At 41.9% G+C, this 253,085-nt stretch overlaps 2 protein-coding genes across 9 annotated transcripts in view; both read right to left on the minus strand.

Annotated features, from left to right (window-relative positions):
* Positions 1 to 47,616: 47,616 nt before the first annotated feature.
* Positions 47,617 to 178,089, minus strand: NFATC1 (nuclear factor of activated T cells 1). Of its 3 annotated transcripts, none has more exons than XM_033154763.1 (10): positions 177,486 to 178,089; positions 155,874 to 156,975; positions 145,589 to 145,748; positions 115,388 to 115,590; positions 109,260 to 109,432; positions 108,483 to 108,623; positions 94,989 to 95,044; positions 93,940 to 94,072; positions 84,087 to 84,767; positions 47,617 to 50,229 (listed from the first exon to the last, which is right to left on the minus strand). In XM_033154763.1, exons 1-10 carry the CDS (start codon positions 177,502 to 177,504, stop codon positions 50,180 to 50,182), a joined length of 2,718 nt encoding a protein of 905 aa, XP_033010654.1. In that variant the 5' UTR covers positions 177,505 to 178,089; the 3' UTR covers positions 47,617 to 50,179. The 3 variants fall into 3 exon arrangements, with proteins under 3 accessions (XP_033010654.1, XP_033010655.1, XP_033010653.1); XM_033154764.1 differs by lacking the exon at positions 177,486 to 178,089 and adding an exon at positions 164,031 to 164,140 and having other exon boundaries at positions 84,388 to 84,767; XM_033154762.1 differs by lacking the exon at positions 177,486 to 178,089 and adding an exon at positions 164,031 to 164,140.
* A 25,036-nt stretch (positions 178,090 to 203,125) lies between these two features.
* ATP9B (ATPase phospholipid transporting 9B (putative)) overlaps positions 203,126 to 253,085 on the minus strand; it is a 124,650-nt gene continuing 74,690 nt past the window's right edge. For 5 of the 6 annotated variants that reach the window (XM_033154765.1, XM_033154771.1, XM_033154769.1 and 2 more), the window contains 19 exons: positions 244,690 to 244,850; positions 239,139 to 239,281; positions 230,807 to 230,919; positions 226,846 to 227,094; positions 220,272 to 220,433; positions 218,578 to 218,670; positions 215,965 to 216,048; positions 214,635 to 214,805; positions 213,598 to 213,696; positions 212,264 to 212,353; positions 210,733 to 210,877; positions 209,745 to 209,809; positions 209,314 to 209,469; positions 209,129 to 209,193; positions 208,441 to 208,549; positions 207,387 to 207,444; positions 206,824 to 207,027; positions 206,281 to 206,313; positions 203,126 to 205,652 (listed from right to left, as the gene is read on the minus strand). In XM_033154765.1, coding sequence (XP_033010656.1) covers positions 205,516 to 205,652; positions 206,281 to 206,313; positions 206,824 to 207,027; positions 207,387 to 207,444; positions 208,441 to 208,549; positions 209,129 to 209,193; positions 209,314 to 209,469; positions 209,745 to 209,809; positions 210,733 to 210,877; positions 212,264 to 212,353; positions 213,598 to 213,696; positions 214,635 to 214,805; positions 215,965 to 216,048; positions 218,578 to 218,670; positions 220,272 to 220,433; positions 226,846 to 227,094; positions 230,807 to 230,919; positions 239,139 to 239,281; positions 244,690 to 244,850 — 2,337 coding nt within the window. In that variant the 3' untranslated portion in view covers positions 203,126 to 205,515. The remainder of the gene's footprint in view (positions 205,653 to 206,280; positions 206,314 to 206,823; positions 207,028 to 207,386; positions 207,445 to 208,440; positions 208,550 to 209,128; positions 209,194 to 209,313; positions 209,470 to 209,744; positions 209,810 to 210,732; positions 210,878 to 212,263; positions 212,354 to 213,597; positions 213,697 to 214,634; positions 214,806 to 215,964; positions 216,049 to 218,577; positions 218,671 to 220,271; positions 220,434 to 226,845; positions 227,095 to 230,806; positions 230,920 to 239,138; positions 239,282 to 244,689; positions 244,851 to 253,085) is intronic. The other variant, XM_033154766.1, reaches the window with a different exon arrangement.

Consider the following 253,085-nt stretch of genomic DNA (forward strand, 5'->3'; position numbering starts at 1 on the left):
TTTTCTTGTGAGAGCACGGCAGCTATTTGGGGCACTGTGATCTCGGGCCATGATCTTGCCCCCTCCCCAAGTGATTTTTTTTGGGGGGGAGGCAGCGATCACATGCAGTGGCCCAAAATGAGCATTTTAGGGCACCATGCCTTCAAAAGAGCTTTTTCGGAGCTGCAATCTCACACATGTCACGTGACTTGCGTGGCAGTGCGGCCCCCCGAAGATGACGTTCAAGTTTTGGGCCGCATCATGTCGGAGGGTTTGGCACATGATCTGAAAAAGGGGTGTTCCAGGAACACGGGGGCAGGATCAGAAAAGGAACACTTAGGTTAGGTTTTAAGCCTGTTCTCGGTCACATGATCTGGCAACCTAAGCTGGGGGAAAAGAATGCTGTAACTATTTTAGGGAGCAATCCTATACACAAAATGCTAGTGTAAAGCAAGTCAGGGGAAGTTAAACTGGTATAAAGTTACACCACATCCAAACTCCATTCAGCAGTGGGACTGCTATTGCCTGAGCTGGCCTAAACCTGGCACAGGGAAAGCCAGCCTTTAAAATAATGTTTGAGTTGCATCACTCTTCTTGCGAGTTTAATTTATGCCGGTTCGCCAGGTCACATGATCAAGCAGGCTTAGGAACCTGCACAAATACTCTGCCTCTGACTCCACCCCTCCAGGTTCCCTCCGCACCCTTTCCCCAACTTAAAATCCACCAAGCTTGACTCAGATGACTGGGTCCAGCTAAGCCAGGTTGGAGAAGATAAACTGATGTCTCTCCCGCTGAGCTGAAGATGAGGTACCGCCTGGCTCGGCCAGAGATTCACTGCACTCATCCTGGCAGATCTTGCTATAGGATTGCTCCCATAAAAGGCTTGTTTTCCCCCTGCCAGGCTCAGGGCAGTTGTCGGGGTTTGGGTGCTGGAGCTGCTCGTGCACAAACTTGGACTGCTCATGCACGAGGTACCAGTAGCGGGGAAAGCGGCCAGCGTTCCGCGTGCTTTTGAGCACGGGCGCCGGCCAAGTCTCACAATCCGAAGGAAGCTGAGTAAGCCGGGTGATGACTCCGAAGGTGCATGAGTTCTTAATTGCCTTCTAAATGAAATATTGCCTCGAGAAATAGAGGATACCCTGACTCTGAATAGATAAATCAACTCAAGGAAATTAAAAAATTTACCTTAAACCTTTTACTCCCCTTTTTACCCCAAAGAAAGACAGACACCGGTTATATCTTTAGTGGCTTTGGCAGAACCCGCGTAGGCTCGTCCCCTAAGCTAAGTTCTCCTAAGCTCAAAGTCCCTGCGCGCCCAATCTTCCGCGAGGCTAACTAAATAATACTAAAACCGAAATATCTTCCGCAAGCCTAGCCCTAGGCTAAACCTAAAAGAAACCTAACTAAAGCTAAACCGAATGATCTTCCGCGATCTAACTCTAACTAAAGGAAAAACCCATCCAACCCATCCAGCCCGCTCCCAATACCCTTAAACTAAACTAAGGCAGAACGTCGTCTAACTGAACCAAAAGAACATAGGAAAAACGTGCCTAAGCGGGGGAGCCTCAGCCTTTTATTTAGGAACAAACGTGACATCATGATCAATGCCTCAACCAATAAAATTACTGTTGCTGCCCTCCAAAAAGGCGGGAAGCAAGTTTAACGCTCATTAATAACTTTGAACATGACCGGGACTACAAAATAAAGGCGGATTAATCTCATTGGTGAACCAAACTATTCATTCTTACTTTCGCTTTCGCTTTTGCGCGTAGTGATACCAAAAGTAGTTCCCGAAAACCTCATTAAACAAATAAATAAATGTGGATCCTATGGCGGATCCGTGCAACGTATCCCGACAGGCAGTATGGGCAGCAGTGGCTCTGCTCCTGAATGGATCTGGATCTGGTGTACTTCACGCTGGCATAACTTACAAGGGGCTTGCGGTACAGCAACTTATTGTATATAGGATTGCACCCTAAGGTTCAGTTGTCCACATTTCCACATCAGTTTCCATTAAAAAAAAATCATTATATAAATTCAAAGCCTTGTAATGTAAATTTATTTTCACATACACACTTGGATGCAATTTTGTTTAATAGACACATTTTATGCAAAGCAATTTTCTGTAAAAATTGTAGCACTTTTAAGCTATTTTCATTAATATATAAGTGCCTTTTTATGCATGCATGTATTTTTGTACATGTTACAAAGCATGGCAAAATTCAGAGAAGTGCATTTCAGTTCTCAGGTGGTTTCGAAAAGTGTGAATTAGGTAAAGGTTATGGTAAAGGGACCCCTGACTGTTAGGTCCAGTTGCGGACGACTCTGGGGTTGCGGTGCTCATCTCGCTGGGGTTGCGGCGCCCAGCTTCTTGGTCATGTGGCCAGCATGACTAAGCCGCTTATGGAGAACCAGAGCAGTGCACGGAAACACTGTTTACCTTCCTGCCAGAGCGGTACCTATTTATCTACTTGCACTTTGATGTGCTTTCAAACTGCTAGGTTGGCAGGAGCAGGGACAGAACAATGGGAGCTCACCCTATCGCCGACCTTCTGATTGGCAAGCCCTAGGCTCAGTGGTTTAACCCACAGCGCCACCCGTGTCCCGTGAATTAGGTAGATTCATGTTTAAATGCGAACTGAATTAATTTTCTCCCCCATTCTTAGCTAAAACTACCATCACCTCTGACCATATTGATGAGGAAGTATGGAAGCTGGACTCCAGCTTCATCTGGGGGCACCATGGAAGAACCTTCCTTCCCACAGCACATCCTCAGCCCAAATGGCACAAAGACACAGAGAACTACTATTAGCCACGGACAGGAAAATGTACGGGCACCATTCTCCTTCTCTCATTTCCTAGCAAAATATTATTTGCTTTTGAAACCAGGTCTCCCCACCCCCACAGCATTCTGTAGAAAGGAGCCAAAACTTAGAGGGAAGGCCACAAATTACTTGGCTATATTATAAAACCACCAAAATATAAAATTTCTCATTATTTCGGCTGGCACCATGAAGTTTTCACACAGTAGTCCCACATCTCGAGGTTTTCCTGGGCATGTTTGGCTGCATTAACTCTGGCTGAGACTTTGAACTATTTAAATGCATCCAGGGGGAAAAAAAGCTCCCTGGCCCCTTTTATGCATATAAACAGTACCTCTATTTATTAAAAAGTGAAATATGGCTTCTCTTTTTACATCAGATGGCTTTTACAATACAATTCTACTTATAGAAAAGTCTACGGGGAAACATTGTCTTCTTATAAATGGGGATTTGTATGATACTTCAGAGACTTTTAAAAAGCCTCTATTGCTGGATTTTCCATCCTCCAAAATAGATTCTTTTGACTAGAGCCCAGTTTCGGGCTCAAACAAGCTTGGTGGACACTGCTGTGAAAATGATGCTTTTGGATTTTATGTAGTTCTGTTCTGAGGTGCTGTTTGTGTCTGCCAGCCATCCATATTCTCCTGTGACCGTAGCTCAGTGGCAGAAAACATGCTCTGCACCAAAAGCCCCCAGGTCCAAGCCATGTAATTTTAACGAAGGTCTGAGAAAGACTCCCGTCTTGAAACTCCGGAGAGGCAATGCTAGTCCAGTGTAGACAATACTGAGCTAGATAGACAAATGTTTTGAGTTTGTATAAGGCAGCTTCCTATGGCGCTGTTCGTTTGCTTGCTGACGCTACCATTTGAATGCATTGCTTTCCATTTCCCTCAATAACTTCTCATCCACTGATATAAGTGGTTTGTATTGCAATATATCAGCAGCTCATTAAAAAAAATGGAGTGGAAATGAATCACATATATTCCATGAGACAGTGTTTATTATACCACATTTAAGATGTATTTTTCTACTGATTCAGTTTTTTAAAAAAGGTCAAGAACAATGCACAACACATTCTTTCTGAGATTTCTATTGTGTAGCAGCTCCTGAGCTGAAGTTCTTAGATGTGGGAAAGGCAGTTAGAAAACAAAACATTTTTTAACCGAATAAAGCAATGTTATTGCAGAGCAGTGATATTGCCTTGCAATAGGCGGTAAACAAGCAAACAGATTGACAAGAGTGTTACAGTTGCTATCATATATATATATCACTTTTAGAACTATTGTGTCTGTTCTATTCCCTACTCTTACAGACTTTAATATTGGCTACACCACCAACAAGCAAGGCTAATTTCAGAGCCACAAACTCGCCTGTATCTCTCCTCATGTAGTTAAGTCTAAACATTGCAGACCTGCAAAGATGCACTTTGACCATATTTATGCTTACTTGTACAACAAATTCATGCAAATTTGGAAGAAGTGAAAGGAAGGTGAGGCATGTAATTTCATGCTTTTATGCAAGGAGTGCTTGAAGACCAAATGGAGATAACGGTTATCATGTTCAATCTACACCAGAACATTTGCACTGGCATTAAATGACCACTAGGGGCCCTACTAGCACTTTAGCATAAACGCCTTTGAGGCATCAATGCAGCCACATATTTTAAAATAAATGAAATCCGCATTAACCTAGTCCATACTCTTCCTTTGCTGAAAATGAGAAGAAATCTCCCTCCCTCTCCACTGCTTGATATATCATTCCACAGGAGATGTTAAGCAGCAGCACAGAAATGACAAACTTTCATGCAAAATATGACAGGATTGTACAATTTAACTTGCTTCACATCTGATTCAGTTCACGTGAGAAGTGGAGCTTTGGAGTAGCACAAATATTCTTCCACTCCTTTTTTAAAATGCATGTGCCCAGGGCACATGACACATGCAGGGAAGATTTGTACTGGGTAACTCTTACAGGAACACAGAGAGCCTTATCAGATTATTGGTTTATAACCTCTCTATTTTTTGGCCGGGGAGAGGTGGACATAGAGCAAAGATGACAATCTAATTTAGCACTGTTCCCCTGTAGAAGTAATAAAAGTCAGATGTCTCATGTATACGCAGGTCCAGGTAAAAGGACATTGTGGCCCTATCCTGAATCATGGACTCTAACCCTTCAACCATGCCACCTTTTGTATCAACAAAGGCAACCCTGTTGGGCAATGACACGTAACCCATGGATGCAGGCCCACAGACACAATGAGTGCCAGAAGTGGGATTAAATAAGGTGTGTCTCTATTGAAGGAATGTAGCATGTCAAGCTGTCTACTGTTGAGGGGTTCTGTTGCTGTTTTAATTGCCCTGCTTAAAATGTTTTAAATGTTTTTGAACCACTTTTAACTTGGGTGTTTGTAAATTTGGGGTTTTCGTCGATTTTAAATTAAGGGCTGTAAGATGTGCCCGGAAAGACAGGAGCTGGGGAGAGCAGGGGTGACCCCAATCACAGTGATTCTAGGCAAGGGGAGACATACCATATACCGGTATGTTATAGTACACACACACACACACACACACACACACAGAGAGAGAGAGAGAGAGAGAGAGAGACAGACAGACAGACAGACAGACAGACAGACAGACAGACTTTGGGATGTATCTAATGCTAGTCTTATTCAGAGTTGACTAGGGTTAAAATCTACCCTCAACTACGAAGCTCACTGGGTAACCTTGGGACAGTCACTGCCTCTCAGCCTACCCCACCTCACAGGGTTGTTGTGCAAGTCAAATGAGGATGGAGGGGGGGAACCATGTCTGCCACCTTGAGCTCCTTGGAGGGAAAGATGACATAAATAAATAAATAAATAAATAAATAAATAAATAAATAAATAACCCCGTTAATTTAAATGGGTCTACTCTGAGTACAACTCAGATGGCTTCAACCCTCTACTTTATGAAACTGTTCATATATACTGTATTTTATTTTTGTTGCTGTATGCATCTATGTTATGTTACACGTGGGGAAGAGTAGGTGAAAATATTGTTTTAAATTCTTTAGAAATAAAAAGTTCATTAAAAGAGAGAGCGAGAGAGCGATACCCTTTTTTGAGTAGGGAAAGAATGCTGTGTAAATCACAGAGTATCCATTTTTGACTTGTGGATCAAGAAAGGAGGCTGGGGAAGGGAGAGTTTATCAGCAGCATAAAGTTTTATATACGTACAGCAATTGAATGTCTCTTTTTGTTAATTTCAAAGAGGCAGGGCAGAGTCTCTCCACTAAAACTGCTGGGGACATGAGAGAGATAGAGCACTGCATCTATTTCTGTCAATAACTAACTCCTATTCCGGTTTGGAGCTTAGCTTTGATAAGGCGACTCTGATTCCTGACAGGCAGGAAGAGAAACAGCAACAATACAACCTGTCAGAAGGCAAACTGCAGGTAGAGAAATGGAAAGTAATGGCCTCCAGAGATCTCTAGCCTTCCTTGCCCAGAAATTAATTTTCCATTTTTGATACAATGAAGATTTGATTTCCCCACAAATGCAAAGGCAGACCAAATAAAAAAACCAAATCAAATCAAACGTTTAATGCAGTTGCGCTCTCTCACTGGAGACCAATTTCCAACTATTTCACAAATTAATAATGAATGATAGAGCATCTTTTCATTGCTCAGTGCTTTGGTATGTGTTGTTTTTTATTAAATGAACTGGATTGCGAGGGGGGAGCAGGAAGAAGAGAGAAGCGAAACCAAGAGAGTTAAGAGATACAGCAAATACACAATTGCAAAGGATAACTCCAAATTCATTTGAAACACGTGAAAAATTCAACCAAAGTGTGACAGAGAGTGCTAACTTATTGCGGCTCATGCTTCACAGCACCTGCATGACGTCATTGTCATCAATATGCAAGCCTGTACTTTTTCTTTGTTTAAGCCAGATTTCCCCTTACCACAGAAAATCTGAGGTAAAAATAAGCTGTTATACATCTGCAGTCACTGCTGGTGTGGAAGCTGTTCGTGGGCGTGTGTGGTGCCTATCGCCACCCCCTCCTAATTCTGTTTGCTCCTCACATAAGCAGATTTGTGGAAGACCTGAAATAATAAAGAAATAAATGTTAGAGGTTGTGTTCAATGCTTGGGGGAGGTGGCAAGGGAGTCCTGGGCCTCTTCTTGTTTTTCCTCCCCTGAGGGCGCTTCCAGGTGTTGTTGGCACCCGTCTGTCTCGAGAGACAATGGAGATCATTAGCAGCACCAAAATGACCTCCCCACACTTCATGTGTTTATGGAGGTCCTGGGCTGCCCAGACGACAGGACCCTACTCTCAGCTTCACTGATGCGGTCCAAAGGAAAGCAGAGTAATACATACAAAATCACATTTTATTGTATTGCGATTTTAATTCCATAGACTGAGAGAGAGGGTGGCTGGTCCAAAGTCACGCAGTGTGTTTCATGGCTGCTTCACAATATCTGAAGTACCTTTGTCCAGTGCAGTAGTAGCAGAATAATTTGTGCTTGTGTGTGCTGGCGCAGGCGGAGAGTCTTGTTGAAATTTGAATCTATGAAATCTATTGCAGTTCCACCTATGCAACTTCCAAGACGTGGCAACTTTCTTCGCTGGTGCTTGGAACTTTGTAGGTGGTCTATTCTACTGATATAAAGGACTCTGCCAAGACCTGCCATTCATTGTGGCATTCCCTACCCGCCGCCGCAGCCATTGTTTGTTCCATCAGTTTTGGAACCCGCTCTAAGTCTCTCTAAGAAGTTACTCTTCAAAGCTTTCCCTCGGAGATCGCTCAAGCCAGGACGTTTTCTTAATTTGTATTTCGAACTGCCGTTTTCTATTTGCCTCTGGTATTTACACTTCTGTGTTTCATTTTTTTTCGCTGCATATCGTGAGCTAGTTAACCACCTTTTCTCACTGTATTATATGGAAGCATGGGCCGTGTTCCCAACCTCAAAAATGCGTATTCACATGAGTACATTCTGCCTGTATTTTATAAAAGGGGTCAATAGAACTCCTATTAAAATCAGTCTAAAGATTATTTATGGTAGCTGGTTCAAATCCAGGCAACCTAGCATCAACTCAGTCTTTAAATCCTTTTTTTAAAAAAGCAACATAAAAGTTTGGAATACTGGAGAGAGCCTGATTTCTTCTTGCTGCTCTTTAGAGAACAGAGTCATAAGCTCTCCTTGTCTTTTTATCCTGCCTTCCTTTGAACAGAAAACAAGGTAGCTTATGAACTCAAATAAATATATGTGGTGGTATCTGACTCAGTCATTCTTAGAGTAGACCCAATGGAAATCGGTGGACTGTTTCCAACGTTCTCCATCTGCTAGCACAAGGGCTGTTGCGCAAGCAGATGGAATGTTGCGCAACGAGGATACCAACCCAACAGATGCACCCGCAGAAACCTGTTGCACAGCAGCCCATGCCATCTTTTGTGCTGCAAAGTTACCAGCAACCTGCATATGCATTCTCCTGTGCAATGTTCCACTACTAGCACAATACATTTCGCCAGCAGAACAGCTATACTGCTAAATGACAACTTCACGCTATCATTGGATACAACTCACCGGACTTACCAAGTTAGCCACCCTGATTAACGAAAGTCCATTTGTTTCTGTGGGTCGAATCTGAATATGGCTTAGTTTGATGTCATCCATGAATGTTAGCACAGCATGGGAGGGGAAAACATCATAGTTAAACTTTTTATAATGGCCAACAAGGCCTACATAGGAAAAAGTTTGAGAACAAAAGGCTAAAACTGTTGGCTGCTGGTAGAAAAAGGTTATAGTGAAAGGGATAAAGGAGGAAGCTAGGTGGCAATCATGGCTGCTGTGTGTAGCTTTTGGAGTGGAAATTACATTGGGTGCTATTACTTGGTGTAGTGGGTATATCATAACCTGGAGCAGGGCTCTCCTGAAGAGAGAGATCACATTCATTCAGAAAAGACCATCTGTATGTTCATGAATGCATATGCCTCACTGGAGGCCCAAGTGCTGGACATGGATTGCCCACCCATCCCTGGATGAAATATTTATTTGCAGATGCAGGACCTAATCCAGAAAGGCAATACAGTCAGGAATGCCTTGTATTGCCAGCTGTGGAAGACCTTTGCTGTACTATCAGGGTGGTATTCTTTGTCTGCACTCATAGGTATTCCAAAGTCCATATTAACCTGTTTGCCATCCTTACCTGCAGAGGCAGAGGCTCGATTTACTGCATACAGTTCCTAGAAGTGTTGATGACTTTTGCCTCGTCTTTTGAACTTTTTAGCAGTGTGATTTGCAAATCCAAGCCCTGTTGTGAAATATCCGTTGCTGCAACTATTTAAGCAACCAGTATCTTTGGAATGGACCCGTAAGAAACTACTGAACTTTGTATAGCTAACGTATGTTAGGAATGCGATCCGATGCTTTGGAAGGCTTGCCTTAGATTATGGGAGCGGGGAATACTTTGACGAATCAGTCCAACAGCACTCAATAATGTCTCTTTGAGGACATCCAGTCCGGCTGCTACAGGACTCGCTTTTGAAGCCATTTAGCATGGAAAGACCCTTCTTACTTTTGTCGTCTTCTCATAGGCACTATATTAAACTTATCACCTCACTAGCCACAGCCTTGCTCCAGCTGCAATGGAGTCCTGGGACTGCGCATTCTGGTTCTGAGACATGGTGTAGCGTCTGTCTAGTGGATTTATTATGGAGGCTAAATCGCCAGCTATACTCAAAGAAGCAGGTGATTGTAAAACCCTGCAAGGTGGTGAAGGGGTCATAGGGAGGGCAGCAAATAACACTGAAGCTGCTTGGAGAGTTCATCTGCCCCACCTTACTCTTCCACCTCACACCCAACTATTTATGATGACATCATTTATTTAGCCTCACAAGCAAGTAGAGATTGTAATATCGTTTTTTTTAAAAAAAATACAATAAAAAACAACAACAGGGCAAGGTTGCAAGGCAACATTACCTCTTGAACTAAAAACCATGTCCTCTAATAAAAGCCAATTGTGTCGAACTTGTAAGATATATACAGGAAAAAGAAACTAGAAAATTATGGATCTGCCCTTTGTATTTCAAAGGTCTGTGTGAAGTTTTCCTTTAGAACTTTCACCTCCTTTCCCTAGTCTCTTTCATGCATTCTTCCCCATTTTGTCATCCCTCTCTCACATCCATGATAGCTAGCTCTTCTTTCAGGCTTTCCGCCCCTTCTTCTTCTTGATCTTTCTTGCCTGTATGCTTCACCAATTCTCCTCTGAATTTTTGTAGGTTCCTGGTGACTCATTCATGGGGTCACGAAAAGTCGGACACGACTGAACAACAACAACAACAACAACAACAACAGTGACTCATCCAGTGGCTTTAAGGGAGCTGGCAGTGTGTCAGCTGACAACCGACCATCACCTTGAAGCGATGATATTCTATTCTTCACCCCCATGTAGGGCTGCAGCAGTTCTAGGCAAGTAAATTAACTGGCCCTTCTAGCAGTGAAAAAGAATTAGAACCCAAGGAATTCCAAGGTCAGACTTCCATTTATTCTGTGCCATCCTATAATACTAACAGCAGATTCGGTCTCTGAGTCTGTTTCCTTATGTAACCAAAATGGCACCATCTAAGCATGAGGAGGAGGTCTGGGGGAACTGAAGTTCGGAGAAGTACAAAAACAATCTTTTAAATTTATTTTTAATTTTTTATTGAAAATATTTCAGTTAAACAAAATAAAGTGAAAAGCAGATAAAAAGAAACAAAAAGTGTATTTAAAAATCCACAAAGCACTATAATTCTTTTCATACTTAGCTAATACAATAGTATATAAATGATTGTTGTTCTAATGCATATACAATTATTCATAACCTAATATATATATTATCCCCCCCAAATATCATATTTCTCTCCCCCAGATATCATATTTGTCCATACACAGGTGAAATATACACACATATAAAAAACACAGAGAAAATGCTTTAAAAAAAGTTTTGAAAAATACACTGAAATTTTCCATACATCACTGTTGCCATCTAGTGTCACATTTGTATATTGCATTTTACAACAGATTAAAAACATTTTATTTGCAGCTGCATAGATGAGTCTGTTGTCTTTGTCCATGGAGTTTTCTTGGCAGGGATTCTGGAGTGGCTTGCCAGTTCCTTCTCCAGGTGGATCACATTTAGTCTAAACTCGCCGCTATGACCTGTCCATCTTGGGTGGCCCTGCATGGCATAGCTCATAGCTTCCCTGAGTTATTCAAGCCCCTTCGCCACGACAAGGCAGTGATCCATGAAGGAGAGGCAGTGAGAGATTCTACTTTCTTGGGCTCCATGATCACTGCAGATGGTGACAGCAGCCACGAAATTAAAAGACGCCTGCTTCTTGGGAGGAAAGCAATGACAAACCTAGACAGCATTTTAAAAAGCAGAGACATCACCTTGCCGACAAAGGTCTGTATTGTTAAAGCTATGGTTTTCCCAGTAGTAATGAATGGAAGTGAGAGCCGGACCATAAAGAAGGCTGATCGCCGAAGAATTGATGCTTTTGAATTATGGTGCTGGAGGAGACTCTTGAGAATCCCATGGACTGCAAAAAGATCAAACTTATCCATCCTTAAAGAAATCAGCCCTGAGTGCTCACTGGAATGACAGATCCTAAAGCTGAGGCTCCAGTACTTTGGCCACCTCATGTGAAGAGAAGACTCCCTAGAAAAGACCCTAATGTTGGGAAAGATGGAGGGCACAAGGAGAAGGGGGCGACAGAGGATGAGATGGTTGGACAGTGTTCTCGAAGCGACTGGTATGAGTTTGGCCAAACTGCGGGAGGCAGTGGAGGATAGGGGTGCCTGGCGTGCTCTGGTCCATGGGGTCACGAAGAGTCGGACACGACTGAATGACTGAACAACAACAACAACAACAACAACAACAACATGAGTCTTTCTCCAAGCTTCCATTCATATGTTACAAGAATTGTCATATCTTCCATCCATTGATTAAAGACGGCCATAGATTTATTGTTTCAGTGACTCAATATTGGTCTTTTAGCCACACCCTAGGCTCAGTGGTTTAGACCACAGCGCCACCTGCGTTAGTGATAAAGTGAGGGTGTGAAGAGTCCATTTACGTTGACTAGCTGTCAAATTCCATGCAGTTGCTAGATAATTTTAAATAATATTATCCTCTGACAATTTTCCCCAAAGTAATATTTCTACAAAACTTTGTTAAGTATAGGACATTGCATAAACATATGTTTCAAAGAAGCATTAGTCTTATTACATCTCCAACAACATGTTGCCATAGATAGTCTCTTTCTATACAAACACCACAGAGTCCATTATACCATATTGTCTTTCATTGAACGTAACCAAAAGACTTTATAAGCTGAACAAAAAAGAGAGAGACATTGCACATTCTTTTGTAATTCATGAAAATCTTTAATTAAAAAATATTCTTTAAAAGAATATTACTTCTTGCCATTTAAAATCCATCAATACCTTAGAAGTAGGGGAAAAAAACTTTTGGAAATAAATCTGAAGGGGGGGAACCCCAAAAAACTGCCCAATGAGAACTGAGCACATTCAGTGGACATGGAATGTTGATTGAATGTTGGGGAAGGGATGAAAAACTGGGGAGTAAGAAAAAAGAAATGGACTATCCTGAAAGAATGGTTGGTTAGGGGGAACTCCACCCTGCAGCATTGTGTTGCAGGCCCCAATTGTCCTGGTATATTTTCCACCAGCATAGTCATTCTCTTACCGCATTTTGTGTCCAACAAATGTTGCACCTATCTGCCTGGACTGCTTTTGAAGCTTTCATTTCCTGCGTTCATTATCCCACGGTGCAATACTTATTAGACCAAGACAAGCACCCGAGCAATCAACAAGAAAAACTATACACCACCCACCCACACAAATTTCTCACAGTTTAGCTGCATATGACTCATGAGATATGTATTAAGCACAGTGGGTGGGGACTCTTAATTTCAATATTTCTCTGCTTGTTTTTATGGGTCCTCGCTAACGATGACTTTGGCCGCAAGCCTCAAATCATTTACTCTGGAGTAGGTCAGTGGAAGTCAACTAGCTTTTACATCCAGGCATGTGCTAAGCGGATTCCAGGTTTGAAAATCTGGCAAAATGTAAGGCAAAAAAGAGAGAGGAAAGCTTGGAACTCTGACATAGAAGGCAGCTGCACTAACTCACCTGATGATCTGGGAATAAGGGCGGAAATCGCTGGGGAGAGTCTGCCCCTAGCCATTCCCATTTATGAAGCAAAGTGAGCGGTTGGGCATGTTTCTTGCACGATCATCTGCGTTGCATCTCCTTGTCGAAAGATCTGCTCGCTTCAACGGGCTCCATTTGTAAAGGTTTTTTTTATAAAAGTACAAATTAAAACGTTTAACATTTTGTAGCTGGAATTTTTTTTGGATGCTTGGTGCTTCGCTCCATTTCTGTTAGTGGGTGGGGATCAGATGGGGGTGAGTTATTTAAAGCTGGATCCAATCAAGAGGGCTGGCATCAAGAACTGGCTTGTTTGGGCATCTGCTGAAGGCCCACACCAGAGGAAGGACTCCACTTAATAGAATCCCCTGGACCTGCTCCATCTCTTCACCACAGGAACCCACTTGCTTGTTCACCTTCCTCTTGATCTGGCCCAGTGGTGGTGAGATGGAGGAATTGCTCGTTCAGTGGCTCTCTGCCTGGCAAGGAAATAGGTGAAAGGTAGGGAAGATCCAACTAAGTCCAATTCTCCACTTCTCCACATGAGTTTGTGATGATTTAAAGGTCCTCCTGAAAATTCACCCATGCTCTAGTGCAAATTTCTCCTAATATACACGTTTCTTATTGCAACGTACACATTTTCACAAAACACTTTCTCCTGCTATAAAGCATTTTGATGTATGTTATGTTTACTAATACATGCTTTTTAATGCATACTAGTAGATGCATTTTTGTACGCGTTGCTTAGGGCTGCCATACGAGTGGATTTTCCCGGACATTACCGGGATTTCAAAGGCGGAATTGGTGTCAGGGAATTTCTGAAAGGCGGTGCTTTGTCCTGGATCTTAGGTGTGACAATCGCGATTTTTTTTGCATTCCTGTAGGGAAAAAAAAGCTGAACAATTTTGGGGTCTTTCCTAAAAAAGGGTCAACAACTTTCGGAGTGTCCTTTTTTTTAACTTTTTAAAAAATATGGCAACCCTAACATTGCTTGGCAGGAGAACTGCATCACTAAATTCAGAGAAGTGTAAATTTTGTAATAGATCCCCCCATCAGTTTTATTAAAGGTTTTCAACATGTAATACAATAAAAACCAATAAAAACCAAACCAAACAGATCTAATCTGAACAAACAATGCAAAGAGAAAAGGGGAAAAAATAAAAGGAAAATGGATATATATACACACACTTCCATCACCATTCTATCTTAATTTTCAATTCACACACAGAGATATGAGTCCTCTTAGCTCTCACCTGAGATCGCTTCCACCTTTCTCAGCCTCTCATCCTGAGAAAAACTACTCTATCCTGTCTCCCACACAGGTCCTCTTCTGTCCATCTGGAGAAGTGTAGATTTTGAAGGATGATTTGCGTCTTGGTTTGTGTATTGTTTTGGAAAGTACAAATCAGGTAGGCTCACCTTTAAATGTGAACTGAATCAAATTTGTCCCCCATTCCAAGTGGTAGCAATGATCAGGAGAGGGGTGACAATAGCTGGCAATGGTGGTGGTGGGAAGAAGGACTCGCTCAGAAATGAGGACCCATGGAAGGGTCCTTGCCCAAGATCCTCTAAAACGTGGAGCCAGCCATGCCAACCAAAATGTTGTTTGGGCAGGCTCCATCATATCACAGAGATATCATTAAGGAAAAGGCTGTACCTCAGTTGGAGAGCACGTGCTCTGCATGCAGAGGGGGCCAAGATTAATCTCTTGCACCACCCAGTGGAAAGGATCAGGGGAGAAGCCAGTGGGAAAGACCTTGTGTTTGAAACCCTGGAGAACTGCTCCCATTCAGAGTAGACAGTACTGGGCTATCTAGACAGACATAGGGTTGCCATATTTTATTTTATTTTAAAACCCAACTCCCTAAATTGTGATTTTAAGCTTTTTGGGCTGTTTCTGCTGCTTCTTCCATTGTGTTGCCATACATCCAGGTTTCCCCAGACATTTTGCTAATTTGGCAAAATTCCCCCCGACGCCATTTTTACACCCCAAAACCAGGACATGTCAGGAATTTTCCTGATGTATGACAAGCCTAGACAGACAAAAAGACCAATCAGATACAAGGCAGCTTCCTCTGCTCCCTGTATAATCTTGTTTTCCATTCAACAACACAATATCAAGTTCATTATATCCTCCTCCTCTTGCTTTGTCTAGTCTTTCAGGTCAATATACATAAAATATATGGATCAAACTCAATTCAAATAGCCACTTTTCAATGGCAAGGGAAATACTGCATTTTTACTGAAACTTAATACACCTGCAGTGCCCTCTCTGCTTTTTCCATCACAAGGGTCTTCTCATGAGAAACCCAGTCTTGATGGGGTCCATAGACATTGCAATGGGAGTTCATCATAAATAATTTCTGGAACAGAATCTTCCATATGCACACTTACTGAGACATTATATCATGCCGGCAGTGCAAGTGGGATTCATGGCAAATGGCAGAGCATAACAACCGATGGAGTTATTTTCTTGGTTTCATGCACTTGACAAAAAGCTTGGAATGGATCGACCATGGTCACCAGGGGGGATGTATTGTGGTTACACCTTCAACTTGCTAAATGCCAATAAACTTTAAGGTGAAGGAGTGCATTATTAGATCATGCACCATTAAGAAAAAGAGAGTGCACTGATTTAGACCTGCTGGCCTCATTACAGTGAAGAACACCAGATTTGTAATCCCTGTGCAGCTGTTGATAACTTGCAACTTTTCTGATTAATACAAAGATTCTGACATGTAAGTACTTGTAATGGAAATTGCCGAAGACCAACATGATCTCAAGGAGCTAGTGTGGTGTATTGCAATTATTCTCTTCAGTGCTTAGTTCTGCAGTTCTTTCCCCCATTTCTCCCCTGTTACAAAGCTGCAGCAGGAAGCTTTCTGGACAGCTTCAGGCAACTCCTTATCTAGGAGTCTTTCAAGGCCAGCAGACGCCTGCATTCTCAAGGACAGTGGCTGCTTGCATTGTGCTTGGCAGATCCTCAAGGCCAGTGTCCACCTACCTTATCTGATGAATCTACCTAGGTAGTCCAAGATCTCAAAGTTCGCATCTGTCACCTAGTCACCATACAGCAGAACCTCAAGGTCACCACCATACAGCAAGGCCAGCCATCTATTGGAGGGGCCTGGTGTCAACTCACATAGCCTTTGGGAAGATGTGTGCTTACTTAGTGTGTAGCCCTTTAGTATAAATAAAGGTAAGGGAACTTTGTTTAGTGAACCTCAGTATAGATCAGGGAAGTTGACCTGTTGCCATTTTTCAGGGTTCACCTTGAACCTGGCCTAGTAACAGTTTCCCTTGAAGGATTGCATAGTAACTTTTTGGACACGCAGCTGTGAGTAGGAAGGCTGTTCAGATTTTGCCTCTGCCACAAACTCACTAGGTAGCCTTGGGCACACAACTATTATTATCTCTGCTACAATATAGAGGTAATAGCTCTGACTTAACTTACAGATTTGTCCTACGGAGATAATGCATTGAATGCTCTAACGCTAAGTATTCTGATTGCTGTGTAAGAAGCCATTTCAAAAATCTAAAAGCTGTTATTTGGCACTCGCTGATGTGTATATAGGCAATATATTTTTTACTCATGATGCGAGTGAATCCATGCCTTATTTATATACCTAATTGTGATCAGTAATGTTTACAGGAATTTTGGCTTGCAGAGTGCTTTACAACCCTTCTTTATTTCTATTCATAATGCATGGAGGTGATCAAATGCAGCTGTTTGCATATGCTATATAAAAAAGGAAGGGGAGAATTTTGAAAAGACTAGTCATCCACAAAGACACTCCACATGGTGGCATGCTGCTATTGAACTTTAATTATGTCTGTGATCACTTCGGAGAATCTAATGCATTGTATAAATGGCTAACCAACACACAATTCTGATGTGCGTGGTTTTTATTCTTTTTAATCGTTGTAGAGAATTAAGGTGAATAGCTTTCACAGCAAGCTTCTGTGCCATAATGGGTAGACGCTGAAGGAAATCCACTTCATAGTCCATTTTGACTGATTCCCCCAACATTAAGTCATTAAGCAGCAAAATATATTGCATCTGCCCCGAGGAGGGATATGCTGGCCTGACCCCCCACTTTCACCCTCCCAAAATGGGGGCTCTCGGCCAGATATGGAATTGTAGTCTCAGTGTAGCACTGCTAGAGCCAGGATTTATAGATAACTAGCAAATCGACATCTTGTTCACTGAGATAAACTAGGCAGTACTGCACTCAAGGAGATTATCCCCAGTTGGGAGGGGGGAAAGGTGGCTTCCAAGTGATTTGTATCCATTTCTTATGTTTCAGCATCATGTCGAAACTGGACTTGGACAACACAGTCCTTCACACATAGGACTGTCTTCCGGAAAGTACAAGTTCTGAGGCTTACAGCATTAAAAAAAAAAAAAAAAACAACAGGTTGCAAACCAAAACCTTGGGAAGCCCTTGATTTCAAGAGGTGAATAAGGGGTTAAAATAAAGAGAATGCAGGGTCCTCTGCTCAAATGTCTCATTTTTGCTAAAATATATCTTTTCCTTATAGGATAAGGGATAAATTATATTGGGGGGAGTTTTGAAATCATGCACCTCTCAAAGACCAATAAAACTCCTTGTGCACCGAATGGAAAAGAACAGCCAAGGTGTACACAAATAGTTGAGTACATCTTCTGCCACCTATTAGTAACTCCAAACAATCAGGGTACATCCAGGAAGCTGCCAGCAGAAACATCAGGACGTTATTAAATATTATTCATTACCTTCCATGGGAAAAAAAGAGAGACTCCTTAATCCTTCGTCTGCAGTCCAAGAAAGCAATGTAGTGTCCCTTGGGGATTTTTGTTCTCTACTTTAGAAGCCTTAGGTTTTGGCTCACAGTTAGGTTCATGGATAGAACTGGCCCGTTGTTGCATTTTGTTTTCCAACAAGGTAATGCCTTGCTGCAGGGATGGGCAGAAGGAAGACTGGGATCTATTGGTTGAGTGATTTGCAAGAGCCTGAAAGGGTTTCTGACTCCTAATGGATTCACAATAGCAAGTCAAATGGAAAGGTTTTTTTTGTGCTGTTGCTTAAATTTGCTGTTGCTGGCCATGTGCCAGTCATTTATCTCTTAACCTCAGTGTTTGTCATCTTAAAAAAAAAATTTTTTTTTTTAGTTTAATGCGTTTGACCAGGTCTTTGTGTAGCTTTACTGATCATTTTGAGAGTTATGTGTTGGAATCCATGATTTACCATACTTCAGATGTATGTTTGTATTCGTATACCCAGTGTGTAGGGTGCAGCAGGTAATTGAAACCCCCCCCCCCATCTTGCACCTTCCTCTTGGCAGACCCTGGGGTCTGGTAAAAAAAACAAAGTAGATCGTACAAACCCAATCTCTTTCCAGCCCTGCATGGAATCAACTTCAAGTATCACCTCAAACGCCTCAGTTCAGCAAAGAAGGTCTGCATGTGTAAAGAGCAGGTTTCTGCAAAAGCAGCTGAAGCATATCCAAAAACTGCATCATTATAACAAGACCCCATTGAGTTAGCATCATACATTTTTTTGTGTGTTTTAAATACTTTGTTCGGAGCTGCCCAGAGTGGCTGGGGCAACCTAGCAGCATATAAATAATAAAATTATTATTATTATTAATTATTATGTTTCACTCAAGCGGGGTTGCTTCTTCCTGAGTAATAATAATAATAATAATAATAATAATAATAATAATAATAATAATAATTTATTTGTACCCCGCCCATCTGGCTGGGTCTCCCCAGTCACTCTGGGTGGCTTCCAACAAATATTAAGATACATTAAAATATCACAGATTAAAAACTTCCCTAAACAACAACTAGTTGTTGTGTTAGAAGTGACTCAGGTTGTGCCTTTAGTACAGAGTCTATTAAACAATAGATAGTCTAAGCGTCATACTAATTTTGCCATAACATAAAATTCAACATGATTTTAATTATAGATGTGAGACAACCATTTTCCAGATACGGTTTTTAATGGAAAACTGTATCAGAACTGGGTTGTGGTTTTTTTTTAAAGTCCCCTTTGACAAGTAACTGTACCAAGATTAATATGAAAAGAAAAATCAGCTAATGAATGAAAGCTGATTTACTGGTACACAGGCCCCCTGATATTTTATAATAGTGGTGGTATACAGCATGGCTTACAGCAGGAAAGAGGAAAATGTGTTTCTCCAGATGTCTCCCATCATCCTTGAGCATTGGTCATCCTGGCTGGGGCTGATATGAGCTGTAGCCCAACAATATATGGAGGGCCATTGATTCCCAATCCCCACCTTACATCATCATAGCCAAAGCTGCACCTTATGCAAGATAGGCAACAACAGTTTGTTCTGTTCTTCATAATTTGCTGATCCATTGATACACTTGGGAGGGGACTTCATCCAGTGGCAAAGTACACACAGAAGGTACAAGATGCAAACCCTTGGTATCTCCTGTTAAGAAGAACCAGGTAGAAGTGCTGGGAATGATCCTCGCCTGAGACCCCGGAGAGCTGCTCTCTGTAGAAGATATTGAGTTAATTGGACCAATGATCTGATTCAGGCCACATTCACACCAAACTCTTAAAGCACTATGATACATGGTTTCTCCCAAAGAATTCTGGGAGCTGTAGTTTGTTAAGGGCGCCGAGAGTTGTTAGGAGACCTCTTCTCCCCTCCCAGAGCTAAAATTTCCAGAGTTGTTTAACAATCAACCCCTCTTCACAAGGAACTCCAGGAATTGTAATAAAGAATAATCAGAGTAGACTTATTTAAAGTAATGGATTCATATCACTTACATCTATGGCTCTTAACGAGTCTACCATAAGTATGACTTAGTTGGATATCACTATCCAACTATCTAAAGAGCCTTAATTATTGTTTTTCAGCCCTTGTTGCAAGGACTATTTTATTGACACCATCACCGGAGCAGAAGAGCTCTGCCGATATCTGATAGTGTATTCCAGGATCTGGTGTGTTTATGAATATTATGATAAAAGGAAAGGAAAGGAATAAAAAGAAGGCTGTATGTTTACAAAGTGATATGGTAGCCTTACAAACTCTTTTCTTTGGCTGCTGGTCGTACCATGTGGAACTAATGACTGCATGCTTATGTAATGTTAGAGCAATATTTAAGATTTACTCTCTGAAATGCTTCTGATTACTCCATGTCATCCTTAATCAATAGTTTCTTATTTAAAATTCCAAATTAGTTGTTCATTTTCTTGGCTCCAGTCCAGAGCCAAAGTTAGTTATGTGTGCAAAAGTCCTGCCGAAACTGATGGGACAAACAGGCGTGCCTGTGGCTTGCTGACATCCCATTGGTTTTCAAAGGATTTAAGCATGACTAACGTACCCTGGATTGGAGATCTAACACCGAGACCATGTGGTTGCTCCACATTTGCTGCTATATCAAATATGCTATGTGGCAATTGCCTCTCAAAAAGGCTTGTCTTGGGGGTGGGGTTTGCTTAAGCTTTTGTAGGCAACATTTTATTGGTACCATGGAAGCTGGAGGTATGAGAGGCCTCTTAAATACACTAAACACTAGGCTCAGCATGGTATTTGGGTGGGATCTTTGTCTCGTACCTTGCAGGTGTTCCTGTTTGCCATTGGAAAGGAAATCAAATAACTGTCTTAAAGAAATACACAAGGATCGTATTAAACACCCCCATTGAATATTTATTGGGGTTTGTGGGGGCAGGGGTGGGACGGTATTCTGCAACAGGTCATCGACACAACAATATTTAATTGTTGGGGGATATATGTATACTGGCCCCCACATCATTTTGCTTTATGAGTTGCTCAGAAATGGTTCCATAGTGTTATTCCATTATTGCCATTTGGAGGGGGAACACTTACACTATATGTGGTTTTAAAAGTTACATGATTTCTGCAAGAGGCTAATAGAGAAGTTTGCCTGCCCCAAAACCTTTGCAGGCTCAAGCAGCACTGAAAGTAGTATAGCCACTCCAATATCACCACGAGCACAAACCATCATGAATGCACAATAAAAAAGGATGTCTGGAGGGGCCCAGAGATTTATCATGCGGAAAAGTCATTCTTATCCCACAAAGGTGGCTACTGGTGGATCAAAAAGAGGAAATGTCTTGCCCCCCCTTCCCCCCCAAAAAGATGACAAAAGAGAATGCAGATTTGCATGGAAAGTGCATGTCCTTTTTTGTTTACATAGTTGCACGTTTACAAGTAATTACCATAGTTTAAATAGAAACACAACATCTCACCATTGTGCGGAAGATTGTGAACGGGTGACTTGGGTTTCTGTTCAGTTTGCAGTCAAGATGCTAACTGTTGATGGGCATTACATATCCAAGTGCGACCGGCGCCTAGATGATTTGCCAGTTTAGATTGTGTCGATTGATTTCTTGCATTTCTTGTACTTTTATTGCATCATTAGTTTTTTGCATTAACGTTCAGTTTACCACTTTAGGAGCCTTTGGGCCCCAAAGTAGTGTATAAGCAAAATAACTTCAAAGAACCTGTTCTTCATTCTTACGATATACATGTGTACATACTGTGTAATATTAGCCCTCCCAATAGACGGTTGACCTATGTTAAGCCACCCTATGGCCACCCTTACCATGTGAGTTTGAATGCCTGATTCAAGTTTTATTTCTGGTCTCCAGGCAATGGGACTTAGTAAGACCTCACTCTTCTTGTTGAATGAATTGCCTGGCTACACAACTCGAGATGCTGCATATAAACTGATAAGGAAGCAAGAGTGATGGTCCCTTCCAACTCTATAATACGCAAGATCTATGATTCAAGATGATGCAGCTCAAGCAATCTGTCCCCATCCTGTTCTTTGCCTGGCTCCTTTTTCCACTCTCTACCTGCACTAAGGTCAAAGCAGACTTAAGTTTGTTGTAAAGGCATGAGTGGAAGATCTGCAACAAGCAGAATGAAGAAGGAACAAAGTGGGAGAAGCCACAGCAACATAATCTCATGCTTTATCAATAGAGGTTGGCCCATTAAGGTGGACAGGGCACTGTTTCACCAACATAAATATGCCCCACCTGCCTGCCATCTTACAACCAATCAGAGGGTGGCTCTGCCTATCAATGGCCTTGGCTACGCCTCCTGCTGGTCTCCCTACCTTCCACTTGACTAATCCCAATGGGCAAAGTCACCAATGAACTTTACGCAAACAGGCTGTCTTAGCGGCTGCTATATGTAGCAAAAAGCATAGACTGGAGAAGTATATCTCACCAGTCATGTGAGCTGATGCAAATTAGGAAAATGTATTAGATCTGGATAATTGTCTTGTGTTGGATTATTGTTTAGTTAAATGAAGCAAGGGATATTTTTTTTTTTTTAAAAAAGCTTTTAATATTTTTCAAACTCAATTTTTGCCCTTTTCAGCCAATGAACCTGCCCACTGGAATACAAGGGAAATGAATAAATTTTTTTTTTGTGGTGGTGGTGGGGGGGTGGCTTTGATTATGTAGTAGAAATAACCTCCAGGCTCCTCATGAAAGAAGTACATTTATTTACAATTTGGCTTGATTTTCAAAGGTGTTGAGCACTTAACTCTCACTATTGTCCATGTAAATAGTGGCTGGTCAAAGTCTTTGAAAATCAGGCCAAAATTGCCTTTAGACATTCATCTCTTCAGGGCAGGCTCTTGATGGTTGTTTGATAAGTGTGCTGTAGCACTGTCTCCCCAGACAGCAATATATGAGTAATAATAATAATAGCTAGCAGATTGGGGCAAAGAGTTAGAGACATTTGATGTGGTTCTGCAAGGGCTTTCATGGTGCATTTTATTTCTTTTCAACAAAAATAAGCTCTTGTTTTACAGGCAATATACTAGCGGAGCATGATAGAAGCAAGATGCCTGAAAACAATTTGGAAACAGGAAGGTGTTTGCCTGCTCATGTGCAACTTGGATACTTTTCCATAATTTTTGATTTCATTTTCTTGAAATAACTTGAATAAAACGCTGCCAACTGGCAGCCTCGGCAAAGTAAGAAGGGCTTGTTTGCTTGCAATTACTTTTGTATCGTGATGCCAAATGACTAAAGTATTTCACTTTGCAGTAAGTACATCCATATGCGAGCATATACACATACCTGCCAACCAGAAGTCGCCACTTTGTCGTTTCGATCTTGTCTCTTTTGTGGCGTCTGTACATGGCAAGTGGCTCAAGCAGAGTGGCAGGCAGGCAGGGCAGGCGCAGCTCCTTGTTGGATTGGGCCCTGCAAACGAAGTGGAGCTGAAAGAAGATAGCTGAGAGGAAGTGCAAGGGATGAGCCCCGACATAAGCCAGTGAGCCAGTGCTTTTACTACAGGGATGAGAAATGGTGGTGGCCCTCCAGACTCCCATCAGCCCAAACCACCATAGCTGGGGAGAGCTGGAGCCCAACATCTGAAGTGGCACAGGTTCTCCAGCCCCCAGTGGCTAACCTGTAAGACACAAGAAGCAGGCAAAGTCTTAGAAAGCACTGTAGGGTGATTGGCTGTATGTGGTCAGCTGATACTGATGATGCCGGTGCAGATTGCGGCTGAGATGGTGCAATTTCCCTGATCTGTACTTAGATAATGGAATATTAGAGACACGAGGAACCTGTGGTCATCCAGATGTTCTTGGACTACAACTCCCATCACGCCCTGACCACTGGCATGCAGGCTGGGGCTGATGGGAGTTGGAGTCCAACAACATTTGGAGGACCACCAGTTCCTCATCTCCAGGCTATTGTTGCATCACGAGCCTAGGTGATGCAGAGAGAAGCGTGGATTTTTGGAAACCTCATCTGGGAGTGTGGTTTCCAGTGCCAACTAATTGGAAACAGATGGTTCTTTGCCATGCAATGGCTGCTTTAGAATTTGTTGTGTGGCAGCTTCATGCGAAGAGGCAATAATCTGCAACTTCCAACTGTGCAGTAAGCCAAACCCTACCACTCTCTGAAATTGAAAGGAAACCAGGAGTGGATGGGAGAGCACTGAGATCGGATTCTTGTGCATGTGGTGCTACAGAGGTGGGCAGTACATAGGTGCAAACCCCAACATAGATGAGGGGAAGCAGCTGGGGAAAGGGGTTGGAAGGGGAAGTCATTGGCAAAAGAAGAGTTATTATCTCTCCTCTGCCTGCTGCTGTTTCTCCCTTGCAAATTGTGTTCTCCCCATAACCACTTTGTAGCATTTTACTGGTGTCTGAGATTCCAGGACCTGAATCTGCTGCTAAACATTTTTTATAACATTTTTAAAAAGTGTGGGACTATTTGGGACTATTTAATGTGTGGTTCATGACAGCACGTTTCCGTGTTGGTGTTGACCTTTAAAGCCCTAAACGGGGCTAAACGGCCTCAGCCCAGTATACCTGAAGGAGCATCTCCACCCCCATCGTTCAGCCCTGACTCTGAGATCCAGTTCCGAGGGCCTTCTGCCGGTTCCCTCACAGTGAGAAGTGAAGTTACAGGGTACCAGCAGAGGGCCTTCTTGGTAGTGGCACCCGCCCTGTGGAACGCCCTCCCAGCAGGTGTCAAAGAAATAAACAACTATCTGACTTTTAGAAGACATCTGAAGGCAGCCCTGTTTAGGGAAGCTTTTAATATTTGATGAATTATTGTATTTTAATATTTTGCTGGAAGCTGCCCAGAATGGCTGGAGAAACCCAGCCAGATGGGCGGGGTATAAATAATAAATTGTTACAGGTGGGTAGCCGTGCTGGTCTGCCATAGTCGAAACAAAATAGAAAATTCTTTCCAGTAGCACCTTAGAGACCAACTGAGTTTGTTCTTGGTATGAGCTTTCGTGTGCATGCACACTTCTTCAGATACACTGAAACAGAAGTCACCAGAAGTATTTAAGGATCTGGTGAAAACAGAAGTATTTAAGGATCTGGTGACTTCTGTTTCAGTGTATCTGAAGAAGTGTGCATGCACACGAAAGCTCATACCAAGAACAAACTCAGTTGGTCTCTAAGGTGCTACTGGAAAGAATTTTCTAATAAATTGTTGTTGTTGTTGTTGTTGTTGTTGTTGTTGTTGTTGTTGTTATGGGATTTTAAAAAGTAACCACAACGAATGCTTCTAAAATATTATTATTATTATTTAGAATGCTTCTAAAATATTACCCCCCCGGCAATTTTCTTTACTATATCTAAGAGTGGATATTTAAACCTTGATGAGAGCCTCCTCCTCCTTCACCCAAATGGTAAATGATGAATAAATCTCCACCTGGTGAATTTTTGCCCACTATGCGGTTGCTACTGAGACAGTAATTTTGCCAGGAAAAAGTGAACACGAAGAAGAAAGGGAAACAGGGAAAAGCAACCGATTGAGAGAGATCTCGTGTGGATCCTGACAGCAGTAGACTTTAAGCTTTAAAAATTCAGCAGCGCCTTAGTGCGCTGCCAAAATTCAGCACCCCCCCTCCCGCCTCTCACCTTCTGTAGTTTGTCATTGTTGCAGTGTTCCCAGTGGTGCCCCCTTGGCTCAGTGCCTAGTGAAGGTGAACTGGCTGCGCTCCCCTAAATCTGCCTCTTGTCCTGAATGAGGAACATAGGGAACCATTTGCTGCACATTGGCAACTTAAGCTAGCAACACCTTAGCAGTGAGTAAGTGATTTACATATGAAAGAATAATTTAGTTACATAGCACTATCAGATTCATAGTTAAAAATGTGAGCAATCACTGGTCTTAAGGATGTTGTTGTTGTTCAGTCATTCAGTCGTGTCTGACTTATCGTGACCCCATGGACCAGAGCACGCCAGGCACCCCTATCCTCCACTGCCTCCCACAGTTTGGCCAAACTCATGCTAGTGGCTTCGAGAACACTGTCCAACCATCTCATCCTCTGTCGTCCCCTTCTCCTTGTGCCCTCCATCTTTCCCAACACCAGGGTCTTTTCCAGGGAGTCTTCTCTTCTCATGAGGTGGCCAAAGTATTGGAGCCTCAACTTCAGGATCTGCCCTTCCAGTGAGCACTCAGGGCTGATTTCTTTGAGAATGGATAGGTTTGATCTTTTTGCAGTCCATGGGACTCTCAAGAGTCTCCTCCAGCACCATAATTCAAAAGCATCAATTCTTCGGCGATCAGTCTTCTTTATGGTCCAGCTCTCACTTCCGTACATTACTACTGGGAAAACCATAGCTTTAACAATATGGACCTTTGTTGGCAAGGTGATGTCTCTGCTTTTTAAGATGCTGTCTAGGTTTGTCATTGCTTTCCTCCCAAGAAGCAGGCGTCTTTTAATTTTGTGACTGCTGTCACCATCTGCAGTGATCATGGAGCCCAAGAAAGTAAAATCTCTCACTTAAGGATATTAAAATCTAAAGCAGACAGTGGGGAAAAACAGGGTGTGTGTGTGAGGAGCTGAATACGTGTAGATTACATAAAAGGAGCTGTAGGTACTTGGTCCTTTATACAAAAAAAATCTACTTAATTCCCATCATCTGTTACTCATCAATAAAATGAGATAATATGACTGAGTTTTGCAAAGTACCATTTGAGCTCCATGATGAATAGTGTCATTATATTATATTATTCTAAAACTGATTATGCTGAGATGAGACATCATCACATGACCTCAGGTGGCTGCTGTCAACAGATGGCAAAGTGAAATCCTTTGGGCTCAATTATTTACTTATTCAGAAGATTTGCAATTATGAACAGTGACAAAAAAATACATACCAGGTCTTTCTGATTTTATTTTAAAGCCTATTTTCTAGGTACCATATGACAGAAATCATGAAATAATAGCATACGCTTGAAACTTTAACTCATCACGGTGGAAAGGTCTGTCTAGAACGTTCATTTTTGGGTTAATTTTTACTTGAGTAGACAATGTAAATCTGAGGATGATTTTGGAAATAGAAGTTTCATCGCTGTATTCTGCTTCATGTAAATTGGCCTGTGTGTGTGATTCAACTTGGAAAAGTTTGGCAAATCCAATTAATTTCAATAAAACTGCTGGGGTTCCTAAATTTATCAGTTTAATGTAAAGGGTGGGGGGAAAGTACAAGGGCTTGAATTTGGAAATATCTCCACTTTTCACTTGAAGAAAGGAGCAGCAGGGAAAGGAGCAACAACAACAACAACAATGTCACAGAAGTTAAAAAGCAGTCCATCAAGTCCATTTTCATTGGCAGCTTGCTTTTCCTCCTTCACTGTAATATTTTGTTCACTGGAGTTCTCTCTCTCTCTCTCTCTCTCTCTCTCTCTCTCTCTCTCTCTCTCTCTCTCTCTCTCTGCATACCTCTAAAAAAGAAATTCTAACAGAGTTGCTGTTTGTTAAGTTTAGGGCTGTGCCCCAACTCCTCCCGATACTAATTGCATAATTTGATTTGCCAATTGCGAGGAGAGACTCTGGTGGCATACTTGTTTGTTTTATCTCCCTCTTTTGGAAAGGTCACTATCCCGTCTACGCAAGTCGCTAGCAGGAGAACTGTAAATTAATTCAATCTAGTGGTCAAAAGAAAACACGCAGCTTCTACTCCTTGGCTTCCCCTGCCCTGCTGCAGATATTTCCACAAGTTCCTCCAAGTTACAGAGTCTTCCCTGAGGGAAGCACCTCTCCTTCCATGACTGAATCGCCAAAAGCCTGGAGAGAGCAGGAGTGAGTTAGGTCCCCTTCTGGAGTTGCCTGCCAGTGACAAGCTGAGCAGAGTAAATAAAAAAGCTAATTTCCTCTTTCTTTCTTTTTTGAAAACTATGTAGCTTATTGCTGAAAACACACACCTATGTATAATCTTTCAAAAATATTACTGAAATATGAGTGTTTTGCAGGAGTTGCTACAGAAACACGTAGTGCTATGTAGAATCCAAAATAGGATGTCTAGACAAACTCCTACTGTCTGACCTTTTATGTATTTCCTAATCCAACCAATCTTGCCAACCAAATTGGTGACTAAGCAGCAATTCACTTTATACACTGTCATAAAGACCTGACAGGGCCCAGGTCACCATTATAAATTTCAGTCCGGCTACTTCAGCAACTCTCAGCTTCCTTTACCAACACAACTCCCGAGTGGTTTCTAGCCTGTGATGTGTGCACTGGATCATCGTGAAGTAATTTTTTGGGGCCGTAAAATCCGAAAGCCACAACTCGGCTGGGAAACAGAGAGCACTTTCATCCAGCAGGACCCCAGAGTTTATGTTAAACCGTAAAAGAAAGACTGGAGAAAGTCTCTGGTGAAAACAAAAATTTAAAAAGCAGTGACGTTAAGGTCAAGGGCAGCTGACTGGTTGGGCAAAGGAGATCAGCGTTTGCATCTTTGTAATTTTAAACGTTGAAATGGGAGTAAATCGCTCTAGCCCATTTGAATCACAACCCCTCCCCCTCCTTCCTCCATAGTCAAGTCATCCTTCACCCTCCCAAGCAGCCATGTGTAAAACAAGCCAAGATCATTTGAAATGGCACTTAACCAAAAAGTTAAAAGGGAATGTCCAGTCCCAGATTCCTTCCACATTGAACATCCAATATCGAGCTCCCTCAGAAATCCTGCAAGGTATCTGCAGCCTGCAGGAGTCTGCAACCCCCCCCCCCATTGTTGTTAATATTAATTTCATTTATGAATCGCTTCCTTGATTCAAATGTCGAAACGATTTATAATACATCGGCGTTTCTGCAAGTTCTGTTGTAAGTCCCATGGTATCAACCAGGATGGGCATAGCAAGAATTGCTGGAGGAGGAAGAGGAGTGGGGGGAGCTTGAGCAATGACGTGGGAGCAGGACCCACCATGTTGTTGCCAGATGAGACAGAAGGGGAGGGAGAACCACCCGAGTGAGTCTCCACTCCACCCAGCAAGTTCAATAAAGTCAGCTGATCTGGGTGGTCAGCATTGCTTCATGACCAGACCACATGCAGTGGAAACTGCAGATGACCTCAGTGTGAAGACTCTTCCACATATATTGCTTCAACACATACAAATTCTGCCACCTATGGTTTCCCCAGCCGCCTTCTCTTTGAAAAGATTGCTGACTACTGAGGCAATTAACACAGCATAATCTGTTTGCTTAGCTAACGATAAGGGAGATGGAAGTTGTAGCCGAACAGTATCTGGCGAGGACATAACTGTACCCACACAACTTACTAATAGTGTGATGCAAGCAGGGCCTGCAACAAAATGTTGGCACGTAGAATGCTCTTCTTTGGGATACTCCATTCCATTACCTGTCTCAGCTGGTTTTCCACCCTCCTCTCCCACAGAGGAGATATTATTTTGCTATGTATTGCACTTGAAAATTCCACTGCAGCTGAAAAAGATAATCACTCCGTGATGTCTCAGAGGCACAATAAATTATTTGTGTGTGAGAGAGGTGTTTGGGGAGGTTTTTATATTATGAAGAAAAAGAAAGTTACTGTTTTCCCCCACTACTCCCAGGGGTGCCCACCCCCAAACACATAGACATCTGCATAATTTCAAAGAGAAGCTTTTCCAAAACACACACACACGGCTTCCAAGAGGAATAAAAAAAGGCCTCACCTTGTAAAACAATTCATAAGGCGTGTAATTTTTCTACAGGCATTTTTGTTGTTGTTGTTGTTGTTGTTGTGTTTTTCTATCTTTACATAGAACTTGTAGCTTTAGGTGTTTTAGGTGGTTGGTTATCATCACATTTCTGCACTGTGGGGGTTTGTGCCTTGCACAAGACCCCCAAAGGAAGACTGAAATTTACCAAGGACAAACTGTATGCCCACCTTTCATTCTAAGTGTGATATGCACCCCACTGCTCCAGTGAGATTCTTCAGGGATCCAATGCAGAGTGAGGTGACCCACTCAGGCAGCTGCTTTGGGGTATCATGAAAGGGCAGGGAGTGGTTGTTATTTATCATTGCTATATTTTTACTGTTGGGGAAAGGGAGAGCTGCTTGCAGGGTTTTCTGCTGCAGGTGCCAGCATGACTTGGCTAGCCTCGGACACCTTGACTTGGGTTGGGTAGGCAGGGGCACTATTTGTTGCCAGCCCAGCAGTTGCATAGTGCTAACCAAGACTTGAGCCAGTGTGGTGTAGTGGTTAAGAGTGGTAGACTAGTAATCTGGTGAACCGGGTTCGTGTCTCCGCTCCTCCACATGCAGCTGCTAGGTGACCTTGGGCTAGTCACACTTCTTTGAAGTCTCTCAGCCCCACTCACCTCACAGAGTGGGGGAGGAAGGGAAAGGAGAATGTTAGCCGCTTTGAGACTCCTTCGGGTAGTGAAAAGCAGGATATCAAATCCAAACTCTTCTTCTTCTTTGGAAGGAGGTCATTTAGCTTTTTGTAGCATCTGTATTTCTTTACAGATATAAGGTTGAACATACCGTAGGTGTAAGCACAGCTTGAAAGACTCCGACCAACAACCCAAATCCATTCCTCCCACATAAATACCTTACAACCTATGCTTACAGCAGGGGTCAGCAACCCCAGGCACTGGGGCCAATGGCATTTCTTCAGGCACCTCTCTCAAGCTCCCTGGACCATCACCAGTCCTGCCATCCACCCTCCTCGAGAGCATTTGCCTAAATGAAATAAGCTGTTGAAGTGTGATGGTGCCTCTTAATTGCATCTGATGGGTTAACCCTCCAAGGAGGCGAGCAGCAAGGGATCTAAATCACTAAACAGGTAACAAAATCAGCAGCCTCTCAGATCACACCCACACACCATACATTTAAAGCCGTCTTACAACCCTTTAAAAGCTGTCGCTCCCTTCCAAGAAGCTGTAGTTTGTTAAGGGTGCCATTAGGAGACCCTTAACTACAGTTCCCAGGATTCTTTAGGGGATGCTGTGACTCTTAAAGTGATAGGAGAGTTTTTTAAACGTATGGCTTCGATGTGATCTCACTCACTTCAACAGGACTTACATCCCAGCAGCAAGAGTTCAAATGAGGTTTTATACACCCCCAAATGACTGCTGGAGTCCCACCTCTTAAGTTGAAGATGCTCAAGGATCTGTTTCTGTTGTCGTCCCTCATGCCAGGGTGAAATTAGGATCTTGTGCTGAGATATCACGCGACACACAATGGCTTTTGACATACTTTGTGGTTTATTTATTGCAACATTCACAAAGCGCGACCGAAAGGGAACTGAATTATGTGAAATGATCTGGAATCCGACCAGCTCCACACTCATTGCACTTATTCCAAACATGAGTTTGGTCGATGAAGAGTATTTCATACACTGACATGGAACCTATTTCACAGTATTTGAAACAAAACACCTTTTTTTGTTTGTTTCATTGGGAGGTGGAGGAGATTACTTCTGAATCCCATCTTAAAATGGCTCACTGTTAAAACCTGTAAGAAGAATCAATTCTGTTTGTGTGAGATGGAATTGGTCAGCGTTTAGCTTTCTGCAGGATATGTGAAAGCTTGAAATGTGCCATTGTAGTGATGTCCCGACCCCCTTATGATGTGAACCCTACTGATGTACACATAACGTAAATGCACCCATTAGTGAGAATGCCTAGGTATCAGATATGATATGGCAAAGAAAGGCACAGTGGATTATCTCTCCCCTCCCCCATTTAGCAGCAAGCTATTAATTGATAAAGTGCAATTAATAGGAAATTCCCTCTTTAGATGTGCTTCCCCTCCCCGCTCCCACTTCCATTCAGACCGTTCTGCTTAGGGAATGAATGTGTGTGGGTGAGAGGGGAAGATGCAATAAGATGGCAGAGATTAGGCTTACTGAGCGGCTGCCGAGCCAGTCTGGAAAAGCTGTCAAATCGCCCCATTTAGCTCAAGGGGGGAAGCAGTCTTTAGCTGGTGGGTGATTCAATGATCTGAAGAGCCAGCTCATGGATGCTGCTTTCCTGGAGCAGCTGTGGTTTGCATTCCCACTCCTTTGGTTAATTCTGGAAGTGCATGTGCAATTGCAGTAAGTTCTTGAAATTACTTCAGCAGATACTTCTGTAGCCTGGAACAGGGGAAGCACTCGAGAGGAAAAAGAGAAAGGGAGGAAAACTCCTGGCACAGAAGGGAGGAAACTCCTTTGCTGAATGGTTTCTCCATATCCAGAGTGGGAAGAGAAGGAAAAGCCTGAAACTTGCTGTTGCTGCTGCTTTGGATGAGTCATAGTGGAGGGTTTTCTGGTCACTGATGTATTAGGACACATTTGCCTTTAGAAACAGAGGTGTGTGTTATGTGGGCAATGGAGAAAAGAGTATTTAACATATGTTGTGCTGTCAGGTGGGAGCAATGTGTTGAAGCTGTAGGTGTGAAAATGATCCATGGGTCAGTGAAAAAGCTAATTGTATGTTGTTGTTGTTGTTGTTGTTTTGAAAGGGAAGCAGAAGATAGTTATTCAAAAGTTTTGTCCTCATGGGATAAAATCCTGAAATTTTTGTTTTGTTTTGTAGCGTTTCGAAGCCCTGCACACTCTTGGCCAGAGGCCAGAAACGAAACGTTTTCACAAACATTAGGAAATGATGCCACTTTCAGCTCTCTTGAAAACTATTGTCTGTCTCCAGACTTGGACTGTATTTGCTGTGTTGGTACTTACCACAACCTGCCAATAAAAACCAAAACAAAACAGGATGTGTCTGCAGTGTTGCCTTTGTCACGCATGGCTCTTTAATCATTTGAATTTGAGCTCACGCTTTAACTAAAGTATTTGCGTGAGGTGCAGCAGTTCAGCATTACTGTGGTTCCTGGTATCATTTGTGGGCCATCTCCACACACATTCTCCAAGCTGCTGGTCACATGTCCATCTGGGTCTCCTCTGCCTGCAGCCTGTGCTTCCCCCCATTTCTTGCTGCAATGGCAATATAATCACAGAGTTCTTGCTCATCCAGATATGGAGCAGTGCATCTGTTGTGAGAGGTTATGCTGTTTTAGTTTTATTGTTTTCAGAAACTGATCCAGAAAGTTGACACACAAGCAGACTTTGCCTGCAGGACAGCCCGGTTCATCCAGCATAGTTAAAAGCATTCAGAAACCAGGAAACAGCAATGTTGCATTGCTAAGACTGTAGTCCTGTACACATTTACACGAGAGTTAACAACTTGGATAGTATTCTGCATAGAATTGCATTCTAAGTGTACTTAAATCAAGGGTGCAGAACCTGTGGGTCTCAAGGTGTCACTGGACTCCAGCTCCCATAATCCCTGAGTATTTACCATGTTGGATGGGGCTGATGGGAGATGAAGTCCACAGGCTCCTCACCTTTGACTTCTAGAGATATTATTGTAATTAAACAAAGGACAAATTAAACAATGTTAGGACCAGGGTGCAAGCCTGAACTATATTGCCACTTGTGAGCCAAACCTGAGCATCCTCATTCTGAAACCCAACTCCCCTTCTTAGCCTCTTAGCGGCAGCTCCTCATGGGCAAACTGAAAACAACAGCCTGTTTTGCAAGTGACAGCAAATTAGTGCGACAGCACTTTGCATGCCATGGGAGGGCATGTAGAAGTAATAGCGAAATTCATTTCCATTTCTGAACCTATTCGATGACTCTGTGCACCGCAGCTAACTGCACAAAAGGCATGATGGGAATGCTTCCCATTTTAGAGTCTCAGGATGCAGAGAATTTAATCTTCTGTGACTGCTGGTCTCCAAGCACTCCTGCCAACTGAAGGCGTTGCTGGCATAAGAAGCACATTTGCCAGGTCTCCAACTAGCAAAAAATACCCATGGCTTGTAGTATTAATCTTTTCCTTTGGGTTTTGTTTAAGTAAGGTTGCCAGGTCTCAGGGTTTTATTAGCCTCCTTCTTGGGGACTCCGGAGAAAGGGGTTAAAGCTCAGGCTGAAGATGTGGAAGCCAATGTGCAAGCTCTTTTCCAGAAGGCTGATCCCCAGGTATCCCCTCCCCTATATAGATCACGTCACTCTTTCCCAGCATATCTCTCTCTCTCTCTCTCTCTCTCTCTCTCTCTCTCTCTCTCTCTCTCTCTCTCTCTGAGTGAAAAAGAGGCAGCCAACAGCAAAGGCACAAAACATGTATTATGAAAATATTTGGGAGTGAAAGCAATGACCCTACACTGGAGAAGTATTCAGATAATATATTAAGTTTACCTTACACTATGGACTCAGCTACATTAGTAAAAAAAACAACAATGATTTGAATGTGTTATAAACACGCAACACCAGATGGTGCCAGATAGCACAAAACCTTTCTACAGCGTTTTTACATAGGGTTTCTTTTGTTATAATGATTTAATTTCTGACTTCTTTATAGTCCCCCCCCCATGTGTAGATCCACCCTCAGTCAGTCAAGTCATGGGCACATCTTGCCCATTATGGTTTACCCGGACTAATGTGCAAAGTATATACTCTACCACAGTACTGAGCTATGGCTCCTCCTCTAAAAAGATAAAGCTGAGATCTCTCTTTTTTCAACAGAAAAATCACCATGAGCCTTGAGGCTCCGCTCCCTTCTCTGACAAGGCCCACCTTTAAGCTCCAAGACTAGTGTGGACATGGAAAATGGCACCAATATCCCGAGAGTGGGAAGGTGCTGCTTGGCATTCCTGGCATCCTGGGGCTAAGAGGATATTCTCAGCTTGGACCAACACTTAGAGCAGGTCTGCTGCCACCCTAGAGTTGTGAAGAAAAGCTATATGCAGCAGAGTTATAGGCAGCAGATATGAGTGACCACTTCACACCTTCCTATTCCTGCAAGAAGGGAGGGTTATCCATGAGGTATAGCTCAGGTCTGACATCATGGCTGGCCTCAGTGAGCATCCTGTAAGGACAATTTAGGATTACCTTCTCCACAGGGCTAGCCTGAGACCTATTGCAAAATGGTGGGCCTCCCATTTCTTGTATAGAAGCTGACCGGACTGAAAGTTTAATCTTAGGCTGCGTAGACAACAGGGGTGCCAACTTGAATAAAATATTTTTTTGGGGGGGGGCAGGTAAGCCCCACCCACATAACTGATCACATGATGTGGTACACACGCACATTTGAATGGCAATGCCCATCAACTTGGAGGGGGGCAAATATTGGAGATCCCTTGGCCCCTAGGAGTTGGCAGACAACATACATTTAAGCAAACACCCTCCGCCCTCAGGATTCTGGCATTAGTTAAGAATGTTGGGAATTGTAACTCTGTGAGGGGCAATCTATAGCTACCAGGGATCTTTCTGGTCTGGATGTGCTTTAAATGTATTGTGAGTATGCAGCCTTGCTTGAACACTGCCTGCGTACTTCACTGCAACCGAAGGGATCAAGTTTGTTTAGCGGGTGCAGGGCACACTATCAGGCCTGTTTTCCAGCACCACTTGTCCCTGCTCTCTCCCACCACCCCAGTCTTTGCTGCCTGAGGTGGCCATCACAGACAGTCTAACGGCAGGGCTTTTCTTCCACCTTCACACTGGTCTTAGCTGATGGAATAGGCCATGTGCCTTCAATCAAACTGTGGCTTTGTTAATCCCATCTATTGGTTTCTTTCTTGCTCAGGCGGCAACGCAATTAGAATACAATGTTCATCTGCTAACCCTTAATGATGCTGCCCCACATTGACAAAACTCAAGGGAACTCAAGGAGGGCGTTTAGAGTCATGGTGCTGGTACAGAATGCGACTGAGAGAAGAAGAGGGAAGTGGTTGTCCTGGGGGGGGGGGGAGGAAATTACTGAAAAGCATCGGTGAACTGCATTCTGTGGGTGGGAGGGTTTCTAAAATAGCTCTCCAAAAGGCAGAAAAGGAAGCAAAGATGAAGTAGAGGGAAAAAGTGAAATGTGAAACTGGTACAGATGCAAATGAAATGTAATAAATGCATGCCTAGACATAGCTGTGCTTATGGTGTACGTTCCCTTTGACCTTCTCAGCCGGGGACCCAAAACTGCAGCAATCAACTTTTTCATGTCACCACCCTGAAAATTGGGTCTTTGGTCACAGCACAGCATTTCTGAAGCACAGATCAAATCGCTCATGGATCAAACTACACTGCAGAATGACTAATTGTGGGATGACTAATCCCCATTTCCCCTCCAAAACTCTATTTCATAGTGGCCCAGAAAACACAACCATCAAGATGTTGTTATCTCATCACGGGCTTTTGCATTGGAACGCTCACCCCTTTGCAAGGCACCAAACAGAATAATTTCTAGGCCTCAGAATAAAGAAGCTGCAATCCTGCACACTCTTATCAGGGAGAAAGCCCCCTCAAACTCAGAGGGGCTTGCTTTTAAACAGACATATGCAATATTGTGTTGCCAGTCAGTCTAACATTCCCATTTTTAAAAAGAATGCATTTCTTTATAAAACAGTTCTGAGCTGACACTGTGTAAAAAGAGGAGAAAAAAACAACAGCCCTCCTCAGAAGACTTGTAGTCTACAACAGATTCAATGAACGGAGACTGAGTGGAAGAAATGGAAGGCAAGGCCATTATATGCAGGGCAGGATATTTTCTTCTTATAGTTGTAATAAAGGTGCAATGCCACCATCACGGACTGTTTGTGATAGGGTTGGTTGAATAAATCAGTTTGCTGTTTCTCCCTGCTTCTCATTTTTTCATTTCTCCCAAGGTCTGCATCACTATCAACTTGCCACAATCGATGTCTTTCAACTGAATTAAGTGTGTCAAAACCTGTATATAAAGTCAAATAAGCATTACTCAGATTCTGGAATTTTTACTGGGTATGTGAGAGAAAAGCTTTCTGTACAAGAAGTGCTTTTAAAGTGATACTTTACACTATCTTCAGACATAAGGGATGTGAAGACAGTGTTGCTGTAGTGGCTGAAGTATTGAGAGATTCCAAAACGGGCTCCTAATCAGAAGAATCCCTTTAAACTCTCTCAGCTGACCTGATCCTTTGCATTTGAAACTAGTCTAATATTCTTTGCTTCAAAGAAATGTAGGAAACTGCCTTGCACAGGGCCACAGCAGTGGTTGCCCGGTGTTGTCTACTCTGAATACCCATGGCTCCTTTGGGTTTCAGGATTAGGGCCCCCACTCACTGTGCTGGTTATCAAAATCTTCCAGTGAAGGCAGTTAACGCAGTGTCAAGTTTCTGACACTAGATTAGCTGCCTTCATTGGCAGATTCTCCATTCCACGCTAGATTATCTGCTACAGACAGTTCTGAGAATCAGTTTAAGATGCTGCAAGTGCAGTTACCTTCGAACAAGATGCAGAGCTGGCCCTAGCATTAGGCAGAGTGAGGCAGCCACCTCAGGAAGCTGAAATGGAGCGTCACAAAGGGGGATAATCTATTGTGGTTGGATTTTTAGTGGCACAGAAACGGGAAAACAATTGTGGGCTTTTCTGCCTCAGGCACCAAAATAGTTACCCCCGGGGTTTTATGCCCAAAGGGGAAGGCACCGTTTTCTGCTTTGCCTCAGGCAGCAAAATGTCTTGTTAAAATGCTTGTGTGAATGGTCTTGAAGTTCACAAAGTGGTGGCGATGCTGACATTGTCGCCTGTTGCAACTTCTAAGGAGAGCATTCGTGCTTTGGGTGAAAGAAGATTATTCAGACTGACAGCAAATGAAAAACTTACCATACTCTTGGTTTCATTAGTCTTCATTATATGACCACGACAGCTTTAATTGCTGCCCTGCATACATAAGTAATAAAAATGTAAAATGTTTAAATGAACTGTGCCTCCCAGAAGCCATTATAAAAGATTAATGACAAGCACTCTTTGCTAATTTAAACGTCTCTAAAAACCACATCCGAGTAGCCCTTGTGGTTATGATGATACTGGAACAATATTTGCGAGACCTCTTGTCTTGAACTATTATGCACTGAGCTTTGATGACTTTGATTATTCCGTCCTTAGTGAGTCTGACTTCAATACATATTTGACTCCCATTTACTCAGGCCTGACAACCCATCTCATTCCTGAGGTCCAAAGTGGCTTCAGGTATTGATAACAGTCTGTCTTGAAGAACTGCTGATGATGCTCCGAGGCCTGGAAGTGCAGGCATTATTAGCAGCACTCCAAACTTACCTGTTGCAAATTTCACTTCTTGGGCAAAGAGCAAGAGAAGAAAACAGTACTGAGCTTTTCTAACAAGCTTGGGAAATGGTTGAAGCCCTGCAGCCCTGCATCTAGCCCTGCATCCCTGATCTTCCAGGGGGAAATCCGCAAGCAGGACCTGAGCACAAGCGCCCTCTCCCCTCCTGCACGTTCCAGCAACTGGTATTCAGAAGCATAATGCCTCTGACCGTGGAAACAGAGCATAGCCATCATGGCTAGCAGCCATTGGTAGACTTGTCGTCCACGAAATGGTCCGATCCTCCTTTAAACCCATTCAAACTGCTCCTGTGGGAGCAAGTTCCATACTTTAACTATGCACTGCACGAAGAAGTTCCTTGTACTCCTTTACCTCTTCCAAATCCTACTGACCTCATAAAAGTAATGCAGTACCAGCTGGTTGGCCTCCATTGCTCTTCTGGCTTTCCAACACCAAGGGTCTCTGGTGCTTACTGAGAGGGAGAGGGTAACATGCCTGGAGCGAGGTGTGGTGCAGCATGTGGCAGCAGGTATGTCAGATTGGCTCTTCTGCTATACCTGACTCCATGCCTCATTTCCCACACTTCTCCCTTTTAGGAAGTGGCAGCAACTCATTGTGTTGGGAAGCCCCACCTGCACTGCCTCAATGGCTGCTACTGAAATAATAGTTGACCAAGCTTAGCAGAAGAGCCAAAAACTGTCCTGGCCTCAGTAGATACAGGAGATTATAGCCAATGCTCAGAGTAGACCCACTGAAGTTTATGGGCATGTCTAACTTGGGTTCATTAATTTCAACAGGTCTGCTCTGAGTGTGACTAGGACTGGTTACAACCCCCCCCCCCAGTAGATGTGGTGATCCCTTTTCACGAATCAACTTCTGTTTGTGGGTAAGCAAGCTCTCAGGAAATACAGCATGCAAGCAAAACAGAGACACAGTTAATTGTCATCTAGATAAACAGAGACCAAAGTTACTCCCCAACACAGATATTTTTAGTCACTTTTGGTAGCTACCCAATGAAAAGATCGTCTTACCTATTTTGTATCAGTTATTCCATGAGTCCAACACAGCAACAGTTCTCCATACCAAAAAACAGATCATGTTATATATAAAAAACCCCACACCAGATATAGTTAAGAATGGCTCATGTTTCTGGAAGAAAAGTGAACAGGATCAAGGGAGGGCTAACCTCAAAACCTTGGATTTAGCAATTTGGCAGAATATCCTGTAAGCAAGCAAGGAATGCGTGCCATGACTCCATTTTCTTCATTTCTCCATGTAACAAAGTGAATGAGAACCGCTAAAAACATAGAAGAAACAATAATTGATATATAATAAAACAATAATACATATATAAAAAATTACTAAAACCATGCAAATAATTGTAATAAAACGGCTTTAATTTATAGCCTGATATCATTTGACAACTTGCTAAGCTATAGGACAAACAGTGAACTAGTTCAGACATAAAGACCAGCCTTGGTTTAGTGTAACAAAAATGAGTCACAGCAAACATTGGACCTGTGTGCCTCCACATATCCTACTCTAGCAGAGCTGAGAGGAGATCAGAAGCTTACATTCCCATTTTTTAGTAAACTGGATAATCTTAACTGTGGTTCCTTGAAACAACCAGATTCATAACTCATGCTTAGGAGCTGGTTTCTTTCAAACAAGTCCCCGTTATGATCAACCAGCTTGTCGAGTTCAGACCCAACAACAAGATAAAATAGTCACCAAACTCTTTCTTATGGCAGCACTGGAGGACAAGGGGGCGGGTAACACACAAGCCTAAGGCCTCTTGTGGCTCATTCCTGTGAGGTCTGAACTCTTCCAGTATGTATTACCACCAATGGATCTCATACCTCCATCCCCACTTCACTAGCAGCTTCTATCAGGGACGGAAATTATTCATTCATAAAGGCAAATAGAGACTATAACAATCTGGAGACAGGAAGTGCCATGGGATATATGCTCCTTGCATACTTTCCAACAGATTTCACAGATGGCAACAAGGACAACTGTGTACAGTACTACAAACAGATAAATTCTTGGAACTGCATGCCTCATTATGCATTGCTGCAGGCTTGTCTCTGCTTACTGTACACTGTATTAATTTATTCAGCAATAAACTGTCCTGAACTGACTATAGAAGCAGGGTAAAATCGCCCAAACAATGTTATTTAAATCCTAAGTACATTTTTAATATAATGAATGCTTGCAACCCAATCATCATGGACATTTACACAGAAGAACGCATGCTCAGAATTGCAGCCTTTGGTGAAACGGGAGGTGCCATCTCATTTCATCCTATGACAAATGATCATGATGACTATAATATTCTGCACACTAACTCTACAGTAGGGATGGGTAAATTTAGCAGTTTCTGTTTCTCTCTGTTTCTCATTATTCCAATCTTAAATTCAGTTCCCTATGTTTCGACATCAATTTGCGATTTTTAAAAAGTGCTCCTGAAAATTCACCAGCTTTTTACAGTGCATATTTCTCCCAATAAACACCTTTTTGTATGCAATTTTGCCTATTGTACATATTTTTTTGCAAAGCAATTTCCCCTAATATTAATGCATTTTTTTGCACCTATTACTTAGCTGGAAAACTGAATTGCAATATTCAAAGAAGTGCAAATTTTGAAGGGTTGCTTTTTTACTTCACATATTGTTTTGAAAGTGTGAACCAGGTGAATAAGAACTGACTTGAATTTCTGTCCCATTCCCACTCTGCAGTGTGGCATTGACCTCAGTGAGCTTGCCTCCAGCCAAAAAGGAAGGAACTCAGGGCCTCCAAGATCTGAATCTGTATTAGTGATTCCGAGAGCAAGAGAATGTTATTACCTTGGGTTATCGAATCCCTCCAAAGGGTCACTTCATAATACTAAATTCCTACAGGGAAGGTAGTTTTCAGCACAATCCTATACCTTGAGAGCCAGTGTGGTGTAGTGGTTAAGAGCAGTAGACTCGTAATCTGGGGAACCGGGTTTGTGTCTCCGCTCCTCCACATGCAGCTGCTGGGTGACCTTGGGCTAGTCACACTTCTTTGAAGTCTCTCAGCCCCACTCACTTCACAGAGTGTTTGTTGTTGGGGAGGAAGGGAAAGGAGATGGTGAGCTGCTTCGAGACTCCTTCGGGTAAGTGATAAAGTGGGATATCAAATCCAAACTCCTCCTCTTCCTCCTCCTCCTCCTCCTCCTCCTCCTCCTCCTCCTCCTCCTCCTCTTCTTCTGTCAGTTAAGAAGAAAATCCCATTGAGTTCAGAAAAGTAAGTATAGAAAATTTTGGGATTGGGATTGTAATGTATGAAAGTTGTACCCTGGGATTCTTTCCATTGCAAGTGAAAAAATAGCAATCAAGCATCTGTTTATAGGTGTTATACAGAGGTCCAGGGAGGTCAGCCAGAAATCTGGTGTTGTCCAGGAATCTCCAGCTTCCACCTGGACACACAAAACTACTGGAAGCCAAGTTTGAGTCAATTTTGTGGCTTTCATTTTGATCCAAATAGTTCAGCCACATTATTGAGATAGAAATCAGGGTTACATGGCAAAGAGTGACCCCCTCTGTGTTCTCTGTCACCTTACAGAAGTGATGAACATTTCATTTTGCAGGGTTATGCTGCAATCTGATTCCTGTGTGTAATTGCGTCAATCGAAAATGGATGGAATGTTTATTATTTCTAAATCTCATGGTGCTGGGTGTGGGGAAGGGAAAGGGAAATGTTGGGGTTTTAGGTCAATTACCAGGCCTATAGGTAGCCACGCTGACAGATGAGCCCTTTGTTCGTTTGTACTCTTTAAGTACTACACCCAACACTGGATATTTTTTGTTCATGTAAAACATCAAATGAAGATATATCTTTATATGCAACCATCCCTGACCAGAAGCCCGTGTCCTAGGAATATTCTACTCCCCCTAGCATTATTGATTTGGCTGGATCATGAAATAAAGCAGAATAAATTCTAGGCATTGCAGAGATTACTGCAATGGGAGGTCCAGGATAGCTCACACTTGCTTGTCACAGTGATGGAATTTGGGCCAATTGATGGTGGAAGTGCTTCCTTCACTCACATTGGCTCATAGAAACTCCACTTCTGAAGTGGAAAGTTTGGTTCCCATGGGCAAAAGCTCTACAATGGTACCTCGGGTTAAGAACTTAATTTGTTCTGGAGGTTTGTTCTTAACCTGAAACTGTTCTTAACCTGAGGTACCAGTGTGGTGTAGTGGTTAAGAGCGGTAGACTCGTAATCTGGGGAACCAGGTTTGCGTCTCCGCTCCTCCACATGCAGCTGCTGGGTGACCCTGGCCTAGTCACACTTCTTTGAAGTCTCTCAGCCCCACTCACCTCACAGAGTGTTTGTTGGGGGGGAGGAAGGGAAAGGAGAATGTTAGCCGCTTTGAGACTCCTTTGGGTAGTGAAAAGCGGGATATCAAATCCAAACTCTTCTTCTTCTTCTTCTACCACTTTAGCTAATGGGGCCTCCCGCCATGGCCCCGCTGCCGCCCCGCTGCCGCGCAATTTCTGTTCTCATCCTGAAGCAAAGTTCTTAACCTGAGGTACTATTTCTGGGTTAGCGGAGTCTGTAACCTGAAGCATCTGTAACCCGAGGTACCACTGTAGTCCCAAATCAGAGAGCACTGCACTCACAGAAACCTTTAGAAAACTGAAGTTATTTCTACAAATTCAAGTCGAAATCCTAGAGTAATGATCAGACAGGTGGTGTCATTTTTAAATAAAGCAGAGGCTAAATGGTTATACATGGACTCAGTGCTTTTTTCTGGTGGGACACAGGGGTCCACATACCCCTAAACATTTTGTGAATCCTTATACTTTTGTCCATTTACTGTATTTATTTTTAAAAAATCTTTTTATTCATTTTCCATAAATCAAAAAAGATTACAACATACTTTCATTAACAAAATTGGTATACATCATCACATCTTATAACACAAATTATCATTTTTTAGTATCCTATCTTTCCTCATTTATTTACATGACTTCCTCCAATCCCTCATATTGAATTCCATTATAATACCTCTTTAGCAGTTTTCCAAATTCATTACTTAACTTTATTAATCCTCTAAATTAACCTCTTTTTTATCATCTTCTATCTTTATAACCATAATTTCCTATTTTTACCATTTTCATTATAAACCTCAGCCTCATCTTACTTCCAAAATCTTTCCAATTTTCAAATATTACAATATTTCTTTAAGTATACTTTGAATTTACTCCAGTCTTCCTCCACAGTCTCCTACTTCTGTTCTCAGACTCGTCCAGTCATCTTGGCCAGTTCCATATAGTCCAACATCTTCATTTGCCATTCTTCTATCGTCGGAATGTCCTGTGTTTTCCAATTCTTGGCAAGCAATAGTCTCGCAGCTGTCATAGCATACAAAAAGAATCTTCTATCTTTTTTGGGCAATTCTTCACCTAGTATTCCTAGTAAAAAGGCTTCCGTTTTTTTAATAAATGTATTTTTAAATACTTTTTTTCAATTCATTATAAATCTTTTCCCAGAAGTCTTTTACCTTTGGACACATCCACCACATGTGGTAAAACGTTCCTTCTTTCTCTTTACATTTGCAACATTTATTATCATATGAATGATACATTTTAGCTATTTTCACAGGTGTTAAGTACCATCTATACATCATTTTCATAATATTTTCTTTCAACACATAACATGCGGTAAACTTAACACCCTCCTTCCAACACTAAGTCATCAGCAAAGGCTTTTAATTTATATTGTTTAGATCCCACTGTTATGCCTTTCACCCCATCATCATTCCTTAACTTATTCAGCAGAACCTCCAGGACTGAAATAAACAATAGGGGGGGAAAGTGGACATCCTTGCCTGGTTCCTTTTTCAATTTTAATTTCTTCTGAAACTATATTGTTAATTATCAACTTAGCTCTTTGCACAGAATAAATTCCTTTGATGCCATTTATAAAACTATTCCCCATCTCCATATTCTCAAAATTCTTCTTCATAAAATTCCAAGAAACGTTGTCAAAGGCTTTCTCTGCGTCTATAAACATTAATATAGCTTTGCAATTTATTTTTGTTTGTAATCTTTCCAGTATATCCACCACATTTCTTATGTTATCTTTCATATGTCTCTTTGGCAGAAACCCTGCCTGATCTCTATGTATATATTAATTCATTCAACACCTTCTTTAATCTAGACGCTAATATAGTTGCAAAAATTTTATAATCCACATTCAGTAAGGAGATGGGTCTATAATTCTTTACATTAGATCTATCTTGATCTGGTTTTGGGAGCAATGTTATATAGGCTTCTTTCCAGGTTTTGGGTGCTTTGTCCCCCTTAATTATCTTATTGCAAACTTCCATCAAGGGTTGTATAAGCCATTCTTTCAAAACCTTGTAGTATTTTGCTGATAAGCCATCTGGTCCCGGGGCTTTGCCAATTTGCATTTGGCCAATTGCCATCTCTACTTCTACTTCTTCTTACGCCATTTACTGTATTTATTTTCCCCGATGTGAACTATAAAACGGTGATTTTCTTGAGTCAAAATGAGAGTACCCCTAAACATTTTTTAAAAGAAAAAAAGCACTGCATGGACTTATGCTTTGGCTTTGGAAAAGATGACAATAGTTTTCCCCTTGCCAAAAAAGGAGTACCAAGTGCCCTACAAAACAGCAAACTTTGTAAAGGACTTTTGCAGATTCTAAACAATAAATGGCATCCATATACAGGTACCTATGCAGTAGTCATAACCTTAGGTATCAGTATCCCAGGTTAGGCCTCAAGTTGCATGTGGAGCATTAATTCTTCTGCAGTGCCAGCCTATTGTAGTTAAACAGTTTAGGTTTCTAACAGTTGGGTGGGAATGGACCCTGTGAATCAGCTATGCTAACCCTTCACTCTGAGGGTGGCTGTTCTACACTTAGTTGATATTCTTTTTGAATGGGGATTCTGCAGGCTATTTGCAGATGGTGTGGTTTGGCATCTGGTCTTAAATCAATATCCACAGGAGCTCCTGCTGGCACACCAGTCTCTCCAAACACTATTGCTTGTCCCTGCTTTCAGTAGTCCTCTTCCAACAGCTACTCTACGACTAAGGAAATTATCGTGGTTATGACCTCATATCACATATGCTGTGAAGAGAAACTGGTTTACTTTGTAGCTTGTATAGTGTTCTAGACAATGTTCTGTACCCCTTGGCCATGTAAAATGGTATCTGCCTCATGCAGAATTCTGAAATTCTGGGCTCTACTTTAGGTCCCTTCTGAAATAATTTGACGGCTGTTCCTATCTCTGTTATGGAGTTAACCATTGACTGGCAAATAGTTGAGTTTTTTTCCTCTGCTAAGAAAAAATGGCTGCCCAGAGCTGTTGTCACTTCTTGCACAATCTGCCTACAATACAGGATAGTAAAACACCCTTTTTTTGAACACTTACTGCTGGACAAATTCGTCTAATGTTGTGGTTTTTTTCTACAGCTTGTGCATGCTGTCTGAAAGGGTGTGTCTTTTTGCCGTTTTCTTCCAGGCTTCATATGCAGACGAGGACAGAGAAGCATGGCTCTCTAATAGGAATCCACCATGTAATTTAGCAGCATGCCTCTTGCCTTCGCACTCTCAAGGAGTCACTGCTTTAAATGTGCAAATGTACATGCAGTGTGAGTTACTGGCAATTTGCTTGGGGGGGGGGAATAATTTGCTATGAACTTACCATCACCCAAGTACAAATCCTGTATTAATCTAGCATGTTGTCCTATATAAGAATGACACACTTGTAATTAAAGGGAAAAATCTCAGATTTATACGCGTGAGCAGTGAATGGGAAAGGTTTGGGCACTGGCTTGCATGCATTTTTTGTTTACAAATCTGTGCTAATTAAAGCTTTCTGAATGCACATGTGCATGAGCACACAGAACCAGACCACAATAAATATCTTACAAAATGCAAGAGAAAGAAGAGAGACCAAAACAACTTGTTAAATAATTGCAAATCTGACCCTCCAGATGTTTCTGAACTACATGACCATGCTTGATTAGCATGAATGGAATTGTAGTTCAGCAGCATCTGTAAGGCCAAAACTTCCCCACATCTGCAATTCAGCATTCCCATGTAGTTCCGATTTTGTTTAGACATTCACTTTGTTTTTAAGATACGTGCCTTTTCTCTTAAAAATAAAATAAAATCAGTTAAAACAGATACACAGGCAGGTATTAGGTGCTACACATGTGAACTTTATATACTAACATTTCTATTAGTTTTGGTGTTTATTTTGCATAATCCTGAGTCACAGCTAGCATATATAACAAAAACTGAACTGTAATTATATGGCAACTTATATGCCTGTGGTGCTGTGTGGTTCTCCAAGGCTCTTGGCAGAGCTCTTTTCCAATCCTTTAACCAAGATCTTTCAAATGGAGTTTGAAACGGGACCACTGTACATAGGAAATATCTATTTATCTTTGAGCTCCTTCCCTTTCCAAAATGTTTCATGGAGATGCTGGGGATTGAACCTGGGATGGGCTGCATTCAAACAACGTATCAAACAAAGTTATCCTGTTCATACAAGGACTTTCATTTTCACAATAGAACTTCCTCTCCATCCTCTGCCTCCCCAAATGTTCTGGAGGTTTGAAAGAACTCCCAGAACAGATAGTGGGCACAGGGGGGAAGAGAGAGGGGGGTGCTCTGTTGTGCAAGCGGAAGTCCTTGCCTGAACAAGATGACTTCATTGGATACAACCCAATGTGTGAGCACAGATTAGCATCACCCCTGATGTCATGCATGTAGGTTTGCCCTGGTTCCTAATGTAATGCAACGTAGAAGACATTGCGCATACAACTGTACACACAACTTTCTCATTAAAATATGAAGCATTCCTGCCTTAAACTGGGACTTAATTACCCTGGTAAAAACTGCCCCCATAAATATCAATCCCAAGAAACCATAGATGGGATGGAATATCAGGCATTTGTGTTGGAGGGTGGAAGGCTACCTGGAAGCCAGAGTCAGGCAGGCTGAGGGCCAGACCTCTAGTGCTCTTCTGGTGTCACCTGACCTCCAGAGACAGGATGCCGATGGGCTGTAGTATTACTGTAACTGACTTTATGTCCTGCAACTGATCACCAGCCACTGCCTTATCCACAGAGTTCTTTCTGGCTCATACCCTGATAATCAATGGTTGTATGGTAGGAATTATCTGGAATGAGTAGCACCAGCTGGCACACTGCTATACTAGTACAAGTTCATGTTGTCAGGAAGCAAATCCACCATGGCTCTGGAACTGATGATCTCTGAGGGATGAGAGTCCTGCATACATTTTGAACTTGAAACAACATGCTGTATTCTGCCAGAGAAAGAATTACTGAGCCCTGGTCTATCTATGCATGCCACAGAATGACATGGTATGAGTGGTGTGTAATAGCTCAGAATGCAGGGCTAGGAATGCCAGTTTGGGATGCTTCTCTCCATGACGATACACACACGAAAACTAGCGTATCCTGGAGAGATATCAGCCTGCTCTGCGCTCTGCTAGTTTTGTTCTTGGAATACTCTCTCCCTCCTTTCTTCACCTATGGGAGCATCAAAAAAATGTGCTTCTTTGTTTGCATTGCTATAACCCATTCTACATTTTCAAGATGTTCCCAGCTTGTTCCCACCCTGTTCTGTTGCATGTGCTCATCTACCCTGAACCAACAGCATTTCTGCCAACAAATAAGCAAAAAGCAAACCACAAAATGAATGTAAAATTCTTATCAGATACGGGTTTTTCATACCAGGTTTTATTATTATTATTATTCATGGATACATATACAAGAGATGCATAGTTTTTCAGAGCTAGGGTTGAATGTAACAAACTTCCAAGAGAGCTCAAAAGAAATGAAACAAATAAACAATGACAAAAAGAGGGTGTGACATACCGGGAACAATACATATGATTATCTTGCTAAAGTTATTGCAGAAATGCAAACATTGTGGTGCTTGTGTGGTCAGCACCTCGCCCAAGATATTTCTGTATCAGAGTCAAAAATCCTTTGGCCCGCCTGAAGGTTCCTCCACTTGCACTCTTCTGACATTTCAGGAAAATTGAGAGAAATGGTCGTCTGAGAATTACACCGGAACTCCATGTCTTTCTTGGCAACTACATGTTTTAAATGTAGAATACATGAAGGAACAGCAATTGTTGGCAAGGGATGTTGAAAAATATGGTTTAATCTATGGAGTGTTGCTCCAGCACAAGTTTCTGTTGCAAAAAATGGAAATTATACAGAAGCACTTCTTGATGAATGGTACAATTATGATATTGGAAGACTGAAAGTTGCCTGAAACGGAAGTGCCTGCAATATACAGAATATAGCTGCTAACATATGACATTTTAAAGTGTATCGTTTTATGAAAAATCCCCCTCCCGCAGGAGTCAAAAACAGTTGAACCAATCTAGCTTTCTGTGGAAAGTTGTGCTTTGTTTGATGTATTTTCTAGCTACAAGTTTAGCTGAAAACTGTCAAAATTTATATGTATATATAATATGGCAGTCTAGGAGAAATGCATGCAACTGCTACAAAGCTGAGTACAGTACAGGATAAATATCTCTTGCTAAGCAGTTGGGAAGTCACCCAATTAGAAGGACCAGTAACGTTATAATATTTACATACAGCCATATTATATTCTTATGTTTTCACAGTAATGTGCAAATGTTACAAATATGGCTTTTCATTTAAAAAAAAGTAAGTAAGACATAATTGTACAGAGTAATATTTCTAAATGTTTAGGACTGTTTCACCTTTTTGTGAAACCTGTTGATTTTGCTTTAACTGTACACTGTAATCAGTCACCACCTTAGTAACTGTGGAGTAGTTCACTCGTATTTCCTAAGGCACAATATTAATGTTAAATGCTTTAAAAATGGAGCCATGCTTTCTTTTTGTCTATGTGACATAATATGCCATTACTAGCTATATGGTAACAACATTATTGGTTGTACGAAATACCATGTCAAAGACTACATTACATGTTTAAGTTTCATATGTACTCTATAAACTTGAAGCTGCTCTGAAAACATACTATACAGCATTGCATATTAAAATGTTTGGTTTTTTGGTAATATTTGTTGTACACAAAGCAGAGAGTTATAAGGCTTCAGTGGGATAATTATCTTATAACTGAACAAATATTTTACATTCTTTGAAAATGGTATTTACATTTGCTTTTAACTCATCTTTTGTCATTTGGTAATTAATACATATTTCATATGCATCCTTCGGGACTGTCTAAAGTGCTTGCTTATCAGCTTGAGGAAAGAAAATGCATAATTGTCTTAAACATAACAAACCCACAACATAGTAATGGCAAGAGTATTTGCATGGGATCAGGACTGCATTCTCAGAAGCAGAAATTATTGCCGAATTCAAAGCCTCCACAAGGCATATACTGTATATATACACAGTATGTATGTATATATATGCATAAATGCTAGTTTGTATGTATAAGCATATGCATAAAAGTTGAGGAAAAGATAGATATCCACGTTTTTGTCCATCAACCTTAATATTTTGTGCTGTTCTATTTTCTTGTGCTATGTATAGAAATGGATTTAAGTCAAAGTATTAACATGCAGTCCTATGATACATGAGCAAAGATCTGCAATAGGCTGAAAAGTATAGAACTGAGATGACAATCTGGGTTTGTTTTTTTAAAAAATGCATCAGGAATAAGGCAACAAGATGTAAAACACAGTTCAAAAGTGAAGAAATCCAGGAATTCAGACACGTATTTTACTTTCCATGGCTTGTAACTAACTAAATCATACTCAGGGTAGACCCACTAAAATCTTGCCTATCATCTGAATAAATTTACTCTGAGTATGAATTAGCTGATACAACGCAACAGGGGTTTTTATACACATACCAACAGACAGTTCCAACACATCCCAAGTTCCAGTATATGTTTGATGGTTACTGTGCCTTGAAATACTTTGGATGGCAGCATATCGAAAGCTGCCAATACAATGTCCTGATGTCAGAATCTAACAAAATAAGGCACTTCCAGTAGAGCCCAAAGGAAAAGAAAGCCAGTTTTCAGTCAGTCACCAGTTGTGTCACATTTCCTATTTCAACTTGAGAAATGCACCATTTCAGAGTTTGTGTCCTCCATTTCCCTTGAGATGATTTTCTTGACAGAAGGTGTTTCCTTGGTTGAAGCCAGCCAATTAGTTTTATAGATACACAGAGAAGAGGTAATTGTTCCAAATATTCCAGAAAGGGAAAGAGCAGAGTGGTACCGGGGAGGACCTTCCATTTATCTGAAGCCGATGTCTCAGTGGAGCTTAAAGCAGGATATCTAGACAGCCAGCTATGAATGGACGTTGGTGCTGGAGAGGTCGTTCCTTATTATTTCATTTACTGCAAGGAAAAAGAAAACAGAAGGAGAGAAGGATTATTGCTCTATACACACTTCTGCCAAAAGTGACACACTTAAAGGCACTTGAATTAGTGTTGCCTGTTTCTCTTTGGTCACGGATGCTAAGCATAAAATGCCTGTAAGCAGCCAATCAAACCAGGACGGGACCACAAGAGCAAAAGGACCCCATAATCCTAAAGGAAATTCATGTGAGCCTCCCAGGCTCCCATTAGAAAGGAGCACCTGGGACCTTGTCGTATTGCATCACTCATCCCTGCAATTTAGTTACACACACACACACACACACACACACACACACCAGTTGGGTTGGCTTTGAAGGGGAAAGGGACAAAGAAGAGGAAGTCTATAGAAGAACTGATCCATGGCACATAAGCTGACCTGAGCTTGCAAGCATAACACACAAAACAGCAGGGGGCTGACCTGAATGCTTGAAAATGGCTATGACTCAGTTGGATAGGGGTTCCGTATGCTGAAGTTTCCACAGTGGGAAAGAGAGTTGATGAAAGAAATAAGGGACCTAAATTGGTGTTTTTGCTTGCTCGCAGCCAACAGTGGTGAAACAGATAAATCGACATGTCTTCCTCAATAGTGGAAAGCACACAAATGTGGGTGCTTTTTGGTTTGTTTGTTTTTAAAAAAACACCCAACAACAACGCACAACCCCTTATTCGCCACCAGAAAACCTCTGAGGACAAGGCAGCAAGCCATAGCAGGCATTTAAAGAAAGAAGTTGACAGGGTCTATAATCTAAGCATTAACCTGCGGGATGAACAGAGTAGTGCAATGTTTTCGTTACTCGTGATTATTATTTTTTCATTCCCTTCACCCCCTGCTCGACTTTTGAGCTGTGCAGTTTCTCACACTCCGGCTATGTCCATTTATCGCTTGTGATTTTTGGCAGATGGGCAGGAAATGACTGAACCTGGCAGAGCATATCAACAGTGAGCTGCACAACATCCCTTCTATTTCCACCCCTCCTCCCTGTGGTCCCTGCCACTGCTTGATTTACATTAAGATAGACAAAATGTCATCAGGAAGGCTGTCACCACTCTGGAGCTTTCCTAACATCACAGGGAAGGGGAAACACATGCCCACGTCATGGAATTAGCCTGGAAAAGCCCACATTTCCCTTTGCTTGTGGGCTGTTGATCCTTTCTGCTTGGATAATTCCATTTGTTTGTGCAAGAAAAGACCATGCTGATCAAAAACAAAACTTCCTGTAGCTGTGCACAGATGATTTTTTTTTAAATAAAATGTTTTAAAAATATGAGTTTGAGTTTTTTTTAAAAAAAGTATTTCATCGCTATGGCACATTTTTAGAGAGAGAAAGCAACTTAAATTGGGTTCCAGAGTGGCTAAAGAGAAACTGGACTATGACAACTTCGTACATCTAAATACCAGTTTTCCTTAGGAAAATCTGTGTAAGGTATCGGGGCCCTTGAGCACCAGAGGTCAGCTACCTTATTATTTGTGGCACCAAGGCAGCTCACGGGCTGAAAGGCTTACTGAACTGATCTTTTCTGTGCAGCAGCACCACAAATGTAATGGCCAGAGAAGGTATTGCAGCTTGTCAACAAGGCTGGGTCAGGTGACCTGATCAACCAATGGGGGGCCTGATTGGCTCTGTATGACTTTTGCTCTAGCTTTGCTTTCTCAGTGTGATCAGCTTGCTGCTTGCCTTGTCTGCTTGCCTGATCCAAAGCTGTCAACCTTCCCCCTTTTAAAAGGGAAATTCCCTTATTCCAAATAGGATTCCTCGCAAGAAAAGGGAAAAGTTGACAGCTATGGTCTGATCAGCTTGCAACACTACCTGCCTTGCCTAATCCAATTGCTTATTCATATCAAGAAGAATACTTTGGTGGATAACCATGGAAAGTAAGTGTTGTGGTATGTCATACTGCATTAATGGAAAGTGACCTGTGAGTGGTTCCTGACATCAAATCTTCTGAGAAGATGCTACAATCGGGGGGACACATGGCCAGCCAATCATCAGCAAATATTTGAGACTGTGCACTTTGGCCATTCTGACAGAACATTTGATTTTGGACTTGCTTTGAAATTCTATTGACACAGCACTTTTAAGCACCATTGTGGGTAGGAAACAGTTCCTCTGAGTCACTGCTCCTCAAGTAACCTCAGAAGTTCCAGGCGATGTGGAAGAGTATGTAGCTTAAATCTACCACACACTGATGTTTTGAGGACCATAGCTTTGTGGAAGAACATCTACTTTGCATGCAGAAGGTCTCAGGTTCAACCCCCATCGTCTCCAGTTAGAGTTGGGAATAACTGTTGCCTGAAATCCTGGAGAGCTGCTGCCAATCCGTGTAGACAACATTGAGCAATATGGACCAAGGAAGCTTTGTAGAAGGCAGCTTGCTGTTTCCAGAAACTGGAGCAATGGCAGACTTCTTCCATATGGAACAGGAATTGCCATGCCCATGAGAAGAAGCCCTTAATTGTATGTCCGTACTTGAGGTTTCCTTCTCAGAAGTCTGACTTCTGGATCTCAAGAGGCCCTCCTGATTGGCTGTCATTGAGAATATGTCATTAATATACTACTGTCACTTTAAATACCCACCAACATCTGTTTGAAAACAAAAAGAAGAAGAGTAGGTGTGCTTCTGGGTTGGATTCCCTTTATTAGCTTAATGTGTAATCCTTTATTTTATGAACTATCGTATTTCGGGAATGAAAATGTGGTTCAGTCACTAAGTGATGTCATTCACATATATATATATCTAGAAGCAAACAGGATAACTAATGGTTTGTTTTATTCTTTATTTTCATTTTTTCAAGAAAGCTTGAACATTGTGTCCCAATGTCAACAGATGCAGGGATCCGTTCATAATTTAAAAATATTTAACAAACACCTCTTTCCACTTGCACAGAACCCTTACAGAACCCTTACATTAGTGGCTTTTATATAAACCAATCTGGTAATTACATCTCTTTAAGACTGGGCTTCTCATCTTAACACTCGTTTTGCACGTGGGGTAACTTAGGGACACAGGCAGATAGCTGGCATGCTAAAAATCATACAAGTCAGTTTGTGGTCAAACTGAAATTCAAGACATAAACTTCAGTCTAAGATTATACTGTTCTTGGAGATGAGCAGAATCCTTCCTATGCTAACCATTTGTGCAGCATTCAAAAAACATGTGAGGTTTTTTGTGAGCTTGCCAATTACACCTACAGTTTCCCAACAAGCTCTCCGCTTAAAAAATTGTCAGAGCGAAAGTTTCCATGCCATCCTCAGTTTCCCACTAGCACCACGCACCCCCTCTTTAAAAAAGAATCCAAAATAGATTTAAGAAAGGCAGGTTTGTCATGTGACCACGCTACCTGTCAAGGGACCTGAAAAGTAAAAAAAAAATCTGTCGTTAAACCCATCAGATGTTGCAGCAACAGGATGTGGCAAGACTGTGGTTTAATAAGGAGGGTTTTCTTCTTCTGAATTTAACTTTAAAATGACCTTGCCATGGAAAAGTTTGCTTCAGAGTAAACAAAGTAGCTTAACTGATAACAATAGTTTTATTTATTTATTTTAGAGGCAACTATATTTCATCACATTAACATACAAAGTTTAAACGCTTTGCCTACAAGGCAAACTCTTCTGAAGTTCCTCTACCCTCCCCCTAATATTGAATTGGGTGCTCTTAGAATCACAAAGTAACCTTTGCTATAAAATAATGATCTATAGATGTAATCCTGGTCCTATCAAAGCTACTATGAAAACATCTATTAATTTTAAATTAAGCCAAACCACAGACTATTTTAGCCAGAGATCAAAGCTTTCTTAAGGCTTATGACAATGAAAACAAATGGGAGATAATTGGCAAAAGAGAAAAGAATGAATTATTATTATTATTATTATTATTATTATTATTATTATTATTATGCCCTTCCTCCCAAAGGAGCCGTGGGTGGCAAACACAAAGAGTTAAAACAATACAATTAAAAATAAAATTAAAATGTCTTTCCCCCCAGTACAAAATGTGTCATATCATATTAATGAGATGATACAAGAGTAGACCACAGACTACAGCACAAATGCTTTGGTGCATAGAAGAATGCAAGTTCAGATCTGCTATGACTTTACCACGATATACACCATTTGTAAATGCAAATTAAAGAACAGAGACTGTTAAACAGCAGAGGAACCAAGAATTTAAAGCATGGGCTCCAGAATGCTGAATCTGCAGTTTAATGACCCAAGATTATTTTTATTGAAAAGTGTCCCCTGAGTTTTTGAGCCTGCTTTTAAAAAAATAAAAAAATAAAGCAAAGTTTAAATTAGCAAGACACTGCACCATATTCCACCTAAGAATATCACTGTGCAGCAGAGTGAATTCAGAAAGTATATTTATGAAAGTATATTTATGTGTGGGTGTTCCCAGTTTGACTACATAAGGATTGGCCCTTAACCCCCAAATACTGCTAACAGAGGAATGAAGGACAATGTAGAGGTGCATTTACACAGGTCCTTTGCAGTGTTTTTTTCTGGGGGTACACATACCCCTAAACATTTTCTGAATCTAAATTTGACCTCATTGAGGGGCAGCATTTCAATATGAGGAGAATGAGAGTACCCCTACACATTTTTTAAAGAAAAAAAGCACAGGGCTTTTGAAGCTGGACTCTTCTTCACCATTTAGATCATGGATAGCCAATGTAGCGCCCTACAGATTTTGGTGGATTCCACCTCTCATCAGCCCCAGACTGCATGGCCAATAGTCAGGGAAGACGGGAACTGGCGTACAACATCAGAAAGGCACCATGTTGGCTTCCTCCAATCAGATAATTGGTGGCCAGGAATTCCCCATCATTCCATGAATGTAGAGATGACAGTACAGAAATGGAGCATGCTTAGTTGCTACCATTTTTGCATTTTGCTCATAATTTTGTGGGACCCAGTGCTCCAGAAACACATAAAACACAGTGCTGGCTTTTACTTGTGCCTGACTTTTTAAAAACTTGGTTCCATTTCAGGTGGAGCTAACTTACAGTAAAATGCTTAATTTCTGTGAATCCTGGGATGGAAGATAAACTTGTCATCCCTGAATGTATTTCATGAAAAACTCATTATTTGGCTTCATCTCTTAACAATGGTCCTTAATGTATGGAATTATGTCAATACAACATCTGACTATACGTGCAGGGCACTGCTTGATCCTTCTCAGAGCTGAATGCCCTTGGTTTCCATTGAATTCGGAATAAATTGTAAGTTCCTTCCCAGAGAATAAAATGCCTGCTGCTTTTTACAATACTGAATACAAGGCCGACTCTCAAACAAATAATAAAAACGACAGCAATGGAGCAGATGGAACATTTATGCCAATAACACGAAAGAATTCTGCCCAGTGGGCTTGGGTCACTTACAATGTCTGTCTATAGTTTTCTCCTTCCCTTTCTTTTCCTGAGGAATTATGCCTAGTCTTATCAAGGAAAAAACTGACAAATAAATGACACGAGCTGTAACGTTATAATATGAGGTACTTTGACTGTACTCTAACAGAGGCATAATGATGCAAAACAAGGCATATAAGAGAGTCATAATGGTAGCCAACCAGTAGATTCTTTGGGGGGAAACCCCAACAAAAAGCAACCCAACTTTATTTTAAGTAGTCCTATTCAGGTCCTCTTATTATAAGCTGGTATTATTTCCTGTGCTACAGCTCAATGTGGGAGCACATCATTAATGATGTGTGAGAAGTCATCCCGCTCCTCTGGGCTGATTCACGCTTGCGTTTACATCAACTGGTATCCTGTAACTTGAAGACTTGCTGCCAAAGGTGTGAGCTGCCTCTGTTGAAAAGGACTTGTGGTTGGGGCGATGCATGATGCAAGCCCTGCCTGAGGTGTTCGATTTATTTTAAACATGCAAATCACCTCAGTGTTGCAGCCAGTGAGTAAGGGATATGTGACTCTGAACTCCTCCCAAGGGACCTTTGTGCTGTGTGAGAGAGAGTCTGCAAAAGGCAGCACCCCTTTTAACTTGTTAGCTTTCTCACAGCCTGTGGAACAATGTGGGGATGGATGAAAGTTCTTCTGAGAACGAGCTTAGAAGTCATCATCATCATTATTTATTAAATTTCCACACCGTCCTTCATCCGAGGATCACAGGGCAGTTTAAAACATAACAACACCAAAATGCATAACACAGTAACAAACAAAAACAATAACACTACCCCCCCCCTGCCCAGTTTAATTTGCCATAGATTGTGTCATTAGCCAAAGGCCTAGGAGACGAGGAATGTTTTTGCCTGGTGCCTAAAGATATGTATAGAAAGTGCCAGGCGAGCCTCCCCGGGTAGAGCATTCCACAAGCTGGGAGCCACCACAGAACAGGCTCGTTCTCGTACTGCTAACCTTTCATGGAGGAGCCAAACAAAGAAGGGCCTCAGAGGATGGTCACAGGATATGGGTTGGTTCAGGATCCTCATCAATAAAATTGGAATTACTGTATACTCTAGTGATGTTGCGGGGGTCAAAATAAGCCTTTAGGCAGATTATGTTTGTGTATACTATATAGACTTTCGCCCAGCAGCCAACTAGTAAAACCTTTGAGTTTCTAGGCTAGATCGCATTAACTTTGTATCATACCATTATCATACAAGGATATTTGTCTCAGATTTGAAATGATCTGTTGGCCTAAGCTGCATCCTTTTGCACCGATACTCATTCCTGGTCAAATGCACCTCACTTTTCTCTGCCCATTCTCTCCCAGCTCCCTCCCCCATTTATATTTTCTCTTTAAGACTCTCCTCTTTGCCTTCTCCTTTTGACCACTGTATTATTATTTTTAGAGCCGTCTTCCTCACAACATCCATGTGCTACACTCCTATTCCTTCCTTTGGCATGTAGCTTTCTCAGATTCCCTAAACTCCTCCTGCTTCTTTCACCCCTCTTTTTAGACCCCACCTCTGCTTGCCTTGAGCTCCTTATAAATTGAGCATCTCAGCCAATGGCAAACATACCCCTCTGTGGCATTAAGGGTAACTCAAACCAGAAGAGATGTTGGAGATCTGTTATTGGGTTTGATATCTCCTTAATGCTTTACTCTCCCTCCATTCCAATCAGGAATGCTATGCTGTGAGGAGGGTAGCTGAGCCCCCTTCCCCTGTGCCATGTACCCCACCCCAAAAAACCCACTTTCCCTTCACCATCTCCTGTGTGCTCTCTTTAAAAAAATTATCCATGCCAGTTTCTTCTAATGGGGTGAATAGTAGTTTCAGGGGTGGGGTAGGGCCAGGGAAAATATGGCAGGGCCCTGGTGCTGATGTAACTCCTCTGTGCCCTGGTGGCTACAACAAAATCCCTAAATGGATTGCAACATGGATTTATATTGCCAGGATTTCCGCTCACTACTGATTAAAACACAGCAATCTTCTTTCAAGTAAGAAAGGTGTAAATAGGAATATTACATAACCACAAAGGAAGAAGAGTGTTGTTAGGAACTCTGTCATGGAAGGAAAGGCAATTCAGAAACTAGCAATATTTCCCTGAGGCAACAAACAACAGATCCAGCCACAGAATAATAGAAATGCAAAACAATTAGCCAACAACAACGAAAAGGCTTATAGAGCAGTGGAAAATGTAACCATACATTCCATGAAGGAACCGGATCTTGTGTTACCTCAGGTATTCTGGATGTGTCTAAATCATAAATTATTTTTATCTCTTTCATCATAATAAGCCGCTGCCACAGGGCATACTATTTTTGGAGCAAGAGAATAGGCCGGTGAAACACACGAGTGACAACAAGTAGCAGGTTTTAACAAAACATGATCCTCCCATATGTGAATAGGGTTTTGGCAGTGATGTTTGACAGCCATTAGAAGGGAATCATTTTCCTACCTGAGATAGATAGCCTTTCCTTTTCCTTTTGTTTGGTAGCTTGAAAAATCCAAATTGTAAATGCAAAGCGGGCTTGGTAGGTAAATGTACTTTGCTGACGGTGTTCCAGATGAAGCACAAAACCTTTCTTTTTTTCAGTCAGCTTTGAGGGTGCAAATTATTATAGTCACCTGCTGCGTTGCCAATCATAGAACCATAGACTCAGAGTTGGAAGTGACCAGGAGGATCATTTAGTCCAACTCGCTGCAGGAATCTTTACACCAAACGTGTGGCTCAAACCCACAGCCCTGAGATTAAGAGTCTCGTGCTTTATCAACTTAGCTATGGGATGTGTGTGTGTGTGTATGTGTGTGTTTGTATATATATCCTGACTATTAGCAGCATTGGCCTGCATGCTTGGGTAGAGCTGTGAAGCCATCTCCCTCACACCGTCATTGCTGCAGCAGAGCAGTGAGGTCAGGTCTGCATGAGCCCATTGGAGGAGTTAATCCAGTGCTCCTGCAGGCATGCCCCATGCAGACCTGACCTTGCAGCCACCATGCCCTGTCCAGACTAGGTAAGTTGCAGCAATGTTGGTGTTGAGCGGGTGGCTATGCCCTACCACACAGACTACTTACTACCAGTTACAGTCATACCTTGGTTGTCAAATGCCTTGGTCCATGTACGTTTTGGCTCCTGAACACCAAAAACCCGGAAGTAAGTGTTCCAGTTTTCAAATGTTCTTTGGAAGCAGAACGTCTGATGTGACTTCCACGGCTTCCAATTGAGTGCAGGAAGCTCCTGCAGCCAATCGGAAGCCGCATCTTGGGTTTTTAATGGTTCCGGGAGTCGAACGGACTCCCAGAATGTATTAAGTTCGACAACCAAGGTACCACTGTATTACTATAACTATGTGTTCCAAGCTTGTGAAATTTCTTGTTTTATTTTGTGGGAAGCCATCTTGAACACTGTCGATGAGGTACAGTATAAATATTTTGAATGAATGAAAGAATACTGTACATCAATAATTAAGGTTGCAAAAATTATACCATGGATATGCTTGGGAAGGTAAACCAGGGAAAATTTCAACAGCACTTGACATCTGTGTAGAAGCCACTTGACTAGAACTCTTGCCTGGGTTCCCATCCCATATCAGCGTCATTCCTGGATTCGTCCACTCACCCCAGGCAAATCTCATTAAGTTCAATATTTTCTGCCAAGCACAAAATGAAAAGCTACAATAATTTGGATTTGTTTTGCTGCAAATGGGGTGAGATTGGTTGCTGTTGGATGTCAAGTTTCTCCTGACCACTGTGTCATCTATAAATTGCTATGTTGATCTGGTCTATAAATATTTGACAAAAGAATGATAACACACAAACACACACACACTAAAAGTGATGCTGAAGATGTCACAGTCCTTTCTTAGAGACAGGTATCTTAGTGGGAGTTTAAAGGTACAGAAATAGCTGCCCAGCATAATGCAAGTTGCAACTGTCCCCTCACCCTTCAACTCACACATACATATACATATACACTCAAAAAGAAGGTGGACTATGGGAGGGAAAGCCACATTTTAACCAAAATTATGTATTTACATTCCTAATAGCACAAGTGAAGCAAATGCTAGGCATGCATTCAAGTTTTACACAGAATTTCCATACCACAAAAAAACAAAACTACCCACTGTAGCCATATGTCAAATAAAACAGCCAATGCTCAAAACCTGAACTGTTAAAGGGCTAGAAGAGAGGTGAAGTGGACCCCATGAATTACTGCTTATATTTTCTAGTACTGTCTTAATAAATAGTAGTAGTAGTAGTAGTAGTAGTAATAATAATAATAATAATAATAATAATAATATAGATTTCATTAGGATATTGCCAACATTTGATAGACGAAGTCATTGATGGCCAACGGACAGTTTGCAGACCCAACATGCCCTAGTAGTTCCATAGTAGTAGAAAAGGAAAAAAAGAATGCTCCGATTAGCTTTCAGTACATGTACTTCATAACTCTAAAGCCCTTCCTGCATGGGTGAGGAACTTTCATCCCTCCAGAAAAGGCTGGCCATATCATGAGGCACATAGAGCCGTGTGACTCAGGCAGCAAATGGCGGGAAGACTATGATCTACAGCCCACAACCAGCCAGCCACTGGGGTCCTTCCTGGGGTCCTTCCTCAGAATGAGGCACTGCAGGTGTGGTTGCTTAGAGTGTGGTTGTGCCATCATCTTGCAGTGCTCTAAGATGCCACATTAAAATACAGTTTAAAATCCTCTTAAAACATAAACTGCGTTTCAAAGCTATATTTTCAAGCACCGCAAAGCAGTGCGCTAGTGCTCTTTGTGAAAATAGGCCACACTAGTATAGACATGGAGTAAGTCATCTCTGTTTTCTTGGTTCCTTTTAAAAAATATTATCTTTAGTCCTGTTTTTCATAATAAAAGCAAATGACAATAAACCCAATAAAAACACCTCAAACAGTTTTCTTGGTCCTAATTGAATGATGAAGGCTACCCCAGCATACCTACTGGTCCTAATATAGGCCTGTCATGAGAGCAGAACTTAAAACAGGTTTTTTTTTAGGAATGCAGGATTTTAAATAATTGACATTTTATGGTAAAAAACAAAACCAGATGGAATTAAGTGTGGCTCAAATTATGGTCAAGGACACGTCATCTCGCTGCAAACATCTGGCAACAATTATAGTTCACACCAAATCTTGTCACATGACACTTAAAGACATATCACTTGTCAGCAGACATTTTGTACCCACCCACACAAACATACAGTATCTAATGATTTTACTAGGAAGGAATGACATTTTCTCCTGTGACTGCAGCACGCAGTGTAATCTTATGGAAGTTCAATGGCAACTTCCACCATTAAAAGCCAGCTCTACCTCTCTTTTAAATCGGAACCAGTGAAGGAAATCAAGGTCCTGTGTGAGTGCCTAGAGGTGTTTGGAGGATGGATGGCGGCTAATGGATTGAGGTTTTATCCTGACAAGACAGAAGTACTGTTTTTGGGGGGACAGAGAGCAGGCTGGTGTGGAGGACTCCCTGGTCCTGAATGGGGTAACTGTGCCCCTAAAGGACCAGGTGTGCAGCCTGGGAGTCATTTTGGACTCACAGCTGTTCATGGAGGCACAGGTCAATTCTGTATCCAGGGCAGCTGTCTTCCAGCTCCATCTGGTACGCAGGCTGAGACCCTACCTGCCCGCAGACTGTCTCGCCAGAGTGGTGCATGCTCTCCCACTTGGACTACTGCAATGCGCTCTACATGGGGCTACCTTCGAAGGTGATCCTGAAACTACAACTAATCCAGAATGTGGCAGCTAGACTGGTGACTGGGAGTGGCTGCCAAGACCATATAACAAGACTGGTGACTGGGAGTGGCTGCCAAGACCATATAACACAGGTCCTGAAAGACCTACATTGGCTCCCAGTACGTTTCCGGGCACAATTCAAAGTGTTGGTGCAGACCTTTAAAGCCCTAAACGGCCTCGGCCCAGTATACCTGAAGGAGCGTCTCCATCCCCACCATTCTGCCCGGATACTGAGGTCCAGCGCCGAGGGCCTTCTGGCGGTTCCCTCACTGCGAGAAGCAAAGCTACAGGGAACCAGGCAGGGGGCCTTCTCAGTAGTGGCACCCGCCCTGTGGAATGCCCTCCCATCAGATGTCAATGAGATAAACAACTACCTGACATTTAGAAGACATCTGAAAGCAGTCCTGTTTAGGCAAGTTTTTAATGTGTGACATTTTAATGTATTTTTAATCTTTGTTGGAAGCCACCCAGAGTGGCAGGGGAAGCCCAGTCAGATAGGCGGGGTATAAATAAATAAATAAATAAAAAAATTAAAAAAATTATTATTATTATTATTAAGCAAACCCCACTGAACACACTAGGACTTACTTCTGAGTAAGCATGAATAGGAATGCACTATTAAGTGTGCAAGGATTTCTAAATGTTGTATAAATGCTTTGGGAGGGGGCAGTTTTCAGGAGAGAAATAATGGGTGGATGGCTGCACAAGCTTTATTCCACCTGCCAGTTTCTCCTTGCAACTTGTCTTCACTCTTTTCAAGAGAGTTCTAGACATGCATTTGCTATCCCAGGAGAAGTGGCATCCTCAGAATATGTCGCTTTTGCCTCAAACCTTCCCTATCCTATTCCCCAAATCCCTAATTTCTTCAAATATACACTCTTGCTTGTAAAGTTGTTTCCACTGAAACCACTTGAGAGTTTCATCCACGAGAACAGGAAGCTTATTCCACTGCATCAATGACTTAGTGCCCTGATCAAAGGAAGTAATAGTCCGCCTTGGTCAGACCATATCTGGCACCACAATTTAGGGAGGATACTGACAAGATGGAACATGGAAGGTAACCAAGATGATTAAGGGTCTGGAAACCAAGCCTTATGAGCAGTGTTTGAAACTCCCAATGTTCTAGTCACATTTTGTGACAGGGAATTTCATTAGTGTGAGCAGTAGATTTCAGACTAAAATTGCAGAGTCGAAGGAAAGGAGGAGCTTTTTCTGCCTCCCCACTTCCAGCTACTCTCTGAAGACTGGAGAAGAGACCCTCTTAAGAATATTAGGGGGGTGGGCAGGGGAAGGACTAGACCATGTGAAAAACGAACATAATATTTTAGCTGCAGTTCATTCATTTTCAGCTCTGTATTCTTGTTATAAAAAAGTGTGCCTCGACATTCCACCCATAACTTAGGTTTGAGGTGCCATTTAACTCCTAGCTTCCATATTGCTGTTTCTAACACTGCTTAGGAAGAACAGTTGAGAGTACTGGGTATGTTTATCTGGTAAAGAGGAGACTGAGAGGAGATATCACAGCCATCTTCAAATATTGAATGGGCTGTCACATGGAGAGTGGAGCAAGCTTGTCTTCTCCTGCTCCAGAGTCTAGGACCCAAACAAATGACTTCAAGAAATGAGATTACAACATCAGGAATAACTGTCCAACAGTAAGAGCTGTTCAACAGTGAAGCAGACTCCTATGAGAGGTGGTGGACTCTCCTTCCTTGGAGGTCTTTAATTAGAGGTTGGGTAGCCATCTGTCATGTATGAATCTAGTATAATATATGCAACACATTGGTGGCACACAATAATCTCCAAGTCAATTATACATTCTTAATCATATATTAGTCATCAAAATTCTGAGAAAAATTTATGAAGTCTTATACAAAAGCCACAAGGACTTATAACCTGACAAATCTGAAAACAGACTGTTGATATCTAATTACAATGTGTTTCCCCCCCCAAAAAAGTTTGATACTATCTAAATATCTAATTCTAGTATGTCTTCCAGATGTTAAACTCAGTCTTTAGATTTCCTTTAAATAAATTCCTGAAGATATCAACAAAGGTAAGTTCACTGTGGTTTCCAAAAGCATGAGGTGTTGATGATATTACAAACAGACGTTAATAAAGATGAAGATACAGGGTGCTGGCGTTTTCCACCTGTTTCGCCCAGGCAATCCTGTACTTTAGGAGGCTGTTATTCGCCCCCAATGGGGCCCTTTGATTGGGGCTTGCAGATAGCACACTCCCGTGAAAGATTACGGGCTTCTTCAGTGGTTCTCAAAACTTGGATACATATACAAATTCATGAAGAAAACTTTTTCTTGGCTTAAGCTGAAGAACTGGGTCTGTCTTGTATGATCTAGTTGAGATTCCTAGGTGACCCTCAGGGGCCCTTCAAACTTTACAATTTATGGTTTTATTAAAAAAAATAAGTGTATGGTGGCACCTACAGTTTGCATAGGAGTACAGTATAGGATGCTTCAATGTGAATATGGCATGAGTAATTCTTTCTTCTTGCCTGCTTCTGAATAATCAATATGCCAGCAGGCACTCTCATCCTGATATAAACTGTTTTGATAGCAGAATTTAAACACAAACATTTCTTAGAATTGCGCAATGTTTAAATAATTCAAACATGTTGTGGTTGAAATAAAACCAGATGGCTTTATCTGGGTATAAACTCCCCATAATGTCTCATAATGAATAGTTCACAAAATATCAGCCTTTAAAATGCATTAAACTTTGATTTATTTTTTGTTAATGGCTATTACTATGGTCTTCTTATGGCCTCTACACTTACTCAAACAACCCTTTTAACTTGGTACTTAAGGCTGTAGGTTTCAGATTATTCCAGTCCTTACAGTTACTGATGCTCATACTTGTAATTACATAAAATCAATTAGAGAGCGTACATGTCTGGTCCGTTGATTTGATTTGATAGCAACTAATGCTCCAGCAATGTGTAATTATAAGAAACCTAATGACCTCTCTCTACCGAATGAAACTATCATTACATCTAATATTCTTTGATGAATTACTCATTATGTACAATGTTGAGAAATATTCTGTAATGACTAATATTTTTTTAATCAGTACCAAAATTTAGTCTTATTTGTGTTCACAACCAGCTGATGCCTAGAATTCTCCTGCCTCATTGATGACCCAGGTACTGTTAAATACAAATGTCCCAATTAAACATTTGCTTGTAATCGGGAGAGACAGATCCATGCATTTTTTTTAAGTAACAAAGAGCAGAAACAGTGACGTGGGTGTGTATTCTGATATCTCACACAACTAGCCATGATAACTACTATCTCCCACCAAGAAATAAACTAACCAGTTAGCTGAATGATATGAATTGGTCAGGGACTCACAATTTTCCACCCCATAGAAAGCCACATACATCACATAATGATGGTGACAGAAGTTCATTGCTATTTGGCTGAGGAAAGATTAATGTGTGGTGGGAAATGGAGGAATATGTGCATGAAGTGTACAGAAAAGCTGAGCTCTGCTGTACAACCCCTCGCTATAGGCCAAGGGAAGGCACCCCCACCTTCTGAATTTTGCGAATACATACCTGTTTTCTTGGGAGAAACCATCTTCTTCTCAAACTGTGGAGAGTTTATAGATTAGCTTCCCAGCCTGAGAGCCACATGTTAATACCCAAGTCCAGGCTCTCATAGTGATCTGTTGAAGAAGACTAGGCAGAATGCCTTGAAAGTGAGAGCTGTAGAGCATCCATTTTTTTACTAGAACTGCTTAAACACTTTGCATGTACTACTTGCTTCTCCTCTCAGAAGAGATGCTACTCCCAGGACCAGCAGTTCGGTGAATCTAGGGCAGGGATAGTCAATGTGGCACCCTCCAGATGTTCTGAGACTATGACTTCCATCAGGCCCAGACTTCACGGTCAATGGTCTGGGGTGATGGGAGTTGTAGTCCAACAACATCTACAGGGTATCACATTAACTACCCCTGATCTAGGGGTAGTGGTTAATATGGTCCAACTGAAGGGGCAAATAAGGCTCCACAACCAATAGGCCCCAATCAGATTATTCCTTTCTCTTCTTCCTTGGCAGGTGAGCGAACCCAATTGTCAGAATTTTCACTGTGGGAAACAAGGAAGATTATTCTTTTTTTTTTTTAATTAAGCCCACTAGAATGACTCAGAACATTCTGCATTGTACTTTCAAAGCAATCAATAGCAATCTGCCTGTACGATCATTTTCTGTTTTCTCTTAAATTTCCTGAGAAAACACCTCACCATATCGGTATTTGGAAAGTTACGATGTGTCATCCTGGCTTGGGTTGTGATTTTGCAGTACATAAGAAAAAAGATTCTCTGAAATTTAGCTGTGCTCTTTGTTCAACTGCTAGGCAGTTTAAATAATAAAAGAACTGTAATAATCCTGAGCATTCAGCAGCACATTTTGCACACAAAACCTGTAGCAGACAAAACAGGCCGCCTGAATTAAAGCCACAATGCTGATTTCCTTTGGTATCGGAAAGCAAAACCACTTGCAACCTGCATATGCAGGAGTCAAGGGGTTGCCTCCAATTAAGTTTTACTCAGAACAGAGACAGTGAAATTAATGGGCCGAGGTTAGCCATGTTCATTATTTTCAATGGGTCTTCTCTGTGGAAGAGTAGCATTTGCTACATAGCATATGATCTACTTTATTGTTGCACACTGGAGGCCTTATTCTGCAAAGAATAGTTTTTTGTCTGAGTGTGTGGAGTATGTGTCTATTTTCTTAGGTTTCTGGTTCTTCAGCATACATCAGCTACACATTTTCAAGGCTTCTCCATAACCGTGAAGGCTCCAGTCGTGTTGTGGCTCTTTGCAGCTCCATATACGCATGGGGGAGGGGGAAGGAGGTGCACAGCTCAAAACAGCTAAACAGGCAGCATCACTGAACAGCTAAACAGGCAGCCCTGTTTTAAATTTTAAAATGATGACTTCCCAGTAGCACAATTCGTAGCAGCCTCCAGAAACCTCTCTAGCATGTCTCCCCTGCACATGATCCTGGGTTTGTAGGACTGTAGTCTTGAAGAAAGCAATTAAAGGCACGAGTACTTGAAAATGATAGGGGTCCTAGACTAGTTGTCCCTTTTATATTTCATGGCTAATCTGGCCCTGCCTAAAAACAGTTAACATGATTTGTTTAGAAGCTCTGATGAAACATTGTGCATCCTGAGTTTTTTTCTTTGGACAGGTAGAAGTAGGAGCCTCTCTCACTTCACCACACCTTTTCTAAAGCAGCATTGCACAAATGATTATCTTGGGTAGCTTCCGTCTACACACATTTCTGAAATACTTTCATTCCAACCTGTTTTGGAAGGAAGTTTTAAGAAGAATGGAAACCTGGCATTTAACTCAGCTGGGAAGAAGTGGTTTCTCCCACTTCAGTGAGAAAGGGAAAAGGCTTATAAAAAGAACACAGAATGTTACAGCTAAGCATGGAGATGGAAGATAAGAAAAGTTGAGAGAGAAAGAATCTCAGGCAATTACCTGTTTTTGAGTGCAGGCTGAGTCACTTTCACTTGCCCTTATTTTATCCAAACATGTAAATATTTTTAACAGCCAGATGGAAATTTTAAATCATTCTTTAAAAAATGTGGACTGCCCTGATTTTTTTCTTAAACCTAATGGGCGGGAATTTTGCCGGCCAAAATCTAGACAAATCGTAGTTCTGGATTGCGGAAGAGAAGATACCAACCTTCTCCCACAAGACTTTAACCTCCCGTTTGCCACAGAACTTAATCTATGCAGGGACCTCTCCTTCTGCCAAAAGGAAATAACTTTCCTGCACAGGGCGTCTGGGAATACCAGAAAACAATCTTAAATCCATAAAGTAATTGTAGTGTAGTTTTACTGAGTTGTTCAGTTCGGTTCGGGAGTTTATTACAATGTCAACAAATGTTTAATTTGTTTTAAAGTTTAGGTTATTTAAATCTGAGTGATATATGGTAGTTTACAGCTTGCTGGCAACTGCTACTGTGGGGGGGGGGGAAATGAAAGTGCATATAAAGGCAGTTCTACGTTTTGACATTATAAAGCAGGGAGCAGAGCCAAAAGCAGCAACTAGCACAGCTTTCCCTGTGCTGGCCAGCTTTAGGGGCTGCTCGCTTTTTGACATCAGTCGCTGTGGGATGCATTTCTCTGCTCTTAACCAATCTCATCTGGAGAGCATAATTAAAAAAATAAACGTCTTAATATGTAATTTCTCTCCCCCAAACATTTACAGATGTTAACCAAGGAGTCAGTCCATACAGTGTCCATTAATTTTGGGAGACTGGGGGCAAGCTTAGGCAAGCAATGTGGGGTTAGTTCGTGTGTGTGTGTGTGTGTGTGTGTGTGTGAGAGAGAGAGAGAGAGAGAGAGAGAGAGAGAGAATTGTGCTCTTCATTGCTGGTGGCTGACTCCCTCTTTATCAGCTCTGAGATGGATTCTAGGACCTTATTTTGAAATAAGCAACTATTTAATATATGAGAGGGGAGGGGAATCTGAAATTGATATACTATATGTATGTATAATGTCTGTGGTTTTTTGTTTTTTTAAAGAAAACATTGGCTACTTTAAAAAACGTACAGCTAATTGCTATATTTTCCTGAATGTTTTATGTGCTTCAGCCCTCCTAAACATTGCTGGAGAAAACAGATAAGGCAGCATCCTATTCTCCTGACTTCAAACCAAGAAATAACAGAATGCCGTTTTTAGTTTCACTGAGTTTGCTCTCTATTTTCTGTTGGCCTCCTTGGCCAAATACTTTTTTCCTCCCCCTTCCCCCCCCCCTTCCAGGTGCTGCTAAAAGCATTTATAGAAACGCAGTGAACAAACCTTGGAGGCGATGTACTTTTATGCGTACATTGGGCATGAGAAAACGATAGCATTAAACGGAGTGGCTTTATAGAAGGCCCTGTCCCTGGGGAAATTTAAGAAAAGGGGGGGGGGGGGCTTTCCTCAGCTGGCTGAAAACTGTGTACGCAGACGTCTCTGCTTGTGCTGGCTGCACACGTGTCAGTCCCACTTCTGCAATGTTAACTGAAGTGGAACTTTTTTCTCAGCGCCAAGTACTTCATGATTTACACAGCCGTATCAAATATCTCTGGAGTACCCTGCAAGAAGGTGATGGCTAAAACCTCAGTTCTGACATTTGCAGCCCAGACACAGTTGTCTGATTGAGGGCCTCTCTCTCTCTCTCTCTCTCTCTGGCTTTCGTTGGAGCCAGAGCCTTGAGTAAACCAGAGGAATTTCTCGATTTTTCTGAGGGCCGTGAGTGCTAAGTGTTTTCCGGTACCCGCTTCCTGCCATATCTAAAACAACAGCAGCTGCAAGAGCCTGATAGAGAAGCATCCCAGGGCACAAATTTTCATGAATCGGGTGGGAAAGAAGAAAAGGGGGGGGGGAGGGTGAAAGAAGACATTTATTCTGGAAGCTGATAACAGAGGCATACATACGGCATCAGATTTGTGCTTGCCGAAGATAGCCCTCTAGGCTGAGGGCAGTGAAGTTAGAAGCAAACCCAGCCCTCTGTTGTGACCATGGGAATAACAAGTTTCCACGCTGGTTAGGATAACAGAGGGAGCCACTGTGCACTGGTCCTATTGTACTGAGTATCAAACTTTGATTAGCTAATGTCTCCAAAGGACAGATAAGGAAGGAGAAGTGACTCAGACGCTAAGGCTTTCATGTCCTTTCTTTACCATGACTGTGGGTGTTTGAGGAAAAAAAAAGGTGGGGGGAGGAGGTTGCATATTTCCAATAAGGAAACAATAAGGAAAAAGGCACAGCTGCCTAGGAGAAACATATTACAGAACTCAGAAAGATTTCGAATAAATAGCACGTAGTTTCATGGAATAATTGGAAGATTTTTAAACAATATTATTGTTGACATTTTCTAGGCCACTGATTTCCAGATTGTAGGGAAGAGCCCACCAGAGGTTGCTGGCAAAGACCTCGAGGCTGAGTTGTCAGGCTGATGGGGAGATCGCTCTGCTGCTGACAGTGATTCATAGCGACTCAAATTGCAATGTGTTTGTACCAAATACATGGCATGGCTGCATTTGGAATACTACATACAGTACAGTGGTCTCCACCTTTTAAAAAGGATGTTGAAGAGCTGGAAAGATTCAGAACAGACAACGCGCAACTAATTTATAGAATTAGCTGCCAGAAGAGGTGGCAATTGCCAGGAGCCTAATGGCTTTAAAAGAAGACCAGAGCCAACTTCAGAGAGGATACGCCTATCAATGTCGGCTAGTGTTCTCCAGGTTCAGGTAATATCCACACCATACATTTAAAGCACTGTTACGGCACCTTAACATTCAGGGCTTCCACAAAAGAATCATGGGAACTTTAGCTTGTTCAGAGTGCTTAGAGTGCTTGGAAGCCCCTCTGGGCTTCAAGTCCCATGATGCTCCACCAGGGATCTTAGTTCCTTAGGGAGGGGATCAAAACTGAGAGAAGAGGATCTACTGCGGCTGTCTTGTATAAGGGCTCCTCAAACCTGCATTGGAAGTCTGATAGGAACAGTAACTGACTGGTTCTCTGTTTTCTTTTTGGGGAGCTGACTCTACCCTCTGACAAATGTGGGCCTAAATAAAATGAACTCTCACGAACAGGATCCATACCAAGCAACCTACCCAAAGACCCAGTGGGGAAAATGGCATGGGACAGAACTGGACTCCGAGAAGCAAAAAGCACACTGATTAGAACATTGAAAAAAGCTTCTATGGGCAAGTCATGTATATTTGCAGTGCTGCATCACAGTCTATCACTGATGTATCATTGCTCGTTTTCTGATACTCACTGACAAGTTTTAAAAGAAGGCTCCAGGTAACAGCAAAGGAAGCTGGCAGTCATGCTTCACTTGTTGGAGCAGGAAACAGGATGGTAAGTTTCCGCTTACATTTCTGCCCAAAGGTTTGGCCTCAACTAGATTTATGTATATTGCAAAAAGGGGAAAAAAGAAAAGAACTGCACAGTGTTGGATGCAATCCTGAGTCTAAGTTGCATTTCTGTAGCTCTAATATACTGAAGCAGGAAATGGAATGAAAACCCACTCTAGCAAAACCCTGTTTTGCATTTCCACTTAAAAGTTCATCACATTCATTCAGTTTCTGGGTTTGAGCCATATTTTGCAGGAATGGCACACAAAGGAGGACATTTCCCAATCCTTAATTATTTCTCACATAGTAGAACTATAGATCTCAGAATGACAAAAGGTTAGAATATTTTTTTATGTTTCTTGATCTTATAAGCTCATTTATCTCACATATACCACTAGAGTGAATGGTTATGAGTTATGCCAGGCAGCTTTCTTTTTAAATATATATACACAAAATGTTTTAAATGCAGCACTGTAGTAATTTTGGTCTGGAGGTACTTCGTAGTCTGAAAACTCCTTGCTGCAGGTGTTTTCCCCAATTAAAGTTAAATATAGCTTTAAAAACCTTTCGGGTGGTTATGTTCTCTGCTTTCAGTTTCTTTTGTATTAGCCTGGGTTCCACGCACCACAACCCCATTATGAAAAAATGAGCATTAGAGGCATACACCAGATAGCAATCTACAAAATGCAGCAAAATATTCATTGCTATAATATGTTGACACATATTCATTAATTAGGTTTTTCTTTAAGCATCTTCTCCAACAGTCCCTTCCAGCAATCCATTAAGCAAGCCACAAGTCTCACGTGAGCCACTTCTTGGATCTAGCCCAGGAATTTGGAAGCAGTTTATTAGTACTTCTTAAATCATTTCCATTAACTAGTCTTAAAACTCATGTTGGCATTTAATACGGGCTTTCCTATAAAGAACAGGACAACGAGGTCCTCCTCCAAGGGTCTTCTGGCAGTTCCCTTACAGTGAGAAGTGAAGTTACAGGGAGCCAATCAGAGAGCATTATCAGCAGTGGCGCCTTCCATGTGGAACGCCCTTCCATCAGATGTCAAGGAGATAAAGAATAGCACAACTTTTAGAAGACAGCTGAAGGCAGCCCTGTATCGGGAAGTTATTAATGTTTGACACTGTGTTTTTTTATGTGCTTTAAGCTGCACAGAGTGGCTGGAGAAACCCAGCCAGATGGGCAGGGTAGAGATATTATCATTATCATTACCATCTAATTATAATAAAATGTTCTGGGCCAATTGAGGCTTAGACATATATACCCATCATGACTAACTAGCGTCCCCTACACACTACTACGGGAGCAATCCTAAGTATAGTATGTGTAGTTTATATCGGCTTAAAATAAGCTGGTGTAAAGTATGCCAGATCCAAACTCGGTTCGGGAGCAGGGCTACTGCCAGGCTAAGCCTGGTGTAGGGAAAAACAAGCCTTTCAAATAGAGTTTTATATATACCATTCTAAGTTCCGACAGATTGCCAGCTTACATGACCATGATTGCAGCCTCAGGAAGGAATAGTCAAGGAGAAAGGAGGGTGAAAAAATATCAGTCAAGGCCCAGGGTCAGCAGAGCCTGGATTTACAGTGTAGTTAGGCAAATGTCCTGTACTTCTTGTAATGTGAGGAAAATGTCCTGCATCTGGTTGGCCATTGTGAGAACAGGATGCAGGACTACACAGGCCATTGACCTGATGCAGCAGGAGGTTCTTGCTTTCTCAGGAGCTGAAGCACCCTTGTTTTATTCTCAGAACAACCCTGTGATATAGTGGGTGAATACATGAACCAGAGTCTCCCTGGCCCCGGTTTTTAGGTCTAACCACTATATTACACTATATCTCAATCTTTGCAAATGCTATTTTTCTTTCTCTTCATTTGTAAGAAAAATAGTCAAGATCAACATAAATTCAAATATTACAACTGTAAAGAAACTTGTGAACATTTGGGAAAACTGGAGAAGCAGAAACATAGCGCACTCCGAGTCACTGACTGCGGCTCCTTATATCCATTTCTCATAATAAGCCGGCAATCTGTTCTGTGGTTGAGCTTGTAACCAGTCTTACGTATAAATGAAAGTGGTAACAGCTCCACACGTCACTATATCCCTACAGACTTATCCACTTTGTGAAAGATGACTATCTGGTCTTTTTGACTTTGCATTGAGATCCAGTTGCAATACCTACTGGTATTATTATTCTTATAACCCTGAGCCATCTGATGCTATTCCCAAACCTCACTTCTATTATGAAAACACTTGTAAGCTTTCCTGAATTACATATAATGCTTGGAAAATCCTTCGCAGTCTGTTCCCTGTGATCTCTGCATTTCTGGAGAGCGCAGACCTGAACCTCAATTGATGTAAACTGGCGGTGGAGGTGGGGAGCTGTTATACAAGCAATAACAGCTCTTCTGGCTTTGGGGATGAGGTGAGGATGCAGCCTAAACATACCTGTTTTCAGACAAACTTTGCAGCTGCCACACAAAGCCCTACTTTCTAGCAGTCACTGCACCAATCTGGAGTTGGAGAGGTTTGGGGAAACTCCAAAAGGCAGGGCTTTCAGGACATACTGCCAATGACCTCTTAAGCATATAAAAAGAGTTTTGCTGGGTCAGACCAAAGGCCTATCTAGTACAATGTTCTCACAGTGGCCAGCTAAATGCCCATGGGAAGCCCACAAGCGGGACAGGAGAGCAATAGTACTCTCCCATCTATCATCCTCAGCAAGTGGTATTCAAAGACACGCTGCCTCTAGCGCTGGAGGTATAACACAGGCACCATGACTAGTAGTATCCTCCATGAATTTGCCTAACCAACTTTTAGAGCCATGCCAGTTGGTGGCCATCACTACATCTTGGCCGTGGTGGACCTTGGAGTCTCAAATTTTTTTGGGACAAAGTAATAATAAAAAATAAACAAGAATAAAAATGTGCACCCCACCACTGAGACCATTCTATTGTAACTATCCAAACTCCCAAAATTTCAACACTTCTTGCGATAGTTTGACCCCTTTCCATTTTAACAAACACCCTCCATATCTCCTCAAAATCGTTTCTCCTGCATATTCCCTGTTTTACCTGAATGGCACATTAATTTATCATTAATATCCCACACCTCTTTATACCATTCTTCCATTTTATATTCTACTTGCCCCTTCCACTTCCTAGCTATAACAATTCATGCAGCTGTCAATAAATTTGTGAGCAAGTCCTTCAGAGCCCGTGAACCTTCCACCCCAGCATAAATTGATAATAATTGATAATAATGCTACCTCTGGACTTTTCGTCAGCTTTAACCCAGTGATTTCTGTTGTGTCCTTAAACACATTTTAGTGGTGCCCCTCTATCTTTTGCACTCCATTCTGAATCATAGTTGCAGCCAGGCATGCCAACTCTAGGGGGCCGGAGGCAACTTGGCACATTCAATATTTGCTTTAATGGGGCTGGCCCCTCTCAATCTTCAGGCGACCCCACGCATGCCGCAGGTTCAGTGGCCAGTTCCTCCAGAACGCTCGGCCTCCTGCGTCGTGCAACACATGCCAACCCCCAGCCCCCATCTTGGGGGCGACCCAGCACCTCTGGTTGCAGTGTCCCAGCAATAACTCTGAGGCTCCGTGTCCAGTGCAACTGAACCAGCCATGCTCCCCTAAATCCACCTCTGATCTTGTGGCAGCAAATAACATGGCTCAACTGTGCAAGTACTTCCTTTTTTCTATCCAGAATCTCCCAGTATTCAGCTTCATCTGATGACTTAGGGCAGGCATTTTGGGGGCCTAATTCGGCTCCCCGACTGGTTTTATCCAGCCCCTGTGGCAGTTTATTTATTGGGGTCAAGCTCAACAAGTTTGGTCAGCTCTCATGCATGTTCACTTCATCAAATCTGGCCCTCTTTGAAGAAAGATTGGGCACCCCTGACTTAGAGCTTTAGTGTTATGAAAGAGGAGGGGGAATGTCTCTCTAGCCACATCCTGTATACCTGCATACATCTCTGTTGTGCCTCCCCTTACTCACATTCTCCTATCTCCCCTACCCAATGACCCTGCCCCCCAAATATTGCATCCTTTGCTGGTAGGGGAGTTGCACGAGCCCCTTGACCACTTTGGTTGTCCTTTCCTGAATCTTTTCTAGTTCTACAACATCCTTTTTTGAGGGATGGTAACTGGAACTGTACATAGTATTCACAGAGCTGTGCAGGCTGAATCTCCTTCCCATCCCAGACCTCTCCTGAGGATCTTGCAGCACTGAGCAAATCTGCTGAGTGTTTCAGGAAAGCACTATCATGGGAGGGATCATAGCTCAGTGGTAGAGCACATGATTTGCAAGCTGACGGTTCCAAATTCAACCCCTGAAATCTCAAGTTTTAAAAAGATCAAATAAAACGGTCTCTTCCTGGGACCCTAGAAAACTGCTTAAAATCAGAGGATGCAATATGGGATGGACTAGGGGTGGTTGGATCTGCCAATTTCACTTCCTTTCCCACCTCATTTTCCCAATCTTAAGTTCAGTTCTTCACATTTCCACGAGCGTTTGAGGTTTTGCCCTTTTTCGTTTATTAAGATCCCCATGAAAAATTTCATTTGAATTTCTCCTAATATATATGCAAACACTTTTGCAAGCTATTTTCCCATGTATATATTAACATACTGCTGGGTAGAGGAACTGAATTACAACATTCAGAGAAGTTCAAATTTCAAATGATGGCTGCATTTTGGTCCTCCTAATGTTTTGAAAAGTGCAAATCAGGGAGGCTTGTTTTTAAACGAAAACTGAAAAAAAATTCTTCCCTGTCCCTAGTATAAGCTCCAGCAGATAATGTTTATTTTGATGTGCCGGAAAATCCTAAAAATGCCATGCAAATAAAGAGGACTGTTGCACTGTAATGAGCACAAATAGTCTCCAGGACACATTTCGTTGTTAACAATGCTTTTTATATCATTATTAATAATCAACCTTCATAGAGTATATTGAACACACTAAATTGATTCATACACATTATCATTTGAAATGTGATACATGCTCCCTTCATGTCAAGTGAACACATTTCAAATTAATAAGAGTGTTGGCTACAATAGTTTTTCAAGATTACGAAGATTGATAGTCTGAAACAGTTCTTAATACATAGTCCAGACACTGTAAAGTGAGAACGATGTCAAGCATGCAGTGTAGTCTAAGATTAGGTTATGGAACAGCACAAAGATAAAACTCATATTACCGTAATTAGCAATGGTAGAGAAATTAAACGTAGCATTGTGTTTTCCATTAAAAAAGAAAAGGGGGGAAACAGATGATTAGATGGGAAAATGGCTCAGTTACTGTGCTGAATGTTACTGTGCTGAATATTCTGAAACTATATTTCGGAGCTATTACCCTGGAGTACTGCTTTAGAAATGTTTCTTTGCCTGGTCTCACATTTCTTAGAAATGCTACCCAATAAATATTTGCAGAATATTCAGAAAGATCACTGAATGCATTTTATAGGTACATACTAGCATTACCACACAGCATGTGTCAAGTAATTGAGAAGAAATGTTCTCAGCAGTATTTATACTAGGAATATAAAAAGGTGCTAGTCCCTCCCACACCAAATTAACATTGATTGACAAAAATATGTTAAGACGGTAAATCAGCAATGCTGTACAGCAGTTGTGGGCAGAACTCTGGCTAGTTGGGTGCATTTCTTCTAGGATCCCAAGGTCTACCATCAACCAGAGCCAAAAATGCATATAATGGGGTAAAGTGTGCAAAAGAAATGCATATATAGTAAAAAAAATAACAAACAAACATCCTGTATTTTAGGGGAAATCACTTTGCAAAAATGTGTACATTAGGCAAAACAGATTACAAAAATGGTGAATTTTCAGGAGGCCCCTTCAAAAATAATAATTGCGAACTGAAATGTGGAGAGGTGAATTTAGGAACTTAATTTTTGGATTCACCCATCTCTACCTGTCACAAATGGTGTCAGATCACACCATCCCCTAGCACACTACTCTTGGTATATTTGAGCTGTTTTTGGCTTCAGCAAATCCTGCACGTTCCTATATAAATATGGCTCCTGCACATCACAGACCATGCTATCTGTGCATTGTAAGTTACTTTTCAGCAAAGCATTCCATTTCTGCTACCTCTATTTCCAGTTTTTTGCTTTGCCCTTCCAGATTCATTGTCCTTCTCAACTTCAATCTGGCTATTTGTCAGCTTTTATCTGCCTTCTCAGTTGTCTCCTCCTGCCTGGGTTCCTCTGACCACCTGGGTGTCTCCCACATCCCCTGCAGCTGTACACAGCTCCACAGACCACCTTCCTGGACTCAGCCACTGCCAGAACATATTTTACAGATTTGCCTATTACCTAGCGATTGTTTGCATTGGGCCCTAATCCAAAACAGATTACACACACTCCAACATTTCTCTGTTGAAAATAGGGACTTCCTATTCCATAGTAATACTAATAATTTTATTATTTATACCCCACCCGTCTCACTGGGTTTCCCCAACCACTCTGGGCAGCTTCCAACATGTATTAAAACATAATACAGTAAAACATGAAACATGAAAGAACTTCCCTACACAGAGCTACCTTCAGGTGTCATCTAAAGGCTGAACAGTTACTTATCTCCTTGGCTCAGGTGGTCGCATAACTCCATACTCTCCGATGAAAATAGTGGTGTTCTACCATACCCTCCCAGTTTGCTGATGAAAATTGGGACATCCTAGGGGATGCGGGTGGCACTGTGGGTTAAACCAAAGAGCCTAGGGCTTGCTGATCAGAAGGTTGGCGGTTCAAATCCCGCAACGGGGTGAGCTCCAACCTAGCAGTTCAAAAGCACATCAAAGTGCAAGTAGATAAATAAGTACCGCTCTGGTGGGAATGTCAACGGCGTTTCCGTGTGCTGCCCTGGTTCACCAGAAGCGGCTTAGTCATGCTGGCCACATGAACCAGAAGCTGTACGCCGCCTCCCTCAGCCAATAAAGCAAGATGAGCACCGCAACCCCAGAGTCGTCCGCGACTGGACCTAATGGTCAGGGGTCCCTTTACCTTTACCTTTAAGGCAAAGCAAGACATTCCAGGATCAAATCAGAAACCAGGATGGCTTCTGTAAATCTGGGACTGTCCCTGGAAAATAGGGACACTTGGAGGGTCTGAGATTACCAGCCCTGAACCAGAAGAAACTAACTCTCTAGCCCACAGGTTTCAGAATGGCTAAAGACATCAACGTGTCAGCTACTTCATAGCACTGTAAAAGTGTTCTTGAACCTAAGAACCTATCTTTCCTTTCACTCAGGGCAGTGCCCAGCCAGGATGTCCTGATCTGTTCTTCATAAAACAGTATGCCACTATGACTACTTTCCCTCACTACATTTGCAAAACTTATGCAACAGTCAGGAATGGCCAAAATCCTGATGAAAGAGACAACTGGCCCCACCTTGGCTTTAGGCCTAATTTTGAAAGAAAGAAAAATTCTCCAGAAGCATTTTTTGCAAAGACAGGCCAGGTCATTAGAGTAACAAGAGTTTAAGCAGCTCCCACAGTGGCTGTGGATTGATCTGCCAACACTACACAGCTCTCGGGTGACGCTCCCCAGAAATATTTCAAGCTAATATCATATTCCAGTGATGAATGCGAGCATCTGAACAATACTTTCTCGGGACAGAAGGCTCTGCTTCTGCACAATGTAAATTTTCTTTGGCACCAGCCCAGGCTTATGAGCAAACAAATGTTACTAAAACTTATGCATAGCAGGGCCTTATCCACCGAGCAAAATTGCAGTTGTTGTTGGTTTTTAAAAAAGTCCTTCCTATTTGGAATGTTGTCGTGAAAGGAAACGAGTGGCTTGAAATGTGGAAGTGACTCTCGTTGGTCTTTCCATTTGTTTGAACAAGACAAATTTGGGCTAAAAAACAGAGCTGGCACTTAATGTCATGAGGCTGAGCACATTCACTTAATTAAAATGTTTAGTGCAAAAGGGTTCTACAGGGCTGCAAGTTGCAGCACACTTATTCCTATCTTTCTCTACTAACATGTGTGGTGTGCTTACCCCGTAAGAACACCTGCCCCAGCATCCTCCTGAAGTTACACATTGCAAGAGACAATAATGGCAGACACGCAACACTTAGGACCAGTTTGTCCATTGACAAAAGTCTTCGCATTGTGGAACTTTGCAGGCCGTAGTTTGAAAACCATTGCCTTAGAGTTGATGTCAAAGAGAGCCTTTTCTAACTTAGCATGCTCACCTTTTATTTCTAAGCCTTCTTCTCGGGTGCTTCCTGTATCCACCGACAATATCATTATCCAGTCTACTGAGCAGGTACAAATCCTTGGCATTACCTTAGATGCTCCTTTGCTCCCTATATTGAATGCTATCAATTTATGTAACTTCTTTCTGTATAACATTGTGAAAAACTCCTCCTCTCCTCTCTCTCTCTCTCTCTCTCTCTCTCTCTCTCTCCAGTTAAAACTCTGGTTCATCTCTCTGGATGGGATGGAGATGGAGATGGGCAAATTATATTCTGACCAGATAAACCAATGAATATACAAAACATGTTATATAACATACGACCATAAAATTTAATGAAAATTGGAATACCATTGATACAGCACCATACCCCCCCCCCAAGGGAGACCCAGGAGAACTGAGAGATTGGAAGTAACTTCACCACCTTCAAGGTGTAGGGGAGAGGGGGAGAGAGACATAGAGAACCTTCACAAAGCTGGTAGCTGAAGCAAAAAAAGGAAATCTTAATATTGTGACCTGACCCATTGCGGTTTCATTTAATGGTCCACCACTCAAATGTAGACATTTGGGTACATTAAAGGTTTGACCCTGATGAATTATTTGAGTTCTATATTTTCCTCTCCTACCCATCACGTCTAACCTTCATCTCCAATGTTAGCGACCCAGCATGTTTCAACACAGTAGTATGTACGCTTTCAATCATCATTATAAATGAGGAGGGGTCCTCAACCCAGGCACTCAGCCAGATTTACTAAAACTTTCCACGAGGAAAGCCTTTTGTTTTCCCCTCCAGAGCTGCTAGACTAGGCCAAGAGAGAGGAAGAGAGGGAGGGGAAGAGAGGAGAGGGAGGGCATTATGGGGAGCTTGAAATCTACTCTGGTGTGTTGACAGTATTACTGGGCTTTGCAGCGTACCTGCATGTTGTTCTAATGACATCTGGACTACTGGAAATCAGTGAGCACACTCAGAAGTTTTTAAAAGGCATAATTGTGGCAGCAGCAGACTAAACTTAATGCCTCGAGAGCCAATCACTTTAATCACAAAGCTGAGGTGCATGAAAAAGGATACATTTCAACGCAAGAATAATTCTGTCTGGTATAGTTCCTGTTCAAATAAACTATATGACCAAATCATGTGCATTTCAAATTTATATATAAATTTGAAATACATATAACACCCCCGCCCTTCCCGAACATATGGTGTAGAGGCAACCGAATTTAATATATGCTGCATAGGAGAAATATGGACACGTCAGACATCTAACAGTTCGACAGAGTAAGCAATTCATGGGAAGGACATTAGCAATAGCTCATATTACCTCCATAAGTTACAGCTTTTACTGCAAAAGTTATTTTTAAGAGACACCTTTAAAATGGCTGGTTAGGCTGCAGCTTTCAATAACACTTTGCCTGTGGTTTTACCTTTTTTTACATACTTACGCGAGAGTTTAATACTCCCAATTTATCTTTTATTTTTTTAAGAAGGCCATTGAAATGTAAGCATTCATGGGCGAAGTGCTATAAAACTCACAGCTGTACAGAGACAATTACAAGGGGCAGAAGCTGAATGGCACTGGGGCAGGGGAGCTGATGAGGTGCTTTTGATGCCTTCTGTCAGCCATATATCAAAAATCCAGGCACCTCTTTGTTTATCATCTCCCTCTCTCTTTCTCTGCACCCACCCACCCAGACAGACATACAACCTAATGGGTGGGGTATCTGTGGCTCTCCGTTTGATGTTGGATGACAACTCCCATTATACCTGCCCATTGTCCCTTTCTGTTGGGGCTGTTGGGAGCTGGAGTTGAACCACACAGGAGGCCCATAGGTTCCCCATCCCTCTTACAGATAAGACCAGGCACCCCCAAACTCGGCACTCCAGATGTTTTGGGACTACAACTCCCATCATCCCTAGCTAACAGGACCAGTGGTCAGGGATGATGGAAATTGTAGTCCCAAAACATCTGGAGGGCCGAGTTTGGGGGTGCTTGGATAAGACCATGGGTAGGCAAACTAAGGCCCGGGGGCTGGATCCAGCCTAATCACTGGACATTTCGGGAATGTGTGCTTTTATTTAAAATGCATCTCTGGGTTATTTGTGGGGCATAGGAATTCATTCATTCCCCCCTCCCCCCCAAAAAATATAGTCCGGCCCCCCACAAGGTCTGAAGGATAGTGGACAGGCCCCCTGTTGAAAAAGTTTGCTGACCCCTGGATAAGACCATCCAATCAAACCTTCAATTATAAAGAAGGGGGGGATACGCAGTACAATGAGAAAAACAGCAACAAGCATTTTAGTTCCCAGATTCCATTTCCCAAATTTCTTTCAGGTAACTCTGACTTCAGAGACAAATATGACACTCAGTTTGTACTTAGGTGCTGTGGGCGGGAAAGTTAATGCCTTTTGTCCTTGATGGGAATCAGACCAATGGGCTATTGTAACAGGGCCTTCTCAGCAGTGGCCATGCAATTATGGAATTTATTTCCTATTAACATCAGGCAGACCCCACCTCTTTGAACCAGGCCTTGGAGACACATTTCTTCACTATAACTTTTAATGCAGGGTCATAAATAGTGGTTGCTTATTGGATGGTGGCCAAGCTTTATTATTGTCTCTTTGCTGGTTTTCACTTTATTATTGTTGTCGGTTGCATATTTAAAATGAGCTTTATGAGTTGGATTTATATTGTAAACATGTTGTAAGCTGCTTTGTGGAGGACATCACAGAAAGCCAATCATAAATCCCTTAGATAATTAAATAATGTTCCTCGGGTAAAGGAATATTGTGGGGAGATGATCATCAGTGCTTAAACCAATGATTTTCAGCACACATTCTTAGAAGCAACTTCCACTGGCTTCATAGATCTTACTTAAAGTATGTGCATTTTAGGTAACTTTTTTTAACGGTTTTGTTTGATGAGATTGTTTCCCATTAAGAATCAGAGATATCATTCAAATGATCATACCTTGGCTTAGTTATGTCAAGATGTGTATGAATCTTTCACATAAACATGCAACCTCTTTAGTTCTTACTCTGCTGTGAGAAATGTTTAAACCAGGAAGTCTTGACTAAACCAGTGATGCCCATTTTGGTATGAATTGGTTACCAGCTCCCAAACAAGCCAAGATATTACACCAACCTCAAACCATATTTTTAATACGCTGGCTTGATTTAAAGTATAAGCATGGTTTCTAGGGGTTGTGTCCAGTGAAGTAATTGCATGAGGAGAAAAATCTCTGCTCACATGACATAACTTCCCCTCCTTCCCCTCCATCTGTGTGCTGAAGCAGATTCGGGGTATGTGTAGGGGGCACACAGTGGGCAGGAGAAGGAGAAGTTCTGTTGCGCAAGACTGTTGGATTCAACTCCTGGTTCGGACATGATGCAAATCTATGGCTTATTCAAGGTTTCCTGATTTAATTGCAGCTCACACGGAATAATCTGAGTCATTTATTATTATTTTTAATTCATAGGCTGTCTTTTAGGCAAACCTATGAGTTGTTCATCCAAAGTTTAGATGGAAATAAGCCAACATTAGTTAAAAGTTAATATGTTTTTTTAAAAAAAGTTTAGAACATAAATGCCTCTGGTTTGAAAAGCTATTGTAACTTGGTTGCTGGTTTTTTCCTTCAAAACATTATTTGTTATCAGTGTATTCAATGAAACACTGACTAATAATATCTCTTAGTATAGAAAAGTTGGACCATCGGTTACTTTCCAGGAGTTTCTTCCTGTTGGTGCTGACTGTCACTCACAAAGATAACATTTCTTGATAACCCCCGTTAATTTCTTTGATGTTTTTAATGGTAGGAAATAACTTCACAATTGAATGGCATTTGCTGTAGGAAATGACCTTCCTTTGATACTGAAAATGACCAATTTGACTTTGCAAATTAGGAACAGTTAGAGAGTTTGCACATACTTTGCAAGGCACAAATTTTATTGAAAGGTGACATTCTGCTAGTGGCCCAAGAGCTGCCAGCTTCAAGTGCAAGTGTGGTTGAAAGTCAACCACAGGGAATACTCTGCCTGAAGGAGAAATGTTCTACAAACTTTGAGCCATTTTAGAAATATCTTACAGAAGACAAGTGGTGTGGATTCTATATGGATGTGCATAATTTTCACATATCTAAAAGTGTCTCACTTTGGTGCAATTTTATAATTTGATTAAATGCCATCTAAAAAAAGAGAGAGAGCCAATCTTCTGGCGGAAGATTCCAGAAAGAGTGCCATTTTGCTGCTTTTAATATCACCATTTGAAAATAAAATTAGCAAAGGAGAATGTTGTTTTTGAAGGAAGGAATGCATTAAAAAGTGTAAGGTAATCCTCAGAAACCTTGATATAAAAACATGCAAACCCAAGAGTTTACTTAGGATTTTCCCTTTTGATTAAATTAATTGCATGCAATTAATACTTATCAATGTAAAATTCGCATTGCCTGCATGAGTGCCATATTAATTCCATGGTGGAGAAGTTTGTATTAGTCATAGAGTATTTTTGATTTAGTCAGTTACTTTTGGATTCCCCCCTCCCCCCGATCTGTAATGTATCTGAACAGGTTGCTACATAACCAGATAACATAATATTGCTCAAGCTTAAAAACTCAGGGCTTTTAATCAGAATTCAGGAGGAGAATTAACAAAATACTTCATTAAAAAAATAAAATAAAATGTCATTGCTTTGCCCCACAAGACAATCATATCCATAGTTTAACGGTAAGTGGAACAATTACTTAAAAAAAAAAAAAACGGGATCTGTTCAAAGGTCTTTCTATACCATGGTGCATTTATATAACCTTTTGTGTCACTGAAGTGGGCCTCATTAATTAAATAAGGCGCAAGTTCATATGAACTACCAGGGCTATAAACACCACATCGGCATTCAGTGAGTTAATAAAATTCCAGATTTTGCCCTTTATCGCTATATAGGAATAAATCTCTTGGAGTTTGACAAACTCATTGTAGCATTTTAACACTTCACTGGTGCATGCAGTGTGTGTATTAGCCAGCTACACATTTACAACAGAAAGTAAGGAAACTGGAGAAGTCACTGGCGAAGCCGCCTTAATGTCAGATGTCGAAGAGTGAAAGTCACAATTTGATTTATAATTTGGACTTTCTTAGCTGAAACAGAGCAGTTTCATCACTTAATTCCAGATAGCAGGCCTGCGCATTTCAACCTGCAGGATATGACAGGCAGTGGATCAATTCCAAATCAGCTCTCAGTGCCATTCTGCAAGCCACTGGCATCGATATAAGCCAAGACCATATGGTTAAGATTATTGCAATGTAGCTGTTGGACATGCGGATACTTTGGTAATGACTAACAGCATTTAAACATTTAGATTATGCGCTTTCATTATTGCTGGTGACATTAAAGAAATCTTTCCCATCCAGTTGTCACTCGAGCAAAATTCGGCCACACTCCGCAAAGCTGTTAACGGGCAGCTTCCCCCATCAGAATGCTCCAGGAGGTTAAAAGAACTCAATGGCACATCAAAATGGCTGAACATAAACCTCTACATCTGCAGGAGACTTACCATCATCCAGGTATAACTGGTCCAATTCCTCACGTTCTCGCTTGATCGTTACAGGAATAGGGGCCAAATTATGATTACTGTCCTCATGCAACTCGGGCAACGGCAGTGGCTGATTTGCTGGAGATTCATTTCTTTGAACATTCGGCAGTTGCTGCTGACCCATTACGGATGAGCGAGTTGGACTGCAGGACTGCAAATAGGTTGGCTCTTGGGTTACAGATGGAACTGGAGAGGAGGGACTGTTGGGATAGAGTGTTTGTTGGTAACCAAGGGAACAGCTACTGCTCAGATGTTGACTCACCTGCGGCTGCAGCATGATGTGAGATGACTGATCTGGAGAGCTTGGATGCACAACTATAGACCTTGGCACTTCCTGTATGGCGGGGACACCTCCAACCGTCTGCTGAAGTCCTAGGTGGCTGTGGCCTGGGTTGGTGATGCACTTGTAAGCAGGAGAGGAAAGATCATGCAGCTTAGGACTTGAGCTGGGAGACGATGACATCACAGCATTTCTCTGCTGACAGGAAGTGAAGCCAGTCACAAGGCACGAGCCAGGATCAGGAGGCATCATGATCTGCTGGCTGTAGTATGGCTTGGAGAGAGGGCTTAATCCTTGGTTCCTTGGTCCACAGGTTTGAGCAGGCTCATAGTCGTCAGTGGGTTCTGTTTTTATAACTGGAACTGTTGAAAGAAAAAGAAAGTGCTTTAAATAAACACGGAGTTGCACATTGGTATGATCAAGTTGGCTTGTGGCTAGGATACCCTTTGCAAAAACAAACAACGTCTTGAATAAGACTCTGTGTGTCCTTTGCCTGGTTCTCCCACCCCATAAAAAATATGAATGAGTCATCCGCACAAGAAAGTCACAGCTGGTTCTAATATTGAAAAAGACTATTTTCTTTGGACTCTCCTCCAGCTCTAATGTGCTATAAAAATCTATTTGCAAATAGCCGTGCTGCAGTAGAAGCTCTGGACCCAAGGGCTCTATGGATTTGTAGTAATCAAAGGAAATTTTTTAACTTGGATGTACTACCACATGTCTACTGCTACTGATGGCCCATTTGATAGATGTCTGCACAATGGGTAAATTCAAGCATGGGGATTCAGAAAAGGGGCTTCCAGAGTTCACCAAAACAAAACTTCAGGAAGAACGGCATGCTTATGAAAAATGATGCATTTAATCATAAAGCTTTTTTCTTGAACAAGCTAGAATCTGACTTTTCTTTTTTAAAGCAAATACAGTGGAACAGGGTCTACATATCATTTTTATAGCCCACTGAAGAGCACACCAATATATATATGGTATGCAAGGAGCATCCAGATCACGGCTTACTTGATTCAGAAATATAGAAACAATCCTTTAAAGCCCTTGTCTACATTCTACTATGCAAAAACAGGCTACCTTCTACTTGCTCCGTGGGGCAACAGGTCCTCCCACCACCACACCTTGTGGATGTACTTGCTAATCAAGTAGAAGTCACAGTTTCTAAAAAAAATGCTGGGGAGAGAAGGCTGAAGGGCTTATTAAAACGATGCATACAAAAATGTTCATTTTAGGAAAACTTTGCACCAAAATGCAGGTAATTTTGTGATGACTTTTTTTTTTTAAATGCAGAAATGTGGTGATCAGGAAACTGAGCAAAACCAAAATTATCAGATTCACCAACCTTTAGACATAGCATCAGCCAAAATTACATTAGAACCTAATTTCTGCAGCAATGCTAGCTATAAATAAGTGATGTCTCCATATGATGACATCACAGCAGTTGGATAAAGACAATGAGCCCCTGTGTGGACACAAATGTGGTACGGGTCATTTAAGTTATATAAACTGAAATGAAGGCTCTGAATGAGTAAGATAGTAGCACATTGGTTGTGGGGTTTTTTATGAATTTGCAAAGGTCAGTTTGCTGTGATATATTAGAATCCAGAGTTTCTAACATTTATCTATTTTGGTTTGTGGCTATTACAATAAGTAAGAAATATGGCACATACTACAAAATACAAGGCATTCAGCTGCCATTCTTCTAATTAATTGGGTGACAGCTGTTAAACAACAACCAAAGGTTCTGTGTTGTATTAAAGCCTAGTTAGATTATTGTAATCAGAACTGTTTTAGGCAACATAATCAGTTGTGCATGCTGCAGTAAACCAGTTTGTTGAGACGTAAGATGTCACAGCAGATTGTCTGGTCTTCCTATAAAGAGCCACACAAATGCATAACGAGACTTTATTCGCTCTGACGTATGTACTTCCATGGCTCATATCTACACAACGTGTTATCCTGTTGGATTATTCTACTAAAAACTCAATATTAAATATAATTATATTTCCAAGTAATTCAAATTACTCAGTGATGTTGCAATTCTCTTCTATTTCCAAATAATTCCATTATTCAGTGCTTTACAATTGCCGTTAAAATGTTTGGCTGTTCAACAAACACCAAAAGAGACAGGACACTGTCAAACCATGGGCATTCAAGTTCTTCCAGAGGAAAACCCCGGGGCCTCCGATTTGCTTATGTGGAACTAATGATGCTAGAACATGTATTTCCTATCATAATACATTAAGCATGCAATTCTGAAAGAGGTAAACTGAGTCCAAATTTGTCTTTACTTCTAAAGAAGATTCTTGGACACAAGCAACACATTACAGCCCCCACCCCCACAGCAACAAAAACACAATGTGTTACTTTGACCACGTCTTCATGGTTTACCAAATGCAAGTTTTATTGGTTTGAGAACACTGGGATGGGATGGAGCCAAGGCTGAATGAAGCACAGAGAAGCGACTGCCCGTTACACTTTGGGGAACCAAAGTTTCCATTGGGTGAGTGTTATAAAGAAAAGAGAGGAAGTGGAAGGGATGAATCTGATTAAGATCCAGAAAACAAGGATATTCCAGTTAGCAAGATTTTGCTGGGAGGGGGTTCATATGCCTTTAACAGCTGCATGATAAATTGGACTTTAGCAGGTGAAGCTATTCCCATCACTGCATCTCTATGCCAGAAAATTGTTTGTCTGCTGAATCCATGCTTGCCATACAGCTGTTGAGACTAACTAGTTCTGATTATATGCTTAGGGCGAACTGCATGCTGTCCTGTGATCCAGCATGCAATTTACTGCCTGATCCAAAGGAAGCAAAAGATTACCACAAATGCATGTGTGGATGTGTGCGTATGCTGAAAAACAGAAAAAAATACAATGAAATGCAAAATGAATGTGAATGCCAGAAGAGGCTACAAATGCTAAACCAATAAATACTGTTATTAAAGAAGATTCCTGTACATCCACAAGGTATCTGTGAAGTGATATGATAACTGCAATCTCTGGAATGCTGTCAAGCAAATCCCACAAATCCTCCATTGTTAGAGAAAGTGGCATAAATCCATTAGGGAGATTTGGTTCATGTAGTTAAAATCTTGAGTCAAAAGGAAATGTCAGACTACCCTCCAGTTTCAACTATGCAGTTTTACTCATGAAGCCACACTGTAGAACATTCAGGGTTCTTTAGCAGGTTGTCGAGATCGGTGCTAAAACCACTGGATAACACATGTACTCTCCATCTGCAGCAAAATCCCAGTTACAAATGTAGGGAGGTATCCAACGAAGTTATACTTAAGAGTAAAAAAAGTTAAAAGGACCCCTGACCATTAGGTCCAGTTGCGGACGACTCTGGGGTTGCGGTGCTCATCTCGCTTTATTGGCCGAGGGAGCCAGCGTACAGCTTCCGGGTCATGTGGCCAGCATGACAAAGCTGCTTCTGGCGAACCAGAGCAGCGCACGGAAACGCCGTTTACCTTCCCGCCAGAGTAGTACCTATTTATCTACTTGCACTTGGAGGTGCTTTCGAGCTGCTAGGTTGGCAGGAGATACTTAAGAGTAGATGCACTGAAATCAATGAACTTAAATTAGTCACCACTAAAGCAAGTCCAGTTATTTCAGTGGGCCTACTTGTAGGATTCAGCTGGACACAACCCCAACTACTTTACTATTGTTTTTAACTGTCTTTAATCAGTGTTACAAACCAATAATCCACAAACATTTCCACCACTGCAGATTAACTACATAATTGAAAATATATGATAAAACTGACAGGATTGCAAACAATATATCCCGACTTAAGAGCTACCCTGTTCTCACCACTGCAGTTTGTAGACTAACTTGTCAACAAGATTCTGTTGCTTTTAGAAAAAAACTAATGGCATGATCTGATTTAATCAACAACAACTGTATAGTGACTAGTTCTATGTCAGAATTTTTAAATGTTTGATTCTTAATGTGAAAGTTGCAATGGAGGGCAGGGGTCAACCTTTTCAGGCATTCATAGCAATTGTTTCCCAGATTTGCTGTTGCTTTGGCACGTGCACACACACACACAGTTGAAAGTGTTCGATTTCAGCCAATCCGGGAATCATGGTATGACTGGGACAACTACATGGTATCACATAATAAATAAGTTGGGCTTTGTGATACTGCCAATGCAGTTGGAGTTTGGTATTTGGGCTGTTTTGGATAGGACTACACTTTCCCCTAAGGACTGTGTTTGCTGATTTTGGCTTCCTGGTCCAGCTCTGCTCCTGGGTGTCCAGGTGGCATCTACAGCAAGGAGTGCTTTTAATCCATTTGAGCTTGTATGCCAGCTACAAACTGGGGAAAGAAAATATTGCTGCTTATAGCTACCAAGTTATAATATGCTTTATATGTGGCTGCCTCTGAAACACTTTTGGAAGTTGTAGCTAGTCCAGAATGTGTCGGATAGATTATTAACCCAGACCTGCCTCTTTGATCATATTACATCTGTGTTCAAAGTCTCGCATGGACTTCCATCTGCTTTCTAGACAAAATATGAATTGTTGGTGCTTAGCTTTAAAACCCTGCATGGTCGAGGTGCAGAGTATTTGAAAGATGGCCTTCTCTCAGATGAACCTGTCCACGCTGCAGTCGTCACTTGAGGTCCTGCTTTGTGACCCTTGTTTTCCAGTGTAAGGTAGGAGGGGGGCGGGCTATGAATAGAGCTTTCTCAGTCATGGTTCCCAAATTCCGGAACTCTCTTCTCAGGTTGGGTACTTTGTTCCACTACATAATATGCCAGGGAAATTGAAATTTCTCCCTCACAGCTGAAGAGTTTTCTGAGTTCCCTCATTTTTAATATCAGAGTTCTGTCCGTCTATCCTTTGGCATAGAAACTGATCTGTCTCGTCAACATAAATGGTTGGCAGATTACATTGTTGGCAGATGATGGCATATATCACGTTAGAGGCTGTGCAGGTGAAAAAGCCCGTAATTGTGTGGTTCATGTTGTTTAGTCCCGTGATAAGAGTGGAGAGCTGACATTGCTGTTTGTAGCAAGGGTTTGTTCTGTGCCTTATATGATTCAGGATGCACATTAGGTTAAGGTTTTACATTTAAAAGGCAGAGCAATAGAAATGCTTACAAGAGGATCCATGAACAGGTTAAGTGTTTCTTAACTTTCCAATTGCATGTACATTATTATTTTCATAACATCTTTCTCCCATTTTAAATTTATGCAACGTACATTGCTCAAACTGCATATGATTTCCCTACATCTCTACTTATACAGTGGAATCTAGAATATATGCCAGGATTTGCATAGAGTTAAGAGTCTAGCTACAAGCTGAAATGTTTCTATTGTCCGTAAATGTGAATTGTTTAACTACGTTCCAAAAATTGCATTTAGAAGACATCTGAAAGCAGCCCTGTATAGAGAAGCTTTTTAATGTGTGATGTTTTATTACGTTTTTGCATATGTTGGAAGCTCCCAGAGTTGCTGGGGCAACCCAGTCAGATGGGTGGGGTATAAATAATACAATTATTGTTGTTGTTGTTGATATTGATGAAATAACATATGGATATATTTTAGTCATCTTTGATATCAATAAATATTTATGACGTTTGTAAGACTCGGGCCCTTTTCTGCCTTTGCCATCCGACAGCTCTGCTAACCCAGCAAGGTTAAAGAGTTTGCTCAACTGAGCATGAAAGTTTAAAGCAAAAACATCTCAGGAGAGCAGCAATAAAAACACAGATCTGTGTCACAATAAAGGAAGCTGTAATATATTGCATCTTGGTTTTACTACTTTCACCTAGTAAAAATAGCTTAATATTTCAGTTTAGAAAGTGAGCTAACAGTGGGCGGAGGATGCAGAAAAGAAAAGAAAAAAGCAGTGTGGCTCTTAAATACCACTAGAAAACTATCACTGTAAATAGTCAATGAATAATTATAGACACTGAACAGGCAACAGAGCCCAACGCTAGCAGAAGTGGTCAGTAACCACTGTTTTCAGACAAAATCTCAGAATCGTCACCACTTTCATTCTGCAGTATATCAGTAATTAGAAAAGTGAATCTAAAAACGAAAACGTCAGGCTCAGCATCATAAACAGGATGCTGTATCAATGATGCACATGCACACATGCTAAATGCATTTGATACTTAAACCATAAACTTCACAAAGGATGGTGAACTAGGTAGTAAACTACTGGAAATATCTATAATACAGTTTTCTGAGATGCATATAATCCACTAAGGTTCAAATAATTTATCTTTTAAGACTGCTTATTACATTATTATATTTAAAAATATAGATTGTTTTGTACTGCAAAACACTTGAGGTGCTTTCGAATTGCACCCAGTAGGAATTGGGCCAGTGCAGACCCAGACCATGTCGTGATATGGACAGCTGTGTGGTTGCATGCATACGCCAGCTATTCTGAATTGTGTAGTGGTTAAGAGGGTGAAGGTTTCTGGATGAAATCTCAACTCAGCCATGAACTCACATGGTTGCCTTTGACGAGTCACTATCTGCTAGTTCCACCCTGATCCCGCCCCTATAGCTACCGTAAAGCGCAGCAATGGGGAGTAGGGAGCCCTTAGTAAATGATACGAAGCAGCACTCTTCCATTTAAAATGGCTTTTTACCGCCATGTAAACAGAGTGGCCTGATACCTACATTATTATCAGCATTGTGGACAGCTGGGATCACATTTAGAAAAGTTAGGATGCCACAACCTGAGAATTGGCCCAGCCATGGCTGTTATTTTGAATAGCATTTTATGATTCTCTTCATGAGTCTGTGATGGTTGATACTGTTTGCATATGAGGAAAAAATGGTTGCAAGATCCAACTTTAAGTAGGCCCATCACAACTTGGCAGCTTCCTACTCAGTTGAAAGATAGAGACCTGACCACTTTGTCCAGCTTCTCAGACATTTTTGGTGATTTTTCAGGTCTAATAATGCCAACTTTATTTATTCAATAAAGTATTTTCATAAACTTTCTGAGTTTTTAGTTCATTGTCCTTGCTTCCTGTCACAAAAGTTTTAAGCCATAAAACCACCGCTGAGAGGGCATTGATAGGAAATTAGAGAGTGCTGTGACACTGAGATTAGAATATCAAATGGATTGAGCCAGGCCCTCAGTATTTAATAAAAATGGACACTGCCAGAAGGGATTACAAGCAACTGAAAAAGAAAGAAGCATTGTTATCTGGAAAAATATATTTGGCAGTCTTTTAACTGACACTCATACCATTGGCATGGGTTTAAAAGCAGAGTGAATGGTTTCACTTGGCCTTAAATTTAAGTTTTAAAACAGATGTTGGTTACTGAAAGTACTATAAAAAATTAGGAACCAATTCAGTTTCACATTGGTGGATTTTAAGAGAGTATGATCTAAAATTACTCATTGCTATTAGTAGTAAAGCTTCTGTCAATGTGATGGGTGGCAAACGCCAAGCATCATGGGGGGTAGCGCCGTTTGCTTTGCTTTTCCAGTACATAGTGCTAGACCTTCCCTCAGTTCAGTTCAGCTCAGAAGGACTGGGCTCCATTGGGTAAACAGCAGAGTGTGGCGAGGTAGTAGGAATGCCCACCCCACACCTCCCCTAGGGACTGATGCTTAAAGAGTGATGGGAAGATACATGCTTCCACCATGTTTAGACCACACAGCCCTTCATCAAAGACCTTGCTGCCATGGTGAAGCAAGCAAGAAGACTCAGAGAATGAGGCCTGTGGTACCCTTAATCTGAACTCGGCATCATAGATCTTTGTGCTATGGAGCACAAAGGAATGGCCTGCATGATATGGGCAGATGGTGAAGGGTAAAAAAACTATCCTCCTTTCTCTCTCCTCCCCATTGTGTAAGGATCAGGCCTTGGGTACCCTTGACAAGACAGAGTTTGGGCAGGTGGGAAACAGCCCTTTGTTGTAAAATGGCTCTCACAGGCTTTGTTTATCCCACTCAGAAAAAATGCTTGCCAGATAAGTTGCTTTTCCTATTTTGCAATTGGAAAAACAAGGTTGAGAAATAGGAACTTGCGTAATATCATCCATGATCTGAAGGCTGAAGTGGGACATGAACTCTTATCTTGCAGATCCATGGTCCATTGTATATATTGGAAGTCACATTACCTCAGCAGGATTAAAACGAATCACTAGAAATCTGCTGCCTAAATCAACCACAGTTAATACACTTTTCATTTTCACCATAATGATCCTCAACCTTCACAGACAAATACGCATATCAAATAATATTTGGGTCCTGTTCAACCATCACAAAGGCGCCCCACAGTTAGCAGGGCACTGCTGTATATGATTATGGTTGCTATTTTCACATTCTCTTTTCCTTGAGTATATTTTGGCTCCAGCCCTCAAGCCACTTCCTCTGGAGCAGCCCCAATGACTTCTGTGGGAATGTCTTTCTCTCAGGAATTGTATGTGTGTATGTGTATGTAGGTTTAAGGATTATAGCCTTTTGATTCTGAAATATGGATTTACCATATTTACAATAGGATACCTCTTACACCACGGAAAGGTACAGGACACTGTCCTTTCGATGTTATGTTAAAAACAAGGACTCCCTTTGAAGTACAATGAGGTGAAATTAAAACGGCAGGTAATTCTGTCTGAAGAATTTTGAGTTTTGCTACAGATGTTTCAGCACAAAATGTCTTCTCCCCTCATGAAATCCATAGTATTTATTTGCTCAGTAAGCAAAGTAATTTCCCTGCGAAAACATGGCACACACGCACACAAAATGGGTAGTCTGTCTCCTCTTTAAAACAGCCTGCTTTATTTTCACCAATGAAGTCTAAAAGAAAAGGTTTAAAATAATGTATTGTTTTTAAAAGATGCTTGAATCAGTTGATGAAACAATGGCTTATAAATAAGGTCCATGAAGTTACTCGCATATTTTTGTTACATTCGGGGGTGCAATAACAAACATAGGTGTTTTTGTTCTTTGCCAAGGCTGACCTCTCTATTTCCACTTAGGCCTGATGAGCAGGGGAAATGACTGTGGAGGTATAATGTCAATATAATTTATTTCCTTCTTAGCTCCAGGTTCTATGAGTAGCATCTATTCCAGTGTTTCCCAAATTAGGGTCTCCAGCAGTTTTTGCACTACAATTCCCATCATCCTTGACCACAGGTCCTGCTAGCTAGGGTTGATGGGAGTTGTAGTCCCAAAACAGCTGGAGACCAAAGTTTGGGAAACACTGATCTCTACATTTGATGTTACTCAAGTAGTTCACAGTGGTAGTGGATTTTGAGAAGCAGGACAGACATCTCAATGAGCTAGAGGAACTTTTGTTGTGCTCCTGGTATTATTTTGCACCAAAATTAAGTCCTACAGAGAGGTCTACTGAAGCAACAAAATGATTTTTTTTTGGCACAAGACATTACCCTGCCTGCCCCAGATTATTCCATACATAGACATATCATTAGTTTAATATTTAAAAGAGTGCTGCACAGTTATTATAATCATATTGTCTTGCATTTTTTAAAACAATACAATACTTATTCTCTGCAGCTTGAAGCTAGAAATATGTTGTTACCATTAGCAGGAAGGTAGGTGAAAAGCTGGTACTGGCTTCTCTTTCTCTTTCCATTGCAGACATAGAAATTAACTTGGACGGGACTTGTAATTCTCTGATTGCGGAACGGTGGAATCTCAATCACCAATGAAGTCTAAAAGAAAATGTTTAAAATAAAGTTTTGTTTTGAAACAATGGCTTTTACAGAAGGTCCATGAAGCTACTCACATTCATGCAAATCTTTAGGGATATGCCTCCAGAGCTTTGCAAGAGCATTTCCTACACATTTGAATTTCCTTGCAATGCCCTGTGCCATGGATAATCCGAGACCCTCAATGAGAGGGTTTTTGGCTTATTTTTGCAGTCATGCATTTCAATACAAAATGCACCTGATGTGAACGTGTGTGTATTTATTTTTTGCTGTATATACTTAAGAACATAAGAAGTGCCTGCTGGATCAGGCTGATGGCCTTTCTAGTCTAGCACCCTGTTGTCAGAGTGGCCAACCTTATGCAACACCACTGTCTCCTGCGGTTTTCAGCACATGGTATTCAGAAGAATACAGCCTCCAACTGTGGAAGTAGAACATAGCCATCTTAGCTGGTTGCCTTTGGCAGCCTGATCCTCCATGAAATTGTCTCATTCTCTTTCAAAGCCACCCACGTTGGTGGCTCTAACCACTTTTGGTGGGAGTGAATTCTACAACTATCTGTCGTTATTAAGTACTATATTTCGCCTGTCCTTAATCTACCCACATTCGGCTTTGCTGGATTACCAGAAAAACTTTTCTCTATCAATTTTCTCCATGCTATCCATAATTATATACACACTGATCATGTCGACTCCTACACATCACGAAATTAAGATAAGTGCAGATTTCAAACAGATTGCTGCGTTCTGGTTTGAATATTGTTTCGGAAAGTGTAAATTTGTTAGATTTGGCCTTAAATACATATTGACTCAAATTTCTCCTCTAACCATAACAATCACTCAGAGTGTCTCTCCCACATCCATACACAAACATACAGTTTATGCTAGCTGAGTGATGAGCATGCAGAGGAGATACTTACTGGCTTACACAACTCTTTGTCAGTTTTGGCTTCCATTTCCCACACATGATGACCATCTAAGAAACAGGAACAAGAGAAGACATTGTCTAATTCTACACCGTTATCTCTTCACAGGTGTCAGAAATGAAAGGGGGATCTCCCTTTTTGAGATAGCCTTCCTTTAATGTCACACAGAGAGGATATGAAGTTGAAACAGGCTCTTTGCTTCTTTCGCAGTTTTTGATTCTCCAGTGCAATCAGCCTTCCAAGATGATCCTAGCAAACATTTCGCAGGATGTACAGGAAAGACAAATTGCAGCAATAAAAGTGCTAGCACATTTGCAAAGCTAAGCAGGATCTGGTATGGTTACAAATTGAGTGGGGGACCACGTGTTGAGATTCCTGCATTGCAGGGGATTGGACTAGATGACCCTTTGGGTCTCTTCCAGCTCTACGATTCTGATTGTCCATGGTGGCTGGAGCCAATGGGAGTTGAAATCCAACAACATCTGGAGTGCCTTCGGTTTCCCCATCCCAAGGCTACAGTGTTGGACTTAGGAGAGTTGGCTTCAAATTCTTATCCAGCCATAAAGCTTTCTAGGTAACTTTGGGCCAGTCATGATGATCCCTCTCTCTCTAGTTAACCTATGTCTCAGAACTGTTGTGGGCATTAGAAAGAAAAGGAGAAATTGGACATGGGAAGTCTATTAAGGGCAAAGGCCACAGACTAGATCCCACTCATTGTTTTATTAGAGCTACATGAAAATAGAATGGGATGAAAATGCTGTACCTAGAACAGTCTGAGCTGGTTAAGAGTTTGTAGTCCTTTCAGCTTTGTAAATGAATTACCAGAGCTTCAGGCTTTTTCTATGTTCAATCTATTCTGAAAGATTAATTACTTGAATGGGGATTCTGTTTTACAGTTCCTGCCAACTCATCAAATCTTTCAATTATTTTTTACAGTGCCATTGCTGTATATTCCTTTTTCTTTTTCTTTCCTTTTAGGATGATTACAAATGTGTGTCTGTTCATGAAAGTTTTTTAGGTGTTACGTTAAAGGAAGGCGTTGTATCGAGTCCTTTGACTATCTGAGAAATAGCAAGAGTTAGTGTTGCTCCAGTACAAAATTCTCTTGAGAATGTCCAGACTTTAGCTGCTGCAGAAAAGTTGAGGGGAACAGATGACTCAATAAGAGGTAGTGACATTTCATTTAACAAAAACATAAGGAGGAGAAACTGTTATGAAGCAGAGACCAAAAAGCAAAGAATTAAAAAAAGCAAAGAATTAAAGAGGAAAAAAAGCAGGCAATTCCTCATGTTACGTCTGGTGAACCAAGAGGGAAATCTCTACACCCACGGACTGGGATCAACTCCAGGAGAGAAACCTTAGACCACTACGTCAACTTCTTACAGTAAACATGTTTTGTAGGTTTATCTGGATCAGCTAATTTTGTTTTGTTTTTTTAAGGGGGAAAAAGTTGGGAATGGATGGAATAATTTTTAGGGGTCTCAAAATGCTAAAAGACTTGCTTATACTGGAGAAAAAGGTCTTATGTCAGTACAACATTTGCCAAGTATCCTACCCAAGTATGCTAGATGCCGTCTCCAGTCAGAATGTGCCGGAGGAGTGAGGAGTGATACACCACAAAAGTTTCCATTGTAAGGCTGCCACATCTGCATCAGCCTGGCTGACTCACAGCCGAAGGCAACTCCCTGCCTGGCTGAAGTCCAACAAAAGTACACCAGAGCAATTTATACCTTTCCAAAATGCAAATAATTCAAATTACAGACATAACATAAAGCTGAAACAGACACATTTCAGGCATTCCCTTTAAAGTTTAACTCACTCCAGTGATTCTCTCCAAATGGGCTGTGTTGTTGTTGTTGTTGTTGTTGTTGTTGATAGTGTGTGTAAAAGAAAAAGAGATGGAAACCTAGCAAACCACTCATATATGCTCTCATCTATCCCAAGAAATCTTTTTTTTGGAACACATAATGTTTCTTCAGTGAGGTGTTGTTACTTTCTGTACTGGAGCAATTAATCTAATATCTGACCCTTTAAAAACCTGGCATTAAATTTGTTTTGATTTCTTTCTTTCTTTCTTTCTTTCTTTCTTTCTTTCTTTCTTTCTTTCTTTTACAGTTTAACTTTTTGCCCAAAGGCTTAAACAGCATTTTCAAGACTGAATTTTAAAAGAAGCACATAGACAACTGAAATAATTCGTAGCTTGCCTCTGAATGCAAAATTAGTGAATTGTTTGCAAACAGAAGAATTTTAAGATTATATCCATCATGGGATTGTTGCTGACACTGTGAAGCCTATCATTAGTCCCCCCCTCTCTTTTTTCTTTAAGGGAAACAGACTCACTAAACAGCAGTCGAGCTTTCCTGTTTATACAGCTGAAAGGGGAGTGGGAGGGAAATCCCAGAAGCAGCAAAGGCCAGTGATATAATTTGAGGCTTCCACCTTCACGTTAATGGGCTTTCAATAAAAAAACAATGCAGATGAGGTGTGCGTTCACACATTCACTTCTTTGTCAAAGTCCCCACATTTTAGTGTGTGTGCTTTCTTTTCAGCACACATGTGAACGGGTTAACAGGACTTGTGTTTCTAAAACGTGGCTGGTTTTGTGTTGGCGCAATACCAAAAATAACCACAATTAACTCTTTCGAATGTGCACTTGTGCATGTTCTAAAGAACAGCACGCCGTTATGAAGAAACACGATTATTATTTTTTTGCGCATGAAGAGACTAGGTGGCCAAATCCAAACAATGAGAACTGTTTACACCACCGCCAAACCCTTGCCATGTTTCCTTGCAGCATAACAGATAGGGAAGTTTCCACAGGAGGAGTGAGGTAAATTAGTTCTCTTGCATGAAGGCAAGAGCTTCAGTCAGAAACTCTGGCAATTGGAGACTGATAACAGGGGTGGCCAATTCTGCTCACCTACCACATTACTATATAGGCTGGTTTTGAATTCCTAAAAATATAAGCAGGGTTCTGAAACGGAACGGCTGAGCGCTGAATGGGCCTTTGTAACTCACTCTGTATCAACTGCTCTCTACGGAGTTAAAAAGGAAACTCTGCAGAAGTCAAAAAGTAAAAATATTCCAAAACCATTAGGGAATTCCCTGCAGCATGAGTCACAGAAACGGCTTCCCCACCACACCCATCTAGAAGATTTCCACATAAAAAAGGCATTGTGGGCTTGTTCTAACACAGCAGCAGCAAGAGCAAAAGTATATTTTGTGTATCTCACCACTTCAGTTATTTCCATTGAGATATTGTTGCTAATTGTACTTAGCATTTTTCTCCTTATTTATTAGAGTCTGTGGGAAAAGAGGTTTCAGAGGAAACAGGCTAAATCCTTAATGAATGAGTGACATGGATTATGCTTCATTTAAGATGAAATAATATATTTAATATGAATGCAATGGGTTGTGCTTCAGTTTAACGTGAATATAATTAGTGTGCATAGTCTTACCAAAACCCTTATCCCATTCTTAGTACAATCACATTAACTATGGTTTGTTGGAAACATGAAACATCAAGCATGGATTATTAAACTATCTTGTTTCAACAAACCATAGTTAAGGTTAAAGATTAAGGTTTCAATGTAATGTGATTACCTGAAATTAGAAGCCAAGGCAGCAACAATGAAAGAGGAGAGGAGACTGCATCCACCTGAAGCCTACTCATTCCCATCAAGACAAACCATCAACTAGTTGCTATATGAACACAGTTGCTATATGAACACAGGTCCTAATTTCAAGACAACACAGCCTGCCTTTATTTTTCAAAGATTTGGATAAAATAATTGCCTTCAATGTGGCTGAGTAGTGATGAATTTATAGTACCATAGCTTCCAAATTATTAATTAATTTATATGTGACCAGAGTATTTCCACGGTAGTGCCGAAAATTGTGGAAACCCCTCCTTTAGCAGATCTGTCAAGCTCCTACCCTTCCAGTGTACAGGTAGGAACTTAAACAAATTTATTTAAGCAAGCTTTTGATGCTTAGTGATTTGTTGCCTCTTCAAGTGCTGCTGTTGTGCATCTTGATTTGATTTAATATTTGTGTGCAGTTTTTCCAACAACAAAGTGGAGCTTAAAGCTTTATTTTCTTTCACCTATTAGGAAAGGCTATGTTTTTTGTGGGGTTTTTTAAAAAGAAGTTTTGTGGATATTTGCTACAGAAAGCAAAGTAAACATACCAAATTAAATAATTCATTTTGCTTAATTATATTTCTCTTGTTAAATTTTGGAGTTTGAATTCTGCTGCTGTTGATCTAATACTTTAACCACATGTTCAAACTTCAAACTGAGGTTATTGGTAAATACCCTAATGATCAAAGGTCTGTATACCAAGTCTTATGAGGAACTGTTGAGGGGTTGGCTAAGATGGCCCTTGGGATTCAAGGTGACTTTAATAGATTGGACAACTGGGTCCAAACTAACAAAATGAATTTCAGTAGGGGCAACAGAGGAAGGCAACCAAGATGATCAAGAGTCTGAAACCCAAGGCTTATAAGGAATGGTTGAGGGAATTCGCTATGTTTATCCCAGAAAAGAGGAGATTGAGAGGAGCTATGATAGCTATCTTCAAATATTGAAAGTGCTGTCACATGGAAGATGGACCAAGCTTGTTTTCTCCTGCTCTGGAGGGTAGGACTTGAACCAATGGATTCCAGTTACAAGAAAGGAGACTCCAATTAAACTTCAGAAAGAACTTTCTGTCGACAACAGCTGTTCAGCAGTGGAACGGATTCCCTCAGAAGGTGGTGAACTCTCCTTTCAAGGAGGTTTTGAAGCAGACGTTCTGTCATGGATGCTTTAGTTGCGATTCCTGTATTGCAGGGGGTTGAACAAGACCCTCAAGGTCCCTTCTAACTCTACAATTCTATAATTCACTGAAAAAGTAAGTGCAAGGTGGTACCTACACTTTACAGAGGAGTATAGGATGTTCCAATATGGATGTGGCATAAGTAATCTCTCTTCTTGCCTGCTTCTAGGAGTCACAGGTGAGAGCTGAGTGCAGGGTAGGGAACAAAGGTGAACAAACTACCCCAGAAGGAGCATGATGTGCCCCCACCAGCAAAACTACCCCTCCCCAGCACTCCATACTTCCCATTGGACTACAGCTCCCGTTATCCCTAACCATTGGCTATGCCAGCTGGTGCTGATGTGAACTGGAGTCCAATACAATTTGCAGGGCACCAGGTTTCCTACCCCTGCCAGAGCAAAATTGGGATGAGGTGGCTCTGAACATCTGCCAGGAGTGTAGGAGTGTGAGTGTAAGAGACTCTGGGTATTTTTTTTAGGGATTTGGGGATTCTCCCAGTTCCACCCCATTATTGTTCCACCATTTGTTTGGGGTTCAACTCTGGTGGTCTTCCAGTAAAACTCTGGGGTTTGAAATGCCAATAATGGATTGTGTGTGTGGGCGCACAAACCCTATTTAGTAATGGCCGCTTACCCGTTTCCACGGTGAGCGGCAGTTGCGGCTCACCACAGCACCTCAAAAGTCCACGGAGCTGCGCCATGTTGTTTTGTGACCATTGGCTCACCTCCCCGGCTGCCACAGAGCATTGTGGGCACCGCCAGACTCCCTGTTCAAATTCAGCCAATCTGCGGTGGCCTGGGAGGCGGGGCTTGTGGAGCAGACCTGAGGAGATCCAGGTTCAGCACAACGAACCTCACAGGGAGGTTGTGAAGCTAACCCGTCATGACTTCTCCCCAATAATTCAAGGAGCTGCAGTTTGTTAAGGGTGCTGAGAGTTGTTAGGAGACCCATACTCCCCTCCTAGAGCGACAATTTCCAGAATTCCCAGTGAAGAAGGATGGATTTTTAAATAATGATAATGATGATAATCTTATTATTTGCATGCCGCCCATCTGATTGGGTTGCCCCAGCCACTCTGGGTGGCTCCCAACAAACCACTCCTGGAAGGTGGGAGAAGGGGATTTGTGGTTCTGTAAACAACTTTCAGCACCCTTAACAAACTACACTCCCCAGTATTCGTTGGGGGAAGTCAAATCTATTTAAAGTGCTTCAAATGTGTGGTGTAAACTATGGCTCCAATCCTAAACATGCTTGGGAGTAAGCTCCACTAAATCCAGTGCAGTTTATTTCTGAGTAACCATGCATAAGGTTATGCTGCAAGGCTGTGATTCTAAGTATGCTTATTTGGAACAAACTGTTTGAAACTGTACACAAGTATCTAAGGGACATATTGACCTTAATAGCCCTCATAGAAATACTGTATGGCAAGACTCAGTAACAGTGATACCGTATTACGTGGATGGCATGCATCCCATACTATCTTTGCCTTTTCCTGTGCTGCAGCGTTAGGAAAATCTGAAATGTATTTCCTACCAGCGACGTCACAACTACTGGTCGCTCGTGAAAGGATTCCTCACTGCAACGATTCCATCATCTGATTAAACTCCCTGCTAAAGATATCTGTTTCTGGTAAGTGGCCAGGGACCCCTTTATAAAACCAGCACCACTCCCGGAAATAGGGACGTGACCTTTCCATTAACTCTTGTGCTCCAAACTGTACAATTCTCAGGTTTCTAGCCCCTCTCGACGGCAGAGGCTTTCGAAGTGCCTTGCAAATGAGCAGCCACAGAAATGGATGCAGCAAGCAAGTGAAATGGGTGTGGTGGACTCTGAGAGATAGGCAGCCGCAGAAAACAACATTATGCAGAAGGCATGTGACCGAGGGATATTCTGCCACTTAAGTTTATTACGTGAACTGCAGCTTGACTACCAATCTGAAACTTGACCCTTTTCTGGCCAGTTGCCCCTCAAACTGCGACTGCTGCTGGCAATGGAAAGACCAATGGAAAGATCTCGGAGAATGTAAGATCTTTTACCAAATGGAGTTCAGCCAAAAGTCTGCTCACTAGTCTCCACGTCTCGTCTCATCGGAACAGACGCCAAACCTTGAGCCTTCAAATGCTGCAGTGCAAAACGAAATGTCTACAGAAGCAGAGCTCACATCCAAAGGCCCTTAAAGTATCTGAGGGACGTGTCTGTTTCAGGACCAATCCATGCCCCACTTCTCATAATCTTTTTCCTGAAGATTCTCCTGCTCCCTTTTAAAATTTAAGCATTATAATTCAGCTAAACTACAGCGCTATGTGAATAGTCTAAACTGCCCAAACTCAGTGACGACTTCTTAGTCCATACATTAAAAGATGCATTAAAACCTTCCATGTTCTAGGAATATAATATAGAAGTGGCAACCTTTCTGCACCTAACTACCCTGCTTTTCTATGAAAACTCATGGGATTAATTACAAATGCTTCCAGAAAATATAAAGCAGGCTATGTTGCTTGCTAAAAGCAAATGTAGAAACACAGTCTTCATGGGAAACTACCAGAAATATGATTCTCAATACAGATCTTCCCCCCGGCAGCATTACTATCCCCCCCAAAAAAAATTAAGAAAAAAACAGCAAAATTAACTTATATCCTATCAAAAACTCATTTGGAAGAGCAAGGAAGAATTGAAATTGGTGCTTCTTCCAAATAAAACATTATTTAACAAAATGTCTGTTTGCGAGAAACTTATGATTCGATCCTGAGGGCAAATTAATATAATTGTGCATGTGATTATAGATGTCACTTGATTAGTGCAATGTGTTCTACCACTGTGATGAAACATCCTTTACCCATCACATTGCATGCAACAAAAGGTGAGCCAGGCAATGCCAGGCTTATCCCGTGTTTGATGTTGTGCACACTGATTGTGTCAGATCATCTTGAAGACACCCTTAACAAACATGGAAGTGCTTAAACTGGGATGTTATAAAGCCAGGAATATCTAGCCTTTTTGGGGTGGGTGGGTCTGTGGGCACACCTGCAAACTGGATTAACTGTCCTGGGCACTACACACCCCACAACCAATTGTACTCTCCAACCAATTATATTGGCTACAATAGAATGCTTCTTGGAAGTCTAAGCAGGAAGGAGATTTATTGGGTGCCAGGAAAGAACTCTGCAGGTGCCTATATGCTCACGGAAACCACACAGGTGAGCCCAATACAGGCCTTGACCATCAAAGGAAGCTTGGTTTTCAAAAGGCATCCCTCAGGCATCCCTGAGATGGCTTTTGAAACAACTATGATTCCGTAAATTGGATTGACAGGGTCACCTACGAGCAAACTACAGTTTATACATTTGACAAAGCATCTTACCAAATTCTTTTAGAACCAAGTGCTGAATTATGAATACTGCCATTTCTTTAAACACATGTCACATACTTCAGGAAGAATGTAGTCAACATTCCTTTGAGCTTGTGCCTCACACACACCTTGGCCAGTATAGTTGTTAACTCTGAAGACGTTGAAGATTTCTCCCGAAAAAAGGAAACTTATTACTGCTTCTCAAACTCTCTTTGTTGAATGCTAACCCAAATTTAAAAAGCAAGATAAATCGAAAGAGGGTCCCAAACCACAACCCTTTCTGTGCAAAGAGGATTTTGCAGCAGCCAAAGGAAGTACTGGACCCAATGCTACAAGGAAATATTGAATTTAAGAAGGCTGAACCTGTAAAATATAGCTGGCATCTTCTTCTTTTTTAATAACTCTGTGACTGAGTGTCTTGGATACACATTTAATATTGACTTTCACTTCTGGAAAATATAGCTGGATGTGCAAGCAATAATTTATTGACAAAAAACCCCTGAAGTAAGAGCTTACTTCAACACTTTATTTTTTAAAAAACAGCCGTATAAAATGCCTGAGGAAATTACAGTAGGCTTCTGAAGACAGCATGCTATGGCTCTTGAAAGGAGAGCAATCCCAACCCCAGCTCTCACCACTGCATAAAAAATAACTCTGCTTTCAAAAGAGGTCTTTGCACAATGTTTCTCCCCCAACTAGCTTTTTAGATAAGTATGTTAAGCAGCTAATATCCTTCCACCTAGCTTTTCCTTTCAGCATTAAGAAACACAGACACAGAGCACTGTAGGTGAGGCTAACGTCTCATACATCTTCTCATACTTCTTTTTTGAAAAGCAGTGAAGAGGGAGTTAAGTTGAGAGCACAGCTCTGTTTCTGGCTTGAAGTTCAAGAACGGACTTGATGATTCTTCAGGGCTTCCCTTTCATATGAGTCATTGTTATGACAGGCCAACCATGCCTCTTCTCCCGCCTTTCCCATGCAAGGACAGTGCTATTTCTCCAGATCCTAGCAACTGAAAGCTAGCCCTTATAGGGAGGCAGAGTCACAACATTCAGTGAATTAATATATTGGAATGCTTTGCATAAGCAAATGCTATTATATTTATAGATCACATTAATTAACATAGACCTTATTATAGCCTTTGAGTTTGTCCTTAAGGATGGATCACAATTTTGGTAACTTGGTGCAGAATGTCAAAATAATATACAGATATATAAAGATATAGATACATTCTATGATATAGTGCTATATGAGTTTGGGGGAGGTAGGCTGTATACCTGAGCCCGCTTCTCATTCCTGAATTCTGCAAGAATTCAGTTCCTGGAATAGTCCTGCTAGATTCCTGGTGAGATAATGGCCCACTAAATATGAGCCATTAGGGTAACAAAGGAAGCAATTCTGTGTCAGGTAGCAAATGGGCCTGTCCTCTCCCCCAACTTGCTGGTAGTTAGAAAGACAAAGGGCCAGATTTGGGAGTGTGAGTTTGAGTTATGTGATCAAGAAGCTGGCTGCAGGCTGGGCAGCTGAGAGACAGAGCCATTGTCTGATTTCTGCTGGAATCCAAGGCTGTGGCTATGGGAGAAGCAAGACCCTCTTGGAGTGTGAATGCTCTGAGGCCCTCCATTGTAGGCTCAAGTTGTGTATGTGTGTAAATAAACCATATATCGTAAAGACACCACAATCTCTGCTGTTCTTCGTTGCGAGGAAACCTGGAACCCCCTGGCACCACACCCTGCTTGTAGATAGGGGTGGCGTGCAACAATATAATATTTGCATTGCCATTAGCTATGTCATCAGCTACACTGGTAAAAGAAGAAATTGCTCACTACGCATAGAGTTGTCAACCATTTACAATGTTAAAAGGCATGCATTAAATTCTAAAACTTCCTTTAGACTGCAATCCTATACACACTTACCAGAGAGTAAGTCCTACTGAAACCCAATCTTGTGTAGACATGCATACAATTGCATTACTAGTAACATTATAGCTAGCCATTACATTGCCTGACAGCAAGTTCTTATGCTCCTGGGCAGAATGGGAAGCCCCAGTTCCCCCATATGTGGACTTCAGATCACATTTTTATTGTAGTGTGTTCTCTTAAAACTGCCTGGATTCTTTTCTCCTGGTCTGCTTCCGATGCTTTTTTTTTGTCAAGAGTTTACTGTTTTGCGCATCCAGCTATATTTTTTCACAATGAAAATCAACATTAAAGTGTATCCAACACACCCAGTCACAGGTTTTCATTTTTTAAAAAAAGAAAGCATGCCAGCTCCATTTTAAAGCTTTAATCTTGAATTCAAAATGTCCCAATAGTTCAGTACTTACTTTGACTGCCACCAACTTCTGATTGCACAGAAAGTTTAGTTTTGTACTGTTTTTCGATTTATCTCACTATTTTATTACGGGAGATCTCTTTCACAGCATTCAGCGGAGAGATACTTTCAAGAGCTGTAATGCAGTTCTTCGTAGGACAAATCTTCCAAAAGATGTCAATGTCTTAAATGTGAACACTAACTATTCTGGCCAAGTTAAATATATGTATTGCAAAAGCTCAAAGACACGTTGAGTACATTCTCCCAGAGGCACGATGGCAAAGAAATTACAGAATCCAGAATTTAATGGCCAGTTCTAAAATAGGTCACATCTAAAGCTCTCCCTTCCTGCCCTTCTCCATGCAATCCACTCGTCTGGATTCCTAGTTTGAAGGCACCCATTTTATGTATTTTATTCACTTCTCCCAGTTTTGATCGCGTGGAAGACAGCAAGGGTGTCTACGAGAGGGCATTTGACTGACCCGGTCAGTTTGCATCTCGGTAACTGTACTGCAGTTGGATGCGACAGTTGCTAGAGACTGCCTTACTCAGCAAAAGCGCATTGTGCTGTCAGGGACAGTCAAAAGATTGCAGAGCGAAACGGCAATCTCTTTGGAACTCGGTGAATGTCGAGGGTTAAACGGCCATGACCATCAAAGCCTCCGTCTGAACGGCTGGGAGAAGTTAAGTGCTCGAGAATTTCAGGAGACAGCTTAAAGTTCAGGGGGTTTCAGCAAGCAGCCGTGGAATGTCTCGTTTGTGCCAGCATCGCGGAAACCTTTTCTAAAACAAGAAGGCATTTAAAAAGGATGTCTCCTCCTCCTTTGCTCTCGCCTTCACTGACCCTGCCTTCAGCGCTCAGTTCCCTATCTATCCTGGCCTCACTTGTGATCTTGGGTTTACTCTGAATTTTATTTACTTAACCCCCAGTCCCACCAGTGGTTTGAAATAAAATGGCAGATCCAGAAAGACGTTCCCTCATCCCCTCACAGCTTAATATAGAGTGGACTCTACAGCACCTCGGAAGAGGAAGAGCAGGTTATAAAAGGACAGACAACAAAAGTGGGCTTCTTCAATGGTAATATGTTTTATTTCGTTCCTGGTCTTCGCACGGCTGTCAGACATGTTTTTATCAGCGTTGGTCTTCCTAGATGAGCACCTACTTAAATTTACAAAACTTCACATGCCCCTTACATTTACTACAACAATGAGAATTTAATTCCCCGGTGCGCCACGAGAAATGTTTTTCAATGCTTGCTTGCTGTCAGTAGTGCGCCTTGCCAACTAATTATTGAAATAATGAAGGGGAGGGGGGGGAATGAAACGAGAAACATAAATGATCAGCAAGCAGCAAGCAAGATATCCCCAAATCCTCGTTTTTAAAAAAAGGGAATTGAAAGAAATCATCTGTGAAAGAAACTATAACACTCCCTCTGACTAGGACATAATAAAATCAGCCACACACCATCAGAAGCTCCTTTACAGATTGTAGAGCTCTGTCCAACAGTTGTTATAAACATTATGGGCAATTACACCATTTGCACTGGCGCCCATCATTGAGAAAGGTTTCACCAGTAGAAGGTTATTACTGTTTTAACAATATAGGCTAAGGGCCAAAGTATCTATAGCACGGGAAATCAGTAAGTGGCACTTGAATTTCTCCTTCATACATCACTAGCTTCTGCAGGTAACCATAGTACAAACCCCACTTCCTACCTGCACTGGTAAGAAGAGTATTACAGGATCTAATCAGAATAGCCAGGGGCTTATTTCTCTATACACCCTGCAATACCATATATGTCATTACGTGAAACAATGATCTGTTTATATAGGACAAGCAGGTCAATCTCTACACAAGAGAATAAATGGATACAAACCTGACGCCAAAAATTGCAACTTTCTCTCCACCCCCCAACAATCCCACCCACCTCCCACAGAAGCACCAAATGTCTATTTAATAACATTTAAGTTTTAATTCATTTCAGTTTTTAAACAAAGTGCACACTCCTGCGTTATTTGCTTATAGGGAAAAACAATACATTTTCAAATGATGCACAGACAAGCATTAAGCTTGAGCTATCTTGCACTGAAGTTCCGGAAGTAGCTTCTACATTGTGTGAAAGCTGAAATTTAATACATGGAGATTAACAGTAAGGGAAATGTTGGGGGAAATGGAATAAACTGCTGTGTGGATGCTGTTGTGGTCTTTAAAGTCCTAGAGGATGCAGTTGTTTTTTTGTTTCCAACAGACTCACACAACTAACACTTTGGAATTCACACAGTGAACAAGGGGCTGGGCAGATGGTGGCGTATTTGTCTCCTCCTTCCTCATCAGTTCCCCTAAAAAAAGCCTCTCCTCATTAATAGGGTGGTCCATAATGGAAGAGAAGGATTTCCAAATCATGAGGCACCTTCCATGAGCCAGTCGAAGGGGACGAGGTGGCCCATCCCTTTCTGCCAGTGCCCCTTTGGATTCAAGTGTTCATTTAGATACAAACACAGAGTGCTTTCCCTGATATGTAAACTATGGAAGCGGAGAAGATGAGTCTGCAAATGCATGCTCTGTGTAGGTACACATCCTGTTGGGGGAGATTGACCAAGGTTTCCTGATGTGTGCGTATTTATTGGTAAACACATGTTTGATTCTTTCACTAGGTTTTTTTATGCATTTAAGAAAGGATAGCATTTTTAGGCTTTCCCATTGAAGTCAGTGGGGCTTACTTCCAAACATGTTTAGGTTCAGGCTATTAGTGTCGCTTATGGAAGCCTCTAAAACAGTAGTGAGAAACCTGTGACCCTAGAGGTGTTGGACTAAGAACTTCTATTATCCCTGAGCACTGGCTGCTTGGCTGCAGCTGATAAGGAGCCAGGCATCAGGCCACGTCCAGAGGGTTGCAGGTTAGGGAAAAATGGATAGGGGCCCATGTAACTTTTACTTGTCGTGACATACAACCAGCAACACACAAACACAGATCTGCACTCATCTGTAGGACCATCGTTTTAAATACCTGGAGCTTTCTCCACAAATATGACTTTGGAGTCTTGAAGAAAGTTGTGTCCGTTCAGTATCATTTTCTTTCCACCCATCACATGATAGCTATCAGCACTTTGCTTCTCTACCAAAGGCAGCTCCTGAGCAGATCTTTGAGCTGATGAGATTGAGAAATAAGCACCGTTATTACAAGTACAAATCAAATACTGTGAACGCACAAACACATACACAGAGGTCTGAAGGATTTCGTCCTGATAATTCAAACCATGATCCTTCTACCAAGCCTACCCAAATCAATATATGCCAATTTCTGCTGGAAATAATTTTAATTTTGGTTTCAGTGATGCAATGGCTGAAATATGCTTTGTCCTGGCTGAATTTTTAGGATGGAACAACACATTTATCTTTTACTTCAGCCCTTCTTTTTTTTTAAAAAAAATATTTTTATTATGCTTTTTATGTATTACAACTAAAAAAGTAGAACATAACACATTTTTATGACATCACATTTTCCCCTTATATATACATATACTCTGCCGAGTATTTTGACCTCCCTCCCGTCCAACCCGGGATGGGTTGGAAGGGTTACTTCAGCCCTTCTTTTATAGAGAAACCCCAAGAGTTGTTCAATATTACAAATACAAAACGCATGTTTTGTGGAATTCAGTGTGACAGACAAAGCAGAATGCATTGATGCTGAGCGGGCACATGAACACAAACACACACACACACACACACAGAGAGAGAGAGAGAGAGAGAGAGAGAGAGAGAGAGAGAGAGAGATTATACTTACAGCACTCAATTGGGTTGGATGCCACTTGTAGAGAAAGGGTTCTCCCATTAGGTTGGGGGATATGTACACGGAAGACTAGTCGAACCCGTGTATTCTTCCTTCCAATGTCAGTTTCTCCTTTCCTCAGCTCTATATCTGAATTTCTAAGTTTCAGTATTCCAGCACAGTCAATGCTGTCCAAATATAAACAAATAAAAATCAAACTTTTAAACCAGCCTTCATAAGCTTCCAGAACAACATTATTATTTTTTTGAGGGGCGGGAGGGGAATTATAGTCTCGCTGAGGAGAAGGTACCACATAGCTCCCATTCACAGAATTAAAATCCCTTGGGAAGTCCTTACCCAATAGCTTAATCCATCCTTGGATCAATCCAGAAATCAGTTATCCAAACTATCAAGAGTGACACCTCTGGAAAGGAGCTAACATGAGTTGCCCATTGGCCCCACTCTTATTTTAGCACTGCTTGCTAATTCGCCACATGGCAGCATGAGGCCTACAGAGTATCCCCTCCCTTTTATGGGACATTTGGATATAACAACAAGGATCACGGGGCTCTTTTCCCACTTCCATTCGCCTCCTGGAAGTAACTCAGTGGAAATCTGGGGCTTTTGGCTAAAGTTCCTGGGACTAACAAAAACCCTATGATTGATGTTAACAGGGTTGGACCCACATCATTAATCTTTCTGGCATTTCTCTGACAAACAGGAATACACTGTCCCTAGCACTGCAGTTAAGAATCCTGAGATGTTTTTGAAACTTCATTCCACGAATATTTATTACTGAATGGTTCTCTTAATGCTGTAACTCCTTGCTCTGACACCAGTGGAGGGCCGTTATGTTGAAAATTATTTAAGGGTAGGGGAATTTTGAGCAATTGGATAAGAAAAGAAAAGAAAAACAGCTTCAGGATTAAGATTTATGGATAAGGTTTAAACCAGGTGCCATTTTGAAAAAGAAATGTTACATTCTCTCCAATACTTCTCCAACGAAAATAGGGATGTCTTATTGTCTCCCTACCAACATTTCTCAGGTGAAAATAGGAAACGCCTATTGATTATAATGATGTTTAAATCCGCAGCTGATACAGTATTTCCCTTTTCATGGAAAGGCTCCCAAACCACTAAACTGATATGTACCAGCAAGCAAGTCCAAAAGCTGTCCATTAGGTAGGAGCCTCAGACTCTGAGCTTTCATTATGAAAGATGAAGCCTCTAGCCCTCCTAGGCAGAAAGTTATGCAGCAAAATGATCTGTTCCCTTCTAAGGCCCCATCTGCACTACAGCTTTAAAGCAGCATCGTACCACTATAAACTGCCATTGTTTCTCCCGAAGAATGGCAAATGCAAAATGAGGAAACTTTGCAAAGAGGCTCGGGCATGACTTCTGCTGTGTTCAGGCACCCCTTAAGAATTCACTATATACTTAACTTAAAGTACAGTGGCATACATGTCTACTTAGAAGTAAGTCTCTTTGTATTTAATGGGGCTTTCACTTAGATAAGTGAGTATGGGATGGCAGCCTAGGCTCTGGTTTAGGGTTGGCACTAGGGGAAAACAGGGTTATTGAGCCTTTAGCAGCTGTATGGCAGGCAGCAATTTAACAGGTTAAGCCTTTTCTGGTATGGAGATACAATTATGGGAAAAGCTTCACCATGACAGTACTCTAACTTTGAGTTATGCCAGGACCCCCCCAGGTTGTGCTATGCCACGCAACCATGACAGCCCTGTTGTGACTGGCACCCACAGCACTCTCTCAGACGCGAGTTTTAAAATGTTGGTGGCCCCTGCATTAGTTAAACTGAGTTAATTGCCTCAGGTGGTGGTCACAGGAGTTGATTACCCCTTCCCCACCTGCCCCAGCCCCCCACTTGCTTGCCCCAGCCACCATCACCCTCCTGCCTCTTGAAGGGCTCCCCAGAGTGCCTGACTGCCCCATCCCTGGCTCCGAGGAAGCACTAGCTCCCAAATGGATATAATTTCAAAATCCATGGAATCTAAGAACAGAAGTCGTAATTCCAAGGCTGTCCTAGGAATTTTCCTAGAAGGAAAATGGCAAGAATGAAAAAAAATGAGAGGAGAAAGGTGGGGAGAGCAGGAATATCAGAATGGGGAACCAACAACACTTGTATCACATGGTACTAATGAACCCCTTGCTAGGTAAATGTACTACAGTACATTTTTGAAGAGTCAGCTAACAGCAATCTTGCTTTGAAGAAAACCTTAAAGAAATGAAATCTTTGGGGTGGGGGAAGTGATGGAAAAATATCCAACATCATTTACTCCGGAGTATCGTCTTCAGCAAAACATACTAAGGGAAATGAATGGGACTTAATGCTGAAACTTGGATCCCTGAGTTAGACGTTTGCTTTACACTGAGTATGTCAGTATTTTTCTTCCTCATTGTAAACATGGTTTGCAGAATCAGGACTTAAATGCAAAGCACAATAATGGGAACACCTTTTCTTCACCCTGACCCCATTGTTAAGCCCATATTAAGTGTGAGGTTCTCAGCTCACAGACATAAGCAAGCCTTATAGATGTCAAAAAAACAACAACCAACCACAAAAAACCTTGAGTTGAATGTTTGATTAAAATTTATTATAACTATGGATATAATCATGTCATGAAAATTTATAGACTCTGGCTCAGAGATCCACTCAACCAGTCTTTATTATAATGGAGGGTATAAAATAAGTTTGTAAAATTAGAGCAACTTCACCTCTTTTTATTATCTTTCAATCTCGGGGGCTTTGGGCTGATTCAGACAGAATATGATTAGATGCCATGAAAAGTAGTCTTCTAGGTGCTCCACGTTGCACGTTTCCACCTCCCCTTTACAACAATTCCTTTCCTGGTTTGGGGGTGTTTGTCTTCCAATCCAAGATAGACAACCATAGTTTGAACTTGGCTTCCAGCCCTGGTTTGGAGGGTTTGGATGAAGCAACAAACTATGGTTTGCCTCAGACAAGGAAAGAAGGAGGGAAGTATCTGGATCCAGAAGATGAAGAAGGAGTGTGTGGGCCCAAAGCTTCCTGAAGGCTTGCCCTCATTATGCAAACCAATGGTTTGGCTTTATATCTCAACCAGCCCTTACTAATGCTGCTGCTGCTGCTACTACTACTACATGACACACACAAAATCAACAGGTAAAACTTGCTCCCTTTTGTTTAGTTTCAGCACCAAGAAAAGGAGCACACAATCTGCATAAACAAACAGCCATTATGTTTGTCATTATGATGCGAGTTATGGGTAAGACACTAATACGCTACATGCTTGCCAAAGACAAGAAAGGAGTAAATTTACTTCAGTAAACTGGGAAGAGGGCTGGCCATATGCTCCATTTGTATAAATTGATTGCATGCCACCGACTTCAGTGGAAGAAAGCCAGTTTCCACATACATTTTCAACTAGAATTTGGCACAACACTCCTGCTATAAAATATCAAAAATGGTCAGAGCTGTCTCTGTCTTGGTTTTTGGTGTGGGGGGTGATTCTATGAGATGAGCTGCTGTGGTGGCAGGCAAGTATGTCCAATTAGACACAGGGCCAGACATCATAATCCCCAATGTTGTTCCTGCGTTGCAAGCAAACCAGAGACGTTACACAGCTCAAGACCATGCAAGGAAGCTGGCACTGGCCCTCTTTTGCTGGATGCAGCACAGTATTGATAAAACACTTACAAAGCCCAAAAATGGCTGGGACGGGACCTAACACACGTACCATTCTAAAGTCCATTAGAACAATCCTATATCCCTGATATATTGTAATAAACTTTTACTGTATGCTTGCAAAAGGCAAACAGCAGGGGAAACACCATTTTTAAAATTATTATTATTATTATTTTGCTAATTCTACGCAGCTATTGAGTGTCCCACATAGGACTGAGGTTTGTCCTGCCATATATATCCATGAAATCCTCTTTTAAAATGTAATATTGTCGGGGGGGGGGGTAGGTTAATAAAGGCAAACCCCAGCAAATTAAACTCTCCAATCATGGAGCTTCACAGTTAAAGCCTCTCTTTCCAGGTCTCAGTGGAATAAATCTAATTTCTGAGAAAGATCTTACAATAAATATATGTGTAGCATTGCCTCATTGATCTAAATGGCTTGGCAGACACCAAAAACATTTGATTAGTCTCGGCATTCAAGTAAACAGCTGTGGTATTTACACATAATTAAACTGACACATGGCTAGATTACGTAGATTGATATAGCGAGACCTAAGCATTTCAGGTTAACTGAGATCTGGGTAATCAAATCATCATTGTAATTATAGGGTCTGAAATCTTGCAGGAGCACAGCGAGGGAGAAGAGAGAGAAAGTTCTTTAACTCCATGTTCATTTAGTTGGATTGCTCAAAAACAAGAGAGATCCCATATTATCTTGTGTGTAACTCTCCAAAGGAAAGGCTTGGCTTTGCACATACAAGTCGGCCTTTTGCTTCAAAATGTCAAAGTACAATCCCATGTATATTAACAAAGAACTATGTCCAATTGTATCCAATATGCCCAGGTAAGCACGTACGGGATTGTAGCCACAGTGAGTGAGGGCTCAATCTTATACACAAGAACCTGGCGTAAATTAAGCTAGTGTAAATTAACCTGGGATGACATGATACCGGATACAAACCCTACTTTGGTCAGCTGCTGCTGCTGCTCTAAGCCTGACAGTTTGGGGGGACAAAACAATAGTTCTTTACAACAAAAGCAGTACAAAGTGTTGTTGTTATCTACTAAGGTCATCATCCCTGACCACTGACCATGCTGGCTACAGCTTGCAGGAGTTGTAGACCCCAATATCTGGAAGGCACTACATTGGCTAACCCTGGTTCAAATGCTTCAGGTTGAAATCATACATGCCATGAAGTTGTGTGCCTGTTTTCTGCAACTTTTTTAAACTATCAAAAACAGCTGCAAAGGCTACAATCTTCAATGAAGGACTGGCAAGAGGCACAATTACTTGCCCTCCTATCATTTTCCCCACTCAAAATCATTTCCTCTGCTAACTACCTTTTTTCCTGCGGAGGCAAAGTGTGCATGAAAACACAAACATTCATGAAAACAACAAGCAACAGTACATTGTGGTAGGTAAAATTGTTAGCAACATGTGTATATTAAGCAACACTACATAAGAATAATTTGGGCAGATGTAACTACAATGCTGACAGATTTAAATAAAGACTTAAAAAAAACCTTCTAATTAATCCAGAAATATGACAAACTGAATTTAAGACTGAAAAAAAAGAGAAAATGAAATTGACAAGTTTGTCCATCCCTATTGGACGCGGGGAACTGGCTATATATATATATATTTCATATTCAGCCATTTTTCTTCCCCCACAAACTGTTGGTATGGCTGGTTACTTACATCTTCCCCTAAGCAATGCATTTCATACCTGTTTTTGCTTTGAGAACCACAGTGCAAAATTCAGAGAAGTGTGAATTTTGATGGATAGCTGCATTTCAGTTTGCAGATTGTTTTAAGAACTGTGAATGAGCTTGTCCAAGTTTCTCTCCTGTGTACAACCATTCTTTGCTCTAGTTTTCAGCCTCCTGTGGCTGCCTTTGGTTTGAAAATTAAAATTAAGAAGTCGAAAGAAACTTACCCAACCTTTTGCCTCATTTAGCTGCAACCTCAGAAAGGACCTGGACTAATTTTTTTTCCTAAATACATACATACACAAACACACTCCTATTTTCTTCTTCGTAGGAAAGATTCAAATAGGTCCTTTATTGCAGAATAGCCTGCAGGAATAAGGTGGTGGTGTGTTAGGAACTTAAAAAGCGGGAGCCAAGGCTGGAAATATTTGAGGCACTGTAACTGATATTCAGATTTTAAATGGCAAAGAAGCACATTGTCGCTTTCTATCTAGAGTTTCAACCAATCAGTTGCCCTAAATAAATATTTGTAAATTTTAACTGAGGCGTTAAAATGCTGCTGAGCAAAGTAAGCACACAAAAGCTAGGGAAATTTTCCAAATGAGAAAGATATTGTACAGGATTCTATACCAGGAGCGGGTAAGTTACATACAGTTGGCACTCAGTTTAAAAAAGGGGGGGGGGGAGAAGACAAAAAGCAGAGAATGGAAATGCAAAGCACCAAAAGTGTTGGGAGGATGTGTGCCCTTACATTGCTCTCATGTTGTTTTCGGGAAGAAGCGGGATTTGCAAGACCTTGGTGTTGGAAAGTATGGTTTCGTGGCTGGTTGTGGAGACGGTCTTCCCAGTGATGCGGTGAACCTGGTAGAAGGCATGGGGTCTCAGCAGGCGGTCGTCTGCAGTCCCGATGAACAGCTGTAGCGTGAGCGGTTCACTTTCTAAGTAACCGTGTAGCTGGCAGAAGAACAGAAAGAACTCTGCATAAGCACCGTACACATAAACTGCAAGGAATCTATTAAAGGGAGTCTAATTTAAGGAGAAAACTTGCGACAGGTGCTAAGTGTTAAGCTCTCCTCCCCCCCCTCCCCCCAGATGTACACACACTCCTTTTTTGTGGTAACATAATATACGGACAATAAAAAGGTACACTCCGAGAATGTATCATTATTGTAGATGACCTAAGGCACTTCAGGCAGACTTTGAGCAGCACAGATTCATACATTTCATGGAACAATTTTCGGCGGAAAACAGGTTAGCAACGGCGAGAGTCTTTGTTGCTCTGGAAAAGCAACTAGGTAGCAGGAGAGTGAAAACCAGGAGGATAATGTTTCAACACTCTCCCCTACCCCCCCCAATAAATATAGGGGGTCGTGTGGGCATCACAATTTAAGGAGCCCGAGCAACTAGGTTCTTTCCAGCCCCTGGTGCTGAGGCCTCCTGTACGATACGTGAGCATATTTGTAGAATGATATTTTATAGTGTGCCGAGGCTGAAGCTTACGATACATATTCCATAAGCGCACAGCTTATGCAGAGTGATGTCAAGAGAAGCAGTTTTAGCTCATCTCCTGCTGCTCTGGCACACCTGATTCATCAGAGAAAGAGAGGGGAGGAGGGGTTCAGACTGTAGTTTGTGTAGTGGTGACATACAAGATGCTGAAATATAACAAATCAAATCAGCGGATTGGAAGAGGCGGGGAAGGGGGGGGGAAACCTCAAGTTAAGTAGTTCAATCTGCGCTAGTGTCTGGCTACCTCTTGGCAAGCTGCACACCAGGCAGAGCTTCTGATGTGCACACCACTAAAACTCTGCCAAAGGGAGCCCTCCTGCCGCACGCAAGGCCCATTATATCTGGCACAATTGGCATTCCTTCCATGTACGTTTGTGAAATGCCTTAGCTAGCAAAAAAAAGGGGGGGTCACAAAATGTGCTGTTAAAGCTAAATGAAAGTTAAGGAGTGATAGTTTTTGTTTCAATCTGAGAAACTCCTTTAAATAAGCCTTCAGTGGGAATACAGCTTGGTACGTGGGCTAGAAGTAATATCTGGGAGTGCCTTGCTGGGAAGCACTGAGACTGCTCTCTAGACTGAGGAAAGGGTCTCAGAAGCCCCGCTGCTGGCACAGAGTCCACCAGACTGTCCTTGCTAGCCAAGACAAAATAGCTGGTGCACAAAGGAGGGGTGTTGATGCTGAAAAGCAAGCCACTACTACAATTCTGTGTCTGAAGCATGCAAGGAAAACTAGCAGCACAGACAAGGGCGCATTGTATTAGCTCTGGAGAGCCAGTGTGGTGTAGTGGTTAAGAGCGGTAGTCTCGTAATCTGGTGAACCAGGTTCGCGTCTCCGCTCCTCCACATGCAGCTGCTGGGTGACCTTGGGCTAGTCACACTTCTTTGAAGCCTCTCAGCCCCACTCGCCTCACAGAGTGTTTGTTGTGGGGGAGGAAGGGAAAGGAGAGTGTTAGCCGCTTTGAGACACTTTCGGGTAGTGATAAAGCGGGATATCAAATCCAAACTCCTCCTCCTCCTCCTCCTCTTCTTCTTCTTCCTCTTCTTCTCCTTCTCCCTTTCTGGACTTTGCATGTACATTCTTTAGAAAGAACTACGTGGACCTTCTGAAACCCGTGTGAGACCCAGCCTTAAAACACTGAAGTGTTTTCAAGAAGTGTTTTGTCACTGGTGGCATATTAAAAGGGGGGGGAGAGATTGCTGCTTGGAGATTGCAGATATTGAGAAAGGATCACCAAATAAAAGCCTCCCGACTTATTTTCTGGCTATTTTCGTGATGAAAGTCATGGGACTCATAGGATTGGGGGGGGGGGTTGATCATTGGCTCCTTTTTATGAAACACTACATTAGGTGCCTTCAGCCCTACCTCAGAAGTAATGCGAGCCAAATGTGTTTAGTACACCTGATGGATATGGAAGGAGACTGAAAAGCTGCTCACTGATTCAGCTCTCCCCTGTGACCAAAACATGGCATGGCAATGTCTGTTTCTGTTAGTTAAAAGGTTCACAGGAAAAAGTTACCACTGATGGCTAAAAGAATAAAATGTGGAAAGGGAAGGGAATAATTATACTAGGGTGTAACGAAGAATTTTTGCTCATCCAGGCAGGGCCGGGATTCATTAGCACAGCAGCACCTATTTTGTCAACAACAGGAGGAACTGTCGGGATGCAGGCCCAGCCCAAGACACTTTGCAGCCTGAAGCAAAGGACAAGATGGCACCCCATCCATTCCACCTGCAGAAGCCAACCAGCCTGTCAACTGACGTTTACTCCAATACTAGCAGCGGTGCTCTCCCCTACTCCTAAGGGCAGCAGAGTAGTTTAGGGGGTGCAGGGCAGGGTGTGTGTGTTCTGTCCTTAACATCTGCCAACGTACTCAACGGCATCTGCCTCCTGATGTGGCCACTTCCTTTTGCTAATGGTAGGACTGGTCCTGTTGGGAGGTCATCAGATATCTCAGATGGTACATACAAAATGCCTCATCGAGGGTGTGTAGCTTGAGCCGGTGTCTTGTTTATAGCTTATTTGCATTACGGCAGCCAAACAAGGAAGCTACAAGTAGACTGTTGTGTCTGTGCCAGATTTTTCTGTCAGCTTCATCCTGCTAATGGATGGGACTTGGTAGCTTCGTTCCTCTTGAAATGATTTGCATATCAACGCTTAAGTAGGCAGTTAACTTATCTGGAAGCAGGCATTAACTTATTATGGGAAAGATTGAAATGAAAGCATTATTGGTTCAATTAACTTCTGCGAACCTCGTAGAACATGGCGTCCAGCCAAGAATTACACTTATAGGATAAAAGGAGTCCTGAGATTTCACCAAAGTCTCGCTGTAGACAGATGTCTTGGTCTATATATGCTAACTCAACTCAAAAGCTAGTAGCAGGACCTAAACCATTACTGCACATTAACACCTTGCTTCTGATTTGCTGCCTGGAGGAGTTGTGATCAGCAGTTCTAGGATGCAAAGTTACATTTTCTGATAAAGATTTATAGCACTGATCCACATGTAGGTTAAAACAAAAATAACTTTATATTCTGAGGCACAACTTGGAGGTCTCACCATCACCTTGCTTCACTTCACTTTGCAGTTTGTGGTGGAATCCAGAGTAATTATTGAGACAACACCATTATGTCACAGTTACATCACCTGCTATTGATAGTTGGCCTACTTACATCACAAAAAGCAGCAGGGCACTGAAAACCCACTTTGCCCCTTGACAGCGATCAATTCCAAACTGATATGTGTCTCCCACCACCACCAAAGACAAGCAGGTGATTTTCACACCTATGGTACCAATAACTTGATCAGAATTTCACATAAGGCAAGTGGGGCTGATCTGTTTGGTTCTGCCACAGCAGTCAGTTTCTAACATATTTTCACCAGCACAATGTAATGACAGTATGAAGGAATGGAGTCTTTTCCAGGGTCCTTAGGACACCATGACTGATAATGCAAGAGGCTTTGGTCCTTCTCTAGTCCTACATGGGACTTTTCCTGCCAATAGCAATTCAGTGTTGCCAATGGCTGCAGGTGTCCGGCACAATGCTGGCTTCCACCACAGAAACAAAGGCATTTTGCACCAGTGATTGAAGTCCTGTGGAATGGTCCAGTAGCTGTTCCTGGATTCCTCCTGCCTTTGCGCTGCAGTGCAGAATACTGAGCAGTTAAACTGTTAAGTTCTCGCCTAAGAAAACTGCAGCAATTTACGGACACATTTTTCTCAGACGTTTGTTGCCACGCTCCCTCTCATTCTGCTTGTTTTGAATTTGAAAACAGATATTGCAATTCCTCAGAGTGATTATTCAAGCCAGATGTTTGCTGACAAATGTATCGTGTACTTAGTCACCCACTTATGTCGGGTCCAGACAAGAGGAAAATAAGCAAGTTGAATAAAACTGCACACACGCACACACATCAACATTTTGCGTCTCTTTGTGATGGACAGTTCTTACTGCAAACACAAACCATATTCCCCCTTCTAACACGCACTGTGCAGGGGACAGCCTGGGTCAAAACTTAGGGTCTAGCCCCCAATACAAAAACTCAGATGCTGCTGTCCCAAAGCTGTTACTGTATTTCCTTTTAATTCCATCAATTGAACTGCATTATTTGCTGTTTACATTATGTCACCCAACCCTCACTATGCCATCCACGGCAATAAAACATGATGCAAGGATTAACATTTTGAAAGGACATATTCAGCGCTTGCCTAATTTTAGATCATGCACCTATTTCCATTAGCTATGCGACAGATGTAGCTGCAACAGCTTTTTAAAAGTAGACAAAATGGAGTCAACTTTTGCTCCGGAAGGGCCATCTACACAAAACAATTTGTGTCTTGCTAAATATTTGAAGTTGTATTTTACAGAGTTGCTGTAGATCAAAGTTTGGACCAAGGAAACGGAGCTGATTCTCTCCGCTCCCTGTCAGCTGGACACAGGCAGGTAAAGAAACAGATATGCATGTTAACCGTAAAAACAGGAAGGGGGAAATTAGCATTCCAAATTATTAGGAAAAAATGTGCGCGCGCACACACATGCACATGTGCATATTTTCCACGCATGCTCTGGAATACTGTTCCTGGCTGGCAGCATGGGAACCATGTGTCACAGACCCTATTTTTATCCTTTTCTTTCTGTAACATGGTCCCAAGGCTAAAGTGCCACTGTCAGCCCCTCTGCAACTGAACACTACTGACACAGAACATTCTCGACAACTTCAGGACAAGAATTAAAGGGTGCATTTTTGTGGATGCAGTTTTAAAAATATATATGTCTAACAATATATGGCTCTGTCAAATCCGTGCTGATAAACATTACTGTAAACAAAAATCAAGCCAAAACAACAACAACGGTATTTGGCTTTTCTTCCCTCACCAGAGCTCTTTTTGCTATAGGTGGAATATCAGTACAATCTATGCTCAACCATAGACGATATTTAGCCCTGCACTGTATGTCTAAGTCCCACAGAATTTCAATGGGACTTACATGCAGGTAAGTGTGCATCAGATTGCAAATGAAGTTTTCCAACTGTAAAGACACCCATAGATGACTTATCTCCATTAGAAAGAGAGATGGAAAAGACCCACCTTCCCTGCACAACAGTATTTCTAATATGGAGGATCTTAAGAAACTTCTCTCACCATACTGTGAAGCCACAGGCCAAACTCTGCAACTCAAGTGAATACTGTATGCCTAATCCAAAAAGTATCTTAAATACCAGTGAAATGAAGAATTAGATACAGGCCTGGTTAGCCATTCATTTTATTATGCAATCCAATAATTTAGAATGAAAAGCAGAGATGATGATATTTCGTAGATAAGGGAAGCCCATCCATAAGTCAAATTGGTAATACCCTGAGCCTCAGTCCTTCAGTGTACACTGTTTGGACAACTGCTGGGCACTCCTACTATTTGTGAGTTCTTCTCTGCAGCTGCCCCAGCAAACGTGTGCCTTTTAATCATTTTACCTTCTAAATGATCCATTTACTTATGCACCTCTGACCTCATTTTTACTCAAAGAGTGACAGTGGATATGGCAATTAGACCATCTTCAAGTGCCCCCTGCCCCCCCCAATTATGATTGCAAGTTAACTCAATTCAGTCACATCCTGCCTGGGAAAGAGGAATGCAAAACCATTTCTCAGTTGAGAGTAAACCTGACTACTCTACATGCTAGGGTGGGGATTTGGAGCAGAACCCCATCCAAATCAAAATAAAAGAAACCTCTGTCCATACATCTTCTTGAGCCTCAAATGAAGTTGGACAGTGAGCTGAAGCCCAGAGGAACAGGTACTACACAACCTCCCTCCCTTGAAATTAACAGGAACCCCACAAGACAATGTGAGCCTGAACAACTCCTATGGGTCACATGCAAGAGACATTTCCATTGGTTTGTGCTCACTGTGTGGAAGAACAATTGTGGAAAAGTCAAAGGAACTTCTGGGAAGTGAAGAACATTTCCAGGATTGCAACCCCATGCCTATCTTTCTTCATTATAAAGGGAAGAACAATTTATTGGTGGCTGGTGTCCATGAGGACCAGCAGAGCAGAAGGTAAGGGAAGCCAGTGGCAGGCAGAGACAAAGGATAAGGAAGCTAACAGGCAGGTCCATCCTCTGCATGGATTGCAAGTAAGATGGCGGGCAGACAGGTGCTGGCTGGGAGCAAAATAAAGTTGGTTAGGAGGTGCCCCACTCACTCTAGGACAGCACAGTGCAATGGAAAGAGAAATATGGTGTACTTTGGACAAAAAGAACAATCCCCCCTAAAAAAACAAATGTTCTCCCTGCTCTCCTAATAGCACAGGCCTGAACAACAAAACTTCAGGCACCAATCCTGAAATAAAAATATTATTGGGGGAGGGTTTTTTATGGCAGGAACTGAGGCGATAGAATCGGGATCATTAGATTCTCTCACCACTGAACTATCCGGAAAGTGAGTGCTTCTGCCAACAACCCCCCAAAGACTCGGGTTAAATTATACTGTTTCACATGGCTTGTTTGTAAATTTAAATAAAAATGTAAGATTGTCTGCATTAAAAATATATGAGCAAGGAGGCTCATATATTGTATTCACTTCCTTATGCAATGCTATAAAGCAAATGTGCATTGTCTCCCAAACAGTCTAGCTTTGTGTTAGTCCGCAACGATAATCTGGATTATTTAATATAGTTTCTTAATATAGTTCTTTCTGTGATGTGAGGAAGGGTAAGGCAGCCTACATCCATGTATGTGTATGTGTGCATGCTCACACACTTACAACATGTCTATCTGTATATATCATATATATCCATGTAGGAAAAGGTTGTCTGTTCCTAGCTGGAAGTTTGTACAAGAATATTATTCATTTTGATGTGACTATGCTGTAAGGAATTATTAAATTTATAGTAACAGAGATGTTTTGCACTTAGTGACTAGCTTACCAGGCATTTGGGCACCTATCCAGAACAGAATGCTATTTACAGCTGCTGTCTTGCACCATACTCTCTGTCTTTAGGTCTATGCTGTAGCAGAAACATATCTGTTGTTCCAAAATGTTCCCCCTTCCCTACAATACAGAATCATGAAGCCACCCCATCACAAACACACACAATTAGATCCATTGAAGTGGCACTCAAGTGTTTCTTAAGTCATCTGTGGAAGCATTTTTCTTGAACAAGACTAAATGAATTTCAGACTGTAGAAACCTCCTTTCTGTAGCATGGCATTTTGGCACTATTTTAGGATATCTATTCTCATTTTTTCTTCTTCAGGTGGTCTCTTAAGAGAAAAGAGATACCGTAGAGTTGGAGTGCGATGCAGTCCACACTCACTCATACCTGAAGAAGCTTGGTGTACCGGGAGAAGTTTGACAGCTTAATCCATTGATTGACAGATTGACCCAGTTTGACTGAAGTGCTTGAGCTGAAGCCCTTCCACCAAACTGGCTACTGGATCATGGCCAAATATTCCGTAGTTAAGTCAAGACGTTCTGGTGGAGGGGGACTCCAAGTTGAACATTACAGAAAACTCTATATGCTGCACTTTCTTTATCACGAGTGCAGAGTACTAGTGAGAAGGAATATGGGGGGGGGAAACAGGCTTCGTGGAGGGATTAATGAACAGTGGTTAAGGAATGGGACTTTAAATGGTTCAGCAGACTGCATTTCCTACCACAAATAATACTTTAGATACTTGTTTGTACCAGAAGATCTGCTTTAGTTTTTAACAAGCAGGAGCCATGTGACACCTTAAAGGCTAACTTTGTTATAGCAACCTTCTCCAACTCGCATCAGCCTCAACCAGCATGTCAGAATGTTGGGCGAAATAGGAGTTGTATTCCAAAACATCTAGAGGATTCCAGGTTGAGGAAATCTGTATTGTGGGCTGAGCCTTAATGGACTAGAGTCCACTTCATCAGGCATATCTGATGATCACTGTAGTCTTCCAAGAAAACTTACAATACATTTGTTAGCCTTAAAAGTGTCACAAGAATCCTTCCTTTTGCTGCAACGTAATGTCACGAGCATCCCTCTGGAAATACTAGTTTTTAATTTGGCTTGGATCCAACCACGCAAGACATTCAAAAGGGCATTATGTTGAGATCTCCCTTTGGCAATGTTACGTCTATGAGAGGGGTCCCCTCTATCACTAAAGGACCCAAGCAAGGCAATCCAGCTGATACACTGGGGAAGTCATATGTAGGGTTGCCATGTGTCCTCTTTTTCCCAGGACACATCCTGTTTTTCATGGGTATGTAAAATGAGAGTCATCATAGCAATCCATGGTTAAAAGCAGAAGTCGACAAATGTGTCCTCTTTTTTGCTCTTCAAAATAAGGCAACCCCATAATCATCAGGCATGGGGGGGGGGGGAAGCTGCACTAGAAGGAAGTGGCCATGTGGGAAGGAAATCAACAGCCCCTTTGAAAGGATGTTCCCCCCCCCCCAAGGAGGTGAAGGCAGCAGGGCTGAGCAGACAGGCTATGGTCTATCTCTGCAGACTCACTACTTCAGGAATGAGGAATCTTTTCCAGCACAGATTCATACTGGCCAACCTTCTGGGGGCCGGATGGTTCAGGGACTGAGGGGAAGAGAAAAGCTTAAAAAACCCTTAAAAAAACCCTATTCAATTAATTACCATTGCATTCTCCCATTGCACCTTATTAGAGTCATTGATTATTGCTTCCCATCCTTTCCTCCCCATTTCAGTATTTATTTCCACTCCATTGCACCTTCTTAAATTCATTCCATTATTACTAGATTACTACACAATGACAAAGCAGAGTCTGCCTCTTAGATGATAGCAAGCCACACCAAATCCTTACTATGCCAAAGTGGTCAACATGGTTTACCTGTGGGTAGTTTTTGGAGGTGGGGGGGGGGGTCTAAAAAGCTCATCCAAATCTCCCTAGACACAAATACTGCCAGCAGACAAAGCTGTGAAGCAGCCTGTGCAGGCGATCAGAACAAACTGTAAGTACACCTGGGAATTCTTTCCTGATCCTAGTTAAGAATTTGAACTTGGAAGTCGTGACTAGTACCAGACACTGGAAACTTTTACTGGGGAGGGGGGGGTGCTTCCAGCTGTTGTTCCAGCCACCACAGCCAATGGTCAGGGTAATCGGAGCTGTAGTCCAATAGCCTCTGAAGGGCTGCTGGTTCCCCATCCCTGACAAAACCTTCTTACATTTGGGAAGTAAAAAATAGAGCACATTTTATAATATGATCACGAATAGTGCTCAAAACAGGAGTAAGCAATCAATATATTTAACAAAGGTATTGGGGAAAGAGATATAAGGAGGCGGGGGGATAACAGACACAGCCAACATGATGTCAACATGTAGTTTCATTTCTCCCCATTTAGATATTGCAAAAACATCTGGACTCCAGTCAGAACTCTCATTTTGAATTGGAAAAGCTTTGCACTAGAGACAAGAGGAGAATTACATGCGTGCTTTTTATGATTCCAGATGAAGAAGGTGACGAGGAAGACTGATGAGTAATTTACGGGAGTTTTGCAGAACTCGGCTGAAGCAGCAGATGCTGGCTTCCTGGGTGTGAACTCAACTACTGCGCTAACATTACCCACACATAGAAATAATGAAAGCATATTTCATCAAAACTGGAACGTTGCCTTTGTGCAAGTATAAATATGTCTCGGAATTTAATGCTCAACAAATGCTTAAATAAAGGCAGCAGCACCAGCTGGTTAAAGAATGGATTCCAGGCCCAGATCCTACAAAATGACAAAAAGTGCCCCAACACCTCCCCCCACCAACACCCCACACTGCAAACTTTGCAGTGTCTGGAAAGAATGTGTATTTTTTATTATACACAAGAAGTTATAAGGACATACGGTACAGTTCATAGCCATTAAAATCAAAGGGAGTTCTGCCATTGGCTTCAATTTGATGTGGATTAAGGCCACCATTCTGAAGCTTCTCTGGGCTGCTTGTGGTTCCACTAATATGTGCCATTACCCTTTCTGCATACAAGGTTTCGTTATACAGATGGCAGTTCATCTTTGGGAACTAGTTGCGGGTGTTACTAATTCATACAATATACCTACGTACATGTAGACAGATTTGAGGAGGATCATCCTGTGTCTGATTCTTTGGCAGGGCAGGGGTGGGGGAGGGAGAAAGGCAAGCAGCAGCTTTAACTATATCTATCTATCTATCTATCTATCTATCTATCTATCTATCTATCTATATCTATCTATCTGCATGGCCATAATGAGATAGCGTTCAGTCAACTTCTGCTATTTTTAACACAGAAATTTAATTGTGTGCATACTCTAGTCAAACATCTTCCTGCCAAGAGGAAGCTTGGTTTATTTAACAGTAGACTGTCGTTTGAAGAGATAGAGTAAGGAGCTCCATTTAAAAGCTCCATTTCTGTAAATATTTGGAGAAGGGTAAGTACGAGGAAATATTGAATCATAACCATAACATTTTGCAATGGATGCCTGAAAATGAATGGGGCGAAAAATCAGACAAATCAAATGGTGATTTGGAAAGAACTAAGGAGTGTTGAAGTTGATGTATTTCAACAACACTTAAAAAATAAAATTGTAATTCTAAGGATTAAAGTTAGAAGTTTGTGCAAACTGCATATTGATGGGGTGAGAGAGAGCTTTCATGCTCATGCCCTGCTTGTGGGCATTTGATTGGCTACAGTGAATAGAATGCTGGACTACCTGGCCCCGGGGCCTGATCCAACAGCACTCTTGTGTTTTTTACCCACCTTCCACAGAAATCAACGGCATAACACCTGGTGTTTTCAATGGCTGGATTGCTATCTCCACACACATACACAGTGCCTTTCTGCGTGGCAAAGAACTAGAAAAAAGTAAGCAGTGCCACTAAATATGTATTCAGTAGAAATGCTGACCTATCATTTAGACACAGTAATACCTCTGCGAATGTCTACCTTGTCTAGCGTCCATTCCGGCAAACGTCCGTGGCAAACCTGGAGGTACCAGAACGGGTTACTTCAGGGTTTGCCACTCAGGCATGCGCAGAAGTGCTAAATTGTGCTTTGCGCATGTGCAGAAGCGCAAACTGCTCCACACACGTGCGCAGACGCGGCGTTTTGCCCTGCGTCCTTTTCGGCTAGCGTCCGGGGCTCCGGAACGGATCCTGGCCGCAAAACAAGGTACAACTGTATCTGGTACTCCAAAACTCCAAGCAAGGAATTTGTAGAAATGTTTCGGGGAGGGTGCATACCATTAACCCCAGGGATTAGAAAGATTAGGTTATGAAATGAATCCCCCAAAGTGTGTAAATTGCTTTTACATCAAGTGGTACAAAGATTTTGTAGAAGAAAATAAATAAGCAAACATAGATGCAATTCACTTTCTCCTGAAATTAATGGCAAAATTCTCACTAGATGCAATAGTCAGGTTGCTAACTATATAGAGTCCAATCCAGCCATTGCAACCAATGGAAGGTGGATATATCTGTAATTATATCATTCTGAGATGAAATGATCTCTCAGATCTGAGTCCGGTACTCTAACCTCTACACCACACTGGCATGCACATCACTGCATACCATGGTGAACACTGTGTCAGGCAAGTGGAGACATGTACTAAATCATATACAATAGATATATAGAAGGGATCTGTCAGGGGAAAAAATAGGTTCCCAGTGCTTAGCTTGTCATGTTTACAGAGACACATCCCACTTTCACCTTTTACAACATTCACTGTGTCAATCACTGGTGTACACTCAGCAAACCCATATATACCATATAAGGTTTGAAATCATAGCCGCATACTCTGAAATGCATGTGTAGTTTATAACTGCAGTTGCAATTTTGCAGAATTGTTCACAAAGCATGCTGAAAATACAGTAATTGGCACTTTGAGTTCTCGTCCATGATTTCTACTCCAGCCAGAGGAGTGTGCAAAACGAACTGAAGACCAGGAGGCAATGAAGTGTTTTTTTGTTTTTTTGTTTTTTTGTTTTGCAAGGCAGCCCTAAAAATGTTTAAATTCCCATTTGACAGCAGGACATTTTGCTCTGAAAAGCCAAACAAGCATTTTCAATTAAAAGCATGCAGCAAAACTGGGATCAGGGACAGTCATACTAGTGATAGTTCTTCTTCTTTTACAAACTGGTAAAGCAACATTCAACAAAGCTATGGTAGAAATTGTGTTTCAAAGTACGGAAAGACACTGGGATTATTTCCACAGTAATCAGAATAGCCACATGCCACCATTGCTACAGCCTCTGTTTAGTGAACTTTGAGACCAACCCTAAACTCGTGAGCAGGGCCAGGCCAAGACATTTTGGCACCGGAGGTGAACCACAAAATGGCAAGGAAGAAGTAGTGAATGAAGATCTACATCAGGAACAAGGGGGGGGGGGATAAAGATCCAAATTGGGAACAAGGGTGGGAGGAGATCAGCAGTACCTCCTATTCATCAAGAGGCTGCTGCGGAGGTGACACTGGAAGGGCTGCCAAGTAGGGGGTCAGATGCAGCCCACAAGGAGTGTGCTGCAGCTGTCACTGTTACCATGGCAGCAGTGGCAGCAGCAGATGAGTCATTCCTTGGAGGCCAGATCTGCTGCCCTTGTGGGTCCTGATGCCCAAGGCAGTCACCTCACCTTGCCTCATGAGTGGGCCAGCTGTACTCCTGAGCTTTGGTGCTTGAGGGAGTTGAGGGCTATGGCTGAGACACCGGTACACTGACCTCCACCAACCTGTGTTGGCAGGGAAGAGTTGTTGTAGACTCTGGCTTTTTGGAAGACCTTGCTGCAGCCATGGAAAGTGGACCAGGTAGAAAGCTACTGCTGGGAATGTTCCTGCTAATGACAACCAGAGTTGTGGAGGTGGAGGAGAGCCAAGCATTGATTCGCTGGATGCTAAGCCTCACCATTCTTCTAGAGCCAATGTAGTGACAATAAAGGGAGGGTGGACCTTTCCAAGCTGGCATGGCCTGGAATGTGGCAACAGATCTGCTACCCTACCCACCCCTCTCCACCCTGCCCTGCCAGTCTAGGATTGCTCTTCCTGTTTATCCTGCAGAACTCCTATAAGTTGAACTTCCCGGAAAATGCAAATATGCAGACTAACTGTACTACTCCTAAACTAATAAACAGAAAAGGAGTGAAAGCAACCAACATCTCTTCCGACTTTGTATCAGTTAATTCAAGTGGACTTCATGAGAAACCAACACCCTCTCCTGCACTTATTCATAGCACTAGTAATTTAATTTTTGCAGTGTCCACAGTTTCCACGCAAAAAAAAAATATGAAGGCATGAGGGAGGGAAAGGTGAAAGGAAGGATAATCATACATAGGATTTGTGTTAGATAAAATGCAGTATATGCTTCATTATTCAGATGGTAGTATCCACATTTCTCCTCAACTCCTCCATGGTCTCCCAATCTCTCCTCTTCACAGCTCTGTGGAATGGATGAGATGGAAGAAAATGCCATGGATTGCAAGAGCAATGCCATTGTTTTTGTATGTGTGGTCAACATCAGGCATTGCTTTTTCAGTCTGCGAACAAATAAGGCAATTCACCCAATTCTACACCTTTCTCTGCCTGCCCTGTTGGTGCTCTGTGGCCACTGCGGCCTCATCCATCATGCCCCATTCCAAGCTTTTATATGGCCAGTCACTTCCACCCCCTGTCCAATGGGGCTCAAGCATTTAAGCCAATTAAGGACATGGACACCTGTGGTTCTAGACAACCTTTGCTTCTAGCCTTTATTTCTTATAAGCTAGAACAGGTATTATTTATGTACAAACATCTGTCGGTAGCCTCTCTTTTTGCTGTATTGAAGCCAATGGAAGCCAAGGAACATTTAGATGAATATAGGAGAAGCCAATGGAAACCAAGGAACATTTAGATGAATATAGGAGTCAAACTACAGATCTATCTTATATCAGCTTGGTATTGTTTAACTGGAGTAAGCCAGGCAAGGACTCCTAGCTAAAAGCCACACCCAGTGACTATAGACAATACAAAGCTCGACGCACCAGTGGTCTGGCTCAGTTATAGGAGATGCCAGTAATTTAACCTTCTCGTTGAGCTATGGCCCCTCTCACAAAAATGAGAGCTGATCTAGTTTAGTGGTTAAGAACATGATCTACAGTCTGGAAATTACCCATTTTTTCCCCCAGCCATGAACTCAATGGCCTGCTCCCATATTGTCTCTCAGTTCTCCATCTCCCTGGAATAGGTGGGTAATGCTACCCTGCCCACCTGACATGGCTGCTAAAAGGGCAGCTAACAGGATGTAAATGTGACAGGCTCCCGTGTACAGGCTGCCAAAAAGCATTTGGCCACTTTGGCATTTGAGTTTATATGGCAGGCATAATGGTTCAAAAGGTTCTTAGCCCGTGAGTATGCAGCTTCTGTGCATTACTCTAAAAAGCCATCTGGCCACACTGTGCTGGCAGAGTCCAGAGCATGCAGCCAGGGCCTTATAAAGATTAGAGGTGTCGTGCACGATGCCAACAGAAGTAATTACGGTATTGTATAAATTGGCCCTGGAACTACATATGTGAATAGAATCAACCCCTTAGAAGAAGAAGAAACACTATGTCAAGAACTACGATGCCGTTCAAAAAAGACACAGGCTCGTCTTTAACAAGGTTGGTTACAAATAACACAGTAAAGTGCGTTGTCACCCCTTTTATCACACCGTTTCCTGAGAATTTGGCACTGAACATGCAGAAGTTTCGGGGAATGTATTGGAACTCGTGCCTTGCCAAAAAGAACCCGAAAGCCCACCCCGCTTTTGACTCTGAATAGGGATCAATTTCAAAGTTTATCTAAGACTGATGCCGCCTACAGTATTCTAACTGGCGTGGAAATAAAAAAAAAAAGCAGAGTCTTGCTGTGGCACTGGAAAATGCACTGATTAAGAGCTTTTAAAACAGAATTACCCACAAGCTTGTAGAGTAGCTTACGCTGCGCTGTATCTTTTTATCACATGGCACTGATCACCATCAGACTACGAATAGTCTGCAAAAAAAAAAAGTCTGAAAACTCTTCCTGCCTTAAACACTTTGCAGGCAGGGCGGGAGTTAAGTGAAAGTATGTGAGAAGTTTGACTTGCATTTATTTGCATGGTGGATGTTGCAATGAATTATCTCTCTACTTATCACCAAGATCTCACTCTCTGCTTCAAGAGAAGATAAATGATGAGCTCGTAGTCTAAGCGAAAAGCAAGGGAACATAGTTTCAGCCTAGTGGCAACCCCATACTGCATTCTCACCTTTTTGGGTGGAGACTATGAGTCACTAAAGTGGAAACATGCACTGTTATTATGCATGGTGTATTAATAGCTATATTGTTATGCCTTCATAACTTTCTAGTCTCGTAACCAATGGAAAAATGTATATTATAAAGAATGACAGCAGGTGAGCTGCTCTTGCTTAAAAACAAATGAAAGAATAGAATTCATTCTTCAATACATAATGGCCCCAATCCATTAAAAATTGGTAGTGATTATGTTTAGTGGGCTTCTTGACTACTTCGTAAAAAAACGACAGGATGGAAATGCCAAGAACAAGAGAAAAATGTTATTCAAAAGTGATCTGGGGCAGGAATCCTGATCATAATTATTTCACATTAAATACCATTGATGTAACTGAGAGCTAGTTTGGAATAGGTTAACATGCGATGGAAGTGAAGTCCACTGATATCAGTTGCAAATCCTATTAATATCAGCGGTACTTCAGCACAACTATCCCCACCCCGAAGAAAACAATTAATATTTGTGTGTATGCTCTGCAAAATAAAATTGCAGATCTCAAAGACTGAGTTTAAAATCATTGGCATTATTATAGAAAAGAAAATAAGGGACCACAATTGGCATCATCGCCAACATGCTGGATTCCCCAACCCGATGTTCTGCTAATCTAACCAATTAATCAATCCTATGCACAGTCACTTGGAAGTAAGGCATATGAAGTAACTTACTTAGAATTACAGCCCAAGTCAATATCATGAGAAGGCCTGACAGAACCCTAGAACTCTTCAAATTGAAAATGGGAACTGGTCGACATCTTATGGCGCTGCTACAACATTTAAAGGCCAGTTAACATGTGAGTGGGCCCAATAATATGGGTTCTCCTTCCCACCCAAGTGTTGCCTCAGCTGTTGGTAAGAAGAAGCGCTGCTCAAGGCACAGATGGAAATTGGTCCATAACCAACCACTGTGATCAGAGGCAGAATTAAGAGGTATCTCACAATGATGAGCAGATGGCTAAGAGGTAACACAAGGGCAACGGCAACAAATTTCTATTTAGTGGCCCCTTAAGGCTCCTGGCTTTCCAGGCTGAGCAGAGACATTATAGGCTGTGCTCGTAAATGCTAATAAATCACCATTCCACACAGAGAGTCCCAAAAAGTGTTCCCTGCTTCTGAAATGCTGCAGCATGAAATTCTTCAAGAGAGAAAAAGGTACTTCTACGTCTCGTTCTCTACCACATTCCCGCCTGATGGTCTGAGAGGGAAATCTGGTCATATGCACATAACAAGTGATCAAAAAAGACAAATGCAGATTTATCCAGGGACTCACAGGGATAAAAGTGCCTCTCAGGCAGTCCAGCTATGCTGGGAAGTTTCCACTGAAACATATGAAATATAGAAGTGATGCTGGCTATGCTTTGTCTCTCATCTATCAGCAACAAAAATCAGCCAGAAGCTTCCTCATGCTGCATATGATGAATTTGGTGGCATTAAAACCTCTCAAGTTTAACCTCCAATCAGAAAGGACACCATGAGAAGATAAGGAAGAAGAAGCTAGAAACAGAACATTTTGCCAATTTTTAAGCCAGTCAGTTGAGAAAACAGAGGGAAACAGCGCAAATTTTTGCATCCACTTAATCCTCCTGTCTTCTGTATGTCAAGTGCTGACCTGTCTCATTCCACTGGTCTCTACAGGCATGATAAATGGATTTTTGGAAGCTCACTATTTCCTAAAGGGGGAAAAACACCTTCTTCAAGTGCTGGACCTTATCAATAAAAAGAGCACCATCAATGTACAAACACAGGAACAACACAGGAAACTGCTTTATATCAAGCCAGATCATTGGTCAATCTGGCTTAGTCATGTCTACAAACTGGCTTGCAGTGGCTCTTCAGGGTTTCAGGCAGGGCTCTCTCCCAGGCCTACCTGGAGATGCTGGGGGCTAAATCTAGAACCTTCTGCAAACCTTCTGTAAACCTTGCAGTACAAAAAATTGGGGGGGGGGGGCTCTTGGAGGGAAAGAACCCCCACAAATCAGCCCAATGAGGACTGAGCATGGAATACTGACTGACTCCTGGAGAAGCAGAGGAGAAAAATGTGGAGAGGGAACAATGGAGTATCATGGAAGAAGGCAGTTCCAGCCAGTGAGCATGACTCCACATGGCAACATTTTGTTGCTGATCTGTATTGGGCACCTAGCATCTTGTTTTTCTTCTTCAACCCACAACAATCTGAACATTTCAACAACTGAAAAAAACTATTAATGGTGTGTCACAGCTGAATCCACACTGTTAAGACTTTTGGAGTGTACTTTTTACTGTTTGTAGGATATAAGTGCATTCATAATAATAATAATAATAATTTTTGTTATTTATATCCTACCCATCTGGCTGGGTTTCCCCAGCCACTCTGGGCAGCTTCCAGCATATACAAAAACATAATAAACCATCAAACATTTAAAATTTCCCAATACAGGGCTGCCTTCAGGTGTCTTCTAAAATTTATATAGTTATTAACCTCCTTGACATCTGATGGGAGGGCATTCCACAGGGCGGGCGCCACTACTGAGAAGGCCCTCTGCCTGGTTTCCCTGTAACTTCACTTCTCACAGTGAGGGAACGGCCAGAAGGCCCTCAGAGCTGGACCTCAGGGCTGGATGATGGGGTGGAGGAGGTTCTTCAGATATACAGGACCAAGGTAGCTTAGGGCTTTAAAGGTCAGCACTATTCTACGCCATTTGCAAAACAAAGGCTGTCTAGCACATCATTCACACACAAATCGAATTTCCCATGTTCTTTGTTGTGACGCTGCTTCCTGTAATATAATGCAACTTAATTTGAACAGATCCATGTGGAGAGCCACAAATGTGAAACACTTCTCGGGGTGGTAGTGGGTCTGCTAACTAAGGCATCACAAGACTCTCATGTTAAGGTTTTAGAACTGTTATGATTAAAATAAAACACAAGAATACACAAACAGCATTCTCAAAGTCCATGGGCTTTTTAACAGACAGCGTCCTTCAGAACAACAGCTGAGCTGGCAACCATCTAGGAATAGAGGAATCACCATTCACTTGGGTGATAAAGTGATATGTAGTACAGAAGTCATCAACTGTGTCCTTCTGTTCATGGATAGTTATTTGACCCAGTGGAAGCTCCCGTGAACAGAAAGCAGGGGAGACAAATTTCGCTGATACTCCTCTTCCTTCCATCAAGACCCTCCAGAACATGAGGGGCAGTAGAACAGGGCTTTTACCTGCAGGGGTTGCAAAAGAAAGGGACATTTGCAGACGTCACCTCCCTCCTCCCATTCACCAAAGCCCTTGCTAGATGAAAGAGCCTTTTATTAACAGAAGGGACACCATTACAGTGGTACCTCAGGTTACAAATACTTCAGGTTACAGACTCCGCTAACCCAGAAGTAGTACCTCGGGTTAAGAACTTTACCTCAGGATGAGAACAGAAATTGCACAGCGGTGGCGCAGCGTGAGGCCCCATTAGCTAAAGTGGTACCTCAGGTTAAGAATGGTTTCAGGTTAAGAACAGACCTCTGGAACGAATTAAGTTCGTAACCAGAGGTAGCACTGTACATACAACGAGGGATGTTGGATAATTCCCTGAGAAATGGAAATTGCCACAACTTGCATGTTTGCACGAGGCCAGGAACAGAAATCACACAAGTGAAAATTAGCACTATTTTACCATGGTTGTTGTTGTTTTTTAGTCAAATACTTTATGTAAATAATTAAGTTATTCTCTGCGTTGTTTTTGACATCTCCCTTCTGTTGAAATCTATTACGTTCATTTCGGCTGTAGCAAATGGCAAGACGAAAGTAGGTTTTTGTGGAAGACAAACTGCAGCAGAACAGAAACAGCTCTGGTTGTAATGAGCACAGGATGCGATGGAAATCATTGCCTATTTATATCCCTAAAGTTTTGCTACATTTCTTTGCAACTTTGATTCACGAGTCAGTTTCCCCCCCCCCCTCGTAAGACCACATCCTATATATTATTTCGTTGAAGAACCCAACGTCAGTTGCATTTCAGGTGGCCAACATGCCGTACATCTCTGTTTAACCCTGCCATCAGCGGTCGAACTTTCTAATGTAGTATACGCATGAGAAGTTCCGCAAGGATGAGGTTCCAGGAACAGCCCTTAATATCTCTAAATACTATGTTGTGGGGGGGGGGGAGCGGGAGCACAGAGAATCCATAGCCTCCTACCTATTCCCATGGCACACTCTGCCCAAACTGCCCCACCCTAATTATGCCATCCAGATTTCACTGATACATATAATTAACTATGTGTAATAACATACGCTTTCAATTTATTTCAGTCATTCCAGCCCTCCCCCACCAGCCCAACCCTAACTAGTAATACCATCCGTTCCTGTATCATTATAAAATGGTTTGAAAGCATGCCCAAACCTCCTACCCCATCCTAACTTTGGCTTTTCATAGAGACAAATTCTCCACCTTTCTGGAGATGCCAACGCTTTTTTACTAGCCCTGCTCCTATGCGTTTCATCGCAGCACTTCAACACAGAAATTAAGCCAGTGAAACCTTTCCCATCAGTTAGTTCATCTGCATTCAAGGAAAAGTTCCACCTGCTAAATTTCTGCAAGAAGACTTGCTTTTAAATGCATAGGTGTAGGGCCACCAAAAATGCTGGCAAGCCTAAACCTATCCTAACTACACACAATCACCCTACTAATTCCACTTTCCCTTCAGAGCAGCCATTCTGGGCCCCTGGAAACTAAAGTTGCCCTGAGGAGAGGAAAATAACACCGACATGTTATAATGCAGTGATATTCTAGAAAAAGTGAGTCACTTTTGTAAAAGAGAATGCAGTAGAGCAGTAGCTATAGATGATGCTTCAAAAACAGCTAGGTGGGAATTAAGGTTAAGATATGCACCACAAAGTTGACCTTTTTATTTATTTTTTAAAAAATCAATTTTATGAGAGTTTTCAGCCTAAAATACAATAAAAACCAATCTAAAGAAGATAAATAAAAAGGGAAGCAAGAAAAAGCAAGAGAAGAAAAAGAAAAAGAAGACAAGGTGAAAAAAAAATAAGCACAAGGTCCTCTGTTATAATTATATACGCTTGTTCCACACACAGAAGAGTGAACCCACCCAGCTCTCACCTGGGAGCTTCCCCCTCTTCTTCCAGCCTCCCACCCTGGGAAATCCTCTCTACCCTGCCTCTCACTCAGGGCCCTTGGTCTTCCATCCATCCGCTTCCTATGTGTATCTTCATTAATCCAATACAGAAAACTTCAAAAAACATAGCATAAATCTATATATAATTAACAGAGAGCAAGCAAAAATGAAAGACCAAAAAGAGGGTCTTCTGATTCTCTGTCTGCCTATTGTATTTCTAACAATTATTTAAAGTACTCAAGGTATCCACTCCCAGATGACTTTTAGCTGTATTAATTTCCAGTCCCCCCCCTCAATCTACCAGGTGTTATATTTTCAATCTTCACATCCCAGTTGTATTTTCAAGGCTGCAGTAGCAGTTGCACACTTCAAATGTGTGTTTGGGGGACACTTTTCTGCCATGTCTAGACGGCAGGGCTGCTCCGGTGGAAGCTTTCAGGCCTTTCAGCTCTTTACTCTGCTCAATTCATATTACACGGTAAACAAAAAGATAGAAGAAATGACAGGTGATGAGTAAAAATATTTCGAGCGGCATGGGGGGGATTAATAATAAAAAGCCCTCTCCACTCACAGACTCTGAATCAGCAAATTCTGCCTAAACTTGAGAGTCTGAGTGACGATGCCTCCAGAGCACACACAACATTTGCCGCAGCAATTAATTTAGCCATTTCCAAAGACGGATTTCGGATTCAACTACATTAGTAAAAAACAACAACCCATCATTTTAAATGTGTTATAAACATGCAACACCAGAAGGCGCTGCAGAGCACAAAACTTTTCTATGTGATTTTATATAGGGTTTTCATTTCTTTTGTTATAATGATTTAATTTATTACTTATTTTTAGCAGGAGTTTTTCCTGTGTGTAGATCCACCCTAGAGAAAATGATGTCTCAGTACGTTGATGTGGTTTATGCCAAACTCCACCTTTATCTGCCGTCCTGTCTGACTGGCTCTGTTCCTGTACCATAATTTCATGACCAGTTGGCTTCAGTAATGTTCAGCCCTCTGAAGTATGTCCTGGTGTAGAAAGTTTGAGGACCCCTATCCTAAATCATTATTCCAAAAACATAAGATAGACCCCCCTTTTTGTTGTTACAGCGTACACACCCCAACAAGCCACCTGGTTCCGTGTAACATGTACCAGCAATGAAATAATCAAAAGCAGCAGCGCACCCTGTTTCAGTGCATCCTATTTTCACTCTGAGATGTACTGTTTTTTGTGATCCAATTACTATCTAAAATATATAGCATTTTACTTATAAGGCATTCGGAGAGACCAACACAACACACCAATCTTTCAAATCTCAGCAGCCTTCCTGATAGTAATCCTTAGCCTTTCCATTTTCTGAAGAATGCATTTTTGGGAAGCGGAGATGGCTACCTTTGGCAGCTCTGGTTATGCAGTAATCCTGTGGAGCTGGCTGCATGTGAGCTAAGAAACTTTCCCCGCCCTAGATAATTCACTAATGATGCACAGCCCTGCTCCCATTTTATTAGATTTATGGCAGCAATAATATGCATAAAACATCTGCCAGGCTATTCTCCTTTTCAATTTTGATTATCTGTCTGCTACTTTGTGGTTAGCTTTAACTATGCAGAGGCAAGATGTGTGAAAGCTATTCAGTTTAGATTTATTCTTTAAAAGTACCGTCTGTCTAAAAGCAGGGCTATAAAATTTAGGCTCCCTGTCTGGACCGTAGTACAGCTCCGCGGCTGCATGCTATTAACTGCAACCTGGCTAACAGGTGCTTGCCAATTTCTGTATATTCTCAGTGTGAGACGGGATTACAATTCCCTCTGGTTGAAAGGGTAACATTTTCTTTCAAGGGCCAGTTACACCCCCCCCCCCCCCAAAAAAAAGAGGCATAAAAAGGAAGCCTGCCATATCGGGATGAATTGAATCACAGCGTACCAGTAAGCCTCTATATTTAAAACTTTTGTTTTATCTATCCTCTTGTCAAACTGCACTTCACACAATACTTCCCTAGTCACTTGGGTTTCACCTCACAATTTCAGCAAAAACCAGTGATTAGCAGCAGGTGAGCAGGACAGTCTCTTTGAAAATCCAGTGGGTCACTTTCAATTATCCCCTGAAGTTACCGGTATTTGTTGGGCTATGAGGGGTTTACGGAAGAGGTCCTGTCTCCCAATTGTACTTTCAGCCAAGCCACTAACTCCAGCTTTTCTGTTGATGTTGAAGGCAGTGTTTCGAAATTAGCCAGGCACATTTTGCACCTGACTATTGGCCACTTGCGACCAAGTGAAGATGCCTGGGTCCCAGGATGGTGCATGCCTGGGGATCGTTGGAACTTGCCTGTTTTCACACACCAGCAACATACTCTGTAGTATACTATCAGTTATATTTTATCTGCACAATCAAAATGAATTTCAGGAACCAAAACGCTTTTTTCTGTCCAGCCTGAGCAAGAGCAGTGGACAACATTATAGTTAATTGTTGCCACTTGTCTTCACTTACCTCACCCCCCCCCCTGCCCTGCTCACAGTTGTGAAGAATATTTACAGTGGTGCCCCGCTAGACGAATGCCTCGCTAGACGAAAAACTCGCTAGACGAAGGCATTCGTCTAGCGGGAGGCTGCCCCGCAAGACGAAAAAGTCTATGGGGCTGCCTCGCAAGACGAATTTTTTTCGTCTTTTTTTCTGTCTAGCGAAAACCATGGTTTACATTGCCGCTTCGCTAGACGAAAAAACCACTAGGCGAAAATATTCGCAGAACGAATTATTTTCGTCTAGCGGGGCACCACTGTATATATATTCTCCAATGCTGTCCCTGGATAAAGTGACTTTTATTCTTTCAGTTCTCAAAATTCTTAAGCTAGCTCATGGTTGTCATCTGAACTAGCTAGATGTTTAACTGAGAATCAATCACAGTCAGTCCATCATTTGAAAAATAAGACTTTAGAGCGGTCTTGCCCCAAAATGGCAACTAGGCATTTCATTTTGGCAACTGTAACCTTGGTTTAAGGACCCATTTGGTGCCTAGCTTATATAGCTGAGTTTCTAACGCTGATGGAAGGAGCATCTAAAACACATATTTCCAAAAAGAAATCCCCCCTTCATCTGCTATTGTTTTAAACTCTTTCACTATGTGCAACAAGACTCCAGTTAGATTAACATTTGCAACCCATTTTTCTAAAAAAAAAAAAGATTTTTAACTCAATGGCTCACAAAAATGATTAAAAACATAATGAAAAGTTACTAGAATTTAAAACTTAAAAAAACCTGTCATTTTAACAAGCAACAGCTTCATTCATCTAACGAATAGCAAATGTCTGACAAGCACTGGATGCAATAGGAGTTGTTTCTGAGTAAAGAGGCATGGAATCGTGTCTCCCCAAAGAAGCATCTTCAGCAGAGAGTCCAAATTCCAAAAGAGCTAATGACACAACTAACTGGGATGGACTGTCACACTTCTTTAGAACTTGCTGGGTTCCTTCTAAAGAGACAAGCTGTTCTCTTATTTGTGTGGCAGAGGAGTGATGGTTCTATCAAATCCCTTTGCACACTGGGAAACGCATGAGGGGTCTAGCAGTTCAAACTGAATAGCCACAACAACTCATGTTCCAGTCATGCTCCCACTACTGCATGTTCACCAGCAATGTGAAAGGGTCCTACACATAGACAAATGCACTTGTGCACAACTCCATGCAAGGGGAGGATTCTGATTGTACACACATTGCTTCACCATTAGGGGCAAGTCTGGTATAAACAGCAACCAGAGGACAGCGAACACAGTGGAACAATGCGTGGTTTGAGTTAACCACATAGTAAACTCACTGTAAGAAGCCCTCCTGCAGCCACAGATTTTATTCCTCTCCTCTACTTCCCCCTCCCACAATTAATAGGTTTTGAACTCAAAAACTGGGTGAAACGCTGGCATTGTCAGTTTTATGGAATGTTCTCTTACACCATATATGCTTTTATCAGTGTTTGTAAATGCTTTGAACCTTCTTCAGTATATAGACTTCCAAAATATGTTATCTCTCCTTTACTCATTGCAAAAACAAACCACACTCTGGAGTTAAAATTAACATACCTTATCTTTATTATTAAGCATCTTGTGGTGATGCTCATGCATCCCAAAGCACTACAGGCACAACCAAGAAACTGAATGGACATAACTGAAAGTGAGCACACCAGGACACGTCTAAACAGCTGCTTCCCCCACTATCAGCAAATTAGTATAAAAAGCAACAACAAAGCCCTTAGAAAGTAGCAAAAGGAAGTATGGGATTGCTTTTCCACAAGCTGTGGCATAGCAGCCACATTCAGACAACCACAATCTAGGCTCCAGAAACTAAAACATGAACCAGTCTTTTGGTCACATAAACAGCCCCGCCACTCCTCCCTTCACACAACTGAACAAACAACTTGGGAAGACTTCCACTAACCATGGTTTCCCATTTTGTCCTAACTGGGAAATTGTGGTTAATGTCTTTGGAACGAACCTGGATATGAACAAAGCCATGGGGCTTTTCTACATTTTTCTGGACAGGCCAACCAACAAGTCATTTGGACAAAGGACTGAGAAACGCTGAGAGCTAGAAGAAGAAGAAGAAGAAGAAGAAGAAGAAGAAGAAGAAGAAGAAGAAGAAGAGTTTGGATTTGATATCCCGCTTTTCACTACCCAAAGGAGTCACAAAGCGGTTAACATTCTCCTTTCCCTTCCTCCCCCACAACAAACACTCTGTGAGGTGAGTGAGGCTGAGAGACTTCAAAGAAGTGTGACTAGCCCAAGGTCACCCAGCAGCTGCATGTGGAGGAGCAGAGACACGAACCCGGTTCCCCAGATTACAAGTCTGCTGCTCTTAACCACTACACCACACTGGCTCTCCAGTGGCAGATGAGTCCAAAACTTTTCAGTTTAATGCTGTATTGTGTTTTTAATATTCGATTGAGAGCTGCCCAGAATGGCTGGGGAAACCCAGCCAGATGGGCGGGGTATAAATAATAAATTATTATTTATGATGATGATGATTCTATATCCACTTGCTGCCGAATGGAGGGGTTTGTCAGCTCTAACCCTCGATTACTTTTTAATTTCTCTTCTGTTTCCTGTGTACAAGGCGTCTAGTTCTGAAATAGCCCATAGTACTTGAGAGTGAAAATATGCTCTATGTGCTCAGTATCAGAGAAATCAAATCAGTTGCCTAGGGCCACACAGGATGTTAGTGGGAGGGCAGGATTTGAAATCCAGATTCTTCAATTCCCAGAACAGAAGATTCTTTTTCTCCCTTTGCAAAGTGCTGAATATAGAAGAGTCATTATGATTAGCAACACAGCTTTATGAGACGGGGCATGAAACCCTTTGCCAAGCATTACCTCACAGTGGCCAATTAACCAGCACCTTTGATTAGCCAGTGTTCTCAAAACATTTTTAGTTCTTTCTAGGTGTGTCAAGCTCATCTCACTCTCCAAGCATTTAGAAATCCTCAGGATAACTCAGGGCTGCCATGGTACCATAGCTAAACAAGTATACAGCAAATGTGTAGGAGTGTGGGAAGTTAGATTAATTGCTCAGGTGAGTTTATGCATATTCATTCTGAGGGTGGCAAAAATAATAAGTCACAAAACAGTTGAGCGCATGAGGCTGAGGTCTCTCCCTGAAAACAGGTGACATCTCCCTTATCACTAATTATCTCACTTGGCTGAATAGTGCTGGGGAGAAAGAGAGATGGCTAAAGAAGGAATTGAACGAGGGAAATGAGGAGTGAAGCTCAGCAAACTAGATTTAACATTCATCCAGCCAATGCCGTATCTATGTTGTAACAGACCACCCAGCTGTGCCAACTGCAATGACAACATACACATGCGAGTGCTGGTTTGCCCTGGCAATTGCAGCGAGATGAGAAAGAAGTAGAGAGCCTAATAATATACAGATCAGAATATGTTGAACCAACACAGAAACTAAATGTGGTAAATGAAATTGTGCATCAGATAGAGACTGCTGCAGGGCATGGCTCCTCTACATTTAATAGTTGTGCTCATGAGGAAGTCAACAGCAGACAGATAGAATACACTTCCAGTTTTCCTTACACACTCTCTTCAAAAGAATACAGAGAAACCACCACAGACCCAGTGTGAGGGCTCATGCCTCAAGTGGCGTTGACCCAGCCTGACTTCCATGGCGGGACATCACAGTCCCTTCTCCTCAAAGCCCAGGCGAAGATGGGCTCACACCATTGCGAACACTGTGCCCAGAGCCTCTTTGCCCTGTCTGCCTCCTCAGCAAGCCCTATGGCCGATACAGCAAGGTCCTTCCAGGGACAGAGTCATCGGAGGACATCCGTGGGAACCAACAATTCTCAGCAAAAGAAGAAGAGGGAAGGAAATGCCAGCTGAATAACCCTGGCACCATGTTGTCTCTGGTCCTGATACCAGACTTGAATGGAGCTTTTATTATGATAATACTTTATATGCTGCTTTGAGTGCCTCTCGGGGCTTTAAAGCGGGATGTAAGTTAAATTAAGAAGTAAGCAAACACTGGTGTGCAAGGCTCTAGCTGTCTGCTCAGGTTCCAGCCATGTTTCGCTGTCTGTCCTCCTGATTTCCAGCTCTTTGGCTTTCTATAGACTGACCCCCTTCCCTCAGGAGAAGAGGTGCAGTTTGGGCTGGCATGAGTCAGGATGCCTGAATGTTGGCATCCCTTCAAATAGATAGATAGATAGATAGATAGATAGATAGATAGATAGATAGATAGACAGATAGCCGGATGGATGGACAGACAGACAGATAGCTGGATGGATGGATGGATGGATAGATGATAGATAGATAGATAGATAGATAGATAGATAGATAGATAGATACTATTATTCCTATGATTCTATGAATAGACAGACAGACAGACAGACAGCTGGATGGATGGATGGATGGATGGATAGATGATAGATAGATGGATGGATAGATGATAGATAGATAGATAGACAGACAGACAGCTGGATGGATGGATGGATAGATGATAGATAGATGAGAGAGAGAGAGAGAGAGAGAGAGAGAGAGAGAGAGAGAGAGAGAGAGAATATCAATGGAGACTGTGGGGAGGGGGAAAGGATGCTAGGAATAAAACAAAAATACTTAGGGAACCCCCTGCTCATGGAGAAGGAGAACAAAGAAAATCAAGCTCCACTTATTCCAGGGACTGAAAACTAGATTCATATTCATTACACCCATGGATCTGAGGTTTGCTTTCCTCTTTTCCTTCCAACTTTTTTTTTTTACTGCTTCCCTTTTCCTTTTCTTCAACCCTGCCTATGCAGAGACACGCAGCAGACTTCGTTTTATTTCCACACACTGTAGAAAGAGATTGCAGGGGAGTGCCAGGACACATTTAGCCCAATTAAATGTTGGCACTGTGTTCCATTTCCCCCCCCCCCATTCACCCGGGTGGAAATTTTAAAGGTCAAACTGGCCACTGTGAATTGATGCCTCCCATCTACATTTCCTTGCACTGGGCTGCTAGCAGGGTACATACAAACAAATGTATCACTACAAATTTTAATCTTAAACATCACTTGTTGTTTTTGCTTTAAATACACAAATAATGAGATAGGAGTGATGAAATTTCCACAGTGAAATGTGCTAAAGAAGCTAAACGGTGGTAGTAAAATCTTTAGCTATCTCTCTGGAATTCAAGACTTAAAATTATTCCCAGCTGAAAACCACCCCAAACTTGCATTCTTTTTTTTCTTCTTCAAAGAATGAGCAGAGAGCACATTTCAAGAAAGATTCTTCCACCGGCACCCCCCAAGCTTTTAAATAAATGCAGGCCACATGATAGGAATTTTAGGCCCCATCAAACCAAGTACTTCATGAGCTTCCACAAACACCCAAGCATTAGCCAACCCTATTTCTTACACAGGTATACACAGGTATATATCTTGTCTGTTCTGCTTTCCATGAAGAAGGTCTCAGGTTCAATCCTAGAATATCCAGGTAGGTTTCAGAAAAGACATCTGTCTGAAACGCTGCAGACCCTCTCCTAATAAGCATCAACAATACTAAGACATCCCAAATGGGAGGCTATTGTGGTATACAAATGGTATCTTGCCATAGACTTCAGTAAGATTTCTTATGTAAGCCAAGGAAATCATGGTGTTGCCCCTGTATTACTGACAGAACCATAATTCAGCTACAGAAGATTTGACAGCACACTGTTCAACCTGTAGCTTTCAGGGGACGAATGGGTGTGAGAGGAGGAAAAGAGTAGACAAAGAGCGCTTGCTTGCCAATTTTGAATTAATCACACTGGAAACAAGCTTATTTCCATCTGAAACAAAATGCAACACACTCTGAAAACATTTATGAAAGAAAAGCCATTCCACCCAACAGACTTTGTAAATACAGCAAAAGAAAACTCCTTCCTGCTTTTCTCTCAAGAAGTCTTGTTACAATCTTCTGCATGCATCAATTTCAATATCGGAGATGTAACAACATCAACAAGCCAGAAACATCCTGCATTACACAGAGACTTTGAGCAATTATCTTTGGACATAGGAGTGTGGAGCCAATACTGCGGAATACATCATTGCATATTCTGAAAATGTGCAGTATTAAGGAGACCGGGAAGTAAACTTGCTCTGGGTATTCGTAGTGCAGTTGTTATCACTCACCTATCACTGTATCTTCTTATGCACATCTCCTGAGTACAAATTCAACAGTGATATATGGCTGTTGCTGAAAATGTTTATTCATGCTGCTGTAATGCACAAGGATGCACACGCCAACCAGCTTCTCCCTGCACCAGTTGGGCACCTTGTTTCAGGCTACCAGAGCTCATGCACAAACATAGTCTGATCGTAGGAGTTAGGCTCATCTAAGGCCCCTGAATGCAATGGTTTTAAACACACCTAACACTGCATAGAATTGCAGTCTGAGTGGCATGTCAAGTGCTACATAACTGTCAGCAAACAGAAGCATTTTGATAGCAACCACATTATTGTGGTTCTGTATGAAGCACACTGTAGGGCACACATTCAGTCTTTGGAGGCCTGTTGTTGTTGAACCAATGAAGGCTTATGCCCACGGCAAAAAAGTATTTAACATGTAATATTTGTTTGTTTGTTTGTTTGTTATACTGCCCTTCATCATAAGATCTCAGGGTGGTACACAGAATAAAACACAGGATAAAAATAAGTAAATAATTGGAACAAAACAGCAAAACCTCCCCTCTTCCTACAGACACATTTAAAAGGCTGTAGAATATTAATCAGCCCAAAGCCTGGCTGAAGAACATTCTCACCTAGTGCCTAAAAATATATAATGAAGGCACCAGGCGGGTCTCCCTGGGGAGAGCATTCCGCAAGCAGGGAGCCACTACAGAGAAGGCCCATTCTCGTGTTGCCACCCTCCAAACCTCATGTGGAGGGGGCACACGAAAAAAAGCCTCAGAGGATGAACACAGAATCCAGGACGGTTTATATGGGGACAGTTTATATGGTTCAACAGAGGCCAAGACTTAACTTATGGAAGTAGCATAAAAGCTTATTTGAATTTGCAAGAGATACGCACAGGGGTCCTTGCCCAAACAAACAAGCCATCTTAGCTAGCATGAGAAAGGCTATTACCTGCACCACTGGGTGTCCCCCCGCAGATGCCTTGACAGCCCCTCGACTCCCTTCGGTCTCGTAATGGGCTCGGTGGTGGGACTTCGGCTGCACTTCAATCCGAAGTTCATAAGGTCCTGAGTGAGACGGCAGCTGCCAATCCAGAGCAGGCAAGGATGGGCTGTAATGGAAAGCAACCGCAATTAAATATTAACATCCAGTCCACTATCATAAACCGCAAGAATCTGGCACTATTACTTTAGAGGCCACGTTTAGCAGTTCATCCTTCACCATCTTACACTTAAAATTTCATCAATGGAGATAATGGTATGACATAAGTAATTTAATAGGTAATGGTTATTTTATGAAGATTTATGGATGGCACAGATTTGATAGGCCAGATGCAATCAGATGCTTAAACAAAAACGGAAAACATTTTAAGTTTGGTTTAAAAAAAAAACACCACTTAATGCATCAGCCCATTAATCAAAATGGACAAATGCAGAGAAGTAAGATGTGTGCATGGGGGGGGGGATCTATTCTGAGTTAGACTCTGGGTGAGGTTGGGTATCAGAACTTCAGTTTCTCCAATTTACATTCAACCTACTTTGTTTTGATCATGTTTCAGCAGCAACCCAAATTATTTAGTTGGCTTCAGCCACAGATTGGCTCAGCAATGTTCCCTCTGCACTAAGGGTGTATCTTTGCTTTCTTCAGCATAGCCAAACCATGTGGCGAATGACTTCAGCCAGCAATGAGTCCATGCCTTCCTGTACTGCCATTGTGGAGAGTTCACCTCTATGACAGGCAGGGCAGATGCCGGAACAGGATCTCTCAGGTGATGCTGCACCTGTCTTTCAGAGATTCCCCCTCCCCCTCTCTCAACAACATCTAGAGGGCCTCATGTCTCCGCATCTACCCAAGGTGAAAAATGAGCACTGAGTTGTCGCATAAGTGCAACCATTTACAGTTTATGCAGGTAATATAGGCCAGTGGTAGCCAATCTTTTTGACAAGTCAAGTCCAAGATATCAGAGTGACCCTCTCCTCTCTATGTATGTTGCCTCACATGGCTGTTGAGTTGGGGACTAGGCGATATCACCTTGCAGGAAGGGCAGGTACATACCTGACAATTTATCAGTTGAAATTATTTCTATCCTGCCTTGCAGCTTGAGTTTCCAAAACAGAAACGGATAAGATCCAGCAATAGCCTAAATATGCATTAAAAAGTAACAATGAAAGTTAAAAGGTCCTAATTGCCATTAAAAGCATGAGTCTAAAAGCCACCAGGTAGGAAAACTGAGAAAATGAACTGGGGAAGAAGCAGTCCACAATCAAGGTGACACAGTAGAGAAGGAAACTCTTGATCTCAAGGTTGTGGGTTTGAGCCCCATGTTGGCCAAAAAAAGATTCCTGTATTGGACTAGATGACCCTCGTGGTCCCTTCCAACTGTGATTTTATGTGTCTCATGCCTACCCCCTCCTCTCAGAAGGTGAGGATACTTTGAGCAGGGCCTCTGAGGAAGATCTGCACAAGGCAGTTTCATGTGAGAGTCAACAGTCCTTCCAGTCCCAAGCCACTTACGAAGTCTTAAGATCAAAGCCAACTTAACTATGTTATAGCCAGGCCCATGGCTCCTCCTGCTGCCATCCAGTTATGCCATAAAGTCCTGCTCTCTGTGCCACAGACCACTGGAACTCAAATCTGAGTGAGTGACTTATCCCCCATTATAGACTCAATGGTTAGTGTGAATGGGACCCAGGGTAAAATCTACTACCAAAATATTATCTACAACTATAAGAGGCAGACACATTTCCATCATTTTAAGTCAAAGCTGCTATGATTACAGTGTTACCATGCCACACTGTCTTGAGAAGCCTGAGGTGACTGGCATAAAGTTTTCACTCAAGCACAATTGGCAACTTCATGAGGCTCATCCTGCTCTGTGTACATCTATGTGTGCTAGCATTTAAATGTTCCTGGATAATTATCTGGAGCTCCTGCTTGACTGCAAGAATAATTTATATAATATAGAGCAGCTGCTGATCACTTCATGTTATGAAACAGATGCTTCCATCTTTAAGCCGGTTCATATATGATGGATTTCGCTCTCTCTTTCCCCCAAATATCTATCCAATTGTGACATTTTCAGGGTGTTTCGTTCTTAAAAGCTCTAATCCATCAATCATCACAAAGTTTGGATCCTCTAACTTTTAAAGGGAGATGGAGAAAAAAGCAAGGTGAAGCTGGGTGAATTAAAAAAAACACACACAAACAAAATTTATTTTCTCTGCTTAAAGATCTTAGAGGAGCACCTGAAACACTGACTGAATGCAGTTGCTGTTTCTGTTATAAGGCAGCCATGTGTAGTTAGGCACGCCATAATTAAAATCCCACTGCAAGGGCCGACCAACAAAAGTAATAATAATAAATTGAGAATTAAATGCAGTTTTCCTGACAGAGGAAGTGGCATGATGCTTTAAACAGTTTCATGGGTTGTGGCTTGGTAATGCAATTTCCTATTCTAGGTTATCTGTATTGTGCACTTAATTTCCTGCAGCACAACTTGCTTAAAAGGAAGAGATATCAAACATATATTTAGATTGTAGAAGTTCTTTCATGGGGGAGGGAACCAGGAGAGCCCAACTGCATCACACGCAGGATAATATCCTGAAGAATACATGGGCAGATGCTCAGTGAAGACAAGAGCTGCACTACACTGTACTATTCCATAAGCATCAGCTGTTTTGTGTAGATCTAAAATTAATGTAACATATGAACGAGACAAATGTGCCAGGGTTGGCTGACTGTTGACTTATACCAGGCATCCCCAAACTCGGCCCTCCAGATGTTTTGGGACTACAGTTCCCATTATCTTTGACCACTGGTCCTGTTAGCTAGGGATGATGGGAGTTGCAGTCCCAAAACATCTGGAGGGCCAAGTTTGTGGGTGACTGACTTATACCCTCAATGTTAAATCTGGGTTTCCCGCCATGTTCATGTGTGAATTGGCCCCTAATCAGCAAAATCCCAAAGTCTTCTTTGGAGCTAGCCTGATCATAAACTGGCAAACTCACTGTCAGGAAACCCCCCTCCCCACGACAGGTAGCATCCCGGGAGAGCTTGCAGTACAGGGAACCACCCCCTTTGTTCACCAGTTCGTCATCCCCCTCCTCAGCAGGAAGCGACCATTCCTCCAGTGGGGAGGGGGAGTTAGAGGCAGGAAGTTGGCGCAGGGGCTGTGAAGAGATCGCAGAGCCTGAGCACCAAGGGGGAAGCGGGGAACAGGGACAGTTTCCCGCGCCCCGAGTTCGCAGACAGGAAAGACGTGGAAGGGGGAGGCGGGAGTTCAGGATCCCGTGCCTCTTTTGCTGGACAAAGAACCGGAAGGGTTCATTCCCGGACTCTGCAGAGGGATGAGATGGACGTTTGAACTTTTGCTCCACTGTAAATATCTGCACAATAAAGCACTTAGTTTTTAGAAGTGCTGTGTTCGACTGTTTTCTCTTGAGCAACCACTGAACGTCCTTACACTCACCCACTGTTATTCTAGTATGAAAATTCAGTACTCTTCCAGGACTAGCTTGGCTGTGAAACTGATTGCAGCCACACAAATGCTTGGAGCAAGGCAGAGTGGGTGGAGCCAGTGGAGCAAATAAAGTTGTCACAATTTTCCTGGTCTCTCTTCTTGCCTTTCACAGCCACCCGCCACGCCCAAATTGAGCGAGTAAAATTAATCCTATCGTGTCATGAAAAGCCTTCACTGCTTAATTTTTATGCATCGAGGAGCAATCAAGGACAGAGGAGTCAGATCAGTTTAACAGAACTGGCAACGATTCACAACAGCAGTTGATCGGTTTAACAAGAGCAACACACAGAATGTCAAACTGCACAGGTGATGCCTAGTGACATCTTATATGTGGTGATCACATGAAATATCATTATCTAGCCAGATCTTTTTCTTTAAAATACCTTTCTCTCCTTTTGCAGAAAAGGATTGAAATAGTTCACAGTGGAAGGAAACTGGAAATTAAGTTTCCAACAAATCCCTGTTTTTCAGCAAAGTTTAAAAAGTTAGGAGAAAGAGTGATCTTACTTAGGATCCGTAACGCTGAATTTTACATATGGTATTTCAATAATCCACAGTGGTGCCGAAGGAGGATTTTAAAAAACCACCCTATTTCTAGGAGTATTCCAAAATCAAATTTATGAAATGTCTTATGATATAAAGTTATAAACAATATCAGGAGCTATGATGAGGAAAGGGCTGAATTTTTGGATTTTCATTTCGTCAATTGGCAGTAAGGTCCACAAGCTAACATTTATTGTGAAAAGGTGCAGGTTACATTACAAATATGTTGTATACAGGCCACACTATCATATTACTTCACTGCAATCATTTTAAAGCAAATCTATTCCACTTTTTCTTATTATGTAAACTGGGGTGGGCACAAACAATATATTAACTTTCCCCCTCCAAAACAGCGAACAGACAAAATATGTGAGCCAAAAGGATCAATAACATAATAGCAGCAAAATAATAAAGTTTTAAAGTTTATTAAAGGTTAAAGGGACATGGGTGGCACTGTGGGTTAAACCACAGAGCCTAGGGCTTTCCGATCAGAAGGTCGGCGGTTCAAATCCCCACGACAGGGTGAGCTCCTGTTGCTCGGTCCCAGCTCCTGCCGACCTAGCAGTTTGAAAGCACGAAGTGCAAGTAGATAAATAGGTACCGCTCCGGCGGGAAGGTAAACACTGTTTCCGTGCGCTGCTCTGGTTCGCCAGAAGCTGCTTAGTCATGCTGGCCACATGACCCGGAAGCTGTACGCCGGCTCCCTCAGCCAATAAAGCAAGATGAGCACCGCAACCCCAGAGTCGTCTGCGACTGGACCTAATGGTCAGGGGTCCCTTTAACCTTTAAATAAACTTTAACTAGGTAGTCTACACATAACAAATGGAAATATGAAAGCTACTAACGATCCCACAGATGCTGTGTCAAGCAGTAAAATGCCCACAGCTGAGGTTATTTCAGGCACATGGGTGTTGTTCACCCTGCCAAAGCCTTATTGGCAGATGGGGCATATATTGTACCCTGTGGAATCAGACAGCTCTGTTGATCAGTCCTATTTAGATGCCACCTTTCAGGGCAAAGCCCTACTCAAGTGGCTATCACAAACAATTAAAGGAGAAAATGCAACACACTGCATATTTAAATATTAAATATTTTAAGAAAGTTTAACATGATGTAAAAAAAAAATCCGACTCAGCACATTTTTAGTTAAAATCTGGTTGAAATAGGCATGCCTTTAAGGTCCATTTACTAACTGCTACTGATGTGGTCACGTGTATCTCCCTTGGGAAGGCGTTCCATAAATACAGAGTCACCACCGAAAAGGCCCTGTCTCTAGTTCCTGTGGGGATTCCCTTGGGCTTAACCTAGCGCAGACTGCAGCAGCAAGATTGCTGGCTGTCAACGCCATATAATACCTCTGTTGAAAGAGCTGCAATATGCTACTAAGCGCACTTCAAGGTCCTGCTTTTAGCATTCAAAGCCCTGCTATAAACTTGGGGCTAGGATACCTAAGGGGCCACCTTGCCCTCTATATCCCTGCCTGGCAACTGCACTCCTCAGATGGGGCAATGCTGAGAGTGCCATATGGCCCCAAAGTGCACTTAACCTGTGGGGTGGAAACCAGGCTTTTAGTGTTGTAGCTCCAGCTCTCTGGGATCAATTACCAGCCGAAATCAGACAGGCTTTTAGTTAGGTACCCACTGAACACATTTTTGTTCAGGGAGGCTTTCCCCAAGGTGCAACCTGTTCACTAATGGTTTCCAGCAACTGGTATGCTGCCTCTGACAGTAGGATGAAGCACATAGCCAACATGGTAAGTAGCCTTTGATAACCTTAGCCACCATGAATTTGTACAATCCTCTTTTAAAGCCAATGCTTTATGTAAACCACTTTGAGATGCTTATTAACATATTTTGTACTTAAAAAAGCAAGAGCTGTAAAGTATCAGAAGACTTTTGCAAAATTCACAGTGGGCTGGTTCTTTTTGGCATGGTACATGCTGGTACATACTGATGCTAGATACCGATACATTTGATTATCTAATCTTGTGGTACAATACCAAGAGGGAAGTATGTATTAATACCTGGCTTATGTTGCACACAACCTGGTTGAATGAAGGCAAACGTCTCCCAAATACGTACACCAGAATTCTCTGCACAGCACTAAGCTTATTGTGAAGGGTGGCTTTGATCTTTAGGAATTCCGTCTCCCTAGCCATGCACTCAGCTGAACCATCAACTAGCTTCGAGTGGCCTGATAAAAATTCTGCTGGTGTGCCAAACACCCCACTGTCCGTCTCCTTCTCTGAGCTAACTGTTTCAAAGGTTCTGTTGTAGTCTCCAAAGACCATTAGCCTTGGGCGTCTTCAACATTCATGCCAAATTGGTCTGCCTTATGGCTAAGGATTTCATGGCCTTGGTGTTATTCAAAGACCTGTGTATATCTGGGCAGGGCAGCCTTCTGACCGAGTTTTCAGTAGTGGACTAGGTTAAAATTATATGTGAGTGGGAAACCCATATTTGATTCCATTGTCATGGACAGATCATTCATTACTTGGATTTACCTACAGCTATCTGCAACCTCTACAGGAACAGAGACTGAGTGTAATAAGACTGCCCGCCATACGAATGAACCTGGGTGGTTTTCTTAGGTCACCAGGAGTTTTTCCTGCAGGTTTAGCCAGCAGTCTTACTGAGGCTCTGGTCTCCACAGGGAATGAGGGACTGACCCAAGCTATCAATACAATCACTCCCAAGTGTTATCAGCACATAGAGCTCTATCAGCACCTTGGTAATCCATAGCGATCCTTTCTTACAAACAAGATTGTGTCAGGATTGTAGCTATACCTAGATGTTGGATCTTTAGCTAGAAACCATACGATATTCAAAACCAGAGTATGCCATTTCTATTACCGTATTTTCCGGCGTATAAGACGACTGGGCGTATAAGACGACCCCCAACTTTTCCAGTTAAAATATAGAGTTTGAGATATACTCGGCCACAGATTCTCCACCCGGCGTATAAGACGACCCCTGACTTTTGAGAAGATTTTCCTGGATTAAAAAGTAGTTTTATACGCCAGAATATACAGTACATCGCTAGACAATTCCCTGTCAAAGACACTTAAACAAAAGCTAAGGAGGATTATTGAAATATTTCAGCTTCCCTTTTTTCTGCCTCACTAGACTGTAATCATTTGCCTCAAGAGCATTTTCCATCATAGATGGAGAAGTTTAGATAAGTTATTCCATTTTGCTGGAAGCAACATGATTCACATGGCTATTAATCTGCTTGTATCAATACTTCCCTTATGAACTGCTGGTTCTGCTGTAAACATTTTCTACATGCTAAATCTTGGCATGGAAGATTAAAGACTACCTGATTACAAACAGAACAGAACCTTAAAATGCACACAAATACATCCACACACAAGGCTCTCAATGTGGGCTTTGTGCAGGAGCAGCACCCAGATGTTTGGGATTAATCCAGAATCAGAATCTGAGTGCTAAGCATGCAGTGAGGATCCATCAGTTATTATGAGTTTAAAGAACTAAATGCCAGTGATCTCCACAGTTCTTGGACAGGCTGGCATGGCAAGTATTCTCCCCAGTGAAATCTAAGGTTGTAATGTTGAAGCCACTTTCCTGCAAAAGGTTGGCCTCTCCCCATCCCACTCCAAATCCCAAAGTGTTTGCAAAAAGGGGTTGAAGAATTAGCATCTCAGGAACGTTTCCTTGAGAATGCTAATACAGTAGGCTCCTGGAGATGCCATTCAGAGTTTGCATGAAACTCAAACACCATTGTGAAACTAACCAGCCATGCACACAGTGGATGGCTCTAAGTAATTCCCTATCTCACAATTTCAAATCCCCAACTATAACATGGAAATAAAAATGAGCTCACGCGGTTATTGTGGATACAAAATGTAAAATTATAATCACACCAATCCTTGCATCCAAATTAAGAACTCCCTTTTAGGATAGAGGGGCCTTGTTGACATAGAGGCAGGTGTGGTCTTTCATATGATCATAGATAAGTGAAAAAACAACTATTACTCTAGGAAATTTCCAATCACCCTTTTGTTTTAGGATTCCCCCCCCCTTTATTACAGAGGTAATACAATAATTTTGGCAAATAAACCATGCAACAGGGTGGATCTTGGAATCCGTATTATTTGCTGGAACCTAACCTAGACTTTGAAACAGAGCAGATATATCAGAGGGTGGGAATCCCAGCTCAATCGTGACGAATTATTGCTGGGGAGGGTGGCTTTTTTGGGGTGTGTGTGTGTGCTTAAAATAACAATTTCAATTGTGTGCTCCCATGATTGTATTGACATCTGCGTTCAGTTGTCCAGGATTATTTCATATATAATACATATAATGAAAAGTATTTATGGGTTAAAGGAAGCTTGGTCAGGGCATTTGATTGGTAAAATAACTTAAACCACAATTTTACAGTAGCTTCCAGCTGTCCTGGAGCACGAGTTAATGAGATCACATGGAAACAGACTGAAAACCAGGAAACATTTTTTTTTTTACACAAAAACAAAACAGTGGAAAAATGCTGGATTTTACTTTCATTAACACACTAGGGAATGCTGTGTTCATTTTAACTGCAGGTGATAAAACGTTTATTTCCTTTTTAGAAAACAAATCTCTGTAAGCTACTGTATGATAAAGATTATGGTGGTCTAATCGCCACTTGATTCCTCCCCCCTGCCCCCATGTTAAACACACACGTGCAGGGTCCTAACCTACCCATTTTTTCTCAGCTAATGCAAACTTTTGGGGAGATAGCATGAGATAATTTCTTATGCAGAAGAGCTCTGAAAATCATTGTAAGCTGGCAGCTCTGGAAATCACTGCTACACCCACACTACACCAATTTAGGAGCTAGCATGCATCTACATCTGCCTGTGAGTCTTCCATGCATGGTGTTTAGAACTTTAATTCCCAAACAGACATTGTAGGCAACTGGTACACATTTCCACACTTCCTCGTGGTGTAGACATGTCCGTCACCCATCACCGCATTACATTGGGGCTAACTTTAGGGGCGGGGGGGGTGTCTGTGGGTAACCCCCCATCCCATGTTGATGGACTCCAGCTCTCAAACGTACAGGATTTTTTTTTAGTACAACTAACCAATTTAACTAGCATTACAGAAAGCAAATAATTACTTCCTGATTTTAATGTGCTATACAGATACATGTACACACACACCCCAGCCATAAAACCAGGAATTATTATTATTATTATTATTATTATTATTATTATTATTATTATTTTAAAACCACTGTCCTACCCATTATCCTGAAGCCCTGTTTAGGGAAGCTTTTAATATCTGATGAATTATTGTATTTTAATATTGTGTTGGAAGCTGCCCAGAGTGGCTGGGGAGGCCCAGCCAGATGGGCGGGGTATAAATAAATTATTATTATTTATTATTTATTATTATTATTATTATTATTATTATTATTATTTGAATAGGAGGAGAAATACTTTTACAAGAGATTCCTTTATTGCAAGGGGTTGGACTAGATGGCCCTTGCACTTCCTTCCAAGCCTACAATTCTATTATTCTAAGTCATGTAAAATAAGGAGGAAATGAACAGGAAAGAAGGAACTCCGATAAGATGGAAGGGTGGCTTCAGAAAGCATCATGGGCCACATAAAATGAGATCGGGGTTGCATGAAGCTCCTGCAAACTGCCAACCTGTGCCCTTAGGAATAGGACATTAAATATATAAACAGGCCACTGGGCATTAAAAACTAGGCCAAGCCAGTCAAAAGCCATACAGTAGCGTATAAAGTTAGGACATGTCATTTTAAACTTTTCCCCACTTTTTAAAGTTATTCTGTAACATCTGTTTTGTTATATTACTCTTATACAAAGTTATACTGCTTTCAAGGTTGGGAAAACAAAAGAGAAACAACAATAACCCAGAAGCAGCAGCCATATAGCAATTCCAATAACCTACAGAGGGTGGCTTGACGCTGCCTTGTTATTGGTCAATGTGAAATTAACCAGGGAACACCACAAAAGAAAACGGAAGCACAATGTTGTAGGCCTGATTCCAACAGGCGCCACCAGAAATCTTGTCTTTGACTCTTTAGATGAAATAGCGAAAGGGGGGGGGGAAGGAGAGGGGAGTTAGCAGGGACAGGGCATTAAGAAAAGTAATATGTATATCTTTATACCCCACAAAAAAATAAATCACACAAACTTGTACCTCATGTAGGATGATGGGGACAATGGCTTAGATTTGGCCCATGGATAGGGATGTTGTGGCACTGAAAGGTACTGATCACAGAAGCTTCCTTTCCTGATGTGCTGAAACCCCGGAAACTCTTCTGGCGACAAGTCGGCAGTTGGCGATATGGTCCCATGATCTTCCCCGCTCGGTTCAGTCTTGAGCGTCATGGACTGGGTGTGATCGATTGCCGTTCTCCTGGACTTGGTAGGAATCCCATCGTTCATGTCTATTGTGCTGTCAGTGGTGAGGGCATTGATGGCTGCGACGATGGCTGAGCTGGTGTACTGGTTAGTGTTTCCTAGCCATGTCTCATCGGTCACGCTGACTCTTGGAGAAGTCTGGGGAGAGGGTGTTGGAGAGGGGTGTGGCGAGTAGGACGTCTGCCTGCCGTTCAGGCTGTATTTTCTTTTGTTGCAGGGAGAAGATGGCCGGGAGTTGCGAGTGCTCAGCCAGTTTTCCTCGGTGATGCTTGTTCTGGGAGAGGCAGATGGGGAGTGTCGGGGCGAGTTAAGCAACGTGCAGGTCACCATGCTCCGTTGATACGCTTCCTCGGCGTCGGTGGTCTTGGGCGACACACACGGCGATTGCCAAGGAGATGTCTGAGGCGAAGTATAGGGATAAGAGTAATTGGATTCATAAGACGATGCTTCTGAATTGCAGCTTCTGGAAGACAGGCTGCTTGCTGGACTCAGGCAAGATGGGTCTCGATAGGCCTCTATGTTCGGCAGGTTCAACGTCGCAGTCGTAGGCGATCTCTTTGTGTTTGGGACAGGCTCCTCGATTTCCGGATCATGGAAGAACTGGTTGTTGTTATGATGCAGCCCCAAGTAAGAGGTTATTTCGATTCTAGGGCTTTCTAGCGCTGGCACGCCATTAGGTCTGACGTTGGGAGACAGATAATATCCCGCGGTGCCACTTTCAGCATGCCCTCCGTATCCCGAAGGATGATTAGTTGATGGGACAATCGAAATGACTGGATTGGATGTCTGAAGGCCATGACATGGAGCTGACAATGAAGGATGTGCCACACTTAGAGGCAAGCTGGAATTTATATTTGAAGATGCATAGTTATAATGTTCTGTAAAAACAAAACAAAAGATAAAAATAAACAAAAAAAGAATGGCATGAGATGTTGCACATGCAAACGAAATTAATTAGCAAACTGAATCCCAAACGTGATCCAGTGGATAGGATGAGAGCTTTACCAGGGTTCAGACACCACTTTAGCTATTTCTTTTCAGTGGGCAGGCTTTTGCTCTTTGTTCTCCTGCTCTGAAGTGGGAATTACACGGATAACCTAGAGCAGGGTTTCCCAGCAGGACCAGCGATCAGAGATGATGGGAACTGTAGTCCAAAAACAGCTAGGGACCCGAGTTTGGGAAACCCTGACCTAGAGGCAGGGGACCAGAGGCTCTTCAGATGTTGTTGGACTCCAACTCCCATCAGCCCCAGCCAGCCTGTCCAATGGTTAGGGGTGATGGGTGTTGTAGTCCCGCAACATCTGGAGGGCCACAGGCTCCCTACCCCTGCTTTCTAGAAATGATTCCACAGAATCGGAGCATTTGATTGCACATTGAGGGCATCTTTGGATGCTACCAAGAAACAAAATGCAAGCTATCTCTGCATCGACGTGTGTGTGTGTGTGTGTGTGTTTCTGGTGCAACCGACATTGCCATGACTCACAAAGCTCCCCAGCAGAAAGAAGCAAGGGTTTGATGCCTATCTTGAACTCCCACATCTAATTCACAGAGGAGTTTCAGCTGCTGCTCTGAACGTTACAATGGATCACACAGAGAGAATGGCAGTCACTCGTTTATCTTTTCTCAGTGCTTCCAATACACATTCAAAGCTGCCCTAAAACTTCACCGCCATTATGTGGAATGCATGGAGCCTTGGCGGCCAATCTTTTTTGGAAAGAGTGGTACAAAATACGAAGCAGTGACACTGTGGTGCCCAAATATGCATCTGACTGTGCTCCGGTGTGGCTTTGCTTCTAATCTACTGAGTCTGAGAACAGAGAACAGCACGGGAGAGGAAGGTCTGACTCTGTGACGTACCTGGGCCCCGTGGGTCCCTGTGCTTCTGTCCAGACATGCCTGCTACCTGTGTGAATTGTGGCACCTGTAGATTGGCCACACATGTTATTTGCATAATATGCATTATGCTTTATACAATGTTCCCTACAATGAATGACTTTCTTTCAGTGTAGCTTCTGTCAGAGAACGGTGCATCTGAAAATGCTGTGTTTCAATGCTTAATAATGTTGCTATGAGGAAAGGAAGATTCCAGCCTTCCTAATAACTTCTCTCAATATTATTTCCAGGCTCAGCATCGGCATGCATAGGTCCCAGCACTCTGTTAAGAGCCCACAAATGCCACTTAACCCTGGTCAACCTTTTAAAAAAAACTTCTTTTTTAACAGCACTGGGCAGTTGAGTCTCAAAGCCACCATTTTAATTTCCTCCAAAGACCCTTACATAGTACTGCACCAGGGCATTGTGGGAAATTTGAATGGTGGCTTTCTGCTGCTCAGCAGCACCGCAGCTGCCTGCTGTTACCAGGTAAGCCTGCCAAAGTTCACCCACAGAGAAGGGGAGCCACCAGAAGGACCTTTACAGAGAGCTCCCCTCAAACTTGCATCCTGTTCCTAATGATCTCTTTGTACTTCAAAGCAAAGTTTGTGAGGGGCAAAAGTCTTTGCGGGAGTTTTTAACACCGACTCCAACAAGCAAAAAGTGAATGAACAAAATGCCTGAAGATAAATAAAAAGACACACAAAACTAAAATGGAGATAAATGTTATATGGAAAACCATTTTTTAAAATCTTATTTCCAACTACAACTCATACAGATTAAAACATATGTGCAGTTTGTCTCAGACTGTTGGTATTCATCACAAATGTTCTGAGATAAAGTGAGAGAGAGAGTACTTATGCACTGTAAACACATGAAACTGTACTAGACACACAGACGTATGTTGCGCAAAAGAAAGGAGAACTTCCTCTTCTACACAAACCAGCACAGCTGATCAGCCAGAGCACAAGCAACACCCCCACCCCCTGGTCTTCTTACTTCGATAACTCAACTAGGAGCAAAATGGCTCCATTCAATCTCCAACATCAGATCAGTACAAGTACTGTAAGTCCTTTTCTCAAAGCCAATGCCGAAAACAAACCAGATTATGCTTGTGTGTGCATGTGCGTGTGTGTGTGTGTGTGTGTGTGCTGTTAACCATGAAGAAGCAGCTGCAGTTTACAAAAGCACATACAAATGGAGGTTGTTTGGAAATATTTAGAGAATTGTTTTTCATCTGAGCTTCCTGTAGCCACCAAATTTCACCAGACTGGCCCTGCTAGCAACTCAGTTGGGAGTGGAACTACATGATACGCTTAACCCGGTTCAAGCTGCGAGTTTCCTTGCAGCTTTTCCACATCCCTGGCTGCTGCTGGTGGTGAAGAAATTAAAACCACAACAAGGGCAAGCATCCCTAAACGTTACAGGATGAAGCAGAGATGACTCGACATGGAGCAGCCCTGTGCCATAGACACACCCTTTGAACATGTGAGATTTTCTATTCTCCTTTCCGAGAGGTGTCTTAATCTGTTGAAGAGCTCCTTGACATCACTTTGAGCAGCAGCGGAGTCCTTTGAGGCGAATGGATTTCCCCTGGCCACTCCTTAGCTGGCTACTTTTTTTGACCTTGCATGTTTGCATTTCTGACATTCTGCTGAAGTCACATTTTCTAACTAGCCCTCTGCAACCATGAGGACTAAAAATGTATGTGCATGTGTGTGTATATATAATTTAACTTGACCCAGTGGTACAAGAATCCCCTTGCACTCATAGGCACTAGCAGCTCTGACCCCACTACAAAAGAAAACTGCATTTACCATTCAGGTTATTCTGTCTTAATGCTTCTGTACAGAAGCTACCTGCAGTTTTAACATGTCTTTTTCGGCTTCTGGTGCTTTTTAAAGAATACTGTACTCCTGATTGATTGAAACAAACAAGTCAAGGCTTCTTCACTTCCTTCACATACAATGTTTGTTTCCTTCCTTCCCAGGAGACAAATGCCCCAAGCACTGAATCTTCCCTACTTACAAACCCGAGATCCGGAAAAGCTGTTAATGATCATGGCTGTATTCCCAACACAACTCAATCCTCTCTAGCATTGCATGTGGAGCAGAGACTCTGGGCTCCTGCTTCTTTCTCCCTCTTTTTTGTTTCTTACTAATATACTCATCTCCCTAGTATTCGGATTTGATAAATGATTCAAAGTGAGACATTGACACAGGACACAAAACACCCAGCTGCTCCGTAAGCAGTTCAGAGAGATATATGTTTGGCTGATTTATATCCTGCCGTGCATCATTAATATATTCAACACCCATACAAATCCTTTTACCAGATGCCTTAGGGAAACCTGGATATTGACCAAAAGATGTTCATTGACTTAGAGGGGTGGAGCAGCACAAATAAAACGGGGGCTGCACTTCTCTCGTCACGCGATTCAATAGCAAATCAGATCAATGGTGTTTGCATTATATTCATACAAAATATACAGGGTCTCAGGGGTTGGGGAACCTCACACCCGGAGGGCCAAACGTGGCCCTCCAAGCCTATCCATCCAGACTCTCCTCACACCACAACCTCTCAGCTATGCACCCTCCTCATTAGTTTTTGCCTGGCTGGAATGTGTGTGAATCTGTATAGAAATTACTGCATAAAGGAAAAATATACATTCGCTGCTCCAGCCCACTTCTGGTCTGCGGCTCCTGGAATATTGCACAGAAAGGAATGCGGCCCTCTACCTCGAAAATGTTCCTCACCCCTTGCACTGTGTGTAAAAGTAATTAGGGCTGCATAAAAGGGCAGCTACTGAACTAAACGCAACCCACTGGAAATGCTGTATGACAGCCATTACAAGGATAAACAGAACCAGGTTCTTAACACTGGATGGTTGTGGTCTAGGGGAAGACATGGCCCTGTCCGTATACTTTTATAATCTGCTAGGTCAGATCAGGTGCAAACCTTGCACTCACCTGCTTGCCCTTCCCTGGCAACATCTCCATCACCTTGGGATCTCATTGTTATCCAAGATATTATTCGTTGGCTTACCTGCCCTTCACCATAAGGTCCCAGGGCAGGCAACATATCTACCCACATAATATAAAACACAACATACAAATTAGTTTGAACAAGGTTTATTTATTATTTAGTGCAGGATCTCCCATAGCATTTAATCTTCCAGAGTGAGGAGGATTCTCGTGTTCAAATAACAACAATGAGATTTATTGGTGCGGCTGTTCAGATCTGCCTGTACTAAGAAGAGCTGAGGACTTATAGGCCATTTTTTTTCTTCTGTGCTCCCTATCTAGATCCTCAGACAATGTATGCATCTGCGCCCGTCCTCATCATACCCACAGGAGACACAGGAAGGACTGGTACTTCCTGTGGAACTTAGTCATATAAATATCTTGCTCTGTGCCTCTGGGCTGATTTACACCGGTGAATATCTCTAGCCAGCAGTGTATGTGGGTATGCAACTGCCTGAGCAAATGTTTAGTATGAACTGGTCTGTGCACGTTCAGAGCTGGGAGCAGGGCCGGATTTGGTTTGATGAGGCCCTAAGCTACTGAAGGTAATGGGGCCCTTTATATGTCTAGTTGTCCTTTGTCAACAACAAATCATCGCTGTTTTTTGTGTTGAATATACGCTATATGGTAACTTATGGACCTAATAAGCATCTACAGCCATTTGCTCATAACAAATAGGAGCCCACACAACACAAAACATTGTTGCTGTATGTAGGTTTTATTTTATTTGTTTTTTATCTTATATTTTGGAAAGGTACATCCAGTGTTTTTTCCTTTAAATTTTTTTGGGGCCCCCAAAAGAGTGGGGCCCTAAGTTATAGCTTGTTCAGCTTATACATAAATCTGGCACTGGCTGGGAGACATCTCAGGGATTGCAGCTAGACTTTTTCCAGGTAGCGTTTTGCCGCCGGTGCTGCTCGAACGCCGTATGGACGGTGGCGGGATCCTCCACATGCGGCTGCGCGCACCCAGGGGCGGTGGGGCGAGCACCCCACAAGGTGCCTTCTTGTCACCCCCCCTCGACATGACACCCAGGGCGCACCGCCCCAGCCCCACGACACCACTGTCCTAAACCACTCATCCTGGTGGATAATGCTATAGGATTGCACTCTTAAGAGTTCTATTTTCCTATACTTTAACATGATTTGGTGATGATAGTACTTTTGGGGCAGTTTTGGCGTTTGGGGGCATGCGATAGTTATCTGAATTGTAAAAGGCAGTTCTCAGACCACCTCACAACTCCTTAGTACTTTTTTAACTGGGGAAATACATGCTTATGCCGTAACTGGGTGAACTGTAAGGCCTCACACTGCCAGTGGAACCCAGATACTTATGTATCCACAGAATTCCACAGAAAAGTGATGGCTAATTTCTCAGGATGGGAGAAAGGGAGGCTGCTGCTTACATTCAAGTTGTTTGCGAGAACTGCATCCTCACCCAGTCATCACCAACAAGCAGCATACGGCAACCAACCCCCCACCCCCACAGAACTTCTCGAGCTGAGCAATCAGGAAAGAGGCTGGCCCCAGAGGTTTCCTGCAACTGCTGGGAACCTTTCATCAAGGACTGTCTTCAAGGGCCCTTCTGTTCCCAGACTGATGCAAGGACCAACTCAAGTTTCCCCCAAGCTGAGATCTTTAAGATCCTCCCATGTCTTCTAGCCAAAGGTTCCTACTGAGCATGCTCAGAGTACACAGTGACTACGCAGAGAAGTATATATACACACCGCATGGCATGGTTTTGACTATAAGAAGGTGGCATAGAAATAACTGACAAGGACTATGATGGTGATTTGTTTAATTGTTATCTCCCCCCCTCCCCCAGTGTGACACTAAGGTTTGATGAACAAGTAGGGCAGCCAAAAAGGTTTCATGTAACCCAGGCCTTTTTTTTCAGCCAGAACTCATTTCCAGCACTTCTCAGGTGGGCGCCATTGCCATTCCAAGAGAACAAGGGAGGAGTTCATGATGAGTTCTGGCACCTCTTTTTCTAGGAAAATAGCACTGGTGTAACCAATATGTAAAATCTGGTCTATAGCCCATCCCAAAGCACAGGCTGCCCTGGCTCTGGGCCTTACATGGCATTTCCCTCCCACTCCCCTTCTTCCTCTTTCTGCAGCCTCTTTGACCATCCAGCCTGTCAAGCCCTTTGACTCTCCAGCACAGAAGGCAGCTCGCTGCAACGTGCCTTGATCACTTTTATCCCACTGACCTCACAGCAGCCACGCAGGCGGCAAATGCTTCTGAATCCCAGTTGTTGGAAACCACAGAAGGGGAGCAGCAAGCTCTTGCGCTCCAAGCCTGCTTGCTGGTTTCTCACCAGCAACTATTTGGGAACAGGACGCTGGCCTAGATGGGCCATTGGCCAGATCCAGCAGGCTCTCCTGGATGCTCCATCCGAGAGAGGGCCTTTCCGCAAAAAGGCGCTTGTTTTGCCTTTACTGTACTCCTTCTAGCCGCACACATCTGCAAAGGCATCAGTGAAACCTGAATTCTACTTTCCCCTTTCCCTTTCTTTATTTTTTTTTAAAAATGTTACACAGGTGAGAAAAGGAGGTCACATTACCCTGAGACAACAGCAGCAGCAGCACCTGTTTCGCCAGCCATTTGGAACAGGCAACCTCCTAAAACCTTAGAGTTGGAAGGGACCCCAAGGGTCATCAAGTCCAACCCCCTGCGATGCAGGAATCTCAACTAATCCAAGTTTGCTCTGCTTAAAAACTCCCAAGGGAACGAGTCAAGAGTGCCCATCACCACCTCCCGTTTCGTGCGGGGAAACTCTGCTCGCTTGATCCGAGCTGGCCCCGTCCGGGCTTAGGGGAAAGAAGGGAGAGAGACTCTCCCATCGCAGCCACGGGAGGCGCCTCCAGATGGCTCCCTCCTTCCCTCCCTCGGCTCCGCCTCTGGTGAAGACCGTTCTTCCTCCGTCCCACAAGAACCGCTATATTTAACGTGCTGCAAATAAACTAACCTCTTCTCTCCCCCCCCCCCTCGCACCTTAAATCCCGGGAGGCCGGACGCCGTTGCCTCGCCACCCACCTTTGCTGCCGGCGTCCTCATCGCTCTGGTTAAATTCGAAGAGGAAATCGAAATCGAACTCGGGCTCTTCCTCCTCCAGGCTGGTCATTGCTTGGGAGGGAGACGCAGCGGCAGCAGCAGCAACGGCAGCAACCTCCTTCTCCGACGGCGCGGCAACTCCTCCCTTCGCAGCCCCGGACACCTGTTGCCGCGCCAGCGAGCGAGGAGCCTCCGCCGCCGCCTCTGGACAGGCCTGGGGGTCGCGCTGACCTCCGTGCCGGGCAAAGCTACCCGGGGAGCTGCCTGCTGGCTCTCTCGCTGGCTGGCTGGCTGCAGGTCCCGGGACGGCGCGGGCGGCCCCTCCTGGGCGGTTGTAACGCGAGCCTGGGGCGCTCGCTCGCTTATCGCCCGGTCGCTGCCTGTCTGCGGGATCCTCCCCCTGCCTTTGTTGATCTACACCCGGAAACATCAACAAGCGACTTGCTCTGCCCGCCTCGCGCTCTCGCTCGCTGGCTGGTTCCTCTTTTTTTAAAAAAGAAACCCTCTCTGCTCGGGTTACAGCCCCGGAGAGGGGGGGGGGGAGGCAGGCAGGAGAGGGACTCTGGCTGCCTCTCGTCTCCTCTGCCGTGGCCACCTGTCCGAGTTAGGCTCCTGGGTGGGGAGGGGGAGGGGGGAGGTCTACCTCCTTCTCCCTTTCAACTTGGCTGCAGTGTTATTTGCTTCCATTTCTCTCTGCACCCTTTCATGTACACGTGCGCCTTGGTGAGCCTTTCCCTTCCACGACCCAAATGGCCTTGGTGATGTGGTCTGAAAGCTGCCTCACATCTAAGCAATCGGGCGTTTTTTCCCGCAGATACATATCCAAAGGCAGATGCATAACTCCTTTGCCGAGGCGTAGAAATTTTATGAAATGAATATTCCCTTCCAAAAAAAGAAGAGTACATTCTTTGAGGATATTTAATAGGTCGGTGACCAGGAAACCCCTCCCAGCGTGTTCCCCTTTGTGTTTAAGAACCTTCCTGCTGAAAACCCATAACTTTTCCAATTTTGTTGTGCTTATAGCCCTTCAGACAGCAATAATGTAGCATTGGGAAAGCACAGAACTAATAAAGCAGAATAAAGCCATCAGTAATATACCTCCTCTTTCCATATGAACTGATCTGGACCCTGTGATCATCATCTGAAGCTCTTCTTTGATGCCTCATCCATGAGCGGTCTGGAGGGCGACAACTTGAGAACGGGCCTTTTCTGTGGTGGCTCCCCGTGTGTGGAATGCTCTCTCCAGGGAGGCTCAACTGGCACCTTAGTTACGTATTTTTCCTCTATGCCCAAACCTTTGGCTAATTAACAATCCATGGCCTTTTAAATGTGATTATTATTATTAATTAATAATAATATTTTCATTCCCCAGCCACTCTGCGTGGCCTAGAGCACATAAAAATTGTAAAACAATTTTAAAATTTCACGATATATTTTAAAATTTCACGATATAGGGTTGCCTTCAGATGTCTTCTAAAAGCCAGATAGTTGTTTATTTCCTTGACATCTGATGGGAGGGCATTCCACAGGGCAGGAGCCACTACCGAGAAGGTCCTCTGCCTGGTTCCCTGCAACCTCACTTCTCGCAGTTTCTGTTTTATTACATGTGTTCTCGTTTGTCTTCTCATCTTGGATTTTTATGTGTTTTAATGTTGTGAACTGCCCTGTGATCTTCGGGTGAAAGGTAGTATAAAAATTAAACAAATAAATACTACTATTGGGTCATTAACATGTTGTACAATATACCCACAATAAAACACCAATCTAGAGGGGCCCTGGAAGGGCAGGTCCTGAAGTTGAGGCTCCAGGTCCTGAAGTTGAGGCTCCACCTCATGAGAAGGGAAGACTCCCTGGAAAAGACCCTGATGTTGGGAAAGATGGAGGGCACAAGGAGAAGGAGACGACAGAGGATGAGATGGTTGGACAGTGTTCTAAAAGCTACTAACATGAGTTTGGCCAAACTGCGAGAGGCAGTGAAGGATAGGCGTGCCTGGCGTGCTCTGGTCCATGGGGTCACGAAGAGTCGGACACGACTGAACAACTGAACAACAACAACAACAAGAGGGGCCCTACATCAGTGGACATTTTGACTGCTTGATCATTCCTGAGCTTCTGGAGAAAGGGCAAGACATAAACTGAAAAATAATAATAATAAAATACCCAGAGGATATTAGCCCACAACAGCCAATCGTGGAGGAGACACTTAAGCCCTTCTTCCTGCCCTCTTTTCTATAGTCCCTGTGTTTATGTTCTTCACATTCATCAAAGGGCAAACATGATGGCAATCGAAAGTGGATCCATGAAGCATTTGGCCCACCTCGGAGACAGCAGGTGAGAAAGTACAAATAACCCGAGCCCAAAAAGCCCACACCTACAACCCAGATCACAACTTGTTCAAAAGAGAGCAAAGGTTCTTGCGGAACAAAACATGCAGCAAAGGTGTGAACCAAACCCACGCACCAAGTTATTCCAAAGAAGAGAGGGTTATCAATTATAGCCCTGAGAAGCCAGCCAACAACCTGAGACATGTTGGTGCCAAAAGTTGCCAACTCTTGAAACTCACGTCTGGTATTTGGTGCCCAGAGCCATGGTAGGTGGCGGGGGTGGCAGCGCTGGAGCTAGGAGCAGCATGCAGCCCTCTTAGGCAAGCCAGGGGGTGGAATAAAAGCTGTTTTAGATAACCAGGTACTACAATTAAAATAACAAAAGAGGGGGGGAAATCCCCCTTGGTTTTATGGCAACGGGGGGGGGGGGGTGAAAGTTAAAAAAAACAAAACCCAGCCCTATCTTTTCTTTTCTTTTGTCCTCATTTGCTGCATGGGGGGGGGAAATTCCAAAAGGCTCCCTCAAGGTTTGGAGGTAAATGTATATTGGGCAGGCCACATCTTACAGGGCAGCCATGTGTTAACATTTTGTTTCTAGCAATGGCAGTCCTGGGGGGGGGGCAGGGGGCAATGAAGCTGTCGGGCATTTACTTCACACCATAACAGCAAACCCACAGGTACTGTGTTAGGAGCGCCATTCCACATCTCATGTGTTTGTGAAGGTGGCAGTGCTTGCCGACTGAATGGACAGGCTGTGCGGCTGCATCCTTTGCATGCGGCTGCACACTGATCCATTCAACCCCACAGTCTCAGCCAGGCCATAGGAGTTGGCTTGGAGTGTTGCTTCCACTGTGGCCAGAAACGGTGGACACACCTGTGCCTCCGAAAGCATGCAAGAATCAGGGGTGTGTGTGTGTGTGTGTGTGTGTGTGTGTGTGTGTGTGTGTCTTTCTCAGGGAAGATGAACATTCTGCAAATTTCCCTAACGCTAGTCATGAGAATGCCTGTGTCCGTTGCAAAGTTAAACAAGGGTGTAACCCTTTCAACAGTGCTGGCCTAAAACGTTTTGCCAATGGAAGCACCAAAAGAGTGCTCCTTCCAGCACCCTACAGCCGACGTTTCAAGAAGCCTCATTCAGACATCTGTTCCTGCCTTCATCATATATCCCTCTGAATTTCACCACCTGAAACAGCCTGCATGGGACAGACAGCCTTGTCTTCCAGCATTACATCTAATCTGGGTTTCTTTAGAAGTTACGTATGTACAACGCACATGTTAGAACTAAATTTGTGAGAGGAGAACAAGGTTGTGTTTTGAAAGACGGTTTACATCTGGGAGCCAACAACTGGTCCATATCTAATGCCCCTAAAAAACACATTTGTGAGTCCAACCTGTGTCTGAAGGCAACTGCAGATGTCTCAAAATGTTCAAAAATGTGAATGTAAGAAGAACCAGCTGGTCAGGCCAATGGTCCATCTAGTCCCGCATCCTGTTCTCATGGTTACCAACCAGATACTTGTGAGAAACCTGCAAGTAGGACAAGAGCACTCTCTCCTCCTGGGTTTCCCAGTGACTGGTATTCAGAAGCATACTGAACTATGGAGGCAGGACACAGGCTCCATCATGACTAGTCGCCGTTGATAGTCTCACCCTCCATGAGATAAAATAAAAAATTCTTTCCAGTAGCACCTTAGAGACCAACTAAGTTTGTTCTTGGTATGAGCTTTCGTGTGCATGCACACTTCTTCAGACGAAAGCTCATACCAAGAACAAACTTAGTTGGTCTCTAAGGTGCTACTCGAAGCTACTAACATGAGTTTGGCCAAACTGCGAGAGGCAGTGAAGGATAGGCGTGCCTGGCGTGCTCTGGTCCATGGGGTCACGAAGAGTCGGACACGACTGAATGACTGAACAACAACAAGGTGCTACTGGAAGGAATTTTGTTTGTTTGTTTGTTTTGACTATGGTAGACCAACACGGCTACCTACCTATAACCTCCATGAGATGCATGTTATAACCCCAAGAGAAAACCTGTGAACTTTAAATCTGCTTCAGGAATTTTGGATGTGGTAATGTCTGCTTTTGGGGAGGATGGTGTATTGTCATTTTCTGAGGATGCCTACCTGCCACTTAGATATGGGTATAGAGAGAATCCAAGAATTCTTGCATATCTATGTGCAGCTTATAATCAGGCACCTGGGCTTTTGTCCTGTGTTCCTCTCATGTGATGAATTTTTGTCATGGTGATCTCTTGCAGAAGCATTCTTGGGAATTAAAATTTAAATGTAAGATACCTGAAATACTTAAGGACTGTTCCTTAACACCAATTGTTGTCGTCGCTGTCGGCACCTGCAAATGCATTTTTCTTGTCTTCCTCAACCACTGTTCTTTGCTCTGAACTATCTTTTGCTAAGTCACCAGACCTGGATGATTAAGTGCTCATGATACATTTTGCTTTCTTTCGGTGTGGACACATTGGCTTCCAGGTCAATCGCAGGACCAGTTTTTATGCACTGAAGTCAGCCAAAGCTGGCCTTTGGAGTAAGTTTGTCATGTTTAACCAGCTGCACAAATGCCATCCATCATCAAGCACCCACAAATGTGAGGAAAAACAACTTTTCTATGAACGGTAAATCTGGGTGGTACATGCTGAACCAAGGAATTCCATCTGGAGCAAGCAGGACAGGATTGTATTTTTGATAACTTATTTTGAACAGCTTTCCCTGGAGAGTAACATTTATGTTAGAAAATTGGGAAGCAGCTGATAAAATAATGATTTGCGCCCATGGGTTTTTCCTTCTCTTCATTCTGAGATGTTTACGGGGCGAGTTCAACATAACAAATTTACTAAAAAAATAAAATAAACTATGGCTGACTCAACTTCCTGTTTAGAAAAAGTGCTGTGAATGGGTCCTTAGTGGGGTTTGTAGTTCCAAGGAAGTAGGGTTGTTCCAGTTGATGATTTCTGAATGTTACTGACTCCCTCCCCCCCCCCAACGCACACACTTTTTTGTGGAAAGACTTGCATCTCTCACGTTCTTTGCTTTTCTTCCCCTCTTATGCCTAACCTCCTACAAAGTAAAAAAGCAATAGCAAACTAACTAGGCTTAATGTCATAAAAACAACACATCCTTTTGGAAGGCATAAGGGATGGGGGGTTCAGCTATAAAGTCTGATACAGTCACCAGGGAACCTGGCAAGTGATAAGGTTTGTATTTCATTCCACTGGCAGACAACAGTCTAATCAACAAAGGTTTCCAGTTTCCCAGAGCACACTGATTAGGATGCACTTGTATCCTCTTGGCTGACAGACACATGATGAAGCCTTGAGGATGAATGGCAGCTGCTTGTCTGAGTGGGCTGGCAATTGTGAGAATAGCTGATCCAGAGTTTGCAAGCAGCCCGCTTTTGATTCCAACCAACAAGACCCTCTGCGAAAGCAAGAGGAATTGTCTGCAGATGCGTTGCGTTCATATGCTACGAAATAACAGCAAGTTGTGTTGCAACCAAGGTCAGCTGGACCTGGGTTTCAAATCTTCACCTGCTGGATCCGGCTATGTAGAGACTGTGTCACACGTACTCTTGTCCTGCCCCCTATATAAAGATCTGAGGGATGAGACCATCACGCCGCTCCTATCTGCCATCCCGGGCCGCTCTTGTGAAGCCAAATTGTTTTCACTTCTAGGTGACCAGAACAGCTCGATAACAGAGAAGGTTGCCAGATTTATCGAGAGAGCAATGAGATTGAGAGCTGCTATCTGAACGACAACAGTGTAGTCATCCGGATTCCCAGCATAGGATTTTATTATTATCATTATCATTAATATTTTACTATTTATGCTAAGTTCCAAGAAGCTATTACCTTGAGTTTTAATAGGTTATAAGGTTTTATTGATAACCATATTTGTTGTATTTTTGTTGGTGTTTGTCTTTTGGATGCTATGGCCAGTCGGCTACGCAAATAAAGTTTGAATTTGAGTTTGGTCTTATTTTAAGCTCACCCACTACATTTTTAGTCTGTACATTGTGTAATGGTGTATTTGGGGTGGGGTTGTTTGTTTGTTTGCCATCCACAAGGCAGTTCAACTCAAGTCTTTGGCTTCCATTACACTAATATAGCTTAGGTCTGAGAGCTTGAGTTCAAGCGATTTGTGGATCAGGCTAAACATACATTTCCCTTCAAGCTGTTTCCCGCACCCCACTTGCTAAGGAACACCAATCTTCTGGGAGGGGAGAGTGTATAGCATTAGCAGTCATCATTATTACCACATATTATTTAGCTGCAGCACCCACTAGTGCCAATTGTTATATAAATCACATGAGAGAGAGAAAGAATTTTAGTAACAACAGACATGCATACAATGTACTAATTAAAATGTATGTTCCAAAACACTGAAGCTTCACATTATAAAATGTGCTGTCATTAATTAAAGCCCGGAATAATGTCCAGAACAATAAAGAAAAGACTAGGGCAGACATGAAGACCATATGCTCCAACCAATATCCCTATTGCTCATCAGACCTATACTCCTTCCAGTCTATAATTTTAGCTCCTAGCACCCACAGACAGTACTCACACTCACTCTGAAATAATTCCAGAATAATCCAGTACAGGGATTTCCAAACTTAAGTCTCCAGCTGCTGCTGGACTACAATGCCCATCATCTCTAGATAGCAGGACCAGTGGCCAGGGTTGATGGGAATTATAGTCTAAAAACAGCTTGAGACCCAGGTTTGGTAAACCCTGATCTAGTAATTTAGTGGGAGTGTCGCACAGTAAGTGTCTTCAGGACTACAGCCCAAAGTAGTTGCTTCACCCACCCCTTTAACAAGAAGCTGTTATTTGCATTGTTTGGCTTGTAATTAAATCTTTAAAAATGAGGTTTTTATAAACAAGGCTTTAATTGTCTGCTTGAAAAATAACAGCTTTTCCCCTTTAGCCAAGATAGTTTTAAAGTCTGCAACATGCAAATGACCTCACCGTCCCAGAAGCCAGCACTACGGAGCTCCCAGATCTTCAAGGCTATATTTCAAAGGAATAGTTTTTAAAAGCAGTTATGGAAATGGTATTCCTCTATAGACTCTGGGAATCCCATTTTCCAGGATGATGGCTGAAAAGTCCATCAAAGAGTGCCAAGGAAAAAAAACACAATTTTTTCCCCATGAGATCCAGTGTGCTTCTCCCTTCCCCCTACTTTCCATAACAAAGTACTATATTGCCTTACACATTTTCTATTATGGTTTACACTGCTCTGGTAAACATCTGCTCCTGGTCCGCCCCCGGCAGTTTGCAGAATCTGATACTGAACTGGTGGCAGTCACTGCTGGCCCCTTTACAATGTTGCTTCAAACATTCTTAGCAAAGATGCTACCCAGGCATCTTGACAAGGAACTAGCTAGACGCTCTGATGTTGGGCAAGGGTGTGTTTGTGAGTGAGTGAGACCTGGCTTTGAATGAAAGAGGTTGTTGTTATTGATTTAAGAGGCACATCTGCACCGCCGATTGGCAAGACAAACTATGTTGTGAAATGTACCAGCTTTCCCTGCCTTTCGATTTCTTCTTGGCTCCCAGCTGTTTGTTCAAAGTTTGCTAGGCTGAATCACCAGGGCATTTTTTTTTTAAAGGACTTTGGCATCAGTTTTTAAACTACCATCCGGAAGAGCAGAATCATCATGGTAATTTTTTAATAGGAATTTGAGGGGGGGGGAGGAGAGGAACGAAAATAAATAAATAAAGGGTAGGAGAATAAGCGCCTTTGTCTCATGGTTTCTCCCCTTTTCTCATTCTGTTTTTAGTCAATTTGATTTCTAGTCTTCGTTTTAAATACTTAAAAGTGAAGGAGCGCAAAAGCAAGTGAGTGCGGAAACAGACTATGAAATATTGGAAGTGGTTTTCGGAAAACTGTTGTGTAATGCAGCTCTTAGAACCCAAAGATGCCTATGAACACTAAATGAATATCAGGAACAAAGCGGTAATAATGGCCGTGTACCCAGGGAACTTGAGAAACTGTCTTATACTGAGTCATTGGTCGCTGCAGCTTGTATCGTCAACCCTGACACTCCAGGATTTCAGACAGCGGCCTTTCCCAGTCCTTCCTGGTGTTGCAAACATACAGGACAACAGGCAGGAGGTTTCCCAGAGGTGGGACCCACCGGCTGCTACAATCCTTTTGAGCACCTTGCCCCCAAAAGGGGATATTACTCACTAGGCAATAGTTATTCAACACGTCTAGGTCCAAGGAAGTATTTTTAAGGAGGGGATTCTCCACAGACTCCTTCAAGGCAAGTGGTACTTCCCCATTCTCCAGTGAAGCACTGATCATTCCCTGCACCCGCCAGATTTTGCAAACCATCATGGAATCTTTTAAAGAAAAATCAAAATCAAAAATAGTTTATAAGAAACAGCTGCCTTGGTGGGTTAAGCAAGTCTTGGGACAATTTTGCCTAAATGCCCTTCACACCACCTGCAAAGCAGGCATAAGTATGAGGCTGCTGCAATTTCATTCTAGACTCATCTCCACTTGCATAGGAGACATACCAGTGTGTCCAAAGTTGAGATGTAAGTTAATGAGAAAGGTGCAAAGCTTTTGCTTCTTTTGTAAGTTGCTGATAATAGTTAGCATCTCTCAAACAGAAGTGTGACATGCATAGGTGACTGAGCAACATATGCTCGCCCTATCTATCATATTTGGTTCAGGCTAGATACGCAGCTGTTTGCAGGATGAATCGAAGAGATCTGCTGAGCACTAAAAGCACTGAGCCAACAATAACCAAGGGAGCATGCAAATATACCTACGCAAGCTAGAGAGTCTCATTGTGAGGAAACAAATGAAACTGTTGCAGCATTAAAATGCAGAGAAGGTTTTGGACACTTCATCAAGAACCAAAGTGATTTTAAAAGACCTCTTAGCTTCATTATTAGATTAGAGTTTTGTTGTGTTAAAAAGAAACAAAGGGCTAGTAGTAGAGAGCAACGTGTTGCTGGAATTGGCGCACAGAGTAAAGCAATCTGGGGAACTCTAGCAAAATTAACTGGAAGCGGCAGCCCAATGTTGTTTGCTAGTAGTGCATCCCAGTCCACTGTAGCATCATTTTACAAAGTTTGTGCAGCAAATATTGCTTGAAATACTTCAGTGGGTCTTGAAATACCTAAGGTCAATGGATCAAACTTATTGCATACCCAAGAACTAGGGGGTCACATAGTTCTGCTTCCAGCAAGGAGCTTTTGCTTTTAACAGCTACATCACAGGCAGGAATTATGTGCTCAACATGTGATGAAAATAGACTCGTTTGTATAATATTTGAATGTTTGTCTTTCTATCTATCTTCTGTTCAGCCATTTTGACTGCAGTATAAGCTACTGTCTTTCTTCTTTCCTGGCAGCCTTTAAACCTCTGTTAGCCAACATGCAAATATATGTGCCAGTTGTCATGTTTTCCTTGATTTAATGGCTTCATATGCGTACAAGCCTGAGGGAGAAGCCTGCACAACTAATGACTGGCCAAGCTGAGCACCAGCAAGACTATCAGACCTAAGGAATACTTTGCAGTAGCACCAGCCGCCCTCCCCGGTTTTGCAGTTCTAAGCATACAGTGACAACTGGGAAGGTTTATTGAGCTCTTGGTGGGTCAACATGATGAGCTGGCTCCAATCACTTTAATGGTTCAAAATTGTACAGGCCTTCCGAAGGAGAATGCAGGCGATCATATACCAAACAGTGATGTACAACAGAGAGTATGCAGCCATCTCAAGCAAACATCTGTAACTTAGATCTTCTGTGAAAATCACGATGAATGTCAGTTAACATGATTGTGTTTTCAGCCTTCCTCAGCCTGGTAGCCTTTAGGTCTTGTTGGACTCCAACTTCCATCAGCCCCAACCATCACTGCCCAATGGTCAGGGTTGATGGGAGCTGGAGTCCAAAACATCTGGAAGGTACCATGTTGTAGAAGGCTGGTGTAAATGAGCCCACAGACTTACCGTAAGTCTTGGCATCATATTTTTTTTTTTGGGGGGGGGGGTGGATACAACACTACACATATCAAAGCAAAGGTTATTTCAAGGCAGAAGCCTTCTTTGAAAAAATAAAGCTTGAAATACTACAAAGATGTTCAGAGCTGTGCTAAGTCCCATACAATAAGCTGAGAAGTTCATTTCACTTGCCTAAACAGATTGAGGGCTTTGCTCCTCTACTCACAGGAGCAGGTCCCATTGAAGTAGAGGCGGCATTATAAAAATAAGTTACAGCTCAAAGGAAGAGCTCATTTTTAAAAAGGAACAGTGATAGCTATTTCTATACAATATAGTACTGTGCAGAATCATTAGCTATCTATGTAACACACAGGAGTCAACTCCCAGGGGCTGGGGGCCCTTTGCCTCCGCATAAAATATTTGAGGGGGCAGGGGCCACCAAAGTTAATGGTCATTGCCTTTCAAATAGTGTTTGTGTGCTGTGTCTTGTGATTGATTATGTGGGGCAGAAGTTACTTGCCCTCCTGGCGAATATTTTATTCAAGTTATTCATAGTTTACTATATCAAGTGATAATTGGTTTTTTTGAATGTTCGTGGTATGAAAGAATTGTCTCGAGCTATTATTTAAAGCAATTTAGAGGTGACATTTGCTTCTTCCTGCCTTTTAAAATAGTTGGCTACTGTACAGTAGTTGACTGCTATTGCAATAGTACACTTTAGGGGGCAATCCTATGAGATGAGCAGCTTCAGGTGCAGTGGATCTCTGGTTCGGACAGCCAGGCTCAGATGATATTCCCTGGCTCAGCAGAAAATATGACTGAATTAACTTGCTCATGCCAGCTCAGTCCAGGCTCAGCCAGCTGAGCTGAAGCCAGTATAAGTCCCCAAAGAGGGGCTGGGGTAGTGGTGGGGTGGGGTGGGATTTAGGAGGGAACCTAAGACTGTTCAGCTCAGTCACATGACCTGGCAACCCGGGAGCAGCTCAGCTGCTGAATGAAGTAGGAGCTGGCGTAACTTTACGCCGGTTGAACTTACACTGTCTTGCTTGACGTCCGTTTCTTGTGCATTGGATTGCTCCCTTAATTCATTCAACAGACTATTTGGAAACTGAAGCACTTTAAACTAATTTCCCCCTAATCCTAATCATGGAATGAGCCTCATTGGACCTTGATCCTAAACGTATTCACTCAGACGTAAATCCCAGTGAGATCAATTGGGATGACTTTTGAGTAAGCATGCTCTGACTTGCAGCTTTTCATTGAGCTGATTTCCTTTGGGAGCATTGGGAATCACTTGCAAGTAAGACTACAACTGTAAGCACCCCTGTTCAAAAGTGCATTCCACATTAATTTGAAGTAAATCCTATGATGTTCACTAAGGTAGCAAATGTTCAGGTCTAGGATGTAGTGCCTTACCCGTAGCTCCTTGACTTTCAACAGAGATGTTATAAAAAGTGGAGTGCAACTGAAGGATGCAATCTTTTGCATAGACCTACTATTGACCACGACCACAAATTCTGAGTGAATATGCATAGGATTGTGTTTCAATCCAATTGCTCTAGTAGTTTAACTGGTTTGTAGGTGGGGTTACTGAAAATCGCTGCCAATTGGCATCAGGTAGGCGCCTTCACTGTTTTCGGTGCTTGGTAAAAATGTTCCTGTTTAGATAACCCTACCCAGACATGTAGAAAGTTTACATGTGTATTGATCTGTTTTATCACTTACTGCTGATTTTAATTATTTGGATGTTTTAAACGGAGGTTTTAAACTGGTTTTGTCATTTTATTCTTTTACTGCTTTGAGCAAGCAATATATAAATTATATGAAATAAATATAATTCCGTTCCGTTCAGTGCAGTGTGCAGTTCAGTGGTCGACCACATGCTTTCTGTGCAGAAGGTCTCATGTTCAATACCTGGCACCTCCAGGTAGGGCTGGCAAAAAGCCTGTCCTGACACCTGAGAGAGTCTCTGCCAGTCCATGTAGGTAGACAGTGCTAAGCTAGATGGACCAAACATTCTTAATTGCTATAAGGCAACTTCCCATGAAACCAGTTGCTTTGGAATCTTAAGGAAGCCCATGGAACTTCTCTAGAACAGCGAGTTGCCTTTGCTTTTCTGCAATCCAGTTTATCCAAAGGCCATTTTATTAAAGTTTCTTGAATCTCCACAACAAGAAAACAGCAAGGGGAGAAAGACGGAGGTAACCGAACCAAGGAAACAAACAGACCATTTTTTAAAGAAGTTGGGGAAGGGGGAGGAGACTAGCGTCATTTCTTAAGGTTTGAAAGTATTCCTAGACTTTAGAAATCGAGAACGGTAAAACGGTTTTAATTAGAGCAGGGTGTGTGCTCTGTCAGACCTCGGCTTCCTCCTACCCCAGCCGGCGCTATTAAATGCTAGCATTTAGTGGTTAGAAGTAATTTGACGGGCTGGATTGGTTCTGCACACTGTTAACTCTGTAAAATATCGGCGCGCACAATGCACAGAGGCAGCCGCATACTCTGAGAACTCCACTGTGTCCTGGGATTCCTTTGGTTTCAGAAGGAGGCTGCTCCACCCTCCGATCCCTTTCCACCGGCTCCCATAAGCATTGCTCTGTTGCACATCCCGCGTAAGCAAGGCGCCTGCCCACACGCATCAGCCGGCAGCTAGTCAGCCAGCCCACCCCAAGGGACTCCGGCGATGCCCCTTAGAATAAAAATTAAAAGTGTGTGTGTGGGGGGGGGGGACCCAGCCTCTCCCTCTCCGCCTTGAGCTCTAGGATCTCGCAGCGCCCAAGGCCAAGTTCAGAGAGGGAGAGGAGACACCTATTGGCAAGAAGTCGCAGCAGGCAAAACGAAAAAGAAGAAGGGGGAAAAAACTGAAGGCTGCTTTGGGGAAACACCAGGGGGACACCGCTTCCCTCCTCCCAAGCGCAGCCGCCAGCCAGGCCCTCCCGCCGCCGATACACACACAGAGAGAGAGACACGCGCACGCGCGCGCACACAGCCCGGCGCCTGCCCGGGTTTCCCTTGGCGCGGCTCTCCCCAGAAGCAGAAGCAGCAGCAAAAATGTCAGAAAAGCCAAAGAAGAATCTGCATCGGGAGAAGAAAAAGCGGGAGAAAGCGGCCCGGGGAGAGAGAGCCATGATCGGTACTTTACCTTCTTCTGCCGATTTCATGCTGCTGTGACGGGACGGACGCGCACCGAAAGTTTCCCTTTCACCACTGGGCTGGATCTCGAGGCGCCAAGAGGATTTGGTTCAGAGGATCACCGCTTGGCATCCGCTCAGCACAAAAAGAGAGAAAGTGAGGCAGAGGGAAGAAGGTAGATCCTCTCTCTCGCGCGCGCGTGTCTTCACGCCCACGTAGCACAGCGCGCGTCTCCAAAGGTATTAAATGGAGACTCCAAGCTGGTGTTTCCCTCTCGCCTCGGAATTTGGAAAGCCAAACGCGCACACGGGAGGGGGAGGGAGTTGCTTTTTTGTATTTAAACAGAATAAAGCTGGATCCTAAGCAGATGTCATTGAAATGAGCGTTGAGTGGGACGTGGGGAGAGAAGGGAAGGGAAGGAGGGGTGGTAAGGGCAGGCGCAAGGGATCGTGCCCCGAAGAGGAGCGAGAGAGAGCGCTTAGGAAGTTACTCACACGCGCTCTCCCTCCCTTCTCCTGGTGTCTTATTCAGGACCGGGGTTTATTTTGATCAGGAAAGTTTGCAGAGTCTCTAAGTCTCTCTCTGACGCACGGCTGCTCGGTGACTGCTGCCTTTTTAAAGCTGGAAAACACCCCCCTCCCTCCTCCCCCCCCTCCCAGCCCCTCTCCCCGCCCAGAGCCCCGTGATGTCACGGGTCCTGCGAGCTCCTCTCAGCTGCCTGGCGAAGGAGTCAGCCAGCCAAGCCAGCAGAGAAGAGCGCTGCAAGCTGGAGAAGAAAAGTCCTAGAGGAGGACCCCACTCTCGCTCCGCTCCACCTCCACCGGATTCTGCTGAGAAGGCAGATCTTCGCCACCGTCGAGGCTGCGACCCAGAGCACCCACCTAACCGATTCTATTTATCCCCGAAGTTGGGTGCGCGGGGGGACCTGGTGTCTGAGAAATGTGAGCCGCAGATCAATAAAGGTGGGAGGAAGAGGGGCTGGAGAGAGGAGCGGAGAGAGAGGGACTACGCATGCTGAAATCATTAGGCTGAGAAAAGGGGGGGGGAATCTCAGGCTTCCCCCGCTGTGGAAATTTGGAAAAGAGCATCAACTGGCAAGCATCAGGAAGGAAAATCCCATTCTGCTAAATTACTAACAGACTCCGAAGAGTTAGTTTCGATAACTGAGATTTATTGAGATGGGTCTTATTCTGTAAATATTTCAGCAGCGCTGTTTTGAAATGGCAAAATCAGCCCGGGAGGAGTGAAGTGGCGCGTTTACAGCTCCTCCCTCTTTAAAGCAAAACACACGCACGCACACAAAAACACACAAATGCACAGTGGCACTTGAAAGTATAGGCTGCGATAACATTTTATGAAGGCCCCAGACGGTATGCTGGGCTTTGGTATCGTTCAAGCCTTCTGTTAATTCAATCCTTTCCCGCCGAGCGTTTTGCATTATATCACTGCTGCTCTTGATTTGCCAAAATTTAAAAACGGACGGGTGGGTATAATTCCTCGCTGGGGTTGACAAAAAGAAGATCTGGGCGGTTAAAATCTCGGGCGCATGAATAAAAATAACAACCGCCACCCAGTAAATCTACTTCACAACACTCCATTTGTCTGGGGGGAAAGGAAGCTACGCCGACTGAGTGAATAAGGAGAAGCCGGTTATTTGTGTTCGGGAACTGCTGAAAACGTGCTACATTTGGCACGGACCTCAGACAGAGCTTAGCCTAACCTCTGGGGCGGTTTCCTCCCCAAACGAGCTCGAGGCTCCTAAGTGCTTCACAACGTCAGTGAAATTCTAGTGTAGCGAGAGAGATCTCCGAAAGAAGGGGCGCCGCACGGCCCTCCCCGCGCGCACGGCTTTTGCGCTCCTGCAGAAGTTCTTGGCAGAGCTGAGTTCGGAAGGAGAGCGAAGGCGAGCACGTGCGCGCCGAGGCAGGCTTGCTCGGCCTGTGGATGTGTCGGGATGGAAGAGGCTCGTCGCGACGCGCTTTTTGAGACTTTCTCTGGGAGTGGGAAGCTGACAAACCCTTCACAGAAATCAGTAGGGTTGATTCCGAGTCAATATGCCACGTTTCTCAGGTTAGGAGCGCTCAGTAAGATTGGTAGAGATTAGACTTTCTCAGGGTCGTGAGTTCGAGACCCACGCTGGGCAAAAGATTCCTATTTTGCAGGGGGTTGGACTAGATGACCTTCGAGATCCCTTCCAACTCTACATTTCTATGATTCTATGACCTCTCTTCCTATCCGGAAGCATTGCAACGGGCCCTTCTCCTCCTGATTTTGCAGCTCCACCCCGAATTATTGAGTGGGCAACAGGTACAACTCCCTTAACACCAAGTAATGTGTGCCCAATATGTGGCTCCATCAGCCGGTCTAATTATCATACCACTGCTACGATTCTGCTACTACATACTGGACAGAATCCGACCGGATACAATAGGGGCATTTCCTAGCTTATGTGCTCCCCTTTTGTTGGGGCGGCTTGGCGCTTTCCGGTCTTGAACTGGGAATGGAGTCCGGAGATGCACGAAGGGTCGCCCCCGCCCTTTGTTGGGTAGGAGGGAATTGGGGGGGGGGGAAATGAACAAGAAAAACCTAGGAGGGATGTTGGTGGAAGGAGTACACGAAGCCTCCTTTTAGTGAGTCCAAACACTGATCCATCCAGTGAAGGGTCTCTCACATTGATTGGCAGTGGTGGCTCTCCAGAATTTCTGGTGGAGGGTTCTCCCTGGAGCGCAGAGGACCTTTGGCCGCAAGGCATGGACTTAGCAACGGAGCGCAATGGCCAACCCTTGAGTTTTAGTTTCCACTCGCTTTCGGAGTTCGCGGAGTTCCCCGCTATTTCTCCAGATATAGAGGAAACAGGAGGGTGTCTGGTGGGCGAAGGGTTCAGTTCGCTCAACCTGCATGTATCTGATTTCGCGTTTATTCCGCCCCTCTTGGCTATTAAAATCGGGGGGGGGGGATTTCCAGAGCTGGGGTTGAAGGGACAAAGGGGGGGGGGAGAGACAGAAAAATGAGATTTGTTGACACTTAGCGCCTGCGGACCCGCAACCACGACGCGCTCTGGTAGGCTACACAGGCACGCACGCTCACACGTCTCCAAATAGACGTGCGGATGTTCCGAGCACAGCGGGATGTGCCGGACTTCAAATATACAGAGGCGAAGCAGGAAACGTTAATCTCCTCTTGACACAGACCACTGCAGCAACACGTGCGCCTACAGAAGAGCAGCACTTGCCCCGGTATTCGCTACCACCGCAGAAGCAAGAGTTGGCACCCTGATCTTTGCACTGCGGACCTGGATATACCCAGTGGAGGACCTACATTTTGGGGGTCCTGAAGCTTGCTGGGGGGCCCTTCGCAAGCAGGAATGAGGTCTGGGTAACCACCGTTGGGTTGTTCCATGACAGATCACCACACCTTTACAACATCTGCGCACTGACTCTCAGACTTTGGGATTGTTGAAATAGGAACAATAACAACAAAATAATAAATAATAAAATAATAATCAGCTTGAGGATTAGGGGCCCTGTAGTTTAAGCTTCATTCTTTTTATAGTAGATCGCCCCTGGCATACCACATTCTTATGGCATCCACAGCCTACCGAGGTGTTTTCCCCACCCCCCAAAATGAATCGTACTTTTAAAAAACCGAGCTGGAAATACAGGTGGGGGCAGAGGAGTTAATGAATTGTTTGAGGCTATGGGGGGGTCCTAAATTTGGTGGAAGTTTGGGGGAGGGAGCTTGTGGAGTTTATTTCTCTGTTTTTCTCCCCACAGCTGACCAGAAAAAGCACCCACACATGGTATCAATGTTCCCAGCCAGCAGGAGAGCATTCGATCGGAACACCAAGCGATGACTTGCACGTGCGAAGGGGCCATCACGGATCTAATACCCCCGAGCGTTGCTTCCATGTTCACGCATCCAGCAGCGCGCGCGCACGCACACTCACACTCACACTCACGCAATCAAGCTGTAGGAAAGTGGCGCACGCGTGCGCACACGCGACGGGGTCGGCATTTATCCCGGTGAAAAGTATGCGCCGAGAGAAAGTTGAGCGCGCGCGCTGTTCATCATCAACACGGTGCCCTACGGAAGCACCGCGTGGGTGCAGGACGCCTCCTGCTGCTATAGTCGTCACTTTGAATGGAAACACGGCTGCATTTTGGGGAGTGGGGAACCATCCCTTGCGGGAGGGGCCATAGTTCAGTAGCACATGCCTGGCTGACACGCAAAGAGCACGGCTTCCATCCCTGCCGTCTCCAGGTAGGGCTGTGAGAGGAGACACACACACACCGCCAATCTGAGAGCCGCTGCGAGTCCAAAAAAAGAGGGACCAAAGCTGTGATTTGATGGAAGGCAGCTCCCTAGGTTTCCTCCATGCCACCACAACACACACGCACGCACGTGCGCAATGAAGCCGTCTTCCCCACAGCAGCCCTCGCGAACGCCGGCCCGCTGCGACGCAAACCCCACTCTGCCAGCCCCCACCCCCACCCCGCGCGGCCGTCCCGTCAGAAGCCACCCAAGTCTTCTCTCCGCCTCCTTCCCCCTTCCTCGAGGCTTCCACACACCACCAGCCCCCGCGCTGGCTCTGAGGCAAGGGCTGGCGCGCGGGCGGGAATTTTGTGTGTGCGCGCGCTCTCGAGCGCGTGAGTGTGGAGGCTCCCCGCTTGAGCTCCGACAGGCTGCTGAGTGAGGATGAAAGCTGCTCCCTGCCTCCTCCTTTCCTGTCTGCTTCCAGTGAGCGCTCGCTCGCTCGCTCTCCCTCCCGCTTCTCCGGCGCTGAAATGACGGAATCCCCAGTCTGTTGCCTCCTGTTTAATGCCGTTGCCTGGACCACCGTGGCTCGGCTCCAAGTCCGAGGGAGTTTTCGAGGGGGGAGGAGGAGGAGGAGGGGCGGCGGGAGCAGCAGCAGCAGCGGCAACTGCAGCCAGCTAACCTTGGCCGCCTGGGCTGCGGCGCGCAGCTGGCCCCACCGCCAGATGTTCCCGCTTGCTCGCTGGGCCCAGGCGGCCCCCAGCGCTGGCTCCCCACGCCGCCGCCGCCGCTGTTCCCGCCACCAAGCTGAGGGAAGCTGTCTCCTCCCGCCTTCTGCTTCTTTCTCCCTCCCCCCGCCATTTCTCTCTCTCTCTCTTTCTCCCGTCTCCTCCCTTCTCCTGAAGTTTGTTTACAAGCGCTACCAGGAGAGGCTGCGAACCTGACTTTATTTTAGGGATTGGTGATGACTAACAAAGTTACAAGGGAGCTTTTAGTACCGAAAAACAAGCCTATTTTTAGTCCGACCTGTTGTTTCAGTGGCTGGACTGTAGCAATTTCACCCCTACGCCGCTTCGAGATGCCAGCTAACTTCTGGCTGAGAGTTGCCCTGAAAGAACAGCACACAAATAGAGAGAGAGGCAGCAGAGGCCTGTTCCAAGTTTTGCACCAGAAGGCATGTAGTAGTCGTTAAGGAATAAATAACCTGCCTGAATCAACTCGAGGAATCCCACACACCATTGTTTTGGATACAATCGGCTTTCATTTAATTTGGCGTTTCCAGGACTCAGGCCCCAGGCTGTTTTCCACCTCCCTTCAGGCCAAAGTGTCAGAAAAGTGTCAGGTGCACTTTCGGTGACCTCTCTGCATTGGGACAGCAGAGCCCTGATGCTGGAGTGGGAATAATGCTCTGCATTCATTGAGGACCCCTCCTTTACCTTCCTATTTATTTGAAACATTTCTTCACCGCCCTTCATCCGGATGGAGTGCAGGGAAGCATGCGATTCTCCGGATTCCAAAAAATAATAATTGCCCTCTATGCTTCATTCAGTATATAGAGCAACACTACATGCGAGATGACCTACTCTGACATTTGGAGCAGTAGTGCTACTCAAAGTGGTGTTCCATAGGCTGCTGCTGGGCTGCAAGCCGTCAGTCGCAGGTCCATTGCGAATCCAACACCGTCCAGGTTGGGTGGGATGCTTCAGGAGCCAAATACGGTACTAGTCCCTGGCACATTGGGGCAGGGGGAATTGCTGGTCCAAATCAGATAGTTTGAGAAGTGCTGCTGATTTGCCCTGTTTCGCCACATTTCTGATGTGTCTGCTGTAATAATAATACAGTACAGTAAAGACAGTACTGTACAAAACTGTACCGTGCAACCTCTTTTTTTGGGGGGGGGTGAGTGGGTGTATGCTTATGTTCCAGGCCATTTAACTAATTCATCTATTTTGGCTTTGGGACTTTTATTAGCATATAAGTGCCAACTCTCCCCCGCCACTCCACCACCATCAGTTTTCCTACCGATTTAATATTTCTGTATGATTCTCCTTGGTTTCTACAAGCCTACTGATTACCTTTAGTTTATGGCCAAGCACAAGAGGCAATCAACCTTCCTGAGGGTGGATAAGAGTGAGAAAAGGGTGTTGGATGGAGGTGCAGCTTTGTCCAACCTTAGCACAGTATCACTAATCTGGCTGAGAATATATTCAAGAAACAGATGTCATCTTCCCCTAAGGGCCTTATATTAAATTTAAGGAGATGGCAAATGGGGGCCTAAACCTCAGGAGCTAAGGATGGTTAGATCAGACAAGTAGTTTGTTAAGAGTGCTGGAACTGTAGCTCTCTGAGGGGTGTACTGATATATGGGATACAAACACAGGCTGTGTACACACCAAACATTTATTTTACCCTCCACCAAATATTTTGAGGAACTGTAATTTACCCCCCAGAGAGCTACAATTGCAGCACTCTTAATAAACTACAGTTCCCAGGATTCTTTGGGTGTAATGTGTGTGCTTCAAATGTGCTTTAGATATATGGTGTGTACTCAGACACACTTGGCAGGACCCAGTGACTTGAAGAGTAGGCTAGGGATGTCCCTCTAGTGGCCCTCCAGATGCTGCTGGACTACAACTCCCATCAGCCCCATCCAGCATGGCCAATGGTCAAGGCTGATGGGAGTTGTAGTCCAACAACAGCTGGCAGGCCAAAGTTTCTCCATCCCTAAGCTAGAGTTTCCCATGCTGGGTAATGCCAGACAGACTAGAAGTTTCTGCATCTGCAGCAGAGCAACAAGGACATTAAAAATTTCAGGACAAAATGCCCCAGGCTAGGCAGCAGTGCCTCTTCTTTCAAGAACTTCCTCTCTGGATAGCTAAAGAATCTCCCACCTGGAATAGCAGTTCCCCATGGTTGCTCTTATCATTTTCTCAACTAGCCCAAGAGCAGGATCTCAAATCAGCTGGATCCTTCCATTTAAAGTTCCAGTTTTGTGAGGCCACAAACCTCCCAGTAATGCCCCCATAGTTCTCATAATTGCAGAGACAACCTTGATAAACAAGGCCCAGCAACCCGCAAGTGCCAGAAGCAGCATAAATAACAATAACCCAACATTTATGTTTAATCTTGAAATATTTATGTTTAATCTTAAAATATATCTTTTAGTCTTCCCCCCACCCCAAAAAAGTTGCTCTCATTATTTTAATGGCCAGGGTTAGTAATCCACAGAAAAATACCTCAGGAAATATTGCCAATCTTTCAGCTAGACTCATTGCTCTGTGAAAGATTTCTCTCTCTTCCAATTTGCTCTTATTTTGAACGATAGCTTAGCATAGATTCCACATGACCTCAGCCTTCTCCCTTCTTGAGAATTAGCTCCTTTGTTTATACCACTGCATATCACTGTGTAGCTCCTTATTCTATCACAGTTACCCCTTCACTATTTTTATCGTTGCTCACTCTTATTCCCTCATCAGTCTATAGGTTTCATTAACTTTCCATTTAAACGTGCTATCGGTTTTCTTTTAATACATAACCCTTCCATTGTGTAATTGTGAATTCCAGCACACTGGCCTATTTCCCAAGTGTATCCAAATCCTTTCACAGTCTGGAGCATTCCTGAAATTTATCAACCATCCCCATCCTATTATAATGTCATTGGCGTGTCTGGGCCAGCAATTCAGTTCATAAGCCTTAAACAGAGCAGGTCCGTCTCAGCATTTAGCCAGGAGGGATCCCCCTCCCAAATTGTCAGCTCCATGTGTGGGGAGGTTAGCCTTCCCCTGCCATCATGAGTCATATCACTGTTTCTTAACAGCTCTGCAGGGCCTGATATCTGGCCTTCAACTACAGCAGAATTACACAACCTTGGGACCCTCCAAGATGAACATTGCCCACCAGCCAAGTTCTGCAGCTTGGCAGCCCTGCCGTTTCTGTAGTCCAATAGTAGTAGTAATAATGATGATGATGGTGATGATGATGATATAATTTAATATTTACACCCCATCCATCCGGCTGGGTTTCCCCAGCCACTCTGGGCGCCCCCCCCAACAGATTAAAAACAGAATAAAACATCAAACATTAAAAACTTCCCTAAACAGGGCTGCCTTCAGATGTCTTCTAAAAGTCGGATAGTTGTTTATTTCCTTGACATCTGGTGAGAGGGCGTTCCACAGGGCGGGCGCCAACACCGAGAAGGCCCCCTGCCTGGTTCCCTGTAAACTCAATTCTCGCAGTGAGGGAACTTCCAGAAGGCCCTTGGAGCTAGACTTCAGTGTCCGGGCAGAATCATGGGGGTGGAGATGCTCCTTCAGGTATACTGGGCCGAGGCCATTTAGGGCTTTAAAGGTCAGCACAAACACTTTGAATTGTGCTCGGAAACATACTGGGAGCCAATTTAAGTCTTTCAGGACTGGTGTTATATGGTCTCGGCGGCCACTCCCAGTCACCAGTCTAGCTGCCACATTCTGGATTAGTTGTAGACAGCAATACCAGGGGGTTTATGGCAGTCTTGGTGGGTCACATACACAGATGGATAGGAACATAAGAAGCAGCTGTGTACCAGGTCAGTCCATTTACCCAACTAGTTTAATATTGTCTGCCCTGAGGTGCAGCAGTTCTCCAGGATTTCAGAGGAGTCCTTCCCAGCCTTGCCTGGAGATGATGCCAGGAACTGAAGCTGGGACCTCATGCAAACAAAGTGCATGCTCTGTGACTCAGCTACATCTCAGTTGTAGGTGGCTTTGGCTTGGAGGGTCACACATCCCCCCAAAATCCCTATGGTTCTAGGTTGCTTTGGTTTGCCACATCATACATAAATCATGCTTCATGCCAGTCCTTAAAGCAAAGACATACCCCCCCTTTTTTTCTTTTGGTTGGCATTTGAAGTCACCACATAGCGACTTTAAAAAAACAAGCACACCATCTTCCCTAACTCAAAGCATGCCTTTAAAAAGTGGCTAGCAGTGTCAAAATCTTAAGAGGCCCAAGTTATCATGTATAGAAGCAGCACAAGAAAAAGGGAAGGCGCAGAAGGGGTAAAAGTGAACCGGGGCAGCTTTATACAACATTTTAGATTTCTGAAAGAGAAATCACGATGTATTTCCATTTAGTGCTTCCACCTTAAATACAGTCTTTCTGCAGCAACTCTTACAGATCTTGATCACTTTGACAAGTGATCATGCTTAGGACTGCAGCCTTATTGCTTGCCTGGATGGATGGATGAATTCCTCAGTATTTCGGCATATACTGGAGAAAAATAACACCACAAGACTATGCATTCTCTCTCTCTCTCTCTCTAAGAGATGACTGAATCCAGTCATCAAACAGTTTAAAAAGTACAGCTGATGCAAGAAGTTCTGAAGCAAGCTGGTGTATCAATTGGAAGCGAAGTAAAGAAATGGGTGAAAAGTGAAAGTGATACCAGGGAGAAGCAAGAAGAAAGCCTTGGAGAGAGAGAGAGAGAGAGAGATGGAGCAAAGAAAGGGATCAGGCAAAGTGAATAAATGTGCCAGAAAAATAGGTAGCTCTGTGAAATTTCATAGATCTCTGACGGCTTTTGAAGAGGAATGCTTGCAGCTGACTGTATGTAGGAGAGGGGTAGCTTCTGATATCTATTCCATCTTATTAGACATGAAATTTGGAAATTTCCAAAGGCTCTGAGCAGTCTGGGAAACTGATCTTGGGGAACGCATTTCAGACTCCGCATGGAACTTAATGTGGACCTCTACTCCCTTTAAAGTGATCTCTGTTGCAGTTAGAGAGAAGCAACATTCAAGGCTGCACGTCTTAAACTCTGGAGAAATTAAACTATATGAGCTCATTCCTATCTCCTAATTGCTGGAGAACTTACAGTCGCTACTCTCACGTGGGGTCCCTATGTGCCCCCCTTCTAGGATCTTGCGTTTAACCATATCTCTAAAAATCACTGAACAAGGTGTTCCAAAGGCTCATTTTTCAGCTCTGCTCTGCTCTTCCTCTTTAAAGTAAAGGTAAAGGGACCCCTGACCATCAGGTCCAGTCGTGTCCGACTCTGGGGTTGCGGCGCTCATCTCGCTCTATAGGCCAAGGGAGCCGGCGTACAACTTCCGGGTCATGTGGCCAGCATGACAAAGCCGCTTCTGGCAAACCAGAGCAGCGCACGGAAACGCCGTTTACCTTCCCGCCAGAGCGGTCCCTATTTATCTACTTGCACTTTGATGTGCTTTCGAACTGCTAGGTGGGCAGGAGCTGGGACCGAGCAACGGGAGCTCACCCCGTGGCAGGGATTCGAACCGCCGACCTTCTGATCAGCAAGCCCTAGACTCTGTGGTTTAACCCACAGCGCCACCTGGGTCCCTGCTCTTCCTCTTTACTAATCCCAAATTACGTTGCAAGGACCTTCTCCTCCTTTTGTTCGCTGCATACAGAATGACTGTAGCTAGTGGTTGGAAAACATCCTCTGACTTCTCGATTGCTAACTGGTATAGCTGCCTTTGTCACATAGGCTTTGATGGGAACATTTACAAAGGCCATGCCCAGCCTGATGCATTTACTACCAAGTGGTTTCCTTTCCTTATGTTTACCAAATCCTCATCTGTAGGTTTAAAAGATCCGACCTGCAGTCTTTTGATAAAGGGCAGTATATAAATCATGTTCTTCTTGTTGTTGTTTGTTGTTGTTGTTAATTCACATGCTGACCTATGGAAGGACCTGATGAGATAGTCTGTCCCTTCCCATGTGAATATTTTGTGTGTGTGTGTGAATATTGCTTTGCCCATATGCCCTGTAAAATGAACCACAAGAGATCTGTGATCATTGATTTGTTATTGTTGATTCTGTAATGCAAGGTTCCGATGGCACAAAATCAATAGTATATATATTGATTCCTCTATCTATCTATCTATCTATCTATCTATCTATATCTATCTATCTATCTATCTATCTGAACAGGGATCAGGTGGTCACTGCTGATGGGGAAAATAATGAAGATGGGTGGATGGCGCTTTACAACAGACAGTGTGTATTAATTCACATCCTTCCACATGTGGAAAGTCAGCCTTGCTTTGTTTCCCTGCTCATTCTGCTGAGTGGGGCCCTGGATTTCTGCCCACAAAGTCTTGCCTTAGTGCCAGACTCTGTGAACTGAGATTCTTAGGGGTGAGTCTCCCAAGAGCAGCATGGGCTGTCAGATTCCTCCTCCGTCTCAATGCTGCTGCTTGTGGAAATTAGCAGGGAGGCGGATTAGGGCAAAGCTAGAATAAGTTGACTTTGCCTGCCATTAGCTCTGACTCTGCCTGCTTTCTGCCCTACTAATCGCAATGGGTGCCAGTCACCACTGCCTATGACCATGGGGAGCCAACTAACTTCCTCTTCCTCTTATAAAACCTTGTGATTGCTAGATAGGCAAGGCTTTTTTTGGGGGGGGGAGTTGGTCTCTGCATGCATACAACACCGTATGTTAATTGCTTAGAGTTGCTTAGACTAAAACAGGTGTTAGCGTTCACTGTGCATTTAATGTGGCTTTAGCGACTGTGGTTGATCCGTGATCAGGGTTGCAACCATAGCATATGAAGGGAGGGAGACTTCATCATTCCCTCACAAGGTGGTCCTGCCAAAAATCCCCCCCCACACACACACGAAAGCTGCTATTAGCTCCAGAAGCTAAATTAACAATGACCAATTATTCTATATGAGTTAGTCTGCAACAATTCAGTACTAACTCAAAAGGCATGGTAGAAGTTCCCAATGCAGCCGACGTGTCTCAAGGAAGAGCATAAGCCAGGGAACGCCAGAATCTGCTCTCTGCTAGCTTTTCAACCTATAATGCATTCCTTTTCTGATCACCCCCCCCCTATCATTAGGAGTATTTGTAACTGTCTACCAGATGTCTGGAAAGGGAATCTCTCCCCTCTACCCCACCACTAGTGAAGCTACCAGGGATGGTTTGCTGTCTGTCCCTTCCTCAAGCAGCAAAGAGGACTTCCTTCCAGCTGAGTTTGTAACATTAGGTGAATTGCAACTTGCTTTACTTTAGCCTTGCTACTAATGTTGCAGAAAGGGGAAATGTTTTAGGCTGGTTTGCTTCTTTGCAAGAGAGTCGACTGTATTGGGGAAAGGGCAACCTGCACCCCTGCAAAGTAAGTTAGGTGTTAGGAACAACAGGAGACCTGGCAAGGAGTCATCATTTCCTGCCGTGAGAATGGTGGGGGGGGGGATCATGGTGGGATGTGGCAGATGTGCTCAATGAAGGACCTTTTCTAGGCACCATGATTCACTGTGCTGCTGAAGTGTAGCAGAGGGAGTGAAAGTGGGGGTGGGGTTTCAGGAAGGAGTTCTTTCCTCCCCACCCCCACCCTACACCACCACCACCCCCCAAAAAAAATCACATCTGGGAGTTGTGAGCAAAACCAGACTGTTTTGACGCTCTGCTGTGAGCAGGCCAAATTAATAATCTGGCAAGACAGCTGCTACTGTTCTTTCGTCTGAGCAACTCAACTCATCACCTCGGGAAGAGACTCTCTTTCTCCAAGGCGCCTGCCTGCCTGCCTGCTTCCTTTGCATGCCCAGGTCTTCTGCCTCTGCAGGGCTCAGCTCTGTCCCCTTGCCCATAAACCGCCTGCCAGTACGGTTTTGATAGTTTGCTGCCCATGGACATTGTCACCTGGTGACAGCTTCATCTCATTTGCACCTCTGTTGCCTGTGACTACAGAGGACCATTGCCAGAGGCTGATCTTTCCAAGGTCCAGGATCACATACTTCTGAGGCACAGGGAATTTGGGAGACAGAGAGAGAGAGAGAGAGAGAGAGAGAGAGAGAGAGAGAGAGAGAGATTCATGGGAAGGTGGAGACTAAGTGTGGGATGTAAAAAGAACAGGGGCAGTCAAACCCAACTTTTTCTAGAAGGTTGTCTCAGTCCTCAAGCCGGAACTTCCTGTCTTCCTGGACTGAGACAAAACTTCCTTATATGGAACTTTACAGTTGGGAGCGGCCAACTGTAGCTCAGGCCGGGCTCCATTTTGTCGCTGGTCAGTTGTCGTGTTGATCTCTCTCTCTGACAGTTTAAAAGCAGCATTACTAAAAATGTACCGTTGGCACTAGGCCAAGAGTAGAAAAGGGGGACTTTCTCTCATAAGGAGAAAGTCACCACACGTATATTGTTTAGTAACTTTTAAGCCTGCCTCTAGGATCCTGTGTGTGACTAGATGATTACTTGTGAGTAAACGTTTTTCACTTGACCGAAGACTGTGAAGTGTCGTATTGAAAGAGGGATAAAAAGGGGAAGACACCAGGATAACATTTTTATGACTCTAGCGAGTCTATGCAAACTATCCGCTGTGCGTGTGAGGTAAAAAGGGAATGTTAGCTCTGCTGATATTATCAAGCTTGTAAACGCAAGTTGGGATAGGATATCCATAACAATATATCCTCTCCCACATCCCTCAACATTCCCACACTAAGGACTATCAGGGACGTGGAAGAAATGTAGAAAGAGCATTTAATGTGCAAGAACTCTGACAGGGGCACACCTGGCACCTGCAAAATACTCAAGGGAAGGTACTTCTGTTTCCTGAATGACTACCTGGTCTCTAAATAAAATTCCTGTGATCTGAAGTTCTATTCCCCTAAATATGCAACCCCTGTTACTACCTGTCTCTCAATGCTTTCCTCTGGATGTTGTTCGGACCTTGACAAATGGCAGCAACTTGCTCTAACAAGGTCTATGACTGGACTGAAGACTTTTGTGTCTCCATGGCTGGAACACTTCTCCCAATCACTACCCTTTCCCAAGAGAGCAGCAGAAGGCCTTAAAGCAGCTGGACTCATATTTGGAGCTGTGCCTTCTTCCTGGGCAATTTCCACCAGGCTCATTGTCTGCACTGATAACCTGACATGGCAGATGTGGGCTACTGATGTGAAGCGGGAAAGTTCTTGAGAGAGGCGCAGGCCAGGAGCATTTGGGTTCTGGAGATCCAAACTGAGACTATCTTCATTGATCAAGCTCGAGGTCACCTGATCCAGCAGACTCTGGCTCAGTTCATGTTGCTAAGCCCCTGGCTCAGTTTTCAACACCTCTGCCTCCATCACAGATTGGCTGCTCCTATCTGAGTCAAGAGTAAGGAACAGAGTCCAGGTTGCTGTTCACACTCAGGGGTTCTGATGGCTATGTTGCCCATGTAAAAACAAATATTTTCTTTTTTTTAAAAAAGTGAGTTGTTGTTTTTTTTAAAAAAAATAAAGTTGGATTCTGAATAAAGTTTGCAAGTGAAGCCCCCTGTGCCTATGCTTTGTGGATCTGCAGTATAAGTTCTGCACTCAGAAGCTGAGTTGCCTTGGCATGCACTCAGTATCAAATAGCCTTGATAGAAGGATGATCTGAAAAAGGAATCCATGACTGTTGGTTAGCTGGCAGAAAGGCTGTTCCACCAGCCATTCCAAAAGTCTTAAAAATTTGGCAGTGTGATGCTGTGGCCGAAAGGGTCACCGCAGTGAGTAAGGATCAACAAGAGAGTCAGGGGTATGTGCTGCAATGACACAGATTTTACTTCTCTATCCTTACTTTTATATAACTATGAGTCACAATCCACTTCTTGAAGAAGCTCCATTTATATGAGTGGAGCATCCATCCTCATACATGGAAATGCCTTATTTAGGCTGCAATTTTTGTGCACACTTCTCTGAAACCAAGCCCCACTGACCTCCATAGGTCTTACTTCTGAGTAAGATATGGATAGGATTGCACTGCTAGGTTTGTGCAGGGGGGGGGGACACACCATAAACTGGATAGTGTGCACCGTAACTTACAAACCAATATTTAGGCTAGACTCATCCACCAATTTTTATTTCATTATTATTATTAGAGTAAAAGCTAAACTCTCTGCCCAGTTGATCTTCTCCACTGCACTTATTTTCCCCAACAACTTCCTCATTTTCCACCTTGTCCACCAGGCTTTGATTATGGAACAACTGCCCTAGTATATCAGCTATCCATTTTGTAGTGTAGACGTATCCTTATCATTAAGGACTACAGAAAAGCAGTCATTGTGAGAAGGGGAAAGCCCATGCATTGCACAGGAACAAGCTGTCTGTTCAACCAGACCACTGGCCCATCTTAAGCCTAATATTGTCTAGACTGACTGTCAGCAGTTCTCCAGGATTTCAGAAAGGGAATCTTTTCCATCCCTACGTGGAGATGCCTGGGATTGAACCTGAGACCTTCGGCATGCAACGCAGGCGCTCTGCCACTGAGCTGTGGCTCTTCCACACTGCAGATGTCTTTTTGTGTTATGGTGTGTGAGATAACACACTGCATTCTCCTTGGGATCCCTGTCAGTGAAGGTGAAATAATCCTATGTCAGGAATGGATAACAGGTTTTTATCTCCACTACAATAGTGTCCCTTAGTGCTTTGATTTCCCCGCAGGAGTGAACCTGCTATTCTATGAGTATTACTTTATTTGATATAAGTTGCTTATTTTAAAGGTATGTTTTATTATCATATTTTTGTATTGGATTAGATTGTTATAAGGTGCTCGTTTTTTGATTCTTTAGTTTGTAAACTGCCTTGGGTATTGTAAAATAGAAATACGGTATACAAATTAAAAGTGATGGTGGTGATGATGATGATGATGATGAACCGTCCTTACATGTGAGAGGGTAAAGTAGGGTGCATTTGGGGATTTTGTTGGACTGGCTGAAATCTGCCTGCAACCACTGATGATGCCAGTGTGGTGTAGTGGATAAGAGCAGTGGACTTGTAATCTGGTGAACCGGGTTCGCTTCCCCGCTCCTCCACATGCAGCTGCTGGGTGACCTTTGGCTAGTCACACTTCTCTGAAGTCTCTCAGCCTCACTCACCTCACAGAGTGTTTGTTGTGGGGGAAGGAAGGGAAAATGAGATTGTTAGCTGCTTTGAGACTCCTTAGGGTAGTGATAAAGCGGGATATCAAATCCAAACTCTTCCTCTTCTTCTTATTCCTCTTTTGCCTGATTCAAAGAGGCACTTATTGCCCTCTCCCCATAACTATGGTGGAATCTACACACATACCCCCCCCAAAAAGGTTCTGAAAATGCTTTTTTTTTTAAAAGCGTTTTAAAAAAGACGTTGAATTTTCCCTAAGGTTCACCATGGCCATCTAGTGTCACATTGTATATTGCACTTAAAACACACTTTAAAATGTTTCATTTGAAGCTGTATAGCTGAGTGCTACGGTATCTCTCATATTGTAGCCCATTTGCTACAAAGGGCAGCAGAAGCCACCAAGCCAGGCTTTGGTGTCTTGGTTAAGCTCACTTTCCCCTTTGTAGGTTTCATGAGCACACTCTGGTGTGGGTCTCTGCTTACAAGAGCAAAGCACTGATGAAACTAATTTGGAAAATAAATATGAAAAAGCAACAGAGTTAAACAGATACAGATACAGATGCTAGGGATCATTTCTGCTTGAACAAGAGACTGAGATAACGTGAGCAAAATTCCATGTTTAACAGAGCAGCGCATTTACTCAGAAGTCCTTATGTGTTCTGCCAGGCTACTTTTCAGCTAAATGTGCATCAGGTTGCAACCTAAGGGAATTGGCTGTAGCCTATTGGGTGGTGTATTTCAAAAAGTATCTTCAGTACGAAGGTACGACTGTATCTAATAGGTTTTTCAAACTGCTCAATGTAATTCATTTCTTGGTATACAGCTCCCCCTCCTGGCATACCACTGATAAAACATGATAGAAAAATTCTGATAGAAAGACGGCAAGGTCTCTACAAGGATAATGCATAGGAAGCTAGGAGCTGCATCACATATACGTGTATGGGGGTTGGGGAGCATCTTCATAATCTTCATCTCATGCCTCATTTTCCATATGTATCTGTTTGGTTTCTATAAGCCAATTTACAAGCCTTGTGTGCTTTTCAGCATCTGTTGAAGACCTTCCTCTTTCAAAAAAGCCCTTTAAGTGGAAATCTTTATCCAAGTCCATATCTGAACTGGATTTGAAATAGTTTTTACATGTGAAATTGCTTTCATATATGGAATTGTTCTCAAGCATCTTTTACGTGTGGATTTATTTTTGATTGCTTTGGGGTTGGTGTTTTTGATAATTTTTTGATGTGCTGGATTGTTTTGAAATGTGCTTTCTTTTGTTATTATTGGATGGTGGGTGGCTAGGGAGAAAATACAGAACAAGTGTTCAGTACAGCACTAAGTGAAGTAGTATTTGACAAGATTGCATTCCACCACAGATAATAAAGTATTGCAGGGAAACAGTGAGGCCGGAGGCTGATGGAGGAGCAACAGCTCTGTTAGTTTCAAGTATATTTATGGGTTTCTCAATTTATATATATGTAATAATTCCATAGAGTCACTGTCCGCAGTGCATTGATAACTGAAATCTGATCTGAGCACTCTTCGGACCACAGTAACAGTATTACTTCCAGTCACTCAAATTTAGGAAACTGTTGAAATGATTGAAACAGCAAACTCCGAACAGGGATAGAAGGTACCTAGATGAAGAGCACCACCCAAACCTGACCCTGAATGCATGTTAATCACTTGAAGACTGCAACATCAGGTGATACCTTGCATGTGCGAATGGACCGCCATGGCTTTAACAGAACTGTAATATGTCTCCCTGCATCAGCTCAAAGGCAATGCTGAAACAGGGAAACCGTTCCACCCAATTGGTGCCAGTCACAAAATGTTCAGGGGGAAAGGACCCACATGGGTGGAACAGGTCTTTAGGCCTCTATTTTATTTTGCCATGTAATTTTCAAAGGAAAACCCCAAACCCCAGTTTGGATCACAGCCACTTCACAATATGACAGCCCCCCCCCCCGCACACACCCCTTTTGGCAATTCTGCCATCAAAGATCTAATGTTGTTTGGGTCAGGCTTTCAGGGGAGCGAATGGAGTCAGAAAAGTAGATCCCAACACTGGATCTCCTCCTCTGATGTCAGTGGGATAGAGCCAATCTGTTCTGCGGCCCCCGAGATGCCCTTCCAGAGACCACCGAATTGCACTCTAAATATCAAAATGGCAAAGTGCCTCTGGGGTCCAGGCCTTGATGAGGATTTTGCTGCTGCTGCTGCAGCTCTCCACCAGCTGTAGCTCAGTCACTCTCACCCCATGATGCCCCAGTGACTCTGTTTCTTATGGAAATTGCTCGCTGTTCCTCCTTTTTCCAAAAAAGCTGCAGTCCCTGATGCTGATCCTCCTGAGGCTGTGACTTGTCTTGAGTCAAGACGCACACAAGATCAGCAGGCTGCCTTGTCGAGAAGAAAACAGGCAGCCAGATGACTCACAGCCCAGAAAAGGAAAGGAAAAGAGGAAGAGGTGGCTTGCTCTTGAGTCACAGAACCTTTTGCAACATAACTGTCTCCCGCTCCCCCATAAAGATATGCGTGCCCCCCAGGGATGCCTTGTTCTTCCCGCCTGTTGCGATGGTTCTTTTGCTCCCTATAGAAATGTCAAGTCCTAACTGTCCCCGTTTTTTGCAGCATCTGCCTGTGGCACAGTTAAGTGCAAAGCGTGCTGTGCTAATCTGGGGGAGTTAGAGCTCCATCTAGTGGACATAGAAGAAGTGGCCAGAATAAGGTTTGGGGGTGAGGGGGAGAGAAAAAAAAGAAAAAACCCAACCCAATGTTATCCGCAAGTTTTCCTCTGTAGGGCAAACAGCAGCTCCAGGAGGCAATTTAGACGAGGGAAATGGCACCACCAGAGCTGGTGGTGAAGCCCCTGGCCCATAGCCGCACCCCACCCCCCATAGGCCAGCTCTGGTTATCCCTTCCCTGTGGGGATATTGGGAAGGGGAGATGGGTGTGATTTTCAGACCACATAATTTAACTGGAATAAGTGAAGAGGCTAAATAAAGGACTGGGAGAATCAAAGCCAACATGTATGAGAAAAGCTGTTTCTCTGCCTATAGCCAACAAGGAAGCTAATAGTTACTCAGCTGCTGCATTTTGAACGTTCTCCCCACGTTTGCTCATGTAAAATAGTGAGATGTTGTGAAAAGCTACTTTAAGACAATGTAAGGAGTGTCTAGGGGGCTACAGTTTTTGAAATAACTTTTGTCTCCCATACCAAAAGCTGTCCAGGTACCGTTGGCAGAGTCCTGCTCGCCCCCTGTCCCATTTTCTGAAGGCCAAAGTCTTCCATAGAAAATAAAAAGGAAGGGGGGAGCAGAGAGAGAAAGGTTTTCACATGGCTGCCTTGTTATAGGTAACGGGTATCTTAGGGACCACCACCTCCTTCTTATTCACCAGAATCTCTATGATGATCCAGGAGGCAATTTTGCAATACCATCCATTCATAGCATTCGTATAATTTTGAGAAAGTCAGTGTTGGGCAGGCTACAGCATGGGGCTTAGATGTCCGGAGAAACCCAAGTTCAAATTCCCACTCAGCTATGAAAATCAGTGGTCTAAACCTCCACCCCAACCTCCAAATTCATAAAAATGTGCTTGTTGGAGACTGGGCCAATTCACAATGTACCAGATGAACAACATAGGTGGCTGCAGCACACAATTATGAAATCCCATCTCTGTGAAAATGTAGAGTTTTGTGAAACAGTCCTCTTTGAGGGTCCATGCTTGTACACCTTCTGGAAACACTATGAAAATGGAGGTGGGAACAGATCAGTGGAAACCCTTCATAACTTCTTCGTCTGATTATCAGCCAAATACCCAAATGCTCTTCTACTGAATTTTGAATGTTTTTTTCCATAGCTGTCAACTCCCCCCCCCCCCTTTTAAGGGAAATTCCCTTATTCCAAATAGGATTCCTCGCAAGAAAAGGGAAAAGTTGACAGCTATGGTTTTTTCCTGGGTAGGAGAAGGGAGCACCATGTCTGTGAATATACCTAGCGCAGTGCCAATCCCTTGCCTTTGCCTCATTATGCTGCTAACAGGCCTGCACACAGAATAATAGAATTTAGAGTTGGAAGGGACCCTGAGGATCATCTAGTCCTGAGACCTCCAGGTATAAATAATAACAACAACCTCCTGCAATGCAGGAATTTGCAGCTGTCCCATATGGGGGGATTGAACCTGCAACCTTGCACCACACTCTATCCAACTGAGCTAACCATCTCTCATATCCAACCAGCTGCTTTTCTACACACACACACACACACACACACACACACACACACACACACCCTTCCTTTATTTCTTACCCCCAAGAACTCTACAGCTTATTGTGCTCATGTGTCTTAATGGCAGAATGAGTTAGCTGCGTGTCAAGAAGAGGGACGCATGTGCTCCTGAGTAGTAGGTCAGTGACCATGGCTTGTATAGTCTGCTACCAACGAGGTATAGCTTCTTTCCAGGCCTTTATGCCATTTGGAAGTAATTGCTTTTGGACAGATGGCAGGTGAACAGGGGGGCCCTGTGACTGCTTGCCTCTTCTCTGAACTTCTTGACAAAAAGACTTCACTTCTAGACAACTGCAGCTCGATTTCTCTCTCTCTCCTGAAAAACCCCAGCACTTGAATTAACTTCACTGTGAAAGACATCAGACTTGCTATTCTCCAAGTCTACGTCCAAGTCCCCTGCATCCAAGATCCCTATAAAGGCTGCCAATGCATTTCCTGATCATTGCAGGATGGGTGCACCCAACCTTGGTGGGTGCTTGTGCACATTTGTACACTGGGAAAAAAAACCCACTGTGGGCACCGCACACACCAGTGGTGGACTTTGGGCATTAAAATTGGGCGGCGCCCTGCCTCTCGCCTTCCATTGTTCATCAGTGTTGTAGCGCCCCTTGTGGCCCCCTCTTGGCTTGGCGCCCAGAGTGGGCGAACCGGTCACTCTCCCCTAAATCTGGCTCTGCACACAACACAGCCCAAGCACAGACTGCACTCTCAGCTACACCTGAAAGCCTCTTTCAAGCCAAAACCCCAAGGGGAAGAGGAAGGAACCTTGTGAACAACAAAGAAGCCATCTGTGGGCATGTGGGCACCATGCTAGCAACCCGATTTATTCAATTATTGCTTATGACCACAAATATTTTTTTGGCAGTTAAAATGAAGGTATCACCTACCTCTCTAGGTGCAGGAGATTGCGGGACTGTGCATTCCCTTCATCCCAGCGCTGCGTAATAATATAATAGCCATTTTGCACTGGATATTCTTCCAGTGATGACGACTTCACTAGATGCAGTGTGCAAATAATTCTGCAGTAAAACAGTTCTCATAGAAGGACAGGCAATAAAACTGCTTTGCAGGGATCACAATTCTGCAAGAAAGCACCCTGTATCCACTCGGTGTAAATTGCACCCCATGAATACAGTTTTGAATTCCTGCCTTGGCAAATAAGTGCTTAGGATTGGATATACTAGCACTGTGATGCCAAAATGTCTTGAAGGGTTTGTGTGTCTACGATGAGTCAGCCTTCCCATCATCTTCAGCCAGTTCACTTGCTGGTAGTCTAAAACACCTGGAGGGCACCCAGTTGGGGAAGCCTGACCTAGGTGAATTAATCACCCCACTTATCAAGACTGTGGTAGCACAGCAGTGACATCGAGGTTAAATCTGTACGTTTACGACAGTGTGATGTGGAGCATTGCTATGGAGAACACCACACATCCATGACCTTCTAATGGGACTTTAGCTACCATCATGGAACAGGCTACATCAGCAGAACAATATAGTCTTACAACTGAGTGGCAGCCTTTCATGATGAGTTCATAACTAACAGGTAGCATAGCAGGATCCCACAGTTGAAACTAAGTATGTGGAGCAATGGAAGCCCAACTTGTGTGCTGGTGGAACTATGGGTACCTACAAAATTTGGATATCAAGTCCCCACTCTCCAGCTGTTTAAGTGGAAACAACAAATCAAAGGGTAATTTGTAGTCATTAATTTTGATGTACAGTGGTACCTCTAGATATGAATAGGATTCATTCCAGTGCCCCGTTCACATCCTGAGAAGTCTGCAACCTGCAGTGCCGCTTCTGCACACGCGCGGGTCGCGATTCAGCGCGTCTGCGCATGCGTGACTCGCCAAACCTGGAAGTAATCCGTTCTGTTACTTCCGGGTTCGGCGCATTCGCAACCCATGCCGTTCGCAACCCGCAGTGAATGCAACACGAGGTATGACTGTATAGGCTTCCCTATCCAAAAGGGCTCAACAGATGTTGTCAAATTATAACCTAAGAGGTGCTGACTGCAAAGAATAAAAACCCTGAACCTCCTAAGGCATCTCGCCAGCAGTGCTCTGTCCCTGACTGTCCCCTCTGAATTTCCATCACATACTGTACAGTACATCCTATATCTTGGGCAACATTACTTAAAATCAATGAATTTATTGCCTGTACAGTTGGTAACTGTACTGACATCTAATTGTCTCCAAAATAATTTACTTTCTAACTAGCTCATTCTGTCTGTTGTCTTGTTTTCTCACCCACCCCTTTCCTTTCATTTTATCTTAAGAGCTGTCTTTCCCAGTCTGATGAATTTTCCCCACCAGTCTCCACTCTTCTGTTCTCTCTTTCCATCCATCTTTGCTCCTTTAATTATTGCTGAAGTTCCCCACGGGTCCATTTTCCTCCTCAGGTGCCCTCGCTCCTTATCCTGCAATCTGTGCATACTACCGCAACAGGAGTGCCATTTTTACACCTGCCCAAACCACTCTTTGCTTTGGATACTCACGTTTCTCCTGTGCCTCTCAATTATGGGATCTTCTTGACAAGGGCTTTAGTTCGCTTTCTATGAGGGTCTTGGCACCCTGATTTGCGTTCCGTTACAGCTCATAGATACTGGAAATCTCTTATTTTTACACCGCGTTTTCTCAACAATCAGATTTCCCTGCAACTGCAAACTTCATCACACCCTACCAGCTGTCTTCTAAGATTCATCAGCTCCTATATGTCTCCCAATACAGCTGTGCTGGCCGAGGCCGATGGGAATTGGAGTCAAGAACATCTAGAGTTCACACGTACTGCTAAGTCATTATATGTGAATGAGATGAATGTATGCCTGATATGTATGCCTGTTTGAATGAAGGGTTGCCTATGCAATAAGTTAAATGAAGAACCACCTGAAACTGTGAATCCTCTTCCCCCACACCTGAAAGATCTTGAAAGATCCTTAAATTATAAACCCAGAACCTGCTGCTTGTGTGCCTAGATAAGCAAATGAAGGCTGCTGAATATTAGTCTGAACCCTAATTTGGAATAAAAGTAACAGCAGAAGGGAGAGACATGTGATTGCAAAACGGTTCATGATTGTGTTCTGTTCCAGGCATCTGACTGTGCTGACTCTGCTGCAGAATGCACTCATCAAATCTATGGCTTTCAGCTGATGGAGTGGCAAATAGGCCTTTGACTGTAGTTCCGTATCTGAAAGGGAAGATTTTCACCGGCAATTGGCTGAGCAAAGACCTACTCACACAATAACAGCTGTGAACCCTGCTGAGGGCATCTGTTGGGTTGTTAATACTGCTTGGGAATCATATAGCTCTGACTGTGTTTTGTTTACTAGAGAAATTCCTATGCTTTTCAACAGCGTTAAAAGATATTGTACCTCCTGTTTGTTTACATATAATGCTGGGACTGTGTTGTCTCTGTTCCCTACTGCTGATTTTCTTCCCTGCAGGGGGGCTAGCATATTGAAGGACTTTTTTATTATTTTCATTTCAACTGAGTTATAATAATAATAATACCAGCCTAAATGTACAAATGTGCTGTTAAAACAAAGAGCGTTGCAGGGAGCTGGGGCCTGATTCTCTCGCTATTCTTACACCAGCATCTGTAGGGAGAAACATCAACTATGGCATTTGAGAAAAGGAAAAGAGGCCTTGCAGGTAGAATCATGACACAATTTCCAGCCTCATCACAAGAACGACAATTATAGGAAATGGGTGGGGAGCAGAATGCCTCTCAGAAACAATAATAGGAATTCTGGTAGTAAGCAGGACAGTAGCCAGTCCCCCTAAATTAAGCCATTCCTTCACACAGTAAAACTCTTTTATCTGCTGAAATGGAAATATTCAAGAAGCTGAATTTTACATTCTGTGCTCCAGTGGAATTACAGGATACACAGACCATTCCCAATGAGAGAGTCAGAGCCTTGAAACATACACTTGGTTAACTGGTTCAATGCTGTCTCAAAAATGAAGTGGCACACGACTAGTTCCAGTACTGTTCAGACCTGATCAGACTTTGTCTTTTGAAATATTCAGCACAATTGCTCCGTTATTTTCAGTATATCTCTGGACTCCCTGATTTAGTAGGGACCAGGTTTTCCCTGTGTCATTAATTGTGACAGAGGATATATATTGCAGGTGTGCTGTCACTGCACTCCCACTACTGAAGATCTCTAGTCTAAGCAATGTGTAAAGTCACAGAAACCCTGTCATTCACCGAAGCCTACAACCCTAGCTACAACGTGAAAAGAGTGTTTTCTGTGAAAGTTGGGTCACTTAACCTTGAAAAAGATTCATGTATTTCATTCACTTCCTTGTGACAGACTCTTATATCTAGATAAGCCCCAGTGATTCAGAAAGTTCCTTCCACCTCTGTAATAGTTGGTTTTGGCTAATATGACTACCGGTAAAAGGAAATCAGGAGCGACTTGGATTCTTCTTTGTCTTTAGTTTCAAACACTTAAAGAACTAAGATATAACTCTCCACACATTTGATACAGACATCAACAGGTATGCAATATTTGGTTGGAATGGCTAATGAAGTCTGAAGATCACCTTTTCATGGCAAATAGTGGTTCTGAATTCGTCTACAGGCTCTCTAGAGATAATTGTGTGATGAATAAACATGAATCAGTCCATCAATTGGGTGGTGATAAATTAGTGCTATTTCAACAGGGAAGTCATGTTTCTGATGACCATACCTTGCTGCATTCAAGGATTTTACATGTCATAATAACAGCCTCAGCATCCTGAATTAACACTTGCACATGTCACACAATTTCATATATCAAATGACGTGTGCATGTAACTCAGGGCGCTTACAAGTTGAAATATGCCTAGAGTTAACCTGCAAGAAGAAACCATAGCTCCTCCTTACAAAGTATGACACAAGCATCAAGAAAGGGGAAAGGTGTCAAATTGCTCCATCTTCTCCCCAATCTTGCTGTAGCATGGGCTAGTCTGATTGTTTGCTTTTTGGGCAAACAAGTTTTAGATATTTGCACTCCATGTACACTTGCTTCAGAATGTTCTTCTGTTACAAAGGAAGAATGATCCTACACACTTTAACTCTGCCCTCATATAGGAATAGGTGCTGGAAAAGGAAAGGTTATGTAACAGGTACTGTGCACTGCACTTCCACCTACAAATCTCGGAGTAGAAGTACCGCAAAAGTGAAATGGTAATGCTTTTCTTTCCTGTTTGCATTAGGTATAATAAGATGCAAGTGACAAATATTGGTTAATTGTGTTCTTTTCACACAGTGCTCTCACACTAACCATGTCATAGTCAGTTAATTTTTAATATACATATGTACATATTTATATACATGAGATACACAATACACTTATGTATATTTGCGTTCTTGTACACAGATATGCTCAGATAAATCTACTTGCATTTGTTAAACCAGGTCTGTTTTTCTTTCTTAATAATTTAGCCCACAATAAAAGTTATTTTATATCAAAAGATGACCAAGCACCTTTTGTTCATGTACTGAATTTAAACTCGGTGAGGTTTTTGTCTGCTTGGAACACATGGATAAATAATTACAATGGGAAATGGACATTGGCTATAATATTGCTGACTACTCTGTTCATAAGCTGATGGTCATTTGTAATTGTTTATTTATAAGTATTCCAAAAGAACTGGACGTATTTTAGCTTTCTCTTTTCAGTTACAATTAATTAAAACACAGCACAGATAAAAGCTTAGCAGATTTCACATATCATGAGCAGAGCAGTGTGCCAGCACATAACACACACCCCCCCCCCCCGCAACAACCTGATGACATCTAGTGGGCACTGTGATTAACTGATTGTTCCAGAAGTTCACAGAAAGAAAATTAATGAGCAAAGCATAACAGAAACACTACCAAACATGTTTATTTTACAAACTTTCAATAATAATATTTGGTAGAAATGAGGTTTTATTGCTTTTATAATGAAAACAAAATGGGGGTTTTTATTTAAAAAAGAAGCAAGGATCAGTTGCTATTAAAACATCTTCAAAACAAATGGAGTTGGATTGTAGCTCAACTAGCTTGGCAACAGTCTGTCTGTGGAGGTGTCCAAAATTAGCATCATTATAAAATAAGAAGGGCATAAAATGATGGTTCTAAGTAACTATAAATGGAGTTGCGAGATAGTCTAACAAAACAATGTGATACAAAATACAATTATTAATTGCTTAAAACATACAAATAATCTTATTTTTAGTAAAGAAGCATGGGTAAATTATATTTATTTTTCAGCTGGTACTTGACTAAGCTAAATAACCTGGTACATCTATTTCTTGAAAAATGAAACAGCATTGTGGGAAAAAAAATATCCTGCATAATAATACAGTACATAAGATTCAGACAACTATCCATCAAGATTACATCAGATTAGAGTATGTTATTTTCTTTTCTTTGTTGTAACTAACTCAGAAATATAAAGATTAAGTTTGGAAGATGATGGATTTTCTACTATTATTATGTTGTCTATTTTATCCTTTTTACCTGAGTAACCTTAAGAAAACAATTACAATGTGCATGTACTTGCCTGACTCAAGAGTTCCATGTTAAGTCTATGCTCAAAGGAAGTTTGTGCAGAGACCCTCATTAATTCAAACAGAAAGTCAATCCACATGTACAAAGAGGAACCATGTATGTGGATCAGTTGCATCTACTGAAATTAATGGGGGAAACATTCCAGGAAGAGGAGTTGTGCATAGACACAGAAACTCCTGCACCCAGAACAGACTGTTTGGGAATGATCCATTAAGCATGGGTGCTACATAACCATTTCCCATGGGGCTTGAGCAAAATCCCCACTAAAACGACGAAAGCTGCACAGAACCCATTGTTGGTGGATTTTTTTTTCCATTCAAGGTTAATTTCTATATATGAAATGTTCAGTAATGCGCTTACGCTTCTGGAGTATAGCTTTACAAATACAAAGCAGCTAGGAGTTTATAAAACATTTACTGAACAGTAAAGTCTAGGTCAATCTGTACAGATCAGTAGGTATAATGTAAATATGTACAGGAATTTATTTCCATCACGTTTTGTGCAATGTGGCCTCCATTTGCAATTGAAAGGCTGCTATCTATGACACGGATTTCTTAATGCAGCTAGCAATGCAGAGTACAGGGGAGGAAAAAAGGACCACAGATCCCAAACAAATACTGTGCTACGCAGACATCTGTACATAATTCATATAGTGCATATATCGGTTACATAGAGCAGCAAATACAGACAATCGCATTTACAGTTTCTAGGCTTGTTACACTTTTTTTTTTAACGTGGGAATGAATGAATATTCCGATGAAAGAATGTGTCTATCAGTAAATGATGAGCTTATAGGAAAAAATGTTTTCAGTTTCATGTGCAGAAAAATAGTGCAGTAGGAATAAATCCTTTACAGTAGCAATTAAATAATTCAGAAGCACTGTTAACGCAGAAGTTTAAAAAAGCTGTGTACAAAAGGAAATTTGTTTCTTCTGAACAGTTCTGCTAATAAGCTCACTGTAACACCTCGAAGAGGTTCCCCATCCTTTTTGTGCTGTTTGCTCCATTTTTCTGGTTATTATTTTTCTTCTCTCTATTACAGACTGAAGTAGAGTGTGAATGCTTGAAGCAATTTCTAGGTATAGTCACATTGGTGGAAAAAACACAGGTGTGCAGTCACTTTTATGAGGTAAGTTTGGAGTAACTTGGAGGAGAAAATTTACGTTTTAAGTACTTCAGAATATAAAGTGGAAGACAGCTTACTACAGTGATGGCTGACACTTTCCACAGGAAGGTCACAGTTGTGATAAAGGCAAGATCTATAGACATAAAAAAGGGAAAATAAGTTGTAAAAGCAGGAAATTGGGGGAATGTCCAATGTGCAAGATCAATAAATATAACTGAATTCTTGTCACAGGCTGTTTTAAAAGACTGTGAGGTGGTGGGAGCTGATTAATATTAGGCCACAGTTGTATGTTTCTTTTAAAATTGCTTTATTAAATCAGTCTCACCTGAAAATGGATTGAATAACACCACTATGACAGATTTGAAAATGCCAGGCTCTTGCTCAAAGGCAAATGACAAAGAACAAAGGCAAGCTGTTCAAATATGTCACCTTTTAAAAATCCAGCATGATTTAAACAAAATTAAAAGCAAATTTTGAACTTAGAAAGTTGAATTTTATAGATTTCAGGATTGTTGAAAGACACTTTCACGATATTTGCACAAGTAAATTTAAATACATATGCAATTAAACAATTAAGAACCTGATCAGTCTTTTTCAATATAAATCCATTAAGATTCCAAGTAATTACCATGCAGTGGAATATGAAAAGAGCACTTTGTTTTTCAATGCTAGCAAAAAAGAATGCCTGTTAATGTTTTGGCAAATTTGTCCTAGTGCTCTGTGGGGCACTTTATCTTTAAGAAAATATCAATTATACCTACCTAAGAAAGCTCCAAAAGACACTCTGCCTATACCTGCTCCGATAAGGTAGAAGAAGAAAGGACAGATTTATAGAAAAACAAGGAAATAAGAGAAGATGCAATATATAAAAAAGGAATGTGTTAAGAGAGAGCTGAAAGGTTCGAAAGTGGTTAGTAGTATCTGAAGGCTGCTTTCCTACACACCGTACCATTAAAAATATATTCTGGAGTATATTCTAAAAGTGAATGTTATTTTTAAGAGCTATGTTAGATAAACAGAAGACAGAGGTCAGTAACTCCATACCTCCAACAGCATTTTTAATTTGAATGCTGTGGTGAAGAGGAATCCTAACACAACCCCTTGTGAAAAAGGTCAGATTTTTATATATAATGAAAGTTGCCTGGTGTTACCTATGGCGACAGTCCACATATCTGGATCAAGTTAATACAGCTGAATTGAATTCAGACAAAAACTACTGTCATACTGCTCACAGCTGGGTAAACATAGACCATCTTAAAACAGAACAATAGATGCTACCCATTATGTAAGTGATAGCTACTCACCAAAATATTCATTTAGAAATGCAAGCGAGGCCACATAACAGCAAAGGCTGAAGATTTCAGCCACCACCATTAACCAATGCCATGTTCGTATGGTAAGTGCAACCATCAAGAGCTCAGTCAGGATTAGCGCAGTGAAAGAAATGGCAACAACATGAACAAATTCGGATTCGAAAAGCAAAAGAGCTCCATACATCAGAATGCCACCTGAGAAAGATATACAAGAACTTTAATAATGGATTCACTGTAGAGCTCATCTTCTTCATGCACGGTTCGTTACAGCACTTCCACTCCTCATTCTAGGCATTCAGGGACTGCATGGAGAATATGGGAAGGGCTCAAACAGTCTTGCAGGGGGTGGGGGGGGGGGAGATCAATGTTGAACTGCAATTAATAGGTCTGACACTCCTTGAATATCATATTTCAAGATAAACATAAAGCTATTTTTAAAAGCCCTGTGGATGAAACGTTAAGTTTTGGAAATTTAATTGTGAAAGCTGGAACTGTTAGAAGACAAAAAAAAAAAAAAAATTTACTCAAGAAAAATACCTAGACAGATTTCTTACCTTGGTAAATACTGATTAAAACCCAGATGAGGAAAGTCTTAAATGACAAAGATCTTCCCTAAAAGAAACAATGAAAAGAAGTTTGTAAGCAACTTTGACAAGGCAAAATATATTCAATTAGCAAAAAACTATGCATTTTTATTATATATTTTGGGACTACAACGACCCGATTTTAAAAATAGAATACATGGGCTACATTTCAGCATTTACATTTGGTACCTAAACCTAAAAGATTTATTTAATTTTTTGCAAAAAGATTCAATTTCCCTATTGAATATATAGTGCTGTGGTTCAATTTTGCAATAATTATAATCACTTCTGGAAAAAAACAACCTCAGCTGTAGTTTTGAAAGGGACATTTGTTTTTCATTACTGATATAACACACAATTTCACTTTTTCCGTGTGGCAGGGTCTGGGAATCCACCAACCATCTGAATTACCCACAATGCCCCTGAATGATGCAATGATTCCCAGAACCAGCTGTGGTCAAGAGAGTGGGCGGACCAAAACACCTACCGTGTTTCTCCTAAAATAAGACACCGTCTTATATATTTTTTCGCTCAACAAAACACAGTATGGCTTATTTTCAGGGGATGTCTTATTTTAACCGTGTCGCATCGGTACGCTGCATAGCCACGCCTCTCCAGGCTGTTTTAATGGGAGGTACCACGTCACTATGGCTTATTTTCGGGGAACGGCTTATATTTCACAAATGCATAGAAATCCTGCTATGGCTTATTTTATGGCTATGTCTTATTTTAGGAGAAACAGGGTACTACTTGGGTTCCAGCAGCTGCTTGAGGGTGCTGATGCTGGTCTTAATATGAAGAAACAGCCCAGTGTTCAAGGCAAGATGTATGCTATGTTAACTTATCACTATAATATTTTGCTCTGGAAGTGGCAACTTTTTTGTAAACTGCTTTAATGTTTGTTTGTTTTTACAATCAAATGGTGCACAAATTTTATGAAATAAATGAAGAAGGGCCAAGGGGGAAAAAAGAAAAAAGGAAAGAAAGAATATTGCCCACATGGACCCGTTTTGAAAACTCTTACCTTAGTAAGGTCTTTATAAAGTTCTGGATAAAGGAGTGCCATTTCCGGTTTCACATCCTGATCCAGCACTAAGGAGAAAACTGGGAACATCGTGTATATGGTTGCATACCTCAGGGAGAAATCATTTGAAAAATATTTAAAAATGTATCCTTTACATAAACTTGCTTTCACTTCCATAATAATATCTTGGTGCCCATGCAAGCTAAGGCATATGTTAGTCTTGCTTTGGACATTTTTATCTTCACCAATCAAAATAACACAATCTGATTACTTACCTGTTTTATCCCATTTATACTTAAGAGGGAGGTTCGCAGGAACTCATTGAAAATTGAGTTCTCCTGCTGCATGTGGATTAGCGAGCATGAGATAAACTAAACAATGGATTCGTGTACTTTCTACACAGAACTCACTTTTGTGTACTAAATTTGACTTGTGTGAAGTAACCATTAGTGGCACATGCTTCAATTCACTGGTTTCTGTCTAGAATTAGTACTGTTTTTGAGGCCACAATAAAAAGATTATAGTGGTCACCTATAATGGTAACATATTACATGCCACAACAGTGGTAACATAATGAATGTTACTGTTCATTATAACTAATAGCCATTATCATAATGATGATCGCTGTAAACGAACAACCAAAACACCTCTGAAATAAATTTTTTGTAGAACTGAATCTCTTACTTACCCTACCATGAGGAATCCTTGGTATAAAGGAACAGATGCAAAATAGAAGACTGAAGAAAACACAGCCTAGAGGAAGAACACAGTATATTATATTGGGATTCCTACAGATAATCTGGGGAAATTATTTAAATGGCTAGAACAATGTTAGTAAACAGTTCACCATGAAAGCAAAAAAGAATTAAATACCTGCATAGTTGAAATAATAAGGCCTCTGTGCATGACAAACTGACCAAGTGCTGCCGATCTTTTGTAACTATTTCGACCATGTACCATCAGCAGCCGGCCAATGTGTTTAAATTGTGTAATTGAAAAATCAGCAGCCAAAGAAGCTTGTTTCCCCTCCTAAATTGAAAATAAGAATCACACATTTTAAAAAACCGATCAACACTGTAAACATCACCTTGGAAAAAGTACCATCTATTAACAGGTTTAATAATGAGCACCTCCAAATCTGAAAATTCAAGTGATTGGGATTTATACACAGCATGAACTTTTACTATTGTTATTACAACAAATCATGAGTAAGATATACATATATCAAATGTATTTACAATTTTAACCAGTGGATTCCAAAACATTATAAAGTATACATTTAATAAACTCTGTAATAAATATACCTTTCCTTCAATTCCAATACCACAGTCCGCTGCCTGGATCATATTGACATCATTTCCTCCATCACCTGAAAAAAAGTGCAATCACCTGTCACATTTTAGACTAGTTCCACAATCTTTAAAATTTGCTTGAATTTAATTTCACTTGGAATTAATTTAACAAGTTATTTGAATTAGCGTTTAGGTTAGAAGGTTATTTTGCTGCCTCAGTTTTGGTAATGCAAAACAAAAAGCAGGCGTATTACAGATCAGTATGTATCTCTTCAATGATTTCTGATCCCTTACATTTAAATTGACCATTCAGAGAATCTCTGTTGATATGAAATACTGGAGATCCACTTATTAATTGCTGCAAAAACAGAATTTGCACATTTTTTTTAAAAAAAGGTAGCAACTGAGCTTTCTTAAACCTATTGATTTAAATGGACTCGAGTGTGCTTAATTATCTGCTGGGCAGTAGCAAGAATATATTGCTATATATTGCTATATTGCTATTATACAGAAATTCATGTATCAGCTTGAACTATCACTGAGCAAGGAATAACCAGCAAAGAATCTTTTGATGTGGACGCTCTTCCTCAAGTACTTGAAAATGTAAGTTCATGATCCAAGACTATGATAAACAAAACTGTATCACCTGAATTAGAATGAATGGGAAGTATCATGAAAATTATTAAGAAAAAAATAGTACTTGTGTATATGAACTATTTGTGTGGCATAAAGGATTTGCATATTGTCATAGAAAACTAAGCTCAAAGTAAAATCAAAGGATACTATGATAAAATACTTTTAATAATGCATTTTAAATATTTTTAGTACCAAGCATTAATGATTAAAGCAGAGCTTTTTAATTCTTTCAAAGTTTTTACGAAAACAAATATAACATTCGCATATTAAATTATCCAGGACAGTTCCTTAGTCATTATTGTACTTGAGAGGACAGACATATCATTAGTTTGTCAACAGGAATAAAATCAGAGTGGATGCTTACCAATTGCACAAGTACGCTTTCCTGTGTGGTGTTGCAACAATTTTACTATGTGGGCCTTTTGGGTGGGTGAACACCGGCAGCATACTACAGCTGGACACTGACAAGCTAGTTCCACAAATTCATGCTCATAGTATTTCAAGCAGACCTACAAAAAGCAACATATTGGGGGTTTACCACTCAACAGAAATCCAGCAGTATTTTTAGCTTAAACACCATTAGACCAAGCAGTTAGTTGAAAGTTGGATCACTTTTCAGTGCTATTCCCATGCACCAGAAGTACGTGTACCATGGGCTATGGGCAAGATAGAAAGAAATGGTAGCTAAATGTCTGTTATTGTAAAGTCTAAAAGGCAGCTTGTTTCTTCATCAATGGAAATCACTGTGGTGTGTGAATGAAGATGTAAGAACATACTATTTATCTTGTACCTTTATTTTGATACAACACAAAATAGGATCTATTAGAGCATGTTAATACAGTACATGCTTTGAATGCAAAGGTTCAATTCATGTTATCTCTAGATAGAGGTGGAAAGGGCTTCTGCATGAAAACTTGAAGTGCTGCTGCCAGTGACTGTCAACAAGACTGAGCAAAAAGGCCAACTGTTTGCACAAGGCAGCTTCTGACGATCATGTCCATGACAGATAATCCTGACCTCCCCACAACTCATCGTGGGGCAAGTTCACCCTTCCCAACAGCAATAGACACTATTGCAGGAACAAGAGACTTGCCCACGTATTGACTCCTTCTGCAGAACTCAAAAGAAGGAGCACACAGATTTGCTAGGGGACTAGCTGAGGGTGGAAATAATTTGTTCCTTCCAGAAAATATGCAATCAAGAATACGTACAACTCACTCATGGACAACCCGTATAGAGTACAAGACACTTAACAGAGTGTAATTATTGTTACATATCTGCTTAATGGTTGACTATATAAGCTACATTGTGTATGAAATGAATGTTTATTGGGGATGGGATATATGGAGATAGTTTAAGTGGTTTTAGAAACTGAAAAAATAAGTTTAAAAACTACCCCCCCCATGAGAATGCTGATTCTTAAACCTTTCCAGTAAAAATCTCCTTCGTGATTCTTGTGCCAGTGTCTCTGTAAATTGAAGCTTTCAGCCACACACTTATATTGCTGAACGGGCAGGGTAGGGCACTGCAACTCTTGGAGAGGCTCTCCCCCCCCCCAATGGAATTTAAATGGGAGAATTTAACTCACAGAAAGTTATTATCATCTTTGATATTGTGAAATGACAAACAAGTATTTTTGCAGAAGGAGGGTGATAACAAAGTTATCCATTTATTTCAATGAGTCCAAGGCTGGTATCAGATAAAAGATATTCTGGGTAACTGTTCCCCAACTTGGTTTAATCTTACAGTATTAAGTGTTTTTGATGTAAAACAAACTGCAGACCAAAGGTGCTATTAGGGTCCTCTTTTGGCAGTCTGGTGGTAAAAGTACTTAGAATTAATCAAATTTTAAATTACCTTAACAGTACAGTCACTGACAAAAGCCAGGGCCTTACCTCCAGAGAGTCCCCAGATATTACCAATGCACAGTCATGTTTCCTTCTGAATGCATTTAGCTCCAAATGAGCTTCTCCACGACTTGTAACCTTAATTAAAAAGCATTCAACAGTTTAAGGTGTGACCGTAATATATCTATCTATCTATCTATCTATCTATCTATCTATCTATCTATTATGGTGGAATTACTCTGGTTTTTTCCATCCTCATATCATTTTATATAGCTGAGACAAAGACCAACATCCCCCCCATTCCTGGAACATCCCTTGACTCCCACTCTAAATCACAATACAGCAATATCTGCAATGCTGAAGGAAGGCTGAGTAGGTGAAATTTTCTAAAACTCCCCTTTGGAATGATGCAAAGCTGGGGAGTGGGGAGAGGAGCAGAGATTGCACAAGTTGTGGCACATTGTCATAATGCTAAATCATGGTCTACTGCTATATCGGACCAGGGCAATACTTCATAGAAAATGAAAAAATATTGGAATGAGAAACTGTATTCTACCCCAGGATTTCCAAAGGGATAAGATATAAGGAATGTGGAGCAGAAGGGATAGTAAGTACTGATCATTTCCAAAGTGGACATTTTCATGCAATTATAATTCCAAAAGAGGAAGTCCTCATGTACTAATCGAGGGTGGGGAAACTTGCAAGGTGTACTCCAGGAATATGGGCATAGTCTGGGGAAAATGACCGTGTGAGCCAAACTGGAGAAGCCAGCAGACCAAGATCAGCTCACAGACTGGAGTTCCTCCATCTCTGGCCTTGACTATCAGAAAAAGCTGTCAATATGTTCTCAGTGTAGTCAGAAAGACACTAAGCTGGCTTTACTGCACTTTAGCTATCCTCTGACATGGGGTCAAATTGAAACAGAAGACTTTTTCTGTATGGTTCCCATTGACATGGCCTGTGTAGGCACATAGTATGTGGGCATGTAGGTACATGAGAACATGAGTATATGTGCATAATTCAACAGATGTCATGAAACATAAAAAAACAAATTAAACTGGGGCAGCTAAGGGTGTATAGCATTCCCACTAGAATTCATTCTTTTACCATACTGTTTTTTTGTTTGTCTGTCTGTCTCATAAAATGAATGACACAACAAAATGAATGAACACATATCACATCTTTAGCAAACACCACAATAGTAGCAGGCACTGCTAAGAGTGACAAGCCTCGGCTCTTGCTCTGTAATGTACTAGTGTTTGTATATTTTTACATTGCAATGTAGCCAAAGCGAATTCCAAGTATGTTGGAAAATGTACTTGGCCAATAAAATTATTCCTTTTCCTATTCCTAAGAAACAAAGTACTGGTTGCAATACTTACAGGTCTGAAAATATGAATATCTTGTGCTCTGGATACTAAGTGAGAGCTTTTTGCAATACAAGTAGCTGTCTCCAATTTATCTCCTGTTAACATCCATATCTATGAAGTAATTGAAAGTCAGTTTAGTTGACTATTACTTGTCTATTGCATTCACACAAAAATTCAAATGTATCTCTGTCCTGAGCATTGTGTTCAATTGCTGTCTATCAAAGCAGATTCTTATTATATATCATTAAACAAAAATGTATAGGTCCCCTCTGCTAAGGATATGGTGCAGGGTGCAGCTGTTGAGGCCAGTAGTGGATGGTGCGATGGGGCAGAAGTGCTCACCTGACCTCTTAGCAGCAGAGTTGCTGCTTTATACTAAGAGTGGGAGGTGCAAGTTTGTGGGGAGGTTGGGGCTGTGCAAATGCACTGGCTGAGTTAATACAGCACTCCTGCCAGCATGTTCACACAGTGCTGAGCTCCCCACCATCTTGTATCTCCCACTCACCTTCCCAGGAAGCAGCAGTGATTCACCAGCCAAGAGATCGGGTGAGCAGCACCACTTCTGCCCTCACCCCGTCTGCTACTGGTTGAGGCTCTATGTAGGAAGAAGGGGTAGTTTAGGTTGATAGGATGGAGGTTATGTGAGGTAAGTCAGTATTGTTATACAAACAGATGTGTCTGTGGCTGCATTCATGGAATATTTCACAGAGGAACATTTTATGACCGTTGAAGGTACAGAATATATTTATGTGTACTTTTGTGCACATTCTTTGTGGAATAGTTATCTATTGCTGCAATAGTTAAATAAGTCTTCTATGAAAAGTGACAACATGGGTATAAGAGAACAGAGCTGGGCTTCTCCTTTCTCTCTCTTTAGTTCTGTGGCCTAATCTGCAGGAGGTTATCCAGTATCCAAACACTCCTTGTGTCATTTCCTTCTCACATGGTAGCAGACTGAATCATTTGCTATTCCTGGAAATAAATCTACCATGCAAAGGCAACAAATTTAAAGAAACAAGTTAACTATCTGACAAAACAAAAGCTAGTACCTTTATTCCAGCATTTCGAAGCATCTCCAGAGTTGGCCTGACATCAGCCTGTAGTTGATCTTCAACTCCAGTGAGACACAGTAATTCCATTTCTCTTTCTAAACTCTCCACAACAGCGGCCACCTTGAGGGTTCTGTCATGTATACTTAATTTTGCTTGGTTGTATCGATTCTATTTACAAGACAAAAATCCAACTTTATATACATAAAAGGTTTTTACTTGTTGCCAACCATAAGGATGTAAGAGCAGTCCTGCTGGGTTAGTCCAGCACTTTGTTCCCACATGGGCCAACCTCAGCACAACAGCATTCCCCCCACTTGTGATTCACAACAACTGATATACAGAAGCATACTGCTTCAAGACAGTGGAGGCAGAACATAGGCATCACGTTTAGCAGCCATTGATATTCTTATGCTCAATTAATATCTTAAGGCAGAGATTTTCAAGCTTTTTGAGTCCACGGCTCCCTTGACCAACTACATTCTTTTTGTGGCACCCCTATGGAGCTCAGGAGTCCAGTTATGTCACCCCCTTGCCTGCAGAGCTGGCAGCCGCTCACCCTTTTTCAAACACCCTCCCTTGTGGAGGGTTCCCTCAGCCTCCTCTCCTCTCTCCTTGGGAGTTCTCTGGGAAGCCGCAGCTGCCACTCCTGGTCTCTGAGCTGCCCCCCTTGCCCCAAAGAGAGGTGCTGCCTCACACTGCCCCACAGGGGCATGGGAAGCACCCCCTGGCCAGCCCCAGAGGCACCATTTGCCTAGGGAGCTTGTAGCCAGGGCCGCTGCAACAGTTGTGCAAGCCTTTGGGAGGCAGAGACGCAAGAAGGCATTAGAGGAGGCAGGGAAGGAAAGAGGGACAGAGGCCAGTGTTCTCGCAGCACCCCAGACCAGCACACTGGTTGAAAACCACTGTCTTAGAGGAACAACATTCCATAGCTCAATGCTCAGGAGACAACAAGACTGAAAACTTAAAGATGAGGCTTCAACTGTTGACAGCCTTCCTTGCTGCCAGGTTTCCTCCTCCACTCAGAGATAAGTTTGAGAAGAGGGCAAGAGGTGTGATGATGGAGGGCTGAGAGAAAGCTTCATGGGGCACAGTGTCTTTTCAAGCTTTCTTGAGAAAAGTCCAAGCTTTCTCAGAGTTTTCTCCTAAAAGCCCGCAAAGACTGAGCGTATGATAAAACTAGCTAGAGTAGATCTCACTCATCATTAGTCTATATTAGCCAGAGGTTTAACATTCTAAATTATTTTGAAACACGGAAGTATTTTGGATTAAGTGTGTCGTTAAATCCAGAGTAATACAAAAACATCAGTATAGTACGAGGGTTTTCTACCTCAAAATCCTGATACTGTTCTTCGGTTAATGATTTTTTGGCAACAACCAAAGTGCGTAGTCCTTCTCTTGCCATGTTACCACACTAAAATTGCATATAACAAACAATAAAGCAGTCATGAATCATGCAGAAATGGCTTTACAAGTGGATTCACCCAACTCAGATTAATATCGCAAATGAACGATCAATGTGAAAAAACTCTAAGGCTGGAAATGATGCAACATCATTTTGCAAGTTTCTCCCAACTATTCAAGGGAAAGTTATATGAGCTCCAGTCCTTTCTGAAAGGGTGGGTCCAGAAGGTGGTTCTGGAGGACGGCCTTTTCCGCCCCAGAGCTACTGGCCTTTGTGGCGCTTCAAGCTTCCAGCCTCTCACATTTCTAATGCTCACTTCCATCTACTATTCAAGAGAGGCAATGGAAACCTGAAAGAAGTGGGTGGAGGCAGTTCTGGGAGGGCAAGCAAATAAACTTAATCCAAATAATATATAAGTATATTGGTTGAGAAGACCACCGATGTGGTTTGCAACCAGTTTTTAACAGGATTACTCTACAGTTGAAGTGCCTGGGGGCAGAACTTGCTTGTACTGTGCATCCTGCTCCCATCCCCAGTTTAATCCTTTACATGTTCAGACAGATGCCTGAACACAGCTCTAGACTCAGTGTTATCTATCTATCTATCTATCTATCTATCTATCTATCTATCTATCTATCTCATAAAATTTATACACTACTTGATTGTAAAAAAAAACTTCAAAACAGTTTACAAAGAGATAAAACAATAAAATACAGAGAAAAAAATCGCAACCATACTTTAAAACGTCTACAAGTTAAAACACTAAAACAGATTGAAATTACCTCAACTTTCTAAGCATCTGGGCATCTAAGCATCTATAAGCTGGTGATCTCTGTGGTTAGGCATGCCTTTCGACTAGCTGAAGCTGGTAGCTAACGTTGATCCTATCCGGAGAAAGCTGACCAGGCTTCAGCTAAACATACACTCTATATAGTGAGTGCAAAGTGCAAAATTCAGTCATAAGCATGATTGCTGGGCCTAGGTGGTTTGATCGTATCATATACTAATTTTTCATCATCTGCATTTGCAACCCATTCATTGGTGGTTTCGACTGGAAGTGCTAGTACTAGCCTTTAAATCCCCAAACAATTTGGTAACAGATTATCTGAAAGATTGCTTTCACCCATGTAAATTTGCAGGGCCCTAAGATTAGCCCCAGAGGCCCCTTTCTAGACTGGTATGTACCAGGGTGAGAGGTGGAATTCCCTCTCCCAGCAATTATTTGCCCCCTTTAGTCCTTTAAAGCTGCACCCAAATACTTTAAAAAAATTTATCCAAGCCTTGTATTGATTTTACTGCTGTCCTTTTATACAATTTACTTCAATGTTTTAAAAGATTTAACATGTTTAATAGGTCTGTTTTAAACATTTTTATTTAAAAATGTGATGACTTGCCTTAAAAGGTGGGATAGTAGTATATTAAATACATAAATTGATAGTAAGAACAAATAAGTGTCATGGAAGTTCTATGTAAAAATAGCAAATAAAGTTGAAAATAAGGAAGCCTGATTGTGAATATTCAACCAAACATTTATGTGGTCCTCTACATGATTTGTAAGCCGTTGCTTTATTTCAACAAGTTTCATTCCTGCCCACCCAAGTTGCATATATTTTAAATGATTTTTAAATTAGTTTTACAGGCTGACGTATCTATGTGTCATTGGTGAATTACCATTACCATAGCATAAATATGATTGGTAGTAAGTTTATTTTGTTAAATTAAAACACAAGAATTAAAAATAATACAAAACAGCAACATTAATGATTCTTTAAAATGCTTGATGCTCTCTGTCTAGTGCAAAATGATTATTGATTTGACCTCATAATGCTAAATAAATTAAGCAAGTATTTTACAATTAATTGTGCATCATTATCGCCAAAAGTAATTTTTATGACACTTTATTAGCTCTTCAGGGAGTTTAATTTATTCATGCCCCTGATTAAATCAAACTGCCTGAAGCAGGTATTGATTTATATTGCCAATACCATTATGAACATGCATTGTGTGATCATCACATTACCATATTGTCTATATGTAAGGTCAAATTAAGACAATTGCTGGTGTCTAGTACAGCAATGAAGTGCAATGTATTTAGTTTGTGAAAATAAATTTATTTATAGCTTAATGATACAGTAAAAATGTATGGTAGTTAAGAAGAAAATAAAAGAAAAAAGTTGGGTGCATCCAACCTCATTTTATATGTTTATTTGTTCTGGAATGAATTCTGAATACTTAAAAAGGACATCCATCTGTCGTTTAATTTGAGAATTAACTTTCTTCTTCTTTTTGCATTATACAAAATTTCTAAACCACTGCAACTCTTTAAAACCTATTAGTGATACACTTAATTGCATTTCCCAATCCATTATTTCTTTGGTTCATTGTTTCTATCTTTGAAGCAGACAGATGCTATCGGACTGGAAGCCATTACTATTTTGTTTCTGTTCTTTAATTTCACAGTTCTACATTTCCTTATGACAAAGTAAAACAGTTACTTTTTCTCCTAAAATTGAAACAACTGTTTTTAACATTTCTTACCTCCTCTTCTAGCCAGTCATTATACTGAACAATGGAGGACATTGCAACATCTGCACCTTTCATGTAAAATGTAATTTCACCTGTAGATTCATCCTGCGGGGGAAGATACTATATATTGGTAATAATAATAATAATAATAATAATAATAATAATAATAATAATAATATTTATACCCCGCCCATCTGGCTGGGTTTCCCCAGCCACTTTGGGCGGCTTCCAACAGAACATTAAAATGCAACAATCTATTAAACATTAAAAGCCTCCCTAAACAGGGCTGCCTTCAGATGTCTTCTAAATGTCTGGTAGTTGTTTTTCTCTTTGACATCTGGTGGTAGGGCATTCCACAGGGTGGGTGCCACTACCGAGAAGGCCCTCTGCCTGGTTCCCTGTAACTTGGCTTCTCATAGCGAGGGAACCGCCAGAAGGCCCTCTGCACTAGACTTCAGTATCTGGGCAGAACAATGGGGGTGGAGACGCTCCTTCAGGTATACTGGACCGAGGCCATTTAGGGCTTTAAAGGTCAGCACCAACACTTTGAATTGTGCTCGGAAATGTACTGGAAGGCAATGTAGGACTTTCAAGACCAGTGTTATGTGCTCTCGGCGCCCGCTCCCATTCACCAGTCTAGCTGCCGCATTCTGGATTAGTTGTAGTTTCCGGGTCACCTTCAAAAGTAGCCCCACATAGAGTGCATTTCAGTAATCCAAGCAGGAGATAACTAGAGCATGCAGCACTCTGGCGAGACAGTTCACGAGCAGGTAGGGTCTCAGCCTGCATACCAGATGGAGCTGGTAGACAGCTGCCCTGGATACAGAATTAACCTGTGCCTCCTTGGACAGCTGTGAGTCCAAAATGACTCCCAGTCTGTGCACCTGGTCCTTCAGGGGCACAGTTACCCCATTCAGGACCAGGGAGTCCTCCACACCTGCCTGCCTCCTGTCCCCCAAAAACAGTACTTCTGTCTTGTCAGGATTCAACCTCAATCTGTTAGCCGCCATCCATCCTCCAACCGCCTCCAGACACTCACACAGGACCTTCACCGCCTTCAATGGTTCTGATTTGAAGGAGAGGTAGAGCTGGGTATCATCTGCATACTGATGAACACCCAGCCCAAACCCCCTGATGATCTCTCCCAGTGGCTGCATGTAGATGTAGAAAAGCATGGGGGAGAGGACAGAACCCTGAGGTACCCCATAAGTGAGAGCCCAGGGGTCTGAACACTCATCCCCCACCACCACTTTCTGAACACGGCCCAGGAGGAAGGAGTGGAACCACTGTATAACAGTGTCCCCAGCTCCCAACCCCTCAAGACGGTCCAGAAGGATGTTATGGTTGATGGTGTCAAAAGCCGCTGAGAGATCCAGCAGAACTAGGAAAGAGCTCTCACCTTTGTCCCTAGCCCAACGGAGATCATTGACCAGTGCAACCAAGGCAGTTTCAGTCCCATGATGAGGTCTGAATCCCGACTGGAAGGGATCCAAATGGTCTGCATAGTCTAATCATACCACAGGCAAAGACCCATAGCCTGTGGTAAGTTATTACCAAAGACATAAAGTATTTGAGGACAAATCTATATTATTCATTTAGTTAGCCAACTTTTATATTTGAAAACTTATATACATTTTCTAAACAATAAACTTTCATAAATATATGACCTGCAAAACAGATAAAGAAAAAATACTGATAAAACTTACTCTCACTATGATTCCCATTCGTTTGCTTTCAGATGTAAAAGGGAAAATTTGCAGAATATAGTATGTCAGAATCTGTCCACTGGGGGTTTTCAGCTGCATTGAAGTTAAATCCCTGCTCACCAAAGTAAGACCAACACTTTCTGTCCATTGTACAAGAGCTACCTAAAAAGAGAAATTAAGTTTTGATTGTCAATTGTATCCAGTGCAAATAAAACTGCACACAAACAATTGTCTATGATTAATTGTAGAAATCTAAAGACTTAAAAACCAAGAATTTTTTGTACCATATATAAGCCAAGGTATGAAATACCAGGCCAACAAAATCCCTTAAGGATTACAATATACAGTCGTACCTTGGAAGTTGAACAGAATCCGTTTCAGAAGTCTGTTTGACTTCCAAAACATTCAAAAACCAAATCACAGCTTCTCATTGGCTGCAGGAAGCTTCTGCAGCCAATCAGAAGCTGTGAAAGCCCCATTGGACGTTTGGATTCCAAAAGAACGTTTGCAAATCAGACCAATCACTTCCAGCTTTGCAGCATTCAGAAGCCAAAACGTCCAAGTTCCAGGGTGTTTGGGATCCAAGGTATGACTGTACAGGTATTCATAAATCCATTACAAACAATGAAAAGCTCATAGCTGTTTCCCATACAGTTTGGTACCAGTGATGTGCATACCTTTTTATGTTGGAAACTGAAGGAATCTGAAACACTGAGTGTTGCTCTATAACACACTGCCCAAAACCCACATGCAGCCCTCAAACCTTTTTTGGCGGCCCTTGACAACATTTGACCCCCCCTGCCCTCACGCTGCCTTCCCAAAACTGGGTTAATGAGGCTCTGGGTTTTGGTAAGGAGGTGCGAGGGCTCTGCCATGTTCCTACAGTCCACCCACCTCCTTCCCAAAGCCTAGTTAGCTTCAGGAAGGAGGTAGGAAGACTCTAGGACCCTGCCAAAGCCTCACGCCTTCTCTCCAAAGACTTACCCAGCTTTAGGAAGGCAGTGTGAAGGCTGGGGAGCATCAAATTTTAGGCTCACTCCTCCTCCCTCTCCCCGACAGGACAGTATTCCATGTTGACATTCTCTTGTGGCCCACTTGGTATGAAAATTTGAGCTGCCCTGTTCTATAAAGAACCCAAAGAAGAGCTAGCTAAACTGACCTGCCTTCATTAGGCATGCATCAGGAAATAGATGTTACTAGTAAGAAATGAAGAAAGAACTCAGTGCCTAGTAATTAATGAGCAAAGTTTATTTGAGTATAGTGGGGGGGGGCAGTCTGAAAGATATGCTGCTGCATGTGTATTATTGCAAGCATCAGTAAATTAAAATATGGTGAAATGATTATTACATGAAAAATAGTCCAAAATAAATACACTTTAAAATGTCATTTTCAGATGCACAACAAAAGCTGTTTTAAGTTTGTCTAACAAGCTCACTATATTAGCTGCAAATGATCCAATACTCCAAAGGTTAATTTTCAATTTTCACATTGAAAGGTTACTATTACATTCTGACCTGTAAATTGCATCTTTCCGTTAATACCCTATCATCTCATTTGTGTCCCTTTGCAACGAGGACTTGAGTGTTCTATATTTGGTGACTCACATCTGTTTATTATTTAGTTTATGCTTGGCTTCACAAGCAAGTTGAGTTGGCAGTTTATAGCACAGCTACATTTTAGATAGTTATACCTGTGCTAACAGATAAGGTCAAGGAGCCAATAGAGAAGAATCACCAGGCTTTTGCATTTATTAGAGAATCCCAAAATATCAGTATCTGGTAATTCAGCCAAATTTGTTAGCCTATCAACAGTACTCAAAGAAAACTAGGCTTGGATCCTAATCTTCTGCTTCATTTATAGGAAGAAGTTTCTTTTGACAAAGTGAGAGTCATGCTCATGGAAGGGTCCATGAGTGCAATTAGGATGAGAGCCATAACAACCTGGAATGCAGTGTCTCCTGTGCTACCACAAATCATTTGGCCTTGCTCCAAATGGAAATGGAATAGGAAGAAAACTTGCATAAGAATGGAAAAAGACCACCTCTTAAGGTTGTCCTGCCCTTTTCTTGACTCAAAAGAGAGTTGGCAACTGAGACCCTTCATGTCATTCCACAACTGAGTGAAACCCAAGGTGTTTTAGTTTGGTGGTGGCCTTCCAGCTGTGGGATGCTCTGCTCCCTGTGGCACAACTGGTACCAACACTGTTCAGTTATCCACACTGACTGAAACCCCACCTCTTCTTCCAGCTTTATGGTGGGGATGGGGGCTGAGCTATTAAGATGCCTAGCATTCTCATAGGAAGCAGATTAAGCGATGCAGGTATTGAGATGGTTTTACTGGCGGATTAGTATGTTTTTATATTTTACTGGCGGATCAGTATGTTTTTATATTGTTGCTATTTTAAAGTGACCAGCCCTGAGATTAGGTACAATGAAGGGCAGAATATAAATCTTTCAAATACCGTATTTTCTGACGTATAAGACGACCCCCAACGTTTCCAGCTAAAATATAGAGTTTGAGATATACTCGACCGCAGATTCTCCACCCGGCGTATAAGACAACCCCCGACTTTTGAGAAGATTTTCCTGGATTAAAAAGTAGTCTTATACGCCAGAATATACAGTATATAAAACAAAAAGCCTTCCCTGTCCCCAAATTAGGTTGCTGAAAAAAAAAAAAATTTGGAGGAGAAACAGGAAGTGGATTTGAAAAGTGAGTTCAGTTCTGTACTAGAAACTAATTATTATCCTGAGCTTGTGCGCAGATCTGATGCGTGCGTGCGCACACACACAGTAGATGCCACAAGCCTTGTGTCTGCCCCACCTCTAATTTAGAAATATAACAACAGCAATTTTAACAATTATACAATTCAGCAATTGGAATAAGTAATATTTCATATGCTATGTGGCCACTGTAAAATTCCTTCCATGTACTCTGGGAAAAATATTTCACAATCACGTCACAATGTAAAATGAGGCTTTCCCACTCTAATTTGCATATGAATATCTTATCATTTTGTGAACATTTTTTATTAAACTTTGTATTACTTTTTATTTTATTTTACTTCCATTGCTCTTCCCTCACCATGTCTTCACAAAATATTAAAATAATGTTTAATATTTCAAATGTTGGAAGTTTTGGTATATGTGCAGGTAAAGTGTAGCAAATAAGTAGCTAATTCATTAGAATTAGCCATCATTAAAATTGTGACTAATCCATCTTCACTGACCAAAGAGGAGCAAAGGTCTTCAAAGGCTCCTGTTCACAGTAAGTCTCTGAATTATTTGGGCTTATGACCTTTGAACTTACTGCTCTATTTACTAAGTTCATATCCTTTTATGACTGTTCATGTCATTAGTTTATCATCAGCTTTCTATGATTTAACTGGGCATACATGTATGATAACAGAGCATTAGCAGTTAGGTTTCATCAGTGGAATTCTTAATATGTTCCCTTTCCTTGGTATGCTGTAGAGGGCACAAGGAGTAGACAAATGAAACTTTCCATTCTTTCAGAGAAAATGAAATATTGATCACTTATCATAAGAAACAATGAGCTTGGCATAAGTAGAGCTCATGCTATGAATACAGAATAAGTTACTTATCTGAAACTACAGTAGCTACATGCATTATAATGAAGCTTCCCATTGGTCTTAATTCCTTCAAAATTTGTTATCAGGCATTTCAATGCCCATGAATATTGTGCATACTTGAAACTGGGTTCTTCCTATTCATTCAGTTATTGGGAATGTTTTCAATATATTCTGTGAAGTTTTAATGTTTTAGCAAAAGAATGATATATGCTTAAACTATTTATATATTTTTCTTGATCGTCAGCTGAGAACATTTTCTGCCGTCTTAAGACTATATGGTGCATGCTGCAAAGAATACTATATATGCTGTCACATATGAAAATGTGATCAGCTATAAATTATCAGAAAACATTGCATTGTTTTAAAAACATTGAATGCATAAAACCAGTCTGTCAAATGATACTGTTGCTTATTAACCAAATATGTTTTGATAGGTCAACAAATGAGGTTAAAAAGAAAACATCAATTGAACCATTTCCCTGAATAAAGCTCCAGGGTGCAATATTCACAGCAGTATATTCAATAAAAATGCTTTTAAAATGGTAGTTGTGTGACTGGGAAACATTGCATCATCTGTCAACCTAACTGCAAGAAAGTTCAATAAGCTAAATAATGAACCATTTACATTATTTTCCTTAGGCTCCAGTGATTTGCAAGGATAGCATCAATAGAGCTCTTTAAAAAATTATGATGAAGACCTTCTGGTCTTTTTAGTTCTAGCTTTCTTTTTGTGATACAAAGATTTTTAGGTTATCTGAACATTTTCACAACTTTATTTTTGCTTATGACTAACACTTTTTAAAAATCCTCAAAAAAACAAATTTTGCAAGAATTTCAGGAGACATAAAGTACCGTAATTGTAATGATCACAAAGTAAAGCTGATATTCACTGAGGATGGTACCTGACTAGATTGTATTCAGAACAGATACACTAAAATGAACAGGTGTAAAGCTGGTCATGTATAACTTAAGCCCATTAATTACAATGGGTCTATTCTGAATTTTACTTAGCCAGATATCACCATAAGTTTATTCCCCTCATTTTGTCTAATTTTTACTACGCCAAAATTAAAGGGTGGCCTCCAACAGCACCAGCCCTCTAGCAAATGGACTTCAGCTTTCACAACAAGACTCCCTTCTTCTCCTTTCTCTCATATTCACAAAATCTGTTTTACAGGGTTGGGGCACCCTCTGGAACAGATGGGGGTACAAGGGTGGCTGCGGAATGAAGAAGAAAGCGGAGTTCGCTCGTGTGACATTGGATATGGCTGATAATGGATATATGTTGTGATCATGCATATCAAGGCATGTGAACTGCCTCTTACTAAAATGGTAACTACCAACCGGTAAGCTTGACATTGATACCAGGTATCCTACCAAAGTTATCTACAAAATGGCTCTAAGCCCTCTCCCCGCCAGGCTGGTTCCTTCCCTCTCATCCCCAGTTAGAGGTGTGGCGGCTTTCCCCGCTGGAAGAGGTACTGCTACTCAATTGGCGCTGAGGCTCTCTGTATGCTAACGGACCCTCCATTCCCCCCAGTGGGCCAGGTGGCACTTCCCTGACAGACACCATTTACCAGACTCTCCTAGGCAGAAAGTTCAATGGGGTTAGTACTGCCAATGAGAAGGCCTCAGACCTGGAGGCACCCAAAGTAGAGCACCCTCATTTTCAGGTACCCACTACAGAGCCTTTTCTACCCTTTACCCCCATCCCCATTCTGAAATTCAAATTTAATAAATTCAGAAGACAATAAACAATTCAATATATATGTAGCTAACATGCCATTTAAAAAAAGGGAAATCAAACAGTTTCTCTTTGTGAATTCAGAACTAATTATTTAAACATCATTACTGAATTTTATAACCAGAGTTCCCAGCTCATTTAGCTGTAGTTACATAGAACCATGCTCATTCAGAAAAATCATTATATGTCAATTATATTGTGGTTTATGTATATGCTGATTTTTGGTCCCCAAAGTGGTAAACAGAATAGTAATACAAAGAAATGTACAATAAAAAATACAATGAATATGATAGCTAGCAAAACAATACAAAACAGCAAAAAAAATACCGGATAGTGCCTGACCTAGGCAGTGAACCAGCCAAAATATAATGGTGAATGACTAACCTGGCACTGTCTCACGCAATCCAGTGACTGCCTTTCATTCAGTCTTCAGCGTTGTTGTCACAATTCCCTTCTTATTACATCAGGGCACACAAGCAGGTCCCTATGCCCTAAATGACCTCTCACCAGGGTCCTTGCATAAAGAGGCTAGCCCCTCACCATCACTAAATAAATGAGTTTGTTTCCAACAATGGGCTGGATCCAAACAAGACCTTCCTCAGATGGATTTAACCAACTGACAAGATATATTTTAAAGATTGCCACACCTTCTACCATTGATTTGGCAGATGAATTTTCCTTTAAAATCACAGTATTTCAGAGGCAGTATAGCAATGGCTCTTGTATTCTTAAACATATCAAATTACGTATCTGCACCTTGTGTGCCATTAATTGTTGCAATGGTATCAATGCTTCTGCAGTTGTAAATGTTGTTATGCTCTATTCTAAGCATTTCAAATACAGTATAGCAAGGAGAACCCAGTTGTTATTTACTACATTTCCTGTAAAGGTAAAGGCAAAGGTACCCCAGACCGTTAGGTCCAGTTGTGGACGACTCTGGGGTGGTGCGCTTATCTTGCTCTATAGGCTGAGGGAGCCAGCATTTGTCTGCAGACAGCTTCCAGGTCATGTGGCCAGCATGACTAAGCCGCTTCTGGTGAACCAGAGCAGCACACGGAAACGCCGTTTACCTTCCCGCAGGAGCAGTACCTATTTATCTACTTGCACTTGATGTGCTTTTGAACTGCTAGGTGGGCAGAAGCTGGGGCCGAACAACGGGAGCTCACCCTGTACATTTCCTGTAGCGAGTGACAAATATAAACTTAGTTGAAAATATAAAAATTATGATGGAAGCCTTACCTCATCAGGGCTAGAAGCTTGGTAAGTTCTGTTTTCATCACTGAAGTCCTGATCTACTTCAGCATATTCTGTTTCTCCAGTCACTCCTGCTCGGGATTCATATACAGGTGTAACGTTGTGACACAACGCAATAGCTTTTACTGCTTCGTGTATTCGACTGCTGACAGTTTTGCGAACTTTTGGTGCAGAAGACTGCATCTTTCTGGAAGGTGTTGAGCTTGTACCATTTCCACTTGACTGGGAGTGCACCTTTAATATAGACACAGAATAACCAGTTCAAATAAAAATATAGCTCATATATATTGCAGCAGGGGTGAGAAACTTCAGCCTTGGCCTTCCAGGCCTCTTTGTGGAATGAGGATAGCTGGCCATGTATCTATATTTTGTGTGTGTGTGTGTGTGTGTGTGTGTGTGTGTAAACTTATGGCTTCATAAGTAGTCTACTCTACAAAGGCAAAACTCACATCCATTGCTCTGCCCACTTTCACCTGTGAACACACCGACCACTGGAAAACAGCCCCTGGAAGTTGCCCACAGAAGAATGAAGCCTGAGGGAATGAAAGGCTTCCCCATCCCTGCATTACAGGTATGAGTTGAACCTGTAGTTTCTTGCCAAGAATACCTGACAGGTTATGGCAGGGATGGAAAACTGGATTCAGCTGATAGGCTGGATCCTTATCTTTCCTACCCACTTACAAGCTACTTTTGACAAGCGGCTGGGGCTGCCCATAGCCTGATGTCACCATCATATCAAATGACCCATTTTCCTTTGCCTGTTTGAAATAGCAGGCAAAGCCCAGCACTTTGAAAGTGTCAGCCATCTGATTTGTTGGCCCTTGCAAACCCTGTGCCTCTTTGGCTACACTAGGGACTTCCTGGTAGTAGACTCCCTAGTGCTACCAATCCCAGTGTTGCTCTCTGTCAGCACTGATCAGAGCTTTCAGTGAGTCCCACTTGCAAACGAACAATTGGAGCTCACTCTAAACTCTGGATTGTTCCTTTGACACCATGTCCTTACCTGCCCTACACCTGATGTTGCATATGACATCAGGTGTAGAGCAGGCGTGGTTTGTCGGAAATGATCTCATGGGGCTATTGGAGACTTGTGGAGGGCCTAATAAGGTATATGGGTCAGAGGTTCCCTAACCCTGTGTTATGTGTCTGTATATTGTCTTCACTTGGTACCTTCCTGAGTTTTAAAACCTGTTTGTTATGGTGTCCTCTTTATTAAGCTTCCCTAGGCCTTATAATTCCAGAGGAAATGAATATATCTCAGACAAATTCTTCAAAGTGACTTGCAAAATATTGCTCTCCCTTTTTGAGGGATATTGTGAATCGAACAGCTTCAAGTTATATGCTTTCTTATAAAGCTGGGGGGTGGAGAATATAAAATTACACATGACTCTTCCATCAAGCAGGAATGTAGGGTAATTTTTCATGTTACTTTTCCTGATGTGTTGCCAAGAGGGGTACTGGGAAACCCAGAAGATGGTTGTTGTTTTTTTGTACCTTCTAAGCTGTCAAAGGTGGCCAGGACACACTGTATTTCAGGAGTTGGCTATCCACACGTTATAAAACCTTGCGGCTTCAGGCTGTTTTCAATATGTACTTTAAGAGTATGCATCAGGAAAGTTAACATGGTAAGAGTTCCAAGATGGATTGCACCTTGAGAACACAGATGGTCACTAACAAAATAAAAAAAAATTCTTTCCAGTAGCACCTTGGAGACCAACTAAGTTTGTTATTGGAATGAGCTTTTGTGAGCATGCACACTTCTTCAGATGGTCACTGTTATACATGGAGAACACAGATTTTACTGACTGCTAGATTTTATTATTTTTCAATGCCACAGTAATGTGCTACGGTACAGGAGAAATTTGCTCTTGTAGTAGTCACAAATGCGTCTGTAAAAAGGCAAGATAATGTATGCTAATGTTGCTACTTCTTGGAAAGAGATATTTTAGGCAAGTATTACTAAACAATTCTTCTCACCTCACTTGTATTATAAAACTAACTTTTTGTTCTCTATAGGGTAACACCACTGAAACCCTGTTTGGCAAGCAAGCATTTCTTTTTGACTCCATGTACTGATCCACTGAACCGTGAATATTCTGCCCATCAAATTACAGTGTAGTCTAATAAAGGGTTTAACTTTCTGATCATCTGGCACTGCTTTTCAGCTACTGCTTTAAACCTTTGCATTTACATTCTGCTAACACTGATGCCATTATAGCCACAAATAAATTAAGCTGATTTACTCCTTCTGAATTATGTTATGTTTATTGATGCTTGTATAATTTAATTTCACACAAATTCCATTAAAGATTATGCCCTCTATCACAAAATGCTTCCAGTGGGGAAATATAATCAGGTTATAATAGATTTGTGTGTTGCATTAGAGTGGACCTACTTGACTATTGTCATCTTAATAATAAAACTGAACACAAACAAGGGGAAAAATCAATGCCACGCAAGAACTACTGTATAACTGGCTGCTTTAATAACCATTGCTTAAATAAAAGAATATGCCATACATACTTTTGGAAGCAACAGCTATTAAACCATTATTTCCCAAATGATGGCTATTTCTCCATTTTTCATACTAATAAAATATGGCAGAAGTAAATTTGTTTATTAGGATATTTATAACAGGGGGCAAGAGAAGAATTGTACTAATAAAATAATTTTCAAGCGAAAGAAACTATCATGTGTTGTTTTTTTAATTGCAAAGCTTTTGATTTTAAATATGCTAAAATCCTCCAGTTTGTTCTCTACCCTTCATTTCGAAGTTAGTTTAGGCTTTGAAAAAGAGTGAGGATATATCAGGTAAATAAAACAGACCTTTCTGCCTGGTGGTTGTAACAGCAGCATAATGTATGCATGCACTAACAACTATCAGCTAAATCTCAGTTTCAATTAAACTTGTATGGATGCATGTTAGATATTTTTTGACCTACATGAGGTTGGAAGCATTTTTATTTTTCTTACAAAGGGAATATAATGCCACAAACATGTATCCCAAATTAACAAAGATACTTTGGCCTTCTCATATGGATCTGTTCTGTAGAATGTGCAAGCCCCACTGCACTTAAAGGGGGGAAGAAGACAACATACAGAAACCAAATAAAAAAGTAACATTGATGTTTTAAATTATCTGAAAGTTAAAACCTTGTAAAATGAAAAGGATGTCACAGGAGGGATATGGTACCACTTATCAGTAGTCTATGGTAGATTTCATTAAAATGGCTGCAGCTTGCTTAGTTTGTATAGCACAGAGAACTATGAGCCAGAGAAGTTCCCAGTTTAAATCTTTCCTTAGGCATGAACTCACTCAGTGCCTCAAAGCAAACCCCCATCTCAGTTGTTTTCCTACATCTGTATAATGGGGTTAAAAGTACTGGAGCATTCTGTGCTGAAAGTATATGAAATAATCACTCTCGGTGAAGCCTGTTAGTTGAGAGCTTGAAAACCCCTTTACAGAAGTCCTGGAGATGTTTATAAAAATATAAACAGGGATGAAGGAACGGGACATTTTTAAATAAAAAACTTTTTGAAAAATCTGGCTTTTCAGCAAAATAAGATACCATATCTTGGCACTGCACCAATCTCCCCTCTCCCAGTATCTGCAGTGACACTGATGGCAGGACGGCAGGTAAGTGCTGCCACCCCATCCTCCACTACTGCAGTCTGATGGTCTTATACTAGAGTAGATTGGTTTGAGATGACAGGAGGTACTGTGGTGAGGGAAGTGAACTTTGCAGTTCTTATTACTGCTGTGTTTCAGGATGCTCCCTTTTGCAACACAAGCATGAAGGAAGATCTTGCAGCTCTGACCAACTTGGCAAAACTAACACAAAGAACATCAAGAGCATTGGGATTTTTTCATAGTACACATTTTTCTAAAACAGTACTAGTAGTAAGGAAAGTGCTAGTAGTAAGGAAAGTGACAAACATAAAATACCTGGGAATAGGAATTTATAATATGATTTTGAATCTCATCCATTGTATCTGTTCCATACGACACAGTGCCGAGATGGAGGCGTTTAAATATCATCTCATTCTGAGTAAGTGTACCTGTAATATAAACATCAAATATCCCGCTCATCAAATAAATTAATATTTAAATCAATAATCAGTTTCTTTATGGGAACTTTCTGCCATCCTAAAGAGTCTCACGTGTTACTGTTTTTTTAATATATCTCAGTAAAACTGCAATCCTATATCCACTTACCTGGGAGTAATAAACAGAACATGAAGGCTGCTGTGAAATTAGGCTCAGGATTAGAATATTATTGTCAAGCTCCAGTATTCTCAAGATAGTTGAGCTGAACAGCAGATACCCCTATCAAGACTAGAAATTAACGCTGGTTCTCTAGTAAGACCTGACAACACTACTGAATACATAGTTTTGTGTTTTGTTTTAAAGCACTCAGTCTGGATAGTGGGAATGTATATATATATTTTCACTTGAACTATTATTTAAACAAACATTGCTCCATTTATTTTAAGTGTTCACAGTACTAAGTTATCCCCAGAGGGCATAATACAGTCCAGTTTTCCCCTCCACACCTTCACGCATAAACACTTGTCAAGCTGTTGTGGGGAACAGGGGTTCTTGGCACAGTCTCGATATCTCTGTCAAGCCCATCCTTTATTAATAAAAGAATGTGAGTTGATGCAAAAGGACATGGAAACTGCACCCAGGACTCACCTTCAGCCTGGTGAGGGCAGAGTGCTTGTGTTGTACACACATCAAAAAGCTAGAAATTGGGTTATATTGTGTGTTATAGGAATCTTAATATGGGCAGCTGCTGAACTCTAGCTGTTTTTAAAAAAATGCATCTGTAAATTATCTAAGAGTAAATTACATTTATTGATGCAAAAGGAGCTAGATGAAAAACATTGCCAATTTAGATGTGAAAATATGCACATATACAAAAAATTTAAGATACTGGCACTGACTGGCTACAGTCTTCATTAGTTAACACAACACCTAACTATTAAAAAATGCTACAATCCTAAATTACTTGAGTGTGTAATTTTCTGGACCTTTGTGACAGATTTCACAGTTTTATAGTTTCACTAACTATCTGTGCTATAGAAAAAGTATACAATGTTTTAATTTATATTTTATCCAGAGTAGTGAGTGTCTGAAGTTATTCGAACTGCAAGGCACGCCAATATACATTCAATGTGTTCCAATGATATTTAAGCATGCTTATGTTTCTCATACTGCACAGCACTCACAGTTACAATAATGTCAACATTAATCAAGAACTGCAGAAAAAGAACATTTTGACAACCACTTGGAGAAATGTGTGGAAAATACCATGTGGCAAAAATAAAATCCAGATACCATGTTGTCTTAAACAGGTCACTAGGAATTATCACCACTTCCCATTTCAACAAATTTAGCCTGTAATCGGTACTAAGCCTTGAATTTCAGAATCGACATAAATAGTATGCTTTTAGAGATCACTTCCGATCTGCAAGAAACTACAGGGTGTCAGTCAGCGAGTGACATTATGTTCACTGCTGTCAACGGTGACATGCTTGATTCCAAGAAAGCTTTAATTGAAGGTTGGGTGATGCAGGGTGCGATGATGAAGCAGAGGCCAGAAGTCATCACTGGACAGGTTCATGTGCTAATTCAGTCAAGGAAGTTTTTGCATACCATGTTATTTAAGCCTCAGTACAGGGTGAATGATCCCATTCTTTGAACCATGGCGAAACTGAAGTTACTTTTGTCATTTAACAATTCCCCAGGATGTATTATTAATTAACCTCCCCCCCTTCTGTTTTTAAGCATTCTAACATAATGCTTCTGAAAGATATGGAATAATAAGGGCTATTTCGTAAAAATATTTTAATAAAAGTATGGGAAAAGGTGACTAACATAACATACAGCTCAATACACTTTCGGAAAACAGAAAATATTCTTTTCTGCAAATTTAAGTCTTAGCTTTGATCTCATGCTCTCTCTCAGTATGTCAGCTAAACACAGCGTCATAGGAAAGAAGAATGCTAAAGCACTGGAAACACTATAATTACTGTTCCGAGATTGGATATTGTTTAGACAGTTAACATGCAGCTTTTGCACCCAAAAGGGGACACCTCTATTTGTGCTCTTGAGGTATGTTCATGGTTGTCTGATTTAGATCTTTCTTTCCAACTGCACATGGCACAGATTCAACTTCCCCCTTCCCTTGATTTGTACAATATTCATGACTTACTCTTGATCATACAATTATCAGACCAAATCAGTTTGTAACATGACTTTGGAGAAGTAACTTTACTCCATTTCACACACGGACGTATTTATAATAAATTAAAGTGCATATTTAGAGTTCAGTCCAGAACCATAATAATCAATGGAATTTCTGCAGTTTCCTTCAGTGAGGCATCAATCACTATGTGCCGTGATGCTGCATCCAATTATGTGCACTTAGTCCCACTGAAATTAATGAGTATAAGCATATGCAGTGTGTTTACAAACCATCCTAATGTGCCAGCAGAATTTAACACTAGAAGATACGCTCATGGAGTTCATTCCATCACTGTAAAACCTAGAAATAGACAAAGCAAGCTTTCCTCAGATGATTTAATAGATATAGGTAAACAAAGAGGTATTTTATGAGGTATGCAATACCCAGGACATAGAAAACTTTACAAGTTTAAAGCTAGGGCTCCAGTCATGCCACGAAGCAAACATAGTAAATTATTAGCAAGTTTATTTAATATTAGAGATGAGCTGAAGTTCAGAAGGTGCCAATTTTTGCATTGTTTTTTAATCTTTAAAATCAAAGTAGATTTATTAAATCAGTAGTCATGGCTCATGACTGCAATACAGTGCACGAAAAGCAAATGCTAACAGTGATCCAAAGCCTTTGAGCGGGGAAATGTCCTCCTCATATGTATGATTCAAAGAGCAGGGCAAGTGCTGTTCATTTCTGTTTATTCTCTAGATTGATATAGAAGCAACTAAATAGGATGTCTGAAGCTGGGAAGGAGGATGGAACTGTGTAACTGCACAGATGTAACTGGTTACGTATAAGCAACATAGTTTTTTTCTTTGTACAGGCATATATATGGGGGAGGGTACAACTGTAGGTAGAACAACCAAACTACTGAGGGCAGTCAGCATTGGTCCAAAATTCTGTTGCTTGAAGCATAATCATTTTATTTGTATGCTGCCTTTCCATAGTTAAAACTACGTTCAAGGCGGTTGGGTTAGAGCTGACAGGTTGCAAGTACTGGCTTGCAGGATCCTGAATCCCAATCTATATAGGAAGATAACACATGTGTGCTTGCACAGAGACCATGAAGCAGAACAAAGAATTACAATTTAATTTTCATTTATACCTTTGAAAATAGGGACAGAATCCAATGGTGCACAAACAAACTACCGCTCGTGCAAAGCTTCGTTTCCTCCTCTCCTCCCTGCAGCCCCCTGTGCATTGCCAGAATCTACTATGGAGGGTTTCCCTATCCCCTGAAGCAGAGACTGAGAGTGCTAGTAATGCTGCAGTGGGGGAGAAAGGAAGATTAAATCCCATTGCACAATCATAAGTCAGTTCCTCACACATTGGATAGAACCCTAGGTTTACAGCAGTTATACTAAAATGTTAATCTCATGTAGCTTATCGTAAATGGTAAATTATAGAACCTTTAATTGGTGAGGTTTGCTAGTTTGAACAGAGGTTTCAAAGACACAAAGCGGGCACAGCAGCCATCAAATGATCAAAAGACACTCATTTAACACATAAGGAAAGTATGTTAAACAAAAAGTTTGTGTGGGATTGTTATAGAGATTTTTTAAATGCTCTTTAATGAAGCAAAGAGTTTAGTCTATGAGTGTATCATTAAACACAGAAGAAAGCAGGCAAATAAGAAATTAATTTCTAAAGATAAAGTCCTGCAGGCATCATTCCATGGGTGACAACAGATGCAGTTCACAACAGAATACCACAGAAGTTTTCTTAAAGCAGATGCAGAGATCTCTGATTAAATATTACTAGATGCTAGTTTGGCCTAATACCAAAATTCTAATAAAGCCACAATGAAACAAGCAAATACTGCTTAGGTAATTATAAGTAACTTTGCTAGGAGTTGCAAGAGAACATAACCTTTCATATTGTGTAAACAGTTGCTTAATTGCTGTGATATTTTCAAGAACATTTAGTACTCAGGCATCAAACTCAAAAAGGCTGGAGAACCAAAATCCCTCAACCTCAACCCTGCATACACAAACTTGCCAATTTTACTGGTGAACCAGTAACAGATCAGTGGCTATCTTATAAAAATAGCCCACAGACACTACCAGCCACACCAGTTTCCACTTCCCTACCATCTAAAACTTCTTTCAAGATGCCATTGCTTGCCCTGAAAAAAGCAAAGAAGCAGGAGCATCAGGTCCACAAATCTGAGTATTGCCCAGCAGTTAGGATCAAGCATTGCAGAGACTCAGAACCTCTTTAAAAGCCCCTTGGGTCTCAATGTTTGACAGCCCTACACCAACAGCAATGATGTAGCTCCTTATCCAGTCCATAGGAACAAGGTAGTTCTTCCAGGAGAGCAAGATGGTAGGTGGTATGAGTATAAATAACCTTTACTAATTATCTAATCAAAGGTGGGGAACTTGTGGCCCTCCAGGTGTTGCTGACAACAACGCCCCCAAAGTTACTAACAATATGCATAATGAGATACGTACGTGCAAACCTAATTAATTACACAAACCCAGTGCCACAACTAATGCAGAAAATGCAACTAATCCAACCATTAATTATTCCTTGCAAGTGATAGCTTTCCTTCAGTAAGCATTAAAGGTAAAGGGACCCCTGACCATTAGGTCCAGTCGCAGACGACTCTGGGGTTGCGGCGCTCATCTCGCTTTACTGGCCGAGGGAGCTGGCGTACAGCTTCCGAGTCATGTGGCCAGCATGACTAAGCTGCTTCTGGCCATTTAACTGATGTGAACCCTGACAACTACTCATAATTTCTGTATTTTACTGAATATTACATTGCTCATTCCTGGACAACAGTGAAAACCCTGTTATAAATTCAGGTCACCACTCACTGATAAGCCCCTTCACTATAAGTAAACCCTCATATCCCCAGGGTGATCAGCTTTTTGGGACATATTCAGAAAGGTGCTCCGTGTCTTCAAGATGCTCTAATACCACCGACGGCTGCTGGAGCTTGCTTCTCTAGCTTTAGCCATTATCCTTTCATTGCCTCTCTCATCCCCATTTTCCTGCCTACGATCTGTGTTTGTTATTTTTTTGGATCTAGCATGGGTACCTCACAGGAAGGCACAAATCAGTGTCTATCTAAATAAGAAGTCCCCCCTACTTTTAAGACTATGAGGGTTCTAGAGAACCTGAAGAATATATATTTGGCCTTGGGGTTGGCTTGGTAGCACTGTAAAATCCTCTAAACCTAACTGTGATGGTGTACCAACATGTTGCAATGAAATCCACATCAGCTTTCCTGTATTCAACTGCATGCCAAGGCTTTCATGTCTTTCTATTTTTCGTATGTCATAGATCTTGCTCATTTACAGCTCTTGCAAAAGCTGAATCTCAGCTATCTGCAAGTGATCCCTTCTTCTAAGTCAGTCTCCAACCCCCCTTCTCCTGGTGCCCAGTCATTAGTATCCAGCCACCACTCCTCAGTGTCCAGACAGTCCCTGACATCTAGTGATGGAATTGACATCCGTTCTATCCTTTAAGTCTTTTCTAGTCAACTGCTTTCATTATAGCGAACCTGTGACTGCAAAAAGCAAAACATCATGTGTGTGTATGCCCTCCCACTCAAATTTTCACATCTGAATTAGTACCACTATGGCATCATGTATGCAAAAAAACACAGATGTGTGTTTACTCTGCTCACTATCACTCTTTCCTTTCCCGAAGTAGGTGTGGGAGGATAGATGATAGTCTGGCATAACTATATTGTTAAGAACATATCTGTAAGAACATTGCTATGCCTTTCACTCAAAAGAGAGATTTATCTAGATATTACTGAGAAGTGCTTTTCTCAAAGGAAGAGCATTCCTGTTGTAGCGGTCTCCATTCATCACTCCTGTGCTGAAAGAATAGTGAGTCCACATAGGAGAATTCACAAGGAACAAATTCTCTCAGAGAGAATATATGTACATATGGAGACTCTCTAGTTTCTAATAGTTATGGAACGACTGGATATTATAAAGCATTCCCAAAACATGTAGAAGTGGAAGTGACATGAGCATTTCCAATGGATTCTTGCTCTTATTGTGGATGCCCAGGATAATAAGCCTGTGGTCTGCATTAATCTCATAAAGTGGTACCCCTGGTTTTCTTCATGCAAAGCTTAACATATGTTAACTCTAGATTAATTTTAAACACAAACCTCCACTGTTAACACATTAGTCCCTAATACAGGGCTTCCCCAGAAGATTATGAATTCCATTACTCTCTGCATCTGTTCAACTATTACATGTGCTAAGTATCTCATTTGGTCCACACAGCCGCTAAAATGTTAATTACAGCACTCAAATGCGAGCGTATGCATTAGTAAATAACTGTGCTTGGAAGATGGTTTGTGTTTGTTATAATTGAATACTGTGGTTGCTGTCAGGAAGGGCAGGGAAGTTGCAGTATCAGACTCTAGATGTCAAAAACATTCAATAAATATTGCCAAATATCTTTTTCTTCCTTTTTGTTGTTAGGAACTTCTTGTGCCCTCGAGAGACTAAAATGTCATGCTCAGCTGCCCTTGGAAAACACACTGCAAAGAGTCCCCCACCCCAAGTAATGGATGACGCCTTTCTGTCAAACTTATATGTGATTCAAGTCCAAACAGCCTGGCATTTTGGGTAATGGATGCTATAATTAAAATGTGAGTCCTAAAGAACCTGTTGTTTTAGTGGGTGTTTTTAGTAATGGCTTTGTTCTACATGAAGATAAAAACTCCCTAACAAAGGAATTAATGTATTGCTTTAATAGGCTGCACCCTGAGTTAAGTTTTAAAATTTATGAGTTCTCTGCAGCATTGTTCTTTAAACAATGGTATTGTCAAATGCAACCAGTGAGAAGATTAAAGTTCTCCCAGCAGATTAAGTACAAATTATCTGTCCTCCTGTTTCAGCATCATTTGTTCATTTATCACATAACGTCTAGTATTTCTGGTCAGTGTCAATATGCTCTGCATCCTTGCAGTTAACAGATGTCTTCTCTTGTCGAATGAATTACTTTATGTTTCACGCACTGGTGGCCGCAGATGTGTCACTATAGCAACATCATTAATTTCAGATCTTACCGGAAACATGCACTCCAATCAAACCTAATTATACCACATTGCTTTCTTGTCCCACAATAAGGAAACTATAATGCAATTATTGGGATACTTCATTTTCTATTCTGCTGTGGCAAATGAGAGAGCCACTGTGATGGACGCTTCTTGTCAAAAAGCTTATTGATGAAGCACAAACCCAATTTACAATCATACAAAGGACTACCTTGCAATTATGTTAGTAATGTAATGCTCCTTAGACTCTACAAATAATACTTAATCATTTCAAGAGAAGCTAGGGCCACCGTGTTAAGAATTTTGCAAGCTATTTTCATTATTCCCTTTTCATTTTCGTTACAAGGAACCCTACTTTTGGGATGGGGTTATGTGGGACAACTCCATCAAAATATCATTAACCTGAGTGGTCTTTTTTTTTAAAAAAAAATCACAATAATTTGTTTTAAGTTGAACATCCACATTTTAATGGTGAAACAGTACACATTATTGCACAAGCCAAGTATCTTTTCAACTACTGTGGAAATGCAAAAGTACATATTTGCAAAGGACCTAAACCATGGCCACTCCAAGGGATGAATGCCCCCCCCCTTTTATTCATATCAGTTTAAATACAAAACACAAATGACCAACAGCATGGGAGATCTTGTTTGAAATTCTGGGCAAGTCATTTTCATTTTCAGTCATTCCCTGTAAAATGGAACAGTAAATCTATCTCATAGGGCAAACAAATAATTATTGTGAGCATATCTAGTATAAAAATGTTATCTCTTTTTTCCACATATTTCCCTTCTGTGTCCACAGAGAGGCAAGGGATGGTTGTCTCTTTTATTGGACTTTGGTCATAAACACATAGTTAAAACATTAGCTTAACTTAAAATAACAGGTGTTATATCACGGTTACCGATCTTACAACATTTAGACTGGGGCACCCAAATCAGGAAATATATCAACAGCACTAATTCTATAAATAACATTCATTCATAGGATACAGTTAAAAGTTGTACCTGTTTTATCAGTCAGTAGATACACCAGACGACCTAGTTCTTCAGGTATGGTGCTCGTTCGGACAACTGTTCCAGGTATATTGTCATCTTTCATAATCATCCATCCATAGGCTGCTTTGCCCATATCTAAGTTCACACGTAAACTGAAAAATACATATATGTCCATCTTGTGTTTAACAACTTCACTCTTTATGACAGTAAACAAAACGTTAAACCAATAGCGGAGTTTATCTAAATACAGTAAGCAATTGATGGTCCTATGAGTTGGAGCTTTATATCAAGAGGCAAGACTGTTCAAATTGTATTAAAAATAGTTTGAAGCACTAGTTACGCTTTAATCACTCAATTAACTGTGGGTGCAACCCAGGAAAATTTTCTTCCTGACTCTCAAAGAAATCAGGATTTAGGCACATCTAATCTTTCCTTTCAGCAGTAGATTATTCAATTTAGTGTTTGCACTTGACATTTCAATCTTAGACAACTGCACTGATATATTTTCTTGTTAAGCTATAGTAGGGTCCTGGTTCGTAAAGGCATTGTGGCAGATGAAAATCCTGAGCATGTATAATTTCACAATAAAATCATTTTCAGGTTTTAGCATGTTTGCATACACAATCACAATGCTGCAAGTGCGCACTTCACCAAAACAATTAGCCTCATCACTCTGGCCACACAACATCCCTCCTTAAAAACCTACATTGGCTTTGTGTGCACATATGGATCCACCACAAACTCCTTACCCTTCAATGTCTTCCACTGCCTTGTGCCCCTTACCACTCTCTCTTATATCCTCTCATGTCCCTTCTTGTGGTTTCATTCATCCAGTCCCAAAAACTTCAGCCGGCTGAAGGTTTCCTGCTCCCTGAAACAACTCTACCTTTTCTTGCCTGGTATCGTGTCTTAAAAAACTTGCATGCAACCACCTTACTTCCTTCAAATACTGCCTTAAAACCTCTGTTTTCTATGACGCTTTTGTCACAAACCCTTATCTACTGTAACTATACCTATGTTTGTATAATTGGAAACCATATATTCTTCCCTTCTAACTCTTGCATTTGTATCCACACCTCGTGCTGTTCTTTCCTTTGCACTGAATTTTATATTGGTGCTTTAGATTTGCAAAACACCGTGCACTCTGATGGCATCATATTAAATAGCCTTTTCCTCACACGATACTGTAGCAAATGTAAGTTATTAACAAGTATCTTCTTAAAGCAATGCTCTCCTTTGAACCTAGTGTTTATTAAATTAAATAGAAGCAGAACATATTTATGTTACAGTGTTGTGCCCCTATCTGGACAGGTATAGCATAATTACTGTTGTCTATTATCTGGTAACTTCTAGGTTAGATTACTCCCAACTTGTTATAGGTGGGGCCATCTCTGAAGACTGTTCAGAAACTTCAGTTAGTGCAGAATTCAGCACCCAGGTTCCTCACTGGGATAAGATGGTTTGAGCAAATAACACCAATTCTGGTCTGACTGCACTGGCTGCCAATTCATTTCTGGGCCCAATTCACAGTGTTGGCTTAGACTTGTAAAGCCTTAAATAGCTCAGGACCACAATACCTCAAGGATAGGCTCTTCCCATATGAACTGATTCAGAACCTGCAATCATCATTTGAGGCCCTTGTTTGTGTGCCAGCTCCACAAGAGTTCCGGAGGGTGGCAACATGAGAACAGGTCTTTTCTGTGGTGGCTCCCCACTTGTGGAATGCTCTCCCCAGGGATGAAAAGGGTAGGAAGAGTAGCTGAGGGAAGGCATTAAAAACCCAAAGCACTTTCTGTCAAGTTCTGCCTACTGACATGAATGACAAGTAGTAGCAGAATAGCAATGAATGTTCATTGCTGAAAAGATGAGAATGATTGGAAGCTAACGTGCCAGATGCATATATTGTACAGGAAAAGGGCAACTTTATAACCAACATTATACAAGGCCCATGCACCCTTCGGGATATATCCAAAACCGAATGCATATTTTCGTCTCTCACCAATCTTCCCTACAGTAAACCTTAGATAAAATGAGAGAAGCTTTTGCAGATATCCAACACTTGTGCCCATTAGGGACCCTTCGTGGTCTATAAAAACATTTTTTCCTCTTGGTGCTAGCATTATCATGGCATCAAGCTGTGTTAATGTTCACTGCTTGCTTTAAAAACAAACAAACAAAAAACAGAGTGAATGTGTGTTTACACACTGGAAACTGAGTATACGGCTTTTAAAGACCAACATAAATAAGAGTTCACTAAATGGTGACCCATTCCTGAGTGGGCAATCTTGGTGACATTTTCCTTAAAAGAACAGGGGAGCACCTCATTCTAAAGAACCAACATAAATATCAAACAGATGCTTTAAAAATGTAGATCAGGGAGTGGGTGGAAGCGTCATGTAATTTGTCCCTAATGATAGTTCTGGCAATAGCTAATAATTGAAATTGGGTCAATTAGGCACAATATATATGGGCAGGTTTGGAATTCTTGGTTCTGTATTGGCAATGCTTAAATGCAGAAGGAAGCCAGTTTTCTGATATCAGAAACAAGCTGCAGGATTGTGTGTACTCTAACCATTTGCATTGAAATCCCCCACCACTTGTCTCTATTTATGCAATGGCATTCCACAGAGCACATACAATTGAAGAGAACATGTTACCTGCATGGGGGAAACAGCATTTCCCCAACCACAAAATATCACACTCTGAACACTGGGCAAATATCACTCTAAAAGCGCAACATTGAGAAAGAGTGTCAGGATTCCGCGCAACAACTAACTGTGCAATTACTGTGCTAAAAAAGTCATCTGGAAAGGCCCTAAGATAATGTTCCCTTATTCTGTTAGTCACTACCTTGCCAGCTTTGCAGAATGCTGATCTCCTGATGGGCTAATAGTATCCTTTCACCCGATGATTTACTTAGAATAGTTTTGTAGTGTCATGCACAATAACTTCCAGCTGCCTTTAGCCTAAATAAAATTCCTTAGGGGAGCTGTGATAGAAATATTTGACCTGTAGTAGCAAAAGAACTAAAAGGGAAGCAAATAAAACTATTTCTTTCCAACTCTGTTTGCCTTATTTCATTCTGCTTACTGATGCCCAAAACTTGATGTACGGTGCATGAAACACTCATAGATGCTTGATTACATACCCGCAATTGCCAGCTTCACGTGATTATGATCATGTGGTTAAGCATCACAACAGCATTGCAATAACTATTAAATCTTTGGGGAAGTCTTAAATATCCCCCAAAAGCAGCATTTCCTAGATTCTAATGGAGACAAAGCCTTGTTACAATACATTTTTATGATGTAGAAACTGGCAACTCAAAAGTAATGCCAATACTATGTTACCTAGTAAGATGTAATCTAAAGGAGACTGCATCATAATTACAGCATTGTCAGCTGAGTTAAAATGAAAATTGTCACTGAAAACCCATCATTTCAAATGCATAATGCCAAGCTCAGGTAGAGCAGGGAGGATACCCATGGTCAGGCAGTCTGCTCTTGATCTCTGAATCATGGTTCTTCTACATTCCTGAAGTGCCAAATCAAGAATTTCAAATACTGCTCGTGTATATGGGCTCCATTTTTTAATTTGGGCTTTGTGAAAACAGAATATGTGATTTAACTTTAGAGAGGCACTTGATAGCTTAACAAACACAAACTTGTTTTTTTTATCTGGATACTCCGAAAGCTTATAACACTTTTTTTTAAGGGACAGGAAGTCAGACCAAGAATTGATGTATTAAAATGACTAGCATAGAGCTTCCTACATCTCTAGACACACAAAATTACAGGCACAAATATACACAGATTTATTTGTAATGATTAACAAAAGGTAGCAAAAAGTAGCAAGCCAATTTACTAAGACAAGTTTTACTAAGACAAAATAAAGGTCTAGCCATCGTTATAGTACCAGACCTTATTTCATATCATGCCTTACTTTCCAGAAATAGGCCGTGTGATTTTTTTTTACAAATGAAATTCCTATTCCAGAACAGTAGTTATTGAACAAAACATATGTTTTGGTTTCTTTCTTTTTTTTAAAGAAGCCCTAAAAACTAACCAAGCCATGCTTGTTCCTGTGAATCAGCAGTTTCCTACTAAGATCTACTCAGAGTAGACCTATGGTCATTAATTTCAGTGAGTATATTCTGAGCAGGAATAACTAGATCCACAGTTACATGTCCAAAAGAGTAGCTACTGCCTTTAGTCATCCAGTTTGCAGCACTGCTGCTCCTCCCATCTTCACCAGTCACACCAGAAAAAGTCTTGGAACTTTAAAGGTAATGAACTTCTAAAATGAGATCTGGTGGAAGTTAAAGCTTTGTGTAAATCACAACTACTACTTTGTTGCTCCTGATTTTTAATCCCACTTGTATGAAGCCTAGTTATTAAGCAGTTTAAGGGAAAGATACATGCTGAAAGACACACTACTTCAAAGGCATTTTCTTTATAAGTTCCAGTGCTAAACCATGGCACTGAAAACAGGTATTGGATAGATTACTTCTATATGCATTCAGTTATTTGTGCCCTTCTGGGTACATTTAGCTCTTGGAACATTTTTTTCATTAGATAGTGTAAGAGTAAGAAAATGGGGTTGGTGGCAGCGAGGAATATCTGGCTAAAGAATTGTCCCAAGGAAGCCAAGGAGTCTGCTAACACTTTTGTCAAAGAGCTACAGAGGTAGAAGAATTCTAATCAGATTGTGGTCCATGCATGTCTTAAACCAGTTTTATTCTAGGTTTCTGCAACTCCTGTGGACAGAGGGAAATGACTCATCACTTAGATCACTGTCCAGTTTGGCTATCTGCAGCTTTGTTATACAGTACTGTATACAGCGAAAATCTGTGTTGATTTTTTTTTTTAATGTGCTGGTCACTCCTGTCACACCAGGTCTACAATTAGAGCTAAAACGAATAATATCAACCAGTTGTGCAAATTACCTTTCAATAGTCCAGAGTGATTTTTTTTCTAATGAGGAATATTCCACCAAGGTAAAATGTTTTAAATGAAAGCTGGTTTTGCCAATTACAAGATCACAGTAATGTCTGTTCATTCCTTTGTTTTGCAAAACTAAATAGTTAATAAATTGAACTATTCAGAAGACATGTTATTTGTTTGTAATCTCCAGCATAACCTAACACATATTTATCTTTAAAATATAGAGGGGGCAGTGTAAAAAATGTTTCCATGCACAATGCTTTAACTCGAAGAATAGAATAAATTATGAATGCCTGAATAAAATCAAGCAAGCCTTTAAAATACACAATGTATTTTCTGATATATAAATATTACACCCTTTAAAAAGCATTAATGCAAGTCACATGATTATTACATGAAATATTTCAGCTAGATTTAACATTATATAAACAAGTACAACAGTGTGGTTTTTTGGTACAGTGATCTCTTCAGTATCAGCAGATTTGCTGGTATCTTCTACTTCCTGATAAGATCAATTTCCTTCACAATGAGAACTGAAGGTACAGTGTTTTTTGTTTTTTTAAAGCCACATTTAGTGAAATTAGACATCTGTGTTTCTCTCTTGTTCTTATACGTACCTAATAGGGATTATGTAGGAAAAAAGAAGAAGAAATCGAAAAAGGTTGCGATACCATGGTCCCACAAATCCTTGCAAGGTTACCATAACAATGGAAAGTGCAACTAAAGCCAAGAACAGTGCTTTGGTCAGTTGATTCAGTTCAAGATCCAGCAGGCCAACCTAAAGGAAGCAACATAAATTCAGAAACTATTAGGCTGTACAAATACTTCTACAATGTCATATTTATATACAGACTAAAAATAATAATAGAAAAAACAGTCACTCATTTTGCAATCTGAGATTTCTGAGGCAATCTCGATGTGAGTGACTGTGAAGGTGAGAAAAGTTGGTTTCAGAACAATTACACAGTCAACACAATTTTCAAGCTTTGAAGCCTATCCCAGGTTGATCACTTCTGAGGGTACTTCACAAAAGTTTTCCCAAGAGTGGCATAGATGTTACACTCCCCACGGTAAATTCTGTGTAACCATAGCCCTATTTGGGCATTGTTTGCTCCTGAATATATCATCGAAGGTGCAAGGATTGGGACCATGCTGGATGGCCCGTCCGCAATGTCACATGCACTTCTCCTAACGTCTGTGTGCACAGCACAAACATCTGTAAGGATGGGTCATTTGTGCATAATTGTATGCATGGAGGTTCCACCTACAATTAGAACTTGGACAGTTAGGATCCCAGATCCTGAGGAAACCTTGGCGTGTAGAACCATATGTGTGAAGGCACCTTCCCTGCAGATGTTCATGCTCTATGGAAGTTTACTAGGGAAAGAACACGTGACATCTGGAACTGGTTTGGCCATCAACCAGCATGGTGGGTGGTGGCTGAAGTATTTGGAGAGTACTAGGTCAGGGAAGACTTCTGTAAACCATGAAAAAGTGCCAACTGTGTGAGAAGTCTTTCAATTTGCAACTCATGAAGAAAACCAACTGCTTTTAGTGAGTGCTGTATGTACTACATGATATTAGGAAGGTAACGTTTTGTGCCAACGAATTCAAATTTTGTAGTCAGAAAGGCCAAATTGCCTTTATTTATTCAAATTATGCATATTTGCATGAGGTGCTCCTTACATAATTTAATACATAGATTTTGCTATTCTGGTTCTATTGGTACTAGGAGGGGGGAGACAGAGAAAAATGTAGAGCACTGAAGTATTGTTCCTGAATACTGGATATCTTATTCCATCTCCCTCAACACTAATTCTTCTGAGATTTCAAACTTTGCTTGTACACTTTCAAACATTTTGGCTAACACAAAATAATGATATGTTTGAACTATTTTAAAGGAAAATTGGCAAAAACAACACTGCCGACATGGGTTGCCATATGTCCTGATTTTCCCGGACATTTTCCCAGGACACTGCTTCCAACTGCAGTATTCAGGGTATGTCTGGGAAATTCTGGACGTATGGCAACCCTATGTTTATTGCTGTTAGTATTTTAATATTTTTTAAATGAAAGATGAAAAAATCAAAGGAAATCGAATTATGTGTTTTAGTTGCATTTCCCCCCCACAATTACACAACTATGGTTTTAGCCTTCTGATAAAGCAGTTTCTACCTATATATTTTGGACATTGTTACATTGTTGTTTTAAAACTGTTTTATTAAATTGTTATGTTGTATAATTATATGGTTGCAAGCAACCAGCCCTGGGACCTTATGATAAAGTATAGGTAAGAAATCTCTTAAACATACATTTACTCAGAGCATGAGAACTAAGGTGAACCTAGACAGCATGGAAGGCTCTCGGTTTCTGGATTTCATTTGTAACTGGGCAGGCCCCCTCTTCTATGGCTGTTGTTCCCCTGAAAGCAGTCTGAAACTATCACAGGAGAAAGTTTCCTACTCACTGTCACATTGAAGCTTTCAGCCTTTGCTTCAGCTACCCCTATTCATCCCAAAGGCATGCATCAAAGTGTGAAAGATGTAAATCCAAAAGGCAAAAAAATTGTTGTTTTTGATGTTGTTTTCAGATATGGTCAAGGCCACAGAACAAAATAGAAGTAAATGAGCACTAAATGAAGATGAAATTTTTCCTTACACACCGGTATTAATTTAAACCTTTGCTTTAGAAAGCATTTGAATTTAAAGCTTACTGAATTCTAAGATTTAAAAAAAGAGACTGCGGTAATTAAAAATTGCTCCCCAGTCTTTTACCATTTATATTTCAAATACCTCCATTTCAAAATCAAAGGCTCATATTGGCACAAGGAGCCCTTCAGACCAGTGTAATACTTTGATTGGCTCTTCTAGATGACACTATGGCGACAGCTGGCTAATTATCTCTGAGGGAAATATTCCTGATAAGAAAACTCTTTAGCTCCTGTCAGAGAGACAAGTACGGTATAATACTTCAAGAGGAAAAACAATTTGTTTAAGAATTATATTTAAAATACTTTTGGAAAATTCCAACATTCTTGCTTGTCTCTGGGCTGTTCCTTCCCTTGAGAACTAGGCAGCTGAAGACCACAGTAGCTGATTTATCAGCTGCATTTAAAAAGCAGCACAACGAGGACAAATATCTTGCAATTTCCGCTGCTTCAACTACTACATAGTTTATGCTTGAATTATTGAGAAAAATAGGTTTCTGGATTAAAATGAAGAAAAATTAAGCCAGGGAAGTAGAGCATGTTTCAAAGCCCAGATCTTTTTGCATTGACAAAGGCAGTCTAAGTTTCAGGCCTCGCTGAGGATCAGATGAAGTCATTATTCATTCAGTCAGGGAAAAAAGACTCAATTACCTCAACCTAAAGATGCTATCAATGAATGCAAAGTGCATATTTTACTCTATTCATCCAAATCCCATTAAAAAGTGAAAGGAATGATTTAATCTGGCCTTCTAGAGTTGGTCTTTTTTTGTAATAAAATAAAGAATCACTGTCTTGCAATATGCATAACCAGTACCTCACACTTTTCTTGCTGCATCATAGCACTGAAAGACTGTAAAAGCCAAGACAAAACCTGACAGAAATGAATACAAAGTTTCCTTTGAGAAATGGCATTTATGGGCCCAAACATTATACATAGCCCACTGGATACACATATGTAGATAACCAAAAGGATAAAAACTTTCCTAATTGATGAAGACAGATTTGGATGCTAGCTTAGGGTCTATTCAATAGGCTTAAACAACTTTTAAAACAAACTGCAAAAAGTTTGAGAGGTAAACACTTTTTCAACTGCTCCAGCAAATTTGTCTTTTCAGCTAAAGTGATTGGCTATGCATGGTAACTTTTCTCCCATGGACATATGTCTATCGCGTTACCTTATCATTTTTATGTACACAGAGAAAAACTGTGCTCTAATACATGTTAAAAGGCAAAAATAAATGTAAAATTTGTAAGCTGTTTATCTCCATGTCTTGCGTTGTCTTTCTAAAGAGAAGGGATTCATCTTTTTATGGCTAGAAACCTGTTATCCTATTTAAAATTACTATAAACAACATAAAAGACTTCATTCGTAAATAGATTTAAATTTTATTCTGAGTATTCTTAACAGTTATTACAATTTTCAATACCTATAGAACAATTTTCCTTATCAAAATATTTTGTTTTGTTTCAAACAACTGTGATGACAAAATCGTATATGCCACTAGAAATTTTAATCTCCCAGGGAAAATTTGTACATAATGTTGAAGACAACCACAATAGTTTTGCAAAGGGGCTGTTCCGGGATAATGAACGCAATAATTGCCTGTATAATCTAAAATGCTACTAATGGCAACAATCACATATCCATTTAGCTTCTCTTTAATTTATGTAGCAAGTTTTAAATAGCTAATCGTTCTCAGCCAAATAATGGTTTATACCAACAATAAAGGGTAAGTATGGCATTGTCCTGCTTAAACAAGAAAATATCAGTTGTCTTATTTGTTTAATTTTCAAATCACTGAATGACTAAGGGTTCTAATCTCTGAAATGTAGTGCTATTGTAATATGTCACTGAAAAAGAGCACAAAATAAAATAATTACTTGTTTTTGTGGGCAATAAAGAGGAACATGCAAAGCATTTAAAATGAAAGTATACTGCAATAAAACAGCATTATAAAGAAAATTGTATTAATATTCCTAATAACTGTTTAAAAGTAAAATAAAAACTATCATAAGTCATTTTTTAAATGCATAGCTTTAACAAATGCAACTTTTGCAATGTAATACTTTTTGACAGGCAACCATTTTTAATTACAATATGATTCTCAAAATCCAACACCACTACAGTGTCCCGAGTGCTTTGAGGAGAGAAGCTAGGCAGCCTTATTCACAAAGTACTTAAAAGGTCAGCAGGAGATCCAAAGAATGTTAGTGCCATTCCACCCTAATACAAGAACTAAAGGAGTAATCCGCCTACTCTCATTTGAGATTCTGATTAATAACATGCAGCGACTCTCAACCATATTTGCATTGTAACATCCAAGGATAGTTTGATTATTAAAACTGAATTAAGCATAAATGATGCTTATGAATGCTTTACTTTTCAAAGTTAATACTCAACAGAAGCCAACATACAATGCAGTTGACCAGACAAATGGTTAGACACTGGTTTTCTAGTTTCCATTTGAACTCATTTTCAATTTTAAATATTATAGATTATACAAGTCTGACATTCAATTAGAGAAAAAGTATCTACAGAATAATACGTTTTAATGATATTTGCATAGTGTATAGTATAGTGCAACAGAAAACACGTAAGTGATCTGCAAATATGTTTTACAATAACCTAAATTGCATGAAAATATTTCTCTTTTTTGATTGCCTAATAAAAAAAATTGCCAGTTTTAATTTGTGCATCTTCAAATTATTACAATTTTGAAGTCTAAAACTTTGATTCCTGTCAGATCAACAGCTCTCATACAAAACCAAGTCTTCTACTGATCGGGTACTAAAATCTGCAAAAACTAACATTAAGATTATAATGCTAATTAACAAAATGAATGACAATTACTTCTTTGTGCATCTCTTCTCACTTCATGCTTGGTTGATACAAAACAATATGTAAATTTACGCACAACACCTCATGTACAGTCCAAAAGCTCTGTCTGTCTTTTGATGAGTAAATTCAAAAGCAAAGGAAAATACCTAAAATAAGAATTCCATGGCGGGGAAATCTATTTGTCATTGTCTGTATTTTGCCCAAGGCTTCACAATTATTTAATCGCAAGGGAAAGCAATAACTGAGCATGGGAATGCTTCCCAAAGAAGTAAAAGCTGTTGCAAGTCTTCTACTATTTGTACAGGACAATTGACTGCTCATGGAAAGCAAAATTTTAATAATTTAATAATATTGTACTTGATTTCAAGAAGCTAAAAATGCAGAAGAACCTGAATGTGAAAAACAACAACAACAACTAACAACTAACGCTGGCTCTGAGAACAGAAATTTAAGTAAATTGTTCAAATGATCATCTTCTAGGAAACATTTTTAAACATCTCTAATCAACAATTATAGTTCAGTTTAATTAGCAAATGGACACTGCAGTAGTATTTTGTCTATCCTGAACTAAGTCTAAGTTGCATAGAACTAATATTTAAATAATATGAGATATTTGGTTTGTAAGGAAATGTTGCATTTATCTATGTACAGACTGTAAAGAACAGCTTTTTGGGGAAGTAAAAACATATGGTTTTAGTATGGCATCATTACTTTGGATGACATATATTAAAATATACTGAAGGCATGCAAAGGTCTATTGGTAGCAATTATGTGAAATATGTATCTTCACAATTCTGACTGCCAGATAGTTTCGCAAATATATGTTTTAAAATACTTTGCAAGAATAACAAAATGTCAAGATCCAACTTCACAGCAACAGCTGCCATTTCTTAAATTTCTTGCAAATTATTTTGTTTTCCATATTAAAATGTAAAATCTTATTATGTCATAAAACCGTAGTGCTATTTATAAGTAATGTTGTTAGTATGATACAAACAGGCATAGCCCAATTACGACAGCAGAGGGCACTGAAGAACGATGTTAACTAGTTTAAACTGCAAAGTCTCTCATAAAGCAAGCAACTTTTTCTTCCATTTGGATTCTTCACAACCACAGCCCAAGGGAAATATCACTATCTGAAATGTTTTACAATACACTTTGTTATTCAAGAGAACTCTGTTGTCAAAGTGTAATATATTGCTATGTATACATGTAGAGACAAGACAGATTTGTGGATATGGTTTTGACGTGTGCAATACCTTCTTTTTCTCTGTGTAATATATCTTTTCTTGCTATTTGCCCTTCACAGCCTCAAATACTTCCCCATGTGTTCACATATATGCACATTCACACAGATGCACACTCCTCACATAACTACTGCCTACTCCTTTCAGCTCCATATCTGCATCAGCACACAGCCTGACTGTTCCTATACTTTGTATATATACTTTTTAAAAAATGAGCCATTGAAATGTTCCTTAACATTCCATAACATGTTGAGCCAACATGTCATTTAAGCAGCTGATATCCCACAGATAACAGCAGTAGGTGTTCCAAAATTAGTTTCCTTCTTGTTATGAGTTTATCTTATTTTTTTGTGGGGAAATGGCAGAACTATTCCAGCCAACCAACCGTCTCGAGCTTCTTCTGTTATCTTATTTGAAAACTGCCCTTACACATAAGTGGGGCTTTACGTTCAAGATCAGCTGTAAGTTATTTTTCTGAAGTACAACACTGCAAATCTTATTTCTATACAATAGAACTTTGCAAAGCAAAACACTGTAGGTAGGTTTAGGAGTGTGAAGACTGTAGATCAGTATCTATTAGTAGTTCAGCAAAATTCTGAACAAAAAGGCTCCCTGCCCCTCACCACAATCCAGCTGCCGAGATGATGTGTAAAGGGGGAAAAACAAAGAATACATTTTTGTGTGACAGGACTATGTGCTCAGTTCTGGTACTGAAAAGAAATTCCTGGGCTAAGCATGTGCCCAGAGGCACCCATTCCTTAATTCTAGGAGTACAGTGGTACCTCGACTTACGAGTGACTCGACTTCCGAATCAGTTCCAGAAGCGAAAAAATGGCTGCCACTTCCGAAATTTTCGAGTTACGAAGGGAAAGCGGCGGCACGATACCTTGACTTACGAGGTTTTCAATGCGGTTTTTTTGACTTGCGAAGTTTTTTTCCGTTCCGAGATGGCGCCTTCGACTTACAAAGATTTTGACTTACGAGGGCGCCTTCGGAACGGATTATCTTTGTAAGTCGAGGTACCACTGTATGTTGTTACCCATCTCCACTCCAGCTACTATTTTGCACCTGACTGGTTGGTGGACCTCAGGGTTCTAGTAAAACAACATCCTGCAAGGCTGAAGTCTATATGCCCAGAGTCTAGAAAGCAAGTATTTTGCAATATATTTCAAAGGAACAAAAGATAATTAGGCATTCCAGAATACAGCACCACAAATATGTTTCACAAATCTAAATAAAGACTATTCCATTCTCAAGGTCTATCCACACACTAGTCTGGCGAAGAAGAGGAAGAGGAAGAGGAGGAAGAGGAGGAGGAGGAGGAGTTGTTTGGATTTGATATCCCGCTTTATCACTACCCTAAGGAGTCTCAAAGCGGCAAACAATCTCCTTTCCCTTCCTCCCCAGAACCAGGGTCAGAGCAATGCAGATAGGGGATCTCTTGGTTCTCAACAGTTTATCTTGAAATATATGAGACAAAGTAATGGACTGCTCTTTGGGGCATATTTGATGGATGTAGGAAGAACCTGTTTTTTTGTTCCAGACACCGAGATCCCCAGAATGTTTAGCCACTACCCCAACAGTGTCCCTGCGTACATGCTTTTATTTCCTACCATGTAAGTGAAATGGCTGTAATTTGTTCTTATGGAAAGCCACTAACAGATACACTATCAAGAAAGGGCTGATCATGTCTCTCCTGAAGTCAGGGTGGCGAGTTGGACTGGGTGGGGGATGTTTACAAGAAGAGTCCACGCCACTTCCTGGGTATCTAGATACTATGCTTATTTTGAGGGAACTGAGGGTAGGTCCAAATCTAGAAAAGCATGGCCCCACACCTTAGTCTATCTGAGACCACATCCTCAATGACAGAAAGCATGCAGAAAGATTTAAGCACTCAATTTTTTAAAAATGGCAGTGAACAACATAAGATTTACATATGTAAAAATTGATCAGTGAGTGAAATATACTAATAATATAGGCTGGCTACACTTTAGGGAAAGGTTGAGTATTGAGAAGTATTGAGAGTAGAGTAAGGACAAAGAATGTAACAAGAATGGGAAAGGCAAATAAGAAATGTGAAACAGAATAAAGTCACTGGGGCTGAACAGGAACATATAACTCTACACCAGTATATACCATCTACAGGTTCAGGGACATCTTACAAAATTAGATACTTCAGAAACTGGGGGTGAGAAAGAACTGTGTCTTATGCCGATAAAT

The sequence above is a fragment of the Lacerta agilis genome, chromosome 7 (genome assembly GCF_009819535.1).
Source record: "Lacerta agilis isolate rLacAgi1 chromosome 7, rLacAgi1.pri, whole genome shotgun sequence".
Lineage (NCBI taxonomy): Eukaryota > Metazoa > Chordata > Lepidosauria > Squamata > Lacertidae > Lacerta > Lacerta agilis.

Bases quoted from the DNA above. Each gene is read 5' to 3' on its own strand.
- NFATC1 (XM_033154762.1), bottom strand. From the start codon at position 164,118: ATGACCAGCCTGGAGGAGGAAGAGCCCGAGTTCGATTTCGATTTCCTC. The intron at 109,433-115,387 runs GTAAGGGCACAC...ATATTTGGACAG, and splicing joins GAAAACAACATGAGAGCAAT to CATTGACTGTGCTGGAATAC. The intron at 95,045-108,482 runs GTATTTAAAACG...CCTGTTTCTTAG, and splicing joins ATTTGTGGAGAAAGCTCCAG to ATGGTCATCATGTGTGGGAA.